Here is a 279,067-nt window from a genome sequence, read left to right as displayed (position 1 = left end):
GCTGGCCAGCGTTCCACCAAATGGACCGCTCGTATTGGCCAACGCCGCCAGCGGATGTGTCTGCAGGTGATTCTGATGCTGATGCACATGGTACTGGTACTGCGGATGCATCTGCTGCTGGACCGATGCCTGAATGTGCGAGTGTCCCAGCGGCGGTCCTTGTGATCCGCCACCGTAGTGTTGCGTCCCCGCGAACTGTTGTTGCAGGTTGTAGGCCAATGCGGCCGCCGAAGCACCCGTTCCGGCTCCGGTTCCCTGATTCTGGTAGTACTGCGAAATGGCGGGATTGGAGGCATGCAGCGACTGGTGGGCCATCAGCTGGCGCTGCTGGAAGGGGGCCAAGGGATTGCCGTAGCCCAAATCACTCTGGTACGGATTCCCATAGCCCCCGTACTTGCAGCCATAGCCCGCCGTGGTCGTTGTCGGATAGCTGGACACCAGATTCGTAACGGAATAAGCAGGTCGGAGTCTTGCGGCCGCTGCAGCGGCACTTTGGGCCGCCGTCAGTTGTGTGGGCAGCACTTGCTGCACTTGCGCCTGCGGCTGGAAGTACATGTTGGGCTGCGAAGAGAAGCTCGTGGACATCTGCATTAGGTTATCGTTGAGGTACGGCGGTGAGGTATCACCCGGATGCAAGGTGGGGTAACTGGACACGACTCGACCTAAACCCATGCCAACAGTTCCGCCCAGCGGCGTGGTCACAAGCTGACCCAATTGTCTGGCCTGATTCGTTAGATTCAGGATCTGTGAACTGCGCGATATCGACTTGTGGGCCTCGTTAAGCAGGTTTACTATATTTGAGGAGCTGGTCTGTTGCAATGGTGGTGCCGGATAGCCGTAGACATCATTGTACATAGTGGCCGATGGCAGGCCGGCAATGCTATAACGTCTTCTTCGAATTGGTGATGTTTGGCACGGTCCATAGATCGGGGGATCATACAGTCCGTATCCACCGGCTGCCGTTGAGGTCGATGGGCCGTACAGATCGTAGCCAGCTGGGCCGTAACCATTGCCTGAGCCGTAGGACAGGGGGCCCGGACCCAAAGTTCCAGGGCCGTAGTATTGCCCAATAATGTCCGGCAATGGGGGACTGCTTCCGGTGGCGCCCGTGTAGTTATTGTACATCTGAAACGGGCGATTTCAAATGGTTGGTTGCTGTAACTGCTGTGACTGACTGACTGACTGGTAGTAGTTGGGTTTTTAGTTGGTTGGTTCGGTTTATTTCTGGTATATCTGTTATATATATATATATCTGTGGTGTCTATAGAGAGCTCTCTCGTTTCGTTTTCTTTTTTTTATTTTTTGGGTCTGTTGTTGGGTCTGGTGGTGTTATCTGTTATCTGTTTCGATTTTCCGGCATCGATGCGGTTTCGCTCACACAGCAGCTCTTAGCAGCTTTTGCTTTTTGTTTCATGATCATGATCGTGGCTTAACAAACATTAGCTATCTGTATATATACAATATATATATATACATATTTGTATATAGAGCTTATATTTAACATAACGAATGCGATTTTTAACCGAAACACTTACGGACTATTCTGGCCCCATATATATATGTACGAGTATATATTTAAAAACGTGATTAATTTTCTTAGTTCTTGTTATCATTATTTTTGTTGTTTTTCTACAAGTTCTTCTTCAGTTTGTTTTCGTTTTTTGTTCGATTTGTTTTTACACTTTTTGCGCTTAATTTACAATAGGGTTTTGTAATAGAATGAAATTTGTTGATTATGAGTTATGATTTTTCGGTACTGTTTTCGTTTTCGTATTGCTTTTCCATTGGTTAACTTTCGTTTTGGCTTTATATAGTTAGTTATATAGTTAGTTCTGAGGCACTTTCAACGGCTCTTGTTGGCACCCAAAAAAAGTTCAACAAGGGCGGGGGGCTTGGGCTTAGGTGTATGTGTGAGTGTTATGCGTGTGTGTGCGAGAAAAAGGGGGGGTGTGGTTTTTGGGGGGCGGAGAGGAGGCGCAACATGAAATGTGTGTCACTTGGTTGACAGCCACGAGGATGTCGCTGGTTTTTGTATCTATTTATGTGTGGATGGCTGTATCTTTGTAACTGAGAGTCTGAGTTGGTATGTGTGTGTGTGTGTGTGTGGGTGTCCCTGTATGAATATATCTGTAAAAGTATCTGTGTGTCGATGCTTCTCTTTTGTGGCTGTATTTGACTTGATTTTTGTGTGATCAACGTGGCATACAAATGCAACTCGGATTCTGATTTCGTATTTCTCAGGTATATAAGTTTTATATATTCATTTTTGTTTTGGGTATTTTGGTATTTTTTTGTTTTTTTTTTGTACAATTTGCTTTTGGTATTTTGTTTGTACGCAGAAAAGAAACATAAATATTCGTATAACAATATATAGTTCAGATGCATTATAGAAATAACGTGCAAAAGTATATTTGTTAAATAATTTGGTTCGGTGTGTTGGAGAAAACAAACAAAATATATATTCATATAGTTGTTTAGACAGACAGTGAAAGAGATAGAGAGAGTGTGTGTGAAAGAGACAGTCAGAGATTGAGATTGAGTTAGAGAGAGAGTTAGAGATAGAGACGTTTACAAAGAGACTTATAGAGAGAGAGAGAGAGATATGGAAAGAACGCAAGTTGTGTGTGTCAGACAGAGCAGAGTATTTTTTTCTTAATCCTTTCTTTCTTTACAAAAAAGTGTATTTCTTTCAGTGTCGCTGTGTTAGTGAGTAAGGGTCGGAACTGAGTGTGTGTGTGTGGGCTTGTTTTTGTGTGAGTGTGCGAGTGGAACCCATCATGAAGAGAGTGTTGTAGTTGTAGTTGCATTGCGTGTTGTGTGAGAGTTCGAGTTCGAGTTCGATTTTGATTTTGAGTTCAATTTCGATTTCGAGTGGATCCGGTCAACGTTCGTTAGATTAGTTGGTAAGTTCGATATTTACAAAAACCAAAAAGTAATATATCATACACAAACACGAGCACACATCCATATGTGCACACAGACACATGTGCACGTGTGTGTTAGTCAGGTGCAACGACACGGCAACAATTGTTGCCTATTTTTCGGCCTTGAGATGGGCTTGGAATCTGGGGTTTTTCGGTGGGTTGGTGGTGGTGGGTCGGAAGATATGGGGGGGTTTCTTTTACATTAGGTCTCGGTCTGTCATAAGCGGAATAACGCAATCAATATCAAAAACAACATACTGCAGAGTAACATATTTATATATATATATAGTTGTAGTTGCTGATATTCGTATATATATATTTATATAAAGAGCGACAGAGACAGACAGATAAAGAGAGAGAGAGGAAGAGAGAGAGTGAGTGAGTGGGAATAACAGAGACAGAAACAGAGAGGTAGGAGTATATATTCATATGTTTGTTAGCCATATTGTGGATATATATACACGTCGTAATTGTTTTATCATTTTATCGTCAAAGAGTTGTCAGTAAATGAAAGATTCGCTTTCTTCTTCTTCTTCTTCTTCTTTCCTTTCTTCCGTCTACTCGAAGTATTAATCCCTTTTGGTCTTTTTTTTTAGTTATTTATAATTATTTTGATATTATTTGTTTTTTTTTTGGTATCGTGCGAAAATATTACAAAAGCATATTGTAAATAGTTGCATACTTTTTTTTTTTCGATTCTTGGTAAACAAATTTGTTTTCATATTTGTCATTGCATTTCTTCAATTGTTTTTTTTTGGTTTATACTTTTTTTTTTTGATTGGTGATTGCTTTTAGAACAACAACAAAATATATGTTTTTTTGATGTAATTAAAAAAGATCAATTCTGGAAACAAATATATATTTTGAATTCATTAATTGAGTCGCTTTATTTTGTTTTTTTTTTTTTAAATATTATTCAAGACTGCTTGCCTACGTTTTTTTTTTGTGTGGATTTAATTTTGGTTCAAAAAGCCAATTATTGGAGCCATTACAATCGATAAGTTTCGTGAAAAAATCATCAGCATCTTTTGGCAATAAAATGACAAAAGAATTATTCATGTATGCTAAACAGATCACAGTTCACTAATGGTTTGTTAATTCGTATCTGATCATTTCAGTTGGGATTTCTGATTTCTGATTTATGATTTTTGATATATGTTTTCATTTAAATCTTGATTTCTAAGGTTTTTTGCTCTTTGGTGTGTTGGTTAAATGTTATATATTACTTTTTGATTATGTAAGAACAGTAAGAAAAAGGAGTTCAAAAATCAGCGTTCCGTTCAAAATGCTAAGTTTAAAGTTTAACAAACATTGTGTGTGTGTGTGTAAGTGTGTGAGATGTGTGTGTTGGTATGTGTGGGGTCATTAAATAAAATGAAAGTACAAAGCGAGTGTAGAAAACTATACTATATATATATATACTATAATTAAACAATTATACAAACAACATTAAGACACAAAACACACACATTTACATATAGTTTAAGGCTCAGGAGTAAAACAAAGATTAGTATAAATTTGGAAAACGATGCCAGGAGAGAAAGAGAGAGAAAGCTATAAGGAGAGCGTCAGAGAAAGAGAAAAAGAGCGCAGGTGAGCAGAACACTTAAAATAATGCCAAGAACTTTTGCTCACCCACGCACATACACACACACACACACAAACACATGGAAATGGCGGACCGAAATAACAACATTTTGGTTACAAGGTTACGTATACGTCACGTGTGTTTGTGTGGGACTACAATAGAAAGAGAGGGGGCTATAAAGACGGAAAGAGAGAGAGATAGAGAGAGAGAGAGAGAGAGAGAGAGGGAAGGAGAGGGCGAGGGCGAGAACAAAGCCAAAGTAAGAGGCGAAATCAAAAGCCGAGTGGGTGGTTGTATTTTTGTGTGTGGTAGTGTGTGTTAGTGGGTAGAAGTGTGTTAAGTGCCAAATACATGTAGCAGTGTGTATTTTCTGGCATTTCAACCATTTTGTTGCTATTTTCGTTTGTTGCGTGCCCAGCAAAAATCATAAAATTAAAAAACAAACACATAAAACCGGAGTATTGCAAACTGAAAAGAAAGCTGTAGTCAAACAATTTCAACTTTTATGACTCCTTAAAGGGAAGACAGAGAGAGAGAGAGAGATGGGGGCAGAGAGAAGAAAGAAAACAGAGAGAGAGAGAGAGAGAGGGACTGTACCCCCACGACATTGACATGTGAACACATCACATCACCCAGAACAAACAAAGGGAATGCAAAACATTAAAGTGGTCGAGGGGGAAGTCCCGCTTTTCAATGGGGATCCCCTTTTCCCTCTCGTTAATCATGACAAATCATCACGTTCACGTTTCGTTTCGTTTGTGCCTTTGTGTGTGTTGTGTTTTTAGCAAGGCCAGACAGAGTCCTTTTCCCTATTATGTCCCGTCTGCCATCTACTAACCATCACCCCTAACTTTAACCCATTGTCAGTTGCTGTCCCATCTTTTTGCCTTCACGCACGTGCCTGATGGAAATGTATTTCAAGTGACATTTATGAAGTGCATCCCTGTCGGTTCTCGACTTTTTAGTATTTCGGTAGGTAGGCTTTTCTGTTAATGAGCATGGATGCCAAAGGGTTAAGGCAAAATGGGGTGTTAAGGCTATACAGATACATATATACTCGTATGCGCCTTGCACTTTTCTGCAAGTTTGCCCTGTTGCCGAATTTCACTAATTACGCAGAAAAGCAGGCAATGCGCTTTCCCCTTTTTAAGCCAGCATTTGTTCATTAGTGTGTACGTGTTAGCCTAAAAGTCTGTTACTCTGTATTTGTGTGCAAGAGTGCTGATATGTGCCACTGTATGTGTGAAATTTAATTTGCAACTCGAGGCCACAAAAGGACAGGCTAAACAGAAGAAGTTTAACCAGTTTTATTTGTTTTGCGTGCTAGTTGCAATACAGAGAGAAAAAATTTGGAAAATTAAGATTTCATTGGTTGATTTTCTTAAAGAATAATCTGAATATGTACTCATTAATGTTCCATATCAGCAAGCAATAGAAAGATCTATAATAGGAAGTCTTACTAATCGATTAAGCCAATAAAACATAGAGATTATCCCTTCTCAAATTATTTGTTTTCTATCTACTTTTCTCTAAGTGTAATTTTTTTAGAATGCCTTTCCCTCTCTCTTCAAGTTTTCTTTAGTTTTTCTATCGTTTATCCTTCAATCTCTCTCCATCCCCGCTCCATCCCCTTTCTGGGAGTTGCTCATGTTACGCCTTGACAGGACATTTAAATGGCTTTTGGTGTCTGGGTGCCTTGCAACGCCTATTGCAGCGGCCTCCATTGATAGGTTAGCCAACGTTTTGATTTACACTACCCGACATTGTACCATAACTACCCCCCCTATGGAATTTGCACCCACAGACATTTCGGTTAGATGATGCATTTCGTCGGTTTGGTTAGTTTGTTATGCGAGTTGCCTTTTGGCTGATTGACTTTTGAATGAAGTTGAAGGTATTGTTTCTGTTCTTGTGTGCTTGATGATGAGTAATGACATTTCGAGCTTGAATTGAGTTGAGTTGAGTTGAGCTGAGCTGATTTGATGATTGGATGATTTCGCTCTTTGGTTTTCTATTCGTGGAATTCAGTTGCCGCAGTTGTCTGACTGACTGACTGGATGGGGTGACGATGAATGTTTCCGGTGGGCGGTACAATACCTTGTAGTAGACATAGGCATTGTCCATAGGTTTCTGGGTCTCTCGCCTGGGTCTTTAAGTGCTAATGTTGCTGCAAATTGCAAATGTTGCAAATGTTGCAATGTTGCAGTATTGCAGTTCGTTGTACTTGGGCTTAGTGCTGCCTGGCTGCTATTTATGTAATTTGAGCTGGCCGCTGCTTGTTGTGCGCAGGTGTGTGTTATTGTAATACAATAATAGACTGCTTCCCCGTTACTTTTTACTTTTCCACTTTAGCCTTTCCTTTTTTTTGTGTTTTTTTTTTTTTTGCGTTGTTTCTCGGGGAAAAACTTGTATTTTCTTGGCGCTGCTTCCTGATTCTTAGCGCTGTCTGCTTAATGCAAATGCGAATGTGAGTGTAACCTTCTGGCCAAACACCATATACACTCACACATTCTCACTGGGGAGAATGGGGGGCATACACATAGACCAGCGCAAATACACACACAGGCACAGGCACACGCACAGGGCCACACAGACAGGACGACGAGCTATAAAAAGAAATTGTTGTTTTTCTCGTTGTCCTTTGTTGTTGCTAGTTAATGTTTGCTGCGAAAGATTTTCTTTCGTTTTTTTTTCGGCTGCTGCGGCTGCTTAAGCAAAAATTATTGATTTTATGCTGCTCTGCTTTTCAGCTTTTCTGCTGCTGGTTTTTCCTGCTGGTTTTCCTTCAGCTGCTGCTTCTGCTGCTGCTACTGCTGAACGATGATGATGAGGATGCAGGGTTTGAAAAATTGCACTGGCACTCTCGATTTAAGCTATTATTTTCACACAGAGACACAGACATTTACAGGTAAAGGCACAATAATGAAATGCTCGACATTCCCTTTTATCTACATCCTTTTGCGGTCAAGGAATGGAATTTTCATTTATATATATTCTCTTTTTATTCGGAGCACACGCGTTCGCGCCACGAATTGGATTTTCTTTAGCGAATCTATATGAATGATATTTGGGGGTTCGTGTGGATTTTCCGTATCCTAGCACAATCCTAATTCACTTGGCTCTGGCTTGCTGCCCACTATACGATTTTTTTTGCCATTTGCCTGTGCCAAAAACTTTCTTTTTTTTCTATGTGCGATTCGCGACGCGTTCTGCTCGCTTCACTTCTTCGTTTTCTTTATTCTTGTTTAGTCCGTATCTCGGCTCGACGGCTGGAGCGTTGCGTGTACAACTGTTCGCGCCTGCGGAGCTTTTGCGACCACGAGGCCACTCATCCACTCAACAGCATGGCATATCGCTCATCCGCACCGTGGCTCGGCTCTCGGTAGCTTAGCTTTCACTCGTTGTTCGTTATTTTTGGGCTTTAAGTCACTCAATTTTCGGCACATTGTAGGCTTAGCTTTCGGCACTGAGTAACTTGGCTTTGCAGATGAATCAATGGTCCATTCATTAGGCTATAAAAGGATTTGGATCTTTGAAATTGATTTATTTTTCAGATCATTTCCATCACTTTATTACTTCATAATCGTCTTATCTCAGTTATTTAAGTCCTTTGAGTTTATTTTCGATCATTTTCAAACTAATTTATGTTAAATTAAATTGCTCGTCTGGATGCTTTGTTGCGGCATTGTATTCAAAATTGCTATCTTAAAATTGTATATAAAATACTTTCTAATATTCGTTGAAAAGCTTGCTCGCGGCCTTTGTTAAAAATCTTTTAATTCTTAAACTTCTTTAATCTTTGATCATTGCATTTTTAGCTTTCGTCACTAGGCTAACTTTCTTGTCATCATTCGTAACTAAGCGAGGATATAAATCATGCGGTACTAAGCATTGGGTATTTTGTACTCATTCAGTCGGCTTTCGGCACTGAGCTAAACCACTCATCATCTAAGCTTTTGGGATTCGGCTCTCGTCCCGATTGAGTTAAATTTTTCGTTTCCGCTCACAAGTCCAGTCATGTGGTCTGTGCCACATGAAAAGCTCTTCAAGTCAAGCGAGAGCTTTTACGTTCATTTACGCTCAAAAGCTGGCGGCAATATTGATTGCTTGCCAAAAGGGCAGCAGAGTGGTATGAAGTGGACGGAAGTGGAGAGGGAGTGGGCGAACTCGCTTTACAGCTACTCGCTGCAAAGTTTAACCCTGCATTGGCTGCGGCTGGTCGAAACGGCCTTTGCTGCAACTGAAGGCCTGCGCATGACATGGACTGCACTTCTCGAGCAGCTGACTTGCGGGCGGTCCAACCTCTGCTCCCTCATACCGTACCGCCCCCTTTGGTTTCCTGTTTTCCGGATTAACCCCTCATCAAACGCCCCCCAAACAAATGGCATTCCGGGCGAACTGGCCCCGCAAAAGTAGGCAACACTTTGCATATTAAGGCAGCTTCCATTCAATTATTATGCTAAGTGGGCAACTCATTAGGCAGTCATTTGTTTTCGAATATGCCATTTGAAATTGAATTCCTGTTCGCTTGTCTGGGGCAATCGATAAATCGAAATGCATGGAACTCCACCAAGTACTTGTCTCTCTTTAAATGCATTTCTATCTCCTTAACACACTTAACTTTGCTGAGGTCTTTGATGTGTTGTTTCTTTTTTTCCTTCTCAACGCTGGTAAAATGAATTTTGCGGTAGGCCGCGTAATTATTTTATGCCCCCGCAAAACAAAGAGCTCTGGTAACCAGCAGCATAATATATCAAGCGTTGAGCAAGGCCCACTGGCAACCATAACGAGTTGCCAGGACCCAGCAACCAGCAACCAGCACCCACTGTACCCGGTTCCCTAGCCACCACGATTTCCGTGCTCCATGCCCATTATTATTTATGCGTATGCATAGGACACAGGGCTGGCTCTTTGGCCGGGAACTTTATGAGTGTATGAGGGTGTCGTGTGAGTTTTATTTAGTGACCTGCGAGTGAAATGCCTGCCGCAATCGGTTGTCGGTGTTCGGAGGGAGTGCGAAATTTAATATAGACCTGGGCAGTATTTTATGGTATTTGCAGTCATGAATTAAAGCCTTATATTTTTAGCTTTTAAATTTACGATATAGTGCAATTTTCGCTGCTTTCCGGTGGATGATTAATCTATCGCCTCAATTTTAGTCAGATTTATGTTTTATTTACGTCGTTTTTGCCGCACAAATATGTGTTCTTTTTGTGATTTAATGGCTTGGAAATTCGGATTTAGTTTGGATATGTTTCTATTTCGTAAAAACATTCTTAAGCTAGTTAATTTCTCTTCATATACTACTAACTTATTTAATATAAAACCCCTTCTTTCCTTTTTATTTCGCCAAAACCTCTTAGGACTTTTTTTTGGTCCCCACTTCTTTGGCTATGCCCCAACGCACTTAAGTCCGCTCCTGGTTTGGTATGTGCCAATCCCCGTAATACATCTAGATCCTCCGTTTACCCCTTTGGTGCCTGGCTTAGGTTGCTAATTAAAATTCAGCCATTGGCATCGTTTTGCATAGTTTCTAATTTGCCAGGACGTTACGTAGAGGGAGACCGACAGAGAAAGAGAGAAAGGGAGGTAAGAGAACGGAACAGGAGATAAAACCCAGTGAGGGCGAGCCAAACAACATGAATATTTGAATATGGATTTGTGTGGTCTGGCATACTGAGCAGCATACTAAGCTTTGGTCATCGGCTGTCGGAGGTTAAGACGGGTTGGATTGCCCCTAAGAAGGTCTTTAGCTCTGAGTCGTTTTTTTCTCGTATTTTTTTTTTTGTTTTACGAGTAGCAAACACATACACTCACCCTTACCCCTTGCTCCTCCTGAGCGAATTTCTTGATTTCACGCTCCAAATCAAGCTGTCTCGTTGTTGTTGTTTTCGTTGTTGTTGTTGTTGGGTTCACCAGAAGTGAGAAGGTTGAGTATCGCATAAGTTTGTTAGATTTGTGTACATATTATATGTAAGCGTGCAAAAGTGCTTGGTTTGGGGGCAAAAATGTAAGCCGAAAGTTTGAGCATCAAGCAGACAAAGTGGCGTCGGTTAAATGGCCATAAGAAGTAGACAATAAAACCAAGAGGATTCTCGTAAAAAAAAAAGTATATACATATTCGCATATTCCAACCGAGATATGTACATACATGCGTGCCCAGGGCCCTCTGGCTTATATAAGAGTGCCAAAAGTCAGGACAGCAGCAGCAAGAGTGGAAAAAGTCGATTCAATGCGGCTCAACTTGGTCCAACTTGGGCTAAACAAGATGAATTATTGAAAGTTTTTTCCGAACCAAAAGAGGGTTAAAGGGGCTAAAAGGGGGCTAAGGGGATAGGCTGGCAAACTGCAGTTTGCAATAAATAGAATCTGCACCCAAAAATAGGAAATGTAAAACGCAGTGACCTCGAAAGAACTGCGCCAGCCGATTGCTCTCTTTTCCGGCCCTGTTAACGCGGCGTATACGCAACAACTTTTAATTGCTCGCCCGGCAAAAAAATACAAAAAAAAACAGGCAAAATTTGTTTTCTTTTGTATGGGCATGTGGGGGCGGGTTGGTTTTTTGTTTTTGGTTTTTGTATTCTTTAGTCCGGTTTTGTGGGCTGATTTTTAATTACTGCTGTCCGTGGGCCGTGTAACTATGCCGCATTTCCTCCGACCATTTGTTTGCTTTATCAGTGACAAATTAATTTCGAGCCTCGCCAATTGCCGGTCAAGGCAGTTGTTGTTCTCCGTTCCATTCAATTGGTATAATATAATATACGAAAAGCCCACCAAACAAAAAAATGTACAAAGCATTACGCAGGAATGAAATGCGATTCCCGAAAAATGCCATTGGGCGATGAGCCAAAAAAAGAGTCTGAAAAAGAAAACGCCATTTGAATTCTTATTGTGCAGAGAATTCCATAGAAATGGTGGCCCGAAAAAAAAGGATGTTGAGCTTATGCAAATGGGTTTAACGCCACGGGGACTCAATGCAGTGCAAAGATAAAAAATGAAGTTCAAAATTCAGTCAAGGATAGTGGCCACTCTTGGCTAATATTTGTCATATTTTATGGCCATTCATTGGATATACAAAGCTCATAGAAAATATGCATATTTCAATTCTGAGACTAGACTTCTTTGACTTTTAGCTAGCAGTTAAGTTGTCAATTACCATTACCATAGATAAATTTCATCTTTTGAGGTCGTCAAGAGAGTAACTAAGTTTAGTGTTAGACAAAAGGAAACTTAAATGCCAATCGGATAATAAGAATATTTTACCATTTGTACTGGGTATTCCCTTTGGCCTTTTCGCTGGCCAGCGTCTGTTGTCCTTAAATAGATTTTGTTTCTGTATCAAGGTTATTTATGCTGCCCACTGGGAATCTGCCCAACTGTCTGACCATGCTCTGAAAATGCTTTTTCCCTATTTCCCCCCCTCGTTTCTTGTTTTTCCTTTTTGTTCGCTTCATATATATTTTCTATGTGCTTGGCTGCCTTTTGTTCTGTTTGCGCTTAATATTACGCATACGCCGTGTGTGGCTATGTCGGAGTTTAGCTCGGGGCAAACATGTAATTAGAGTGGGAGAAGGGGAAGGGGAAGGGGCGGAGGGGACTAAGAGTTTGGATCAGTAATAAGCAGTTGGTTGTTTGCCATGTCCTTGGGGAGGTCGGTGGGTAAAAAGTTAAGCTGAAATTGGTGCAGCAACTCCAGACTTATTTCAGATTGATTTCCCGTGGGAGGTAAGGGAGGCATTAGGTCGCCGCCCACTCGATAAATAATGGAATGCAACAATGAAGCGGGGAAATGCACTTTTCCAGGAACTGGCAATGCATTACTGTTGCATACATAAATGGGCCACGCGAAGATGCATCCATTGTGGCGCCGAAAAGTGTGCAACAAAAATCGAGATTTTATTGGGTGGCGAACAATGAAATGACTAAGCTGCTGTCTGAGTGTGCGTGAATGTGTAGGTGTTAGGTGTAAGTGTAGATGTGTTTGGGGCTACATATGTGTATGTTCGTTTGCATGTATGGGTAGTGCACTGCACTTAATGTTAATTTGAACGACGTTCATTGATGTTGACTGCCTCCACTGTCCTCATTCTCTTCGGCACAAAGTTGCAAATTAATTAAGCGACAACGGCAACAAGAACAAAACAGTAAAAAATATGCAAAACATGTAGCAAACTGAATGAAACGTGTCAGGCTTTATGTATGAGTACGTGTGTGGTATCATCTGTGTGTGTCAATGTGGGAAATGAAAAATCAACAGTGGAAACAGTGGAAAACAGTGTGAAAACACTACGAACAACTCAAGCTTCTGTTGGCATAAAAGCGAACATTTTCTAGGCTCTACTTATGTTTTTTTTTTTTGACTAGATTGTAACAGTTATAAAGCAGTATGTATATATAATATATATATATATATATATGTGTGTGTATGTGTATAGGTATATCGAGTATATAAGGCTTAGTGTCTGCGTGTGTGTATGTGTGTCTTGGGTTAAAATAAAAGTTCTTAAAGTTCTGATGTTGCATCAAATGTTTTTCTAAACTCAAGATGCATAAAAAATGTGTTTTTTTTTCGTGTTCAGAGAGAAAGGGCAGGCGGGGGAGAAAGGGAAAGTTATCCCTTTCTCCCCAGCTGCCCGCGTACGAAATCATTCTCTAGAGCATTGTTTGCCGAACGAAAGAAAATTAGAGAGATAGATTGACAGAGATATACAGAGGTAGTCAGAGAGATGGCGGAGCTAAAGAGCGAGACTGGGACTCTCGACCTCGTCCTCGTAAAGAGTGGTTAAGGGACTCCAAAGTATCATATGGGCACTTACCTGTTTCTGCGCCATCGCCTGCATTTGTTGGAACATCTGGCGCTCCTCCTCTTTGCCTAAAGATAAAGTGGGGAAAAGATTTAGTTATCTGATTAGGTTATCCCTGAACCTTTTCAAAACTCACCCATTCCCTTGGCCTGCAGCATTTCCAACAGCTTCTTGATGCTCTCGTCGCGGGCAATTAGTGTTTGCTTTTGGGTTTCTACTCGGCACTCCAGATCCTTGATCGTCTCGCGCAATATGCTAATCTCGCGCTGTAAATGATCGTTCTCCGCATAGATCGCCTCCATCTGCTGCTGCATCTCCAAGTTGGGCTGCCTCATACGCAGGCGGAGCTCCTCCTCCAGCTGACGCACCAACATGGCTTGTTTCTGTGGCATATAATAATTAAATTTATTATATTTTCCAAACTTAATGTTTCTAACTTAATAAACTTCAAGTATTATCCTCTCTAATATCTCTCACTCACCTGATTCTCCGTGCTGAGCAGCTTCAACTGATCGTTAATCAGGCTGTACTTGGCACTCTCCTCCTTACGCAGTGCCCTCTCCTTCTTCAGCTCCGGCGACCAGAAAGTCTTGATGCTGTGCATCGAACTGCCAAGCTTTTGATTGGTCAGCTCCAGTTCCCGCTTCAGGTTACCCAACTCCCTTTGCAAATCGGTGTTCTGGTGCTGCAGGTCGCCCAAATAAGCTCGATCCGAGGTGGGGCCCATGCCCGTATTATATCCACCCATGGCACTAGGGCTCTGGCGCGCTGATCTGCCATAGAGCTCGTCCTCTAGGTATAGTCCCCGTTCGAGGGATCTGTCCCGGGACCGATCGCGGGGCTCCCGAATGGGTATGAACTCGCGGTCGTGTGGGTCCACGAGTCCGCCGCGATCCAGCGATTGGTAGCGGGTTCCTAAGTGGGCAGTTCAGAAAAGATTTTAGTTTGGGATTTTGATAAAGGATAAGACAAGGTAAATTAAGTTCTAGAATAAAGTTTATATATGTCAAAGTCAATATGATTATAGTGTTCTTTTAAACACCATTTTTCGGCTTAAATAATAACAGATTGACTTTGATAATATAACCCTTTAATATTCCCTAATTAACGGTCATTACTTGGATAGTCCATGGCATGGGCCATCGGTGGTCTGCTGGCGCTCCGGCTGCGATGGTGACCCGCTCCGGCCGGACTTGTTGGCTCATCCATGTCGCGGTAGTATGGACTGCCCATTGCTGAAATTCACACACACACAGAATTCATGAGGATGACCAAATGAGGATGACGGAACGGACGGGTGGTGGTTTTATCTCTGGTGGTGGTTCAGGTGGTTGTTTCGTGTTTTCGTTTCGGCTCCTCTTCCGGCCACCAGAACAAAAAGAACGCAACCAAAAAACAAAAATTCAACAAAAAAAATTGAAGTATACAGAGTGTTTTTTTCTCTAGATGTGGCAACTAGTGCAGTGGAGTTTCTGCCTCATTTTCTTCGGTTTTTTTTTCTTATATTTTTCGGTTAGGTTAGGTTGGGTTAGGTTAGTGGCAAGGAACGCAGGTAACATAACGCAAAAAAAAAAAAGAATGCAAACAGGGAAAATAAAGGGGAAAAAGTCAACAAACGAAGAAGACTGGGAAAAAGTGTTTGTCGTGTTCTGGCTTTGCTTTTTACACCCACAACCCACAGTGAACCCACTCGTAAACCAAGCAAACTACATTGTGTGTCCTGGCTTCTGGCTCATATTTCAGGCCACCTTCGAGGGCTATAAACTAAGTTTCTCCCGGCACGAAATCATTTTGCACGTCGAGAGCACGAAACTAAATTTGCGGTTCCTTCAACGTCCTTCGTTCGTCAGTGGCTCAGTGTTCAGTGTTCAGCTCATAAATGGTTTATTTAAGCCCCCGTGAATGGCGGCCAAATGCTAATTAGCTGGCGTAATCAAGTGCTGACCCCGTTCAAGTGCAAAACAGTTTAGCTAACCATAATTGTAATCCAGTTTGAGGCTTTGATATCAAACGCACGGCTCCGGGCAAAGTTTTCACTGATAGTTTCAAGGTGCACTCTTCCGCAGTGGTTTTTCTTTGCATCAAATGGCTGCTCAGCTGTGGGCCATTTCCTAGTCCTGTTTTTTTTTTGCTTTTTGTATACCAGTTCCCGTTTCCCTGTTCTAATGCAATTTCCCGGCAGCTGCAAGTGCGTTGAGGAAAATTTCCATCCAATTCCCGCATGGAATTCAATTTGAATGTGTTTTTCAAAGTGTTCGAAGTGTTCGAGTGTGTCGACGAGTGGCGTTTGTGTGTGTGTGTGTGGGTGTGTGGGTTAATTGAAATGAAAATCGGTAGAGATTCGCAGGATGAGTGAAGCGAAACGAAATACGAAATAAATGAAAATCGAATCAAGTGAAATGAAATGAAATCAAATTTATGTACCATGCGCATGCGTGTGATGTTAGACAGAAATAATAGACTTTAGTTAGAAATTGCATTAGTTGAGTCGACTACAAATAGTACGAAATGAAAATAGTTATATATGGCGTTAACAAGTAGAGAGCTAGCGAGCGATATACAAATCTTTAGAACATAAGCGTTAATTTTGCATAATGATAAATTTTGTTGATTGAGGCGAAGTTTGAATTTGGAATGATATCTGCTGAGCGGCAGAGAGGGTTAGTAATTTCTAGATTCGGTTAAAGAAATTTAGCCAATTGATCGTAATGAGGGAAAATAATCAATGTTCGCATGGCTCTCCGCACAAACAAGATACTGGCCAAGTGCTGGACTACGTTTGTGCACAGATTGCATGGACTAGGTCCAGAGATTTAGTACGGTTTTTTATTTTTTATATTTTTTTTTTAGTTCAGGATTGGTTTTGGTCATTCACCTAAAGGACTTCCGCGTGGTGCGCCGTAGTCCCGGGATGGGGATCGATCGACCGTCGGCAATTCCTGGAGACGCCGCACGCGACCCGGACTGCGTACACCAGAGCTAGTTACTGGATTATAATCGTCACGTGACATAATCCGCGGCTCATCCGCGGCATGCAATCACACACGGAGTGCTAGTGGTAACTGGAAGTTGAACTGCTCTACCGGGCACCTTAAATGCAACGTTGAACTTTGATTTCGGTTCTCTGGTTGGTATTGGCCTCTCGGTTGATATGCTCGGTTTTGATTGATTAATTGATTGATCTAATCGCGACTCTCTCTTTCTCTCTCTCTCTCTCTCTCTCTTGTGCGGCATCTGCAAGTGGAAGAATTGAGAAGAGAACGAAAAACATACACACAAATAGTACAATGGCACACACAATCGAGATTGTCTCTCATGATAAGCAATATATTACGCATTACGCATTACGCATACGCCCCGTTGAACACTGAAAGCCAAGGCTTCCGCAAAAACCCAAGCGTGCCGCTCTTCAGCGGTTTCCTTCTTTGCATTTAAATTGGCTCTAGCTCAACTTGCATATCCTTAACCTTTTTACCTAAATCTCAGCCAGTAGCTGTCTCACTACCGGGCCATAAGCGCATAAACAAATACCATAAACAGACTCAAAAAGGACTCAAAGGATGAGGGGAAGGAGGGGTTGGGACTAGCTGCTGTGGAGCGAATACATCTCGCCGAGCATTGCATTATGGCCGCTCTATGCAAATGCGTGCTCTGTGTTCTATAGAGACGGCAACAAATCGCATGCAAATTGCCACTTGAGCGGTTTCTTCTCGGCTGAAAGGAAGTCTCCCACAGAGGCTGCTAGCCGGAGTTTATGCGGTCCATCTTACATTGATCTTAGCCTGTCTTTAATCAGTTTGACACGGTAGCTTATTGTTTAAGAATCTAATCTTTTAGATGATTGAAAACAGGAAAGATGCTAGGCTACGTTTTAATATTTGCCTTTCAAATGTAATAAATAAATTATTATAAAGATGCCCCACACTTTTTTAAATCACTGTTTCTGCCAAACTGCTCTCGTTTTTTAAGGCTTTAGGGATTTGAAGTATTTTTGTGAATATCATGAATAGCAAATTGCAATTAAGCCGCCCGCATAAACAATGCGGCATGGCGATAAGTCGCAGTGGAATGTTGATGCCTCGGCTGCTGTGAATGGGCCAAGAGTGCGGATATCACCGGCAGCAGTACGGACAGTGCGACAGCTGCAGCGGCTCAAAATGAAAGCTAAACGAATCAGCAAGCCGGAAGCCCATTCACACACCCATGAGGAGGAAGACTCCGACTGAGCCGGAGCCGGAGCCTGTGCCTGTGCCTCAGCTAGTATGTGTGTGTTTGCCACAGAATGGCGACATAAAAAGATGGAGGAAGCGCCAGCAGATGAGGTCAGGATATGGCAGACAGGCCATAAAATATCAGGCCCAGATTCGATTACATCGCCATGCCATTAGGGAGCCCCAGGCACTGCACTTTGCTGGGCAAACATATCTAGATATATGTATATGTATATGCAACGTGTATATGGACAGAGAGTGAGACAGATTGCACTTTGAGCTGCATACTTAAGGGACCTGGAGCTAAAGCTGGAACACTGTACGATTGTTGTCCGGACTTCGGACGGCCAGAGGCCATCTTATCAGGCTATCTGCTCCGGGGGCCTCCACCCCAAAACAAACATGTTGAATAGCCACAGAAAATAAAAAAAGGAAAAAAAAAAAAAGAAAGAAAGAAACGAAGAGGCGTCCCCGGAGAAAGCCGGAGAGAGAACTCACCACACTATGGATAGTGCGCAAATGCGTGACATCTTCATTCTCCTTCCGCTTTCTCTCTTCCGCTCACAACAATAGCGTCATCGTAAAATATTTTGCCGTATTTTGTTGTTACCACTGCCCCAATGTATGGATTGGCGGCGTTTTCTTTGCCAGCACACACACTTACACACACACACACATACAGACACACTGTAACACAGTGACACCCCCTGGGGCACATGTAAAATAAGGTTAAAATTTGAAATCAATAAAAGTTATTCGACTGATCTAAAATTAGAGCAGGCAACTCAAATAACAACCGAAAGAAATAAATAATAAAGCCAAACACCGCAGCATTGACACGCAAAGGGGGCGGCTGTTTCAATCCCTAAAAAAACCGAAAAGAAACGAAAAAGAAAAACTGACAAATCATGCGAGCATTCGTATGCGTTGAGCCTGCCCCACAAAGACCCATCCACACAGATCTAATTATAAGTTTCCAAATTGCTTGCCAATCTCTGAATGATTGATTGATCGAACGGGGCGTATGGGTAATGCATGGATAAAAGAGACTAAAATATACTCGCTAAACTAAGTTACTCGACTACATTCTAGGACTCCAACTAAGTCTAGGCATTTGGGGAACATAATATGTATATTTTTATGGTCTCTCCATTGGTAGAATAAAAGAAATCACAACAGATACGAGAACAGGAGATATATATTATATATAGGAGTTACAAAGAGAGAACAAAGGCAGGCATGAAAACAGATTACTCATAACTGATTACGGTTAAATTATGGTGGCTCCTGTTACACAAGGCATACGCACAAATCAGAAATCAATATCGCTTACGGTTCACATCACAAATTGAAGTTTTTGCTGTGTGTCTCTGGTTGCGTGTGTTTGTCTGTATATATGTATCTTTGTGTAAGTGTGAGTTGTATGTGGGTGTCGTTACGTATACGTAATATGGTTAAATAGCTCACCCGTTTTGCTTAGGCGATGAATTTTGAATGATTTTCCTTAACGAACTGCGGGCGAATGAAAAAACTGGCTAATCTATCTACGCCTTCCTATCCTTCTGATCAAGTCCCTGCACTTGCTGCCTCTGCTGTTGCTCCTCCTTCTCCTCCGGCTCCTCGACTTCCGCTTCCGGTTTTCAGAGCCCGCACACACTGACGCACTCGCGCTGCAACTACATGTGTGTGTGGGCGATTTGTTGCACGTCTTTATGGCCGTTGCCAATGCAATGGTGCTTGTGACTGCTGTGATTGTGTTTGTTGTTGTTGTTATTGTTATTGTTGTTGTTGCTGTTGCTGTTGTTGTCAGGCGGCTCAATGGGCATTTCCGGTTCCGGTCGGCTAGCTGCTTGCACTAATTTAGTTGATGACACTGGCTTAGTTAGTTTGTTGACTTTCGTGGCGTGCGCTCGCTGGCTAATTGCATTTTGTGTTTATGATTTAAACGGCTTTTGTTTTATGTACATGGCTGTGTGGGAGGATAATTAAACCGCGTGAGTTTCTAGCTAAACTAATTAAAGTCTTCATTCACATTGTGTTTCTTTTTGTGTTTCATTTTTTTTCTTCTTTCAAGTGGTTTGGTGGCTTCGTGCCCAACGAGGATATTTTTTACACTCGCTCCCGCTGACACACATTCGAGGCAATCACACACACACTCACACACACCCAGCGATACGGAGAGATAGGGAGTTGAAGAGTGCTCCGCAAAATGGAGTGGAGAGTGTTCTACGCACGAGTTACGCTCACGAACAACGTAAGGTTCGACGTAACGAAAGGGGGCTTGGGGAGAGGGAGTAGGGGTTCATTGGTGGAGCTATGAGTGGGTGGTTTGGGTGGCTCAACATTATGCTGGCACCCCACCTTCTGCCACTTCATTCGCTCGGCTCTAGGCTCTGTTATACAGCTTATAGCTTTTCAAACTTAATGTCTCTTTGTAGGCGTATGCGTATGTGTGTGTGTGTGTGTGCCTCTGTGGGTGTGCGAGTGCGAGTGTGTGTGTATAACTCGCATGGCTTATATGTAGGTTGAAGCAATTTATAATAATTTTTCTGCTTTTTGCCCCAATCGATAGGCAACGTTTAGTGGGGCAGATTACTCCTTTTGATTGACAGTGTGGGTTTGTACATGTTTTATACATATATACACAAAAATACATATATAGAATGAATCTTAAATGGTTTCTTGAGTTTGTCACACGATTTTCGGCGCTGTAGGCGGCGTTTTGACCTGCTCGTTTTGGTTTTAACTGGTTTTTTTTTTGCACTTCTTGCAGGAAATCACTTTTCTGTATCCAGGGAGCAGCCTCTAGCGCTATTGCTGCCACTCACGCACACTCACTTACTCACTCGCACACACATACACATACACACACATGGATAAATGGGGAATTTATGCATTTAATCGAAGCACTTTTTGCCAGTCAATGGAATTTTCTCGCGTTGTTTTTTCACTTTTCTTCGCTACTGCGAATGCAATTAAGTTGGATTTTTCTTGGCCTTATACATTTCTCAGCCAGATACATATATTGCGAGCGTATATATATATATGTGTGTGTGTGTGTGTGTGTGGGCATGCGAGAGTGTATGGGTATTCATGTTAGTGTATGCGTGTATGTGTGTTCCTAACCCAAAAATGTATTGTGCGGCAGCTGAGGTGGCCCGTTTTCGGCAACGCCGTTGTCCAACTAACTACCCTCAAAGAACTGAGCGCCGCTCGTGCGAGCCAGTCGCTAATATAGTCGCCGTTTCGCTGGCAAGTGGTGAGTTTTCAAACTTTTCCGTACTCACATCCCCGTACCCTCGCCTAGCTCTAGGAATAGTGAGAGCAAGCGGGAGAGCGCGTGATTGCAATCAATGAATTTTTCCTTCTTGGCGCTCGCGCAGTTCACAAGTGCTGGCATTTCGAGTCCGCCAGCGAGCTGCCAGCTTAATGGCAGAATTCCGGAATTCCAATACCAAAATATGAAGCCAGCGCATTGCGTTACGCCGAAAGCCGAATGTGGGTCTTACGTTTCGCTACGAAATTCACGCTGGCAATGCTGAGCGCCAACTATTTGAACTATCATTAGATGTAGGCTATATTCTAAGTACAATTCATTTAATACATTTTTACTTGTGGATGTTAACTTGTTATATTTATTCTGGAATGTGTCTGTATGGTGGCGCGGTGCGTGTCTGTGAGTGTAATACATTTCTCATAATACTTAATTAAGGCATTTCCTATGACATAGCCCTAATACTAGCAGCGTTCTGGTAATGCTACATCTATTTACAGGTGAACTCCTCGTAGCTTTCGTCGCACTCATCGCATTTGACCTCACAGCACCAGCGAAACTGGCAGCGACACTGTTTGGTCCGTCGGATATGCTGCGTGTTGTAGCCACGCCCACAGCAGAGCAGGTCACAGCTTTGGGGACCATGGCCGGTCCGCTGGCAGGTTCTGCCGGCGGTGCCCTGGCTGCCTGTCTGCAAATTTCGTTCGCAGTAGTTGGGCGACGCCTCCAGGTAGATCAGCTCCATGCGCTTCGGCCAATCGAGGACAGGTTTCTGAGCACGAGCGGTGCCGGCATGCTTCTTTCTGGAAGGGAATAATAATAAAAATGTATTAAATATAAAACTTTTTTAAGCTTCAGTTACCAAATCTCCTTTCTCACCTGCTTAATACTAATCTCAGTCCACGTTTGCCTTTGATGGCTTGAACAGTTTTGGCTTTTTGATACTTCAGCATAAGCCTATCGCCGATCAGGCGAAAAGGCGGCAGGCTCTTCCAGCAAGTCTTCATCACGCAAGAGCCACTTACGCCATGGCACTTGCAGTCAGTTCTCAGCATCTTCTTGACCAGCTAAAATGTTTACAACTTAATTAGATTACAAAAATAAAATATTGAAAAAAATAATCACACTCACCGTTCTCCCTGCCCGATTATTGTGCACATTCATTAGCGTTCGGGCATCTCGCTCCAGTTCGCGGGCATCCATGAATCTTCGAGCATATCGCATACCAAAATCCACGTCCGCCGAACAGCCTCCCCACTTCCAGGGCTCGTCGGGAGTTCCTCCGGCATTGGGCGTGGCCTTGTGCCGCACATCACAGCCGCAGGTGGAGATGTTGCCACGGGCACAGGCAGCGGTCACAGCATAGGCCGCTCCGGCACTGGCTATCGCATAGGTGTAGGCAGCCTCCCGGGAAGCTAGTTAGGAATATTGGTGATGATTATTAAAAGGAAATGATGTGACTTCTTATTAGTAGAGAAACTGTCTTAGTTGGAATTATTTTATATCAAAGTTGTTGCTTTGATTTGGCATCAAACAAAAATATAATTTCCCAAATTAAACTAGCATTTTTCCAAATCTTTATTATTACTCTTTACCCCATAAAGTTAAAAATCGTAAATCAGCAATGAAATTAAAACTATTTTATATGACTCCCTGGGAGGGCGTTTATTTTCGTGATTGGTACTCACCTGTGGGTATGACATGGGCGAAGACGTTGCGCTGCCACACCTCCGAGCAATTCCAACGGTGTCCCCGGAACTGATGCTGGCACTCCTGGGCGCCCAGTTGATGGCCCTCACCCAGGGCAATCAATGCATCGGGCATCTCGCGGCACATATTTCGCTGGCCGGGAGTCAGGCCTGGAATCCGGCCACATAGCATGGCGGATGTAAAGCTGGACACTAATCTGACAAGAAGGCAAAAACAAACAGAACCATAAATAACACCCTGTAGAGTCACAATAAATAAATAAATAAATAAATAACAAACGTATGCCGATCGATCGATCGCGATGGTGATCCGCAAGCCAGATCGATCGTTCGATTGGCAATGGCTGAAAAGCTGAAAAGTCGTGCACAGCAAATGCCGGCGGGTCTTTTTGGCTGGTTGAATATGCATTTCCATTTCGTTTGCCATTGGAGGCTTCAGTTTCAGCTCCAAGCTGTGTGCTCCAAGCTGCAAGCCTCAGCTCCAGATCTCAGCCAATCGAGTCGAGTCTGGCCAAGATTAATGCGCTGCAGTTGTCTGCCGCACAGGGACAAATTTATTTATATTTTATTAATCGAACTAGATGGGTTGTCTTTATAAAAAAAAATTGGTGGATTTTAGAAAGCACAAAATAAATATTTTTCTTAAGACAATCACTTTTTCCTTCCATCAAGAAAAACCTCATAAATTTGATGTAAAATCATATTTCCTAAGAAAATATATGTATTTAACCCAAAAATCTTGTTGATAATATATTTAACGATAATTTTACACTCCTCATTATAACCAGAAATCTATATTTTTTCCTCTGTGCATCTGTGGCAGGTGGCTATGGGCTTGGGCGTTGTACTGTCAGTTTTAGTCAAATCTCAGCCGCCAGCTGTATTATTAGCCATAATTGCACGGAGATGCAGATGGAGAAGCTTGGCCATCCGTCGTGACTCGCTGGAGTGTCTAATCAAGTCGCGTTTACTTCAGCTTCAGCTCCACTTGAGTTGTCGGGTTAAATGGCGAAATTAATGCTAACAGTCAAAAATGGCAAATGGGATTAATGAGTTTTGACAATGAGTTGCAAATTGCCAATTTTAGATATTTTTAACTCTCCTTCTCTCTCTCTCTCTCTGCCTCTATATTTGACTATTTTACTGCCTCCCACTTGCCACCCACTCTTGAGACGTGTCGGCTGTCTAACCTGTCGACTTGCAACTGCCAAACCAATCAGCATCAAACAGCTGTGGCAATAATCATGGTATCTATCGATCGCCTGCTCGCCTTTTGTCCATGGACCAGGTTAAAGCCAGGAAAAAGCCAAAGAAACACATCCCGGGGCCAAACAACTGGCGGACGGGTGGGCAACCCCGATATTAAAATACAAATGCAACGTAAACTCCAATTGCCAGCCACATGGTTACACAGGAAAAATATAAATAATTTGTAATTAGATATTTTGGTTTAACATTTTCAGGTGCTAAGCAATATGGTAAGGTACACATGTTAAACTTAAAGTGGGCTTAAAATGTTGTTTTAAAGTTTATAATTATTTTGCACTTAACAGGATGCTTGAAATTCGGCAAGAAAAACTTTTAAGTTTAACAAAATTGCTTACAAACTTAAAAAATTTTCAAAATATAAGATCATAATTATGATCTCAAAATCCAAAACCTTTCTTTGACATTCTAAATAAACGTATTTGATTTTTTTTTCAAGAATTCCTGAATTCAAACCCCCTTTTTCTCTGTGCCTTCAAATGTAAATGCCTTCCCAGCCTGCCACTCGTGTGTCTCCAACTTCGAGTCGAGCTCCAGTCCCAGCTCCAGCTTACGAGGCACTCTTAAACGCAGCAATTAAATCAATTTACAGAAATTACACATTTTACCAACCGCAGAGGAGCACGAAGACATGAGCTTAAACCCTCGGCAAAACGTCGATTGTCGATTGCTGATTTCTGATATGGGATCGCTTTCGTTGTTGCTGGCTTGTTGAACACGCTGTTAACATGGCTCAAAACTGGAGTCGACGACGATCGACGGCGAAATTGTTGGTAAAACTAATAATTAGGCCCGCTTAACAGGGCCGAAATGGAAGGGACCGCAAACCTTCAACTTTGTGACCGAAGTTGGTCCACAAAAAAAAAAAAAACAAAATAACCGCGATCGATCTGTCAGCGCATCCGCTGTGCGTCAGTCAGTCAACCAATCAGTCATTCAGTCACCCAGTCAGTCAGTCAATAGCTTTTACGTGCGTTCGCCCAGCGTGACCGTCAAGCCCCCCGCACCTTAATAAATATGGTATATGCTATACTATACTCCACTACTCCACAAAACCAGCCGGCAATCAAGGCGGCCATCTCCAGCTCCTCGGAACCCTTTTGTTTTTAGCTGCTTTATTTAATTTGTCGCTTGGCCCGCCCGTCTGCTGTTTGCCTGTTGCATGTCAACGCCGACAATTTCATCATCATCATCGCCATTAACAGAACACATTTTAGTTTTCAGAGCTATGCACTAAGAAAAAATCATTTAAATTGGTTATGAATTAATATTAAAAGTGCCTTGTAACCTGTCACAAACTAAAACTTTTAAAAACCTCCCATTTCTTGTTTAAACTTTAAAAAAGTTTGGGAAACTATTAAGAAGATTGATCGGAAAATTATAGTTAATTATTATGATTATGTTAATCAGCTTTCCAAACTCTCAAAATGAGCGATGATTTGGTTAAACAAATATTCAGATTTATTAAGCTAAACTAAGAGGTATTTAGTATAAGTGAGCAATTAGTGTAAAGATTAACAACATGTCAGCTTATCACGTGTCAGTCATTTTTTAAACACTACACTACAAAACACTAACTCGTATTCTCATTATTTATTTATGAAAACAGACCGTTTTAGTAAGATACATATTAATTAAAGGCTTGACACGCTATGTCAAAGAGCTTTAGTTAGAGTTTTAAGTTTTTAAGGTTCTTTTCTGTTTTCTCTCTGTAAACCCATCCCCAATCCACTCCATGATCTTCAGGCTCTTGAACAGTCCGAGTCACGTGTGCTTGATTTGCGCTTTGTTTAGAGTTCCCCTCTTTTGTTTTTGTCGGTGTCCTTAGACTGCTTTACTTCTTTATATTTATCTCTGGTTCTATATCGGGGTTTCGCACTCATTTCGTGACCCTTTATGCTGCGTGAGAGCAAGGACCTGTCATGAACTTGATACCACTTCCGCCTCCGCCAACCAAACATCTCTCCACCGACCTCTTCTTTCCCATTGAAACTAAAATAGAGCTGGCATTTACAAAATACGAAAACTAGTTCCATTGACAGTCTTATGGCTTCTGCTTTGCCGACAAATTGGTGATTCCTCAGCCACTAATTTGCACAAAAATATTTGCCACGACAACGTGGACTCATTAAAAATGGATTAAGCCTGGTGCATAATTCAACGGCAGCTGGAGCGCAGCCACTTATGACTTGGCCACGAGCAGCATAAATGGCCAATAACAAGCCCCAAACCAGCAGCAGCAGCAGCAGCTAAAAAAAAAATAAAAACCCAGAAACGCTAACTTAATGCGCACTTTGGAGCCTCATAAAAATATGACTTTAATATTTTCACGCGCAGGCGTAGAAGCCAGCCAGCTCTCTGGACCACTGGACCAACTGGCGATCCACCGAATCTCCCCGAACCTCCTCGTACATATATATATATATATATATATGTATATATATCGCCAAGTTTCAGTCTAGGGCCCTGTCATAATTGTGCGAATCTAGTCGACCAAATAGTTTCGACCCACCGCTGCGCAGGCGGTTTGCTGTTTTGGACCTTATACTCTCCATAGAGACCGCGGGTCTTGACCAGTAGCGCCTCCAATAGCAGGCAGATATATATGGCCGGCGCTCCGTCTGGTAATTACATGCCTTGCTGACATGTTCATGGCCCTCCTTGGACTCTTTGACTTCTTCTCCACTCCTCCACCACTGAAAAAGCCATATAGTCAAGCGCCAATTGGAGGCGGAAGCAACAAAGGCGCTTTAATCCGGCCAAAACAATGCGTTGGTCCAGGGCAATAATGTTCATTGGAGTTCTCCGATCCCTTGGTGCCTCGTTCCCCTTCGTTTTCGGGGCATTTGAAAGTTTTGTGTGCGCTGATAAAACAGCTTGGCTGCTACAGCTGCATGTAAAGTGGGCGGGGCTGGGAGGGAGTGGTCTCGGCGGTGGGAGCGGACAAACCGAAAACCCATAAAGGCTGTTCAACATGCCATCAATAAAACACAAATATTCCAAAAGAGGGGCAGGGTGAAGTTGGTAGGAAGAAGAAGGAGGCAGTAGAGCGGAGCTGGCCATGGTCATGGCCAAGAAAAATGTCGCTGCCACGCTCAGACAAACGGCCAGCAACAATTGCTGGCCATCCTGGCCACAAAAACGACGACGTAATTGACCAGAGAAAGACATATGTACGAGCACTGTGAGAAAAGGGCAGCCAATGGGCCATAAGGAAAAGCTTAATTAGTAGCTTTATAACCGTGTTTTCAGATATAAGTTTACATCTCATATTAGGTAATAGTTGTACTTTCGGAAGACTTAGTTATTATTTTATACAAATATATTCCGATATATCTTGATTTAACACTCTTTCTCTCAGTGCACATATGCCGTGTCCATGTAACAGGTAAAAGCCAAAACGGATCGTTCGTCATGGACAATTGGCAGAGACCAAGTGGTCGAATGGCCACTCAGGCAGTTAGCCAGTCGGCCAAAACTGCTCTCGCCCTTGCCATCCCAACCCATCCCATCCCATCACGCCCTGGCAAACAGATCAACGCAGATAGTTTTGTTTGGGCTTTGAGGTTTGCAGTCGATCACTCATCCATAGCCGCAGAAAAATGGTAAGAGCAAAATGCGGCAACAATACCAGCGACCAGAGTGACCAGCGATCAGGCGCAGATTCCTCGACCACCGCACCGACGGCTCCCGCACAGAGATTTTATTTTGCAGGTTGTGGCCTGGGAAACGTGGAAACCTGGCAGCTTGGCAGCCTGCAACCTGGCAACTGGCACCCGAGAAAAAAAAAACCTGGCAACAGGCAAGAGTTTATGCCATTTTGGGCTTGTAAATGCAGCCACAACTGGCGCAGAGTGATCTTGATCGCAATTTGAGCATTTGTCTGCACGTTCATGCGTTCCAATTGTCCATGTAAGAGCACGAGTACGAGTACGAGTACGCGGAGATGTATCTGGAGGATGCAGCTGGTTTCCTGCTTTAAAATTGCAGTAACCTCAATTACACGAGCTAAGCATTTCTGGGTTAAGACCCTTTGAAGGTTTTTCCTCTTCTTTTTTTTGGTTTTGGTTTTGGTTAAGTTCAGGTTCAGTTTGGCCAAGCTCTGCCCACAAGAACAGCCCACTGACAAGATGTGAAGAAGAAACAAGAATGGAAGCTAAATGGGATAATCAGAAGACCTTATACTCTTGAGCTTATAAATTTGATTAATAAATATCATTTGAGAGCTATTGAGTTCCTATAAAAAAACAAGATTTGGCATTTGGTTATCAAAAAATCATAAAAGAAATATCTTTAAAAAAGCTTTTTAAGAAGTCAAAAGTTTTAGGCTTTGAAATGGCCAAAAAAGAAAGCATAACATACACTGACCTACATATTTTTAAAAGTCTTTCTAACCAACTTCAAAAGAAAACTATTATAACCTCTGCTAGAGTATAAAATGCAGAAAAACAGCGCGTATCTTTGAGATACACTCCAAGTTATTGCAACTGCAACTGCATCAAGGCAATTAGATAGCAGTTGAAAATACACACACAAACACAGATACAAACAGAGGCAACGTTGATGAGTTTATGGCAAAAATTGATTTCCAGTTGTCGTTGCCCCGCCTACCGCCCCAATCCGATTTTAGACTCAGCTTTTAGCTGCTCCTCGCTACAAATGAGAGACTGCTGTCTTTCTGTCAGTTTTTGTGCTTTACTTGCTGCCTGCCATTTAATTGCCAATTTTAATGAGATTTTTTCCAACGTTTTTTCTTTTTTTGTGGCAACTCCCTACTCCCCTTTCCTGTAACTTTCGATCGGAGCAGCTAACTATATAGAACGAGGCGTTCACTGTTTGGGCGTTCGATAAGGATTTTTACATACATCGCGCTGTGGCTTCGCAGATAAAATTAGCGATCGTGTCCGGCGATGTGAGCGATATAACGAAAGGTAACGAAAGAGTTGTCAACTCGTGCAGATCTGTCAGCGATAAAAGGAAAAACCGCAGGAAAAACCAATTTCAATAGCAAAGAAAATAAAAAAAAACACCAAACCAACCCACCGCCCGGGGATCATGGCTACATAACTGTTTGGCCGTTAAAGTTAATGGGCATACCGTTTATGGGGCTACTATACCTTATTTCCATAATCCAGAGTATGTAGATTAAGAGCTTGTTATGTATTTTCCACATGACGATGCAAATCCGAGGCACACAACACGAATTCGAGCCCAGCAGCTGGCACTATCATCATATTCTATTCGCACTAAAAAGTCTCAATACTCAATGCATTTGAGGCTTAATTTCCTTTCCTTTTTGCTGAGCTTAGCAGTCTCCGATTTCCTCACAGTACCATATATATATAATACCGAAGGGCTTTTTTTATTTCTAATTTTTTTTTTTTTTACACATAAAACGCCGCCATAGGAGCCGAGAATCTGAAGAGCCAAACTATTGGACGTAAACCGAACGCCTCTGTTGTTATTAATGAACCGAAAACGCAGACGGCAGCATTCAATACTTCTGCCAATATGACCAAAAAATCATCGACGATACGATCGTATGCCGAAATACAATATACGAAATACACGCAAACTTTTGTCCATTTGTTCGTATGCTAATTAACACCTTCTTCAACTCCAGCCAGCGGCGTTTCAATTAAGTCATCGCGAGATCGGATCACCAAACAGTTTTCGAGCAACGCGTGCGTTTCATTCATGCAAATCTCCGACTTGGCCCGGCCATAACTCAAACCCGAAACTGCCATCAGCGGCAGCATCATCCATCAGTGGATATCAAGGGGGCGGGGCTGTCCAGCGGTCCAATGGTCCAACGGTCCGGCGGTCCAGCGGTCCCTTGCCGACTACACGATTTTTTAATTTATGATAAAGCGCCTCCGACTGTCACAACGGAATTGCGGCAATAACCATAAACGTCTCAGCAGGTGAAAACTACCAAAAAAGAAAAGCAAAAGAAGTGCCGAATGCCGCGGTGAAGATCCCTCTCTTGGGATCCCAAATCTTAAGATCGTGTAGATCGCTTAGACGTCCCGGGTGCGGAGATTAACATAAATGCAGCTCATTAGTGACGCAATTAAAGAGCCGAGCCGCCAAACGGATTGGTCCAGGAACACCGAGACGGATCGTTTTTCGAATTTGTCGATTGGTAGTACTAAGTGATCGCTCGACCGACGGGCGCGAGTGTCGTATAAGAACTGAGCGGAACCCAAAAAACTATCCACACCACATACTAACTCACTCACTTGGCCAACAGGTTGCAGTTCGATGAGGTTTAGATGGTGTTAAGAGGTTTTTTTGGGAAAATATCTACTAGGTTATGGCAGGGAAACTTGTTCAATCTTTAATCTTGTCCTTAAGGTTTTATAAATACTTTTGCAAAAAAAAATGTTTAAGAACTAATACTAATAACTTCCAAACTTTTGTTTAATTGAGCTAAGGAGTTTAAGAAGACTTCATAATAATTATAGTATTAATAAACTAATTTCGTCAATAAGAAGTACATTGGAACTTAACATTTTTATATTTTATAAAAAATATTAAAATAAAATATTAAAAGCAAATCCTTAAGAAACTTTTACAGTCAGATTCTAAAACTTCTTCGGTCACTGCTCAAGCGAGTTCGAACAGGACAATCGAACTGCAACTCAAGTCGCAACTTTTGTATGAACTCGACTAAGTTTGCTGTCAACAAGTTAGACAAACATGTTGGAGAGCCCTGTTCGATGAAGCTGGAATGCAACCGGCCGAGATTTAAGTGATGGCCAATAAGCGATCCTGCACGTGACTCGGCTTTTGGCTGAATGATAATGACGGAGACCTCAATTTGATGTTTATGCCTTATTTGGGGGAGCAACTTTCATCGGCAATCAAATCAATTATGTGGGTAAAAGTCGTGTCTTCCCGGACGCATAATGTTCGGAGTGCCTAAATGCTGGGGCTCCTCTTCGGATACTGATCGAATCTTCATGGTCCATGGGATATGGATGGCTTTTGGTGATTTGTCAGCGTGTCGAACAAAACACAAATCATGTTCATCAAAGTGTGGCTACAAATGTGTGTTTTGTGGCATTTTTAGTTGTTGTTGGTGTTTTTTTTTTGTTTTTGTGGCAAATTTATAACTTGTTGTGTTGACTTCAGCTTCAACTGCGATTGCTGCAGTTTGCAGTTTTACAAATTGTTTTTGAACATTTGTTCAAAGTGATTTATTGTCGGTTATTTACAGTCCGCCTCTTGACCAGTTGGGAAAATTGTTCATTTTTTATTTTCTACGCGCCACGGCTTCTTCAGTGCCAGCATCAGTGTATTCGGTAGCTGGTTGAGGCTTGAAAGGAAGGAGGCATTGGCGAAAACCTAAGGCCAGCATCTAATGCATTTCTTGGATACGTGTGTCGCCTTAATTGATATGTCATTTATGCTAATTCCTGGCCCGAGAGCACAGGAATGCGCTATCTTGACGGGCAACAAGATGTGTTTAGTGCAGTTGGAGTCGAGTCGAGTAACATTCGATGGCAGCCTATTAAATGCAATTAAGTTAATTTAAACAGTTTTGTGGAAAGCGCTGACAGGTCTAACAATAAACAGGTGCCCGCGGCACAGGCTGGAAAACAATTGAACAACCAATTGTTGTTTACTTGGATTTTTTTTTGTTAGCCAGACCAAAGTCTGAGTCACTTGGATGATGCGCTGTTAGTCCCAATAATGGTTGACGTCAATTATCGACAATTGCAATCGTCTCCGGCTTTTGCGGTAAGTACTCGTACTTCAATCAGAGTTTTTCAGTTTAGCCTGACCCAGATTTGCACTCGGAGTCGCTAGTTGAAGTACCTACAGCATACTACTTTATTGTGTGCCAAGACTTTTAAATTCCAGATAATTGTTTTATGGCCCCTGCAATGTCTCTTTATGGCAGCCAATCGATTGTTGATTAGCCCCAGCAGCGTGAAAATGTCGCTGGCAACATTGTAGTACCACTCTCGAGGATTGTGGGTGTCTCAGCGGGCGGGGAAGCTGCCACCAGGCATTGTTTTTAATATCATTTCAATTTACACTTCGGTAACTAAAACCTCTAAAGATTAAAAAAACATTAAAATATTAATTTTATGCACTGCAGGCGTTATTATGGCTTTGGGTATTGCTTAACATTTTACGAAAATTTCAACAACAAATCATTTTAGTTCGCTGTAAGTAAGTTTTTTGCCTAAGTCCTTTGTTTTGATGCTTATTATTTGTTTAGTGGTTTGAGTTTTGGTTTGTATTTAAGTTATGATATTAAAACTTAAGAGTTAACATAGCCATAAATATGTCTTAAGCCAATCCTTGCCTCTCAGCTAAGACATCTTTTAAACCAGCTTTTTCTCAAAACGAAAGTCAAGTTTTTCGTTTAAGTCTTTCACTTTATTTCCATTCTTCATTGATGTTTTTACAATTGGGTAATGAAATTGATATTAGAACATAAAAAGTCAATACAATAGAAAGTTTGTGGCCAAGCCTTTTGTTTACTGTAAATGTATCACATTTAAGTAGACTAACCTAATTACTCGCTATAAAATTGGGAGCTAAAATACACATTCTAAATTTTATTGGGTACCTTTGGCCTTTTGAATGAATTGAAGCCGGCTTACGCCACTTCAGTGGCAGCGTCATTCCAATGACCATAAAATAATATATAAAACACACAAAAACAAAGCACAGCCATGAAACAATCGAGAATGGCCCGAAAATTCCAACTAAACAACAACTTTACCAAAAAAAAATATATAAAAACAACCGAAATACAATAAAAATGCGGAGAGAGGAGGAGAATTGCTTTCGGTGTTTATTGTTGTGGCTGGAAAGCGCTAACGGAGGGGCAACGCTTGGTTTCACATTACTTCCAGCTTCCGCTGACAGACCGAATGTCAAGCAGCCAAACAGCCAAACAACCAGTGAAGCGATCAGGGCCTCGAGGAGCGAGAAAATCGCATTCGGAAAATGATTTTTTGGACTAAACTGCGATTGCCCATAAACAAGTGCAAATTGAGCTGGAAAAGCGGAAAACGCGCAGCCAACTCAGCGTCCGATTTCAGGCAGCGGCAAAAGGTCGAGAGCAGGCCTATTTATTAACAAGACACTGCGAACGCCTTGGCATTTTGCATTGTGCTCGTAATTACGAAACAACGCACCTAGCAGATACAGATGTATCTACGCCCCATTAGCTCATCCTCATCCTCATGAACCATCCTAAACCCCCGCCACGCAGCAAGTGTTAATTGAGCTGAACTAGAAAAAAAAGAAGGTGAAAAAAGGAAAACTGGGAAAAAAGGAAATGCTCGCTGACCCAAGCAGCTGGAGGTTTCCTTTTTGTTTCTCGTCGCTCGTTACCTGAAGATACTTTCTTTGGCCAGAGATAGGGTTAGCACTAAGGACAATTCATTGATAATGACTGGCGCCAGCTGGTTGGCGGCTCACTTAGACAAATTGATTACTAATTGGTTTGTCAGGTCGGCGAGAAGAGAGGAAGATAAGCCAGGATGGGAAGAGCCCAAGGACCAGTTAAAGTGTTGAATTAAACTTTATTGGATGTAATTACAATTTTACAGAAACTGGAAAGTCGTTTTACAATATATATATATATATATATAACATATAACTCTATGTTTTGTTTGTGGTTGGTTTGGGGGTGTATCAGTGTCTGTGTCTGTACATATATAATACGTTGATTTGTTAAACATTCTTTAGTTTGCGGATATATGTGTATAGTTCATGCTAAGTATCCCATACAAGTAAGGTATAATATTTAAAAAGATTACACTCTAGGTATATTTCGCTTAAAAGTTTAGTTAACAGTTTCATATCCGTTCCTATTTGCTGGTCTACTAAGCTGAAAAGTCGGAAACAAACATTTCAATTAGCTGAATTTTGGGTTTACTTGGTAGAAAGTTGGATGGTTTGGTTAGTTAGCTAGTTGAAGTTGAAGAAGAATGCTTGCTTCATCGTACATGCGCCGCACTTAGAAGTTCTATTAGGACGAAGTATAGGTATAAATTATCTAACAGATATGTGAGTACCAAATATCCAATTACATTAGCTATAATAGTATTTTTTTCGTATTGTTTAAAGTTTCGTCGTTAGATATCAACAATTTTGGTGTTGCATTAGAATTTTAGTTCAGTTGAAGTTTGGAAAAAAAAAGAAGTTCAAACAAAACTAGGTTTTTGGGAGTAATGCCCTACGATCGCAGACACCGCCACTTCGATATAGATTATATAGTCTGTTATAGGTATTTATAATTGTTTATTAGATTTAAGTTTAGTTTTAGTGCCAATTGGCTTAAGGTACTTAAGTTTTCTTTGCCATTTGGCCTCCCTCTATCTAAAAAGACGTCCTTCCATTAAAACACACTCAGGTTGCTACTTTGAGGTTTATAAATTGTGTGTATGTGTATGTGTGTTTGTGAGCCAGAGCGTGTCTTGTGTGTAGTAGTTTTGTGTAGTGTAGTATATTATGTGCAAATATTGCAATTAATTGGATTTAGTATTCAGCTGGTACATGTCTAACACCCTGCCTAAACAGTTAACAAAATTGATTGCAATTCTTAAGTCAGTTGAGTAGTGAAATCGTATTTAGTCTTCATTTCGAATCAGTTGATCAGATTTATACATAGTTAAGTTAGAGCAAAATGCAATCAAAGTTTCGTAGATTAATAATAGTGCGAATTAAGTATAATAGTTCGTAGTTAAATAGTTAACAATGTGATAGATCCTAAATCCCATCCATTTATCCTCAACAGATGCGCCTCTCTGGTTGTGATTATTTATGTCGTCGATTAAAACGTCAACTTACAGCCCATTTTGCACATCGCAATACGCAGATTTCACACTCTCTCGCACTTGAAGTTGCTTTATTTTGCACTTGGGTTTTTGTGAGTTTGGTTTTTTGTGGCTTTCTTTCTTTCTTTTGTTTTGTTTTTTTGGGACTGCTAGAGGTAAGTGTCTCTGATCCTATGTGCTGACACATAGGCATCGAGCTGGTGTATGTACATTCATCGTCCAACTGTCATCCAAACTCTGTTTATTAATTTGAATTCGAACTTGAACGATCATTTTAATTTTAAAATTGTTTCTTGGGTTGTTATCGTATCAGTATCGGCTCTTTCTATATTATATATATTGTATATTTGTAAGTATATATGTTCTTTTTTTTTGTTGGTATGTTATGAAAGCTAACAATGTGGACGGACAAAAATAATTTACAAAAATTCATTTATTGTTACATTTAGTTTAAAAACTTTTCTCTCTTGCATGATTTGGTTTCTTTTGGCTGTGTTTCTTCAAGCAGTTAAGATTGACTGGCGCGATCAATCAGTTTGGGGGAAAGCAGCAGCATAAAGTTGAAAATTCCAGAATATTTCATCTGTGTTCTTTTTTTGGCTGACCGCCCTTGGATTTGGATGCATATAATTTTTGGTCATAGTGCCCACATGCAATACATTCTTTTGATTTTTTTCTATCATTAGCTAGGCTTAGTCTATATAGTCAGATAAGGTAAGACTTAGTACACGTTATCGTAATAAGTACTTGCGTATTAGAAATTAGAATAGGGTTTAGTTTTCTTTGAAACATGATAGATTGGTAGCTGCTGCGCACTCCATACGAATCTGATTTTAGAAATCAACAACAACTTTTGGACTTTCAGTGGAGTCTTTTGCTTAAATCTAAAGAGCAATTAGCAACTAGTTAGGATCGAGGATTAATATTTAAGATTTTGGTTTTTTGTTTTCTTTATCTTTTTTTTGTATTTTGCTTTAGAGACAAGCTTAGTCGCATCGCAGAGCCTGGTAGTACGTTAAAATAGACTAGAATTTAGTTAGTTAGGCAATATCTATATACAAATGTAACTATATAGATGCATACACATGCGTAATATTGGTTTAAATTTTATGTATATATAATATGTATATATTGCAGGCTACGTTTTCTTTTTTTTTTTTTTTTTTTTACTACAATTGGAGTTAAAAAGTTTTTCAAAGGCTTCAGTAATAAGTTCTTTTGAGTTGACAAATGGAAAAATTGTGTTTTCATCTTCTCCCTGGAGTCCGATCTTCAGTTAAGTTTAGGTTTTTTGGTAATACCTAAAAAGACCACTAACCTAAGCTACATTTCACTTTGAAAACAATGTGTGATTTCTATCCATAGTTTCTTAAAATTCGTTAGACAAATGAATCAAAGTGCAGGTAGTTGCTACTAATTCAGAGTGTGTCAAAGATATAGAGAGAGAGGGGGGTTTGAAACAAAGTTTCACTACAGAGGTGCTGGGTATTGTTTTTCCAAATTGGAACAAATACGAAAGTAGAAAGTTTCACTCGGTTGTTAAAGCTATTCATAAATTCTTATGGAACCGTGCAGCCTGTTCCTATGTTAAAAATTCACTCAGTTGACCCTCACTGATTGGATTGTATTTCGTGTAGATTGTTGTTGTTGCTCGCATTGGTGTTCCCACTGCTCGGCACAGAAATGCTATAAAAAAAAGAAGTGATTTATTAGTTTCGGATTAGTATAGGAATCCAAAAATGTGTTGGCTTACTTATTTTCGTGGCACACCAACATTTCCTGCTGCCCTTGAAACTGCAAGTTTTGAAGGTATTCCGCCCTGCGTTGGTGCACCAGCTTCTCTTTTTCGGCTCGCTCTTTCTGTAGTCTGTTTTTGTTTAAAGAAATCATTGAATTAATTAAATATTGAGATATATAATAAGATAAAGGTATTTGTAAGAAGTCATTAAATTATATAAATCTAAAAAAACCAAACCAAAACTATACACACGGTCTTACCAAAGTCGTCATATTGCCATCCCAAATGCTTGCGTGCAATTACATTACCCATTTCATTAGCTTAGTGTTAAGTTAAGCCTAATTAATCAGATCAATTAGTGGTACTTACTTGATGCGTGATTGTCTCATAAACTGTTGGATTTTCCTGGCAGCTTGATTTTGGGTGGACTGTGAGTATGTTCGCCTGTTAAATTAGATTAAAATTTATAAGTAAACAGATAATAAATATGCCAAATTCTCTCTATTACTTCAAAGGACCCGAAGGGCTAGTTTCCTTGGGCGTGCTGGGCTGTGAACCCATCTCGTGCAGCTGCTGCTGATCCTGTTTGTAGTGATCGTAAAAGCTGGACAGGCACTGCGAGTTGCTGCTCACACTGCCATGATCACTGGAGCTGCCTAAACCCAAACCGCTCTTCTTGAATCGTTTGTTCCGTCGATAGGAGCGATAGCCATGCTGAATAACCAAAGCGGCATTTGTCATTTGCCTGTAATAAGCGTACTGCTTGTACCGCCTGTAATAGTTCTGGATCACAGTGGCGGCACTCCTTTCCTTATTCTGCTCTTCGAGCTTCTGTCGGCCCTTGTACGAGCGATATGCCTTCTGAATGCACTTGGCTGCCTCGTAAAGTTCTCGTTGCTCTGTATCCGTAAGGGTAAGCTTGGAGAAATCCGCCTCAAACGGATACTGTGAGATGCTGGAGGCGTGTAGAAACTCCGTCAACTGTTTGGTGGATGGCGGGGGACTGGGTGAACTGACAGAGGGATCAGTTCCCAATATCGAGTAACTGGCTGGTGACTGCAGTGGCCCAGAACTGGCTGGACTCAAGCTGGAGCAGGGCGTGCTGACATCATGATAGCGATAGCTATGATCATGGAAGTCAAAGCTAAAGTCGCTATCAAAGTGAGTGTTGGGTAGTGAATCCAGCAGGGGATCCATAAAGCTATCCGTTAGCGCTGAAGATTCTGAGGTGAGGGGTTCCGTCAAAGGGCTACCCAGTACCATCATTTCATCGGCTTCGTTCTAGGGGGATTAATACAAAGTTATTAACTTTTATGAAGTATTTATAACCTAATAACAACTCACCTTGATCCTTTCTGGCATGGCTGCTATTATGTGCTCCGCTAATGTCAGTACTTTGGCATCAGAATCCCCTGAAAACACGCCAAAACTCATTACCAAACTGGTTCAAGACATAAACTTTCATACAAATACATGGCAAACGAGACTACATAATTGAGTTGGACACTTTGATGTACAGATTTACAGTTTTATATATATAATTATATGTCTTTGTAATTTTAAGCGCAATCATGTAAAAAGATCTAATTGGGCTTAAATTGACAAAGCTACGTTTTATGACTCTCCTAATTGATCACGATAAACAAAGTCGTTGGACACGGTTAATTATTATTTGTATTATACACCGACAAGCATTGACTTTAGTGTGTTTAGAACAGTGTTTAGCTAGCTATTTACATACACCTCGGATTTATATATATGCATAATATATACAACGATCAATTCGTGGTTAATTAGGCGGCGAGTGTTTGTTAGTTTAAAATTAGTAATCGGTTAAATGTAGACATCGATAAAAGCGCACATTTAGGGCGCACAAAACCAGCAACCAATATTAATAACGAACATTTACATTGATTAAACGAGCTTCCCGCCCCAAATACACATGAGTACATATAACAACAATAACAGCAATAGCAACAACAACACATCAACAACATTGATAGCCAGCCCCCATTAGTTATGGTTAGTATGTTTTTAGCTACAGTACATTATAAACGGGTGAGTTTGTTACGGGTTTGACAGATTGTTTGAGTTTTTTTGGATTGATAGTGGAGCAGGGCGGTATCCGTCTGCCATCACTGACCTACAACGGCATCGGGCAGGGCCATGTCATTGCCAATGGTCACGTCGGTCGCGCTCGTTGAGTTGTCGTCGCAATCTTTCTCGTGCACGGGACTTGATTCGCCCGTCGATACCTCGCCTATTTTGAATTTACCGAGAAAATTTGAGCATTTGTTTGATTCCATATATATAGACTATAGCTAGGAGTTGAGTTCATGCAGTAACTGATTCCCCGACTTACAGAGAGCAAAGTCCATTTTACGCAGCGGCGACAGCAGACAGTTGGTCCCAGTCAAGGAGTCCAGCGGCGAGTCTACGCCCAGAGCATAATTGTCATGGCTCTCAAAGTTGCTGGAAGTTTAAGAATAAGTTGAGTGGAAGTTATAAAGATTAGTTTTGCAGTCTTACCTATGAAGCCTGGCCAGAGGTTTTCCTGATTTGGTCCGTATATCCATGTTAATACCACTGTCTATGGAGGATCGCTTGGAATAACGACTGCTGTTATTGGGCGGACTCTGATTGCTGTAGGTTACGACAAAAGAAAAATCAATGAAAGATGGTATCCTTACATAGATATAGAAGTCCTACCTATGCACAGCAACTGGTCTCAGGAAAACTCCATCATGCTTGCGCTGGAGCTCCAAATCGAAACTACTGAAACTCTGGTGTTCATCCGTCTCAGCGTCCACGCCCATGTTCATCGAAAGATTGGCCAAACCTCCGCGTAATTGTGGCTTCCGGCAGCGCTCCTTTTCCAGCCGATACATCTGTGCCAGCAAATGTTTGTGGCCACGCATGTTGGCCAAATCCAAGGGAGTCTGTTGGGCCTGGGTCTTAATCTTCAGGGCGTTGTGGTTCCACTTGTAAAGTAACAGGGAGCACTCCACATGACCACGCACACAGGCCCAGGCGAGCGGCGTAAAACCATAGACATCCTGGCTAAGGGCGTCCAGTTCGGTTTCGAGTATGATATGTGGATTCTCTGACCGCCAATTAAGCATTGCCCCCACTAGCTTGGCATAGCCCAAAGCAGCTGCCAAATGAAGCAGGGTCATGCCACGCAATCCAACTGTCCAAGAGGCAGCTGTGCTAGGCATGCTCCAGGCGTGCTTAATCAGCTTGTGGCAATACGCCACCAGTTTCTCCTCAAAGTTGGGCTCCAGATAGAGAGCGGTGTGATCGGTCTGGAATACCAAAATATCTTAATATAGAAAATGAAGTCAGAAACCAACAATCATACGCACCGTGAGCTCCTGCTCTGTCTTCACCTGCAACTTCTCATCGATGGTGGACAGGCGATTGAGCAGCGTGAACTTGTACAGGCAATCATTGGAGCTGCTGGCATCGAAAGGAGCATCCGCCAGCAGTGAGAGCTTATACTCGAACATCACTGAGTTGGAGACTAGAAATCCGCCGCAGGCCACCTGCAGAGTAACAAAGCCCGCCTCATGAGCGGGACAATAGCAGCGGAGTACGCCCTCCTGCACAAGTTGCGTGGGCACGGGTTGGGCATCAAAGAGCACAGTGTAGGCACCACCATTCGCACTGGTCCAGGGTCCGGCCACCAGAACCTTAACGCCTCCCTCCGTGTAAGACCACTCGGGACTAAAGTCGCATATATTAAGGACCTTGCGAGGCTGCGTTGGCGTTGCTTCTCCCAAAAAGGAGCCCTGCTCCAAAGCGGTGTTATTCAGGGCCTGTTTGTCATCTAAATCCAATTCTGGAAACTCCACGAGCATATCGAAGGCATCCAGATTGGCAAACACATCATCCGTTTCGTCCTCTTCAACCTCCGTTTCAGGGGTCAGTTCCCAGCGAGGGTTTCTTCTCCGCCTCCTGTTGATTGTTCTCCAGTTTGCAGTTGCCTGTTGCTGTCGTTGTATTGACGGTTCCTGTTGCTCCTGTTACCGTAGTATTGTACGGCATATTGGCAATCAAAGTACGCTGAATATCCTCGTGAGACAGATCCAATGTCTCGTTAAAGAAGCTCAACGTCTCCGCCTGGGGCTCCTCCTCGCTGCTGCTACTGCTGTTGCTGCTGTTTTGATTGTTACCGCCAAAGCTGCTGCTCTCGTCACTAATTTGGCTGCTGTTATCACTGGAAGCACTGAAAGTTGCACAACCATTTTGGTTCAAGGGTTGAGCCAGCGTCTGCGACTGCGGCTGACTCCTATTGTGGGCTTCTGTGGCCTGATTGTTGACTGTGTTGCTGTCCTGCTGTCGAATAAGTTTGAATTTAATCAACATAAATACAATGATTGCAGGTGATTTTGCGGTTGCTACTCACCTCAGAGAGCGCATTGGCGCTCATTAAATTATCACAAGTTGCTGCCGTCGATGTCGTTGTAATTTGTTGCTGCTGATTGCCATCGATAATCGATTGTAAGGAACTCGAAGTGGACGAAGTGCCCGATGTGGGTGTGGATATGGATGTGGGTGTGGATGAGGAAGGGAGATTGTTGCCAGCGGAAGACGTTGCAGGTGTGGGATGCTGGCTGCTGCTGCTGCTGCGATGCTCGGGTGACATGCACATGGCCTCCACGGGGGGTTGGGGCAAGGAAAGGGGTTGAACTTGCACCAGAGGAGGCGGCTGACCACTAGTTGGGGTTGTTACTGTTGTCTGTTGCAATTTATAATAATGTTGCTGCTGCTGCTGGCTGCTGTTGTTGCTGTTGCTGGAAGCATTAAGTTGCTGCTGTTGATTGTACATAAAGTTATTGTTGCCGGGGTCGTTATTATTTACGACATTTAATTCGTTGTTTGTTTGAGCTGCTAATTGCTTGCTGGCATTGCTGCTACTGCTATTGCTGCTGCTGTTGCTGGTGGAGTTTGTGATTTTGTTTGCGGTCATGTGGTTTTGATTTTCAATTAGTTCAGTGTCCATAACATTTGAGGCGACTGCCGCTGCTGCTGCTGCTACTGCTGCTGAAGTCGTCGCAGGATCTCTGGCTGTGGCTGTGATCGTTGTATTGGCTATTTGCAGTCTATGCTGCTGATTGAGATGCACCGAATTCTGGCTTTGACTCGCAACGAAACGTTGCAGGCTCAAATGCTGTTGCTGTTGTTGCTGGTGGTATTGCTGCTGCTGCTGTTGGTGTTGCTGCTGCTGCTGCTGCTGCTGTTGCATCCTGGCGGCCAGCATTTGACTGGCTCCCCGATACTGCTGCTGTTGGTAGTTCCCATCCTGCTGCTGCTGCGGCGGAATGATCTGAAACTTAATGGCCGACTCCTGTGGCAATTGCTGCGTTACATTATGAAACTGCCCATGATTGTCCAGGTGCTGTCTTGGCCGCTCTGCCCATCGAGAGTAGAGCTTGCTGGCTACCACCACATTGGGCGAATTGCCATTGAAGTTCTCCCCCAGCCTTTTCTCCTGCACTGAGGATTTCAGCATGGCAGCCGATCGCCGCATCACGGGATGCGTGCATGTTTTTCCGTCCGCACATCCTCCATCCCCGCAGCCGCAGTCCAGCTGCTTGACCAGCGCAGCTTGACGGGATAATCTCTGCTTCTCCATAAGCTGACAAACTATGGACTCCACTGTCTCCGCCGTCTAAGCAAGGAAAAACCAATTTAATGACTCACCTCTCTGACGTAGAATTAATAATTACTCACCGATATTTCTATGTCGTTGCCGGAATCAGAGTCGTCGTCTGAATTAACTGTGGAGACTAAAAAACAAAGGATAAGTTAACCAATTTTAAGAAATATTTTATCAAGAGGAATTATTTGCTAAAAATCTCAGTCAAAATCTAAACCTACGCATGGGCTTGAGCTGGCTGACCAGCTCCTCCTTGGTCCATTCCTTTTTATCGCCCCAAAGTGTGATACTTGGCGCAATCACGGCCATTTTATTATCATCCGGATACGGGACATTCAGGTAGTGCACCAAAACAATGTCAGGATTCTATACAGAAAAGAAGATAAAGGACCTCCCAGGATTAAAATATGTCTATGAAGAAGCAGAATACCAAAACTTACCTGCAATAGCCAGTAACATCTGCGATGAAATGTGGGCAATATGGCCGAGTGTACATAACAACCATAGATGCACTGTGGAAAAGAGGAAGGGACAGAAATCGAAGGGAAATTCAATTTATCGGCCAAACACAAACAAGAGCATAAAAAAGGTCTAAAAACTTTGGGAATTCCAACACTCAGGCTCCACACGCAGCTAGTTTTGCCCCGTGGAGAAGAAATCCATTTAATTGGAAAACATAAAAACGAAGAGCAAGTGGAGCTCAAATTAAATTACCAACCGCCCACGCTAGGGGGCGCCACTTGGTCTCTTGGTAAGTGCCAAAAATCAGGCAACTCAAACTCAAACTCAAACCGAAAGCCAACGAATCGAAACGGAAGAGCTGAGGAAAAGGGTTTCCCTGACTTATAAAACATTTCGTTGCGCATTTTTCTTATTCTTCAGACTTTTTTTTCCCTCTTTTTTTTCTATCTAAGTATGTATTCTTTTTTTTTTTTGGGAGAAATTTCTTCTACCCGCTGATAAATTTGTTGGCTCTCGTTGGCCGCGATATGCCGCTGACTTCTTCTGCTTCGCCTTGGCATTTCCTTTGTACTATCTGCCTCGTTTGGGCCCAGTTATCATGTAAGAAGACGGCACCCCGCCGGCAATGCCAACTGCATAAATCTTTGCCGGCCACGTTTACTTGCGAATGTATTAAAATAAAAATTAAAATAAAAACAAACGACAAAGGGCGAAACCGGGGGAAAAACTGTGGAAAAAATTGGCGTGAAATTGCCAAATGTTTTTATGTTTCTGTAATGGCCTGTAGTTGGGGTATAGATATTCCGACAGACAGACCTTATAAATAAGCTTAACCCTTGGCAAGGCTTATTTCATTAGCAGGCAACGGCGACGTTGCACACATCCTTAAGCAAACACTTGCCATGGCCGAAATGCTTCAAGGAATAAGGGAAGGATACAGTAAGGCTCTGTCAACTTCCGGCGGGAAATCATAACTCACCCAAAGGAACCCCCATACGGTCAAGAAGGGAAAAACAGATGAAAAAAATGGGTAAATTCCAAGGAAGTCCGGGAAATTTAAGCCTTTTTTAACCTTTTGACAAATGATGGCAATGGCTGGAAAACGATTCCGGCTAATTGCCTAATTGTGCAGCTAGCAATGGCTCTTGAACAGGATAAAAAAGAAGATCTAAACTCACCTCAGTGCCTTGTACTTTAAGTTTCATGTGATCCTCACGGGTTGTCTTGCCATCCTTGCGTTTCTTCCAGCAGTATCCATCGCGTCTGTAACGGACCTTCTTCCTTGAGTACAGCAACAGTGATCCGCTCTTGGGTCTAAAAGGGAAGATTATAAAAGGTATTCATATTAGATCTTAAGGAAATATAAAATATGTATAGCCATTACGCGGTATTACGCGTTAACAGATTAAGATGAAAGCCTATACCCTAATTTTTATGACTCACCTGGTTCGAACCTCTTTGGACTGCCACTCGCCATGCTTATCAAAGCTGATAAGAATAGCAGCGATTTCCTGGAATACATAAACACTGCCTTTAGTATATATTTCTATATTTGCATATCAAATACATCTTTGTGAAAATATTTAGAGATAAGGCATGCGAGCGGCCTTCACAACGGCCTTCTCATCGCTGCGACACTGGAAAAGTTATTTCCCAACCTCCATCATGGCCCCTCACAGCTCACCTGCTAACTTGGCTAACTGACCTTAACTAACGTGCTAACAATTTCCGGACTTAATGGGCAAACGGATCCGCTGCCCAGTCACGGAACTCGCGGCATTTCCTTTGCTAAAAGCTGGAGGAGAGAAGGGATTTCTGCGCCATAAAACAAAGGAAAACATTTTAGAAATTTCATTTGACCGCAAAGCGGACACTGCCACCGAAAAAAGAGAAAAACAGTGAGGTAGAGATGGTGGTCGTGTGTTAACCACAATTTACAGGTGTCGCCGGCAGTTGACACTTAACCAAGTTGGTGGCCAGAAACCAGCAAAAGGCCAAAAGCCAGCACAGACGCATCCCGAGTGAGTGCAATTTGTGTGCATACTTGAAATGCCCTGTCACCAAGGAATATAAAATCTTAAAAAAAGCGAAGGAGCTTTAGATTTTGGAAAGTCAAAAACGTTTCGAATGCAAATCACACAACAGTCAGCGAAAGTTCAGAGGGAATTCGCCCATTTTGAACATTTCATTGCATGTTTTGCCGATAAAGTTATCAATTTGTTTGCTTCCTTGACGTTGCATGAATAATGCAAAGTGGCCATCCATCCATCCATCCATTTCCTTAGCATCCTCAGCTGTGCAACCAACAGCCAAAAACATTCTCCATGTAAGGCAGATATCGCAGCATTTGCGAGTGTCATAAAAATTGTATATCGGATGGGAGGTTGAGCAAATCACAGGCGCGTGTTTGTCAAGTGGCAAACGTTTGCATTTTGCCCAAAATTGCCCCTGACTTGGCTTTTTCACTAGTCAAGAGCATATGGAAGGACATATGGAAAGATAGATATATACATATATATAGATGGATGGCTGTTGCCTTATTTATGCATGGCTCGAGCGACCTACTCCAAACTCCATCCACGCTTTATGATGAATTCCAGGCACATACTCCAAAAGGCGAGGCATTAAGAATTTATGCCCACCTCAGCGTATAACCCGCTCTTTTTGGCTATGGGCGTTGCTCTAGTCAAATGTTGTTACAACACTTTCACCAGAGCATCGAACAAACGATGCATCAATCATACAGGAAATATATATTTCCAAGGAATGAGGAAAGTTTAGCTTAAGAACATCCTAGAATCCTTTCCTTAACTTTATAGTTTCATACGAATTCGAGTTGAGTTTCGTTATAAAATCATAAAAATCTTATTCAGATTTCCCAACTCTTTTGAAGCTCAACACTTGCCATCCTTAGAACAACCAGCAGGGACTAATTTAATGCACGCCACTTAATCATTTCCAGTCAAGTGGTCCTTTTGGTGACCAACGCAGAAGGGCCAGTTTGGGGTCACCCAGAAAACGAATGGTTCGCCAAAAAAATAAACATAAAATTGCGACTCATTATCAATTTAACTTTTTGATTTTTAAGCTGCGCCTTTTTCCAACCACACACACACACTCAGTCTGTGGACCTTTCCCGTTGTTGCTATTATTTTGCAGTTGCTTTATGAGCCGGGTCGAGTGGCCTCTGGCCCCTGGCTACTGCTTAAATGCCAAATTAAAACCATGTGGTTAAAGCGACAGTTCCAGGTTCGTATGCTTGGTCATCCTGACACTTTTCCACGTCCCCCCACAGCCCCAACTGCCTCGTTTTTCCTGTAAGCAGACTAAAATAAGCGTGCGTAATTTTATTTATGCCCCGTACACGGCTACATTTTGTAATTTTTGCATGCTGTTGCAGAGGGTAAGAGGTCCTGTAGGTAGTTCTGTTCATGGGTCCTGCTGGTGGACTCGCAGTTCTTTGCTTTTCACTGCGTAAACTTTATTTTAATCAACTAGGAGATGCTCTTACAGGGTGGGCAGGAATTAAATGTATGAAATACTGGGAAGTTAAATAAAACCTAAGAGCTTTATATAGTTTAAAGGAGTACGAATGCCAGCCAGAGAGCCAGATCATAATATTCCTTCTTTTTAATCTATAAAATATATGCCATTAGGGGAACTTTCTTTACTTTGAGTGTTTTGATTACTCCCTCCAAAGCTCCATTTAATTTAGTCAACTTTTTAACGATGTAGTGTAAAAACCCGCCTATCGTATTTCCCCCATACCAACTAATAAAAACCCCACCGGCTTGAACTTTACAACTGTCCAAATGAATATTTGCGGTTGCGCTTAATTCACAAGTAAAACACAACAAGCCAAGCTCATTGCAAAGAATTTTGCTTGTTTTTTTTTCTGTTGTTTTCTCATTTTCCGCGAGCGAAAACTTTTATTGCAAACCAAACTGAATCCCCGGGTAAAAAAAAGCAGAAAACCCTGAAGCAAACTTTTCGGCAACGCGTGGTCAGGTTTTTAAACGCCGGTCCCCAAATACAGATCGTGGAGTTCTAGTTTTACTGGTGTTTGCATTATAGTTTGTGGCTGCAATAAAAACGTCGCGATATCCTTCCTAATGGACTGACCACCATCTCATTAATCTGCATATAGAAATTCACAAGTGTGTGGCGTCTCAAGGCAAGGAAGAAGCCGTCGTCGAAGGCTGTCAAAGTGTCCTGGCGAAGGACTGGCAGGCTCATCCGCCTGTCAACTGTCCAAGGCTCCAGCACTGAAGTCGTCGACTTCCTTTCAGCTTTCACTTGACTTCCCCGTTTCGACAATTTTATGTGCAATCAAATGCAAATAGAAACACAACCACAAATACTAACACAAAAAAAAAAAAAGACAACGAACAAACAAAACAGAGATACAAACTTAGAACTAAAACTGACCTCATTTGTATTCCAACGATGACGCTGTGATGGAAAACTGTCGGCTCTTGGCAGGCTCTCCAAATTGTCGGGCAACTTGATGGGTTCGCCATCTGAAAAAACGATGAAAAAGTTAGAAAACAAAAAATAGATGTTAAGTGCAGCGAAAGCGCAAGTCGGGAAATCAATTTCGCATATCTTTCGCAGCAGTTTTTCACGAAAAAACCCTTCCCACATTTTCCACCTGACACCCAACAGGTGCAACTGTCGGACATTCATAAATGCGACAAAAATGTAAATCAGTTTAGAGCGATGATTTATAGTTGGAGAAAATATATATATAAAAAAAAGGGGGAAGAAATCCTATAATGTCAACATTAATAAACGAGTTTTTGCATTTCTCCATTTATCAAATCCGATCTTGCAACATTAGCTGGGCAGAATGCGTGGCAAAGTTTTCGTCGTTTTGAGTCATTGAATAATTACCCACACTTAATGGAGCTTGCAACGTAAATCGAACCAACTTTCGGTTTATTAAAATGCCACGCAACTAGCGAGGGTAAATAAACTTTGCGGCCAAACTGTAATTTAGCAAAAATGTGTAATAAAAGCGGACACATCTACGCGACATCCCACTTGCCTCTGACACTGCCCCGCCGCCGCCCCATCTACCATTCCAACCTCCTAGTAACTTGTCGTATATCAAAGAGCCAATAGGTTGCACTCGAAGAGCCATAAAAAGTATTTGTACACAATTTATATAAAGTGCTCGGAGCGGAGCGACTGACTTCGCTTGCCAGAGCTCCCCATTTAGCCATTTCGCTAGCAAAGGCCGCCGCGTAACCAAAATGTGTTGCCAAATTGCAAATGCCAGACGTTGGTTGGGTGGCAGCGGTATTGGGTGCGTGGGGTTGTTGTTGCTGTCCCTTGGCCCCTTTTTTTTGGAGAGGTGAGCACACACACGAGACCAGGGATGTGCCAGTGATTTCATGATCATAACTTATAGCCAAGTCAATAAATATAAATTTCAAACTTTAGTCTAGTTTGTCAGCAAGGTAGTTACTTAAAAGCAGCTAAAAAACAAAGTCTTTCTAGTGGAATTGATTTTAGATTGTTCTCTTTGACATAGAGATTGATAAATTGCATTTCTGTGCATAAAATGCATTTAATTTTTAAATGTTATTTAAAATCTTTTTAAGGACAGTGCTATCTAAGTTAATCTAAGATCTTCCATACTAATACTCAAAATCAAAAAGGGTAAAAACGCCGAGAAAAATCCCTTAAAATTACGCACGCATCCCTGGCGAGGCAAGGATTTTCCATTGCCCTCCCTCATCACACTTTAAGTTCCAATGATGACGTTGATGTAGTTACTTTTTCAGGGCGTTGTTGTAGTGGCAGTTGAAGTTGTTTATGCGATTTTTATATGGCTCACGTTTTGGCAGAGGACATACTCTCGAAAAAGTGGGCGGCTCAGTGGGGTGAATTGGGCGACAAATTGTTTGCTTTGATCGCACTCTCCAGTTTTATGGCCAAACTAATTTGTCATCGCTGCCTTGAGCTGAACAACTTAACTCAGTCCCAAAAAACGCGATTCCATTGAAAAATGTTCAAGCGATAATTGTCAAAAATGTCGAAACAATCACAGCACCTTGCCCCCCTTTTTTTTCCAGACAGCCTTTCCACCTATTTATAATGCAGTTGCTGCCATTGTTGTCAAAAGCGAGAGGGGGGTTCGGAAGGAGGAGAAAGAATAACTCTGTTTGATTAATACAAATAAAAAGTTTTTTTAACTGCTCTTTGCATATTTCATGGCGAGGAGCTTCAAAAACTGACGTTGCCCGCCATCATAATAGACTGGCTGGCTAAAAAAGGGAAAAAACGATGGACTGGGCCAAAACGAAGGCCCAGCAGCCGAGGCTGCCAAAAAAGAAGGTAAACCGCAGGTGAGAGGACCGCGAGATGAAGGGTGGACCGCGGTCCCATGTCGCCAATGTCGATGGCAACGTCAACGTGGCAGAAGTTTTTCTCCCTTTTCCTTTTACTTTTTTCGGGGGTTTTCAGCATTATTACAACTTTAACAGGGGGGACGTGCATTACTACCCTACCATCTCTATAATTTTATCCGTCGCTTAATTGTGACAAATGCTCTTTGGTACACAAGATTTTCTCATAATTTGGCTGAAGAATTTAAACTCTGGGGAAGGTGGTTTTTGGGGAATGAGTTGGGGATGGTTGGTTGGTTGGTTGGATGGCCTCGGCCATGTCCCACGAATTGACACGGCAAATAGCACAAAAGAGTTGATATAAATAATAAATTTGCGTTTTATGAACCGCAGGTAGCTCGAGTAGACTGAGTGAGTGAATAGCGCGAAAGCTGCCAATTTGTGCTGCCTGCCAAATTGTGGCTAATAAATATCTCACCAAAAAATGCCAAAATGTTGGGCATATCTCTGGATATGGGCAGGAAGGAGGTTGTGCAGGTTACAGTTTTTCAGTACCTATAAAACATACAAAAGAAAAATTGTTTTCGTTTTGTTGCACTTTCGTGGTGGCCGCCAACGTCGCCGAAAAGTCAGCGAGTGTGAAATTACTTTTGTTCAGTCACACACTCTTGCCACAATTAAAAGCCATTAAAGTGTCTCGGAAATAGCTACAAAACAACTGAGAAATTGTTCTGCCCATATATACATCCGAAGTCTCATGTCTACGCAATTCTTTATCGCTCTTCTATATATATATACGATTATATAGAAATGGGGAAATAAATATCGCTGTGGAGGGATTTTGAAGATAACGCATGATGACGTCTCTGGCGAAAACAAAGACCAATAATAAATAGAGATAACCATAGATAGAGTGTGTGGGGAAAAGAAGGCCAGAGCAGACGTCATGGTTAAAACAAATAGCCAAAGAATAGGGCAAAGTAAAAGTTTTTCATGATAATAAAAGCAAATATTTGTTTATGTGTAAATTAGGCAGTAAAAGGGGGGACATTTGAATTGCAACTGAGTTAGCTAACAGATTATTATTACCCATAGAAAGGCTATAAATATCATTAACTTGAAAAGCCTTCCTATCTCTTAGCCAAAAATGTCCACATTTCTTGTTGTATAAACTGAAATATTCTCAGGAATTTCGTTTCAAAGTTTTGAGTAGCTAGAGGAGACACAACGTCACTGTTTAGCAGATATAAAATGCAAAAGCTTCGCCACTAAGCGAACTCCACATAAATGACAGATGTGCGGATGATTTATGGCGTAAGCAAACCCAAAACAAACATACACGTTGCGGTTGATAAAAATCACATTTTGGCCAGAACAGCAAGCAAGGCGGTAGTTGCTTTGCATTTTCCTTAGCTGGTTTTGTGGCATTACAAGGAAACATTTCTCATCCAGTTTTGCATATTTTGCCCCTTTTGGCGAGCGGCAAGAACAGCAATTAAAAGACACATAACAGCAAATATGCATGTCAGGCGCGACGGGGCCAAACAATAATTAGCCCCAAAAGCAGCAGCAGAAAAATGCAATTTCACCTCAAATGAGGAAAATTTGCAAAAGGCCATAGGATGGCAATGGTAATACACAAACTGAGAACTAAGAACTGAGCACAAACAGCGATTAACATAAAAATGCAACAAATGGGGGCAAAACTAGCAAGTCTGAAAGTCATAAAAGTCCTATTAATGAATGAAATCTAAACAGAAAATGTGAAAAACAAAGCCAAAGCCAAACAAAAGTTTGCAAAAATGTTATAAATTATTTAGAAGTTATGGCCAGGTCAGAGGGGTTATTATAATGGGTGGAATAGGAATTATAGGGGACTTAACTTACATTGTCATCGTCTTTTGTGTCTACGGGCAATGCAATTACGTGGGGATTTCATTACGTTTGCCTTACGTCTAAGGTTTTAGTGCTCTTTGTAAGGATATTATATGATTTTAAAGGATGAATGAATCTCTGGGACCTAGTACTAGGATTTCGTAAAGTTAAATATCTTTCGTTATGACCAGTTAAAGGTAAAGGTAAGCAGTTGAATACGAAAATCAGCAATATCCTTTAAACTTACACGTCACCAAGAGAATTCCCAACTTCGTATTTACCCCTTTTGTCTTAAGCCACTTTGTTATTTTCAAGGAGCGTATTTCCCCCTTTATTGGCTTAAGCACCTTGGCATAAACCGCGAAAGGAATGAATTTAATGCACTTTGGCTAAGGTAAACTAAAAGGTTGCCCCTTTGTATGTCTGATTTGCTGACAGGAGGGCAAAGGATATACCAAAAAGAGGGAAGAGGGACACTCGGTTAAGCTGCCTGCAAATTATATTAATATTGGGGCTCTTCATATCATATATTTTTTTCCAGATTCATTCCACATTTTTTCTTCGCCTCGCCCGGCTTGCATGCAACGTTTGTATAAGTTTTCCCCCAATTTCCTGGCTTTTTTCTCGGTTTGTACTCTTTCTCTGAGTATATTAAAAATACTTTTTTTCTATACAAAAAGAGAGGAGAGGGAGAGTTGCAAGGGAGTCCAACGAAAGCTGTAATTTATTTTAATGCCTGGTATTTATCATGATACACATACGTTTCTCAGGCTAAAAAAAAAAAAAAAAAAAACAGCACACCGAAAAAACTGTGCTATTTCTATGTGGATATTTTGGGGTATTTTATTTTTACATAAATTGTAAATTAAACATTTAAAGTGCCATGAAATTGGGCACCGGCACTAACTGGATCCTAAAAACACATGGCCTCCGGTAATGCCGGGCAATGGTTCATTAAAAATACATAAAATCGAAACACTGTCCATCCCCCACTGCCAGGATCAGCTGAAAACTAATATTTATCTAACAAAATTAATATGGTTTGTAAGCCAAATAGAGACAGCCAATGAATTTGTGGGCGGAGGGGAGGTGTATGGCAAAAACTGTTTGTCTAACCAAAAACAAACGACCGAATGTAGCACAATTTTCGGCAACGCATCCTGCCGACCGGAGGCCAAAACCTTTGGTGCGATAAGCCAAATAAATAACGCAGGACGAATGAGAGGAGTTCGAGGTGCAGGCAGGCAGGCAGGAACGCAGGCAGCATCATGCAACAACGTTGCATGCATTGTTCAATAAATCTATTTGGCCTCTAATCGAAAGCACATAGAGTTGAGAACGAGAGAGAGAGAGGGAGGCATTCCACCTGGAAAAGGCAACAAATTGCCATTGGATAGGCACAAGACCGGAAGCAGCAACAACATATTAATCCAAATTAGCATCAAAGTGATTTAATTGCTTGGAATTTCGGCGTTGGCAAACACTTTTCGACTTTTGCGTTCCGAGCGAAGGACACTTGTAAACAAGCCCCAAAAAGGTTTGGGCCCTGCACCTGGCTGCATTTTGTCAACATTTGGCCATCGATCAGGCTAAAAACAGGACTCGCATGCACATACACATACACGAGTATATGTCTGCTGCAATTTAAAGTCGTTTTTGGAGTTTAGTTCAAACTCCTGGAGCAAAATGGGCAATAGAAGCGCTCATCCAAAGCCCTTGGCACGATTTATGTGGCTTTTAGTAATATGAGCAAATATATTACGTGACGGATCAGAAGAGGACCTGAACGAAGGACAACTAATTGAATTGCTGCCGCTGAAAAGGAACAAACTCGAAATTAATAGGCGCACATCAAATAGAAACAAAAAAAAAAAGAACAGAAAGAACCAAAAAAAAAAAATGACCAAAGGCCAAAACGCCCACCAGCTGGCAGCGAAATTAAAGGGCAAACCTATAAAGGCAGGACATTAGGACTTGGCCAAAAAGGATAACAAGTGTAGCCAACTGTGTGCGAGCATTCGAAGCTTGAGTAATATTTATTGAGTACGTGATCTTCTGACCAAATCCGAATGTGAGCGAGAGTTTTGAATTTTTTATTGCGCCCTGGGATGGCCGGCACACACACACATACACACACCCCATCAAAAGTGTCCTCCCCACATGCATATGTGTCTGTGTGTGTCTTGGCAGCTGCCAACTTCTGGATTTCTTTGGTCGCCTTTTTTGGCATGCAAAAGGCGGACAGCAAAGTGGCTTATTAAAAATTTTGTCAACTTGCGAGTTTCCTCCACCAACTCTTCCAGTTCTTTCTTTTTTTTTTACGACTTTTTCACACTTCCCTGGCTCTATGCATATATATTAGATACAAGATGCCTGAACTTTGGTTTACTGAAATCATTAAAGACCAGTTATGACTTATTTTCGGTGGAATCTTAAACGAGTTGGTGTCCGTAACTTTTCTTTAGCCAGTAAAAAGTTCATAACTAAACTTTAAATGATGTTTTCTACCGAATGTTATTAAAGATGTTTAGTTCTCAAAGAAGACAACGAACTCTTGGGTGTCACAAACACAATCCAATTGACTGGAAACAACAATAGTCCCTTCACCCACGCAACAACAACACATAACTCCGCACTTGTTGGTTTTTCACGACCCCAAAAAAGTATGCTACAAAAAATGAGGCGCATAATGAAGCTACTCATATGAACGGAGTGTCTCTCTGTATATGTGGGTACCTATGTGTGTGAGTGTGTGCGTTGGTGTGTGAAATGTTTACTTGCAACCGAGTGCAGCCACACCCACACTTGTGCCCTCAAAGGGGCCATTGTTGTTGCCATCTCATAAAAAACACTTAAAACGCCGTTAAGTTAAAATAATAAAGTTAAGCGGCCGCCGGGCAGCAACAAAATCTAATGTGACAATGGCCACATAGCAGCAACAACAATAACAACAACAAAAAAACAACGAAAGTTGCAACAATTGCTGACATATTTCACAATGTGCAACAAAAGACAAGGAAAAGGGACAGGTGAGGTGACAAAAAACTAAGCCAGTACAAAAGCTGAGGGCACACATCCGAATGAATGGAAAAAAGACGCCGAATGTTGGGCATATTTTGCATTGTTGCCTATACACACACACACACACACACACGCGTACACAATAAACGCAAGAGAGAAGGGATTGGAAAGGTGAAAGCCTTTCCTTTGGGCCTCCTTTCGGTGGCCTTTTGTTTCAATTGTCTGTAGTTTAGGTTTTAGGCGTGCGAGCCTCGTTATAGGTAACTGTAACTGGTTACAGCGTATATGTGGACACATCCTTGTATGTTTGTGTGTTCGGTGTCCTTTGCAAACAATAAACGACTGTCAACATATGCGCGAGCCACCCGTGCACGCGTCTCTGGAATGGCGTGCGAATTATTGCCCAGGAAGATATGGCATAAAATTTAATGAAATGTTCAGAAAATGCTAAAATCCATGTTCTGGGTTCCCCCGAGTGTATGTTTTACCGAAAGGGGTGTAACTTAAGTGAAAATCGAAATCACGGGGAAACTTCAGTTTAAACTGAGATTTAACAGTCTAGCAAGAAAGTGTCGTTTAAGGTGTGTTTTTGGAATATAATAAATATTCTATGGAATAGAAATAAAATGGAAAATGTATGTAAAGAAACCTGAGGTGTGTTTTTAGAATAAGATAATTTGATTCTTCAACTACACATAGAAAACACACTGAAACAACATTTAAATTAAGAATTTAAGGATCATTTTGACGTATAAATATGACTAAGAAAAACACACACATTGAGATATATATATTAAATAAGCACAACATCGATAGTAAAATCACTTGATTAAAGACAGAACATGCGACACCAATAACACATCAGATCAAAGGCTATTGCAAGTTGGTAAAGATGATTATTAGTCATATTTAGAGATTTTTGGATTGGATATCTTTTGTAATACTTAAATATTTTGAAAGAAAATAAATAAAATTAGATAATATCAGAAAACGTTAACTTTTTATAAGGATTCACGTTAACGATCTCTATTTTCACATCACTTTACCAACTTGAATAGCCACCAAATTTATAGATTTATTTCCAACCTTATTCTTCGATCCCTCACTATTGCAATTGACCTGTCACATCCCCTTCAAGGGGCCTTGAGACGGCATACTTACTAACACTGAGCGGCATTAAGGCGCTCTGCAGATGACTGAAGATCTGCCGATGGTGGTGGTGGTGACCCAAACTGGCACCGCTGAAGTACAGGTGGTTCTGGTGCAGTGACAACTGCTGGTGGTGGTGATGGTGATGATGATGGTGGTGCTGTTGCTGCTGCTGAAGATGCTGCTGCTGATGTAGGTGGTGATGTTGCTGCTGTGCCACAGAGTGTTGCTGATGGGTCATCAGTTGTTGCTGTTGCTGCTGCTGCTGCTGATGCTGGTGTTGCTGCTGTTGATGTTGGCTTTGCTGGATGAGATGTTGCTGCTGTTGCTGGTGATGTTGCTGTTGCTGCTGCTGCTGTCCGAAGCCTGCATGTTGCTGTGGTGCTGCGGCTGTTGCTGCAGCCGTCGGTAGGGCAACAACAGCTGCTGCTGCCGCCGCTGCAGCTGTTGCTGTTGCAGCTGCCGCCGCCGCCGTTGCAGTTGCCGTTGCTGTTGCCGTGGCTAGAATGTGATGATGGGTGGTTGTTGAGGATCGATGCTGGCTCTGGACCGTATTGAGGCTGTGAATGGAGGCGTGCACCGCCGACTGATAGATAATACCGTTGTTTGACATGGCCGTCATCGATTGATGGTGGGCGTAGGCAGCCATCGTTGGTGGTACTCCACCCATTGTGGGCTGCACTGCCGCCGTAGCAGCCACCGGAGCCAAGGGCAGCGATCTATAGCCTGCCATTGCTCGTATTCTTTGTTAACTGTTCACTGATCACTATTAACACTATAATGCCCCGGATATTGTTTTTAGTCCGCCTTGAGCGTCTGATCGCTTGGGGATACACAAGTTGACTAAATGGACCGACCGGAGCGGATTATTTCCTACAATTTTGTTCGTTAAATTTGTAAGTTGTATTATTATTTTTTTTCTCAGCCATAAATTAGACGAGGGCAGTAGATTTTAGGCTTAGTTCGGGTTGATAATGTCACTCCGTGATGCTGATAACGTATGCCGCCTATCTTGACATCTCCTCCTGTTCATCTCGAGTCGTGTGTCAACACAAATCTCAAAGCGAACGCCACTGAAATTTCACAAATTTCCTGGACATCACCCTAACTAACTATGTAAATGGTTAAATATTTATATTTCTAACTTAATTTAACTTTAACTGTTACATTTCTTGGCACATCCCCCCTCTGCTTACAGACTGAACCTTGAACCAGAGTTCAACTACAAACAAGTTGCTCAAGTCTGGCCAAAATATGTTCGTTTATATATATATTTATCCGACTTATCAAGTGACAGCTGCCAACTAGAAAACTAGACTTAGATAAGCTCAAGTCTCGTGTCCCTAAACAATGTCCAAGAATTTCATGAATCACAATTGCCGGGTGTACCAGAATATCAAAATAATTTCATATCTTATTTTTCCTTAAAATATATGTCATACAAATAGATCTGTTTACTTTAAAAAACACCAATTAACAACATCAAAAACCACTACTCAAATGAAAACATATATAACACATCAAAAACACACACATATAGGAGATATATTTATATATATATATAGTCCAGAGATCTTAAGTACACCAATTTAAATTGACCACACAACATCGACAGAAACAACAACAACAACAAATATGAAGATGAACGAAAAGCAAACAACAAATTGAAGTCGAAGGGGCTTGAGAAAAAGTGTAAACAAATTACATAAACAAATTGTGGCAAATTGGAAGATTCCGCGAGCGAGCGAAGTTCTCCCGATTAAATCATGTTTGTGTAAACCTTATTGCCAGATCAACCAGCCAGTCTGTGGACATTTAATGTCGATGCCACGGGCAAATATTTGATCAGCCATCTTCACGTAAGCATGGCGATATACTCGTAAATACGTAGATACGAAACGTAACGTAGTTAGTTTTTTTCGCAGGGCCAAGAGAAAGCCACGTCCGACACGCTTGGCCAAGGTCTGAAAACTGAAAACTGAAAGCGGAAAGCTGAAAAAGCTGGCAAATGCCAGCAGCGGATGGCAAGGACATTCGGCTTGCCGACAGGAACCGAGTCCGCCCTTTGTTCGGCCCGAAATATGGCATTTGGGCCCGGATTCGTCGGTTGCCAGCAGCTTTAAGCCTAAGCAAGAGCGAGCGAGAGGGTCAGCGAGATGATGGATATAGCGGTAGGGGGTGGTACAGGAACTTAGGTCTTCAAAATACCAAATAAGTGGGAGGCAAAGTTAGAAGTCTTCAAGACAAAAACAATCTTTAAAAGGAGCATCTTGTTTTTTAAGCAATTTATTAAGAATGAAACAACAGCTAAGCAGATTTTATATAGAAAATATTCCTATTTTTTTATCCTGTAAATAAACCATAAACAATCGACATTAGCCTAATTTCCCTGGAATGCCAAAAGAACTGTGTGGGTTGGTCCACAAAAGCACCTACACACTTCTATTGCACAACAATATTTTAGGGGTTGTTTCCCGACCGTTAGAGACCTGCGCAATAGATTAACACAACCCCCTGCCGCCGACCATTTGGCCACCTAAAACCTAGAGGCTCGTCGTCGGCTCCATTTGGTCCTACCCCAAAAAACCCAAACGAAAACCAAAACAATAACAAAATCCAGGAAGCACTACAAAAAAAAGGAGTAGAAACCATTGAGGGGAAGGTGAGGAATTTGCACGTGCCTGGAAAACCTTTGCACACCTTCCGGTGGGCAGTCAACTTGGCACTGGAATTTTTAATCAAACCTAAAGCGCAACTATGCAACATGGACACGGACGCATCTGCGGCACATGCCATTTAATATATTTTATAATAAATATATATATTAATATTAGGTAAATATTTAGGTTATTGGTGAAAGAAGAGAATTTTGATATTATTTTACCTAAACTTGCAGTTAATTAAAATTTAACTTTGAAATTGGGTCAACTACTAGATGTAAATCCTAGTTGTATTTAATTAAAACTTTACATTTAAACATTATTATTTATTGCCTCAAAAGTTGCTGAATCATAGCCCAGACAGAGACATTAAAAAATAATTATTGTTCACCAGAGAATGTTTGACTGATTTTTATCATTTCAATTAGCTTCAAACATTTTTTATACAATATTATGTCAATTGAAACCAATTTTCGTCTGGCTTGACTAGCTTTTATTTTAGATTTCAATGATTACTTTTGAACAAATTCAGGGTAATGGAAAATTGTTAGGGTTTCAGCTCATAGTTCACATTTCAATTCTAATTCCTAGAACGTTCATATTTTGATTCTTGTTTATTATCCTTGTAAATGCTAGAAACGTGTTGAGTAAAATTACTTTTTAAAGAAGAAAAATCTTAAAAAAAAAAAAATAATAATAATGTATATTGTTTGCTGCCATTTAATGGTTCACTCGGCGAACAATTAAACATTTTGATTATAGGGTTCATTTAAGTGAATCCGGTGACTATCTGACATGGCAAAAATGATATAATCGCTCTTCGAATTCAATGTCAGTTCAGTTCACCTTTCGACACCTAAGAGCCATGTTAGCAGCTCTGATCTTTGGTCTAGTGCTCCTGTCATCTTTGCAGGTGGAGACCAAGTTCAAAAGTCTTCACTGTACTAATTATAACAAGACTTTGGGCGAGATTGTATTGTGCAGAATCAAGGCCATCAACCGTTATAGGAACTCGATAAGTATTCAATTCAGGCAGCTGACAACCGTTCCCCAAGTCCAAGTTAGTGGCACCTTTGACCGCTTTTATATTTGATTTCAATATCTTGGAGTTTTGATTATAATTTCAGATGCGTATGGAGCTCTTTAAACGCGCCAATGGCTGGCGTCCCTTTCTCTACAATATCTCATTTAACCTTTGCGAATTTCTATCTAAGAAAAGAAAAAATATTATTGTGAGCCTTGGTTATGAATATCTTAAGCCTTATATTCCCATAACCAACTACACTTGTCCATTTAAGGTAGATAGACTTTAATTTTGCGAAATATATTTTTTTACAATATCATTTTTTTTCAGAAAAATCACCTAATACGATGTACCGACCTGGAGTTTGATATTGAAAAGTTCAGAATTCGTTTTCCCATAGAAACAGGCGAATATGCACTTCAGTTGAGTTTCATTGTTCAGCGGAAAGTTACTTTGACACTAAATGGATCTATAGAATACCGCAACTATCGAGAGCACTGAGTTTCAAAAACGTACTAAGCTAAAAACTAGCAAAACACTAGCCGTATATGATGTTTCCTTGGGCAAATGGTATTTAAATGGTTATTAATAAAATGTTTGATAGTTTATCTGCAAGCTACAAACTGTTTTTTAACTACAAATTAAAAGTGGGCCACTTATAAACCCATTTCATGGATGTAACTAGTTTGTCATTGATTTCTGATTATATATTATGGATGGTCTGCTTTTTATTTGTGACTTTAATTAAATGTTACAAAATTATTGTTTAACTTTCCTATCAACTGTTAGTTAATTTTATACAAACTAACAAAAATGATAATCAATGAAGCTTTTTATTTTCATTTTACAAATATGCTCAGGTAAGTGACTCAGTTAATGAGTTTTAAATTAGTACAGAATACTACCAGCTTTGTTTAAAGTAGATCAGTTTATCAATAACTTTTGAATAAACATGTTGGTTGTACTAATATTTGTAATATTGTCTATTAACTCTCTGGAAGTAACGGCCAAGATCAAGAGCCTTCACTGTACAATGTTCGACAAAGAGTTTGGCGAAATAGTTCTGTGCAAAGTTAAGGCCATTAATCACTATAGAAGCTCTATCAGTGTTCACTACAGACAAAATCAAACTGCTAGTAACATAAATGTAAGTAATATATATCTATATATATCTAAAATGTAAGCTTAAAATATTACATAAAAAAATATTAATAGGTTCGCTTTGAAATTTTCAAACGAGCCAATGGTTGGCGACCCTTTCTCTATAACGTGACCATTAGCATGTGCGACTTTCTTCGTTATCAAAACAACCGGATATTCAGTGCTGCTTTTAGCTATTTAAAACCCTATCTCGCTGAGAACTACACCTGCCCCCTGCAAGTAATTAAATTACAGATATGTAACTCAAATAATAGCCTAACAATTTTTAACTTTTAGGCCAATAAGTTGTATAAATGTGAGAATTTTGAATTGGAATGGAATCAAGTGAGAGTTCGCTTTCCAGTCGAAACTGGCGAATACGCTGTGCAGTTGAGCTTTTACCACCGTCGAGACCTTAAAGCCACATTCAACATCTCATCGGAGTATTCCAATTACAAGGAACACTAAATATATAACTATTTAAATGGATTAAAAATGGATCATTATTTGAACTACAAAGAAAAGTTTATAACTCAAAATATTTCTTAATAAAAGTGACCATAAGTGGCTTTTCTTGCTGTCTAAATTACCAAAAATGTGAATTAAGTCGTTATCGGTCGTTATTATTATTGCTTCTAGATCCATGACCGTAATTATATTTACTTGCAAAATTCAATCAAACCTAAAATTTGGAATATAATAAAGATACAGGTAGCTTTTGACGTTACTACACTGCAATTAAACTGCAGCATCAATGAGCATTGAAAAAGAAGAAAAAAGTATTTTAAAAATTAATGTGTGATTAGAGTTCTAAAATGAAATGCGGCACAAATGGCCAAAAGCAAATCAGGGCATGGCAAACATAGTCTAAAAGTGGGTAAAAGACCAAAGAAAACAAAAGGCTGGGGACTTTGACACAATAATCAAACGAGATGTCCTTTGTGTGTGTGTGTGTGTTGCCAAAAAGGAAAAACAAGTGAAAAGCAAGGGCGAATAGTGGGCGTGGCACCATCAAATTAGGCCCAGTGTTATCTAATTAGCCACCTACAGGACGACACCTGCTGTTCGACCTGTCTCTCTCTCTGGCCCTGTGTGAAGTGGTGCCAGGCGCCGGCCATCATATTTCGCAATTTAACTCACACGAAAAGATTGTTGTCGGCCCTATTCTTCTTTCTTTTTTAGCCAATTTTTTTCACTCACTTCTGGCACTCACTAACCTCTTTTTTTTCTCATTTTTTGGAAGCGCTCAAGTTTCATAACAACGGAAATGCAAAAGTTTTGTGCAAAACAAAGCTCCAACTTTTTTATTTCTCTTGGCAATTATGTGCTCAAGGAAAGAGACAGAGAAACGGACTCAAATAATGATAATGAAGCACACAAGGCTCGGCCAAAAGGATTTTTCAAGAAAAATGCACAAAAAGTGCAAAGCGAATTGTAACGCTTTTTCCTGATTTCTTTTCTTTCTTCTTTTTTTTTTTTTGACGGGACTTGCATGCAAAAGTATCTCACGGATCCACACATGTGTGGGGGGTAATTTGTTTAATTTGCTTGCCTTTCAGGCGAAAAAAAAGGGAAATGTGATAGAAGACCTCACCGAAAGGCAAATTTCGTGGCTTTATTTCAGATTTTTTTTCTTCTCTTTTTTTTTTGTTTGAAGGTTGGCCGCCTTTTAGCTAATGGCCATGGCGAATATGATAGGATAACGGGAAAAACAACACAACTTATTGTTGGGTGCCGAAAACTAAAGCCAAACTAAATTAAAATATTTTAAATTCAGAGCTGGCAAAAGTTTTATCAATAAAATGCAAGCGGGCAAAGTCGTCCCTTTTTTTTTTTGGCTGCTTTGCTTTTGCAATTGTTTAACTGCAAATCAGATAGAGATCTTCTAAAAGTCTGCATTCAACATATATACTCAGACATATGTAGACATTGTCGGTCGGCAATTGAAACATCAGCAATACTTGAGCTTGGCAATATGTCGGCGACAGCTCAACAACTCAACACCCCCACAAAACGAGATGTTGCCTTTTTGGCCATAACTCGAATCGGGCTTAAAAATCACTTAAGACACTTCTACCATCGTTTTGGCCTGTCAGCAGAATCGCCAGCCAAGACGACACTCATGTATCGAGTGCAATAATCATCACAGCTCCCCCAAGAAATTCTCGATTGCGATTTTTTTCTGTGGACCTAAGCACATTGGTCCTTTCCCAGGGCGTTTTCGAGTTGTCAACTTGGCTAATCGGCACTCGGATCTCTGAGGAATTTCTCGAAATGCGTGGCCAGAGTCATGAAATAGCTGAGAAGTATTAAATTGTTGCTAATCAGAAGGGAAGGAGAGCAAAACTTAACAGTTTAGTACAGGAATAAATCCAAGTCCTTATAAAGTTAAAGTACTGTTTGAAAAAATTCATTCTAGCCATTGAATATAGTAAACCATAATCTTAAATAAATGTATTAAGTTTTCCAGTAAGAAAAAGATTACCAAAGAAATCCAAAATAATTCCCCAAATTAGGTTGCAACTTTCAATTGGCTCAAATTGGAAATCATTGAAAGTCTTGAGCACTTTACGCCCAAACAATTTCTTTGGGAAATCATTGACTGGGCCGCTACTTACTGGCCGAAACTGGTGGAAACTTTCTGATAACTTGTAACTTGTTACTCAGCACACACAGCGCTAATGAAGACGGCACACAAATACACATACACACACACACCCCTCCATCGTTGTTGGCTGTTTGTTTTGCCCTGGCCAAAAGCAAAACACCGGACACCAGGGAGCAGCAGACTGATTCGGGTGTGAAAATCAATGGTATTCACAGCTGAGTGCAGCTGGAACACCCGAGGGGGCGGTCGAAGACGTTTCTCGATTTAATTGAATAATTGTTAGGCTAGCCACGTTCGCCAAAAATTCCTGGTAAATCAGCGAAAATTTCGAAACTAAACAGAAATAGAAGCCGGCCACAAAAATAGGCAACAAAGAGGGGATACAAAAGCCGGAAAAGAGGCGAATCTTCAGCCGAGAGACTGCGTCAGGCTTTTGTTTTTCGGTCCCGATGCAAATGCACCTGCAACAGCAACACCTGCCGAAAACCCCGGTAGCAATTTATGCGCCGCATTTGAAATTCGGTGATACAAAATCCTCGAGACTTACCGTTCCCAAGAGGCACATTCGTTTGCGTTGTTGTCGATTGTTGCTGCTGCTGTTGCTGTTGCTGCTGCTCGGTTGTCACCGCGTTGGACAATTTATTTGATGTTGTCGTTGTTGCTGCGGCTGCTATTGTTGTTGTTGTGGTTGTCGTTGCCTCTAACTTGCTGCCTCCATTAATGGCCACTGTGGTGGCGCTTTTTCCTAGCCTAAGTATAGTAGTGGCCGTGGATGGTGTTGCACCCGCTGATGTTGCTCCACCGCTGTTAGCTGTTGTTGCTGCCGCCACCTTGAGCTTGTGCAGCGCTCCTGCCACACCCTTGGCCGCCTTTGTAGTGCGTGTCACACTTAGAATACTTGAGGTGGCCAGACTATTGCCATTCGGTGGCGAAGTGGCCATGGAAGTGTTGGTTGCAGAGGACGAAGCTGTGGAGTTGCGTATCACCAGTATGGATTGCGACTTCTCCAAACGCTTCAGCGTTTGTAGGACAAATGGGGATTTGCTGTCACAGTTGCTCTCAGTACTGAGACTGCGAGAGGCCTGTGAAAGTAATAAATTAGTTAAATAAGATCAATGAATAATAATAATATTCTCTTACGTGTTTAAGCATAAAGGGCCGCTCCACCATCTTGGCTTGTGTGACATTCGCCTGCTTGGAACGCTCCTGAGCCTTTAAAACGCTCTCCAACTGACTGGCATTGATGGGGGTTTGTAGAAGGATCGTGTTACTACTGGCCTCCTTGTTGTTACCACTTGCCACAATAGAAATGGTGGAGTTACCACTGCTGCTGCTGCTGTTGGTGGTTCCACCCGAGCTCTGCACAATGGTCTTCCTAGCCACCGTTGTTGCTGTGGGCAGTTGATTGAGCGTGATGGCCGTGGCGGAGTGGCTCTTCTCCTGCTGCTGCTGCTGCTGTTCGCTGAGCAGGCTGAGTATGTCCTGTTTGTTCTGGATAATGATCTGGCCATTCTCGTTGCGAGTGCCACGCAGCAGGATAATGTTGCTGCCGTTCGTGGGCTGATGTTGCTGCTGCTGCTGCTGGAGTTGCTGCTTCTGCTGTTGCATGGCCCCGATCTTGAGCTTGGCCGCTCGCAGAGTCGTCGTTGTACTGGTTGCTGCTGTTGCCTTTGCCGGTTTAGCTTCATTGCTGAATAACTTGCCGCTGCTTTGCGATCGAATCAGGACATTTTTGGAATTGATTTGGCCTAAAGGGGGAAATATAAAAAATATTAAATAAATTAATAAAGCTTTGGATTGTTAGAAATTATATTGGTCTTTAGTAGGTTTCTAGATGCTTAAATAGAAAAGCTAGCAAAAGTTAAATATTTAAAAAATCTTAAAAAACTATCGATTTCATAAATCTGATCTAAAATCATGACAGTTTGATTTTGATTTAAGTGCTTTCGAAAGGTTTTGTTCTCGATTTCGAGACCATATTCTTGAATTGAGCAATTTAGGGTGGCCCCAAAAAGCGGACAGCCCCATTGTATGCAGATTCAATGGAAACTTCATGAGCGGCACAAGATTTATGACTCCATCTCGATCGAGTGCCGAAAGCTTTTGCATTAGAAGCGCATGTGGCAGAGCAGGAGGCGTGGTATGGCCATTGTTGCACTTTCCCAGGGTCCACAAAAAAAAGCATTACGTATACGCGGCGTATGCCTAGAGCGGTCAGTGGCTCGGACACTCTATTTTGTTGGCCGACAATTGAGCAAGGATGGGAGAGGTACGAGGGACACGGGGGTAGCCAAACGCTAAATCAAGCGAAAGACGACATGTTTATGGCAGGGACGAAGGACTACTTAGCCGAGGAGACCCAGCACAAAACGCAATAAAAGTGCAACAAACAAACAGCGAGTTACCAGCCAAGAAAGGAGGAGAAAGTTATGGGGGTTGGTTTAAAGTGGAGAGGGTGGCAGATTTAGGCGAGTAGGGAAATGGGGGTCTCTGCCCTGGCATGCGTTGCCAAATATAGACTCTCAAGGCTGAAGGCGACACGGAACGTAAAGTGCGCGCCGGAAACATTTCAAAATGTAGCCTAAACACTTGTCCGGCTCCCCTGTTTTTTTCCTCCTCCTTCTCCTGAATTTTCCCCCTTTTTCAGCTTTCTGTTTTCCACACCCCCAAAAACCATGTGTGTGTTTGTTTTTCACAAAAACGTGCGGGTCATAATTAGCCGTTGACGCCGCCTTTAGTTGGCTCTGTGTGTGTGTTTGTTAGGGAAAAGCGGAGAAGCGGGCAGGAGAGAGCGCCACATGCGACCATCTGACCCCAAGTGGACAAGTGTCTGTGCCCCCTTCGCCTGGCTTGGAGTGTCTGTGCGAAAAGGTCGCCTGCCGCCAGGCAAAATAAACCGCCTAAATCGGACCAGGATAGGAATAGAATAGGTGGGGCCACTGGCTGGTTGGCTGGCTGGCCATCCATTCGGGCGCACATACTTCATTGTAATGTATGGCAGAGAAGCAGCCACAACAGCCCACGGATCTCAGGATACAGGGGTTTTCGGGGATCAGGGAGCCGCGTAACACATAAAACACTCTTGGCTGAAGCTTCGCATATTTTTACGTTCGTCGCGGCTTTTGATGTGCAACGGGTCAGCAACAGTGGGATTGATCGATTTTGAAGGAAATGATTTTTAAAAAAATATAGCATTTTAAGGAGTTTATTGAAAGTTTTGAAATTAAAAGTCTAATTTTAAATCAAACTAAACTGTATTAACACCCCGAATCCTATTTCCTTTTCAAATAATTGGTTTTTACAAAGATATAAATATCTTTTGTCACTTTTAAACTTCCAGAAAACGTTAACTTTTTAGAAAATATTATTTTTAGCAATAAACTAGAAAAATATATTAATTAAATTCATATTTTTTTTAATGGAATATTTCTAAAATTAGTCCCATCTTGCCCCACTGTTGTGCTCCACGTGCTGTGCACTATTTGTTGACTAGAAGAGGGCTAAGAGGGATACAAAAGTTTCTGGGTAGCTGGACAATTTGCAAGTCTATTGAATTTTTATTAGAAGCATAAATCAAAAGAGCGTTAGATATGCCAGCTGAGGAAGGAGTTCGATAAATATGTCAATAGATTCTGTACATAGATTGTCGGCAAGGGTTTAAGAAAGAGGACGAATCAAAGATGAGCAGAGGAGCTAACTTTCAAGAATTTTTGATGGAATGGCCATATCAACTAGAGTAAAAACTTTGATAACTTTTATCAATTTATGGTATGTTATTTTGATCAGGCTCACCTGATTGTAATTCAATGTCTAGACATTAGTTAAGTCTATTTTCATTCTGATTTCGTTAGTTTATCAAATCACTGAAGATTCTACCTATCGGTTTTAAATTTATAATTATGAAATGACCCGGAAAACATTATCATATCATATACTGTTATATATAAGCAATATTATAGTCATTTTATCTTATCTTAACTCATGAATTTATGATTAATTATGTTCACTTTTGTTCAACATAAAAACAAATTGAAATTCAACCCTCAAAAAAGGTTTTTCAGAGAGTTGCCATATATTAATCATAAGAACTAGGAACAGCTGACTGTGTCTATAGGAATTTTCGAACCAACATTCCTATCATTCTAAAACGGTGAAATGATGAAAACTTATTGAGATTTCAGTCGTACCAGAACAATCGTAATAATGGACAACAGCCACCAGTGGGTTAATGGCCCAAAGAAACCCCCAACAACGTGAAAACAAAACGCAATGCAAAGCGAAACACAACAAAACAAAAACTAATTGGAAAACCAATATTGAAGAGAGCACGGTTATCAGATCGAAAATCGAGGAGATAATGATGCCTATAGCTCAGATATAATACATAAATAGAGAAATGGGAAAGGGGGTTGAGGTTTGGAGGGACTTGGGGGTTAACTTACTTTGGAGTTTCAGAGTGGAAGTAGAATTCGAAGAAGAAGAAGACGAAGCGCTGGAGGAAATATCGGGCACATTTTCCATGTGCGCAGCTTTAAGCAACCAATTTTAGAATGCACTATTTTTTAGCGGTTGGCCCATTTATTTGATTTTATTGAGAATGCATTTCCATTTTTGCACACCAGCTCACACACACATAGGAACCCACACGTCCATGCACATATACACAGGGGCACTCGCACACACGGACGCAAATCGCAGAACTCTGGGATATCGAAAAAAGGTAAACAAAACTTTTTCACTGGCTCCGTGTGCGAAATCCGTAGAGTCTTCCAGCGGATTTCGATCTGTCCCAGCTGGTCGATGCATTAAATGCAATAAAAAATCAATAATATCACCGTTTCACACACGAAATTATTAAAAAAAAACCATAGCGAAAATATTTTGAGTTACTCCAAAACTGTGTGCATGTCAAACTGCGGAACAGATGACGGCGGAGTTGCCAGACTTCAGCAAAGACAAGCTTTCTCGGAAATTTTAAGAACTATCAGGCGGTGAAAAGTTTAAATGAAACATATTATTGATCAAGTAGTTCTATTAATTTGAAGTATTTTATATTAAGGGGATAGTTTCAAAAATTCACTTAGTCTTTTTATTTTGAAATATCTGGCAACGGTTTTAGTGTTTTACAACACTGCACTGGCAATCGATAAATAAACAAATGGTTCGGAAATGCCAACTCGTTACACGGTTTTTTTTTATCGATTTGGCGCGAAATTAAAAAGTGCATTTTAAAAGATGCCATAGTCTATAAATATTTAACTATTTTAAAAATGTATATGACTTCGTAAATTAAATAGTACTGGGAAGGGGAAGTTTGATAAACGTAGTGGTATTTTTACTTTAATTTGGTGCTTGCCAAGATTTAAACGAAGTTTATCACCTACTTTTTGTACTTTAATTGCATTTGACGTACCTTTTCATAGTACAGCAAGTGGGACTTAGCATTTAAAATCCCATCAAGGTTTTTTTTGAATGCGATTACGGAATTAAATGATACTTACGGTTTAACGAGCTCGGTAATTTGTTTATATAGGACATAAAAAGGGGTCTTAAAATCATTAAATACATACAAGATTGGCCTTTTTTAATTCATTTCTGTTACAGATCGCGACATCCTTGAATAAAGTTAATTGAGACTTTTTTTTTATTGATTTTGTTAAAGTTATAAAATAAAAATATTCTATTCATTTTAAACAAGCTAAGGCATACTTAATGACTGCAGTAACATACCAAAATACGTTTAAATCGCATGCAAAGAGCGAGTAAAATCGTAATTACTTTTTATTGTGGTTGTTAATTTGTGCATGTAAGGTATAAAAATGTATTTTAAGCTGTGTTGTTTTAAAAATGTAGCCATAATGCTAGCCCTTGATTGACCCTTTTCATTTTTTGGATAGACAACGACTTTCGCCAAAACTTTCCTTGGATTTTTCCAGGCGCCGACCCCGCGGTTTTCCGCCCCTTCAACCCCCTTCACCCCCTTGTCCAGCGGAAGTCTCGGGCTCTATCAAAATCAACGGGCGGCGACTGAAGCGAACACAGAATAATTGCTATAGCTGTGTGCCAGTGCCAGTCAGTGCCAGTTTGAAATCGACGACAACATCAGCAACAAGCATTGCAACAACAGCAGCAACACGTTGATAACTCGGCTGTATTGCCTGCCGCTGGCTTGTTATTTTATTGTCGCTTTTGTTGCACATTGAAAATAATACAGAAAATAATTGAATTACTCAAAATGTGTGCATGCCCGTGTGCGTGAGATTTGCTTCTTTCGTTTGTGTTTTGTGTTTTTTATTGGGGGCGTTCAGGGCCCCACTGATAAGCACTGATCAACTGTTAAACGAGATAAGCGCTGCTCATTTGCATGTGCAGGGGAAAACCCCTAATGTGGACAAGCATTTGGAATGTACGAGAAAAAACTATCCTCGTTTCTAAGAAAAAATACATTTTACAATAGTTAATTATACATTTTGTAGGGTCATTAAACCATCATTAGTTCCACTAAAGCTTTAAGTTTAAAACAGTATCATATTCTATTGGTGTGAACACTCATTTTTATATTCTGGTAGTTCCACTGTAGTAATAAAATAAAGAGTTAATATATGCCAATCGTTTTATTGAGTTTTCACACTTTACTATTTAAAATGGTCGTAGCTATGAAGATTAAATAAGGATTAATTCAAAAATTGTAGCAATTGTCAACTAATTCATTTTCCAGCTTCCGAATATATAACATTGTATGCCTTAAAATAACCTCATTTTATGTTTAAAAGTTAATAAGATCATATAGAAGTTTAAAATTAAAGTAATAGAGTTTAAATGGATGCTGGTTCTTCAGCTATAGGCCTCACATCTATAAGCTATTTTGATTTTCCCCGATCTTCTACAAGTGTTTCTCTTTTCAACGACATGTGATAAGGAGCGTGAGGTGGAAACGTGACTCTCGGCTGGGCGGGCATCGGCACGTAAATTATGCTGATGACACCGGCCTCCGCACCCAGGCTCAAAAGCTAAAAAGCTTAAAACCCAGTATGAAAACCAAAACGATTGCGCTTGAAAAATACCAGCACGTTCCTACGAGCTGCAAAGCAACAAGAATAACTGGCTTCAGCTGCCATTTGATCGCTGCACACAAATATTTACAATACCATTTAATGACATTTTGCCTTATAAAACAATGAGTAAAAAACGTATTTTCTGGTTTCATGCATTTTATTTGGTTAATTGGGCCTTTGAACTCTATTGCGACGATGATGAAAACAACGCCAAGATAAAGTCATGTGCGACGAAACTTGAAGTCCCTGCCCCTCGTTGTACCCAGTCCACCCCCTCACCAAAAAACATCCGCTGTCAACGCCCCTTGGCGGCGATAACAATTTTAAAGAGACTCCAATCAAATTGCAATTGTGAATTTTTAAAGGCCATTATTACTTGCAAATAAGGGGGCGTTTCAACGCCCCCTTAATAAGCGCACATTGAACATTGTTGGTACTTGGTAATATAGCTCGGCATTTTCTAAGTTCTTTGGATAGGATCGGATAAGATATAGACAAAAGAGTGTAATGTTAAAATACTATTTAAAGTAACATTTTTAGGAATCCATATATCCAGGGGTCACCCTGTTGCTCCACCAGAAAAAATCTCTCAATGAAAAGCCATTGTGAGTTTTTCTTTTTGACCGGCGGAAAGGAAACTGGTAATAAAGTTGCAGCGGGAGAGAAAATGCCAATAATAGCTGCAATATTTGCTGTCAGCAGCGCAGCGAGCGGCCTCTAACTGTAAATGGCCAATATTGAGCGGAGAGGAAAAGCCGAAACAGGAGCTTAAAAGTCAGGGGAACAGATAAGAGAGAGATCGCGGTGACAGAGAGCGGGTGTAGGAAAAATGGAAGTATGTGTAGATGCAACGATACGACAAGGAGAGCACAGTGGGAAAAAGTGGACACAGTGGATGTGTCAAGCCAGTACTAGTCAAATAAACTAAAAAATTATGATAAACCTAAAAACTTAGTTTTCTTTTAGATTAAGAAATCTTCTTAAAAAGCTACAGTTTTGAATGATAATAAAAGTTGTAATATTCAAGAAGTAAATCTTAAACTGGTTACAATTAATGGGCTTTGGACTTAGACAGGGCATTAAAAAGTTGTTATCATAAATGAAATAATCTGTTCTAGCTGATTGGAAACACTTAATACAAAAATCTGAAAAAATGTTTTCTGGTTTGGTTTTCAACCTCATTGCCAGCATAAAGTATCAGGTACATAAAAACCGAATTACCATTTGATCCTAAGTACCAGAAACTATTTGTGGTATTTAAGCTTTCACGCCAATTTAATTTGCTAAATGGCTTTTCCTTTCCACGGTGCCTGCAACCAAACTGAAACACCAATTGCATTTGCCACACAAACACATGTCCCCTCACGCACACTCCTTAATGTAAAGCCGGTTTTTTGAAGGGGTTGGGTGAGGGGACGTCCGAAGGGGAAGGGTCGATTGCAGTTAAAATGTGGCAAAATGTAAAAAGAAAATGTGTACTGGAAAAATGCAAGGCATGCAACAAAACAATAGTAATACCACAGCAGCAGCAACAACAACTAAACAACGAGTAACGACAACAATAATCAAAATCCTGGTACATTATTATACGCTCAACTTGGGGAACCAGTTTTATTGCAATTTGTATTTGAAGCGGCCAAACAACCCCAGAAATTACGTATCACGAAAATAAAATATATTTTTCTCGTAGCTGCTTCTTCTTCTTCGTCTACGTCTTCTGCGGCAAATAACAAAAATAACAGCAATGCTGTGTCTTTGTTTTTACGTCAGTTTGAGATTACAAAAACACACACATACTGCTATAAGCCAGTTTTCATGTACATATAAGTGTTGTCCCACCTGTTGTTGTAATTTTAATTATCCAAGAGCATTTTGGTGGAATCTCGAGACAGTGCCGTATGTTCTGGCAATTGTGGAAAAATCACTTTTCTGGCAAAATGTAAAACAATTGAAAAGCAACAGGTAAACGAGCAGAAATACCCACTCACACACATATAGGCATTACTAAGCGGGCATATGTTTGTATTGGAGTGAGGCTTCAACCGCAAAAGAGAAAACTACAGCCGATCACGATCTCCTACGCTGGAACTTGTCGGTCTGTCCAGTGGTTGTTAGTGATTTCAAGTGCACTTGCCCTTGGTTGATAGTATTTTATTTCTTTTTGTAAATTATTTACTTTAGCTTAAGTATGTATAATTTATAAGAGAAATATTAGCTAAAATAAAAAAATATTTCAGAAAAACAAAAAATATTTTATATTTTATAAAAAATAGAGGGTCCCGTGTGCTTAACAGTTAATTAAAAATAAGTTAAATGAGTAAAATCAAAACTTACTAAATTGGCTACTACAACAATCTTAACATACATTTTTAAATAATCCAAAAAATAATCTTCTATTTAAAATGATTTGACCAAAATTATTTCAATAGATGAATCATTCAATGTAGGGTGCGCTCCTACATACACCTGGCCGACCACCTGTCCCATAACTAGTTTTACATATGTAGTCTGTCTCTCGCCGAAGTGCATCCAAACCAGAGAGACAGAGAAAGAGAGTGAGAGCGTATTCGAATACCGACTTCGCAGCTTGAAGAGTCGTGTTTTGGTCGATATAGCAATCGCAGTCAAGTCAGTCAGTTTGTTGTTGGGCGCGTGATCGGTAAATCGAAGTAGCGGACCGTGAAGGTGCAGAGGATATTCCACATAGCACACTGTCGTTGTTGTTGTCGTTGCTGGTCGTTGTTGCTGTTGCTGCTGCTGTGTTATCGTGTAAATTTGCGCAGTTCAGCCTAAAAAGAGAGATAGAGGAAGAGCCTAAAAGAGAGCTCACGCGCAAAAATCAAAACTAAACCGTTGTTTCTTTGACTCTCCCTGTCAGCATCCCGCCATTGTTGTAGTAATTTTTGAATCGCGTGTAACTAGAAAAAATAAGGAGTACCAACAATCAATTGCACTAATTTCTTCAATCAACGGACAAAGCAAGCATAACGAGTGAAAACAGGCGAAAATAGTTTTGGCAGCCTGCAAAAGTAAGTGAGCGATTAACTAAAACCAAAGTCGCGCTTTAAAACGTTATTTTCTGCAAAGTCATTAACGAAAGGCAGGTCAAGAGAGGGACAGAAAGAAAATTGGGAGAGAAAAATGAGAGCGCTGAGTGGGCGGAAAACAAGAGAGACCAAGAGATCAAGACAAAGTCTTTGTTTAATTTTAATGGCACTTGAAAAAATTAAAATTACAAATCACCATTGCTCTCTTCCTCTAATCTTTACAATTGTTTAACTCTCACGTTAGCTCTCTCTCCATCTCTGTTGATCTCCCTCTCTCTCAAGTGAATTAAAACGAATCGAGTTGAAAAAGATGGAGCTCAGCTTTTTTGTTGTGCTATTCGCTGCTGTCTCCCGTCGCGTACGTTTGTGTTTTGGCGCCGTGGCGCTCCAGAAATAGCGGTGAATTGTTGTGCCTGTGACTGTGTCTACTCCTCCATCTCATCATCCTCCTCCTTACACTTGTAACGGTATGCGTGCTTGCAGAAAAGAAAAAAGGAGATGAAGAAAGCTGAAAGCAAAAAGCAAAAGTGCTTAAAAAGCAATTACAATAACCACTGAAATTAACGTTTTCTGTGCCAGTGTGCCTAATGAAATCCCATGTTGTGTTTATTGTTTCGCCATGTAACAGAAGTACAGAGAAAGAAAAATATAGGCATCATTTAAAATCAGTTTTCACTAGAACTTCTATATGCAATGAATGTATTTCATTTTATTAAGGTAGTGTAAGTGTAACTTACAAAGAAATGTCCAACGGAAAAGTCAGATGTCTTCTTATGGCTTTTAGGGACAAATTTTTAAAGAACTTACAAATTTATGATCATATATCAATCTACCATTCTTCCACAAATCAAACCTTTTTAAAACACCCATTTAATGGAATATCGGACCTGTTTTTTGTCTGTGTACACTTAGAGAAACAGTCACGCACAATGGCAAACAAACACGCAAGGTCCGCGTGTCCCAGCTTCAGCTTCTGCTAATTATGAAAGTTGAAAAAAAAAACACCGACGCTTTACTTTGATTGTTTGTTTTTGTTAGCCTTGTGCAATGCCTTGTGTTGGCCAAACACCTGTTGAATACCGCTTGTCTGAAAAAGAAAAAAGACTGCAAAACGGCAAAGAAAGTGTCTGGCCAGCATGAAAAGAAAATGCCCACAAACACATGGCAACATAAAGCCATAAAAATAAAATTTCAAAAAAAAACACATAGTCAGCAAAGAGAGTGGAAATGGAGGAGCGAAAATGGTTCACAATAATTTCACAGTCAGTGCGCAGGCCCAATTGAATTTAAATTTCGCTCCTTCCCCTTTTCCGTCCCCCTTTTCGGTCACCTTCTCTTACCGCATTTGCATATCTGATGTGTACTTTACGACTTTTTCTAATCTCAGTCCCTGGCAATCTCAGTAATTAGTGCTGGCAGCCTGGCTTGTTCCAAGCCAAATCTTGACATGTTAAAAAAATATAAAATCTAATTTTTATGATGTAGAAGGAGTTGAGGGAGTAAATTTCAAGGCAGCCTAAAGATCTTGTCAATTTAAATATTTGACGTTTGTTCATAGATGAGTTGATGTTCAAAGAATGAGGTACACATCTGACTCACATATAATATAATTCATATTTAAACTTCAAATCTTATGTTATGTGATGGATTTATGTTTGAAAAGAAATACAGAGATACACACATTTCATATATGGGTCTGCACATGAATGAAATTCAAACTTGATAAGTGTATATAGAAAACTCATATGAAACGCCCTCTAAAACGCTGATTGCGAAATTCTTAGAAAAACCCTCTTTTATCTGCACAAATTCTGTAAAGTGACAGCCATTGAGAAATAGTGTCAAGTTGCTCTCGTCCGCTAATATCAATTTAGACGATATGTATATGGACAGATCTGGCACGCAGTCTGCATTCCAAATGATAGGGGAAGGATTGTGGGGGCGGAATCCGTAAGTGTGATGAGATGTGGAGAATTACTTCCGCGACTTGGCTTTATTTTGTTAAATAAGTATGTACATAAGTGTGTGTGCGTAGTATACCGCCTTGTACGGAGTACATAAACATATTCATATAGCTGTGGTTTAGTTGTCGACATTATCTTTTGTTCGTCGTTTGAAAAATGTGTGTAGTTGTTGGGGTAATTGCGCACAATTGCCGGGAAACAGGGTGCCTCAAGTCTCTCGTTTTTTTTTATTTTTGGTTTTCTTTTTTTAGCTACGAAAGCCAAGCGATGTGCTATTTTCGAATTTTGTATTTTATAACCCAGGCTGTCGTCATCAGCGTCGTTTGCCGTTTTTGGCCAATTTAGCTTTCGCTTTTGTGCGATTGCTTAACGAAACCCCCATTCCCAAAACCCCCTTAACACACTTCCCTCCATTTTGGCCAACTCCAAAATAAATCAAACTTATAAAATACACACATGCAAGCGCAAAACAAAGACAAGAAAGAGAGCCAAATGAATGAAAAATTAAAAAAAAACAAGCCAAGCTTCATTAATTTTTTGCAAGATTTTTCTTAATTATGAGACGGCACGAAATGTGAGAACTGCACGAAAGAACGAAAGATCACAAAAGATCCGTTCGTCACATCATCTCTGTCCACAAGGTGTGACTTTGATCCGATGTGAGCTCAGCTTAGCTTAGCGACTTTGTTCTAATTTGGGTTTAGGTTTTTTTCATATTTTTCCTTTTTGTTTTTTTTTGTGTGGTTTTTATTTCTGAGAAACTGTTGCCTTATTGTCTTTGCACAACGACGACTGTTTGAGTGCATTTTACATCCATACAGTGCGTTTCGTAACTATTGTGGGGATTTGAAAAGCTCCATAGCCTGACTTTTTTTTAAACCAGTCTTTTTACCAGCTTAAGAATGATTCACATTCATTCATTAATAATAATATATGCCAAGCTCTGCGGTTAAGTGACCTCATTTATGATAAGGAATTAAAAAGTTGACAAAGGAAGAGCCTCTATAAATTTCATTTCGAAAAGTCTTTTCTTGGGGTGCAAACCGAACTGTGAAATAGAATGTTGGATTTCATAAAGTATGGAATACAAAATTACTTTGGGCTAATGCCTTCTTATAAAAAGTGCGGGTTTATAGCTCTTTACAAGATTAAAACTATAAATAAAAACAATTAATCAAAAATCAAACCACAGGGGCTCATAAACCGTTTCAATTTGCTTTGTTGCTTGATTTAAGAGATGCCAAAAAAATAATTCCAAGGTTCATAAATAATTAATAATTTCCTGGAAACTAGTTTTGTTTTTGTACACAGAAAATACTTTTTGAGTAGAATTTATTTCATTAATGCTAAATATGTGATTGATGTTTTTGAACAATCATTTTCCTTTGTGTAATTCCAAACCTCGACTGTATGTGTATTGTCATAGAAATGTCTAGGTCCGAGTGCACCAATCTCGACAGCTGACGGAGGCAACAGGTTTAAGTCTGCGGTGACGCAGATGGGATTGGCTTTCATGGATCCGAATCTCCCCTCTTCTCCATTCAAGCATTGTAGATTCTTTGCTGTCCCTCTCTCTGAACACGATTTGCAATTAGCCAAAAGAATACATTCAGATTCAGTTGGGTTGTATAACGATAATTAGCAGTACAGCGACAGCTGGAATTTGTATGCACATTATATATTTTATACTCGAGGGATTTGAGAGGAGGAAAAACCCAATGATGTTGATGCCAACACGACGGACAAAGTTCAATTTGCAACTCATTTGTCAATTCCGATTATATACTTACAGCTCCCTTAAACGCTTAAAAACGGCGCCGACCACAACAATGCCTTATCAGCCAGCCAACAGCGGCGGGACATCTGGCGGCAGCAAGGCAGCGACCAAAATGGCCCAGCTGAAGTTCTGGAACAAGCAGAATAGCAGCAAGCAGCAGCAGCAGGACAAGGAGAAGGACGCCGCCGATGGTGGCAACAGCATCAGTGGCAGCGGTACTGGCAACAACAGCAACGGTGATGCCAAAAGCGAGGCCAAGAGCGGCAAGCGCAACTGGCTGCACACGCCGGAGCAGCTCATCAGCGGACACGCGGTCTATCTAGTCAAGGTGAGCAAGGGACAACCCACCTGTGACGACCCCGATAGGCGGTACATTGAGAGAAAATATTACAAACTATTTCTTATTCGCCCAGAGTCCGAAATTAATCATTTCATTTACTTAATTTGTCGTTGAATATTATCCCCCAAAAAGTAGACTTTAAATTCTAAATTACACATCGTTGCGTATACGCATTGTCAAATGCAAACACTAATATCTTTCATACGCCCAGTTATCCTTGTTAGCAAAACAAAATGTTCTTTTTAACTTAAAATTAAAATGTTTCTCCTTAAAATGTTTAAAAACTGACAACTTATTGCAAACTATTAATAATTTTTAAAATAAAAAAAATTCTATCATGCTAACAGTCCTATTGGACCTTTTAGAAATAATAGCTATAGTAAAAATGGTAACTTATAACGCAAACAAAACTGACATAACTCTACAGAGGAATGCAATTGCATTGCCAGCTTTCAAAGCTGATCGTAAAATTTCTGAGAGTAAACTTTGTTTATTACTAAATTATTATATTATGACAAGCTTTTAGGTTAATAGGCAAATTCTTTTTAAATTACCAAATTAATTAAAAAATAGTTAAAACACCAGGTCTATAAATGTTTTTCCTGTAACCTTCCCATTAAAACATACACATTTTTTTCTCACTGTATCCCATTGTTTTCTCACTTTCAGTTCTTTGGTAACCTGAGCGTGGACCAGCCCAAGGGCATCGAGGTGGTCAAGGAGGCCATTCGGAAGCTGCAGTTCGCCCAGCAAATGAAGAAGGCGGAGACTGGCACCCAGGAGAAGTTCAAGAAGCTGGAGATCACCATAAGCATTAAGGGGGTGGCCATCCAGGAGCCGCGTACCCACAAGATCCTCCACCAGTTTCCGCTGTATAACATCTCATATTGTGCGGACGAGAAGGGTGTAAAGAAGTTCTTCAGTTTCATTGCCAAGTCGACAAAGACGAGGGACGGCAGTGACCCGGCGACAAATGGCCATGCGAACGGAAATGGCGATGGAAGTGGCAAAGCGGAGGAAAGCCACGAGTGCTTTGTCTTCATTTCAAACAAATTGGCCTCGGATATCACGCTGACTATTGGTCAGGCCTTCGATTTGGCCTACAGGTGGGTTAATTTGCGATTTTTATTTCAACTTTTAAGTTTAATTAACGCCATGACTCTCTTTTTATTGGCAGGAAGTACATGGATAGCACTGAAAAAACAAATTTAAGCAAGGCGCAGCAGCAGATTAATCATCTGCAACAAACCGTAAATGTTTATAAGGAGCGACTGCTCGAAGTTTCTGCCAAATTGCCAAAGGCCGAGTTGGACGCCCTGCTCTTTAATCTGGGCATTAAGGATATCCTGGAGGCACCTATCACAGAGCAACAGAATGGAATCGAGGTGGCCACCGAAGCCCTAAGCAACGGCAAGCTGGGTAGGATTATATTCTATTTCTTTTTGTTAATCAACTAATTCCTTAAATTTGTTTTTAGATGATGACAAGTTGCTGATTGACACCAACTCCACCACGGCATCGACCCATTCGGCGTCGCCCAGCTCTTTCTTGCCTATTGTCCCGCCGCGGAACAATCTAACCAGCCAGATTAGCATCGGTGGTAAGAGCAACAGCCAGAAGATGGATGAGCTGTTGCTGAACTCCGATTCTGATAGTGATTTCGATCCGCGAGCGGATGAGATTCAGGACAACGGGAGCAATGGCCGGAATGCGATCAGCAACGATTTGTTTGGATTTGAGCCGTCCAAGAGTTTTGGCCAGCAGCTGTTTGTTAACAACAACGATCATAAGCTACAGAATAACAACACCAACAACAGTAGCCTATTGATCACAAGCAACAATAACAGCATCAATAGCAGTGGCTTCTCCAGCGAGCTGAACATTACACCGCCATTGTGTATGTTTTATATATTTATATATATAGATTATTGTTTACTGATGTGTGATTTATATTTACAGTGGCGCCTCCGCCAAAGATTGCTGCGCCAAGGCGCCTACCCTCGGTGCCCACGGGCAACGGCCTAAATGGCAATACGGATCTATTTGGTTCAGATCCCTTTGAAATGAACAATGGACCGACCATTTTCAAGGTTAGTTTTGATTATTTTAAACTTTTATGAATAATACTAACTTATAATTAAATCTTTTTAGCAAAATCAGCTTAACCTTGACGACTTCTCGCTGGAGAGTTTGGATCCCCTGCGCAAGTAGAGCGGTGCTACCAAGGCCATTTTCACACTTCAACTTGATTGAAACTTTGGGACATTTTAAACGCGTGTCTCATCGATTATCCTTCTACGTTTCTCCGTTTCGCATGCATTCCAATCCAATTGCAATTTGATTTATTTAATGTGTATTATTGTTTATATATTGTATTGTATTTATTATCATTGATTTTTTGTCGATTTTATATTGCATATTATGATTTCTACTATTATTATTATAATTATAAATACGATTATTATCTGAGATCGAGATCAAAAGAACACAACAACAATCAACCGCAATGCACTTTGTTTAAATGTATCAATTTGTTGCTGTTAGTTAAATAGATTAATTGATTGTCGAGTAAAGCGAATGAAAAACTGTTAACAAGTGATAATGTGAAAAAATGCTAAACAATGCTAACTGAATGTGAGAATTTTGTATAAAATAATTATAAAGAAATAACCGGAAGCAAATGAATCGATTATTGTATGTATAGAGCCGAAGTACGAGGAGAATCAAAGCAAAATGAACAATATTTAATGTTATTGATGCAATATAGAGAAATATTATTATTACTATTATTATTGTGTATGTAAAGAATAAAATGTAGTGCCTAAAAGAAAAAAATCCCACGCTTGATCTTTAACAATTTGCATTATTTATTATGCATCCGTTTTTTTGTTTCGTTTTTTTTTCAAATAACAACACGATAACTACACGTTACTGCCATGAATACAAATTTGAGTTGCTTCTGTTGCTGCTGCAGTTTGGGAATGTTTGCCTAGGGCTAGTGATATATATCGAGATTTTCGTATCCAACAGTTGTTTCCTGAATCGTCCTGTTTCCTAAACCTGAGTAGCGGTCGCCAAAGCTCGTCCTTCAAGCGTCCTGGATAAAGTCACAGCGCTTTGGTATGCTGGCCGACAGCTGGCGTGCATTCATATCGGAGCTCTAGAAGATCAGAGAGTTTCGTGAGCTTTGTGGTTATTACCCTGTGTGACGAGAAATTAAAACCAAAGAACTGCAAACGCATCTGGCCCGGTTACTGTCTTATAAATTCTTTAAAAAACCATACAAATAACGCCAACGATTGGAAAAGTTCTGAAAGAAATCATCATTGGAGAGTTTATAAGTAAAGAAAGGGTTAACCAAAAGCAACAGAAATTACCATAAACTCTTAGTTTGGGAATAAACTGTTAAATGAGAAAATTAAAAAAATAGAGGAAATGTAGATGAAATTCGGTAGTTTTGTGGTTTTCAACAAATCAAATCAAACACAAACATAAATAGAAAAATCAATCATTTTTAGTGTATATTTTTTAGTTTATTTGTTTAAAACTTTCATAACTTAAGCAATATATTTAAATAGTGCGCTCAAAAAGATAAATGTATTTTGACATTGCATGCAGTTCGGGCTATAGCCTAAATAAAATCCACAAATTAAAGCTAATTTCGTAAAATGTTTCAAAACATATATTCACTTTAGAGTATAAATGTTTTTCGTGTATATATATAGGTATGTTTATATAAATATGTATCGAATTAAATTGCTACAAACGTAATCTTAAAGCCAAGGGCGCTGCGCCACTCGCTCCCCACAAAAATAAACTGAATAGAACTTCAGCCCGCTCCAAAGTGGGCAATGTGTGTGGAATGTCAAATGTTAAATGACAATATTTCAAAAGAATTACAATTTTCAAAAATCAATCGAGTTGGGGAGTTTTGGTGGGGCACATACAAACACAAGATGTATTTAACATTAACATTAAAACAATAAATAAACACTTTTCACTTGACTGGGTTGCGGATGCGGGATTTGGTTTGCTTGCTGGGATTGGGTTTGATTGAGTTGAATTCAATTAGTGCAGGGTGGCGCAAACTCTTTACACAGCCAGGCGGGTTCGTTTCATTTTTCATCTCATATATAATTTTGTGTATTTTTTGCTTTTTGGCATTTTCACACGTCTACTGGCTGACAGCGCTCGTCTTCTTCTTTTTAGCGTATTTTACCTGATTGGACCAGTCACCAGTGGGCACGGTGGCGCGATAGAACTTTGAGCTTGTCTTGTTAAAGATCGGCAGCAATTCGTTGGCCTCGTCAGACAGAGCCTGTAAAGCAATTATTATAGGTTAACGGGATCAAGTTGGAAACAAAAATAAACTATAACCCACCTTCAGATAGATAATCGCATCGGTGCCGAATCCTTCGCAGGAGAGCAGAACTATGTCACCATGGAAATAGCGAGCATAAAGCCTTGAGATCGGCAGACCATATCCATAGCCTGCTAAAGGCACTGTGTGCAGATCCGATTTCGAGGGCTGCGGTGCTGTGCTGTACATGTACTTGAAAAGCTGATCGGTCTGGGAGCGGGGAATGCCGCCACCCTGGTCAGAAATCTTCACGCAGATGTCCTCTTTACCCTTGCAAATGGCAACTTTTAACGGTGGCAATGTGTCATTGTTGTCATGGCCGTGATGCTCCACAACCGCTCGCATGGAGTTCTTAAAAAGCTCGAAAAGCATGTAGTATAGGTGCGAGGGCACGTACACTGTACGGATAGGCGGGTTATCACCAGGCTCGCTGCTGTGCTGCTGGATCTCCAGCGCCGGACTGGTCAGGTAGTACTGATCACATAGGAAGCGGGCATTCTCATAGGCATCGCGAACCACATCCGACAAATCACAGGCGGGATCCAGGCAACCAATGTGGCGACCACCCGCATGGGGATTTCCTCCAAAGAGCAGGGCTTTAAATAATTATATAATATAATCAGTACATATTATTTTTTGCTATATCGAAGGAATATTAACATACTGTGCTGATTGATCAACATTCGAATGCTGATCCTTGACATGTAGAGCCTGTCGAGAAAGTACTGAATAGAGCTCTCGGTGGGTGCATCCACCTGGCCACCCTCGTTCTCCTTCATTTCGATCACACCCTGAGCCATCGTTTGCACTACATCGTTGTGCCGATTCCTAATGAGATCTAAATCGGCCACAAATCTAAAACGTTTAAAATATATTAGTAAAAGTTGATAAATTTGAAATCTTACTTCTCACTTTTGCAGATTGTCGTGCGTGGGCTCGGCTTTCTCGTACACCAGCACATCCTCGAAACTCTTGACATACCAGGAGCTCACTTCGCTTACGGACCTAGTGTGCAACAGGTTATCGGGCAGAAGAGCAATCTCCTTCATGATATTTGCCAGTCGAACTGGGAGCTCCTTGCGCAGAAAAATATAGGATTTCTTTTCGCAGGCATTTTGACCTGTGAAATTTAAATAGAGATATTAATAGGACTCTAACCAGGTAACATTTTACGCATTTTCTTAATCGTTAGAATATTCTTAGTGTAATAAAATATCAACACGCAGCCAGTTTACTAATTTCTTAACCAGTTTGCTGGTTTAATAAGAAATAAGATTAAATTTAGTCGAAATCTTCCTATGTTGAACTAGTTTTATAAGCAACAGAGAGAAGAAAAACAAAGTTCTCCATAAAAGATAATGCCTATAGAACTTCGACTTCATTATCAGGCCTTAAAATAAACAATAAATTTCTTAAAACAGACCTAATGGGGTTGTTGAGCTATATTTTATTTATTTATTTGTATTAGTTATTTCTAAATGTTTGTCTGCTTTTCTAGATTATGTAAAAAATTTCCCTAGAAGGCTTATCAATGCAGCTCTCAGGCACTCAGCGATCATGAGCTCACGAGTGAAAACCTCATGGGGACGAACAATTTAGGTAGAATAAACAACCTCGTCGTACACAAAAGAAAACAATTCTGAAGCCCACATAAATTCAATTGGATTAATTATCAAGAGAGCCGAAAAAGTACTTGAGCTAAATACATATCTACATTTAGTGTGTATAGTATATGTCTGTATATGTTTTTTATTTTTTATTTTCTTCATAAACAAGCTAAGTTCAAAGCTCTTCGGGCAAATGTGAAATAAATCAACCGCAGAAAACTTTGCCCTCGTCAAGCTTTTGAAATTTGCCTTTGTGTTTGTCATTTTGTTGGTTATTTTGTATTTGCCTTTGATTCTCTTAGTGTGCGTGTTTGGCGTTTTTTTTTTTCTGTTTGTTTGCCGACAGTCAACAGTTTCGTAACAAAGAGAAAATCAAGAAATTGACATTCGAAGTGATAACGCTGGATCCCGCCTTATCAATGGGGCCTTGACCAGGCCGGCATAGACACGCCCCTTTTCTTTTCCCCAGCCAATTTTATTTTTCGCCAAAAATTAATGACGATAATAATCATTAGACGAACGAAAAATTCACCATGGTTAATTAAAATTCCAGACACAAAACGGAAAAAACAAAACTAGATACTATATATACGTGGCTATATTGGGTATATTAGACTGGAACCGCTTTATGAGTCAATTGTAACGAATTGGCCAAACAAAACAGAATCAATAAAACGAGTTATAAAGACTGGGAAAAAACACGGAAAGAGAGTCGATAACCTGATGCGAGCTTGTTTATAAGAACCTGCCAGAAAACGTTCGAAAATGCGATCAGATTTCTGAGTTCTAAGATATAGATATGGTGAAGAGTGTGGAGATAGAGCGCCCCTTCTGCCCCTCCCACAGAGAGAGGCCCCACTAGATGACCTCAAAACAAAGCTTTTAATGCTTTGTTTTTGTTTACTTGTTTGCCATTTTAGACCCTCTCTTCTCCCCTATCTCTCTCTCACTCTCTGCCTCTCTCTCTATATATATATGAGCTTGTTTTGATAGTAGTTGACGGAAAAAAAATAAATATAAAGAAACCTCCAGACTCGATCGGACTGTCAGCTTTATACATACAACGTCTGGCACTCCACAAAATGTAGACTTTGATGCATTGGCTCTTCGTCTGATAAGTCTCACCCTCGCTTTCATCGGTGATAAATTCGCAAAGGCGTTAAGTGTCTTAATCATAAGTGCTATATGCATTTAGATAATTGCCAAGTTATAAAAAAAGGAAGTTAAGCTGAGGGGGGTCTTGAGATTGGAAAAGTGTTACGCACATATGAAAAAGAAGAAGTCTTTAACTGAAAATGAGAAAACTGTTACATTTTTAAAGTTCAAATAACACTTAATCATAGCTTTAAATATTTTTACTAAAATAAGTTATTCGATGAGTAAATCATATGCGTAACCGCCTTATAAATAATTGTCAGAATTTAAAGCCTGTGTTTATATTTTACAATCAGAGAATGAATGCTTTAAGTTTGAATATACAAAATGGTTGCATAGAAATGTTATGTAACTACTAGTAGTTGTCTTGTAATTGGTGGAAAACTGTTGCGTGTACTACTTGTGAAATTGAAAACTTAACACAGCACGAATTCAATACTAGAGTGTAGAATGGAAAATGAGCTGCGGTTTCCATTCAATCCACATTATCAGCTTGAGCTATTCAATTGGCGATGTAGGGTAATTCAGTCGTCAATGGCGCATTAAATAATTTACAACGCATGGCACGCAATCAGCTGAGGGCGCTAAGAAATTGCATTTCTGCAAATGACTTTATATTATCCCCTGCACTGCTCCATGCAATTACATAAGAAAAGGGGGTAAATTATATGGTACAACGTCACAGCTGCAACCTCCTTTAAACCCAAAGACCATCCCCCTTTTTTTTCCCGTAAGACAGCTGGTCAAGAGCACGGCAATCAGCCTCATCTATTGCATCAGCCCCTACTTATTGGCATCTGATTTATGCTGAGAATTTCTCTGAAAGTCTTTCGAGTATGTATATTTGACTCACATTCGCCCTGTGACAAAAATACGGCGCGTGTGAATACGTCTTTATCATCATTGCCGGGGGCTCACTCTTTTTTCTTGGCCATTCGCGTTTCTGTTTTTTTATTTATTTCGGCTAAACTGTTGACGTCTGCTGTTTCTGCGTTACTTTCCTAAAGAGGTTCCAAAGTACAGATCCAATTTTGTGGGTGAAATGAGGTGACAGCATCCTGGACTTTGCCCGAAATGGTCACGGTGATCTGATCCATAAGTATACTTCCATTAAACAATATATACTTTCGAATTGTCAGACATTGCGTTTTCGATTTTTCCGCAAATAATTATTTTCTCTTCGTCGCAAAGGAAATTTGGCACATGATCAACCTGATCATCAATTCCAAATTGGACTCCCCTTATATATATATGATATTTTCCATTGATATAAAAACATGGCCTTCGAATATACTATACTATGAATTCCGCATAAACAATATAGGCAAAGTAGACGCCCTCGAAAATTACTATAGACTAGACTTTATAAATGAGGCCCGTCACAGAGTCGCGATTTTTAGAACTTTATTCCGATTTCTTACACATTTCTTAGTAGGCCGACGAAGCGCTAATCGATGGTTAACCTGAATCATCATATTCGAGTATAGTTGGGTGATAGATAATGTATATTAACAGTGTTCGAAAGCAATAACAAGGCACACTCCATAGATATAAACATAATTACTCCAAGTTTATGGACCCCCACAAACGCTAGAAAAACACAATTAAGCGCCGGGTACAGTTGAGGGCAAAACGAAAACGAAAACGAACCTTATCTACAGACCGACATCAAAGTTCAAGTATAGGCAGAGGCATATATTAGTTATTTATTTGGTCAGTTCGATGAGGGGTGGCGAATTGGGTGGCTATAAAAGCTTGTAAACTAATTCCACAGTTGTTTTCTACGTAGGTTCATAAATAAACCTCGATAGACTGCTTAAAAAAAGGTAAAACACCAATGTACCACCGGCCTTAAAAGGGATAGAAAGAAAACAGGCAACAAAGCCTGTTGTTTGGTTCTAAATTTAGATGATAATAGCTCAGCCTCCGGAGGCCAACCTTTTCCACTGTTCCTCCTGCTATTTTCCAGCCCAGCTACTTGGCCTGGCTTTTATTTCTGTTCACGTCAGTTGCCAGTTTTTCAACGAGAATGCCCTAGAAGTTTGCACTCAAGTCTGTGTTTTACACAGGGAAAAAAGGAATACTATAAAGATGATGTATGGAAATTTAAAGAGGGTTAAAATTACTTGTAATATATAGGACTTAGTTCTTAGGCATAATATCTTATATATTTATCTATTTCCATATCTTTTTAATAGGTTTTGAATTGGCTAACCCTTAAATAATGTATTAAACCTTCTATTAGGTACAATGTTTCTCTGCACACTCGTTTCGAGTGTTGCGTGCTTGGTTATTGGGGCAGGTTGATTCCCTGGATTTCTGGTTATGGAAAGGGGAGTGTGGATGTTCCTGACATTGAAACGTCATTGAAGGCCACGTGCCGGCTTTCGGCGCTCAATGAAGTGTGGGCGGAAAAGGCGGCATTCTCGCGCCCATCCTCATGTTTCATTGTCAAAACTTGTTTATGAATTCAAATGCAGTCATTTCATAAACAGGTTGACTTGTTCTAACTTCCGTTTCTGCAACAGGCGGTTGGCTGGGAAGCGGAATAAATAAAAAAGCATCGGGGGGTGGAGGAAAAGCCAAAGCTAAGCTGAATTGAACTGAGCATTCAATTGTTTATACTGCCAGTTTGTGTCTGCCTCTCTGTCTCGCTCACAGTTTTCAATTTGCTGGGCACAAAAAATAAATGTAAATGCAAATGCTTAATTGACAATTCAATGAAACGAAATTGGCTATTAGATAACGGGAAATTTTGCGCAGTTTGGCTGTTTAGAGAGATCAAGTTTCTTTTCAATTTAAAGGAAATTTTAGACGAATTGAAAAATATAATTTTCCTACACTACGAATTTTTCAACCGTATCATTTTTCTAGGTCATCACAAGTTATGCAATATGGGCTTATTATAAGTTGTAGTAGCTAATATGAAAAATTATATAAAAATTAATAATTCCTCTATTTAAAAAAAACTTTGAAGATCAATCAGGAATGGAAGAAAAAGGTTTTACCTTACGCTTTACATTTAAATATGTATAATCTTAAAAAAAGGTAAGGTAAAATATTCCACAGCACTTATTAGATTAAATTATAATCTCTTAGCTCTTTAAGTTTTTGATTTCTATGATTACTCAACAGCTTTTTGATAAGATCGTTGAAATATTAAGCAACTTGGGTTCAAGAACCCATCCCCAAGAAAGTAATTAATTAGTGCATTACTCACCAAAGTCCATAAACTGCTTTATCGAGAGGGGCGACGGATTGAAGCCGGAGTAAAAGTCGAGCATTTTAGCCAAACTCGACATCGAAGAAGAGGCGGCAGCGAATCGTACTGGAAACAGGCGCATTTTGTTTGCTTTTCTTGTGTTTTTCTGGTTCGCGGGGGGATTACGTTGCTGATTACGTTTTGCCGGTTGCTGTGTTGGCTTTATCTTTTAACAACTTTGTTTGCCACTTAATATTTAGTTAAAATTATTTCGCGGCGAAGAAGAAGAAGAGTCTGCCGGTGTCCTTTCGCTCACCTTCGTTTTTAGTGCGCTCTCTATCTATCTCTCTCTCTTCGCAGGACGTTGACCGCGCTCTCACTTTCCTTTGAAAAAGATGGAGAGGAGGTTGAGAAGGAGGTGAAAACAGCGGTAGAAACAGCTGGCAACGTCTTGAAAAACTTGAAAACTCTGGCAGTGTGCTCAGTAAATCAATGGAGCGTTCTTAGTTTTAACCAATACAAAAGTGGTAGCAAAAATATATACATAAATTATATGATATTTTTGTATTTTTTTTTCGTGTTAGCTCTGCTCCTTGTTGTTGTTTTTGTGATGAAAGGCGGGGGCGACAGGGCGCTGATTCTTCCTCTTCTCTTGGTGCGCCATAAACGTAGCTGATTTGTACGGTATTTTGCTGTGCTTTGTGCTCTTTTTGTCTCGCGATTTCAGCTGCAGTTCTTCATGCGATAAATTTATTCACGCAGTTAATTGTTATTGCGCGACTTCGACGCGAACGGTTGTGAATTCGGATTGAGAATGCGACTCCAGAAGGCGCTCTGGATTCTCCAATGTTCGAGAGAACGCCGATTTTACCTGATTTTATACCGCTCGCAGCTTTTTGCCATTCTCACGGAAGAGAAAAGCTTTAAGCGTAGGCGTAAGATAAAGTGTTGGAAAGCATTCAAATTGTTTAAAGATCCGGCAGCGCTACGCATGTCTTTCTAATGTGTGGCAGCATCGGTACTAACGAATATTTAAAATAAATTTAGTATATTATATATATGAAATCTATAATGAAATTTACTTTTGGTTATAAAAGTAGATTATTGGAAATTTTTAATTAGAATAATTAATGTTGATCGACTAGCATTAATTAATACCAAACATCGAGGAAATAATCATATCCCATTAATTATAAAAAAAAATTCGCTCCTCAAGACCAATTGACTAAAACAATAAGCCAGTTATAAATGGCGTTCATTTCTAACAAACTAAATGTATTTTAATAATTACAATTTTATAAACTACGCCCGAATGCGATTGTTTTTAAATAAAAATATACAACAGATTACATAGAAATCCCAAATTTGACACACGGCTTTGTTGTCTTCCTTTTTGACCTAACAGAATGGTACATAATAATGTAATGCAAGTGACTTAATATAAATGATAGAATTTTGTAGGATGCAGGAAATGTGTTCAGCAAATAGTGCCTCCGTTCTAATCAGCCGGCTGGCTCGCGCACACACGGAATGAAATGCAGCAAAGTATATGGTTGGTATTTGCTTTGGAATACATGTTTAAAACCAGACGTCGACCCAACGTCTCCGCCTCCCTTTCCGTCCTGGCAAAATCCGCAAAAATCCTTCACTCCGGAGCCGCAGGCGTTGATTCCTTGCTATCAACAACAACATCTATTCCAGAGAGTCCCTGATAGGTAGTATCTCAGTTCTTCACAGAAAACAGTTGGGCAATTTTGGAAGCGTGACACTTGAAGAACTCATAGCCCACTTTGGCCGCGCTCTTCAGCGTTCCCGTGTTATTGTGATTGCCGGACGAGGTAGCTGCTACGGTAGTGGTTGTGGTGGACACAGGGAGTTCCCCAGCTGAGGTGGTTGCCGACACTGTTGGCTGGTGGGTTCCTCCACCTACCAGACTGTGCGGGAACATGCGTCGCAGCACATGGTTAAATCCATTTGATGCCTTATTGCCATTGGACTTAAAACGTTCGATTCCGAAGGCACGGATGGCCCGCGAGAATCCAAACACCTGGGAGCTGATGTAGGCTCTTCGCACTGCCAGGGTGCTACCGTCCGTCTGCTCGCTGTAGATAACGATTTCATCGACTTTCTGTAAAAGAAAATAAAAAAATATGAATATTACTATATACTATAATAACAAATAATAGAGGCTATACAAGCAGATGCAAGCTTTAATTGATATAATTCCCATCTTGAGGTAGTAAGGTATGATAATAACTAACCTAAACTCGTTTTACCTGATATTTATTTATAACTAAACAACAAAATTGCATTTTTCTTTCTTATGAGGACTAGTCAACTAAATCAACTTTTATTCTTGCCCAGAATCAATAGAATTATTCTTTTAGCTCAAACATAACCTGACTGCCATGTTTATATCAACTTTGCTCACACAATATAAGGCCGCAATAAAAACAATTGTCCAATGCGAAATAATCTTATCAAAAATTTCTTATCTACACATTTAGGGGGTTGGTAAATTGTCTATTAAGTTTCAGCCTTGAAACCATGGCAAATCTTAGCAGGTAGGTGACCTAGCTTCTTGGAACTTGAGATTACTTTTTGGGTCATGTTTGTACAAAGCGAAATTCTCAAATGATTCAGGAATGATTACTATAAAATCATTAGGTAATAATCGAAGTAATTTAAGATCTTATTTTAAATGGCCTACTCTACAATAATATAAACAATTACAATATATCCTAACAGTTAAACAATCACTTGCCATTATCTTGGTCATCCCCAGATTCCTGGTGAATGTGGTGAAGGTTTTCTTGACCGGGTCCAGCACGGAGTCCTCAACAATCTTGACCGGCACATTGTTGTAGAAGCGAGCTCCCCACTTGGGCACAGGATTGGTTTTGGATAGGAGGCGGCGGGAGAAGAGTTTCCCATCGCGCACCTCCCTCTGAATAGTGTCCTCAGTGAGGACGTGAGAGCTGGAGGGATTAGGGTAGCGGTTCCAGTAGGCGACCACCACATTCTTCCAGCTGTAATCGAAGACTGTCTCAGTGCGACAAGTTGATGCTGCAACGACCATTTTGAAGGTTGACCAATGAACTCGCAAACTAGTCTAAAAGTGAAAGCCGTAGTGTCCCTGAGCTGAAAAGTGAACCAATAATCAATTGCAATCGCATGTTCCCGGCTAAAAATAAACTATTAAATCAATAGACATACCTTCGCAAAGAGGGGATGCGAATTTTTAGGAATCTTACGGGCGTCTAGTGCTCCAATGTGCAGTGGGGATGGCACCAATTGGCTAATACACGTAGATTCAGCTAGAAGCGTGTTTATTGCCCCGATTTAAGGCGCCTACTGAGAATTTTTGTTGTGTAACTGCGTCACAAACTCCGGCACAGGGTGCCTCGAGTTCGCTTCCTCCGATTTCTGGCTATACGCTGGTGATGTCCGTCTATTCCTTCGTAACCGCGTCCTTCAGTGCCCCCTTCTTCTGGCTGTACACAGTTTCATTGCACGGGTCCTACGGGTTTTAAGCCAATTCGGGTCCAATTTTACGCCTGTTCAAAGGCCATCCGGAAACATCTGCTCGTAGTGTAGCCAGATTGTACAAATAAAAATAATACCAAAGAATGCAAATTCGTAATAAATTGCAAATTTGGTATTTTTTGTAATGGCTAAGAATTCAAAAAGTGGCGGGAAATATTCGGATGCTTGGAAATGTTAAATTAATATTTATTTCATTTTGTATTAAACTATCTTTTTGAGAAATTATTGAGTAATTTTACATTAGGAAATTTCGTTTGATTAAAAAAGTAATACATTACATAAGTAACATTTAAAAACTAAGCAATTTGTTTGCTCCAAATTTATAATTATTAAGAAATGCTCTTTTCCGAACTTATTTAACTCAAATTGACTTAAAATATATGTTTTAAACACACAAATCGTTTCCATAGTAATTATGGATTTGTATATATACCCGACCACAGTGTTATTCCCGCGTTGTGCTTAGAAACCAAAAAAAACAAAGGAAAAGTCGGAAGTAACTTAATAGTTTTTACAGACAAGAATTCTCAAATCATGGATGTAGTGGAATTTCTCAATCGAACCGATCGTCGCAATCTCAAATCCCAAATAGGATTCCAGGTGGCTCGAAAGATGCGCGAATGGTATGAGGATGTAGATAATCGACGATGGAATCTTAGTCTCTTACTGCAAAAAGAGGCCTTGGATGCGGATGAGAAGATTGCAGAGATGCTCCAAGAGCAAGCAGATGAGGCGGATCGAAGGCGACACGAGTGGATCGAAATGGAGCGACTGAAACGAGAGGAGGCGGAAAAGGAACTGGTCAAAGTCAAGAACCAGCAGAGGGAAATGTATGAATTCTAAAATTAATTTCATTAATAATTATATTATTTTAAGTGAAAACTCCGAGGCCCATCGTCATATGCTGACCAAGGAGATCCTCTTGGAAACCAAACAAGCTCAACTCCATCAAATCGAGGAGAAAAAGGCTCTTAAACGTCGACAAGCCTGTGTAGAAGTCCTTTGGCAGCGAGTGTGGCAGCGTTTGGATGAAAGTAAAGCGCAACAGGAGAAATATGAGTTGCAGCTAAGGAACTTGATAGAGAATAGGTGCCAGGCTCAAAATCTGGAGAACGATCGGGAGCAGAAGGCCCAGTTTGCCAAGGAGGTGTTCGCAGAGAAACGGCAATGTTCCCAGGCGTAAGTAGTTGAAAAATATTAAAAAATACAAAAGCTTTTAACAAATAAAGTGATTCTATTTTACTCTTATACCTTGCTTAGCTTGGAAATCGCTGCTGAAATGGATGTCGTGAAGAAACAACAGGACCTCAAGAAAGTAAAAGACAAACGCCGCCAGCAGCTCACTGACTTGCAGGATCAGATCAAACAGAATTTGGTGATCACCGCCAAACAAGCGCAGGCCAACATTCGTGAAGATTTGGGGTACAATATACTTGAAGATCGGCAGATTTATGAAGAACTCATGGCGAAGCGATGTGCCAGGGTAAAATGAAATCACCATTACTAACTTTGCTTTTAATCCGACCTCCTTTGTTTTGCTCCAGACTCACAATCGTGATTGGCACCAGCAGTATATGACACATACGGCAGCGGAGCGTGCTGCCCGTAAGGATGAAGATCTCCAAAGAGATCGGAAATACCTGGGCACTGGGTGTGTGCTCAGCCAGCAGCAGAAGCAACCATATGGTAAGGAAGTGCGTTAAAACAAGTGGACTCATCATCACCATCGATCGATGGCTGCACTCATGTCACGGCTCATATTTGGATACCCATATTGCAATTATATTTATGACTGATATAAATCAGACGATGGCCAGCGATAAGGAAAACCGTATCACGCACGGCGGGCATAAAGCCCGTGATAATGCCCACCATCAACGTCACCCATGGAAGCTGACCAGCTTGGCCAGCCGCCAGCCGCCAGCGGGCAAATATGCAAATGCAAAATGCCAGTACAGTCAAGCTTTGGTAACTCGAACAACCTTTTTTCAAAGTTACAAGTTACAAAATTTATAGAACTTATACTAACCATAAACCAAACTCCTTATTGATATTTCTTATAGCTAACATTTCTAGATTTATACCATTAAATTAAATTATTAATAATTTAAATACTTTAAGTTTTAAAAAAGATCTTAAAAACTACTTTTAATTTTCCATGTCGAAAATGGCCCTAATATTTTTTTTTTTTTTTTTTTTTTAAATTTTTTATTTATTGATATCGCCGGAATCGTTCAATGCCAGTTGAACTCTACCGGACGGGTAGAATGGAGTGGGATATGGCCCTAATAGATTTTGTATAAAGTATAAAAAGAGAAACCCAAATTGTTGCATACTTTCAGGCAGAAAATTAAGGATTTCAAGTCCTGTAAAGATATTAAAACAGACAATTTGAGTTTTATAAAATAACTTTACAAAAATATTGATATGAGGTTTAAGTTTAAGAAGTCGGACTGTACCATCGATAAAGCGTGTAAGTGTGCCTCAAGCAGCAGCTTTGACAATATTTCTGACACTTGGACAGGACATAAGACTTGGGGACCGCCACCACCCCCTTTCCCACCCCCTGGTTTCATGGAGTATTTATAATTGACCGCTTCCGCCGTTGGCAGCGCTTGTCTCCTCAACTGGTTGCCGCTAATTAGAGTTGATCGGTGACCATGTCGCCGGCAGCAGCTGCGATTGTTGCACGTTCCACGTTGCAACTGCTGCTGATGCACTCTCAAAATGTAAACACACTAACCGCTGTGTTTATTCAATTAAAAAGAGTGCGGGGAGGAGATTTTGGCGAGGAGCGCAGAGGCTAGCAAATTGCCACAGCAATTTCCATGGCAATGTATTTAGCCAAATGGCCAACAACGGATCATTTGGCTGATGGAGCACTTGTAGTTGAATATTTGCCCACAGTTGATAAGCAATTTCAGCGGGATTAGTGGCCCATCGAGGTAATCTGTGCTCATCCACTCTTGGCATACATGGAATGTTTGTTTATAATAACCATGGGATCATGTTTACAGTCCAAACAAACATCTGAAGTATTTTGTAAAATGCACTGGGGAAAATGGCCTAGAACAGTAAATAAGAGGTTTTGGTTTGCTGGATTAGGACAAGCTCTATTTGTAGATCCCTTTTAGTAGTTCTGTCGGAAAAGGCTAAGAAAATCAAATAAGAAAAAATTTACTAGTCTTGGTTTTGGTTTATTAGCTCATCATTAGATATTTATCGCTTAAAATTTGAAAAATTTCGGGAATGACTTTAAATAATATATTAACTGAGTAATACTAATGAGAAATATTTTATCTGAAATATTTAAATGACTTCTTAACAAAGAAACATTATTCAGATGTAAAATATTCGTTCGTTAACATTCATTACTAGTTTGGAATTTTGCTTTCTGATAAAGTTCATTTTAATTTCTAAGTGTACTTTTAATTAAAATGATTAATTTGGCTTACTGGTTGCAAAAATGAAAAGGATTGAATAAAACCAGATTCAATTAATCAACAAATTTGTGTCTCAAGACATAAGATGATATCATCATCTTCAAAGATATTTTTATAAAATATTTATTCTTTCATTAAGGCACATTAACTTTAAGAACGTGTTCTTGAAGTTTCATTTTTTCCCACTGTTTCCAATGCATAGGTAAGTAGCCACCACCCTCCCTTCGGGTAGCCTGTCCAGTTGCATAACACGATCCCATGCATCACGCAGTTGCGACTTCAGATTCAGCCAAGCCTGAGAACCAAGTGAACCGTAGGAAACCTGGAAAGGCTAGGCGGCGCATTTTCAAAGCGAGGTGTCAAAGTCGGCTCAGACTTTGCTTTAGACCGGCAAAATGTCCTCCTGCTGGGATTCCTCACGGCATGTCATTAGCTACGAAAGGGGTGGCTGCTTATGTAATTTATGTGACACTTACAATCGTGACAACGTTTGCCAAATGCACCAAAAGGGAAAATGCATTCAAATGGAAATATCTCAAGAACAATGCTGCAACATTAGTTAACAGGCAACAACATCGACATACATAGAAGTACAAAATAATAGGGAGGTGTTGCCCAAGTAACGAGTATTCTCTAATATCCGCATAAATCTGATTCCCTTTGGACACGCCCCTCTTGGCTAAACTTAACTTCAGTTTTATCTCGAGATCTTCAAGATTTATCGATTCTAGCTTGGGGCCTCGAAGCTCGACTTGTACTCATTAATAAGCGTTTAGAGCCAACGCTAATTGCCAACGCCTACAGGAGCTGGTCTAGAAAAAGAAAAGGGAAAAAGCAAGACAGCAAGTTGGCCAAATAATTGTCAATGTGGGCGTGCGTGCAGGACATGTTGGGACGATCCATGGCCCATGGCCCTCCTATTGTGAGGTTGCACACGTTGCAAGTACACATACCCATAACCATTGGAAAATCGGGACAAAAGGCTGCGGTCAAGCACTGATTGAAATGCCCACGCCTGCCCACGTCCTGTGATTCTATATACTGTAGAGACCTCCTGCCAACCACCTCCTACCCCGCCTCCTTTTATCCCTATCGTGCTGTACGTGCCGAACAAATTTAACGCCTAGATTCCAGGTATGAATTGTTGGCTCTGCCCGCCGGCGACGCGGCAAAATAATGTTGCACCCAATGCAGAGAGCAGTTCAAACAAGTGGGATAAATGTAATAAGGGATCGAGACTTTTAGTACCCTTTTGTTAAGGATAACAGAAAGAAATAATAAAAAAAACTTTTTGAGGTCTGGATATCTAGTAACTGCTGAATACTTATTTAATCAGATTTGAGGGTTAATAAAGTGATCAAGTTATGCCTGGTTCATTATCAGAAAAAAGAGGTTGAGAAACACACAGAAAACACATGTTAAGCCATAATTTAGTCAACATCTTAAAAGTTTAGACAGGAAATCTTTGGCATTTGGCATTTTAAACTTACTAAATAGGAAACAAGTTTCTGGACAAACCTAGCCACAAAATCTCCAAAAAACATTTGACTTTATTAAAATTTTATGAGTGTCATAATATCTGAATAATATCACAATAATGTCATAATATACCAAATCCCCAATTGGTCACAGTTTTCATAAGTATTTGATTGACAACTACGACAATTTCCCTTATCAGGCATTTTATATAAATGTACGCATTTTATTTATAAATAAACGCAATAATTTCATAAAACAAACATGAGTTACTAAGAGTTTATCAGTCATGTTTCCCAAAAATATGTCATTGTCATAAGTTAAGTTATTTGGTAATAAATTGTATTGTCATAAAGCTATACAATTATGAGTAAATTTGTCATAAATTCTAGTTAGCAGGGTATCAAGCTATCACTTCCTCTCTTTTCCCTAATAAAAAAGGGGCGGTTTATCTTTTTTGTTCCATGGTATTGTTGCAATTTTCATGCCTCGAAATGAATTTCGCGCCTGAAATTTGCTTGGCAATTTTCATTACCTTCCCGACTGTCGAAAATTGCCAACCCGCTGGCAATTGTCATAGGCGAAAAACTATGGCCAAACCCCTCCCTTTACCCTCGCTGACCGGTTTAATATTTGTGCATCTGCTTTCTTCAGTATACTGTATCTATTCCCATAGAGATTTCGACATAAACTTGAAGCGATTGACAGACACGCGTAGAACCCGAATCTTTCCCCACATCAGAATCACAAAAAAAAAAAAAAAACAACAACAAAGTGAAATTGACAGCAGATGCGGGCAATTGAAAATTGGGGAAATTTGGGGGGAAAGAAATGGGGAGAAATGCAATTATGTGATAAAAGCGAAATAAAAAATTGTGTTAATTGTTAAAAAGGCTTGCATCGAAATTCGGTACGATCCACTCCACCGAATGTTTGTCTTTCGATCTTTTTACGGCCGCATCAATCTTTTTTGTTTTATACGTCCGAGTGGCCGCCTGAGTGCTGATAGCCGGAATGGCGTTCACTGTACAGTAATAACAACTCCACTGCGAAGTGAGTGAGTGGCACTTGGCTGTCTCTACGCCTGATTGAGTGATGCATCATCCGATGGCTCCTGGTCTCTTTTTTCTCCTATTCCTGTTCATCTTGCTGAGTGGCCAAGGCAATAAATTCGTTTAATATGCAAATCAAATGCAAATTGATCTGGTGTTTCGGGTGGTTATCGAGGGGGAGAGAGAGGGGGTAAGGTGCCACAGACTAATTAAAAATCACAAATTGGTCTGCTGACTTTGCGCCAATTGCTAATTAGCCATAGATCAGAGATCTCTCAGCATGGCCAGTGTCCATAAGACAGGTTTCGATATCTGGCCAAGTCTCCTCGAAAAACTAATGGCTAGCAAGTGTGGTATATCTATAAAAAAAAAATCAAAAAAAAAAAACAACCAAAGCCAGCTGGCAATAGTTTGGGGTTATTAATCTCCGCTGTCAAGGACATTTCCTTGTGTAATTTGATTTAAATTGCTTGTTTTGCTCACATAATTTCGTCATTTTTTACACTGATCAAATCAATTGATTTGCATTGCTGCGAACGGCCAAAAGCAAGCCATTAATCGCTATAGCCGCCGATTTCAACATTTACAAGAAAACTTGATTTGGGGAGTGTCCTCTTATGAATAATACGATATGTAGTTAGGTGTAAAGATTAAGACTTGGAATGTCAGCGATAAGAGTTGCATTGCAGACAAATTTCTCAATAGAGATCTTGGGAAATAAGTTGAACAGAATATAATTTAAGGGTAAAACACATAAAACTGAAATTTATTAAGTAAAATGCTTCACACATAGATAAATAGATACTCCTTAGCAGACATGGTCAAAGTTAAAACTAAGATAAAACTGAAATTTCGGCAGATAAGACATCTTAAAGCGAAAGTAGCTCAATGCGGTGGGGTTGAGGGGTTTGTAACCCCCATAAAGTCAAGGATCCAGCCTACCACATAGTAGATGTCTGCAAGAAAAAACATATTACTTTAGATATCCATAATCTTTATAGGATATATAAGAACCTACCACTATAATGGCATAGGTAAGACCAATACCAGATCCTGCCAAGACATCAGACCAATGGTGTTTGTAGTCGGAAACTCTGGAGAGAGCCGTGTACCAGGCGAACATGAGCAGCAGAAACTGTAGCAAATGACGCAGCATCCTCAAGCGATTCCAATGCATTCTACGTTGTAAATAGATCTGAAAAATATATCTCTTAGACGTGGTTTTAAACTTAATATGACTCAAACTTACCACCAAGTAGAGCATGGAAAAGCAAGCAAAACTTGCATGTCCACTGGGAAAGGACAGACGCATATCCTTTATTTGCTTTGAAGTTATATCAACCGCCGCACAGGTGAATTTTTCGATATAACGTCCAGCATTTATGGGATCACTGCAATTGGTGCCATCTATCATGATGGGTTGGCAGAGCTGTAACAATATTTATTACAACTATTCTATAAATTAAATAAGGTAACTCCTTAACTTACAGTGTAAAAGTGAGGCCTCAGTCGGCCAATAGAATACTTGGCTATATTTGTGGATAGCTGTTCTACGCCCAAGCCGAAGATAAAGATTCCTATTCTGTGATAGCATTCCAACAACCAAGTCGGCAACTCCAAGTGGCAAATGTGATAGCCACTACCGAAGCTATATTTCTGAAAAGGACTGTGCAAACGCTTGTCCTGGGCCCTAAAAAATTCGACTACAAGCATCTGAAACAGGTTTACCAATAAGTTATAGGATATATACTTATAAGATAATGCCTAACTTACCACAGAAAAAGGCAAAACGCCACACATCAAGTAGAGAACCCAACTGGGCATCGTGGACTCTTTATACGGATGTTTCAAAGAAGAATCATTGCAGAAGAATCCGCGGTTATAGGCTTCACCCCAAAGGGAAAATCCCAGCATAGGTAGACCAACTGAAAATGTATCGGAAAATTAGATTCCCATTGAAAAGGCTTATCATTTATGCCCCCTATTTTTATCTTCTGCAATTCGAACAGGGCTTTTTGGGTGGCCCAGAACTGCTACGCCATGGTGTCCAATTCATTTATAGGCAAGGTCTGCTGATCCAGCCTTAATTGGACTAGTATAAACACAACGATAACAACAATGACCATCACGATGATGATGATGAAGATGGTGGTGTTGGGGAAATGAGTTCAGTACAATCAAATGAAAAGTTCTCCCCCTCACAAAAAAGAACTTGCCACACAAATTGAATAAAATAAATCAGTACGAACTCGATGATGCGCGAATAAATATATATTTTTGTATAGTATCTCTTTTGGGGTTCGCTTGGCTGAAAAGTACTCGTAGTTGTTCGTTAATGAAACACTCGAAACGCACAACAAAAAGGCCACAAAGGAACCTAATACATAAACATGGGTGAAAACATTTTAAAGCAATTTGGAAATGTTTTTGTTTGAAAACAAGGCGGGAAAGAGGCGCTTGCCCACCTACGGTTGATCTATATACCACTGTATGATAATATATTTTTAGGGGGCCTTAGGTATATAGATAGCGGAACCCCCTGTGCTGCACACTTTCATATCTGGCTGATGGATTCAGAACTGAAACGAACTCATGACTGGCAAGTGCCAGAGATCAATTGCTGGCACATGATAACAGATCATAAAACGTGTGAAAGGCCGGCGGGGAAAGAGTGATAGTACTCTTTCCAAAGCTTAAAATCAGTCTGGAGTATCAATAAGCTTTAAGAAAAGCAGCTGATACAGCATCGTGATTTATTTCTGATTTTGATTAGAAGAGCTATTCTTAACGGTTGAGTGCCAGTGAAATGGGAACATTTTCAAATGGATTTTTTTTGGGATTAATCATTTTCAATTCTTGGCCATTTAATATAAGCGAGCTGTGGATGTTTTGTTTACAAACTTTTAAATAACAAAACTGTTCAAAGTTTATTGGGTTTTGACTAAATAATAAAAGAGTTTCTGTTTTAAATTGGAAGACGTCTGTATTAAAATAAAGGTAAGCAAAAAAACAAAAAAACAAAACAAACAAAAGGTAAAGTTTAAATTGGCAATGTAAATAAGCTCATAAATAAACAAACAAAACTCGAAAAGCGTGTTTAGCAAATATTTACAAATGTGTTAATATTAAAGGTAAGTGAAATTTATTCCGCTAAATATGTATAGCATTATGGAAATTTGGAGAATTCAAAACAAAAGTCACTTTGTCACTACAGTGATGCATGATATTCAATACACTATTTTTAGTTTTCAAAAGTAATATTAATAAGTATTTAGGCACTGAATCGTCACTCAGTTTATCTCAGTGTAACTTCCGTTTTATGCCCCAAAATGATTCACTGGCAATACGCCCTAGTTCCTGGGTATTATCTATTTAACTTTAAGTCTCTTACTCACCGCAGCTGAGCAAACAGAGGTCCATGAGAATCCTTCCGAAGATCTGCCGAGGACCACGTAATGGTGGCTTGTTGCCATTGGGGACCATGTACATTGCCGCATGGCCACCGGAGTTTCCAACGAAAGTTGGCAGCTGTAGGTCCAGTTTTACATTATTATTGTTGTTATGGTTGGCGGTTTGGTTTGAAGATGCAGCAGCGGCGGCCAAAATACTAGAAGCCGTCGGTGAAGAAGGCTCTTCGCTGCTGCTGCTCTGACTCTCAAATCTCTGAAGCGGCGTGGTATCAGACACACTGGCCGGACGCAGGGAACTCATCGTGGATGAAAAACGGGGATTTTCGATGGCTGCTTCTAATCTGATTAAGCTTAGTGGCGTTCCGAACGCAGTTTCAATTTATGGCGCTATTGCACCTGGATACCATTCTGGTGGTCATCTTATCGGCGAGCGGAGATGGGCGCACACAAATTGCTTGAATAATCCTCGGGAGTGGTTTTCTTTTAGAATGTGCTAATGGGCAAGGCACTGTGTGATAAGGCCTGCAGCGGTATGTAAATAAAGCCAACAAATCGATACTGTTTGTAGGTAAAAAGAAAAACACACGGCGTCGGCGTTTTGTAGGCGGTACGAAATGTTTTTGGGTAAGGTAAATGCGGTATTGCGCAAGTGATAAGCGATGAGCGATTGCGATCGACTAAGTCCAAGTCAAAATGTTGCTCAAATAATACTGCTGGCGACGCACAAAGGTAAATAATATGTGGTAAAAATCTCTGCACATTATTTGGAATGCATTTCAACGGAGCACTGCACTTAAATTTTTGTTTATTTTTGATTTTCTCACATCGAAGGTATATTTTCGTTCTTGCTCTAGTTCTTTTCGCACTTTTGGTTCTGCTTTTCTATTTGTTTCGCATGCGCAGCGCCTCTACGAAGAATGATGGAGACCCAAGAACCCAACCCGAACCCGAAACAACCAGCCGCACCGTTCAACGCCGCCCGATGAAGTGAGCGGTAAGTTTTAAGAGCAGAGCAGCGTTGTCCAAATATCTATAAACGAATGCCAAACAGCTGTGTTTCTCTCTCACTTTCCACTTAACTCTCTCTCATAAGCACTCTCTTCTGCGATCGCTAGTGCAAATGAAATAATGGAATAGAACTAGGAAAAAGATCACTGACTCCTTATGAATTCTAGTATATATGATACACATTTTAATATTATACTGGTAATTGGCTAAAAAATAAATTACAATTATGAGTCATGACAAATTTTTAAATTTATTATAGTACAGAAAACTTCTTGTATATGCCAAAAAGTAGGCAAAGCTTTTTAAAAGCTAATAACAGACTAAACAATTCTATTATTTTCTTTAAATTGAAGGAAAAATTATCACATATCATCTCAATTTTCTTAAGCATTATTAGCATTAAGCATTATTACCCAATCTGTAAAGCCAAAAACTTTTCATATATTACCGTTGTGCAGTCCTTTCTATGGTTCGATTCCATGTTCCCTCATTCCTTCATAGATAACAGAGCATTTGTTTTTGCTCTCTCCAAATAAAATTTCCTCTCTTCTCTGCCGACTGGACTGACATACAAGCAACGGCAATCTTATCTCCTCAGTCGACTTTTTTCTGCCAGCCCGTTCGGTTCGAATTTACCGTATCTCTCGTCCATAGAAACCAAAACAAAGTGCGAGTACGCGAATCCGTCGTACATATAGTATAACCCCTTAACCCATTCATATCGAATTGGATTAAAACATCTTAGAAAAACAAAAGTGTAACGATGACGGAGCAAACGAAGCTTGCCTAAAAAAGACTTTCGCAATGCTGCTATTTCGGTAAAAGGTAAATTAACTAAACAAAGATCTGTGTTTATTTGTACTAAAGCAGTGAGCTAATGGCTGTGGTTATATCTTAGCGATTTTATCGATTTGCTTGGCCGGCAAACAAAAAGTGTCTGTGAAGCCTCAGAAATTGATGGTCACATAAACAAATTGCGAAAAGTCGAGTGGCGAGTGTATTTGTGGAAAATTCATAAATTATGCAGGTGGAAAGGGAAATTGCGTGGGTGAATTTTGTTTGGCTTAAAATCGATTTTCCATCCAACAAATGGATTGTGTTCTTCCATGGTCAAGGTTGTTGTTGTTATTGTTGCAGAAATAAATTACTATATAGTTATCTGTTGAATCAAACCGTGGAGTTCGCGGAACAACATCACACCGATAGCTTATCAATTATTGAAACGCAAAAGGCTGCACATTTTGATGGGGCCATTCAACGGGAAAAGCAGCATTTGGCTTTTCATGGTTATTAAGCTTTATTGGTTGATCCCACTGTAGTGGCCCACGTTCAATATTGCCATTATCGGCGAGAGTTTTCCGCCATTTATATCCCATCCCGGAATTCTGGCATCTGGCCAAGTTACTTTGGTTCTTACAAGATGTTTCCGAGACGGTTATAAATACGTACGTATTAAATACTTTGCATTGCTTCTGCCACATTTAAGTCCATCAATCAAAAGCCAACTATTATTCAAAGAATTTTCGATGTTTTCCACAGTTTTTGGGGCGATTTGTAAACATTTTAATGCGAAATGTCTGAAGTTCTGTGTGTAAAACTTATTGTAAACTAAACTAGATTGAATATTTCGTAGGATTTTTTCAAATGCTGAATGCATTTTCATATATTTTTGGGAAAACTTTAAAAGTTTGTTTTTTAGTTAGGTATTTTTAAGTAATATATACTAGCAGCCTGTACTTTTGCTTCATAAGCTCCCTGCATTGCTTATTTGCCAACATATCTTACCAACTCGTATTGGATTTCGTTGTCAGGCGCGTGTAAAATGTTGGCCAAGTTCTGCTGATCTCAGCTGTAAATGAAAATGCTTTCAATAATAATCGTTAGCAAAGCAAATAAACAAGTATTTTACATTACACCGGTGGGTTTGTTGAACTTGAGACTCATGGGCAGCGTTACAGGTGTCGATTTACCTTCCTTCTCGCCGACAAGTTGTCTGCAAGGTGAGTGGCTCCCCTTGAAATCGAACCCCCCATTTGTATAACAAAAATTGGTTTTCCTTTTTTACAAAATAATAAGAAAAGAACTGGTACACTACTTTCCATATTCAAATCGAAATTCGATTTTGCGTGCACTTGTTGGCTTTTTAATGATCTTCGCCTGGCGCCTGTTGTTTATGTAAATTGTGAAACATTTCATTTACCGATATGCAAATAATTTTTTTTGAATTCAAAATTATTTTTCCATCTCGTGTGACCTTAATTCGCGTTGAGATATTCCGAAAATGACATTCGATTGGGGAGGGCTGCTCTGCTTGTGGTCGTTGCCCGACAAAAGTTAATCGTTGGAATCTGAAATTAAAATGATGAGGAGGAGGACTTGTTCGGAGGAGGGGGCCTTCAGCTGCTCTGAAATATCATGATTTTATAATTACTTGTAATACAGGGTTAAAGTGACACGTCCTGAGCCATGATAAACTTGTGAAATTAATGGGTTTGTGGTGTTCAGTTAAAAGATGACTTTAAGATTAACAAAATAATCTAAATATACAGTTTTCCTTAACGTATTCATTCTGCTGTTTACTGTTTATAATTAATTATTTGGAAGTGTATTAAAATATACAAAACTAAATTTAGTTGCTTCACCTGAAAGTAATATATCTTACTAAAGACTTCTTGCCAAATGCTACATAAATAAGATTGATCAGGCTAGAAAGTAAATTTAATTTATATTTATTTAAACAACCGCCTAAGGTATGTTGAAATTTTTTATAATAACTAAATTATTTCCCAATCAGAGTTGGTCATAAATCGTTAGTCACTCTTACGGCACCTTGTTTCTTTATCGCCTTTCACAGCCGAATGCTTGCGATAAGATAATGCTAAGATTTGCAGATATAGAAGCAAGATTAATCGTTCATTAATGGGGCAACATGTTCCACGCCCCTGCTACTTGCAGGCTATTCTTAGCTTGATTAATACGATTTTTATTTCCGGGAGCTGAGTTGACAATTAAAAAATAATCTCAGTGCAAGCAATCTCAAGTGCGTGGAAGCACGCTCTCCGATCCATGTTCGATAATATCGCGGTTTTATTTTCTTTTCTCTTTTTTTTATTTTTTAATTAAGATGCTGCATGCTGTTTTGTCATTCGTTAAAGGAGGGGCTTGAGGGTAGAAAAGAGGTAAAATACATTCATCAGGAGTATCTGAATCTTAGAGTCTAGACTCTAGAACAGAACCTCACAGAAGGCATAAAACGAACAAAAAGAGGAGTTGAGGATCGCTTGCTATCTATAAATAGTCGTTGCCTGATCGAATGCATTGGGCCCGGTTGCCTTGGCCTGGCCATAATCGGAACTGACAACTGCAATGCCCCCCTGATATTCTGATCTTTAAGTTCTTTGCTCTTTAAGCTTCAACGCGGGAAGGAAAATTGTTAAAGTTAAGTACGGACTGACGTTTGCCACTTCTTGAATTGTGGTTTTGTCAAATTAAGGCCTTGTTGGATTGGACCCCAAGCAGTTTGCAGGAAGAGCCGTACTTGGTCATTATAACGCCCAGTTGATGGTCAAGTTGATTGCACAAAATTATAGAAATTCAACAGGCTCTAGATGGGAAAACGGGAATGAGAGGAATTTATGCAGGGATAGATCTACAGTGGTACTTCTCTAGCTAGAATTTATATTGAATATTTTTTAAATAGGTTAATGGCTCGTATTATGAATGTTTTATCTTTTAAGCTTGTGTGTATTTAGTAAAAAATCTCAAACATTTTTAAGATCACTTAAAGCAGATATTGTTTATTATAGTTCAGGGTAGTGTCAGCACTTAAGCAAAATGTTATGATCAAAACATCAGATGTTTAACTGTAGCGTCGATGTCCATTTAAATGCCATTCAAGGGTAAAAATGGAAAGTTTATTGTCATTTGTTACGACGTCACTTAACCCGTTTGAGAGTCGTCATCTATTCAGAGTCACTTGAGTGCTAATAAATCATGAGATTCTCCAATCAGACATTTTACAATATTTAGCCAGCTTTATGATTCATGGAAAAGTAGCAGGGGGAGGAGTAAATCAAAACTACATCAAACTACGTCACAAGCTCTTTCTTTCTTACTAAAAATGAATAAATTTCTTTGTAAAGTTTGCAGTAAAATAATTAAATTTATTCTAAAATAAAGTCGTCACGTAGACTTAAAAGTGAAATTAATTATTAATTTAATTATTTATGTCGAAACAGTCCAAGACAATCTCTTAGGTTGACATTACAACAATACAATATTTTAAAATTTTTCTCTCTGTGCAGGGAATCCTCAACTTATTACTCACCCCGAGCATTATTCAACAATTTATTTTATTAATTTATCTCCTTTCAGAGAGTTAAGAGAAGAAAATATGACGTAAAACCGGAATTTGCATTTCCACCTAAGTAGTACAGTTGCTCTTAAGCTCAAGTTCACTGTCAGGCACCCAAAAGAGTAAGAGAAAGAGAGAGACGTCGGGCGAAAGCTTGAATCTCAAGCTTGGAGCTTTTGCAACGGCACCTAAAATAACGCGAGACGTGAATATAATAATATGAGTAACGAAACATCAGCCAGCGAGACAACACCGCTTCGGCGGCCGGAACATCAAAGCCAAGATAATAACGTGGCCCAAAATAACGGTCGGCAGACAACTTTAAACGTGGTCAACAGCACCCACAGTAGTAATAACAACAATAATAACTACGGTGATTCGGTGGAGGTGCGTTTGCAAGAGAGAGATAGTGATAACACACAAAACCAGCAACAACAACAAACTGACACCATGGATACCAACAAAAGAATTCTCTGCCGCGTGGGCTTGGATATTCTGATATTACTCTGTGGTAAGTTGAAAATTCCAATTGTAAACCCCCTTGGAAAACTACACCTGTTTACCTCGAAAACTCAATGCGAAATTTCAATCGCATCAAGTTATTTTATTTACCTTACACGCGGTGTTTATTTATTGTCGCAATGTTTATTATTTCTTTTGTATGCTTCCGTCTCACTCGCTCAGTGGATTTATGTAATTGAAAAAGCTCTGTCGCTCTCTTTCTTTTGCTCTCTTAGACTCTCTTAGAGGAATGGGGTTTTTGTTTTGGAATAAGATTTGCTTAAACCTTAACATAATCAGTTATATAGTAAGAAAAACCCTACTTATCGGCTTACTCAAGCCTTTATTTATATAGGTATTTTCCGGTTTTGTAATATATTCACTTTATTAGCTATTTGTCATCAAAAATATGCACAGTTGGAAATAATATTTAGTTTTAAATAATATTAAAAAAATATTAATATTGATAATATATATACCATCAGTTATTACAACTGTTTTAGGAATAAATCTTTAAAATTGCGGTTGTTAAGATTATAATTTCCAAAAATATTTGTTCTAATGACTTTCATTATAAATAGAGTTATTTTTGTTAAACTTTTATGATATTCAAAATTGTTGATTAGATTAGGTGAAATATTTCTCTCTGTAACGTTTTTCAGTTTCCTGCTGGCCTTACCTTTATTTTTATTTGCTGTGCAAACAAAAGCGGAGACAGTTAAATTGTGTCAGGTAAAGGTGGACAACCTGCATTGGCTGACTGTTGCATTCGATTGGGGGAGTTGCACAATTCACACAATCAGCGGTTTGTTTTCCTCCCATTGAATTTTATCAGCTTTTTTGCTGAGCAAACTACTATTAAATTGCAGAATCATTATCTGGAAAACAGTCTGTAGAATATATCTTTGAAAAGCATAAATAGATAATAATTCTGTTTTTCTAATATTTTTCGACCTTCAACACACATTACCCATTGTTATTTATTTTGGGAACATAGCTTGATAGTAGAGCTTTTTCCCCATTTTCGGTAGACACTCTTAATTTGAGAACGTTTATCTGGATTTTTCACCCTCGAATACTTTAAAAAAATTCACCGTCAATAGCTTGCATTGTGGCGGAACCGGTTTACCTGAGAATGTTCATTATTTAGCTTTGCTGATTAGCTTACCTTGATGACTCACCAATCAGCACCTTATTGTGACAGTGGCATTTTGTGAATTTTTGCAATTGGCACTACTGGAAAAACAATCTTGAGCCTCCATATTTGAACAACTGATATAAACACGTTGCTACCATAAGTAGCTGACCGTTCAGTTTTGCCAATCAGCCATAAACCTTCCACCCAGTTTATGGTGCAGATTGGTGCCATTTTCTGCTGGTTCGAAACCAACGGGACATTTACCTTTCCTTAGCATAAACGCATGACACATGATTTGGGCCAGGTAACAGACTTTCTTACTACAGTTGACTCACTTAAGGCGCCTCTTAAGATCCAGGTAGTAAACCTTAAATCCGAAATGAATCATCCGCAAAAGCTCTTTTATTAAATGTGGTAAAAAACATAAAAATCAGTTGAGAGAATATAAATAGATTAGTCCATAAAAACTAATCCACTTATTAAAAGATAAGGGGACGACAGTAATAAACTTTTGATGGAAGTAGACTAATCTAAAACTCGTGCCGTGCACACATGGTAAGTTCCCATAATCGAGAAAAAAGTTTCCATCGATTTGTCAACAGCATGTTTCTCCTTAAAATTTTTTTGAATGTATTAAAAACCTTAAAAAAAATATCGATCTGTTTCCCAAATAAATTCCAATTAGTTAAATCTGTTACAAAATGTCTTGGTGTTGTATCTAACAAAAGAATCGAAGACGGCATTCTGAGGGCCATTTAAAATTCTTGTTTTTAGTGGGCCGAGATTAGTTTTCCATTGATGTTGCATCTATCGGATGCATCTGATGGATCCAACTTTCCGCCGTGTGCGCTCGTCTGTCGACAACTAATTTTTGGGTGTAAATTACTTTTGACGCTAGGCAAACGCTGATAAAGTGATTTTTGGGGCCAAAGGGGGTGACGATGAGAGTGTCGGTGGCACTTAACCAAACAAATTCCTCGACCTACGAGGAAACCGCAACTTCAAAACCGAAACCTCCGGTTTGACGTTAATTGAATGCGAACGAGCTGCGGCACAGACTTTTTCTACGCTTGTCTGCTTCTTTTACCTTTCTCCTTGAGGTGGAGTCATTAAACCCATAAAATATATACAAGAAAATGAATATCAGAGGTCGTCCCCCAGATTTTTCACCCCGGCCTGCACTTCCCTGCACTCCAATAATTTATCGAGCGTGATTGCGTGTGCGTGTTGGCTTTTTGGGGGCGGGGATGGGGAGGGAAATTCTCCCATTCCATTTGCCCAAAAACTAAGTAGAAAGAACAATATTTATGCAATGCATTTTGGGCATGAGGCAATTGTTGGCTCATTGTTGTTGTTTACCTTCCACCCAACAACAAACATAGTTCAAAAAACAGATACAGATTGTGGCCACAATAGATGGAAAACGAAGATACATGGCCTGCCAAGATGGATGTTGATTTTTCATGTGTTTTTTGCGCTACAATTCCTGGGACAAAAGTAATGAACATTTAATTGCCAGCAACAGCTCATGACTCATGAGCTGTCAGGGGTCAAGGAAAGGTTCAATGTGGAATCAAAATCTTTACCTGCGCGACACCTTTTCAAATTTCTTCTGAGATTTCGTGATGCGGGTGATCTGGGAAGATTCCTGGTAATAATTTCTCGATTTCTTGGCAGCCATGAAATTGCCAAAACCCACATCAATAATTTTCATTTTTCTTAACGGTCTGAGTCTGATCTTCTTGTCTTTGTCCTTGGTCGATCAAATCAATTGAAGAGGTTCAAAGTTTGCCTTCTTTCCCAGTCATCCTTAATCTGTTCGAATGGCGGAGTTGTCTTTTAGTTCGTCTCTTGGCACTAATTGTCTTTAATTTGACTTCCGTCATGTCTAATTAATGCGGCAAGTGCAAGTCAGACGCTTTTAATTAGATGCTGCCCCGTATTTGAGGTCAGATTTCCTTCTTCTTCTTTGTGCCACACTGCAAATAGATACTTGGATAAGTAGAGATAACGTGCTAAAAGCAAACATTTGGTAACTTAAAAGGCCAACGAGCCGCACTGGCAGCATCTGAAAGATACAAAGATGCATCTTCAGCGTATGCCGGTGGCTTTTGGAGTCCGTAGAAATGGTTAACAGAAAGCGGCGGCAAAGTGGTGATCTTTTGAAGAAATCTGATTGCTGAGCGGGCTGAAGTGGGCGCGTTTACCTCTTTGTTTAACAAACAATTTGTTTATGTTGCCCTCTTCGCTGTTGGTTCAATTTAACTACACTTTTTTCGGAGCGAGCTGTCGGCGTCTTTATTATTAAAATGAACTTGACACCAAATGGACAGTGTTTTTGTTATGTTGCTATGAAAGTGCGGCATAGGTGCGTTACAATTCAGTTGAATGCAGTCCCCATTCGAAAAAATTAAATTAAACATTTCCGCCGAAGGTACAGCTCCCGTATAATAATTTTTAAACGGCTTATGTCACCCTCATAAAAAACCATACAAACCATACGCACAAAAATATAAATAATTTTGTTTTTCATCTGTCATTTACCACAGTTTTTCCCTTTTCAGTTCTATTCCCATTTTCCCATTTCACTTTATCAACGTGAAGTTCGAACTATATAGTTAATCTCTTACTTATGTAGATCAGGGTAAACCTATAGCCCCTAGACACTTTCAATTTCTATGCCGCAAAGTCATAAAAACATTTTAGAGCTACCGGGTGGTTTTCTAGGGGATTAAGGGTCTAGGGATTGGAGAAAAAGAGAGGACAATGGGCCACTTGCTGTTTGTAATATGACGCTAATCTCTGCCAGAATTCCATCTCTATAACTTTCCCAGCATCATCAGAAGCAGTCGGCGGCGATCGTTAAACATCGCCAGACAATGCCACTGATCTAGATTTTGTGACCTGATGCAGCAGCTGCAGGCTGAAGAAAGGAATCCATGGGGAGAGAGGTCTTACGATCCCAAGATGCGTCCATTGTGTCACCCACCTTTGTGGGACCTTAAAGATCAGCCTGGCAAAAAACTGCAATTAAACGACAGACAAGTCGCCACGGAGTGCTGGCCTTTATGCACTCCACTTCTATGTATATACATATATATATATATATCATAGCATATTTCTATCCTAATGAGCACTTCAGAACTCAGAACTTTCCCAATTCTCAACGCCTCGCTGACTCGGTCTAGTTCATTGACATCGAGAGTTCTTTTCCGCCTGCAGGTAGTATGGCCCATTGCAGAAAGGCAATTAGGCAAACTGGAGCGTTGCTAGCCAGGGCTAATGCAGTTTTAATTATCCACTAGATAAATGTTCTGTGCTGTAAAGCAAATAAAGAAGCCAGGGAAAGAATGTTGGGACAGGCAATCAATCAGCATGTACGCGTCACAATTCGTATAGGTTATTATTAATGGCAGCGAATTTGTAATTAGACAGGGCAAGAAGTCGCTGACAGATTTCCCTAGCCGGGTATTATTTTTATGAGCCCCAATTGAAATCCCGCACACGTTCGCTTGTCACTGGAAATCTTATCGCTAGCTTAGACATATCATAAGTCAATAGGGTTTCTCTGTCATTCCCATAGAAGATAATGCCACAGCACTTAGGGCCCTCGATGACCTACTAAGATGGGGGGCGGGTTGGTTGGGAATATATATTTATATTTATATTGATAAATGAGTGGTTTCTTTAATTTCTTTTTCTAATTTTTTTTTTCAGTTGGCTTTCCCATACTGCTGTTTTTCCTGCTAGGCGATCCCTATAAGCGGGGCTTCTTCTGCGATGACGAGTCGCTGAAGCATCCGTTCCATGACTCTACGGTCCGGAATTGGATGCTATACTTTATTGGAGCGGTGATACCAGTTGGCGTGGTAAGTGAATGGGGTGGGTGTACTTGATGGACAGCCAGAAATTGTGTCAAGCAGCTGTCAGATACTTGAGCAAAGATTGCGCAATCGCCTCAAGTTCAGTTGTGTCGGCACTATGGAGCTATGTTGTTGCAACATACCACATGCATGTTCCACTGTCCACATGTCGGCAATTAAAACTAGAGCAACATGTGTCTGTCCCTAATGGGCCTAGAAAAAAAGATATATTCGGCCCATTTCTGTTACTATAAATATTAGCATGTTCTGTCCTTAATGACTTCCAAAGAAAAGGGTTTAACGAGCTGCTAAATCACTAAACTCACTCCCATTTTCCCTGTTTTCTCACATCCCTACAGATACTCATCGTCGAGGTGATAATTTCACAGAACAAGGCCAAACAGGATAATGGCAATTCCAACAGTCGGAGGTATGTGTTTATGAACTACGATCTGCCGGACTGGCTGATCGAGTGTTACAAGAAGGTTGGCATCTATGCCTTTGGCGCTGTTGTCAGTCAGTTGACCACGGATATAGCAAAATATTCCATCGGCCGGCTGCGTCCCCATTTCATAGCGGTAAGTAGATATCTGCGTGTCCGTGGTTGGCAATTTCACAGCGGTATCCCCGTTCTGACATTGCCAATTAATTTTAATCTGCAACATGTGCAGCAAGACAGGCGACACTGACAGCGACAACGAAGACAAATCCAAAGTCGAAGTAGGAGACGGACTTGTTCTGGGGACAATGTCAAAACTCACACGATGTGGGGAAAGGTTATTAATAGTATTGGGCTAAAAGGCAGGGACTGATGGCAGTTTGTTGCAATGCATATAGAATACACTATCTAAGAAGGAATAGTACTTGAAATAATGGGATAAAATACAGAAGTTGTCACCTAATATTATATTTTAAAGATCTTTAAAGGGTATAAACAAAGTACTTAGATCCTGATCTAAACTTATGATGAAATTTAGAAACCATTTGAAACTCTTTTCAATTTGTTTATTTACAGCTTGTCAGGGTATTTGTGATTCCAATGAACCCCGAATTCCCCAGACCAGTTGGTTTGTTTATTTATGATATTTTGACTGGATGTCAGACAATTTCATAAATATTCGCGGCGGCAAGTGGCTTGTTAGCTTGTTATCGTGCGCTTCATTTGGGGAGATGGTATAGGGATCTGTATAGGGATTGGTATAGGGATCACTTTAGAAAGGGGAGCAGCAGCACAGAGCCGCCCTATTGTTTAGTGAAGTGCGGCAACCGGGTAGAAAATGCAATGCAACTGCAGCTGTTGGAATCATTTCCAGCAGCAACTCCTCTAATTTGAGGCACATGTAGCGTAGATCCCCAGTAGAGGCTCCACAATAATAAGACCTAAGAAGCTTAAGTCCAAGTCATCGCTTTTGCTCATACTACCTATACCTTCTTTTTTTCCTGCTGCTGCTCACAGGTGTGCCAGCCTGAGATGCCCGACGGCACCACCTGCGACGATCCCAGCAATATGGGCAAGTACATCCAGGATTTTAAATGCAAGGGAGTTGGTTCGTCGGCGCGCATGCTCAAAGAGATGCGACTTTCGTTCCCCAGCGGACACTCCAGCTTCACGTTCTTCGCCATGGTCTATCTGGCGGTAAGTCCATTGTTATAGTCACACGATCCGAGGCTTCATTGTTTCGCCTTCTATTTCCATTTGCAGCTGTACCTGCAGGCACGCATGACCTGGCGGGGCTCCAAGCTGCTGCGTCACCTTCTCCAGTTCCTCTTCATCATGGTGGCCTGGTACACAGCTCTAAGCCGTGTCTCGGACTACAAACATCACTGGTCAGATGTGCTGGCAGGATCGCTCATTGGCTCTATATGTGCCTTGGTTGTGGTAAGTAATATCTTCTTTAAATATCTCTTTACACTAGAGTTTCTACCATTTCTATTAATCCAAGCTCATTATTTGGAGTTAAACAATACTTTCTTAGAAAGCTAGCCACTTATTATCCCAATTTATGGTTAATGCATGCATCCCTCATCTCCACCCAACCTTGGTTTTAGGTCATTCTAGCTTTATTAGCCAGACATTCATATGCAACACTTCCATGATCTTTTTAGAGCTACGGTTTGCCCAAGAGTTGGTTCAATTTTCAAACAGTTTGGCCCGCCAAAAGCAAGGCTAACTAAGAGAGGGAAAGAAAGGAGCACAGAGACAGAATATCGGCTTATGACATTGTAAAGAAGATTAGCAATTAAAGCATCACAAATTCTGCATACCCCGACTATTCATTATTAACCTGGTGGTAGTGGCCATTAGCCTTAATTGAACTGCGGGATCCGTTCTCCAAATTGGCAGAACTCAACACCTAGCCATGGTGCCAGTGCCTGTGCCTGTGCCCGTTGCGTGTGGTGCCAATCAATGCCGCACATTGCTATCCGCAGCACGAAACCTTGTTTCCAGGTCGGGTTGACTTTTTCCACCCAGCTGGCCATGCAGCTGTCCAGTTGTAATTTCACGCTTCACTTGGGATAAGGGGGTATTTCTAAAGGGGAGACTCATCATATTGTAAACCGATTCAATTAAAGAGATATGAAGGGGGTAAGGAAACGCCGACGCATACTTTTAGGAGCATCTGTTTAATGTTGCAAGTGTGGCATTGTCATAGATAGTTATGCTACAAGGTTAGGAAACATACTTGAACTTTGTATATTTCCTTATAAGAACGCAGTTTTATGTAGTCATAGATAAGAAAAAAAGGAAAAAAAAGCTACTGCTATGTCGAGCTACATGCAATCATCTCTAAAAATATCGCAATCTTAGCCCAATCATTCCAAACTCATGGGTAAACCCCTTAGGAACAACCTTTATCGAATTTCCGGGCTAAATTGATAAGAAATATTTCTAAATTTTGTGTTATAAACTTCTAAATAAAACTATCAAAGTTTTAAAACAGCTAATATCTATAAGCGATAAAAAATTGAATTACATTTCACTTGTTAGAAATAAAATACGAAATATTCAGTTAAGAAAATATGAAACATGAAATTTATATTTATTAACTTTTCTTTTTCTACTTGCAGGCCAATTATGTCTCGGACTTATTTCAAAAGCCCAACACGAAGCCCTATTTGGCGCGTACAGTGCAAGACATGAATGCAGCACAGCCCCAGGGCATAACGATCACTTCAAACTAACACGCAGAAGGAGTGCTCTACAATAATTACAAATTCCACGAGTTGTAGCCGAGAAGCCGGATTCTTCAGCTCTACGGACTTTTGGATTTCTTTATCGGGCAGTAAAGCCAAGCTTTGCTGGGCCTCCTAATTAATTTAATTTATTCCTGTACTTGCATTTTATGAGCTCTGTGTGAGTGTGCCTGAGTGTGTGCGTGAGTTAGTTGCAAGTGCACCTAAGTGTCTTCTTTAAGTTTTTAGTTAGAGCAATTAATTATTGTACTATAGAGCAAAATTTTAAACAATGCAACAGTTTCCACAAAACAAGTGACCTTCAAAACAGAGCCGCACAAAATATGAAATGAAAGCAATAAGTATTATTTAAACTTAGACTTAAGCCTTGGATAAAAAAGATATTTAAACTATTTTTAAGATGACCATTAAATGTGTTTTAATTAAATTACGCTAAACATTTTCAATGCAAATAAAATAGAAAACAAAATGATAAACTTGGTATTAATTGTTTTTTAGATGATGTTTCATCATCTTAAACATCATCTAATAATAATAGTTAAGATTTTGAAACCAATAAACAACAAACATTTTAACTAAACAAGTACTTAGAAAACATGGAGATGCTTTTAATATATTAAATTAAATAAATCTGAGTTAAGTAACATAAAAATAACGGTTTTTTGAATGCAAGATTTTAAATCTTAGTAAAAAAGAATACCCCACATTTTTGGTATACTGCTAATATGGTCGGTATATATTGAACAAGGCTATTTGGTATTTTTAGTGCTTAAGCAACGGTCACGTTGAAATATTTGTACACAATAAAAACCGGCTCGTTTTTTCGCTGAAAAAGGTATAATACTTAAATTAAAATAGACAAAGGAATCAAATTGAGTAGTTTAAGGACGAAGAAAAAGTTCCATCTTTTAGAGAATGACATTTAACAGCAGAACTCTCAGATGTTATGGTTTCCGCCCTGCACACATGACGTGTCACTCGCCCACTTGATTCTAATCAATTAATACATGTATTTATCCATAGATTGTTTCCAAAATGATCACCGACGTGCAATTGGCTATCTTCTCCAATGTCTTGGGAGTATTTCTATTCCTGCTGGTAGTGGCCTATCATTATATTAATGCCAACACCGGAAAGTAAGTAATCTATAGGAAAGAAGAAGAGTTTAAACCATCAAATCAACAAAATTTAATTTCCATTTTATTTACAGGCCCAGCGGCAAGGCAAAATGATCTTCGATGTTTCCGCTAACAGACTAATATAGTTGTACCAGGATAATGATAATGCTGCTTCATTCGCAAAATAAATAGTTTTAAAAATCTAATCCAGGATATCGTTGATGGCATCTTTCATCGATTGGACATCATCGAGAGTTTCGCCAGATTTTTGATCTTTGCGAGTATAGAAAGTCCTATGCGTTTGATGGCCAAAACTAAAGGCCTTGATATAGGGCAAAGTTTTGGCTTCTACCGGCAGCTCGTCCACCTCCATGGAGTTGGATTTACTTTTGGGTTGATGCTTTTCCTTGGCTTTATTCTTGCCGTGATCGAAGCGATAGTTGGCCGGAAACTTGTGTACGGTAATACAGTGGTCCTTGCGTTGTCTGGGAGTGTGGAACTTGGTGGTGCACTCATCCAGAAAGCAGGAAAACATCGGCTTATCACCTCGATCCACGCTGGCGGCAAAATAACAATCATGCTGCTCGGTGATGTGCAAATCCAACAAATGGGCCGTGGGTAAAATCCTTCGACATTCCGCGCAGGTATAGGATTGCTCCTTATCACGGGGCTTTACCGCCTCATCCTGCTGCTCGCCCACGATTTCATCAATTTCCACGAGAACTCCTTGTTTTTTGAAAGGAGGCAGTCTTGGTGAGGGCGGTACCGTGGGCTTAATGAATCCCGCTGGCGTATCGTTTAATATACTAATAATTTGTTCCTTAGAGAGAAGCTCAGATGCCGCAACTTCCGATTCCATTTTGTTTTTGTGTCAACAAATTGTTTTGTTTTGGTTCTTACGTGTCTTTTAAGCTGTTCCCACTTGCTCGAGTCTCGGTAAAGTAATGTGAAAATTGCCCTCGTATAATGTTATAATAGAATAAGAATTTCATTATTCTGTGAACGACTTATTTTTATAATTCTTATTAAAGCAGGGAAACAATAAACCAAATTGTTTGAAAAAAATCAAATACTCAAATGTGGCGAGAACATTTCATTTTTAGTTTAAATATTGCCACATCGCCAGATTTAGAATATCTCTCAAAACAGGTGGTAACGCAGCGAAGCACATGTGAAGCTGAACTGGTTCCGCGGAAGAATCGGTTCTTTTTGGAATACGAAGCTGACACCGCGTGGTGTTTTTGCTGTCGATTCCCCATTTATTTTCCTTTCTTCGCGTGGAAAATAAACAAATCCTGCCAAGATGAGTCTGTACAACTTCAAAAAGATTATGGTGGTTCCGCCAGCAAAGGTAAGCATCTACAGGGGCATTCACTCAGCGGAGCACCCCTTGGAGCCACCAACATAACCTCACCGAAGGTGTTTACCAAATACGCAATATGTAAATAATGGTGTTGTTCTTCTCCCTCCTCCACAGGACTTTATCGACATTATGCTGTCGAAGACACAGCGTAAGACCCCGACAGTGGTCCACAAGGGCTACAAGATATCCAGAATTCGGGCGTTTTACACTCGCAAAGTGAAGTACACGCAGCAGAACTTCCACGATCGTTTGTCTCAGATTATTCAGGATTTCCCTAAGTTGGATGATGTCCATCCGTTCTATGCCGATTTGATGAATGTGCTGTACGACAAGGATCATTACAAACTGGCGTTGGGTCAGCTGAATACAGCCAGGCATTTGGTGGACAAGTGAGTGCCAAATAAAACCTTAAAAACAATGTTCCCTTATTAATATTTATTCCCTCTCCTTATCCTAGTGTGGCCAAGGACTACGTTCGACTACTCAAATACGGAGATTCCCTGTACCGCTGCAAACAGCTGAAGAAAGCTGCCCTGGGTCGCATGGCCACCATTATGAAGCGACAGGCCTCCAACCTCACCTATCTAGAGCAAGTGCGTCAGCATCTCTCACGTCTGCCGACCATTGATCCCTACTCCCGTACCATCATCATCTGCGGCTTCCCCAATGTGGGCAAATCGTCGTTCATCAACAAGATCACCCGTGCAGATGTGGAAGTACAGCCTTATGCCTTCACCACCAAATCCCTGTATGTGGGTCACACAGACTACAAATACCTGCGTTGGCAGGTGATTGACACTCCCGGAATTCTCGACCATCCTCTGGAAGAACGTAACGTGATCGAAATGCAGGCCATCACTGCCTTGGCTCATCTGCGGGCCTGTGTCTTGTACTTCATGGACATCTCCGAGCAGTGCGGACACTCCTTGGAGGAACAGGTCAAGCTGTTCGAGAGCATCAAGCCTTTGTTCACCAACAAGCCTCTGATTCTGGCCATCAACAAAATCGATATCTTAACACCTGAGGATTTGCCAGCCGAGCGAAGAGAGATTATTACAAAGTTGCAAGAGGACAAGAACATCCCTGTGATGCTCATGTCTACCGTACAGGAAACCGGTGTCATGGAGGTGAAAACTGAGGCCTGCGAGCGTCTGCTGTCTTACCGTGTGGACCAGAAGATGCGTACAAAGAAGGTGGACAACATCTTGAACCGTCTGCATGTGGCTATGCCAGCGCCTCGAGATGATAAGCTTCGTTCACCCTGCATCCCAGAAAAGGCTTCGGCCCGCCTTCAACAGAATGCCGAGAAGGCAGAGCGCAAACGGAAGCTGGAGAAGGAAATCGAAGAGGAGATGGGCGACGATTACACACTGGACCTCAAGAAGAACTACAGCGAAATTCCCGAGGAGGAGCGTTACGATGTTATTCCAGAGTTCTGGCAGGGACACAACATTGCCGACTACATCGATGCCGACATCTTCGACAAGCTGGAGGAGCTGGAGCGCGAGGAGGGTCTGCGAGAGGAGAGTGGAATCTATACAGTTCCCGATATGTCCATGGACGAGACGCTCAAGGAGATCCGCGAGATGGCCAAGCAAATCCGAGGCAAGCGCTTCGAGCTGCGCGACGAAAAGCGACTGTCATCGCGAAAGAACAAGCCGGTCATCCCACGAAACAAGCAGCCCAAGGTGCGCGACCGTTCCGTACAAAAGCTGGTATCCACGATGGAGGGTCTGGGTGTGGATATGTCTGGCAGCGAAAATGCCAACTTCACCAAATCCGTGGTGGATCTGCGTCGAGGCCAGGTGGCCGTTGGATCCAAGAAGAAGGTCCCTCTGCAGCCGCTATTGGACAAGGAGTCCTCTGCAGTGGTCAGAAAGACTGGTCTGCCACTGAAGCGTGCACCGTCGCGCGACTCCCTCGGTATCAAGAACTTGGCTATCCGCAAGAAGGCCCAGATTATGGCCAAGCGGGATATTGCGAAGAAGGTCACAAGCAGGGGTCTCAAGGGAGAGGCGGATCGCTTCATCGGTACCAAGATGCCGAAGCATTTGTATTCCGGCAAGCGCGGAAATGGCAAGACGGATCGTCGTTAAGTGCCGCAGCCTTGGCTGGTTAAGTGATTCTACCTGGTGGGTTTGCCCCGCTCCTCTGTATAAACTAAGCGATGTATCTTTATATGCCCAACTAACATATTTAAATACAAGATTGTATTTTTACAAAACAAAACAATTTGTAGTTTACTATTTTACATTTTGCTTTATTTAATCTAGCAACTAATAAAACCAAATGAAAATGTTCTTACTTTTGGAAAAGTTTATATAAAGGATGTTCCGCATTTGGTGGTGTTAAGCAAAAAACAAAGTTTACCCCTATTGATATTTGTTCCTTCCTTGCTTCACCTTGGCAACGAAGAAGTTTGTTTGGTTTTCACCAATTTTCTTGGCCAGTGGGTAAAAGTTTTTCGATGCAGCAGCATGTCCAAAGCAACCACAATTAAGGAGGCACTGAAGCGCTGGGAGGAACGGGAGCAGCAAAATTCCCTAACTGCCAAGAACATTGATCTGCAATTCCAGTGGCCGCCCATCGAGAAAATGGACAGCACATTGGGCACTTTGGTGCAGTGCGAGTGAGTTTGGAAAAGTTTTTAATTCTTTTCGAAGGACTTACCAATTTACTCTGTCTCTTCAGGAGAATCAGTATGTCCACTAATATGATAGAGAAGATATTTGGTTTGTCGGGGATGAAGTGCCTGAAGGTACTGTCTCTATCAAGAAACTATATTAAACAGATTTCCGGTTTGGTAATGAATGCTTAGGAAGGTATCCTTTGGATTTTATATGTTATATGACTTTCTAGGAGGCTGTAGCTGAAACCTTGGAGGAGCTGTGGCTCAGCTATAATCTCATAGAGAAAATTAAAGGCTTGACAGGACTCAAATGCCTGAAGGTGCTTTACATCAGCAATAATTTGATCAAGGACTGGTCGGAGTTTAATCGTTTGGCGGAAATCGAGTCACTTGAAGACCTAGTTGTGGTGGGTAATCCTCTGTCTGAAGGATTAGATGAACCTTCTTGGCGGGCGGAATGCATTAAAAGGTTGCCCACCATCCGCAAGCTAGATGGAGAACCAGTAGTGCTCAATGAGGAGCCTACGCTTTAATGGTATTAAGTTAAAAAAAAGTTTGCTTATAGGTATGTCGTGGAAATTTCTATAGAACGAAACTCTGTATAGAATGACCCTTAAATAAATAACAAAAAATAAACCCATTCATGCTTTATAACTTTTTTTAAAGCTAATTTTGGCTTAGTTAATTTAATAATTTAGGTATATGTTTAATAACTTTAATTTATCTCAGTGTCTGTTGATGGATGTGTTAATATTTAACAGCAAAGTTGGCCGAGAGCTGCGTCAAATGGCAGGTCCTGTGTTTTGGCCACTGCAGTGTAACTGACCTATTGGCCAACTTTTGTACGAAGCGCTGTTAACGCTCTGTTAGCCGGGCTCTCAAGGCTCTTGGCGCACATGCTGCCGCATTGCTGTTGATATTTTCCATTTGATGTTGGTGTTAAAATTAAATGTTAAATTCCCCGCCCACTCACTTTCGATTTCAGTCGCAGTTCGAGGCCCAAAGCGTTCGCAGCTGTTGCGGCGAGATTGCTGGAAATTGGCGTATATATATTAATAACGTGCTAGTCGGGCATCGAATTAAATGTGGCTTAGGATCGTCTGAAGTTTTTGTCCCCCAACCCCAAAGAAAGTAATATGCCAAATTAAATGGCGCGTGCTCTTGAAATGAAACACAAAACAAAGAGCATGTAAATGTAGATGTATTCCCAGGATACTTTAGGCCCGCTATTAGCCAACTTATGTGTATAAATGTATATGTGTTTTTACGCACACTGCAGGAGCAAACACAACAACAACAGTTTTTTTGGAGGCTGCGCGGGTCGGCCATTTTTGGTAGGCTTCGCATATTTTTTTCTGCCTAAATTTTTCGGCAACATGTGTTCCTCTTTGTGTGTATTTAATGTAAAATTTCCTTATAGTTCGGGCTTTAAAATAAACGCATAAAACTAGGAGGCCAGGAGGGCCAGAAGAAGAGTGCTCACCTATAATAACACACCGAAACGCTTAGCATAAAGTAAGAGTTTTTCGCTTGGGCAGCGGAAGCAGAACCATAAAATGTGCTCTCCACAAACAAAACATACGAAACACGGCGAGAAAAGAGTAATTCTTTCATATGTTGCACTTTAATATATAATTTGTAAAAACTTGGCAACTATTGCTAGTGTACTAATATGTCTATTAGATATTTGTTAGTCCCTTTCTGCTGTAAATAAGATAAAAACAATACATTTTCCACTGAAAAATTACTCATACGCCATGTAGGCTTAAACGTAAAGTATAATGAACTGTAATAATGACCTTGTAAATTTAGTTACAAGTTTGCCAAGAATTTTAATCGTTTCCAGTTAATACTTTTTCAATGTGTACGCAGGAAAACTACAGACTACTTAGCAGGATGGCTCGTAAACAGAGTGCGCCTAACCGCCCACTAACACCCATACCCCACCCACACACATGCGTAGAGAGGCAGGAACACAGTTGTGATAGAAAACAGATGCTTGAAATATGCAACAGCGTATAAACAAGAGACTAAGGCTAGCCAGATTGACCAAGTGCGATGCAGGTGTCTCTGTTATTAGCACTGACCTATAGTGTTAGCTTAACAGTCGCTGTTAATCGCGGCAGCAGAGAGCCGAGCCGATGCCAAGGGTAATTCAGTGCTGGGCGAGATTTCCATCTGTGGACACGTCGTTGTCGGTCGGTCAGCGGTGGCTTTTCCCGTGCGATACCACAAGAATACAAAAAAAGAGAAATAACCAACGTGAAAAAAAGACAAACGTGTTGGTGTGAGTGCTCGTGTGTGTGTGTTTGTGTTGGTTAGCTCATAAAAGATTCAACAGCCTGCCGAGCTAAAAAATAAATAAAAAGATAACAACGTGTGTTAAACAAAAAAAAAAAAAGAGAAAAAAGAAAAATTATACATAAATAGCCAAGGAGAAACAGGAAAAAGTAATGCTAGAAAGTGTTAAATAAAACAAAAAGAAAATAAGGTGAGAGGCCAGAGCATCAATAAAAAGAATACGTAGCAGTCTAAAATTAAATAAAAACAATCAAATTTCGGATGAATCGAAAATTAACAACATAAAATTCGACAAGAGCTGTAAAAAAAGGAGCTTTTCGTCCCATCTCTTTCTCACCCGCTTTCTTTCCTTGGAGTAGTCCCCGAATGTAACGGTAATAAGCAAGCGTGTTTCGGGCTTCAGCATCTCTGTGTCAGTGTCTGTGTGTGTGCGTGTGGAGTTCTGCGGCTCCTTCTGTCTCCATCGCTCTTTCTCCACTTTCTACCGCCTCATCTTTTTCGTTTGTTTGCTGCGAGACATTTATTTGCTCTTTAACGTTTCAGCAGGACCAGGCCTGTTTCGTTCCGGCATTCTTTCTTCCATTCTCGTTCTCGCCCTCCGCTCTTTTCGTTCCCTTCATTCCAGTCTTCTCTGCTCCTCTTCCGTCCCCACTTCATCCTCCACCCTCCTCTGCCCTGCGTCCCGCTCGCACTTTTGGGCACTGGCATGCCGCAAAACAGTTAGTCCAACACTCGAGTCGCCCCATCCGTGTGTCTGCATGCCTGTGTTGGTGGTTGTGTATGTAGAGCGAATGAGAAAAAAAAAATACAGCACATCTTCATATGTCGGAAACTCCTAATGGAATTATAACAAATTTGAGTTTTAAAAGATTAAAAAAAAATGGAAATTGGTATACCTATTTTATTTTGTACAGCATTTTTATAAAATGGTTGCAATTATCTACCATTAGTATACGCTTGCTCATAAAATACCTTTCAATTGGATCTTAAAAAGCTATAATTTTTTATGTAGAAATTCTAAGAAAAACTTAAGTATCTTGAACTTCAAAGGTTCAAATTAGGGTTGTTGTACTGTTATACAAATTCGCCCACACAGACTGAGAGTGTACATGTACATTCAACAATTTGCTGGCTCCCTATGCCTGGTGATTTTATTTTATTTTTTTCGTCCTTTACGCCCACCACTTGCCGTGATGCGATGCTGGGAGCCAACGTCAACAAGTTGAAGCTGTTGCCGCTGCCCAGCTAGCCTCGTTAGTACGAGTTGTAAGAGCGGCGTGTGCTTGTGTGTGTTTGTGTGCGTGAGGGGCGCCCAGAAGTATGCCGCAGATAAGGATAAATCATAAGCTGGCCAAGCCCACTAAGTTCATTTTGATGTTGCAAAGTGACGAGAATCGATGCCAATGTCATTTGCTAATTGAAAAATTTCTTGCCTCGCTGGGACAACATTAACCCTTCTACACAATTAGCCATTTATCTTGGCCCATGAGATATGTATCTTAATTAAAATGAATGCACAATTAATTGTCAGACAACAGGCCAAAACTATAAACAAAGCCATGTGTGTGCGTACGATGAGGCATATATAAACAGAGTTTTGTAAGCAGCACAAACAGCAGAAATTGTTAGTCTTTGAAGTGAAATTTGATTAAGGTGTTTATACAAGAGAGGGAATACAAAATTCAGAGGTAGAGAGCACGAGAAGAGAATGGGGCCAAGAGCTTATACTTATATTTTCCCATCGATTCCCATTCGACCGAGTTGCCATGATTTTGGCCTCAATTTTGTCCCCTGGCTACCCAAAAGAAATATATATATATATTTTTGAGGATGGAAGGAAAAATTGAGATTAAAAGGAATTAGAGGGATAAAAATAAATAAAGAAATCTGGGAAATGGTAAATTTATTTTTTCCTTTGTGGGCGGTATTTCACGCATTTTTAATTTTGCTTATTGAGCCAAGCTAAGCGACTTAAGGAGGGCGGCACTTTATCAAAGCTGACCAACCCTTCCAAACTTTGTCACAATATATCGCTATCTGAAGCTGACACATCATTAAAACTTTTAGCAGCAGATGCTAAAGTGCAGATTACCCAATATGAACATTAAGTATCTGTATGTATGTATGTAGGGGAGCAATTTAACAAATCTTTTGGGCTATAGCCTTTTTTCGGAACTTCACTGGTTTTCCTTTTTTGACATCAGCTTTGGAACATCAATCTTTGGGATATATCTAGAAAGTGATTGGAAGCCAACATGTCGTATGGGCAATATGACAAAAAACTTGAAACTCTTGGCGATGATGCCTAAGCTTTTGGCTCGTTCATTATAAGCTGTTTTCTGTTCTTTTTGTTGGCCACATTTTTTTTTGTTGTTTTTCATGTTGAATCTTTTTTCCCTTCAGCTGAATGTGTGGTGTGTACGGGTGTGTGCGTGATGGGTGTGTGATGTGTATGCATGTGACATGTCTGACGTCTCATTTTCTGCCATATAAACCCGATGCTGGATTTTTTGCCTTAATTTGGCATTAGGGCGTTTCAATGGAAACTCATTTGAAACTTTCTTTCGCAAATCTGTGCATAGGCTTCCTGTGCACCCAAAAAATAATATCCACAAAAAAAGAACGTAATATTTATATGCGCATATTTGTGCGATTGTGTGTGTGTTTCTGCGCCTGACCGAGCACTGCCTCAATATTATTTCTTTTTTTTTCGGCCCGGCTCTGCCGTATGAGAATACAGCAGATGTTTGCCCAGGCTGGTGGAATGTATATACGGTTGTATATATGTATTTGGTAGCATACTGTTGTGTTGGCGGGATAAATAATACATATAAATCAGTATATGGCTTACTCGTATTGGCCAAAACTTCTCTTACACAGGAACAATGCCGAACGGAATCCCTCTAATCATCAATATACTAAATATTTATATATATATATATATATATATGTATTTTCGCGATGCCATATATCAAGTGTATTCAAGCCTTTGGGCGATATTAAATATACTAAACCAGCCTTGCACATCTCCCAGCTGACCGATTTTTGAACAATAAATCGGCATTGACATTTTGATCCACATTTTACATACGCACTTGTCGTGCCTAATTGATGAGCTCGGTGGATACCTTATGCAGGATATTCTGGCCATAAATCATGAGCAAATCATTGCATATTCAATGCAAATTGCGGCAGGCTAATAAATCGCATGACCTCTATTGATCTTTCCTCTCGGCTACAAATGTATATGCAAAAATTATAAAAAAAAAATTAAAATTCTAGTCAGAGAAATGAACAGCAAATTGTGCCGTATTGAATTAGCCAGTAATTCTGTGGCTAGAATGCGGTTTTGCGGGTTGGCCTTGGCCAACTGGCTGCCTCTTGTCTTCGGCAACTATTTTCCGTAATTCCATTTGCTCCGAGCAGGTTGGCAGACAAAATGCAATTAGCATTAACAAGGATGGCAGCCAACAGCTACGAAACCCTTGAAGCCAACCCTTGCAGCTGAATAGCAAAAAAAAAAATAAGGCAAAAAACCATTTTAGCCACATTTTAAGCAAACGTTTACTCAAACAGAGGACCGCAACGAGTAGCATTGGAATGCTGAGAACTAACACGATTTAAATTTCGCTTTAAAGAGCGCTCGATATTTGAACAGCCCGGTTAGGGGGAAATTCCAATTAAACTAAATCAACATCAGCATTTACAGTTGATAAAGTCAAACACAAACGGAACAAAACGAGGGAGATTCTAGTGAATATGAAATGCAATATCTTTACCAGCACCTATTCAATGTAATTGAAAGTTCAAAGGATAGTTTGTGTAAGTGGTCTAGATAAACAAGTTATTCGATTAAATTAAATAACTTAAAATGAGTAATTGTTATACCTTAATTATTAAATAAAGCCAAAATCTATTAAGTTGACTTCAACTTCTATAAAAGTTTAAATTTTCCACAGCCAGTCACTAAAGATAATTAATGGTTGAAATTAGTACGAAAGTTTTTGGTACAATGAGAAAAGTACAACAAGATTCCTCGAGAACTAAACTTTAATAAATTGTTAAAGTTTCGCCTAGCTTAATAAATATTTTTGCTCCTAGCTTAACAGGGATATTCCAAGGATAAGGCCAGGCTCTATTTGAGGCTGTGCTGAAATTAAAATGAACTATTTTGACTTGACCCACTTTCAGCTGGTCCGTCTTAGGCACTTAGTGTGCCAGTCTGAAACCTCAGCAAAAGCGACCAAGTCGTCTGACAGAATTTCGAAATTAAGGATTCACAAAGCTGAGCCAAAGAATTTTTCTAGTCGAAATGGGGGAAAAGATTCTTAAAGATATTTAACAGGTCACCGAATTTAAGACAGCTGGGGAATGCAACTGTTGCACAAGCGGACCTGTGAAGTAATTGTTGAGCACCTGTAAGTGCCTGCAGCTTATGCATATTTGTATGTGCAACTGGCTCTCCAAGTGCCCCACAAATGTTGCTCATACGCCGCCTGGTACGGCCAACAATTTCCCCATGCCAGCTAGGGCGAAGAGACAACAAACCACAAATTGACATAGCTGCGTTAAAGCGAGTGTGGGGATGGTTTAGGGGGTAGGGAATACACTGTGAGAAATGTGGAAATTTAGATTTATTTGAAGAGTGAGTGGCCAAAATAACTTTATAGAAACTTTAAGTTTTACCATTAACAGTTAGCAGAACTAAAATATGGAACTATATGTATTAAGTATTATATTCTTTTTGATACTTACCCAGAGTAGCTGAGAAAATCTCTTCCATACAAAAATGACTTCTACAGATGTTTGGCTTCCTGTTAAAAAAATTCGATGCATACTTTCAGGCAACTATACAATTTTTATTTAAATCTCTTGAGATTTCTGTGGGTAAAAGTAAAAAATTTCTTGAATATTTCACCTTTTTTACGTTAAAATATTCGGAATTAAAAAAAGAAAACATTTTTGTGTTTTGACGTGTGAAAAAAGTGTGTGGCAAGAACATGACATTGACTAACGTGCAACGTGGCAGCAGGAACTCACACATACGCACACGAAAACGCACACACACACATATACATTCACGCCCAAGCATGCAGACACATGCAAGCCAACAATTTGTGGCGGTGAAATTTAACACGAACAATTTAATTTCAATAAAAACGCACACAGCCAGCGCAACAACAATAACAATGCGAACGCAAAGACAAAAGGATTGCTCATACGACATGTGTTCAGTCTGTCTGAATGTGTGAATGCCTGTGTGTGTGTGTGTGTGTGTTTGATGTTTGGTGTACTTGTGTGGGTGGGAAACATGCATAAATGCAATTTAATTTAATTGCTCGAACTTTTTCCACCTGGGGATTCTGATGTTGATTTGCCACCATGCGCTAATCTGTGGCACGTAATTCAGGATTAAAGTGCCAAATAAACTATTCCATTTCCCCCCCACTTTTGTTACTCTAACACACATTTTTTCCCATCAATGCAATTGACTGAAAAGTCGTACGATGAGGGGGGCGTGGCAGCATGAGAGGGCATGGCAGAGGAATTCCTTTGGTGAAAACGTGTGCTGCAAGGTTACGGCTGTCTGTGTGTGTGTGTGTTTGCCTTTTGTGCACGTGTCTGCGTGTGTGTTTGTGCTTATGTGAGTGCTATGCATACGCCCGAGTTGCTTAAATGTCAGTTTATATCTCAAGGATAAGCTGTTTCGCCCCATGGCTCGGTTTGTTGGGTAACTGATGCCGACTTCTCCTTTACCTCCACCTCTTTTCATTTTTTTTTTTTGCCTGCAACACAAGACGCAACGAACATAAACATAAATATAAACATATATACGAACATACATATATATAAGCAAACATGGTACACAGATACAGCTGCATATGCTGCTTAGGTAGCATTCACACACGTTATCCTTACGCCAAAGCTTTCGTATTTTTGTGGCTCATGGGGTGTTGGCCTTAATAAATGCCACTTTAAGCTAGCAGCAAGTGCGAGGCTAAAGCGAAATGCTAAAATTGGATTTCAAATGTTGGGTGAGTGGCCAAGACCCCGCCCCCCTTGGCTATATACCAATCGATATGAGATTTCTGACTCGATTGTCAGCGACTTCCTTCAGTCTATCGAAATGCAGACTCGGAAATTGTTAAGTCAAACGAAAGGCACAGAGAGAAAATGTTAATAATATAAAAGAAAATAAAGTGTTTTCTTAAGTTCCTTTCAACACTTGATGAAATCTTTTTATTATTTGACCTTTAAATGGGTGTTGTTAGGCTGAGTGACTTTTATTTTAAATGACAACTTGGCAATCAAATGTTTCAACCATTAACCTTTAAAATTGTTGTCTGGGAACTTTTCTTTGACTGTTCAGCTGTGCATTTATGCAAATTTAATTACTAACCTCTGGTTATGACTGCTGATAGTATTTAGTATTCAATAAATATTCCAATAAACAATTCAGATTAAGTTCTTGCATATAAAAGAAACTTTATTGGTAGCATATTATGTCATTTCTATTAATAATTATAATGACTTTTGATTGCCTTTCAATAGAGTAGTGAATTAGCTCATCAAGAATAACAAACAGAAAAACCCGATTTATGTCAATTGAAAATCAAATTAACCTCTTCATTATTCCACAACGCTGTCAACAAATCATTACCTGCCACTTTCCGAATGCCAAAAATTGCAACTCATAATGGCCAATGCAGTTTTCTTTCTTTTGAAGGTTGGTTTTCCCCCCATCATTTACTAAATTACCGCTTGTTTTTGGTAGGAGGGAAAAAGAGAAAAATGTTGTTTACTATCAGTGAATATTTTTGTGCATAGCCAGCAGGATATCGGCGGCTGCTGTGGGGGAAGTCACAGGGTTTCATTAGCCATCATCCATCCATCCATTCATTCAACCATTTACCCATTTATCCCGGCCGGGGTCGTAATGAGCATCCGTTAGCAGGAAGACGAGATAAACTTGTTGCAGCGATAAAAAGCTATAAATTTCGTGTTGAGTGTGTGTGTGGGTGTGTATGTGTATGCGAGCGTTTTAATTAATAGCTCAACGGAGGAAAAGCACCCACACACACAGTACCACAATCTCGCCCCTCTACCCCCGTCTTCCAAGGACCGCTAAATGCCAGCAATTAAATAGTACTAAAAATGCGTGAGAAAGTTTTCCATGGCAGATGTTGCCAGTGCCTAATTCTTCTGTTTTTCCTTGTTGGCGGGGCCAAGTCGAAAATGTTGTTTCATAGCCGGGACCATTAAATTTACAAGTGTTTGGGTATTACCCCGCAAGTAAAACATGGGGAAAATGCCTTGCTAGGGAAAAACAACAACAACAACAACAAACACGAAACCAAACAGAAAATGGACAAACTTTTCTGGGACACAAGGGCAAAAAACACAACAAAAAAAAAAGAAAGGGGCAAACTTTCAGTGGACTCCACTTGAAGTACGGGCCAAGGTCCGACCATACCAACCGGCCACAACAACCAATCCTGGCCAGGCCAATTGTGTAATGCATATTTGATTTGTATTTACGCTCTTTGCGTTCGCAAATCGATTGTCATTTGAGTGCTACCCCGCCGCTTTTACCACTGCTAACCCCCTCTCCCTACCTTCTACCCCTGCTTCCTGTTTGGTTTGGGAGCGTGAACAAATGTGGCGCCATTACCAACACCAACAGCACAATAACAGCTGAAGCAGCGCCAGCAACAACAACAGCAGCAGCCAACAACCAATTTTAAAACAACAATATAAATACTGCAGCGCAACTTTTTCCCCGAGCCGAAAGTATCTTGCTCTCGTAGAGTCAATAAAAATGATTGCGCCATATATATTTTGGGCTTATATAGAGAGTGGCAGGGTTAACTTGAATGTTGTGAGCTTGGGACTAGGATTATATTTAAGTTCTTGAGATATTTGCAGATCATTTACAGTGTGATAAATCATTTTGTGGCAAATGGTTTTTCCTAGTCCTGAGAAATTGTTGGATTTTATTGCTATTAATTGTAATGTGCACTTTGAACTGTCAGATGCAACTTCGAAGGGAATATTTGGTTAGAACCGAAAAGGTCGTAAGGCGGACTATAACTTTCAATATACATTTAAGGCCGAATTGCTGTATATAAATAGAAATAGACATCTGAATTCCACTTTATTTCAGTTTGTTTATAAATATTTGAAATAAATAAACAAAAAATACATTTTAATCTGCAAAGGTCAACAGTTAAAAACAACTCTTTCCTGTTGAAAGTTCAACGTTTTTCATCCGAAACTCATTTATGTAGTCCATAGACCCGAACAAACCAATAGGGCAGTAGCAATCGAAGGTACTCATGACTTTCAGTGAAAATTAATGGAATGCGAGTTTCATTATTTTCCGTTTTTCCTCCACCGACCTTTCTGTTTCAATGGACAAGGGCAACGTCGATGGCAACGGCTACGGCTGGGCTTCCAATTATGTGGGCTTTCATGCGTATACGCAATATTTGCCCATTTCCCTTTTAATCTTGTTGTATTTGCTGCGTACATCTTGTACGACAGCGGGTAAATTAAACAGAAAAATTAACCGGAAAAGTAAAAGGTATATATATTTAATTGCTTTCGCCCCGTCCGTTTGCTTGTTGTTGTTGGCTAGACAATGGAATTTGCCGCAGGGGGTAGTGGAGGGATGGAGCAGTACGGACTCCGGAGCCGTGGGCCATTCATAAAAATGCCAAACGCACAATGCCGTAACCAATCGAACTGAAACCGGACGGAGTCGAGCAAAAGCGGAACGAAACACAAAGGAAAAAGCGATCGAAGAAGATGTTGTGATTGGGGCAAGGGGCGGGGGACGGCAAACAAATATCGAATGAAAACAGCCAACGACGACGTGTAAATATTTAGTTCGAATCTTGTGTTTATATCAACCACGGATACCGAAAAACAAAAATCTCCATTTGATAGTTTGATTTGTGCGATATCCATGGGGTTAAACAGGCCAAATTCGAATCAGAGGCCAGTTGATGTGGATGATGTATTTTTGAAAGGTCTATAAATACGAGCAATACGGCCCTGTCTTTGATAAATAAACAAGACGCGGCGACGCATACCATTCGCCAGAATTCCCTGATGGGAAAACCATTACTCATACGTCATGTGAGCCCAACCCCAATTGGAGTTGAAGCCTGGGTTCAAGGTCGGGTCAGGAAACTCGATATCCTTCTACCAGTTTGGGGAATATGTGAACTTGAGCTGATGCAGCACATCAGCAGTCGTAGTAGAAGCAGCAGCATCAGCAGCAGGAGGAGATGAGAAACTAGCCCGTGTCCACAGTTGTCACAGTTTCCTTGTAACAGTAACCACTGCTGCAACACACACACACACTCACACATCAAAGTGTCGCAAAGGCATGCATACGAGCCTGTGTGTCATAAAACTGTCAACCTGCATTTCAGACGTTCCACAAAAGGCAAAATTACACCATGGGATCAAGGCTCGGAATAATTGCACAGCATTCCTCCAATTATATATTTTTCTGCATTTAAATTACTTCATTTGAGGGGGAAAAACTGTGTTAGGGTGGCAAAGGTCTCTATTGCGTTTACTTATGGAAAACTTTGGAAAATAACTTTTAGGGTTGGTTAATATTTTAGTCTAAAAATACAGAAAATTAAGTATATCCTATTTTAAAGAATTTTTACTTGATGGTATCTGAAGACTAAGGAAAAGTTCAGGTATTCCTTCCCAAAGTAACTACATTGCCTCCTCAAAAACGAATGCAATCTTTAATGATACTAAAAGCAAGAAGAAATAAACAAAAAAATTTAAATTCCATTGTTGGATTTTGGCTTTTCTGGCAAGTTTAAACAACCTAACAGACACACGTCACCCATCGTACTGGGCTTCGGTTTACACAGGCGTTCTGATGTTCAGATGTTCTGAATTTCAGCTGTTGCCATTGCCAGGGCCGTGGACATGCACGTGGACATGGATGCAGATCTGTATATCTGTGTCTGTATCTGTGGATGTGCCTCGGAATATACACGTTGGCTGCTGATGTTGGACCCTTGGACCTGCCGACAGACAGGCATTTCTTCACAGACAGTTTTCACTAATTATCTGACACGCTGATGGCTGCTGCTGCTGCTGGGCCATGGCAGTTGCACTTGATGCAAGGGGACGGCGGTGTATCCTTTTTTGCTGCAGCTCGTTGCGGCCAAGGACTCATTTGAATGTGTGTTGTTCTTGTCCTTACACACATACATTCACACTCACACCGACACACACCAACTTTACGTACACATCTCAGAACTCTAATTTCAAAGGTCGTCGTGTGCCAGTGAAAAGTGAGATGGAAGGAGAAAGGAGGACGCTGTTTTCAGCTTTATTTTCGTGTCCTTTTTTTAAATTTTTTTTTTGTTTTTTGTTGGTTTGTCCGACGTCTCTCGTTTCGGTGTCATGTGTTTTAAGCCATGTGCATGTTTTATTTGCCAAACAGCTTTTTTCGCTTTCGTTTTGTGTGTTTTTGTTATGTTTGGGCTGCTGCATCGGTTGTTGGCAAACCGAAAAATGTGCGAAGGACGACGGCGAAAAGGGGCGTCAATAATTGAACGCCCTCCAGCCGAGAGTTTCGGGGATATCAGCAGCAATATCCAGTATCCAGTATCCCACCATCAGGCAGCTGAAAGTTGATTAAATTTAAGTATTCGCCAGCTTCAGGTCCGGCTTTTGGTTCTGGTTGCCAACTGCCACACTCTTCATCCGGCTGCAACTTCAGCCATTTGCATTTACTATTCCATTCTTGATTTGAGCACGGGTAATTGTGGTGCGAAATTATTAACAATTACGTATTTATGTGGCAGCTGGTGGGCGTGGTATTTCGGGGCATCCGTTGGCCAGGGTGTTGGCCAGGCATGGAATATGCGAAATGCCCTTGATTATCACGTATACGACACGGACACGTCCGAAAATGTAGATTTATTTTTGTCATTTGATTGCTGTGGGAAATTGTACACAGGAAAATTGGATCACTGCCAGAGAAACAACTAATACTGAATGTTAATTTAGTTAGTATTTTAGGAAAACTTTTGTCACTTTCCTTTAATTAATAAGAGTATTCCTTTAACAATATATCACAGGTATACTAAATTTGGAATTTTGTTTTCTATTTTCATTAGCCTTTTTAAGTATTCAATAAATAAACTCCGAAAAAACCAACTAAAACTAACTTTTAAGCTTTCCTTTTCCAGCTATGCCATAACAACGATACAACTGCAGTTTATTCTATAGTCTGCCACAAAATTAAGATGCGCATTTCCAACTTTCCCCAGGCAGTCGAGTTTTCGAGTACCGTCATTAAATAAACCCATTCAACGCAAACTGAAACCACTCACAGCCAGGCAATGTATGTCGCCAATTAAGCATTTGTTCGGCTTGTCATTGACACCAAACTCGCCCAAAACAGCCCTGAAAGTTAGTCCAGCCCGGCAAGCGGGCACAAACTACGGAATACAATCACATAAATCTAGTGGGGGAGAAAAAAAACCTGTCAACTACTTGGCTAAAAAGTTCAGATATGCCATTATAAACACACACCCACGGGGAGATCGTCAGGCAGGAGCAAACATTCCTTGAATAAGCAGAGCCAGCAACAAGCAGGATATTTTAACAGTGGCCTAAACATTTGCGTATGCTTAAATCCTGGCAGTTGCGCAGAGAGAAAGGACTCTCTCTCACTCACCCTGTCTCTGTCTCTTTAGGCCTGATTTTTCTCTGCTTCTGCACAACTGTTGAATTTTCCTCTGCTTGGTTGGCCAGAACAACAGATGTTGCCGCTGTTAACTGTTATTTACTTTTGCGGCAGTGGCAGCAACAGTTATAATTTTTGCCTGGCTTCGTTTTATGTCCTCGGATGATTTATTTTTGTACCGCCTGAGACGGAGGAGGCTGTAGTAGAGTACTACCAATGGCCCTGGCCATAAGGCATGTGGTCTTTGTTTGGATTTATGCGTGTGTGTTTGCGATGCCATCCCCCCCCTTTTTTTTTAACCCACACCCCCTACTGTATACCTCTCTCTCGCTTTGTCCCCTCTCTCTCTCTTTCATTTGCCTAGATTGTTTGCACGCCTGGCTGGTTGGATATTGTGTTTGGGCCAGAGATAAGACGCTTAGGCTGTGCACTCACAAAAATTGTTATTGTTGTCGGTGTTTTCTTTTTTGGTTAGGTCTTTGAGGATTGGATTCATTGAAATTGTTCTGTGGTCAGTGAATGGCTTTAAGCCAATTTTCAGGCAAATCCCAAAAGGGATCAAGGTGAATGGCTGTGTGTGACTTGCTTAAGTTTCCTGTAGCTAGTTGAGGTAATTCGATTTCAGTTCATCTTTGCTTTGCTGGCTGTTTATTCATGTTTTGTTGAGGTCACAGGTTAACTTTCGTTTGTGAGGAGAAGGAAAAAGAAGGGGAAAATATGGAACAAATTTGGATGGAAATGAAATGAAAGGTAGAAAAAGGAAAACAGTTCATTAGGTATAATTTAAACTCTGTTGTAGAACGTCATATTTATAGCTATTTTTATATCAGCAGAGAGTGACTTTGCTGAAGGAGGAGAAGGAAAAAGAAGGGGAAAATATGGAACAAATTTGGATGGAAATGAAATGAAAGGTAGAAAAAGGAAAACAGTTCATTAGGTATAATTTAAACTCTGTTGTAGAACGTCATATTTATAGCTATTTTTATATCAGCAGAGAGTGACTTTGCTGAAGAAACTTTAACCTAGCTAACTCCTATAAAAGTTAATATATTGAACTCCAATTTTTTGTCAGTGTACCAACGTGTGTGCGTCTGGGCGTAGTATTTGATCCTGTTAACTGAAATTTATGCAAACTGGCGGCTTCAACTTTTTCTATTACCCAACCATATCGTTTAATTAGCGATTGCCTCACGGTTACCAGAGTCACGACATGGTATAGTATAGTATTCAGGATTTCAGAGTTCTGCTCCGCCTTTTCCATGTACCATGTACCATAAGCATTGTTGTGCATTATTTTCTTTCTACTTTGCATTTAATCATTTTTTAGATGATGGGCCCACAGCCTGCTGCTGCTGCTTCTGCTGTTGATGGCGCCTATTGTGGCGACCCTATTGTGTGCCATTTGCATCACAGCTGGCGTCGACATTCATGGGGCATGCGACTGAGATTGCAATAGCGACTATGCACTGCGGAAATGAAAACAATATCCATTTCCATTGGAGGTTTTTATTCGGTGTATATGCATACATATACATAGGGAATGAAGGACCGCAAAAAAGCGCATTGGAGGCCATAAGGGAGTCCTGTCGCTGCCATTCTCCCATGGGCCTAGGGCCCACAGCTTCCATAACCATATATATGAGTTCATATACATATACACTCACATATCACACGGCGAATGAGAGCTTGGCTTTAACAGTTACTCGCACTCCCACTTACCTGTCATAGCCCAATGGTCTCGATTCACTTGTCCTGTTTCAGTGATGATCAGTTGGCTTTGGTTTAGTTTGGTTTGGCGGGAATGAAAGCAATTTACCGAATAGATTCGAAAGAAAGATCAAAGTGAAAATGAAGCTACGAATTGAAATAATCCAAGGAATGACCTAGATTTTGATGAAATATTTTTCTAAATATTCTCCCATATTTTCGCATTCCGCATACCTAAGCAGAAAAAGGCCCCAGGAATGTGGGTCATCACTGACCACTCGACATTGAGTGCTGCTAGCATGCCATGAATGCCGTCCCTTGCGTGTATTGGGGTCCTGTTCGCACGAGTATGTATGTTTGTGAGGGCGGGTGTGCGTGCAACAAGTTGAAATCTGCTACACTCATGCATAATAGAGGCAGACGCGAATCCGAGCCAGAAAAGTGAGCAAAACTATTGGCAAGCTGTCCTCGGATGGGTGGATGCTTCTCCATCCTCTATTACATACTACCCATCCCCGGTTTTAGTAACTGCTTCATCTTTTGTGAGTCCTTGAATGGGTTGGGAGATTCGGGCAGGAGCAGGATATTGGGCGATGATTGTCTATTGAATCGAGTGGGAGTGTCGGTCTAATGTTTTGTTGCACTTGTTGTTGCAGGTGCAGCCGTCGCCTTTAAGCGCCACTTGATGCCTTCGTGACACACAAAAGAGAATCTGTTGAAAAGGCAATTGAGGAGAAGAAGAACGAGAACGAGGTAACCAGTGGGGCGGCGGCGATGACACTGACGCATCCAAAGATGTCGCCACCCAGATGACGGGCAGGCATCAGCAGGAGGAGCCGAAGAAAGCACCACTACCAACATCACAACCCCGAGGACAAAACAAACCGATCAACGTGTCAACGCGTCGAGTAGAATGCAAATAGGCGCTAAAAACATCAGCAACAGCAGCAGCAACAACCGCCTCAAACCGCCAGTGCCAGAGCCTGAGCCTGTGCCTGTGCCTGAGCCACCCATTGAGCCAGCCACCATCCATCTAGGCCAACATGGCGGATGCGGACGATAGCAAGAGTGGCAGTGGTGGCAGTGGGAGTGCTAGTGGTCATGGAAGTGGCGCCGAATCCCTGCAGCTGCTGACCAAACTGGACAAGGCCGTCTCCACCAATGATGTGCTGCTGGATCTCCAACGGGCGCTCACCTACGAGGCTGTCTTTAGCACTCTGGTGGAGCACAAGATGCAGGCTCTCAAGCGGGACTACGAGGAGCACAAGAAGGCCAAAAGGCGCAAAAGGAAATCAATCGGCCGCATTTTTCTGCCCAAGAAACTCTTTGGCAGCAGCAGTCGTCGATCCAGCAGGGAGGATACCCCGCCACCGGAGGAACAAAAAGTTCGGCAATCACCACCAGCCACTAGTAGCGGTAAGACCAAGGCCAAAACAAAAACCAAAGCCCGGACAGATGATATTGAGGAGGCATCTGGCTCAGTGGCCAGCTTGCAGCGATATCATCCAAAGCGCCCGGAGAACTTGGAAGACAGCTTGGCCAGCACGCTGAGCAACTCTTCCGGAGCCCAGCGTCAACAGAGGCACAGCCATAGTTTACTGGTTCGAGCCCAAACCCATACGCCTGCACACCAGGTGGAAATGGATGCGGAGCGGAGATCCATTAGCTCGGAGGGGGAGGTCAGATCCAAGGCCCAGCTCCCCGCTAAACATTCCACAACGATTAACGGCGAGTCGGAACTACTGCCCCCGATTTCCGGACACGACAATACCTCGACGACTGCCACAGCAACTGCCACAGTCACCGCCACGGGAGGAGGCGCCTCAGTCAGTGGAGGAGTCCTTCACAGCTCCACGCTGGCGGACGACAGTTTAACCGCCTCATTACGCGGCAGCCTTGAAAGCCTCTCGTACAGCAGTTCCCGCTGCACTGTTAGCTTTGGCGGAGCGGAGGTGATTACCCCTTCCGGCACAGAGGCGGAGTCTAGGGAACGGGCACGACTGGCCAAGAGACTGAGGATCCTGGAGGCCAAGTCTATTAGTGCTCAATGCAGCCCCATCTTCCCCAGGCACGTGGTCCGCTCATTTCCGATGCAGTCGCCTCAACAAGCGGTGAGTAAACGAAGGAAAATTGGTTTTATTTTTAAGGATAAACAAAATAAGTTTAATTTTTCTTTAAAAATGGAACTGCATATTCTTAAGAGGACTCTATTCCTTTAACCCACAGCGCCTGCACATCAACGTTCCCTCCAGTTTGGCCAAGCCGCAGCCGCAGTTGCAGCAACAACAGCAGCACCAGCAATTGCAACCTCACGTGGCCTTGGAGATTGAGACGCTGCCGGCTCCATTACCGCAGCGAAGGCGTCTGCTGCCCAAGCAGATATCCTATACGGAAAGTGGAGCAGCTGGGGACTTTGGGGTAGGAGGAGCGGAGGCCTACACCCGGTACTTCTCTCGCCAGAACACCTCTGAGGATAGTGCCAACGTAACGGTGAGCACGGTGTTGGCCCAGAGTGACTCTCAATCGTTGCATGCCACGCCTAGTTATGCAAATACGCCCCCGGCAACGGGCAGTAGGATACAGGAACGCCGCAAGTCTCGCAGCACTGGACTGTTGGCAGTGCGTCCTCAATTTGGTTTGGATCCCAGTGCTGTGGTGATTTCCATGGAGGATGGTAGGGAGGAGATGGCCAGAACAAGGACGTTGGTGCCCGAAAAACTACACCGGATGACCTCAACGTCGACAGGTTCCAGTGTGGCCGCCACCGGCTGCTGCAGTGCAACGAAGCCGAAGGAGAAACCAAGCGAAGCCTTCAGGCCATCCGCGATGCCCTCCTCCGCTGCAATGACAACGGCCCAGAGCACGGGCAGTGACGATGAGTACCGCCGGCGGAAGCGGAAGTACAGTAAGTGACTCTGAGCTCCTACGAAGGATCCCTCAATCATTCAGATTTTCTTTTCCTCATCTCCCACAGAGCGCCATCATCGCTGCTCGGATCCCGCTTTGGTCTATCCCACGCCCAGCGGTCTCCAGCATTATGTGCATGTGCTGGGCATCAATCCGGACACACAGCAGCCCATGTAAGTGATGATGGAGGCAGGGAAGAAGTCATAAAATTACATTTGGTTTTAAATAATTATCTAAAACAATTAAAATAATGTCATTTGTTCATTTTAATTTATGACTTTAACAGATTAAGCGGGTTATATAGATAATAAAAGCTTTTTTTAAATGATAATTTTTGTTTAAGCCCTAAATTATGCAAATCGAAAAGCATATTGATGGACTTTCGGAATTAAAATAGATTAATATATATTTCAGTTTAAGAGGTTTACATTTATATTTAGCATTTTTAGAGTATTAGCTTGATATTTAAGTCTTTATAAACAGCAAAAGTTCCAAAGCTTTCTACTAGAAAAGGAAAGCCATTCGAATAGCAAAGGTCCTGGTTACTAACGTAATTTATTATCCTCAGACAATGCCCTTACGGTGAGGACTCACCCTGTGACCTGCAGCTGGACATGGACATGGACTTGGACCTCGACATGGACGATGCCGATAAAATCGATGACCTTGAGCAGATGGTCCCCAGTGGTCATCAGCGGCATCGCCGAAAGCATCGGTAAGTTGGCTAGCACTCTCTCCCTTGGATATACCCCAAATCCTTTCAGCCATCAAGACACACATTGGCCTTGATGGCCTCGCCAAAATCGGCTTGAGTTGAGAAATGATCGGAAAGCACATAAATAATAGCGCATTTCGTGTGCCCAGCTGATGGATGAATGGTGGCTCAGTTGGACAGCTCGGACAGGCTGGACAGGTGCAGCAACAAAGGGCCGGCCGTATCCTTGGGCTGCACTAATAAATGTCCTGCCGATTGGCGGTGCGATGGCAATTGTGATTGCCAAATATGCCCTAATGCGTTGCCCCACCTTTTTCAGCCACCACCACCATCCACATTTCCCTTGGGAGGTTCGCGTGACGTTGAGCAGACAAAAATTGATTGACAAGCTTTGTGCGACCATTTTCTGTGGAGGGAGAAGGCAACGGGATTTAGGTGGTTCAGTGGGTGAGCGTGGATGAGTAGGTGGGTAGGTGGTTGGCTGGCACAATGGCATTGACTGTCAGCAGAGCCCGATGTCTGATGTTGTTTCTGTCGCTGGTGCTATTGCTGCTCTCCTTTTTCCGCCCATAGCCAGGAGCAACTTCCGTTGCAAAAATCGAGCCATGTTGTTTTGCAACGAGCAACGGGTTGGTGCGGGCTGCGGTGTAGGGGAAATTGCGGCAGCTTTGTAATGCGGAAGTTTTGCAAAACCCAAACGGAAATAGAGCAAATATGTTTAAGCTCCTGTTGCAGGTAGAGCTCACATATGTGGCCAAAAGGGGGGAAGAGATGGAGAGACATTCAGGCACACAAGCTAAACAGATTAATGTGCAAAATTTCTGCCAGAAATAATCATCAAATAGCATTAGAAGCAACCAATGCCAAGTAACTGAAACTTTATTTCCTCTTACAAGCATTTAATCAATTTATGGTTTTCCCAGCCAGCAAGTAATTTCCTTGAACGAACCTCTAAAATCAATTTAAGTTTATGAAGGCTTTTAAGACTTAGATATTTTGGTTTCTTATCGGGTTTGGGTTTCTGAAACTACAAACAGCAAATCCTAATCAACTTAGCCTTAGACTTTATTATATTATTATTAAAATATTTTGACTGAAACTTATTGCTTTGATCCTTAACCCACAGACATCGCCACAAAAAGCGACATCGGCACAAAAAACCAAAAATTTTGGTGCAGGACTTGGACACAGAGGTTGTTAAGGTGAGTAAAATATCAAAAAGGGAAGCCTTAACTCAATATATAAATTATATATCCAATTTCCAGGTGATCGATCCTCATGATCTGTCCCAGCGCGCCCGCTGGACAATAATTGCCACCGCCTGTTTGTTGCTGCTCATGTGCCTCATGCTGATTGGGGTTACTTTGCGAATGGCTCCGATTATAGATGATATGGGTAAGTCGCAAAAAAGAAAAACCCCATTAAGTTTGTTGCCCGAAAACCAAAATGCTTTATCCCAAATATGTAATAGTATCTTGTGCCCCCTGCTTGCATTGCAGTCCAGTTCTCCTTTTAGATAGTAAGCGAATGTAACTCTAATGGAACAAGTTATCAGGACTAAGCTAAGATATATACCATGCGCCTCGTTATTATCCTGCAGTAAAAGACATTGTAAATATGCATACTACGTAGGCACAAATTGATATTATACCTTTTATGTACATTGATATTATATCCAATAGATAAAGATGACGATCACATATCTAATGCCTTGTGTATTGTGTTTTGTTTCGTTATATTTCAAATTTAGAATACCTAACGAAATGTAAGTACAAGCACAAAAAACAATAAAGATATGTTAGAACCTAAAACTTCGGAAGATCGAAGATGGTATAAATCTGCAAAAATCTTGGTAATAAGATATATAAACCTTAAAATATTTAAAAACTGATCTTTGCAGAATTATCGCAAAAAAAGTTTCGTTTTGGATGTTTTTAAATGTTAGTTGTTTTTGAATTGAAAACCCCTTTTCAGGGACTTCCAGGCGTTGCTGTTAGAAAAGCTTTACTGTTACATTGGTGGGCTGTAGAAAGGCTTTGAGAAAAGCTCTCTCTTAGCTTGTAAGCTTGTGTTATATTTACATGATATAGCTTTAAGTTACGGGACATTTAACCGCTTTTGAGCTTGAGTTTTTTTGGCCGAAACTTGAGCTAGCTTTTTGAGTGCGTTTTTTGTTTTCGGTGAAGCTTTTTTTGGGTGTTGCTCAATGCTCAATCTCAATGCCTTTGCAAGAAGCAACCACCACCCACCGACCAAGTTTACCACCCCCTGCTACGTTTATGTGTGCCATTGTGTTGCATAACAACGCAGTAACGGACGCGGAACTAGGACAGTGTATCACATGTTGCATCTCACACAAACACAAGCACAAACAACCGTTCACCCATAGCAGACGGGCGTTAGTATTAGTTTCTGTGTTTTTGGCATAGATTTGTGAGCTGCTTGATTTGTGTTGTCGTCGATGCTTGGATGTGGATGGTTCGGAATGCCTCATTCTCCCCTTACCCCTCCTTCTTCTCCTCCTCCTCCTCATTCGTAATTATCAATCATCAATCATGCATGCCTTGGCTCACCTTCATTAGAGTGGAGAGCAATATAATTAGATGTTGATTAGAAGACGTTACCCCTTTCCTACTACTCCTCCCGTCGATAATTCAGGATTCCCCGCTGCGTTGGCAGTGCAAACTTTTGGCTGAAAGGAACTGAAATGTCAACAGGCAGCAGCTGTGACTCCTGCTTTCTAGTTCTAGTTATATAGTACCTACGTTGGGGTTCCGTATTCCCTACGCCCAACCCTTCTCCAAGGCGACGCACTTAATCGGCAGCCCGCAATGGTGGCAGCACAATGGGGCTCACCGCAGCGTGACAAGGGCTGGTTAAAACTAATTTGTGTGTTAGCACGACGGGGCACAGTGGATCTAAGTATACGAAATTGCTTAGAAAGCGTATGCCTTCTTATATAAAAATCTTTATGATGGATAATAGCCTTATAAACTATTAAAAAGCTACCCCCTAAATGTAAAAAAATCAAGTAAATTCTTAATGGGCATCAGCATATTCAGACATCATAAAACAGGAATTTAAAGCTGAGTGTTGGCTTTCTAGTTTTCAAATTCTGTGGAATCCTTTAGCCAGGAAAACATAAAGAGCCATAATCAGATTAAGAAACAGTTTCCAAAGTAGAGGGTGATAATGGCTTTCAGGTAACTGAAACTGCGACATAAAAACGAAGGATAGGAATGGCACTTCTGGCCTTCAAGAGAGAAAATGAAGATAGGAATAAAAAAAAACTTCTGCGAAATGGAAAAGTGAATCAGCGACCTTGACAAACAAAACGCCTAGGCAGGTGGTATGCAGCAAGACAGATAAACATTTACATAGAAACTCTCAATTTGGCAATATCCCTTTGGAAGATAATAGCCTGAGATTTGGGTATCAAAGGTGTGAACCACAGTCCGTGGGAAGAAGGCGCTAACTGCTGCATGCACGAGCGCACTCTCTGGCCAAAATGGCGGCCAGGCACTGCTTCCTGCTCCTGTTCCTGCAACATCCCATTCCAAAGTAACCACCGCCACCCAACCAGGTCGCCCATTTTCCACCGCTTTTCGTGCTGGTTCCTGCGTTCATTGTGAGCGCCGAGTGGAAAATGTGGAATGCTGCTATGCATTTCTTAAACCAAATCAGCGGCCATGACAAAGCAGCTCCGCCGCCCGTGAGCTTGCCCTGCTGTTTGTCTTTGCTTTGTGCTGGCACTCAAAATAGGCGAAAGGAAAACACCACCCCACCAGCAGCTGATGACGTTGAAGCCGCTCTTGACTTCGACCCGGCGAAAAAGTTTTTCCACTATGCACGCAATTTCCTCGGGAGGAACCATAGTTTGTTGCTCTGTTGTTGGTCTATTTTTCTCTTCTTGTTGTTTTTGCTGCCGTGCTTCTTTAAGCTTTGATGCACAGAGACAAAAGGATAATTACTCCATTTACGTATTGCCTTTTGAATATTTCAGTCTGTTTTTTTGTTCATGCATATTTGATTATCAGTGTTTTTTTTTCTAGATTTATAAATATTTATGTTTTTAGCACGGGGGAGTTTCTTAAGAAAATGGTCGAGTTTTTGTATTAAATCTTCTGCGCTAAAAGGTATGCTACAAAACCGAGTTAATAAGGAGTTCATAGGAGTTAAAATTTTTTTATCTAAAATATAACGTAAAGCCAAAGTAGTTTTAATTATTAAGTACATATTTTTCTCTGCGTTTTCTTTTTGTTATCATTGTTGTTGTACTTCTGCGGTTTGCTAGATGCTGTTGCTGTTGCTGTACCGCCCGAAGGAAACGGGCGCGTTGTCATTTTTGGTACTGCGCGTGGATGCCCGTGCTGTTGTTTCATTACTTTGCTGCATAAAACAAATGCGCATAGTTGCCGTCAGTTATTATCCACTTGCAGCGGCACTTTGTGGCAGCCACCATGTCACCATTGCACGGGGAATACGACGGATTGTTGGGGAATATAGCGGGAATAATGGCAACAATGCGCCCCCTTGGCCAGAACGCGTTTTCTTTCAGCTTTTGACTTTGGCGCTCGTTTTTTGTTTTTGTTTTTGGTAGATTGGAAGCTGGTAGCTGGGCTCTGGGAGCTTAATCAACACGACGACGTTACTGCGAGCCACAAAAGGCATTCCAATTGCCCAGGCTCATGTACCAAGGCTCAGTTCCAGGATCCAGCCAAAAGAGGACCTAGCCATGGACAGGCCACGCCCCCTGTAGCCCCATGTAGCCCCACTGCACACCCTTAAACGCCTCAGCTTGGCCGCAAGTATTTCTGGGACCAAATTATTTTCATAGCTTTAGCTTAAAAGCTGAAAATGCCGCTGCCCCTCTGGCGCTGGCAAAGAATTAAAAATATTTACAGTATTTCCAAGTGAGCGGCACAAAACAAAAAAAAAAATAAATAACAACAACAAAATAAAAAACAGTATGTTAAAAACAAAAGGAACGCAGGAAACTTGGACGAGCATGAGACAAAGGACATGTCATCTCTGTGTGTAGGGGATCGTATATGTGTGTGTGTGTGCGTGTGGGTGTATGTTTACCACAAGGGGGAGAAAAATGCAAAGCATTCCAAACAAATATGATAAACCATAATTCCGCTAGCGACAGAGATATGTATATAGCTAGCTTGAAAGACGAGAGAACTTTTGTCATTTTCATTTTCCCCAATTTGAGCAAAAACCACAAGCAAATATCGACAGCTCCACAAAGGATTACGCCATGACCAGGGATTAAGACTGCCCGAACTTTTCATGATTAATGATGCTTTGAAAAGTTTGCCTTTTCCTTTACTTCTGCTTTTGCTTTTGCCTTTGCCCTTGCCACAATTTCCCATTCGGTGTGCGTTTGTTTCAGTCAACTGTCGGCAAATCGACAGTCGGCAGTCATCACATCATTTCAAAGCGATTTCCTTAATGATTGCCCCATGGTTGTGGTTGTAGTTTTCACCATCTCCAACGCCACCATTCATTTCCCTAAAACCCATTTTGCCCTTCGCCGCATAACTGATTTAATCAGAAGACTCAAGCTGCATTCAAATGTATTTTAACAGCATTTAGAGCAATGCGCTTTTTAATAGACTAAAAACCCCTGAAAACCCTCTTGGCCTCTCTGCTGCCAAAACTTAATTGCTTGGCCAGGCTAAAAGTGAAAAGCAAAATAGCGATATAGCGACCGCCAGGCTGATTTTGGCAGGCTGCCCTGTCGGCAGTCCAAAAATTAAATTGGCCATGTTTAAACAGCAAATTTGGACAAAATTAGGCAGGCTTTTAATAGTTTATCCAAGGGCCGCACAAAGGCAGTGGCCTACCAGAGAATTATTTTGGAAATTCAGCTTGCCAGTGAAATGAAGCAAAGCCACAGCCGCAGTTATTTGTGGTGTGGGCGTTTGACCACCTAATACCCTGTAATAGCCACCAACCAGAAACCATTACATCCAACTCAATTCTTGGGAAACCCTGAATATGCGCATGAAAAACCCATTCCATCAGTCTAAATCCGTAATGAGATGAGTGCACCACGGACAACTTACGCAAATATTTGGCAATTATCTAGTTTCGGTTTCGGTACAAAACCCCGAGTACAGAAAACTCAACTCCAGACCCTCTCGCTCGAAACATCCACACCGGCATTATTATAATGACTGAACATTGCAGCAAATTAGTCAAAACAAAAAAGTTGGTGGTGCAAATGAGAGTGCGGAAAAAAAAACAGACAAGTATTCTTTAGGGAGATGAGCGAACATTAGTATACACTACTTATACACAAAGTATGATAAATTACTGGGACTCTAAACTTGCCTTAAAAGGATTTTAAAAGAAAGCCACAAAGTATACTACAAAAAATGTGATTTCATGTTTGAATTCTTTAAAGGCCTGAAAAGAAGCTCATTTCTTGTTAGGAAATATGATTAAAAATCATTAAAAAGTATTTTTAAATAAAGTTAAGTAAATTCATTTCATACAAATAATTGAGATTTAAATAGAATTTTTCAAAGTTAGCTAGCCAAGTTTCTGTTTGCCTTAAAGGACTCCATCTTAGGATATCAGCCATAAATGTTGGCTGCCACATCCTGCTGCTCCCAGCCAGGACTGCTTCATGATAAGAGGGCTCTGGGTGGTGATGGTACAGAGATGTTTGTAGAAGGAGGGCTGAGAGGGGGGCGTGGTCACGAAAAGTTGAGTGGGCATCGGGCGTGTCAAAAGACAAACACCAAAACGGCTCGCTGCGGGTCTCTTTGTGTGTGTCCTGTCTCTGTTTGTCCAAATGCGAGTGTCTTTTAAATACTCATTACAAAATTAATTCGGGGAAAAGTTTTGATAAAAATCCTATTATAAACATAAATAAATAGGCTGGCCGTGGAAGAAGAGTACGGCCAGAGAGCGGGGTCAAAGGACAAAAGCAGTGACTGAGCAAACATTTGTGAGTAAGCAAACTGGAAAAGAGGGCGTAACATAAAGAGGAGTGGAGGGAGGAGGCGTGGCAGCGTTTTTAGAAGTGAAAGGTAGTGAGTGGCAAAGTCAAAGTCAAACAATGAGGCAGCCATCTGTAAAGGACGAGAGCCTGAGACTTCATTAGTGCTCATCCACAATGTATGCTGGTGTCGTCTTGGTCTCGGAATTTTCGGTCTCTCGGCCTCAGTCTTGGTCCTTTATATGACCACCCATATCCTTTTCATCCTACACAGTACCGAAATGGTTATATGGCATTATGGTTTCACCACTCGCTAGCGGTTTATTCAGCCGCTCAGTCCGCGACTATAGGCATATTCAATATTCATATTTCGCTGCGGCAGAGACATTTATTACCCTTAAAACCCTCACACAAGTACAGAGAGAAAATCTACTTTGTAGTTTTGTAAGGAATTTTATTAAAAGAGGGTTTTATTACTAAAAATATAATGAATATAAAAGTTCTTAGTTTTGGTTTAATAGACATTTGGTTATAAAACGACAGTTTCAGCTATTTCCTTTACTATCAAATCAAATCTGTATGTTTTCGTATCTCAACTATCAACGGATCAACACTGTTTATTCTTCCTGTCCACACACATTGATATGGCTACACCTGACAGGTGAAAAAGAGAGGGCGGTGCCCATCGGTTCTTGCGAAACTAGAAAGTCTTGTATCTGTTTGGCCAACGTTTGGCAAAATTTAATCTCAAACTGAAACCGAAGACATTTTGCCAGTCAACGCTCGAAAATGCTGAGCGAAATTGCTTTGCCCGACCATGCCCCCAGGGTGATTTGCATAGCACGGTTGTTGGTTTGGAGGGGCACGTGGATTGTTGGGTGGTTTATGGGTGGTATATGGATGCCCTAGCAGTTACCGCTACACAAAAACGGGTACTGTCAGTCAAAAAATTGGTGGCATATATGTGGGCGATGGCGGTGTGCTGGCTGGATTGTTTGTGGCATACGCTCAAATTAAAAGACCGAATAAAAATAGAAAATCGAGTTTGAATAATAGATAGTAGTTTACCTTGCCTAGACAAACTTTATGAAAATATAATAATGCTAAGTTAATTGATTTCGAGAGCTCTTTGGAGTGTGAGTCTATGAACCTAACAGAGGAAAATTAAATATGAATAAAATGGAAAACGTTGGGACAAAAGGTTTCTAAGACAACCTAAAGAAGTTAACTTGGGCAAGTTGGGGTATCTTTTTTAAGGGAACGACTTTGTTTGAGTTCTTTTGAGTTAAACTTTATTTAAAAGCATGTGATTCTGCTTATTAAATTTGTTTTCCAATCACATACCAAAATAATAGCTCCTCTTCCTAGTTATTTTGCTATTTATTTCAAATTTATCAAATATAATGGCAATCTGATGTGACACACGCAATTAAGACATTATAAATCAAATTTCGCGCTGCGCAAAATAATATAAAAATTTAATTGCAAAACTACAAAACGATTGAACAAATTGTTCCCAAGCTTGAGCGCTAATTGGCATGAGATTGTAATCTTTGGGGGCCAGCCAATTGGGTTATAGAGTGCTATATAAGGGCAAAGGTGGTGGCTATCAATCAGTTTCAAATTCAACATGAAGCAGTTCGCATTGTTCAGCATTTTCCTACTAATTCTGGTTGTGGGCTTGGTAAGAGTTGAAGGGTTTTCAATCAGCCGCTTGGCCTAACTCAGTGGTTTTGCAGGTTCAAATGCCCCAGCAGGTAACTGCCCAGGGTCAAAATGGACAGCAGCAGGGAAATCCGCCAAGACCGCCAAATGGCAATGGAAATAGCAACCAGCAGGGTGGACAAGGACAAAGTGGCCAAAGCGGGCAAAATAACTAGGAACTAGTAGAAGGTTTCTGGGTTGGACGATAGAACTCTACCGACTCCTCCTGGCAACTTTCCCGGTTACTTAAATAAACACTTTCTTCAGCAAACCAAAAACTTCGTTTCTTGAACTTCTTAAGCTCTTCAAAGGCTGGGAAAATATTTATAATAGAAAAAGGTCTCCCCCTTTAAAAATATTGAAAACATGTTCTTAAACTTCTCTCATCAATCAACAATATTAGAGCGCATATAGGGTCGCGGTTTAGTTTATGTGACTAGCTGGAAAAACCTAAAACTGTGGTTTGTTTAACACAAGTTCTTAGAGCTTTATTGTTTTAAAATTGTTATAACATTTTTTATATTCTTCTTGTACACGGCTTTGTGTATTTCCACTCTGTCTGGGCCAAGCCGAGTTGGCAAACTTTATTAATAAAGTGCACAAATTATGAGCATGAAACTCATGCCACGCGAACATGGCCGTAGGTCCATTCCGGCTGATGATGAACGAAAGGGGTTAAACAAAGGGGCTGAAGAAGGCGGAGGGTTTGAAAAACAGGACTCTGGAAACCTACAAAGCGGCAACTTCTTCAGCGACTTGTGTTCTACATTTTGTGAAAATGCAAATGCTTATTACTCGTACCAAAGGAGCTGTGCCGCCAGGCAATGCATAATTGCATTATGGCAGAGCCGGAGTCTGGATGCAGCTAACCTTCTGTTCAAAGTCTCTGGCATAGCTCTCATCCTCTTCTCTCCACCCCGGAAAACACCTTCTAAGCCGCTCTACTTGAGCAGCGGCGATGCAGTCATGTGTGAATGCCCCTTTGGAGAATAACCGAAAAAGTTATGCTATCGCTATCAGTCAAAAAGTGTACATCGTTAGGAAAATGTTAGTTGGTTGGGAGTTTTTGGAAAATTCAACACAGAAAATGTCACAGATAGTGCTTTATTTTAAATTAAAATAAATTGTGATGTTATTAATATTAATAACTTGATTAATGATTGTCAAACGAGTCGCAGCAGAATTGGGAAGTTCCTTCAAATAACTTTAAGTTTATTTTAAAATTTAACATTTTGTGGGTGATTTTAATTGGCTGTCTAGGAGCTTTTAGATTCAAAATATATTTATTTCCAAAGAGGAAAACACTGCTGGTATCTGAAACACCGCCGGAAAGTCTTGGGAATTCCAGTCTCAGAGCTGGGAATCAAATTCGTATGTTCTTCATGGCGTAAGCTAATAGACATTCTTGATTTGGAGTCTTGGCCTCATGCAGTTTATTCTAAAATAAACAAAATGTTTGCTTTTTTTTTTGGTATTTGTGCATAAAGAAACAAACCCGTCCTCAATTACCAAATGCTGATCAAAACTCAACTCACAGGCAAGCTGAATGGCAAAGAGGAGCGAAGCGCATTCCCTTTGTTCGATGGCAAAGTAATACATATCTCGTCATATATAATTTCCGCTGCGAAGGATATCCAATGTTCGGGAACGAGGACGCACCACATCATCATCGTCATCATCAGCATCATCATCGGTATGGAAGCTTCCTTGGGAATCCATGGTGGAGCCAGAGACCGAGGACCAACTCATAGGGCGTAGGCGAGCAAAACAAATGCAGCTTTCACTCGAAGCTCCGTCTCAATGCCAGCAAAAGCAACACGTGACGACACAGGACGAATGAGTTGCACTCATATTTTGAGATTTTCTAGGGCCAACAGGAGCCAAGGATGTGGATGTGTCCAACATGTTGCTTCCCGAGCACAGGACACGAAAACGAACCAAAACACGAACATCACGAGCCACTACAGGCACGAGTCCTGCGTGCCGAGACGAAGGACGAGCTTGCCGAAGCTGATTGCTGGCCGAGCGATTTTTAGCCACGAGCTGATAAAGCCGCAGCTTCTCTGCTGGTCTACAGGATAGCCACTCGGTCAGTTGAACATTTTCCATGCTGTGATCAAGTTGTCTTTTCCTCTGAGCGCCGAGCGCTGTGCACGCCTTGGACTTGGAACGTTTCGAAATCGGGCTAGAGAAATATTCAAGAAAATATTCAAAAAAAAAAAAAATAAATAATTTCAAATATTCAAAAATCAAAATATATATTAATGTAGAAACCGCAACTAATAGTTACCAGTTTAGTGTGTATTTTCAAGCAGCAAAAAAAAGTGTGTAAATGCTGGGAAAGCCAAGTGCAAACGGTTAGCGGAATTGTCGTGGCGAAATAGGCGTGGCAGCTTGGTGGGTGCGGCTGTCCTTAGCATGCACTTGTTGTTCCCTTGCTCATGTTGCAACATGAGCAGCAACATTCATTGCAAGCTGCTAGCTGCAACTTTCCCACGATAATTGCTTTTCAATTGCTTGCCTCCGGCTGACTGCCCAATATTTTGAGTGCTTCAAAATATCAAGTTTCGAACTAAAGTGCTCATGGTTATGTTCTCATATTCCAGCAAACAAACCAAATATATACAAGACATAACAAACAAACAAAAAAAATGTTGAAACGACGGACTGACTTACATGCATTTTATTAGTAAATAACAACAAAATAAATACAAAATATCCAAATATCAATACAATTGAAAACACCAACGGAAAACCGAAGAAAAACAGCCGCAAACATTTTTGTAAAACAAATGATTCAAAATAAAAAAGGTTTCGCCAGCAGAAAAAAGGAAAGCAAACAAGCGCGTGGAAATCGAATGCTGAAAAATCGCCTCATAAAATGCATAAATAAATAAACTATGGTCAAAAGAATTTAATTACAAAGAGAGAAAGGGACGGCAAATCAAATGAGGCAAAATAATTAAAACAGTAGGCAAACAGCAAACAGGAAGCAAGGCAACGGCAACGGCAACGGCAATATCCAACCGCAGAAACAAAATTGAAAATATATACTCCCTAAATCGAGGAGACGGCTAGGAAAGAGAGAGGGCGTTACGAAAAGAAAGAGACATGAAGTCAACGAAGGCCAATCCCAAGCCCGGAGTGGATCCCAAAATTGTAATGTACACAAGAAAAAAAAAAGCTATAAGAACGATTTGCAAAAAATATAATTGAATTCACATTACACACTTTCAAAATCCACTGCCAATAAGACACACACCCATATACACACACACACACACACAATGAAATCACAAACTCATGCGACATTGCAACAAGAAAATAGCAGACTCATTCGCATTCCTTGAGAAAGAAAAAACATCAACAAAATCTTTATAGAAGAAAAGTCATTTTTCAAATATACATTTCTGCGTTTTTCTTGTCGCGCGTTGTCGCTTCTAAACAATTTCACATTGTCTGACTTCTGCACAAACAAAGGCATTTGTAATTTCCATATCATCAGCCCCCCACTCTGCAATCCCACCCCCCCTTAAACTCTCTCTGTCTAAGTGTAGTATAATCACAATACCAATTTTATCCTTGCATCTTTCTTAAGTCCGCCAGGATTCACCGAATTGAGTCGAGTCAAGACCCCCCCTATATCAAAATTTCCTTTTAATAATATACATTTAGGGTGGGGACTACCCCACCCTTCATTTGATACATTTTAAGCTTATTGATTTACTCTTATTTGATTGTAAATTGGAAAATGTTTTTGGCATCGGTAATATTTAATTGGGCCCATGATTTAGACGCGTCCGGAGCCCTTGGCTCATGTCTAATGAATTATAATTTAATTATGCATAAAGTAATTGCAATTTGGGTGGGCTCTGTGGCAGCATCAATTATTGCATATAATTGCTCTAGCCAAATAATGATAATTATGCGGTGATTATTTAATGCCATATCACGAGGAAGACGAAAAATAATTTCGGTGATTTTTAATTAACATTTTCCTGGCTCTCTCTCTGCGGAAATTCCAATTTGAAAATGCTTTTAAGTGCAGACATTTTCTTTTAAAGTGTGCAAATATGTTGATTGAGTTCATGTGCAATTTTTACTCAGCCGTAAAATGTGAGATTTTTCTTTTCAATCAGTTCCTTATATGCTCGAAGTCATTAAAATTTATTGAAAGATTTTCATTGAATTTCTTGATTACTCTTTGAAAATATGTGGGACTTATGGGAAGGTTTTTAGCAAATTAAAAGTCTGCAATTATTCTCTTACTAAATTTAACTAAAAGATAGTTTTAACCCACTAAACTTCTTTAAATTCTCAAATTCAAAATTGTAACCAGCCAAAAATGTTATGAGCCATTTTCGCTTCAACTCGCTTGCACACTCTCATTGCAGTTAGTAATACACATTTATGTTTTATTTTAATTTTCCTGTATCCAAAACTTACTGCTGTTGGGGGGAGAAAAAAAATCCATTGAAATTCCGGCAAATAAAGTCAAATCCTCTGCCCGCACATAAGTACGCCATATAATTTGCATAAGTGCTTGTCATGCATGTGGCATCCACGCAAGGGACTTGCTGCAAGCCGAACGTTCAAATGGGTCACACAAAGACCCATAAAAATGGGTTAGGTCTGGGGTGGCGTAAATCAAAGTTACCAAACTCAGTTGAAGAGACAAAAATAGCGATAAAGATATCTGATATCTGGGGGTAAAAACATAACATAACAGTTCGAGAGTTTCGGTTTCGGTTTCGGTCTCAGTCTCAGTCTCGAGGGGGCAAAACAAGTCGATTTGGACAATGTCCAAATCGCTGGCAATTATGTGGCGAAAACAGTCAATAAAACATTGTAATCACCGACGTTGTTTGACCTCTCTCTCTGTCAATTTTCATATACAATTCGCTCCACTTTGGCCAGCAATTAAAATTGGATTTAACCAAATAAACAACAAATTAAGTGGGCGTATTTTAATTAGCCAAATCCCCGTTTAGGACAAGAGTTGGGTTGGCATCGTTTTTTTTTTTGGTTCAAACTCGTTGTTAGTTCTAGTCACGTTTCATTGTTTACATGCTGTTTGTGAGTCTGTGTGTGTGTTTGAGCCCGTATTAATTAATGCATAGAAATGTGTATTTAAGCATATTTTAAAAATTAATTAATGTAATTTCTATTAAAACTGGCTATCTCTCCCCTCTACCCTCTCCTGGTCCTTTTCCTGCTATAAACCTTTCAACAAGCCGCACAATTTTAATTAGAAAAGTTTCACCACGGCCCTGCACAGCCGCCTTGTATGCTTAACCGAAAAATATGTTATATATACAGATGGAAATATAGCTTTGGCAAACACAGGCCCGATTAAAGCGGGACAAATTTTTTGTTTCCCATTTTCTGTTTTAGTGTGGAAGAAGAAGGTGGTTTGTCCAACAAAAAAGGTGGAATTACCGTGAAAACGGGTTGAAATTTGTGCATTTAATTTGAATTAGCATTTGCAGTTGGAAATTTGAATTTCCATTGAATAGATGTTTGTCCATTCATCCGCTTTAAGAACTTAAATTAGCGAATTTCGTTTATGGAATGGCATTTTAGGCCCTAATATTGCCTACATTTAGGGGCACCACGCCATGAGGCTTTCATTTTAATTTGGTTTTGAATTTGGAATATCAATTTCATTTGAATAAATGACTGTCAAGTGTTATGAAGGTTTAAGGGTTTTTCTGCTCTGGAATGTAAAAAATATACCCAGAAGTACTGCTCGCGGTAAAAAAACCTGAATTAGTATATATTTAATTTGAATTTGTAATTTTGAATATCAATTTGCTTTGAATAAATGTTGGCCCAAAGCTCGACAGCTTTAAGGACTTTTTTGTTCGATTATTAACCATTCGCCCTGTGGTACTGACCACACAATACACGACAACAACGGCGAAAAAAGAAGCAGTGCAGGGAAAGTGCTGCCGGCACTTTTATCTCTCTCCCATTGCCTCTCCCTCCCAGCCACGCCCTCTTTTCCCGCTACTGCTGCTGCTGCTGCTGATGGAATTATTGTGTGCTCAACGAACCGCAAACAAAATCTGTGCTCCGCTCCTGGTCGTTTTTGTTCCCATTTTTAATACACATAAAATGTTGATGTTTTTTTTTTTCGCCACTATTTTCAACTTGTGCTTGCTGGCCCTCTTATCTTGGCCACAATTTGCTGTAAAGTTATAACTCCTCCCCTCGCTCAGCGTTGGCTATACCAGGTTAATGCTCGATTTTGCTGCTTATGCCGCAGGTGCGTAATGCGGCCACAAGCGATTCCCGTTTATTAATCGACGCTCATTTGTTTTTTGCGTCAAAGTCAAGCCAAAGATGCTGACCAACGCAGACCAATAAATCAAATGTCAGAGACAAAAATTAATTATGCCCGCAATGGCGTTGTCCTAATTTGTTACATAATCCAAGGTGAACATTCCCACGCCCGCACAATTTGTCATAGCTTCTTGGTAACAACGTGATAAAGAGGGTGAGAGATATATACAGTCCATTGCATGTGCAAAATACCGAGTTACAAAATTTAATAAAACAAATTCCGTCCTGGCGACTTCGGCTGCCTCCTCAACTGAATTCAAATCTCAGCAGAGTACCAAAGCCCGAAAATTCCGTAACAGGCAACATTCCACAACATCCGTACAGGGATGAAGGATGAAGTATGATGAAGGGCAACAGCAAGCAAGGGGCTTTAAGGCCGCATTCCACCTGATCCTGAACCCCGAAACTAGCTCAAGAACCGGCTGAGTCGGATGAAGGGCCCGAGGCCCTGGGCCCATTGGCTGGCAAACAGAATGGTGCACATAGTTCGAGTAGCTATTTTTCAGTAACTTGTTCTCCACCTGAACGATGCTGCTTTGCCGTTGCATACTTTCAGTTAACAAATTCCAACTCCCGGCTACCTGCGTTATACATATATATATATATATATCTTCATGTAGTTGGATATATATCCCTGTCTGCCCGACTGCCATCATGGCCACACGCATGAGCTGCTTCTGCTAGCTAGTACCTTTGTGGAATTCGCTCATGAATTTCATATGCTCCGCCTGCAGTGGCATCGGCCTGTGGCATGTATGTGCTTACTGCATCCGGAGGTAAAGATGTCTCCGGGGCTGCAGAGCTCGTCAAAAACATGTAAAAATCAAATGCCAACTAATTAGGGTTTAGGTTAGAAGATATAAAATGTTGCTAACTTTGAGTTATCACTTCAAAAGTAGCAAACCGTTTGACATTTTACTAGGTAAGCTTTTTTGCAGGTTTTTTTCTCAGCTTTTTATATCATTTGTTGAAAGTGTAAATGATTGTCCATAATAGGTATTTAAAGATTTAGTTTTCTGTGTCCCAAAATTAAGTTGGAGAACGATCAAAAGTCCTCAGTAATGCCAAGAATGAGCCTGCCGTTCTGGAGACCTGTCAGATATAATATTTATAATATAAATAAAACATTATTCATCAATATTATTAACTCACCCAAAGTAACAATGGCAGATCCACATTAAACATGAAACCAAAAATCTTTGCTGGCCTTTGGGCCCGCATGATCATCATTTGCCACATTCTCCTTTTCCTCGGTGACATTTCTGGCCAATTGCAATTACCATAAACGGCCTGAGCAATACCCAAGCTTTGCTGCTTCAGATATTCACCGCCATAGCAATAGGAACTTAGTTGAATGATAATGGCCACTAGAAAGGCGGCTCTGAAAGGCACTTGGGCACTCCAGCCACTTTGGCTAAATCGAAAGGCCAACATGCACAATTGCAGGTAACTTAGCATGTATTTGACGAAGACGATTTCGGCGAAAATTGAACTAAGCTCCTTGGCCAAATCAAGAGCCAAGCGATGTTGGTAAATGCATTCAATTAGATGAGAATCATCTTCCTGATTATGATCGCTCTTTTCGAGTAACAACTCTAGTAACTGAAACTGAACCACCACATTGTGTATTAGCCAGGAGAATAGAGTGTCCGTTGCAATGGCCAACCAGGCGGCTGCTCCCACGCCCAACACGCCCCAGAAGTAGATGGGCCAATAATATTGAGGATTCCGCTCATCTAGCCAGAAATTGAACTCCATCGGTGTTGTTGGTGTAAACATGCCCGTCCTTATATATCCTAACAGGCCAAGCAACATGGGAGCTATCGCCGAGGCCCAAATCACTCCATAGGCAGCATTTCTGAAAGATCTCGAGACATACCTATCTAGTTGGTTTTCCTTCTGGATCTTTTCTAGCTGACTGAGCGTGGTACTGGCCTTCTGGTTAAGGTTATGTAGTTGATGGATTAATGAACCAATGCGTCTTCTTTTTGCTACTATAGCCAGGAACTTGAAGGTACTCAGCGATCCTTGCATAAACACTGCAAAGTTATCCGTGACTCGTGTTATATCAGAGAGATCCTGAAGAGCATACACAGCCATTGGCCAATTGTGGGTAACCAAGGACAGGATGAGTATCCCAGCCCAAATGGGATGAATCAGTCGTAGTTGAGGAGTACTCGGATCAAATCCAACTATTTCCAGTGCTCTTCTCTGAACAGCAAAGTAGCTGGCCTCCATGTTGGGTTTTCAACCGGCCTCGGTTTTTCCTCCAACTTATATAGAAAGCCATTGGGGGGGCAACAAAAAAAAAATGTGTGGGGGTGCCACGCTAAGTGGATGCCGTTGCCGCCCCTCAAATTGTGCCTGAAATATTTATTTCTTCCGTTAACAGACTACGTGATACGGTTACCACTAACACTGGTCCCGTTTTGATTGGAAATTCTCCCATTTCCATTTAAGGGGCGTAAATATCGTATTAACAAATAAATAAACAAAACAAAAAAATGTTTGGGCTTGGAGAAAAAGGGGTTGGAATATGACATGGATGTTACCTATTCGTTTACCAGACATTTTACCTATCTAGTTATTTATTTTCAATTTAACTTTTAAATGGCTGACTGGACATTTGTGTGTTTTTAAAATGACCGCAAGGGTTATGAGCTGTGATGGAAATATCTATTATATATAGCCTTGACATCTGAACCCATAAACACAAGTGAATTTACCATCATACCAGGCCCAACAACAATTTTTAAAATTGCTATTAAATTTGTGTATTTAGTCCCGAAAATGTTGGTGCCCCCAAAAAATTCCCCGTAAATACACCAAAATGAAATTAATTTTTCGGCTCGGCCAGCCTTTTCCACCAATTTGTTTGCCCTTTGGGGAGGAAAATGTCGAGACCCATTTCGTCCGCACTTTATTCGCGGATAATTCAATTACGTTGGAAATCAACAAGTAAATCTCTTTCCAATTTTATCGCTGTGACTAGGCCAAATTGAGTGAAATGGCCATTTGCTAGGGTATATATCTCTTTTTTTTTGTGATTTACTCGTGGGAAGGTCCTTTATTTTCGGGTCCAGCTTAATGTCACCTCAAATGCTCTCAATTAATCTTAAGTGGGGTAACGGGGGAAATAGCATTAAGACCTTTTCCCGGGAATTTTAATAACCATCATTTGCATTTGCCCAAACCAAAGCAAGAAAACTCGTATCTGACAGCTCAACAACACTGACTTGTACAAAGTTGCGGCCCCAAAAGTTATGCAACATTATTTAGAACAAGCTAGCCTCTGGCAGATTTGCCAAGAGAGAGTGTGAGAGAGAAAGAGAAAGATAGAGAGTGATGGCTGGGAAAACATGTTCTATAATTTATGAAGTTTGCACTTGCAGCTTTTTATTTAAATTTCATTAAGCTGAAGTCGTCATTGCAGTCGCACGTTTTCGTACATATGCTTGGCCGTTTGCATATGAAATTGATATTTTATGCAAAATATTTACCAAAAAGCCACAAAAGCAATAATGCCAGTGGCTGTGTGAGGCAGAAAGAGAGAGAGAGAGAGCAAAGAAAAAAGAAGGGAGAATGAGTAAAAAGAAGAAGCGCACACCTGCTGCTCGATAATTTTGACAGCGGTCCGGCTTTTGGTCTCCTCAGCAATTTGCCTACTACCCTTCTCTTCATTCTCGCATTTTTTCATCTCTTTTGCTCACGGTATGCCCATCTTTTTCACTCCGCTGAGGTTTGTAAGTCTTTCTGCGGCTTTGTTTATTTCATTGCCTTCGTGTGTCGGAGTCTGAGTGTGCAAGGTGTGCCTGTGTGTGTGTGACTCCTTTGTGTGTCACCCATTTTGGAGGTTTTTTATGGGCTTGTGGCGAACCGTAAAAAAACGTCTTCCAAATGGAGTGGCATACCAGGCTTAACCAGCTTGCCAAGCTCTTCTCCTGCCCCGCCTCCTCCTGCCTCTTTTGTTCAGTTTAAGGAACTAGCAAAATGTTTCACATCATGTTGCTCATTTGTTGCCCCATCAGCGGGAGTTCAGAGGTATAGATGGGGTATATGGGAGTTAGGAGATTACCAAAGATACTACGGGGAATAGCTTTTATTTAATGGCTTCGTTTTCTTGTTTATTTTGATAAAAACATGCTTAGATGGTAGAATTCCTTAGCTTTTCATTACCTATTTCATTTCTAATATGTTTTTAACCTAATTAACTGAAATCAAATAAGAACTTACCTTCCAGAAAGCAGTAAATCTAGTTTTAAACTCTTTTTTATGGATTATTTCCAAGGGTATCCTTGACTCGATTGCCCTAAATCGCTATCCCTTCAACTGGGATGCGTTCTAAAGTACAAGCAATTTTTCAGGCACATTACTCGGGCTCCTCTTGTCCGGCTAAAAATAGAGACAGCAACCTAAGGTAGAAAGAGACTGTTGGATGCAGTTAGTGAGCGAGATGGATAGATGGGACATCGAGTGTGTGTTCCACATGAGCAGCGTAGGAATTGAATAAAGTTAGCATGTCGCCGCAGGGAATGAGCTGCCTCCATCCTGCGTGAAAGTATGCTGGGTAGTAGTAGGAAGAATAAGAAGAAAGAAAAAAAAAAACATCATTCAATAAAAAATTAATAGGAAAACATTCAATGAACGTGGCACAAAGGCGCCAAAGGGCCACCAGCAGATATCCCAATCGCTTCGTGCTCGACTGCAACGCTGATGAACAAGCCATCCTGTGTGTGTTCGGAAATCACAGGTAATGTGGTTTTACGAGCACCGTGAGACAGATGAATCCCTTTCCCCCCCCCTTTCGCTTCCCCTTCTTATTTCCAACTGATAAATGCAGCCCCCTAACTTGGTCGTGAGCCTGACAGCATACCGGGCATACAAAGCATGCTAATAAAAACATATACTACGTCATCTCCATGTTCATGGGGATTCGGTTGCTAGTGTGGGTTATGTAAGCGGATGTGCAACACTTTTTTGTATAGCCCGGCAGCCAGCCAACCGTTGATTATACTAAACTTGTTTACTTATTCTGCTCGTGTTAGTGTATGTGTGTGTGTGTTTTTCACTGCATGTATAAGTGTGTATGTGAGCTCGGAAAAGTGCAAATTTCAGCATAACCAAGCATACTCAACGACCAACTCGCTGTGCCTGTGTAAATTTCGGCTTAGCCACGCGGGCGCTAAGCAGCAGCAAGAGCAAAGCAAGCAGCGGTCCAAAGAGAGGGGTAAGAAGGGTTTAGACAGGGGGCTTAGGCGGGATGAGAAGGGGTTAGGGGAAGTTAGGAAGGGGATAAAGAGTGGGAGAAAAGCGGAAAAACCGAGGCACTGCTATTACCAAGTGCAAAGTGTGGCTCAATGTGATGAATGACGCCAAAAAATTTGATGGCGCCCGATTAACATAATGATTTGCATACGTTTAGCTTGTCCTTGCAGCATGAGGCTGCTACAAAGTGTCGAACAAAAAAAAAAGAAGCTTTCCTAACGAAGGAAGAGTATCATCTTGATTGATGCCAGAACGGAAAAACGGCTGAGAGGGGAGTGCCAATGTTGCACACACAGCAGATGCAACACATCTTAACGTCTTAGCCAAAAAAAATGCAAAAAAATAAACGTGCTAAGAGTTTTAAAAGTTGTAACTTCTTAAAGATTTGCATATTCATTGTTGTTATTTTCTTGAGCATCAGATAAAATGCATTTCTTTCATTGGAATTGGTAAAATTCTTTCAAATATTTACAAAAGTTTGGCTATTTGAATGCAAGGAAATAAATTTTAAAATGTTGTTGTGAAGGGAAAATAGGATCGTTAGGATGTTTCTAAATATTAAAGAGGCTTACATTTTCATTTTTACTTGATAATAATTTAGTAGTTGGCTTTGAATTTGTAATGTATACAAGTACCCCTAACACATGAAAATTTTCCCAAAAATGTTATAGAACTTTCATGGCAATATTCGATGGTTTTTAAAGTGATTTCGCATGTAACATTTTTTGTACATCAACAGGCATTACCACACATGCTATCACGGTGCATACATGAACAGGTATGCACTCTTTTGGCAGAGCTGAAATTAATTTGCAGCGTAGAAAGTATAAACAGGGGCAAATACAAAGCTATTACCTTTGGATAGGGGAAAATTGAGCGGATTTTCCAGCAAACAGTATAAATAAATAAACGAAAGAACGAACGAAAATCGAACATGCTGCGCGAGTTATTCAACTGCAAGAGCAGCAACATTAAAAGTTCTGAAAGAGGCAACTCCTAGAATAAAGTTGCAATTGAATAATCGAAAACTTCCCAGACGATTGCAGACTCACTAGAATTGATAGCTATTTGCTTAAAGCCTTAGCCTGCAACGGGACAACTCTCAAGCTGCATGGAAAGCATATTAATTATAGACAAATATGTGGTAATTGACTATGGCAAGACACACAGAGAGAGCAAGAAACTGAGATATATATATATATATATATATAAGCACACAATAGAGTCTGAATCTAAGCTTGAACTGAACGTTATCCGGCGTACAATGAGCTAATTTTAAGCTAATATTTATGCAGCAATTAAAACGCTTCAGTTGAGCTCGAGGTTCGAGGTACGTGGCGACGCCATCTCGACAGTGCCTCTAATGGAGCCACCCGTTGAAACTCCACCACAACATTTGCTGAGCAAACAGAGTCGGCGAACAAAGTCTCACTGCAGAAACATGAATGATAAATGGACGCATAATGCTGAAAAGCACTCCCGCTAAAACTATCCCAGATCATGAATAATGTTTGATCTATTTACATGCATAGCAGAAATGGAGGATGAATAGTTGAGTCCCATCTTGAAACAGCAGAGAAAACAGTTTTAGAAAATCCTCTCTATGAGTATATTTATTCTATATCTTGGACACCTTTTAAACGCTCTTTAACTATTGCATTTTATGACCACAAGTCTGATTGCCTTGAAGAAAAATATTGAATAACTACCAAGTTTTATACCCACATTCGATGGCACTCTGATATATATTGAAAAGTTGAGCTCTAAGCCCCATGAAACTCATCTCTGGCCAGGGATCAGCTACATCAGCTTAGTCACAACTTGAGGCCAATAAGGCTCCTCATCCGGGCATGTGAAGTGTCAGATGTCTCTGACTTTTGCCTTTGACTTGGCCAGCACTTTTATAACAGGCAACAAGCATAGACTCTTACGCCCACATTCATATAGCCACTCATCTGCCTAATTGAATTCCTTAACACTTTCCCCCCTGTTGTTCGTTAAAGGAAATCTCGGGGAATGTTTCCTTTTCCGTTTTGAGTGCCAGTGGCATGCCATCTCGACATCGACAAGGGCCGTGGCACCCTGCTGTTGGCCACTTTGCACGCCTGTCAGCCAAGTTAGCACTGGCACCCGTTGCCCACTCCCTTCCTCAATCCTCAGTTCTCGGCTCTGTCAAACTATGCGCCTAAGTATGTCGATGGCCATGTCGTTGCCCGCATGCCTGAATGCCAATTCTACATGTCGTTTTTAATAACTGTGTCAATCGTGTGTTACACCCCCCCCCCCAATCCATCTCTGCCCACCCAGATTTCCTCCATCTCCTTTTCCTCCTCCTCATCTAGACTTTTCTAGCCATTGGAAAAGCTAGAAGCTTAGGACCGCTCAAAGAGGTCACTCATCGGTGGCCATTATGACATCAAAGCGAGTGTTCGAGGGCGGAGAGATCGCAATTAGTGGTCCTAGATTGGCCATATATCGACCAGTACTCAACTTGTGCATATGCACTGGACGTTTACATTTACATTTCCGATTAATTAATTGCAATGTCCGCAATTGTCAATACCCACACTAATTGGTCTAATCGACTTGCGGCCATGGTGTCCATGCTGTCCCCTTCAACCCCTCCGGCCTGCTCATTAATAATAAATGTTTTGTGTGTAATAATTGGCCATATGCTGTACATTGGCAGGAGCAAATTAGAGACCAGATCTACGGGAAAGTGTGTGAGATTACACTGGGGGGAAAGGATCTTAATATTTGATAAATGAAATCATATTTTTCATGATTCCTTTTAGTCAAGATTTAGTTCTCCCATCGATTTATGCCTTTGGTCTTAAAACTTTTTTACAAGTGCAGGCTAGCAGTTGGTCTGGCAAAGAAGACACTATCAGCTTAATTAAAGCCAGATTAGATACCTTGGCAGTTAAGCTTCGTTTACCTGAGTGCATTTTCCGACCGAATCTCTAATTGATTTTAATACACTCTCTCCTGGCAGCATCTAATTGGCCAGTCTCCCCGTACTCTTATCTCCAAATTGATTTGCCAGCTGCCAGTGGCTGGTTTCTCTTGTGCTCATGTTGGCTTAATCGCTTGTCAAACGGCTGACAGTTGACCACCCACACGCCACTTTTCCACCGCTTTCCATTGCTTCCCGTAGCTTTCCACTGGCCCCGGCTTGGCGGTTGGCATGCCAAACTGTTTTTCTCATTACCATGCCTCGATTGGCGCTTGACAAGCGCGTTATTTGATGTTTTATTCAAGGCCTTTGATCTTTTATGCGCTTTATCTATGAGAAAACGCAGAAAAAATAAGCAATGCTTGTTGTGGCTTGGGGGAAATGAAAAATTGCGTTGACAATGGGACCCAAAAAAAAGAAATATACAACGACCTTGATGCGAGCGATTATGATGGGCACAGGCAACAAAGAAGCGCGGGTTGGCCAACAATGGCTGCATTAATCCTTAATAATGGCGGCTAATCTAGCCGGGCGAAAGTTGATTAAACAAAACTGATTATGCGAGCCAACAAAACAACGAACAACATAAGAAAAAAAACGTGGAAAAAAATCAACAACAGCTGGCACGGACTGATGTCAGCTGCAGGCTCACGTGGCGTATGCGCAATGTCATCAGCATCATCATGCGGCGTTTGATGTAAGCCCTGTTTCTGCAGCTGAACGAAGAGAGGGGCTAGGGCAGCGAAGGAGGTTACAGGGAACGTGGGGCGGTAAAGTGATGGGTGGTGGAAAATCCCTTGCTAGAGAGCAACACTCAGCGTTTTTCTTTTCGAATAGTTTGGCCGGGCTAAGTGGAGGCTTAATTAACATAAGCGAGCGAACGAGCGCATTCCACTGAAATGGGATTCCCCTTTTCCACCCTCTCTCTCTCTTTCTCGCTCGTGAGAGTATGGGCTTGAAAGCTTTTACCACACACACACACACACTATGACACAGATCAGTAGCTAGCCTAGCCGAAAAGGAGAAAGGAAACTGTCAAAAAGCGCTTGAGCTGGACGGAAAAAAAAGAAATGCCGCGCATTTTCAAGTGCAAAATTGTCAAGTGCTGCAAATGCAAAAGTTGTACGCCAGTTTTTCGGCATTTTTTATTTTTATTTTTTAGTGTTTTTCGACAGACATCAATATGCAGCAAGGAATGCGAACAAAGCAATGTGATTAAAAAGGCAACAGAAACAAAGAACGAAACAAAACAGAAAATAGTTATTTATGTGCATTCATTTTTCGCATATATATATATATATACATGTAGAAAACGGGCACAATGTCCTTTTGGAGGAGGGAGGGGCAGCAATGATGTCCTTTGTAAGTGGGGCAGTCCATTTCCTTGACCGAAACGCAACCGAAGGCTAAAGCTATCCGCATTCCTTAATATTTACAACCGCCATTGTCCAAGTTCTTTAGAGTATGAGTGTGTATGTTTGTATGAACTAAAAATAAATGCACTTGAGTGTGTGTATGAGACTGTGACGTCAGCTGATTCTTATCGAGGAGCAAAAGAAAATCAATCTTCCTTCAGCCTCGATTGAGAATCGAACTTGTCTCGAGTGCAAATTTGCACAAATTTGCAACTAAAATGAGTTTCAGGCAAAGGGAACAAAATGAGTTACAATTTCCGATTACATGCAGGAGTAAGTTTCTCAAACTCAAGAGGGATCACTACTGAAAAGGTCACCAAGAATAAAGGATAACCATAGCGACTTGAAAGAACTTATTACAGAAACAGCTTTCCTTCGACTGGCAAATCATTTCATTATGCATTTTGAACACCTTCTTCACTGAATAATATCTTCTTCATCATAACTTATCCTTAAGATTGTATCAAAATTGCATTATAAATTTCACAAGAACAGGCCAAACTTTTGCAGTAAGCTGGGATTGAAGGCATGGCCTAAAAAAAGAGGGCCAACTGGGTAGCAAGCTGGCAAACAATCAACTCCCGTCAAGCCTTTGTTTCTTTTGTTGCATTTGTTGACAGACGAAAGCGCGATATGCGCTCAGGAAATTGAGTGTGCAACATCCTGGGGCCAGTAACCCGCCCACTCGTCATCCGCCTTTTCGGCCTTAGCCTGAGCCTCAGTCCCTGCCCTTCCCTTCCTTTGCATCCTTCCTTCAACTTTCATTCCGCTGAGACCCCACCACAGGGTACACGGAATTGCTTGGCCAGGTGGATTATCTCGACCTTGGCGGTTCATGTGGCAGGCAGAAAGTTGAAACTGCACAGAAAGAATAGTTTATACAGTTTTGGGAAAATAGAAAATAACATTTTTAAAAAGAAATCTTAAAAAAGGTAACACATAAGAATTATTACTCTTAAGAGAATTTGAAAAATGCAGCAGTTAATTTGTAAAATTTTTAAATTTAAAAACGTATTTCCCTATGATTTTTGTCTTAGTGTCAGAAGGAAATCTGTTGAAATGGAAAGCATAGAAACATATTGTTTTTCCTGTGCAGGAGGCTAGCAGCCGCATCATCTTCAATCAGCTGCCCACTTGGGTAGCCACTTTCGCCATACTTGAACCTTTTGTTTATGCAAATCAAAAACTGTTGCCCATGGCCCACATTTCTATGGAATCCTTTTCCTTTGCCACTGTCCCCTGGATCCTCCTTCTCCTCATCATATAGCCACTTTTTCATTTTCGTTCATTGTCAGTTTCGCCTTGGCTCGCTTCCGCCTTCGCAAGTTATTTGCATCAGGCATTCTTTTCAGCTTCAGCTTCTCCGCCATTTGGGCCAAAAAGCGGTGCATTCTTCAAGGCAAGGGCCCAATTTGTTGCAGTCTCTTCTTCTGATGATGCAGCTGCTCGACTCGTAATGGCCACTAACTTGTTCCACAGAGTGCATGAGTGTGTGTGTGTGCGTGGGGGAAGGAGAGCAATTAAGCCTTTGTCTCCGCAAACTGAGCAATGGCTCTTCTTACCCGCCATTCGAAACCCCCCGTTTTTAATGTCTTGCGCGAACTTGACCAGGGCAGGACTCAGCTGGAAAGTCGCAGGACTTGACACGCCAGGACAATGCATCAGTCAAGTTGTTTTTAATTAACCAAGCCAACTGGAAAGGGGCAACTTTTCTACTTATTCACAAGCACTGTCTATTTTCGCATGCAATATTTGAGCGCAGAGTCAAGAAGACAAGCAATTTAAGTCAAACAATGGGAATTCGAGTCAGAAAGTCAGCTTCAAGTGCCAAAGCAGTCAGGAAAGTTCCCTTAACATCTCCACATCTCTTCAGCCCCTACCCGACCTGTTCTCAACTTTCGGAACTGTTTAACTCAATAAGAGCTGTACAAATACGAGTACACGAGTGTTGTACATGGCATCTTCAAACGGAAACTTTTTTCTTTTAGCCATTGTAATCGGAGCCATGGCTGAAGAAAACTTTTCGGCAGTCAACGGACTGAAAGAGGCTAATAAAAAAAAATGATTTTAATATGCATAAATCGCTACTTCAAAGGCGGACACATGACGCCCAACACATCCTGCTCCTGCTGTCCGTCAAATCGGGATACTTGGCTGCCGTCCGCCGGAAAGACGAACTGCTACTGACATAAAACTGACGGAATCTCCTTGGGAAGAGTCAAACCTTTCGCGAACCTTTGTCCCGTCCTTTTTTTCACTCTTTTTTGAATGTAGAGGAGGGTCTGTCAGTATCGGATTGACCAGGCCATATCCATTTGCGGTCGGTCATCATTGACATTCGCATCGGCCCCAACATTTCCGCCAAGCTCAACAACAAAGTTCTAGCCCTCATTTCAGCTGGCGATGACAGGCCGTCTAATCGGCTCCTGAAATAGAATTCCCCAGCACAAATCTGTCATCGGTTCGCACTGACAGCCACCGTTTGCACTTCACCCTTCAATCCATATCCATCTCGATCTCCATCTCCCAATGCTGGCAAAAATAGAAAATGCATTTTACCACCATTTTCCCAATCTGCTACACCCACGGGGCATCCGCATCTCTACATCATGCTGTGACACCAGTTGGTTGCGAAATTCTCTTCCCGCTGTGCAAAATTCGTACAATCGAGTGGGTCAAACCCAAGTGTGGGTCCCAAATTGCGTATACGCCGCGTGCCACCATTGCCTCCAGCTGCAACATCAGGCAATTGTCTATTTGCTCAAATTAGCTGGCGAATTTCGTCTTCCTCGAAAACTTGAACGCGCAAACGAGATGTGGATGGCCAAAAACGTTGGGTGAACTTGTGTGATTGCACCTTAAATCTGCGATATATCCTTGATTGACTTCTATAACTTTACTGATTTTGCTAACCTAACTAAAAAAGGCAGTTATTATGCAGAATTTATATCATTAGCTTAAAAAACATCCATCTTAAACAATAGCTGAATTGAAAAATGTTTTATTTTATATTCAAAGCCCACATTTAATCCGCAATAAATAAACAAATATTCGTTTTTGTTTCTTTTCCACATATTTTAAGTAGCAAAGTCAACTTTTTAACCCATAAGTATTAATCCACTGCTAAACTCTGTGAAAATATCTATGATAATCCACTAAAAATATATGACTTTTTGATAAATCCTTTGTTTGTTTTCTTCTTCTGAATGAGAGATATATCCTTGTATAGATTAACAAAAGCATTGTGAAGTCTGCTGAATGTTATTTTAACTTTGAAAAAAGTTGAAAAGCCAAAAGGTGAACTTTATTTTCATATAAAACTTAATTCGCAGCCATTTTTAAGTTTAATTTTCCCTCGAGAGTTGAAACGTATGATTCCGTAAACTTAATCCAGCCAAGAGCTCCTTTCTCTCTCTCCCTCTCTCCCCTCCAATATTTTCGTTTACTTTCATTTACTTTGCCATGGAAAATCTTAAGATTTCCGACACGAACACTTAAAAAACGATTCCAGGCCTCCGCCAACGGCCTTCCTTGTTGCGCTCCATCGACGCGTCCTAAACGTGCCACAAGTTATGTTACATGGCCTAATGTCATTTGCATATTTCGTCCGCCATTTTGCACTCAGACACAAAGGCACACACACACACACGTGTACACATGAGAAGCTGCCCCGCCTCGTTTATCCTTTTCTCAAATTTTTTTTTTTTTTTTTCTGCCAGGATTTCATTTCATTGTTGAGCACAAGCAAATATTGAAATTAGAATACAAATTAAAAAGCTTTTAATGTAAACAGGCAAAAGGTTTCGGCTTCGGTCCCCGGTCAAAGTTATCGTCTGGTTTTGGTTTTAGGTTTCTGGGAAACTCTTGTTGTTTATGGCTGAAAATGCCACGCCCTGTTTGAAAGGGCTGCAGGCCGCTGCTGCTGTTGACTTTGGCCTTGGCGCACATTGTTTGGCCCCGAAAAAGAATTTATTTCCCTCTATATTTTTGTCGGTTCTGATTTGCGATTTGCCAATAGCCATTAGAAAAACGCAGAGACCAACCGCAGCGATTTGCGCTTTCGCAGCCGTAAATTGATTTTAGCATAATCTAGTGTTAGGTTTAAGTGCCTTTATAGCTAAATTGGTAAAATAATAGTTATAATATATACACTTTAAAATAATCATTACCTACCCAAAATTCTTTCCCGTGTAAATCTTGTTTTGACTTACCAAAAAAAAGCAATTGGAAAGCTGCCACAAAAACAGCCAGTTGATGGACTAAACCAGTTGATCCGTGACCAATGGCCAAAATGTTATGCTTTAATTCAGAATTTTTAGATTTCTTCTTATTTTTTTTATTGAGCCGATGTCCGTCCCCGCAACCACTGCCTCTATATCCTACCATATATCCATCTATATCCTCACCGACTTTGCCAGTTCCTATCGCTGTTCCTTTTCCTGTACGGCCGAAAGCAAACAGCAAACCAAACTGGGCCCCGACAACGACTGAATAAACAGGGGAAAACCAAACAAACAAAAAAACAATTTTACGTTTCACTTTGCACAGGGCGTTGGGAGGGATGGAGAGAGGGTGAAGATATTGCGGGGGATCTGTAGTAGCAACAAAAAACAAAAAAAGTATTGACCTGCTTTTGTTCACATGATGCTAAATGTGCCGCATAAGTATGGGTGTGTGTGGGTGGTTATGCGTGTGTGTGTGGAAGTACGAGTACTCCCAGCATCCTGGGATGTCCAATATTTTGACAATCCTTAGTGCGACATATGGAATGGCCCTACATTGATGGCCCCGAGTGCTGCGGGTTGTTCGCTGCGGTTATTGCAAAAAAGCTAAAGCACCAGACGCACAAAAAGTGCGGGGCGAAAATGGATGGGGTGGAAAATTTAGGTTGGGGAAATCCAACAGCAGCAGCAGCAGCTGGTCGGCGATAACAGTTTAGTTCTTGCTGTGTATCTATAGGCCTGCAGCAGTTTCTTTGTCCGACTATCATCATTTCCGAACACTCGAACCCTTTTGTATAATTACCGCAACATAAATAATCCATCAACATGGCCATGTGCGCCGGATAATGGATTGTGTTTCCAATTTTTTTTTGCATTTTCTTTTTTTTCTTCTTTCGCTGTCCGTTTTCACTTTCTTTATCATTGCACGCAGTTGCATAATTGAATATTAATTATTCACAAATTGTTAAATTGCCAATCCCCGCTTAATGAGCCCAGCAAATGTTTACATTTTACGCCCTAAGGGGGGCGGCCATAAATCAAGAGCCTGGAAATTCTCTTACATTATGTACATTATACATATATCATACGTATATAGCCCTGGGTAGGCGGCACACTTTAAGCCAAGGCTGAATGACTATGGAAATCACTGGTTGAAAAGAAACTGTTGCAAGTTGATTGATTAATCCAATAATGCGCTGATAGACCGATCGACTGCATTCACTCTACGTTGCCATTGCCTTTTGCCTGAGAACAAACACCAGCCAACAAGGGCAAACAAAATGAGATGAATATCCATTTCGCAGATTGCCTTTGAAAAAAGGGTGAGGGATAAAAACGTAAGGGGACGGGCTTAGCTCACCTTTGATGATTAGAGTAATGCACTATGGGAATAAAAATATTGCTTTCCAATGCTGTTGCAAGTGTGGCAAAGTGGTAAAATGGCGTATCCGTAAAATGCATCGAATATTAACGGAAAAAGTCAATTTCGAGTTCCAGTTTTCGGTATTCCATTGCCAGGCGACAGCAAATGAAAAAGAAAATGAAATGAAAAGTCAGCGTGAAGCTGTCAATATGTCCCAAGAAGCAGAAGTAGAAACAAAAAAACAAAAATTGGGACACCAAGTCACCTTTGCCAAGCCGATTTTTAAACACTCTTAGAGGGATTTTTGCAAGTTTCAGCATTGCCCTTATAAGTATGCTATAACAAAATGGGAAAATATTAAGTGACTTCTTTGATATTTTAGTTTAATTTCCTAGCAGATATTTGAAGAATCTTACATGTACACACTAGTGAAGGTTTTTCAAATGGTTTTGTTCCAACTTCTGGGGTTTATGAGACTAGTTAAAAGACTTTCAGTTACTCAGACTTGCCTTATCTTGACAAACATCTCACACAAACCTTAATACCCTCTAAAAGGGAACAAAGGGACGAACACGAGACACGTCTTTAATTCATCCTTCCTCCACTGCAGAACTTCGATGGTAGAACGTCGATTTCAATAACCATAACGGCAAACGAGACTGCGGAAGAGACAAACAGCGAAATGTGCCAGCGGAATTGATGCAAATGAAAAATGTCAACTATTTGCGAAATATGAACAGCGACTGTTCGACAGGGAAGGATATTTGAGGGGGAAGGTAGAAGGCCAACATATATAGGACAGACACACACACACATACGTTCGCAGGACATGTGTGCGTTTGCACGATCCCATGTTTATTTATTCATTGCAAGTAATAAGCCAGCATTCCCCTCTCTCCAGAGCTTCATACATCTGTCCTAGACATCCGAGGGTAATGTAATATTTTTACAAATTTATATTCATTCCATTTGGCAATGTGAATTTTTAAAACAAACTTTGAACACATTTCCAAGCGAATTGGACTCACATCATACAGAGGGTGAAAATACTCATACATGAGAATTGTTTGAGGGGTAAGAGGTCGGAAAGGGGGGAGCGTGGCCGGTTTCAGGTGGCTTCCAGCACTTGTAATTACGCAAAGAGCATAAGCAATTTGCAGTCTGACCAAGCACTGGAAACCTGAAAACCGGCAGCAGGCGGATAAGCCCTTAAGCTGCTTGGTTTTTGGCCAGTAGCCACCATTAACGGAGTTGGTTACATCTGCACGAATTGTAAATTAAAAGGCAGCCAAGGCTTTGAGAAATTTCGAAATGTTATTGCAAGTGAAATAACATTTAGAAAATATTATCCTGGAAGCTAAATTTAATTATAAAATTAATTTGTGGAAATAGAAAATATTAAATAAAAATAAATTAAATACAAGACTAACAACTATTAAATGTTGTTTTAGTAGATCTTCTGGTACATAAACCAAGTCGTCTTAACTTAGTTTTAAGCAATACTTCTTAACTCAAAAACAACTTAACTCAAGCAGCTTAACAATCAATCAAGTTCCAGATGCCTAATTCCCTAAGACATTCAAGTTTAGATTATTTATCACTTTAAAAATAATTGTAATTTCATCACTGTAAGCGATTGCAGTGCTGACCACATTTTAAATCTCGAATAAGAAGAGCAAATCAAACAGCTTAACAATCAATCAAGCAAGATAACTGTAATTTTTCCTGACAGCCCGGATTAAATGTTAATATTTGTTGCACGTGAAGGATGCGTTATGGCAGAATGAATCTGAATTGGAAGGTATTGTTTAATGTTTGGCTATGACCAGTAGAACAAAGACAGCCTGGACCCCCACCTGACCGCTGTTGCATAAATTTCCAGCGTGTTCGCCTGGTTAAGCATACGCACTGTGTGCCCAAGCGTGATAGGGTCGGGAGAGACAGGCTTTTGTATTCATAAATTAGCATGAAAAACATGGAAAATATAAGAGGAACAGCAGGGTATTGGAAAACAGAGCCTCGAATACATAAACTGTATTTGGTTATGGTTGTTTTGCATTCGCACTGACGTCAAACCAATTCAAACCGAAAGCAAAAGAATCATAATAATAATAATAATGCAATCGACCAGATCATTTGGCATTGTCAATAGCTTTTGCCATTCACTTTATGGCATAAATTTGCATTTTGGCCAAACGCTCGGCAAATTGTCTCTGTGTTAATTACATGCAATTATTGTTTATAACCAGGAAAATGAAAATGAAGTAATTAATTTGCTTGGCCAACAGGTGACCGAGTTTTGTGGCAGGTGTCGAATGGCCAGCCTTTGATTGGGACACCACAAGCATATCTATCCATAGTCCATTTCACCCATTTCCCATTTTTTTCTTCTTTACTCCTGCAAAATAATCATGACTGCGGGGCGAGAAGAGAAAACAAACCTTGGCACCGACCTCGCATTCCGCTCCCAGCCGCAAATTGAATGTAAACAGCTCCTGTGCGTGTGCCTCTGACCTCCTCGGACAGAGGAATTCATGAATTTTCAAATTTTGCAACCTGCAACAGACGTAAACGAGTTACGGCCCCAGCTGCATGGCAACTTGTTTCCCTCAGCAAAGCCCGGACAATGTGGCCGGACCCATTAATATGATGCAACATGCCACTGGACAAGCAGACTCCACTCACACTCGGACACAGATTGACAACTGTGCTAATTCCACACTCAAATGTAATTTGAGCTCAAATTACATTTTCAACTTGACGCCGAGATTGGATGGATGTGGATTTAGGTTGTGGGATGTGTGAGGAGATAGTACAGTCTGTGGTGATGTTAGAGGATTAGATTTATATTACCAATTCTAATTTATTTCCCACTTAACTGTTGCCAATTTTAATGGAAATGAGTGACTGACTGGCTGACTGACTGATGGCGGTGGATCTCTGCTGCTTATGACATGCATTGCAAAACTCGTTAGCCCAAAACACTTTAGCCACTCCACTCGAGCAGCCGTTGACCCAAAGTGCAGCTGGGATACTCTGGCGAACTTTTTCAAATGGCCAACATTTTTGGATTGCGGACATCCTTTTGCCTTTGTCCGACTATTAATGGAACGTTTTTGGCTCTATCGAAGTGCTCTAAAAGGGGCCAAGTTGATGAGTGCACATCTCGATTTGGCATCTTCCATTGCTCATTTGAGTATCCCATTGACCATCTTTTAAGCCGATCAAATTTCAGCTTCGCATGACTTCATTTTCACATACCTTATTGTTCAAAAACACTTGCTTTTCTGACAGTTCTTAACTGTTACATAAACGTCTTGTTTATTCATAATTTTAAATGGTTAGCAAGTCATAAAATCCTTTTCCAATTAAAGGTGTCCAAATTGGAAAAACAAACGAACACAGCTGAGCCTTTTCCGTATGAAATTCAATTAAATTCAATTCATAACATTAAGCATTTCCTTTTGCCCAATCGAGTGGCAAATAAAATACTATAAATGGATTTCTTTCTCGATGACTGAATGGCAAATTGTATCTATAATATTTCTGTTGGCCCTGGCAAAATATTGACTTTCCATCTCTCCCCAATAATTTCTTGTCAAGCTCAAGCTCACGCATACACACACACACACACACACATTTGGTTTTCCCCCTACGCTAATCTTTCAATGGGAAAAATAAAGCAGACGATATCCTTGAATCGTAATCAGCTTACAGGGACAATGTTAAAATGCTCAAATGGAGAAATGGACAAATAGTTAGAAGCTTTATCAGAAATGCACAAAAAATAATACGTATACGCCGTGTGTTACTGTATCCCATTCATAGTCGACTGTTCACTGTTGTTGTTGGATTGATTCTATGGGGTATAGTCGACGCATACAAAACGTATGCGAGCGGTGAAGTTATTTCCTATTCATAATTTCAACACGACTCGGAGTCTGCCATCTACATTTATATTCCTAAGAGCACTGAGAAAAATTTAGAAGCCTATGTTCCCAAATCTCACTTTCAAAATGAAAGGTAAGACAAGGAAAAATATATATAGAACTTCGTTAGATTTCATAATTTATTAAAAACACTTTTGTTGCTGCATAGAGGAGCTTACATCTTTCTTTTCTCTGTAGAAAGTGCATTGGAGTCTATAGAATGGACACTATCAGTCTATTTTTTGTTACTTTTGCTGGAGATTCGTGAGATTTATGCGATTTAGTTCGGCGCCATTTCTATGCAACTGTCGTTGACAAACTGCAAGTTCGCGAAAGGGGGGCAGGGGCAGGGGCAGGTTTCCAGGTGAGATGATATGAGAGGAGAGGAAAGAAGTGATGAGGAGTTAAGAGGGTCCTCGGTAGGGGGGGGGCGCCGGCAACAAATGAACATGCCCGTATGATGGAGCACCTGAATGGCAGCGACGACACTTGAAATTGTTTTGCGTGCTGTTCCGGCCAGAGGCATTCGTCAAAAGCGTAGAGGAACATCTTCTGGAGACATTCATCACGTCATTCGTGTCAAGCATCAGTGTCAGCGTTTAGAATGCGCTTACTTTAAGTGCGTGTTGGTGGATATACTTCAAATATATGTACATATGTATATATATACACACACACTCTTACACTCCATAACCCAGCTGGGAAATGATGTTGAGAGCTGTTGCGAAAATTCCCAGCCCAAATGCCAAAATAAGATTAATTAGCCGGGGAGCTGTTTAGACGCGAGCAGCTGGCGCAGGCAAGAAAAGCAAAGGGAAAGCTGAGGGAAAAGCGGCAAAACGAGAGGCAGCAACAAAGGCCAGAGCAAACACCTGAGATTTCCGCTTCCGCTGGGGAAACGTTCTCTGTTCTCTGTTCTCTGCTTCTGCCTCGTGTTTGCCTTTGTTTCAGCTTCTGCGTCTGCTTTTGTTTCTATTCCTGCCTTTGCCGCTGTCGTTTCCTGTTGCCATGCCAATATCCGTCATCCCATTCCCTCTGTCCTTATTCCGCTGGCCTAATTTATTTATGTTTGTCAAATTACACAACATAAACGAATCAATATGGTCCAAAGAACCCAGGTCACGTACCCAGGTTTTTTTCTCCCTCAACCTTAGCCATTGCGGCTTGCAGCAGCCTTCAAAAAATTTTCCAATTTCGACTGCAGCAGCTGCATTTCTCAGCTGCATCTGAGTTATTGCGAAAAATTGTGCAGCATTGGTGGTGGGCATGCGTGCTGATTATGCTACAGAAATGAAATTACACAGGGAGAAAGTTTATAATTGATTAATTTTATAAATTTACTGGAGTTAAGTCAAGGCTTAACAAAAAGGGGTTACAGAATTTTGATTTTTTATACATAAAAAATGGTTTATTTGACTTTTTACAATCCTACAAAGTTTATATAAGATGATGCATTTTATTAACAAGAAATAAACCAAGTTTATCGAAAGAACTTTTGACTTTCTAACGACACGCCCCATTCATATTTGATTTGAACATTTCTGGCCGTGCATCGTTCGTTTCTATAAACATTCCTTTTGCCACAGCCGCTGGCGGCATAAATCAATTAATTTCCCCTGTCACGTTACATTGTAAGCACAAACAACGGAAAAGTTTTGCTGGGCGACAAGAGTATGGCTGCGCCATAAGAGTTTCCACAAATCGAACTTGGATACGCGGCAAGCATACGTCCTCGTGTATTTTTGTATATTTTTGGCCATGACAGCCATTTGTTTGCGTTTTCTTATTTATGCCCTGTCATTTAATGAAGTCCTATGACCTGCTCGACTTTCAATATTCCGCACTCGAAGCCGTCGTGTGGATTATCTACTTTGGCAAATCCCGTTTGACTGAATTTATAATACATCCGAGAGAGAGCTTCTCAGGGTTCATTTTCCTTTCTTTTTTTTGTTCATTTTTTATTTTTGAGTGAAAGTCTCTGACAAAGCTGCTAAAAAGTTTCTTAAATCCTTTCCAGGCAAACAGTATTAATTTAGACATTTTCGTTTTTCTCTCACCTCAAGGTTGATATTAAGTCTCGTTTGGGGGAAAAGTTACGGGTGTAAGTGTGTGTGTGTATTTTCCAGAGAAACAATTACACAACGAAATAGACAAAACATATTAAACAACAATTTACGAAGCAGAGAAGAGTCCGTGCGAATTTATGAATCAGCCGAAAGAAAAGCAAAACACATGCGAGTGCCGTAAACAAGCATTTCCGTAAGTCCAACACACAGAAGGGGCCAAAAGAAGCTGGCTGGAAGCTGCCTTCGGGCCAGGCCAAAAAGATTTTGTTTGTCTTCCTTTCAGTTTTTCCCCTTTAGGAACTCCGGAGCTTCTGTTTTTGTTTGGCCAGCATACGGGGCTGCTATCTGCTTAAATGAAACTTTATGCCCGGACCTTCATTACGGATCGGTTTGTGCGGTGCCCAAAAGCGATAAGTGAAATAAAATGATGCTTTCCCCCCTCTCATTCTCTACTCTCTCTCTCTCTGATGATGGTGAATCTCAGCTAGCCAAATCTCAGTGTGGTCACTGCAAACTCATTTCAACCCGGCCACATGCTTCAATCCAAGTGGATAAAGTTTTTTGGTCCACAGTTTTTAGCTCATTCCGGGCCACTTATATATGAACTCGAACATATATATATATATATATTTTCTGGTCAACAATTCATCAGACCTGGCTTAGATGGCCGTGAATGTCGCTGTGCAAGTCGCAATCTCGGACCTCAGCAACTTTGTGGAATGTTTTTGCGGCGACAGAATGTGTATAAATTTTGTCAAAAGTGTAGCAAGGCATTCAAGAATTTGTTGAATTGTGTTTTGCGAAAGTTTTCTGTGCAGTTATTTAATTGAATTTGCCACCGAAGGCGCTGGGGCAGCTACAAGTGCACTGGGAGAAATCTAAGAGTTCTAAGAACTTTTCTCTTTCTTTCTATTTTTCTCTAGTTAAGCCTTGACAGCAACTATCAAGTTCTTAAGAATATTTACTATAACATTTTTCTCTCCGTGCACCACCCGTCACAAAAGTTGAGTTCTTAAACTGTGTATGTGTATGTGTGAGTTCGTAATTTCTCGTTTAGATTTGCCCTCTCGGTTCGGTGAGGGATAAGCGGAAATAATGTGGCTGAAATACAGGACTCTTGGCTGCACTCTCGCCAGTGTTTCGAAAGTTTTTACGATTGTTTATTAAGGAACTAAGCTCACTTAATAAGATTATGGGCAGGGCGTGGTCATGCTCCTGCTCTTAGTAGCACTAAAAATGCTTGCCTTTCCGCAAACAATTCAAATTAAACTGAAAGTCCAAAACGCTCGCCCAACTGACGGACATTCCGTTCGACTTTGGCTTTTGCATTTGCCGCTGACAGCAGCCACCAAGAAATGTCGGCAGCTACAGAAAAAAATAAAAAACACAAAAAAAAACAACGAACCCAAGAAAAGGGAGTGTTCTGCATTGTGAAAGTGGAATTTGCTTTAAAATAATATTGCATAACTGCAGGCGCTGCTTTCACTCAAAAGAGCGGAAGAAGCTCTCTGCTGACTTGCAAAAAGAATGGGCGAGATGAGTGTGTATGCGTTTCGCAATGTTTGGCCAGTAGTTGGTAGTTGGCCGAAACATTAAAGCACTTTATGGTTATGGATTGTAAATATCAACCCTTCAGTTCGAAGAAAGTGATGGTAGTACGAAATCGAAGCAGAAAGAGAGAAAGTTATCAGTAGGAAAAAACGAACACATTCCCATTTCATCTGAGCTTGAATTTCAGTAAGTCTAAGTACTACGAAAAGGAAAACATCAAGCAGACAGGTAATTTTAGTAGGAAATAAATCAATATCGCACTAAAAGCAGCTTTCTGTGGGCTTTCCAAGCCCCCAGCCACTGCATTTAGTTGGTTCTATTTAATCATCTTATGGCTATTTCTGGTTCTCGGAATGTTAGTGCAGCCTAACTGCAATGCAATGCACTTACCAAGCCCGACGAGAGCTCTCTAAAATATATGTTAATCCCGGGCAATCTCTTAAAAACACTTCTCAATGTGATGAGTATCTAAAGAGAGATTACGATTAGAGAATATCCTCATCATCTGGTCCTGCGCAAATGATCATTATCCGTGTAAATTTAACCCAAAAAGGATAGCCTGAATGAAATCAGCAAAAGCTTCATGTGAGGGAATTTTAATTGTGCCGAAGGATGGAGGTGGCGAAGGTTTCAGCTCCTTCATCTCGCTCTCGAGGACGCCAAGCTGCCTTTGCCGACGAAGAATGCATTCCCTTGCATAATTTTCGTCATTTAATCGGATTACGGCGACGTCACACAGCAGGAAACACATACAGCAATACCAACACACACACACACACACACAGCAAATGGGACGTTAAGTTGTCCTTGTGTAAATACATTTATGGCCAAAAAAAGATTTAAGGCAAACACGGTGCACAGATTTAATAATATTAAGTGACATCTGTTGTCTTGGCTGGCGGCAATCGCGTTCGTGACTCCTCCACGGTTGTTTACGACAACCGTAGCCACCAGAAACCGGAGAAATTAATTGGTCGCACTTGCTCTGCCACGCCCACTTTTGCGGCAGTTACTACCAACCAGATATATATACATACATATCCAACCAGATTCTGACCAAGTGCGTGGGCGTGCGTTTAATGCCACTTTGATTTTCACACTAGCGCGGGCACAAGCCGCCAGCCATAATGCCCATATTCCTGCTCCTGCCCCTGCTCCTCCTTTTCCCGATTTTCCTCCCAATAAACTCCCCCTTTATTGCTGGCATAAAACCACTTGGAGGAGATATAGACACCAGCCAAAGGGAGGAGGCGTGGCACGCCAAGGGCGGACTTAATTACGCACGTATGGCTGTTTAAATTGGGTTTGCCATCGGGTCGGGAATGTTAGTTTTATGTTAATTAAGTATTGTTTATGTCAATTAGGGCGAACGGAATCGAATGGCCTGGGTGGGTTAGGGGTTTACAAATTGTATTAACTTGAGCGAAAGAAACGGGAAATTAATAGGGCTCGGATTCTGCGAGGTGGCAACAGACATCTTAATCTGGAAAAGGTTGAGGTAAATAAAATATACAATTTAGATAAGCTTAATCTTGGCCAAGGAAAAGGAAGTAATCAGTTAGGGTTGCCCACACTATTAGAAATGGTTGATAAAGGATTATATAGCATGTTGGCTAGTAAATCTAAATTAGAAATTATTAACCTGAGGAGATTGAGGACATAACTTTTCTAGATCTGTATTTTTAGAAGTTGAAACTTTATACTAAATAAAGGAGCGCAGAAAAGCTGGCATACCGTTCCTAATCAATCATTACTAGTAGAATAAAAACTCATTATTATTACTAAACATTTAACATTACCCATTAAATTCCTTTCATTCCACAGCAATGGCTGTTAAGCAGGAATTCGGAGTAAATAATCTTTCATCCATCACCTTTCACCCGGCATGCCAGGAACTGTGGGAACCTGTTTAGGATTACGTTGCCATATCACAGTTGAACCTCTGACCCGAACACGATTTTGAAATTAAATCCATGCCCAGCCAGGAATCCATCTCACAAAAATGTGACACAAAAGACCTCGAAAGAGAAATGTGGCAAGTGTCGCCGTACAAAGGGAGAGACTAAGACACTCGATAGGCTGACTGACTGTCTACCAACCCAGTCCAGTTCCTGGTTCCCTACATCCTTCTCTCCAACTTGTGATATAATGCCAGAAACAGACGTTGCCATTGACAATGGCATATGGTTACAGTAACAGCAGCACCAGCAGCAGCAGCAGACATCGGGGCAATACACGTATATATCATCCAGCTTTTCATTCCACTTAAGCTGCGTTAAACATATTTAAAGTACGTGATGTTAAGTGTCTCCCGAGCATTTGGGACCTCTCTCTACCTTTTTTGCATAAGCAAATTTTAATATGTTTAACTCGTTTTGGTTGCTACAGTAGGAGGAGAAGCTTGTATCTTTTGTATGGGTTGGCCAAGAACAAGCTGATGGCGTTAATTTTTAACGGGCTGCTAGTCCAGGCATCATTTGTGCAAGTCTAGGCCGGGCATCGTACATAAATGTCAACCGACGCGCTCATCCATCAATGAGCTCTGAAAAATTAACACTGTGAGTGACAGTGGCAAAGGACTTTCGCTTCACGAAGCCTTTTTTGTGAGTTGGGAATGGGAATGGGAATGGGACATGGACACGGACAGGGACTGGAAGTGGAAGTGGAAGTGGCTGGCTGTGGCCTGTCGTTTTAAATTATGCAAAACGTTACAATTCCTCGGCTCGTGGCCTGCCAAAGGTATAGCTGAATGATGAATTGAGTGTTCACTGAAAGAGTTTCCCGGCGGGGGTATTGAACCGGGGGAATATTTGCGGCTACGAGGGCGGTTTCATAGATTAAATTTGATTATGCTACATTACCCGACAACGAGTCCGCTACGTGATCGACTTACGGGACAGCAATCGCAAAAGGCCATAAAGCCATTCAGTGGCAAGGCCAAAAACTAAAGGGATTATCGTTTTAAAAATGCATGAAAAAAGTTTCGTTGGAGCTCTCTCTCTCTCCAACTCTCCCTCTCCCGGGGGGCGATTAAGAGCATGTCCCAAACAGCAGGACCTAACTGAATTAATTATCTGTTTTGAAATGCATTAAAAACTATGTCAAACTGAAATCGTGCGGTAAGCCAGAAGTTTACCAAGTGTTTGCCTGTAAAAAACTATACTACACTTTACTCTGGTGGTTAATTAAAAAATGAATAATAAGATGGGTAGAATAATGAAATATAGCTTAAATTTATTAATTTACTTTTATAATTTTGGAGATCAGTATTACACATTTACTGAGACACCTTTTATGCATCGGTAACTAGAAATTATATACCTTAGTATCAGATTTAGTTATATAAAATTATACAGAAGATTGGGTTAAACGAATTTTAATATTTCAGTATCAATTCCTTAAAGTACTCTTAAGCACTAAACTGATTAAACTTTTTATTTTATAAAACTTGTTTCTCAACTTTTACTTTTTGAAAAACATCTTAAATTGAAACGAAAGTTTTTAAAAAACCATAAAGAACTCTTAAGCTCAGTCGACCGTTCTTAATGACTCATTAATTAGAGCTTGACTCGGCTCAATTAGTAAAATCCATGGCGTATTCTTGTTCATTTTCTTCCATTTTAGCTTTTATTCGATTTACTTTCGGTCTCCTTCGTCTCCTTCAACTTGTTCTCTTAAACATTCTGAGGCTGTTTTCCATCACTTACTCTGCACATGGCACCAGACAGCACACAACAATACCACCCACTACCAAACCACCAAACCACCAAACCACCAACCACCCCCCAGCTTGCTAATACGTTTTTTACGAATTTCTCTCTTCTCTACTTCTAGTTGTGCTTTTGTATTTGCCAATTTTAATGAGTGTAGCAAGCAAACCAAGCAAACAAAAAAACAAAAACCAAAAACTTTAGCAACACACAACAACAGAGCATTTTGTACAACAACAAGCAGATAGAAAAGTCCCACCATTATCATCAACAAAACCAAACAACAACAATAACAAAGACTCATTTGAATTGCAATAAATAAAACAACAACAACAACAACAAGCACGTACACAATGTGACAATAAAACAGCAGCTAGAAAAAGCTAAAAAGGAATTTCATTGCACGCACTAGACGAAAAGTAGCCATAAAAAAAAACAGCAGAAACAGCTAAAAAACAGCCAAAAACCACCAAAAAAAACAGTGATAAAATCAAAGAAATCCTAAAATAACGCACAAGCAGAGAGAAATCCGCAAAGCAGCCGCAGAAATTATAGAAAAAATAAACAACAAAATCAAACAAATTCAAATTGCAACTTTCCCTGTCTTGTCGAATGTCCTTGCACCTTTAAGCTCTAGCTGTGTGTGTATATCTCTGTGTGTGTATATCCCGCTCACATGTGTGTCTGTGTGTGTACCCCCAGCCACTTATCCCCACACTCGTACCACGATCGGTGTCCGTGTTTGTCGTATAGCACCACCACCACCACCACAACCACCACCTAGAGCAATTCAGCACCACCAAGAAAATAAAATCTAAGAAATAAATAAAAGCACATTCACCAAAAAATAAAAGCAATCGCGCCACACCTGCCACACTGTGCTGGGTGGAGCCACCTTAAGAGCCAGCTGAACCACCGATCTCTCTGGGGCTGACAGGTCAGAGTGAAAAGTAGAAAGCAAAAAAAAAAAACCAAACAAAACCAAATAAGAACCCTAGACAACCCATAGCCTCCTGGTAGCTCCCGATAGCTCCCCCGATTGATCCACTCCACATAACCACATACCAGCACCACAATTGCACATTACTACCATAGATATCCCCGGCAGTACTACTACCGCATGGAGCGCGGCACCAGCGGTGGTCAGCAGCAGCAGCAGTCATCGCACCACCACCAGCAACAATCATCGCACCACCACCAACAGCAACAGTCGCACCACCAACAGCAACAGCAACACCAGCAACAGCGACACCACCAGCATGTGGTCGCCGTTCATAGTTTCGATCCGTATTTGACCGTCGGCGGGGCGGATGAGGAGCATACGTCGGGCACCTCGTCCTTTGATAATCCCGCCACGAAAAAGAAACCACCCAAGCTGAAGCCCATCCACCGATCCCTGTCCATGGCCATCGATAATTATGCACCGTCTTCCGGTGATCTCGACATGGATTTGGATATGGAAATGGGCATGGAGATGGGCATGGACATGGACATGGATATGGCCGATATGGATATGGAGGGAGAGGGCATTGTCATCAGTGAGAAGCCGCTGATCCACCGCTCGGCCTCGCCCCTGCCCCATCCCCGATCCGGCGCCCTACCCCCGCAGACCCTAGCAATCCCAGCACAACAGCAACAGCAACATATTTTATCCCATCCTAGCCAGCGTGGCGGTGGCAGTGGTGCCGTATCGCCAGCCCTATCTGCCCGCCAGCAACACCATCACCTCCTCCAACAACAACAACACCACCAGCAACAACAACAACAACACCAACAACAACAACAACAACAGCAACACCAGTTGCACATGCACACTTTTCAGCAACTGGCCGCACAGGCAGCTGCTGGCCGGCATCAAACAACCCACCAGCAGCATTCACTATCGCACCGCCAACATCCGCAACATACGCATCCACATCAGCTTCAACATCCGCATCCGCATCAGCATGCGCACTCGAAGAGCTCACCAACCTCACACGCGGTTAGCCCGGTGCTGGGCCAACAGCACCGCCAGCAGCCGGACATTTACCTGGTCAGCAGCAGCAGCAGCCTGGGCGATGGTGTCGGTGTGGGCAGCTTGGGGGTGGGCATGGGCGTGGGCATGGGACGATCGTTGGGCGGGAGTACATCGCCCATTCAATTTATCGATATGGACGATATGCCCAATCCAACGGTTATCCCCCAACAACGCCCAATGCACACGCATCCGCTTAAGAAGAACCTGTTCCGGCGATCCGACACCATTGACGTCCATCCGTCTACCAATTTTCAGATGAAGAAAACGCATTCCTTCCACGCACAACAGGATCCCGCCGCCCTGGACCAAATACAGCTGGCCGTAGCTGCGGGCTCGGCGGCCTCAAGTCGTCGCACCAGTTCGGTGAGGGGCAACTTCCTAATGCCCGGTCCACCAGCGGGTGGCAAAGAGATATCCCGGTCTCCGTCGCCCAGTCGAAGAGGTTGTCGGTCTCATCGATCCTTCAATGATCCTGGCAGAAGACCCAGTGTTAAGCCGGATTCGGTGGTGGAATCACAAATACGACATCCATCGCTGAACGATGACTTGATGGAACCGATGAATGGACGGAATCTGTTTGCGGCACCTACAAATTTGTCGCTGGAGAACGAACTGTTCGTGGACACGCGTTCGCGTAGCAATAGCCACACCAAGATGGAGGAGCTTGGTCTGGCGGAGATCACTGCCGCTGCCGTGGCCGTGCAGCGATTGCGCAAGAGCTCCGGAGCTGGGTCCTTTGAGGATGCAGCCGCCGGCCATAGTGCCACCCACCCGCCTTCCGCAGCGAATAGCGTTAAACAGAAGCGGGAATCACATCACCCACATACCCGCCAAGTGAGTACCCATAGTTTGGAGTTAGATGGACGTCCATCGACATCAGCGGCAGCGGCGGCCGCTGCAGCGGGCGGACATGGATTGCAGCTTCACAGTGCGGCGGCGGCGGCCAGTGCAGCGTACCACTTCAAGCGGGGCGCCCAGCATGGACGTTCGCTCTACCTGTCGCCCAGTAATCTGGAGGAGCTAGCCGTCCACCGGCCAGGTGTTCTAGCGGCAGCAGCAGCTTTTCAAGGCACCAACGCCAGTGCCAGTGTCAAGCAGGCCAAAGCCCTTCATAGCGCCAGCGTTCGGCTGCGCAGCTATCGGGAGACCTTGAGCGCTTCCAAGAAGTCCAAAAGCTTTATCGGAGACGCCAGTGCTGGCAGCGGTCCGCAGGCGGGCGACGACTTCGAGCTAAGCTCACCCCACCGACGCAACAGTCGCCCGCTATCCACAGTTGTGCCTGGATCCAGCATCGAGGAGATTAAGAGGAGTCCACGACCCATTTCCGCATCGGCGGCGGCGGCTGCATTCATCGAGGAGAAGCGGCCTAGCTTCGAGAGGAAATCCTCACTGACATACGACCATGAGTTGAGCGATGCTGCTTTTGCTGCCCAGGTGCTGAGACCCTTTCATCACAAGTTGGCTGCCGGGAGGAAAGGATCCGTGACAGGAGGCTCACACAAACTGAAGAAGAAGTCGCTGAGCGATGACACCGACGAGGAGGAGGCGGCGGATCGCAAGCGCAAGCGGATCGTCTGCATTGTCCTATCCACGGTCCTGTTGTGCCTGGTCTGCGCTAGTGTTTTCGTGCTGACCATCACGCTGACCTCTAGCTCCGGCCAGGGCGGAAAGAAGGCGCATTCGTTCAGCAGGGACACCCCCGTCCACTGGACGGGCATGCGGCCCTCATGAACTCCAACGCAGAGGCTGTGCTTCGGCCAATACCAAACCAATCTGCCAGCTGGTTATCCCCTGACTTTGGACTCGATTTCGTTAACGTTTGCGTTTTCGCTTCCGCTTCGATTCCGTGCTGTCGTTCCGCTCAACATTTTGTTTCCTCTGAGTCTCCGGGTCTCTGGTTGCCCCAAATTGTCCAACTGACGTTCAACGAATGAGGGACAAGAGAACAAAGAGGATATGCAGCGGCAACTATCGATGAGTCTGTAAGTAGGCAAGGCTATGAGTATGAGTTTCCAAAATAGAAATGGATGTTAGACGGTTTAAAAGAGAAACAAACAGCAGAAAGCTTTGATTTTTGGTAACTGATATGTTAGTGTAATCTATATGTTAGGTAAAGCACATGTAACATCATCCAAACTGCAACTGATAATCACATTCAATGTAAAAGAAAACTACCAAATCATAAAACATTTTCTATTCACTAAAAATCAATCAATCATCAACAATCGAAATCTCTCTGCTGTCTCCCTCTGTTGTTGCAACTCTGAAATCCAAATTATTTTCCATAAATACTTAATATTTAAATATAAAATAATGGCATTCCCTTATTGGAATTCTTTAAACTGCATTCCATATCTGCCCCAGTCGATGCAAATCAATGAACGAGGTCAAATCTCGGGTACATTATCGGGCTTAAAGCACTAGCAGTCACTGTGGCCATATTGCCATATGTCCTTACAGACCATAAAACTGTGCAAATACAAATATGTATGTCAGCTTCAGCACCAGCTCCATCTCCATCTCCCTTCTGTCCACCGAAATGCCACCCCTCTCCTTAAACACCACCCTCAAACAAAGAACACAAACAAACAAACACACAACGCAGTAGCAGCTATGGGAAGGAATTTTCAAATATTGAGCTGGCAAAAGCTCAGCAAAATCTCGAGCATTACATAACTGACTAACGGACTAACTGACTAACCTGCCAGGCAAACACGCACACGGCCATAAAAAATGATGCTGTACTTACTTACCGTGACTTTAATGACTTTGACTGCATCAGGAGCCGCAGCATCTTCTTGCCGCAAAAGCCAAACTAATCAGCACGTGTGTGCGTATATGAGGAGTATGTCTGTGTGTGTGTGGGTGTGGGATTGCATGTGCGTGTGGATATAGATGTGGTTGTTTGTGTGAGTGTTATTTAGCCGAGGACAAACAATGCTTAACCGACTCTCAGTGGGTGGTAGTGGGTGACTAACTGACCGACAGGCAGACAGACAGATAGACAGACTGGCAGGCTGAGCAGCCAAGGCCTGCGGAGACCTTTCCCTTGGTTACCATGCTCTTTTTTTATACACTCGCTTAATAGTTTTGTTTGTTAACGTGTATGTGTGTGGGTGTGCAGCATCATTACGGCACGGTACGCTTGGTTTCCTTTTTATTATGTGTGCGTGTGCCCACAGACAGGAGGCGCACTCACACTCATAGCCTTAATTTCACGTTGACGACATGGAAACTAGGTTACTTTTTCAACTGCGCCTCAGTGAGCGCCAGAAAGGGAAAGTGCAACAACAAGAGCGATAACAACAGTAGCAAAACTGGCAACAAAAATAAACTAACAACAATTGTTTATTATAAGGCAGCAGCAGCAACAGCAGCAACAGCAACAGCAACAGCAGCAGCAACAGTAGCAGCATCTCCTGCTAGTGACATTGCCCGCCCAGTTTCCTTCGATGTCCTTGCCAAAGTCGAGAGTCCCGTGTGACCGCTAAAGTCCCCAAATTGCCAAGCCCACTAGCAAGTTGCAAAACATCCACATAAAAAATGCGACAAATTGACAGTTCGCACAGAAAAGTTTGAGGTCAGAAAAGAATCCAGCCAGAAACTTATTTCACTCTTATCGAAAAGTTCAACTGCAAACTCTAAAAGAAACCACTTGATCAAACTGCAGAAGGTGAAAACTTATTGCTGATAGGATGTAGAAAATGTATCTCATGGATTCACTCCTCCGTGTGCGATTAACTTGCATCCTAAGCTCTAATCGATATGTTTAACTTGAAACTTCATGAGAAACCTCTTGATCAACCTACACAAGGTGTATAAGTATAGGTAAGCAAACAAATGAGAGGCCATACGTAGGCCGAGATTTTGTTTATGCAACACTTCTCAGTGAAAATGTATGTATTAAACTCATGTACGATTAACTTGCAACTTAAGTTTAACTTCAGCTTCAAGGCAAATCATCAGGAAGTTGCAACTTATTGTTGATAAGGATAAGCAAACAATCAGATGGGAGGCTGTACATTTGTTTAAACAGCGCTTTTCATTTATGCAACACTTCTCAATGCAATCTCGTTTCGCTTAGTTATTATTTACACTTGACATAGCTTCTATTGTGATATTCATAATTGAAAGCAATAATGGACGAGTTGTTTCAACAAGCTTTCCATTACCGAGGCAAATCTGTTGCATGTTGCATCTCCATCATGCTCTAGTTAAATCACAAAAGAGAAAGAGAAAAAAAAACCTAATGCCAGTGGCAAACCAGACAGCGGAGGCAACAAAAGTGCATCAATAAATTCAATTTGAAGGTACAATGGATGCAAAACAATCCCTAGGGCCATAGCCAGAGTTCCATTCCCTGGCTGCTAATTAGGCGTCGGTCGCCATCCGTCAGGCAAACTGGCGTGACGGCCAGGACACAGAAGCTCCGAAGGAGCACAGAGGGGAGGGGCCTTTTGCTTTCAACGCCACATTTATAATTAAACAACATGAAAGACAAAGCGCCCAGCAGACAGAACAGGCAACTGAATGAAAAGTGTGGGCAAGCCAGGAAGGTTGGAGGTACAAAAGCGTAGAGCGGGCGTGAGGCTGAAAGTTACTCGGCAGCATTTATGAGCGCCCATAATGGCTGTTAACAATTTAACTTGTTTACCGGTGGGAAAGTTATATGTTAATTGGTCTCGTATAGCCTCGCACACACCGAGGCACACGCGAACTGCTCTCAGGAACTGGGCACGCACATGGCTCACCCACGTCCTTGAGGACAGGTGAATGATCAACTAGGCTATGTCCTGTAACAAAAAGAATTCGGTAAAAGAGGTAGTAAAATTATGAGTTTTACGGTCTTAGAAAATGTTTTTATATTTAAAACTCTCTTTATATAATGTTTTAAAAACAACTTTTAGTGAAACAGCCAGAACCAGAACATGTATTAGTTTAAGGATTCACTACAGATATTAGTTCTCCCCAGGGCCTCATGGCTTCTCGGCAAACAGAATATTATTAATCTAGTAATAAATATTGCCAGTAAAGCAACCAAAGCCACCCTTCAACCTACAGGCTAACTTCCAGTGCCCGAAAGCAGGGCAAATTGAGGAGGCATTGTGCTGAGTACCTCCTACTTACCAGAGCCAGCAACAAAGCCGGCAACAAACAGCACTTGGCCAAGTGAATAATGGCAGGCATCGTCACCTGTTCCAAGCCTGCCTTCTGCCCCCTTCCATGCCACACCACCCTCACTTTGGCATTAACACGTTGCGATTACGCCTCATAGACCATGCAAAGGCACGAGCACGGGCTGGGGTATAGGAGCCAGGATGCCTGGACATATCCTGGCCATGCGGCTGGAAACCACTATGTGGCCTTTGGCCCATATATGCATATGAATTTGATGACGACAGCAGCAACAGTAGCAACAGTAGTGGCAGCAGCACCAACGATGTGTGATGTTGCATCGTGGTTGCACTTCCACTCGTTAAAGTCGCTTGCTGCGGGTGGAAATGGGATTACTAATTTTTGCAATTAAATGAGAGCGTAAAAGGGGAAAATTACTTAAATTTTTGCACTAGCCTTGCAGCAGAGTGTGTGCGCTTGTGTTTTTGTTTGCGTTGGCCGTCGGTCTGTTTGGTGGCCATTTGGGGCAAGAATTTTTTAATTAAATTTCAGCCGAGCGCAAATAGTGCAATGGCAAAATGTTATATACGACTATATGTGTATATATTGGACCCGATAGGAACACTTTCTGAATTAGCAGCTTTTCCGGCAAATCAATCAAATTACACACACACACACTAGCACGCACACATACTCGTACAAAACAGAAATTTAACATATAAAACAAAGGACTTAAACATATGGGGAATATGCAACAGTTTCGCATTCGCAATATACAAACAAACTGAAACACCAACTGTGACTTGTCTCTGTGTCCGCGTGTATGTTTGTGATTGATTGGCAAACAAATTTTGACACTTTACACAACACCCACGGGCAGGTAACCAATGTTTGTCCATCCAATTCTCTGCCTCTACCACCTCTCTATCTACCGATTCCCATTCCCATTCCCGTTTCCATCTCCATCTCCATCTCCAGTTTGTTGAGCGTTAATTAAAACTGCTGTAAAATGCACAAAAGCGTTGAGCAAACAGCAACCGCGACGACAATCGCAGGGGGGGTCATGTCAAGGGGGTTTTTCGAGAGGAGAATTGGGTTGGGTGTGGGTATGTGAGTAAAAAAAAAAAACGGGTAACGTGTGCGTGAAATGGGGGATATGTACATGATATGTATACACATATGCGAACGTGATAACCCAAAGCGGAAACGGAAATAAAAACAGCGGAAGATGAACAATGTTGGACTGTGTTTAAAGTAAATAGTCTGGATTGATGAAAGTTGCATTCGAGAATTCATCAACAGGCATTTACTTCAACTGCAGTTTGAACGAAATGCAACAGGAAAATAACGAGTGCGCAGTGAAAATTTTGTACTTATATTCTAAATTATTTCTATACCTAAAAACTTGTTCCATTAGAGTTATAAATTAATTATAAGAAGGGCACTGAAATTTGCTTATTTACCAAAAAACTTAGATGTCATTTTATTAAGCATATTTGAATTTAAATCTTTAACAAACTTGTCCTTCACTTTATCAAGATATTTTAGTAAATGAGCAAATATTTTTATTTAAGTATGTAAATATTAAAGCTGTTTGGCAATCAAACCGCATTTTGGCACAAATGATTTTCATTTTAACCATTACAATCCGAGATCATTTACACCGATTTCTATCGTTGACAGTGCGACAGGAGAACGAGCGAAACTTCCGAGAGAATCTGGAGCGAACCTGGATGATGAAGAACCGCACCGAGCTGAATCTGCAGCGTCAGCAGATGGAGATGCAGCTGCACGTCGTTCCATGAGCGGAAGGAAGGAAGTGACACCGCTGCACCAGATGCGACCAGAACCGGATGAGATGTCAGCGCTAGCTGGAAATGTCAGCGGTTGGCAGCAAGAACAACAAGTTTGTGGCAGGAAGCCGGAGGACCCTTCTGCCTTCTTCCCTACTCCCCCCACTCCTGCAATTCCCCATTTTGCCCCGCCCTAATCAAAGTTATGCGCACAAAAGCTACAAAGAATAACAAAGAATACAAGAAATCGAAACAAAAGAAAAAAATTGTTAACTAAAATTAAAAATAATAAACGAGGATGGAGCACTCCGAAGTGCTCGGCTAAAGCTAAAAAAAAAACTTAATGCTAATTGTAGTTAAGTCTGCCCAGGCGGAAATCACTTGTTTTATATCTAACTGAGAGGTAGACTCCACTTAGAGCAAACCAAAAAAAGAAAACAAAGGAAAATACAATGGTCGAAGAAAATCAAAAGTGATGCAGTTTAGTCAATAGTTAAAACGTTGTTTATAGAGTTACTTCGATGGCATTTTAAATGTTAGATCAGTGACGTTCTGGTATACAAATTCGCCTAAAAACCATTCTCCCCAGGGGTATAAAATCACTTAAGAATGTGTCTAAAAAGATGCCATAAGTAGTTTTTATTCCAAAAAACCAAATGTACAAAATTAGTTTGTACTATTTTTCACAGCATATTTCAGGCACACTTTTATGTGGTTTTCCATTAAAGGAGAAATCTTCATATTTGCAATTTTTAAGTTACAAACTCAGTTAAAAAATTTCCGAAGAGATATACATTCAAAAACGTTTACTTTCCGGCAAAGTTGTTTACCAGAACGGACTCGATTGTCCTGTAATTATTGTGCTTAGGATATGATCTAGTTGAGGCTGCAGGACGACGCCAAGTGGAAGGAGCAATTAAGCGAAAGGTTTCGATTGTTCAGTTGATTAGCCAAATGGTTTCAATTTTTCTTTAGCAGAGCTTTTCCCTCCTTTAGTTATCCCACCCGAAAAGTCTTCTCCTCCTGAATGGCGTCGACTTGGGCAGCTGGCGAGAGAAAAAAAAAAAGTTGGTCAATAGTTACGTCTGAAACTAAGTTGTTAACTGAAAAGTACTCCTAAGTAAATGTTAATTGCAATAAACAACAGAAAGTTTTTGTATCTCTTAGACGACGTTGAACGAAGAGGAGAGTTTGGAGGAAAAGCGAAAGCATAAGTATCGAGTATTCCAAGATACGTTTTGAGTAAAAATACGATTTTCATAGGTTAACTAACAATAATTGTAAAGGAGCAGCAAAAAGAAACATTCAATAGAATTACTCATACTTGGAAAATCAACTTGTGCCAATGGAAACCTACAAAATCCTAATAAGAAACCTGCTAAAAACAAAATGTGGCATAGCGTAAATTAACAAACAATTGAATAATAATAATAATAATAATGATGATACAGAAAATAAGAAGGAAAAGTTAGATAATTAGCGGATCGATGTGAAACTGTTACTTAAGTGCAAAACGAGCTTGTTGTCGAATTAATTTTTAAATGGATTTAAACTAAGTGAAACTAAGCTAAATGTTAAATGTTTTTTTAGGTGTTCAATGTTACAATTAATTTGTGGTCGAGCAGCTAGAATTGATTGCCCAGCCTTTACCAAATGAATCATTTTACGAACCTGTGCTAACTCAGTTGCGAAGTTTAACGACAAAATTTAGCTTGAAGCAAACTTCTATCGGTTTCAGCCAACAGAGCGTTGAAAGCTTGAATACAAACTTGTGAACGAACTTCCCCCAGTCGCCCCACTCTCTCTATTACTCTCTTTGCCCAATTAACAATTAGCCGGAAACGTATTTTACAACGCAAATAATTCCTAATATTCACCCTATTAAACAAAGGCCATTTAGTAGGTTTTTCGATTGTGATCCACAGATAGGAAAATTATTTTGTATCCCACAAGATTACACAGACATTGGCACCTGCATAAACATGGTAGAAATGCAGAGAACAAAACAACAAGATTTGCGTTCCGGAAAAACACACACAGTTGAAGAAATATCTTTCAGAAAGATCTTTTTGTTTTAAATATTTAGATGCCATTTGTTAAGCCAATTTTGTAACCAAACCTTTTTATTCATTTCGTTTCATTTTTGTATTTAAAATTTTTACTAAAAATGACCCACGAACCAGCCAGAAGTTCTTAATGAACTTTCCTACCATAAACTTTATTTTCTCAGTATAAAATTTTCTCCAATTTTGTGGCATTTGGCTAACGGGGGAAGCATTCGTTCAACGATGGGCAGGACGAAAACAAATGGAAAGCTTTAAATTAGCTCAATAAATTGTAAACTTAAACATTTAATCGACTTAGAAGCGGATCGTTGTTAAATGCAATGCAAGTATGTCAAAGACAAAGACTCACACACCTCATTCAGATTTGTAAGATATGCATTTCGGTCTACGAATAAATCTCATATTTGACCAGATACAGAGGCTAAATAACATAGATACATTCAAATTAACACAAGGCAACCGCAAAGGATACTTATAATATAAACAATCAAACAAAACATTGTACTTAGTAATTGCATTTAACAAGTGTGTGTGTGAGGGATGATATTACTAGGTTCGCATATAATTGATTTAACTGCATGCTTAAACTAAAACGAAGCTAAACGGGATATTAACTGAGAGGTAATGGAGGTTAAGAGGGAAACCTAATTAAAACAATACAACTAATGTCTGTAATTATGGCTAGCTAAGTGTAAAAATGTAAGCTGAATTATTATACAACCAACTACAATCGAAGCAAGTAAATTGATGTAATTGAAATACTCGTAACGTTTTAGGGCAATGAATACCAATGAATAATGAATAAATGACACAGGTTAAAAATAAAAATAAATAAAAAAAATAAAACACAAAACCAAAAACACGCAGCAAAAATAAATTAATGATTAACGAAATTATTTCTCGAGAAAAAATCAAACTTTTTAGCCTTTGAACGAGAGACTTTTGGTGCCCAATCCAGTTTGAGCAATTATTTACAAATGAAAAACAAAGAAAAAAACAAAAAACAAATATATAACGAAAGACACAAACACACACACACAACACAGTATCACAACACACACAGATACACACATGCAGATGTATTGTAAATAGAAGAACAAACCAAATGAGTAAATACCAAGTAGGTACATAAATAAATAAATAATGAGAAGGCTTATCCCAAGTAAATCAACATTAAATAAATTAACAAACGGAAATCAAACAAAAACAGGTAATACTTCAACTTGTGCGCAAGGAATCAACTTTTACTGTTAATTGTTGCTGGCAATGCGAAAAACGCAAAGCCAACCAAAAAAGCGAAAAACCAAAAGCGAAAAAATTACAAAAATAAACCATGAAAAATGCAAATCAAATATATTTAAAAATACATTTGAACGCCTTCAGCGTTTTATTCATCAACCAAGAAATGTTGAAAATCGAAAGAAAAACTCAAACAAAAGCCATACAAGCGATAAATCAATTTGTGTCACCTGTGTAGTAAGTATATCTCAGTATTTGTAACTGAAAATGAAAATGAAAAAGCGTTGAAGTGCAGGCATCAACCACAACAAACAACAAACAAAAATCAAATGAAAATAAACTGAATTTACAAGTGAACATTTACTTAGAGTTTTATTTACGAGTTACGAGTGGGTATATGACATTTTGTCTAGAAATTCCATTTCCTTTGATAAAGGTCGACGAGCATTTTCTTCTGGGGAGAAATATTTTCTTCACTTACATGGAAGTAAGTATCTTTTAGAGCAAAGAAAGTTTAACTTATGTTTACGAGTTTATGTTCAGCCAAATAAGGAAGATGGATACCTCCAACTGTCACTTTGTTGATTATTTTATTTCAATAAGTTGAAGATACATTTTTACCAATAATGAATTTTCACTAAAACGGATTTTCTGACAGAAAATAATTACTTCAAATTGCAACTTATAAATGTGTAGAGTGCTTTATATCAGTAATTGAAAATGTAACTAAATTGGTAAGTTGAATTTAAGTCTTTATACAGTTGTTTTCTTAAAATAAGTAATTTAAATCGCATATAGAAAGGTCTAAAATAATGAATTTCGAATCATAACTAGCCAAGCCCGAATGGCTCCAAAAAGAAAAGCTCTAGAGCGCCATCTCTTAAAGCTTTCGGAACCCATGTTTACTTCTAAGTGTGCCCCGCTGGCAAAAAATACCGCAGCTCCAACCGATGACTGGTTGGCCCCCAAAAAATACCAAAATCCCCAATTCGATAACTGTCCACCCGAAAAGCTCATCTGCTCCAGCTTTTACCCATCGATCGCCACGAGCTTATCGGACTCGCGATCACATCTGAAAAGTAGAGGAAACAAAAGTGAAGATAAATTAATTAGCAATTAGCCAGTGCAAATAGACTGGTGTCAGCCGACTAGCCAAAAGCAGCTGAGCAGATAGTTCCGCCTTATTGCCTCGACCCGCGTGGAACCAAAATAAACAAGCGAGTGAAAGGTGAAGGCAGTGGTGGAGGAGGAAGCGGTGGAGCTAGTGAAAGGGGGTGGAGACGGGGGGGAGCGGACAACGAGGCAGAAACAAAAGCACGAAACGGCGGACAGAACCAGTCGAAACAAAACAACAAACCGGAGCGGACGCACTCGAAAAAAAGCGAATAAAATTTATTTTTGTGCTTAGTGCCGCGACAGTGTATGTGTAAATGTGTATATGTATGTGTTGTGTATATTTAAACAATATTTAAAAATCATACGCCAGACGAAAAAGCAAAAAACGAAGATCTCCGTCTCCGCCAACAACGAAGCGGAGCAGCAGACAGATAAATAAAAACACAGAATCCGAGACAAAAACAACGCGACTGTGACGCGGCAAGGTGCTGGAGGTCACTCGGCCCATTTCGCATAGCACTACAGTAGCAACATACAACATCAACACCACCACCACCCCCCTTTTCCAACCAGTTTCAGTTCCAGTTCCATCCGCCCGCAAACAACACGCGCGATCTGAAAAATCAAAAAAAAGAAGAAAAAATCCTAAATACAATAGCAAACTCACGCGCTTCGTCGTTTTTATTGCCCGCCCTCTCGACTGATAAACGTCAGTTGATAAATATATATCGCATCACTGGCACTAAAACAAACACACCAGCAAACAAACACCAATTATTCCAATAAAGCCAGCGCCAAGTGCGAATGCGCCCTCGATTTGTATGCCATCAGCAGCACTCGGTTGCCCATACCCATTACCATCCCCATTCCCACTACCATTCCCACTTCCATCCCAATTCCAATCCCAATCCCCCCAATCATTCCCATCACATTTACGGCGCCACTGACGTCAGTTATCGGCGTTATCGCACCGCTAACATGGTGGTGGCCGAGGGAGTTATGGACTCCGCCGGATCGGGGATCGGTATGGGGCACTTCAACGAGACCCCATTATCCGAACTGGGCTTTGAGACCCGCACTCAACTATCCCGTATGCTGAATCGCAAGAAGGTTCTGCGATCCGAGGAGGGCTACCAGCGGGACTGGCGTGGCATCTCGGAATTGGCCAAACAAAAGGGATTCGTCGATGAGAATGCCAATAACCCCATGGATCTGGTACTGATCAGTTGGAGTCAACGGAGTCCACAGACCGCCAAGGTGGGGCATCTCGAGAACTTCCTTGGCATTATCGATCGATGGGATGTCTGCGATGATATCCAGGAGAATTTGGGTATGTATTATACTAAATATATAGAATACAGTGCAGATAGAAGTAATCTGTATCTATAATTGAAAATTCCACCCTTGAGATTCGAGTACCATCAATCAAGTCAAAATAATAGACTAAAGATTATTTTATGAGTGACATCCAGAGATAACCCTCAGATACTATATATGAAACTTTTCTGTTTTAGTTTATTTCAATTTCTTTCAAAAATTTGATTAACAGAAATTGTTAGGCTTATCAAATTTCTAATTAGAACAGTTCCTTATTCCTTAAGTTACCAAAGTGGCCCATTCAATATTATTTAAGTTATAAATAATAATTATCAATAACTTTTTGTTGAATGGTTTTTGGATTTATGATCGGAAAAACCGTTTTGTGATCATAAAAATGATTGTGGGGATGTTTGTAATGATATCGAAGCTATGCGAAGTACGCGTGTGTACTTTAACTTATCTGTGACGAATATATCTAAATCAAACAATTCTTATCATTGAATACATAAAAAAATTGACTTATTATAAGTACCAGATATGATGTTCTAAATATAAAAGTCACCCACTTTTGAATGATTAACTTTTATTTATTTATTATATATTAGCAACAAAAAGTTGGACTTCTAATTATTTTTAATGCCCACCTAGTAACAATTTTGAGTAGCCATAAACAACAGAACGTAAACAATTCAAGTTAAATGAAAATGTCAATCATTTAGAACGTAGTTTGTTTTATTTATTGGCACAAAGGGGATTCACCTTGCATCAAATTCGGTCATTAATAAAAGAGCCCCGAACCAGACAATTTGGTTTAGGAATATATATATTTATATAGGATTATTTGTTTTGGCGCATGATTTCCTTGAACCCAAAATGTATTTTAAAACAAATTAAAAAACTGAGAAGGTCAAAGCTTGAATTATGATAATAATTTATTTAAAAACTTTAGGGCGCACTTTTTATAACATTGCTGTGGTTTCCGGTTTGTGTTTATTGAGAATTTGCATTCAAACGACTTTTAATTAGAATTTTTATTGTCCAATAATAATTATAATTAAATATAAAAAATATTCCTGTAATATACGTATGTTTGTATTTACTTACTGGTTAAATCTAGAAAAGTCTAGAATAGACATTGTTTTTGTTGATTTCGAAATGTCATAGTACTGATTTGGAAAACATAAACATACCTTGTTGTTTTTTTATAAGAATGATATATTCTATAAATATTTTGTTTTGAGAAATCTCCAATTTCTTAAGAGTTATAGGAAAAATTCTTTTTTTATATTAAAAAACATTAATTTTAAAATTCAACTTTTCGATATGCAGCCAAAGACACCCGTCGTTTTAACTTGAAGCAGGAGCAGAGACAAACCTCTCTGGTGGAGGCGTGTCCGCCGCCTCCCAGTGACTGTCTCGAGACCAACAACAACTACAGCAGCAGCAACAACATCACAGTGGGCCAAAGTGTCCAAATCCTGAGCGACGAAGATCAGAGATGTGTGCAAATGGGTCAGCCGCTGCCCAGATACAATGCCTGCGTTTTGTATGCCGAGGCAGACATAGATCATGCCACCGAGATCATGAATAATCTAGAGTCTGAGCGATACAATCTCAGGGTAAGTGAGATCTTTTAGGTGTTGTGTATTCTAAGAAATAACCGGAAAATCTTCAATAACTTTAGCTCTTCCTGCGCCATCGCGACATGCTAATGGGCGTTCCCTTCGAGCATGTCCAACTCTCACACTTCATGGCCACCCGCTGTAATCACCTGATCGTCGTGCTCACCGAGGAGTTTCTTCGGAGTCCGGAGAACACGTACCTCGTGAACTTCACCCAGAAGATTCAAATAGGTGAGTAGCTGCTACGCAGTTTGTAACTCAGGGTCAGACCGATTAATGAGTTCTGTTTTCATTTTTTTTTTTTTGTAGAGAATCACACTCGCAAGATCATACCGATTCTGTACAAGACGGACATGCACATACCGCAGACCCTGGGCATTTATACACACATCAAGTACGCCGGGGACTCCAAGTTGTTCAACTTCTGGGATAAATTGGCCCGTTCGCTGCACGACCTTGATGCCTTTTCTATCTACTCCACGCGGCAAGTGCAAACGTAAGTGTTGCTACCTTTATTTATGGCTAAATTCGTGATAAATCTTCAAGCTGAAAAGTAATCTTCAGATAAAAGATAGAAAGAGTTAGCAAACTTGTAATTTGAAATATATACATTGGACTACTGCGGGTTTTAGGGGCTATGAAATCGGTTTATAGTATTCACATAAAAATCTCAAATGTATACCAAATGCTTGTAAACAAAATATATAAGCAAATATAACATAGCATATGTGCGATCAACCTTAGAACAATCTAGCAAGAATTTTTATTTGTTCTGTGAATTAGAAGAAAATACTTTTGTTCCGAGAGAATAGCTCAGGAAGTAATACACTGCGTATGAGTAATTTATTTTTCAAAGAAAACATAAACTTCATTACACAACTTGATTAAATGACCAAGAAATACAATGGATGAGAAAATCATGATTACTTGCAGCTTCTAACTTAAAGAATTTTATGTATGAGATTTGAATCACGCAAAAAAACCCGCTTCGTCATGCTGAAATTTATGAAGTAAATTTAATACTCTCTGATTTTCAGACCCTCGCCGGTGGAGGAAACGGCTCCGCAGCGTGTGACCACACCCAGCATTCGGATACAGATCAACGATAAGGATGTCACCGACCTACCCAACTACAAAGTACCGGAAGCGGAGACCACAATTGTATCGGTGTCCGGCGATACCGGTTCTCCGCTGCCGGAACACAAACCGAAGAAAAAGGATCGTTTCCTGCGCAGAATTACGCACAGTTTTGGAAAGACGCCGCGTAACGATAGTGCCAATTCAAAGACCCTGCGACACGCCCACTCCGTCAGTACCATAAATGTCACGGAACGGGAAAGGACGCTAAGTGCCAGCAGCTCTAATATCTCCACTACGTCAGAGAGCAAGAAGAGCTTTATCAAATGGCAGCCAAATATCCTAAAGAAGGCATTGTTCTCCCGGTCCAGCAGCAAGCTGCAGACACCGGGTTGAGAGAGATCTTAATGTTAGGATAGCCATTCATTTGATTCCTTGATTCCTTGTCGCGTGTGCCGAGCCTAGTTACGGCCATAGAGTCACCAATGTCGTCACCCTCCATGCCTAGTGATAATCCTTAGCCTTATCCTTATCAAAGTCAACTAACTTAATATACTTAGACGCACTTGTTAACTTATATAAGACAACAACGAATAAAGACAATACCACATATCCGCACAAATGTATCACAAAGCACACAGACAGACGACCAAAAACGATATATATATATATATATAGATGACTGTAGATTTGATAAACAGACAAATTGGCAATTGCGTTGAGTGAGGTTAAGTGCGCGACACACAGCTAATCGAAGCGCTCAATTAACTGTTAGTCACGCGTTCGATAAGTGACTTACTTAATTAAATTATCTCCGCAGCCGCTCTCGCAACTCAGATGACTAATGACCATATATAAACTATACGTTATTGCACTGTGCTAACAGTGCTTTATCACTTTGTAAATTGCTCAAGCAGTTCTAACCGATTGCTAAAGCAATAATAAATAAATTGTTTGTTTTGGGTACCGCCTTGGGCAGGTATACCCATGTGATTAGCTTTAACCGTTACCAATTGTTACTGATTGCTGTGAATGCGTGCCCATATATGTATGTATGTATGTGTGCATGATGTGCACTTAAACGCTCTGACTAAAAAGCAAAGCAAAGATTATCAATACAATAAGATACGTAATCGCATAAAACGAAATGCCACAAGGCATCGACTTTTTTTTTTGTAGAATGTATTGAAAATCTTGGCATTAGTATATATATATATCTACGGACAGTGCGTTTCAAAACCATATAGAGGTCGACAACCATTAAAACAAGCTGCGAAATCTCTCAATGTCGGCCATCGATCGCTAGAATTTCGACCTTCGTGTGCCACGTGTGTCATGGTGTTATGGTTATGAAACGCACCGTTTACCATATCGGAAATGAGCCAGCTCCAGTTGAGCGTGGCAATAAACTGTTCAATGTTTGGCTCAATAATTTATTGTTGAATGTAGACAACCTTTAGTTCGTTCGTTCATGTTTAATAAACATTGCAGTTGATGTGTGAATCCCCGCCCGTATATTTACATACAGTTGTTCGCATACATATTGAGTGGGAAATGTTTATCGGCCAGTTCCGGTTAATCTACAAGACAGTTCGAATCGGTTTAAATTTTTGTATTTTTTTTGTTTTATTTATTTTCGGTTTTTTATTGTTTAAATCGTTTAATGTTTTAATAATAGCTCCTCGCTCACATTCCTCACCTCGTCTCATCTTCTGCGTTTAATTTCGCTCTCTGTGTGTTACAATTTACACTGTGAACAAATTTGTTTTTTTTTTTAGCCTTACAGCTCCTTGCGACTTGAGCTTGTTTTGTTTTAAACTTTGTTTTTCGTTTTTCTTTTTGTTTTTGTTACCTTTTAATTGAATTTATGTTTTTTTTTTGTTTTGTTTTTTGTTTGGTTGTTTCTCTGCTCAATGTTTTTGGTTTTATGTGAGTGTGTGTATTTATATATATCGATTTATATATGTTATTAATTTTAATCTGTCGTTTGTTATCCGCTTAGCTTTGTTTTCCTTTGTTAGAGTTATTTTAATGATTTCATTATCGTTTAACAAAATTAATAAAAACAGTTTGTAATTTGTTTGCTCTTTGTTGTATGTATATGTTAATTGATCAATTTATTCGTAATTCGCAATATTAAAACAATGTGACGCATGATGTGTTGCATCTTCTGCCTCGACTCGCTCTCTATGAGTATTATTTGCAAATTTTTTTTCGTAGCTTAATTAATGCCTTTAATTTTTGGGGATGTCTTACATTCGTTTCGACTTGTTATTCATCTTATAAATCTAACTGATTGCATTTACACAGAGTGTGTGACGACGAGTCTGAGTGGAGGGGGCAGGGGCAGGGTCATGGGCATGGGCTGGGCAGTGCCTCTAATTCTGGATTTTGGAACACTGGGAAACTGGATTGGTCTTGGACTCAATTTGGGGTCTGGGGATCGAACAGAACCTAACTAACTCAACAACGGAACTAAGGTTCGTGTAAGTAAGTGTCTGTTTGTTCATTTAAAGCGTTATCCTCTATAGTTAAGTGTTAACAATGATTATGATTATGGAAGTCAGCTGAAGAAGTCTGTATCGGTTTGGAAGTTGAGTTATCATCGTATTGCGAGTTCCCGTCTTATAACTATGTTATGCTTGTTGAGTACGCATTGGTATTTCCATTTTACCTTTCTCAATCTCTCTGTAACTCGACTCCCCTCCCTCGTACTCCGTCCTTTAATCATACATACATACACATGGAGATATATTCATCGTCGTGTTTTTTGTTTTTGGGTCGCTTGCCGTTCTCGACTTACTAATAAATTAAAACAACGCTAATGAATTTGTTTTTCGCCTCGCTAATTGTGAATTCTCGTTTAACGTTCTTCTTTATCGCTTTGCTCCATCTCGCTTTTCTAACTTTTTGTTTATTATCGTTATCAATCAATTATCAATTTTTCAATTTTCATTTATACATACTAGGTTTTCATTAAATTTTCTCGCTTCAATGTTTTAGATTTGTGCCTTGGACAAACACGTATGTTAAAAATCGCTTTCTTTTTTTTCCCCGCCTCTCTTTTTTCCGTATTACATTTAAATTTAGTTTTGTTTTAGAGCGGATTATAGTATTGGTTGATCTCTGCTTTTTAAAAGTTTTATTTAACCATGTTGCTTGCTACTCGAGGTGTTTGGAAATCTGATTGAGCAATGGAAATTCTGGAATCTAATGTCCATGGATCTAATCCAGGACATAGTTACTAGCATCGTAGACCAGCTACGGTTGCTATGGAACCCCTAAAGTATTGCACTTCGGGAAGTACATATTTCTTAAATTAGAATACATTTTTTGAATTAATTTCTGAATAAATCAGGTCTATCTAAAATTAGGAATAAATTTCTACTTTAAAATGAGTTTAAAGTTGTCCGATGTTCAATGATTACTTGGTAACTTTGTTTTGGTTAAAAATCAATATTAAATGTGGCAGATTGAAAGCATAAAATCAAGACCTTAGATGTGTACAATCTTAAAGAAGGCTTAAAAGTATAAAAGTATATAATGCACCATATGCTGCTAAATTTTGAAACTCATTTCTTCTTACATCGACTTTGGAAGATCAATTGTTTAAACTTTTGGTGTCCTTGCCAAGAATCCTTCAACCTACTGCTCTCTCGATTAAGCCTCGATTTCTTGATACCCGTATGGAACAGTCAAAGTTCTGGAAGTTGGAAAGCCTAACCCAACGGATGCAGATGCTAATACAGATGCGAATGCTAATGGCGATGTTGGCAGTGTTTTTTCGCTTTAACGCATTTTGTTCAATTATAATTTCGATTGCGATCGTGTGATGTCTTCTGATTCTGATAGATACTCCCAATGGATCTACGGCTGATTTTTTGGAGGCCATGCGGGGGCGGTCTATAATCTACTACACATATTTTAGTCTGTTCGTCAGGCATTTTGCGAGCATCGAGCATCTTGCTTATTGTTTCTATTCTCTGTGTTTAATTTTAACATTGTGCGCGATTTTGTTGAACGTTTGACAACACTACAAATAACGGCAGTTTTACATGCTGATGCGGATGATGATTTTGTGGGAATTTCGTTATTCGGGTAAGAAATCCAACAACATTAACAAATAATAGGCCTCAAACAGAGAGTTACGCTGTCCAGGAACTATACAAATTCTGGTGGGGGTCAAAAAGCAAACTGAGGAACTCACTACATAGGACACGAGAGACCGACTGAACTACAGTTAGACCCCGTCATCTTTCTTTTTCTGGCAACAACAATTTATAGTCTCTGTTATCTATATCTCTTTCACAACTTATAGTCTTTGGGTTTAGATTAGATTTCCTGACTCGAGTGGCAGTCTGTGTGTGGGGCTATCCAACTAAATAAGGCTATTTTGGCACACAATCACAACGGAACACGAAACATCTATTGTACAACAACGATAACAACACAGGGATGGGTGGTTCTTGGTTTATGCAACTGATCTGTGAGCTGAATTTTGGGGAGTTTTAATTCAAGTTATATATTTTCGTTAAGCTGGTTGTAAACGATGCAGAGGCTACAAACTTAGCATACTTGAACTGAAGTTCGATGGTATTGGCCGCTTCAGCGTTTACAACCAGATCTACTTCTTTGTTTAACGTCGGTCCCCGTCTATGAGAATTATGGCTAAATGCTACAAAAACTGCGTTTACATGGTTTTCGCGCTTGTTGCTGTTGTTGTGGGCGTGGGTGTGAGTGTTTTTGGGTGTGTGGCTGCTTTGCTTTTGCCCTTTTTTTATAATATTCACGTTTATGCTTACTTCACTATTGTACAATGTGCGACTTGCATTATTATATTCTCGTAATTATTTTATATAAGTATATATGTATATATGTATGCATGTTGGTGTGTGTGTATGTGTGTGTGTGAGTGTTTTCGAGTGTTGAGCTGCTGGGCTACTCCTATTTTTGGTTTTTCCATTTTTTTCGTTTTTTGTTTCTGTAAAATGCGCTAGTTTATTGATACCTTCTTTGGCGCCCATCGTGGGACATTCGTGAACCTGTGGGTTTTCCCGTCTGCATTCTAAATTCTGTCCTCCTCATCCTCTTCTTCCTCCTCCTCGACCTCCTCGCCGTTCTCCTCCAGCTCCTCCTTGTAGCCAGGATGCTCGGAGATGGCATAGTAGTTGCCATTGTAAATGACGCCCAGTTCGCGCAGCGCATCGCCGCGTATTGTCGCCTTTATCGTCCAGTTGTAGCAATCGTCCGACTCGGACTCGCGATCCAATCGCTCCACGTCGAGGATCTTGGAGTTGAGGCGTTCCAGTATGATACCGATGTCCTTGATGCTTAGGTGGCGCTTCTGGTCCACCGAAAGCTGATCAATCAGCAGCAGAAACTTCTCCGTCGTCGTCTTGTCGTCCTCCATCACCGTGTTCTCCGTTTCACTTTCGGAGCTATCCCGCTCGGGGGCGATGTCCAGGAATCGGACATGGCCCTTGGCGCCTGACGAGCGGCGCTGCATGCTGCCGCCTCCGCCGCTGCCACTGCCGCCCAGCATAGGATCCATAACCGATGGTGCCGACTGCGGCTGGGGACTGCTGCTCCCGTCCTGGATGGGCGACGTGGCCACGCTCTTGTGTACGGCGATCTTGCGTCCCTCCTCGTGCAGCGCACAGCAGTGGAAGTCGCACTCCGTGGTGCTGGGACTGCCCGCCCGACTGGGCGTGTGGGCGTGGTGGGCGCATTCCGGCGTATGCACGTGGACAGCTCCAACGCCCACGCCCACGGTGCTGTCGAAAGAGCTACCCTGCTTAGAGAGCCGCCTACTGCCGCCGGGTATCACAACTCCTGGCGGCAGGACAACGCCACCGGGATGATATATGCTCGCCGGTCCGTCGTCACTGATCACCGTTATTTGAGGGCTGGCATAACGCGGCTGGGAGGATTGCGACGACACCGACTTGTTATCCAACGAACTCTGCGCGGAGAGACCCTTTTTTGAGGGTGAATACTTGTCAGACGACAGCAAGCCATTGCTACTGCCCAGGCCGGAGCACATGCTCCCCACTCCGCCACCGGCGCCACCGCCTCCTCCGCCGCCGCTTCCTCCACCCTGCCGCTGATCCCAGTGCAGAACGACCGTAACACGCCCTTTGTTATCCATGATCTTCCACGACGGTGTCTCATCGTGCAACTCCAACGCATGAATCGTCTCACAGACGATTTTCGGTATAGCTGATATGGCTGTAAAAAAGAATTTTAGGATTAGTTCTGACTCACTATGACAGAATTCTAAATTTGCGATAACCTTGAAGTTCAGTACTGATAAACCACTAACTGGACACTCTAGATAAGATTTTTACAGGCTTCTTTATAAAGATTTTTTTATTTATGGTATAGTTTTAAATTGGTTTAGGAAAAGGCTGTTTTAAATCTCAGAATGGGGCTTTGTTTGTTTATTTGTTCACCTGTAAAGTGATTTGTTTGCAATTAACTTTTAGCAGCGGAAACTTTCTAAAGGGAATCGCATTAAAAGAATAGCGAAATTTATTGTTCTTTAAATCTAATTTCGGAACAAGCGAAAATGTGTTTTAAAACAAGCGTACAAATTTAAAATCATTGTTTAAATTTCCGTTGTGTTAAACTTAAACAAAATCATTAAAATTCGTAACAATTGGCCTTCAAATAAATTAATTCGTATTTAACTTTTATGTTTCGTAGCAATAAAAACTTTTAATTTATCTAATTCAAATTCAAATTGGGACTTTAACTACATGTATTATTAGCTACTTGATAAACATTTCCCATGTGAAGGAATGGACTCATAAGTTATTTGCAATTCGTAGCTAGATGAGAGATATTTTCCATGGCCAGTACTGATCTTAAGGAAGAAAGCATATAGTTAGACCCACCAGCCTTTATGACATCGACGCCAGTTGGATACCAGCGCTCACCCTGCCTCAACAGCAACAGCACCGTATTGTTGGCCAGGGTGCGAAAGTATTCGCCATCCTCGATTTGGGTTCCATCACACTCCAGAACAACACGCACCGGTTCTGAAGCAGGAACCCCCAGCTTATCCTTGCCGCGGACCAAGAGCTCCTCGAAGGTCCCAACTACGACGCCCTTGCGCACATTCCGCCAGCTGTCCCAGATTTTCAGTGGTCTCTTGCCGCGAGACTCCTGCGAAGAGAAATTTGGATTAGATGGGTTTTACGAATTACACTATTCTAAAGGGAAAGTGAATGGTAAGATGTGCTATGTGGGATGCAGGGGATGCAGGATGGGCGTGACACCTGTGAAACGCTGCGCACGAAAAACTGACAAGTGGGTGTGGCAGCAGGCCCGGGCTGTGTCATAATTTCCTCAGCCCGCTAATTGGGCTTCTCTGCTTAAAAAAGGGCGCAAATGTCAAGGCCACAACGGTTGTAGCTCAAATTAAATATCGAAAATAATACGGAAAATATGTTTCAAAAACCCAAACCCGATATTTGACATAATACCACAGAACAATCCAAATCCTTGCAAAAAAAAAAACAATATATATTTTAAAAGGGCCAAAGAAAAGTGAAAACGAATCCTTTTGGCTAACAGCGCTCACAGCTGTTGGCTAACAGTTGCAGGCAACAACAACGGCCATCCGAGCAGGACGAAAGCTGCAATGTTTAATGTATTGCAAGGACATGAGTGTGGCGCTCCAGTGACCCAGTAACGAGTGCAGCACACGAGCCAAATACAAATATCTCTCTTCGGCCAACCATTCCCCCTTCTTCTCTCCACATTCTCTAGCTCCCCCGCAAAATCCCCGCCCACTCACCCAAAATAAAATGTTTGAAAAATTACAAAAAATTCATGTTGACATTTTGCTTATTCCTCCACACCGAAAACAAGCAGAAAACTTTTCATAAAAATATTTCATTTCCTTCGCTCTGTGTTTTGTGTGCTCCCCTTCGCTTCGTTCTGAATTTTTTCTTTTGGGATAGGTCAGTTGCTGCGCCCCATTGCCATATGGCATTCTGGGGGCCAGCGGGGCAGGGATTGGTTGGCTATTATAAATTCTAAAATTAATAAATGTATAAACAGCTAGCAAAAGGTGCAAAAAGCACGGAAACACGGCGGGATGCTCGACTGCAGGTAAACTTCTAAAAATAACATTGATATTAGAGCTTAGGGCAATTGTGGAAAATTGATTAGTTACCTTTACGACTTTTTTTACAGTTGTGTTAAATCTCTTTTTTTAAAGAGTAGTTTGTTTAAAACATAATTATTTAATTGTAAGCATAAGAAATTAAAATTTAATGGGAATAAATAGATTTTTAATAGATTTTTACAGAGTATTACAAATGATAATAGATTGCTGAATAGAAATCTTTATAAAGTACTTTCATACGGTATATAAAAGTAAAGTTACAGTAAATATATGAAGTAATATCTTGAACTTTGAATAGAATTGACCAAAGATGAGATAAGATACAATTTTGAAAGGTTAGCTAAGCCTCTAAACCTTTTGTTAATAGACGTTTGTAACAATAACAAATGCATACTATTTTGTCACCTAACATATAAATGACTGATGATTGAGAGGGAGAATGGTGGTATTTTGTACTTAAGAAAACGGAACTATTACCATTGACAGACCGCCGTTTGTGGCAGACGAGGGTCCCGTTGTGATGGCCCCACCGCCCACTCCGCCCCCACCTACACCCGCTGACGCGGCAGAGGCAGCAACGCCCTGCGTGGCCTGGGCCGCCGCCGCAGCTGCGGCTGCCACTTGTCTGATGCTCAGACAGTTGCAGAGCGGCTTCGTCACGCCCAGCGTGCACAGGGCGTTGGACCACATGGTGGTGCTGGTGGTGCTGTTGGTGGTGCTGCTGCTGCCAGCCACTTTTAGGCCGAATCTCTGCGCTATTGGCTTGCAATTATGGGCCGCGTTGCTCCCAAGGTCGTCTTACACTTGGAGCTTCAAGCTCCAGTAATCCATGTCTGTTTTAAAAATCCGTTATATAAACCTGTACGCTTTATAAAATCCGTTTTCTTTTCCGGATATTTTTACCAAAAGTTCTACAAAAATTAAAGCTTATTGCTTATTGTTTGAGTGTTAAATGCCTTGCGTTCAGGGGGAAAATTCGTTATTACAAAAATTGTTAAGGGGGTCACGAAAAAAAACGCACTTTACACAAAATGTTGTTTCGGGTAAAAATGGAGTTTTTTTCTTTCACTTAATTTGCTTGTTTCTTAAGTTTGTTGTAAAAACTTGCTGAGCAGATGTGCCTCGAATTTCGCTTTTCACTGCTCGTATTTCGCATTCGTCGTTCGTATTTTGGGGCAGGTCAGGGCGGGTTGACCTTCGCACTTTCACTTTACGGATACTACGCGCCTGCAGCGCCCCTTTTGCCCGTGAAACCGCCGAGTTTTCGTTTTCATTTGACGCTACCGCCTTGATTCTTAATTATTAATTAAATATTTTTAAGAAAGTTATTAGTATTCTATTTTTTGTGTAGAAAAACGATGGATTTGTTTAGTCCACACCCAGTTGAAACGTGGTGTTTCCACGGACCAAAGCGAAAAGTGGCAGCAGCCTTTTCTTTTGCTGCCTGTGTGTGCCTGGCAGCCTGGCAGAGCAAACTGTGAGTTTTTCCCGATGAGATGCTGCATCGGATTTCACTACGGTTGCTTCTGCTGCTTCTTCGACTTTTGGGGCTGGGTGCGTTTTTGCAGCGCTTTAACAGCGTTTTAAAATGAGCACGAGGCATAAACGCGAGAGAAGTGCAGTGAGAACGAGGTGAAATGCAGCACAAAGCTTTGTGAGAGCGAGTAAGACAGGTAGAGTTGGGGTAAAACACCGTTACTACTACTATCTATGTAGTTCATTTAAAACAAACTCTTAAATATAAATATCTCGAACTATATTCTATTTATTTTATTCATCAAACTTTACCTCATTTAGTGAAATCTCATTTTCTTTTTTGTTCTCTGTTTAAACAGTTAACATTATTTGGACGTGCTTTGGCCTACATTTGCATCTATGTGATATAATCAGGACGCTAAGGCGCGCGCACCTTCTCCCTCGGAACGCTCCACAAGTATTCCCCAGGATCCCAAGAGTTTTGATATTGTAAATATTTACACCCAATCAAACTAGATCAATTAACAGTTACTATTTGATTGTTTGGCCAAGGAAAATAGAGCTTTTTAGGGCCATAGCCCGCTTAACATTTAAACTGTAACATTAAACATTTAGGTCTTGTTAATAAAAAGAATAAGAGAGAGATGCAATTTTATATGCAGCTCTCACTCTCCCACTCTCTACATACTTCTCCCTCTCGCAAAAGCATTGCCAGCTGTAAATGTTAAAGGATAACAGAGCTCTAAAATAGCTGTTACTGCTGCTGGCCGAGATTTTTAATTGCAGTAAGAAGCAGAGAAGATAATCTCGTTTTGTTTATGCTAAATAATGCCAGATCAACTGCCAACTAAAAGCAATCTGGGTTGCATTTTTATCAGCTTTTAGAGGAATTCCTAAGCTTGGGGAATTTGCAACTTATTTTGTTTTTTGTTTTTGTTTTTTGGAGACAAGCTCTCAAAGCAACAATTTTGGAAAAGCCAGAGAGAAAAATTCCTTTCAGAAGGAAAAGTTGGGCGAAAGATGAGGAAGAAGAACAACAACAGTTGCAGCTGCACGTGGAATGGGGGAGAAGTGTGGGGTAAGAGGGCGTTGGGGGAGTGGCACATCTGTGAGGCGTAAGTATTACCTCAGTTATTTGGGTCAAAGCTATTCACTCACCCGCAAAGCAAAACGAAACGAAGGAACTGCATAAAACATGCACAAACACACACACACACATGCAGAGCAGGAGCTTGGGGGACACGCACACAAAGAGACTAATGCGGGCCACAGGCTTAATAGGTTCCTCTAGCGGATGTGGACGCGAATGCGGAGTATCCGCAGCGATACGCCTTGCTAGATACACTCGCAAAAGGTTGTCATATAAAAAATTCAAATAGATACAGCAGAGCCCCTGTAGTTTAATCCATGCATGTCTCAGCCCAATAATTAATGTACAGTGTAACCTTTACAAAGTAAATACTCATGTTGTGTTTCGATACAAAAATATAGAGCAGCATGTAAAATGTAATATTCAGAATTCTTTAACCACAAAATTAAAATATTTTTGGGAAGTAACATATTACATATGTATGTATTAGTAGTACACATTAGAGGAGAATCTTATCTTATCTCTTAAATCTTGACTTTGGTTTAAGGAGTATAAGAGTATATTTTATAGTTTAAAAACCATTATTTTCTTATTACGCACAACATATGCTTTCTATTATTAAAAGAGCCAACAATTCTCCGAGTAAAGTTTTTCAACACAACTATTCACACACATTTCGATTTTATTTTAGTGTAGCTCTTAATGTACACTGTTTGTATTAACCGTTGTAATGTTGGGTAAGGTTCATAATGGAGGTTTTCATAAAATGATTGCGAGGGATGAAGTGAGAACAGCTGATATGTTGCAGATGAACTTTCAATTCGATTTGTGATCGGGGAAAATTGAAACGGTTAAGCCGTAGTTGCCGGCTTTGCTTTGCTTTTAGCACGTTTGCACTTACCTCTCTGGCCATTACGACATGTTATCACCAGCGGCGCCCGCTTAGAGGGTCTGCCATTTGCTCAGCGGCAACAACAACAAAAATAATAGAAGCGCCTCAGAATGAGAGAGGGAGTGGGAGAAGCAGCAACAACAAAAGCTCACGCTATTCGCGATTTGAGAGCGTACGTTCGTATGTATATGCGTACGTGTGTGTGTGTAGGCGGCAAACGGGATAAGCAGAGAGACAGAGAGAAAGAGTGTGGGAGTTGTGGGTGTGTGAGTGCTTCAAAAATTCTCTACTACACGTTTATTTTCAATCTTCTCTTCCCGCACATTTCTCCAACGCGCCGATGCTGCTTCGTTCTGCTTCTTCTTCTTGCTTTCTATCCTGTACTTTCGTTTCCTTTCCGACTCCCTCTCCCTGCGTAGGTATGTGTGGGTACGTATGTATAGGTGTGTATTGGAATTTACGAAGGTATTAGTTTAAGCCACCATGGATTTGTTTAAACAATTAGCATACATCACTATTTGGCAATTTATAACAGTAATTTGTCTCTACCTACGCCCACTTTTATAGGTGCGGCTGTTGGTCAGGATTCGCTATTTGGCAGTGGTAGTGGTGTGCGTGTGCGGTGTATGCCTGTGTACGTGCGAGAGAGCGCTTTGGAGTACCGTTATCGCTGGCGGAGCCACATTTTCCTATTAGACATACACTTTTTTGTTGCGATTTTCACCAGTTTTATGCGACACACGCGTTTCGTTGTTTTTTCTTTCTTTTGCGAAATGTATCTTTCTTTCTTTCTTTTCTTTCAAAGCTTCCTTTTTACCGTTTTTTAATCGCTTATCGCTTGGTACACACGCCTTTTACTTCACATACGCTCCACTTTTTGGCAGTTGTTCAATTGTTTAAATATACTCCGTTTACGAAGTGAGTTTTCGTGATTTGGCGATTCATTAGTTCTTAACGGATCGAAAACAATAACATTTAATTCATGTTAAGCCGAGAACAAATGCAAATCAATTTTTATTTTCGGAAGCACTCGAAGTACTATCGATATCGATAGCGATAGCTTTCACATGTGGTATTTTAGTAACATACTTTTGGGTGGTGCAGATAAGAAAATACCAAACTGAGCTGTCAACTCGATTTGCAAAACGTTTTAAAATCATTTTATTTATTTTAATATTTTTTTACCGTAACATCTTACAAATTCAAACATAATTCCGAAATAATTTTAAAAAAGGTAGGTTAAAAGTAGGTTAAGTTAAATTTAGGACAGGGGTAAGGTTACGTTATCGAAAACAATAATGGTTTTACAGCTGTTTTACTATCTGGTAACACTAATATTTTACAAAGCAACTAAAAAAACATCGAAGAAGCGGAATAAAATATTATTCTTTAAACTAGAGACGTGAGCAATTGAACAAATTCGAATTTCGCTTAAAATGGATGATATACGCAGCAGCATGGACAACATGATGGATCGTTTTAACGACAGCATAACACACTCGGCGCCCAAGAAGCTGCTATTTAACCGGCTTTCCGCCTCCTTCAGTGAGGATTTAGTGGCTTGTAAGTGTTTTTTTTAGTAAAGAACTGGTATGAACTTAGACTTAACAATGAATATCTGGTAACATAGCTCCCAAAAAGCGGCGCCTGGAGCAGGAATCACCGGAACGTAGTCTGAACTCGAGTGCCGCTTCCTTGAACAATTCCTCCAACGATCCATTGGGTTCCTGGCAGAGCAGCAAACTCCGAACGGATCTAATCGAAAGTAAGGCTACAGTTCTCAAGCTTCGCAACGAACTCGAAAAAAAGGACCGAGAGCACCGTCAGGCCATAATGCTTGCAGAGAGCAAGAGCTCAGCCCTAAAAGAGCAGTGCGATATCACCTGCCAGAAGCACTTGGAACTGCAGAAAGAGTTTGAGATTTTGCGAAAGCGTGAGCTATCATTTAAGGATGAAGCCAGTAGGGCAACCGCCGAATTGTCTCGACTTAAATTAAGGTATGACGAGGCCATGACAAAGTTGCAAAAGGAGAAGTATCTACAGGTGGAGGATGCCCGCAATGTCCAGCTGTGCATCAGCAACGAGCTAAGCGAATATCGCCGCATAGCCCAACGGGCCGATCTCGAGCTGCAGTCCACGGTAAATGAACTGGATCTTTTACGTGTGCGCCACGAAGAGTTGAAAGCACGGGTGTCTAAATACGAAAAGCTACGCGGTGAATATGAGATGCAGACGCAAAGTCTAAAGGTGGCCACTGATCGTATTCATGAGCTAGAGTTCGAGATTCAATCGTACAGCGATTGGAAGGAGGTGACCAAAACCTCGCAAGAGCGTCTAGCAAGTGTTCCGGATCTCCGGGCTGAGGTCGAACGCCTGCGCAGCCACAACAAGCATCTTAACACTCTGATAGGTGATAAATTACTGCTAGAGGAGAAGGTTCATGACTATAAAACGCGACTCGATCGGGAGGAAGGGGCCCGTGCAGAGGCAGCGTCATTACAGGTGAAATTATCTCATGTCGAGCAAGAACTTAAGGAGTGGGTCAAAGTGGCCCAGGATCACTGCTTGGCCAACACATTGGTTAGTCCGATGGCTCTACGCTCGCGCATTGAGCAACTTCTTAAGGAGGACATTATCAATGTGGCGGAGAAGTCGTCTGCCGCCTCGGACACCAAACATTTACAGGTACGCTTTATCTACGTTTTTTAAATCTTTATTTAATTGCTATTTCTAGAGCTCAATTCGTGATCTGGAGCAAAAGTGCACCTCTTACTTGAAGAACATCGAAGATCTTAATATCGTGTTAAAGCGCCACAAAAACTTCAAGGAGAGACTGCAGCGTAAGCTGATCACCGTGTCCAAAGAGCGCGACTTCTATAAGCAGATGGTAGAGAACTTCGATAAGGATTTGACCATGAGCAATGCCAGTGTCGCAGATATGACGCAAGATATGCAGGTTCGTTACCGTGTGGAGGTGCTCGAACGCACAGTCACCGGTTACAAGGACATGTGTGCCACGTTGGAGCGTGAAATTCAGGCTATGCGCCAGCAGGAGCCACTTCCCGAGCCCACCGAAGGCTACGAAAGTGTCAAAAAGGATCTGGATACACTGCGCCTAGAAAACGAAAAGTTGCGTAGGCGCAAAGAGGAACTCGAGCTGGAGATGATGCACCGCTGCCTACGCGGAGACTTCAACATGAAGGACTACAAGGTGGTGCATCTCAATGAAAATCCCGCTGCTGAAGCTTATGAGTTAAGTAAGAATATGATGGAGAAGCTGCAGGCGGAGATTGAGAGACTTAAGCGTCGAAACAAGAAGTTGGAAGACGATCAGGAGCAACGACTTAATGAGACTACTAGCACGGGCGGCATGACCCTGAACTTCAAGGAGTTTAACCAACTGCGTGCAGAATTGGAGTCAGCGAACGGTAAGATGCGCAAGATGAAGGATTGCTTTAAGGCGGCCCGAGAGGAATTTCGAGATGTGTGCTATATGCTTTTGGGATATAGGATCGACCGCATAGGCGCCAACAGCAATTATCGGTTAGTTTCGAATTGATTACTAGTTTTAGTTTTATTTTCACCAATGTTCGTTTTGCTTGCAGCATTTCCAGCATGTTTGCAGAGGGACCGGATGACTATTTGGATATCAGTCTCAACGAATCGAATTGCTTAGCTCTGCTGGAGTCTCCCTATTCACATACTTTCAATCCGCCCATTGATCAGCAGCTGGCCGCAACTAATTTTCCTGCATTCTTTTCCGCCCTTACCCTGGAACTTTTCCAACGGTCAACTGTCACCATGAATTAGAAAACCATTAATTTAGACGTAGGTTAAGTTAGCCAAGCGAGGAACAGCAAAATGAATTCTTGTCAGCATCAGATATACGATTGATTTTCTTTATAAACCTATAAGCCGCCCGACAGACTGTATTAAAATGCGAAATTATTTATATTTTCAACCACTAATTGAAAGCCAATTACAGAAGGATTAATTAATAGATATTTATAAATTATAGTAATGCACAATATAAATTGGAATAATACCTTATCCACTACGTGGAGGTCAGGATGTGGGCCACCTGCTCAGGCGTCCTGTGGAGAAGTTGCCCCGGCTGCTCAAAGCCGTTGGCCGGATCATGAACTCTCTCGTAGATCTGCTTATAGATGGCCACGATCACATTAAAAGATCGCTTCTGAACGGTAGCCCGATGACTGCTGGACATAATGAGCTGTACTTGCGGCAGAAGCAGCACATCAGGCAACTCCAGAAAGGCATCCATCTTGGACATAAAGATCTTCAGCAGGTTCGTTTCGATTTTGGACTGATTGCTCTGCAAGATAGCGTAGATGGGACCCAGATTAAGGTTGGCCACCAAAGATGAAGCCTGCTCGGAAGTTAATGTGTCCAATTGGGCATCTGATTGTGCCTGCAGACGCTCCACACGTTCGTCCATATATTCGTAAACAGCCAGTGAGCTCTGCATGTGATGCAGACAGTTCAGGAGGTATACACCCATGTCCACGGTGGGCAAATGGGCGGCACTTTCCTGAACGGATTGCAGCAATGGATCAATCACACAGCTCACGATCTTGGTGATGTCCGCCTGCCGACCATCGACCATGGTGGCTACCGAAAGAATCTCCTTGAGTATATTTAGCAAGCGGGCAACGCTTGGTGGCGGTATAAGATCTCTTTGTGGGGGTTCTAAAGCTAGTCCCGATCCTCCAGATGGCCGTTGCAAAACGCTTCTTACCTGGGCAGCTAATGCCCCTAGATATATTTGCTCACTGCTCTTCTGTAGCTCAACCAGGCACTCCTCCAGGCTGCCGCCCTGCACAACCTGGCGCATTATCTGCTGATAGAAGCGCAGCAGATTGGAAATGGTAAACAGCACGATAGTGTCTTTCTCCGCCTGCAGTATCGTCTCCACGCGCACTTTTAAGGGATGGCAGACGCCATCGGCTATATAACCCAAAGCGTTCTGGAGCTGGTCGGAAATATCTGTCACAGAATAGAGACTTTTAATGTAAGATACTAAATCAAGAAATTTTTTTCTAGCAAACCTTGCTTATCGCACTTTTTAAAAAGCAACGACAGGTTTTCCTTTTCGCTGGGAATGCTCTGATGTAGCCAGGCAAACATATCCCCAATATAACGCTTAGGATCGTGGGCATGAAGCTCTATAGGCTTAGGGTTACCACCAGGACCACCTTCTGTTAATGCCTCGATGAACTGGCGCACCAAAACCGCCCTTCTCGCAATGGCATACTCATCAATAACGTATCTAATTAATTAATATGAATAAGTGTTAAAAATATCTTATATAATGTACTCACTTAAATAGAACAGGACGATCCTGTAGCCTGCTCATGGCTTCCACAATAAGTGGACCGATCTCGTTGTTCTCCAAACTGCGGCAGTGATTTTGAGTCCAGCGGTAGAGCCTCTCCAGAGCGCCCTCTTGATGCAACGTCATCTCCTCCATGATGTCAAGGGCAGCAGTTTGGTAACCGCACTGCATCAATAACCTGCAGTCGGCGTGGATGCTTTGTACCCTGTCCAGAACTCGGAAAAAGTCTGGTACAATGGGTGCATCCTTGGCAGCGCCATAGAGCAACTGGTGCTCAGCTCCGCTTAACTGGAAACGGGCCAAAAAAGCCTGGGCAATCTGTTGATGGACTTCTAATCGATCCCTTTCTCGCTGCATGGTGTTAGTCTGCTCGATCAGATCCTTCGTAAGTGCCTTTGATGTCTCCAGATCAGATTTCATGGTCTCCACTGACGTGGCCATTGTGTCCAGATCGTCGCACACAGCGTCCAGGGAGAGCTTTACTTCGCGAAATGCCTTCAGGAAGTTTTCATTGATGCCCACGGAGCGGTGTTCGATCTGACTCCGCAGGTTCCTGCGGTTCTGAAGGGTGTTTTCCGTGAAAAAAGTGGACAGACCACTCAGAGCGTCCAAGGTGTCCTATAATGGTAACTGAGTTATTGGATATTGTTCGCACTTGGGAGAATTTTGAGGACAAACCTTATCCGACTCCAGACGGGCCTCCAGGATCTTGTTGACCCTTTTCTGAATCCTGTCTAGCTCCTCCGGTTTTTCCATCTTGAATAGCCAAAGTGTGACCAGCTAACGAATGAGTAAACATATGATCAAAAAATACTAAACAATTTTATCAAATATTTTATATTGGTTTCATTATTTGTGTTTAAATATAATAACATAATATTTATTTATATGTAATTAATGTGTAAAAAAATACAAAAAACTGATAAATGTGTAAATTTATTCAATAGCTTGTAATAAAAAAAATTTTAAAACATGAATCGGTCACCTTGTCAAAAAAATACCAGAAATAGTTTACTGGAGCCCTGTCTCTTAGCTAAAACAAAAGTAAAAGAGTTTTCTACAATTCTAAACAAATATTTACAAAAAAAGCAGCTAGAAGCCACCTTAACATAAAAAAGACCGAAAATGGCCGCTCTGGCTAGCTTGACTGCCCAGTACACGGATTCCGAGAATGAAGGCGATGCCAGTCCAGATTCCCAAAATTCGACGGCGTCCCAGGTTACCACAAAACTAAAAGAAACCAACCATGTATTAAAAAACAATAATAACTACCTTTCAGGTCATTATTCCGCCCAAGCGTCCCTCACCAACACCTACCAAGCAGGATGAAGAAACCAAGCGATCCAAAGAGAAGAAAAAGAAGAGGGCCAAGAAAGTGCGAAGATTAGTGAGCTACCAGGATGACACACTGATTTCCGACGAGGATGAGGATCGGGCAGCGCCCTCCAGCGAAGAGGAGTCCAGTAGCAGTGATGAAAGTGATAGTTCCAATTCGCAAGGCGCAGAAAGTCCCAACATCAAAGATAAGAGCAATGCAGGAAACGGTTCCAAGGAGGTAGACACTCCCATGGAGGTGGACGAGGAACCTGGAGGATTTCCAACGGAAGAACGGACGGCTGAAAGCTACGAAAAAGATCCCAAGTATGCCAAGTACAAATTCCAACTGCCTCCCGAACCCAAGGGTAAACCCTCTGCAGAATTGGTGGCCAAGATCACCAAGATGTACACGAAGATGCGCCAGACAAATATGGACATGAATCGCGTGATACAGGACCGCAAAGAGTTCCGTAATCCCAGCATCTACGACAAACTAATCAGCTTTTGCGACATCAACGAGTTTGGCACAAACTATCCACCTGAGATATATGATCCCCTGCAATGGGGCGAAGAATCCTACTACGAGTCTTTGGCGGCAGTGCAGAAAACGGAAATGTTGAAGAGGCAGAAGGATCGCAAGGATATGGACAAGGTGGAGCAGGCCACAGCTTTGGCCAGGAAGGTTGAGGAGGAGGCCAAAAAGCGGTAGGACTCGATTAAGAATAGGAAAATCTTTGAATTTCTTGTGAAATTTATTTTTTCTTACAGCAAATCCAAGTGGGATCAGCCAGCTGCTTCAACCGTAGTAAAACCCACTCTTCCTGCTCTGACCACCACTGTTACTGGTACCAAGGGCACAGTCATCTCCGCCTTTGGATCACTTCCCAAAAAGCCTGCCGCTTAGATTATAATAACTAAATAAACATTTATTTCTTATTAATTATGTGGTTTTGTAAATTTTAATCCTTAGTCACCCAGTTGGTTCATTATTTCATTGCGATAGTTAGCGATGTCGAGCTCCGTTTAGTCGGCTCACCCTCCGTATTTAATATATTTTCATGGCAAAATCAGTATTAAAAGTATATTTTTTAAGCCATAAGATATATATTTGTAGATCTTCTTCGGTCACACTGGCTCGAACTCGAACATCCGTGTGTGTTGAGTTGTATTTTTGCGTTTTATATCACAAAAAAAAAACAAATAAATTCAGTGTTTGTTTATTGCATGCAGTCGGTTAACCAAGCGTTATGATTTAAAAACACAGAGTGCGTGAAAGCTAATTTAATTCCTAATTTTGAATTGAGTCAATGCAATGCAGGGCAGCGCAACAACAACCACACACCGAGAGAAAAGAAAAGAGAGAAGACAACGCAGCAGCAGTAAAAGAATTTTTTCGATCTGAACGGAGCGAATGTGTGTGCGAGTGAGATAACCTGAGATTTGTATAAAAAGATAAAAAATGATGAAGATGCCGAGATAATTGTAAAACCATGTGTGTGTTTGTGTGTGCGAGTGCTGAAAAATTTGTTTAAACAATCTTGGCCGTGCCATTAATTCAAGGTGCATATAAATGCGGATGTGGCTATTTAATCGGCAACCGGTATTTCGTCTGGCCCTCTCTTCACATCCTTTTTTATTACTTCTTCTTTTAGCTGCGCGAGTTGCTTTTTTTTGCCGCCACTTGCGCTGCAATTCCCCTGCCTCTCGCACGGGCTAGAAAGCTTATTTATAAACCGAACTGCAAGAGCGGAACAGAAAATAAAGCAAAAAAAGAGGCAATTTCAATGGGTGAAGCGCCATTGTCTCTGGAATATGCATAATATTTGGCAACAAGAAAAAAGAGGGGAAAGAGAAGCGCAAGTAAAAGAAGAAGAGGAGCAAAACCCCATCTCTTTGTTCCGCTCACAACAATTGTAAATGAGAAGCTCTGTCCCTCTCTTTCTCAATCTCTCTTTCACTCACCTTTCGGTGCTGCCACTTGTTGGTGTGTTTGTTGATTGTGTGACTGTGTATGTTGCCCTGCCCAAAAACAACTGAGTTCTATTCATTTTGTTGGTTTTTTTCGGCCGCAGGAAATCAAATGAGAGCGCGTTCGATAAAAAGAGATAAAGAAAATACTGTTCGGCGTCAGGTGTTAAAGTGCTAAACAATTCCAAAAAACGCAAAGGAAGGTAAACAAAAAAGCGACGCGTGTGCATGTGTGCGGCGCCAATAAAAAACCAAAAACAAAAACTGACACCCAAAAAGACAAACAACAACATTAATATTAACCAACATCTACAACAACAAGAAGCTAGGGCATCGAGTGATTCAACGCGGCGCACCAAATAAACCATGTCGGATTCGTATTATCAGGTAAGTGTGTGTGTGTGTATGTCGGTGTGTTAGTCTGCCGGTCAAATCGGTTGCTTAATATTTTCCCTATCAGTTACCTTCCCCTTCCCCCACCCTCTTATTTTCTGCCACCATCTTGCTCTCTCTCTCTCTCTCTCTCTATGGGATTATATACATTCCAACAGGAAATACAGTAAAACTTATTTACAACAACCTTTTATAATTAATCAAAAAAGTTAAATGACATTTTAAATAATTTTGTTTCTGTAAAGAAGAATCATCTTTTATCAGCTTTGCATTCAAAACCTCTCAAATATTTTTCATCCATTTCTTTGGATAACAATATAATTTATTTCAACTTTCAATTCGTTTTTCTCCAATTATTAATATTTAGACAAATATATTTGAATCACGATTTGAAAATGACTAAGTATTCAATTTTTTCTAATGATTAATATAACTCTTTGACCAATTGAATTTGAACTGTGGCTCGTCGAAAACATTAAATGTAACACTCATCTCTGCTCTATAAATGCCCTTCTTGCTGACACACCTGTTGCGCACCGGTAGTTTCCGCTCCAGCTGACGGAAACCACTTGTGGGTCATCCCTGGAGCTCTTCAGTAGGCAGGTAGCCTCCCCTTCTGTCAGGAATAATAACCGTGCCAATGAAAACGGCAACAAATGGCTGCAAATGACATCACTTTCGTTAGTTGGCGTGCACAAATCGCGTTCCACATTCAAATTCACATTCAGCTCGCCAAGTGGCAATTGCCTTAAGTGCGTGACCCGCAGCCTAAAAATAGACACCCAGCGGTCAATATTTTTATGGACCTTTCAAATACCTATTGGGCAATTCGAAGGCAGTCAAAATTATGTAAATTCTTGACACTTGGATGTAAATGGAAATTATTACAGAACTCTGAGGCAATTTTCAAAACTACTGGTTAAATTTGTAGTGTCGTTATTCTTTTGAGATATAGAAGACATACTTATCCAAACAGGATAAAATATAAAGAATTATAATAACCCCTTTAATTTATTAATTTATAAAATATATTGTTATACTCTCCCCTTGTAATTTTTTATTATCAAGCTAGATAGTGTTTTTCGCCGTGTAATGCAATTACCAACAAGTTTGCAATTAGTTGGTTGCCCAGCAATCAGTTGATTACAGGGTATTTAACTGTGCAGTTTATAAATAGAACAGTCTCTGTAAAGTTGTTTTGGTCGATTCTACGCCGCCTTATCTCTGTACCCGCTTATCAGCTTTTTAAAGTTCTATATGCAGCTTCTGCGCTTCTGTACTTTATTTTATCGCTAATACAGCATCCATCACGTAAAATGAATGAGTCAGAGAAATCATTCAGCCAGTGACCCATTAAGTTAATTTCATAAACCCATTCACCAAACCTCCAAGGTATATTCAATGGTAACTCATTTGCAGTCTGGGATTTTGAAAGTGCAAACCCCCTCGAAAATGTATAAGCCCAATGGAAGTCGCACTCGGTGTTTAGCCAGAAAACCAGATTCCTGAAGGAGGAGCAACGGCAGCTCCTACTTACATACTTTTGCCATTTACGGTGGTGCACCTGAGTTAAAGACGAGACACAATCTGCCCGCAGGTTCGCTTCTTTCAGACTGAAAGCCGAAAACCGGTTTCGGTTTCGATTTGAGCCATCTTGGCGTTGTTCTAAAACTGCTCGGCAGAACAGGGTCAGCCAGTTGGCATGGAAAATGGCAAAAGAAGATTAAAGCACCTAGAAAAGCCTAGACTTTTTTCAAGCTACTTTGTAAACTATTATCTTTATCTTTGAATTTAATTGGATATATTTTAAATAAACCACAAACATCTCTATTAACCAAAATAGGGTTTTACATTTAACATTCTTAGTAATATCTTCACGTTTTTAAGGATCTTTCTTTGGGCTTTTCTTAAGTGTTTTGAGTTTGGTTCAAGCATTGTTGATTTGTTTAACAAATTTGCAATGGGCAAAAGGCCTCGACAAACACACTTGCCATGCATGCGGAATGTTAGGCAAACAGTTTGTATGGTATGGCGGTTGGGCCATCAAGTGTCACGTGTCCCTGCCTCTCAGCCTCAACTTCACCCCGCTCCTTTTGGCGGCCATCTCCTGGATTATTGTGTGGCCACATCTTGGCCACTGACAGGCTGTCAGAACAAACAAAGGGCCACACAGGGTCCAAGGGAAGGAGGGATGAAGAGTTCCGAACGTTGTTGTCTCTGGCTTGTTGTTTACCTTTGGCTCCGACTGCATCCCACAAAGTGCCTGCGACTGGGAGATAATTCCGCCAAGTATACCAATTAAAGGTTCATTTTTTCCACTCAGAAATGAGTTAACAAAATGTATTTTTATACATCAGTGTTTCTTTGTAGAACTCAGATTGAAGGTTAATTGTTACTCTAAAAGGAAGGTTAACCACAATATTGTCATAAATCTTATATTTTATACCTTGCCAATACAAGTACCTCGACATTTCTGTTAATAAATATTGGTCAAATATTCATTTTTCGTGAATAATAATGATATAAAACTCAACTCATTCCGATTAAATAGGAGACTATTTCATTTTTCAAAATAGAAATGACTCGAAGATAAAGATAGAGCAGTGAATTTCCTTAATTAAATTGACACTCGGTCGCCGTCTTGTTTACAGTTTCAATTTTCCTCAGTTCTTCGCTTAGTTTCCGCACATTTGTTTTGCACGAGTTTTCCTCAACCCTGGAGATGGGATGCATTTCATTAAATTCAATTTGTATCTATTAAGTTGCCGTTGGCTAGCCTGATGGAAGCTGATAAGCTATCATACTGCGACTTTAGTCGTGATTTGTATATGTAAATTTCTAGCTGCGCAAAAAAGTTTTATTTCATTTAGACGATGATGCGACTTAGTCTTTTCCACTTTCTACACCCTCACCCCTTGCAAAAACAAAACATTTCATTTTCTCTGAGAAAGCTTTACAGATTATTTTGTTTATTTCCCATTGGTCGGTAGCAAGTTGTTGTGCTTGATGTTTCGTTATCAATTCGACCCTCGGAGCTGCTTTGCTTGCTTACATAAATTGAGCAATTAAATGTTGCAAAATATATTCATCCAGCCAAGCTAGTCAAGCGTTCAAACGGATATTTTATTTCCATTAGTTTTTCTTCGATTTTCCCGAGAGGCAAAAGAAAGTGTACCGCGGGGTCGACGGGCATTGAAAATCATTTAATTAACTTGCTTTGCTGCCTGTCGTTGGTCTTTTGTTTTTGCTGTTGATGTTGCTGTTGTTGTTAGCCGGCGTTATATCACTTCCATTTGTGCTGCCCCTCTCTGCATTTGACTAAGTTAATTCATAGCTCGTTATTGTCTGTATAACCCACACACCCTACCCCCTACTTCCCATTTCCTCTCGCCGTGGGCACATTTAATTGCTGCAATTGATGAGTTCAATTGCGCAAATTATTGCGCTGACTTTGTGCCAGTGCTACGGCTGCTGGTGCTTCGTTCCTTTTTCCCGGATCGATATGAATTTGTGGGTGCTCTCGAGGTGGCAGCCACCTGAATGAATTGAGGCCTTGTTTTGTTATGCGGCTGGAGCAACAGGTGAAAGGGTAAAGTGTCAATCTTCTATCTTGGTACAATGGGAAATGGCATTTGATTTACTATTAAATAGGATTAAAGTCAGTGGTTAAGTTATACTTTTCTTATAAGTTTTAGTTTTGGATGTCTTAACAAGGTTAATGGTAAAAAAGACTTCTTAAATGACCTGTGATTCCGGAACTGAAGCTTTGGTTTGTCCCATTTCGGGTGCCTCACTTTTGGCGCAATTCTTTCGCCTGGATTTGGCTTGGCGAACGGGTTTTCGCCTTGAACTCTAAAAAAAAGTGGAAAACTCGAATTCGGCACATGCAGGTGTCCCCAATTACATTGAATTCTCGAAATTGGGACAACGTTAGTTAGCCAGGTTGCTGCCGCTCGTTTGGCTTGCAAATGAAGTGCTGTGCCCCAAATGCGGGGAATGAAAAGGAGGAAGCAGCTAAAGAACTAGGAACCACAACAAATGCAGAAACTAGTTGCAAAAGTAGAACTTGTCTGGTTTGACATCAGGAATGTGGTGCACCTTATGCCAGCCAGCGAGCATCTTGAACTTGCCACAGTTGCTGGCTCCACTTGAAGTTGCATTTGCAGTTGCAATTTCTGTGGCAATCCAGCAAACGTTGCACGTGCAGACGTCAAACAGCTGGCTTTTGTTGTTTGTTTCTTTTTTTTAGTTTTTTATAGTTGTCTTTGCGGCCGCCCGTTCATTTCCATCCAATTTTCTTCGACTGCAACGACTGCTGCTGCGGTAACATTGATTTCTGTATAATTTTCGTAATTTTCGCTTTCACTCGACCAAAAACGAACAAATGGCAAACAAAAACAAAAGTTAAGGCCGCCACTGCGACTGCGGCTATTGCCATAAAGCATTTTTCAATCAAATTAACAGCATGTTAATAGCATAACAGAGACATGCCATTTGTGCATAAGCGAGTGAGAAAGAAACGGAGATAGGGTTTATAGGTGCACTGCCAAATATTTGGCTGTATTTTAACTTTAGTGCCAGTGATTTTCAATTGCAAAAGCCAAGGGGTATTAGTAAATCTTTTTTACAAAAGGAAACGTCAGCAGAACATGCGTTAAGAAACTTTATGCAGATCCTTTTACAATCACTCCTACTCTCAATTAAAGAAATCGTTAAGTAACACTATAAATTACCATTTAAAATAATCAATTAATTGTTATTGGAAAAACAGGCACTAAAACTAAAAGCTGAATAAATTTAAAAGGCTTTAACAGAGTTAAATTATACTTTCGAAATTTTGTTTTAAGGAACGCAAACCGTCTCCTAAAAACCCTGAAAAGAATGAAATGTAACGGTACTTTGCTTAAGAGGGTCCTTTATTATTGTATTTTATAATGAAAGTTTAATTGATATAGTTGCCACCATTTAAAAGAGAACCCTAATTTCTCAGTGTAGAGAGAAAGAGAGAGGAGAAAAGCGTGCCAAGCTTTACTGCAATTGTTTGGCAAACACCTGCAATGCTCTCACCTCACCCCCTTTTCTTCTTCACCTCATCCCATCTTGCTTACTCTCCACGTTTGAGTGCCGCTCTCTGCCAATTTTCCCACTCTAAGCTGGCTTCCTCAAACAGACACCGTTGTTGCTGTTTGCTATACCATTTTTTTTTTCGATCGCTGCAAGTGTTGTTGACCGCTGAGTTTGACGCCGAAGCAAAAGCCTCAGGCGCTGCTCTCAAAATGCCGTTGCTCGTTGATTGAATGCAGCAGCAACAACAAGCCACGAACAACAAACAACAATGCTGCAAAAGCTTCCAATTTTAGAGATGAGTAAATCATTTTTAGACAAACGGGAAATGGGGCTTAGATAATGATGATAATAGAAAAACAAGAGCTTTAAATTCGTTTCATATTAGTAATATGTGTATTATTTTTATTTCAGAACATTGAAAACGTTGGAAATTTAGTTTGAAATTCGCGTTATCCTTTAATTTTCCTTAATTAGTATGGAAAAATGGATTTTAGTTAAGAACTGCAATCTCTGCCGTAGTTCTAATCCCAGCAATAGGTACAATAATAAGCTAACTCATTCGTTAGCCGTTGACTAGTGTTTGTGTGGAATCCATGTTAATCACATTACGTGTACCCGGCTAATGCCTCGCTGATTCTGTGGGAATTGCTCTGATTTTTTATTTTCATCGCTGGTGCAGTTGCACCTTTGAGCTCTTAATGCAATTAGGTAGAGCTTTTGTTGCTCCTCCTTACCTGTGTTTTTCCTTCGTGATGCTCTTCGACACATCAGTTTTCCCACTGAAATGTAACTGTAAATCACATTCTTTATCTTTTTGTTTAACTGTAGCAAAAAACTCTGATATATTAATTGGGTTGCCGTGAGGTTTGGGATTTCGGTGATAAAAGTTGTTTTCAACTGGGGCTGGTTTGTTCTTTTAACTGGCTGTTGTGAAGATGCAAATGAGAGTCGACACCCTTCGAAAGATGTCTTAAAGCCATCCAGTTGGAACTTTTCAGGGGAAAGGGCGCCTTCCTCTTTGACGTTGGCCGACACTGTGGGCCCTTTTCCCTCTGTTTTTCCCTCTTTTCCTTATCTGCACACCCCGCCTTCTTCTGGCCATAAACGATACTTCTTGGCTGCCATTGTTGCCGCTGCCCTGTCATTGTGGCAAGTTACAGCGAAACTTCTTTGTCTGGAATGACTAAGAAGGTGGTTAAACTAAGTTTAATTTGGTGAAATAGGGTTGGATTGTAAATTACTTTAAATATAGTCCGATTTCTATTTTTTATTTGATTTTAAAGTCTAATTCACATTTTTTCATGTTAGCCAATGGTTTTGTCCTCGTAAAATACATTTTCATTTGAAATATTATTCCTCTATTTGAAGTTTTACTGTACCTTCGCTGTTATTGTTGTACTTGTTACTGCATGTTGCTGTTGCAGACGACAACGATGACTTCCCACAGCCGCATCGATGCGACAACAAAACTGAGACACAGAGCAAAACTTAAAGCCAAAGTTAAAGCCAAGAGACAGCCAGAGTTTTCCCTTTCGTTACGTGACAGCGCCCAAGCAATCACACGGCCCGAAAGGCACCCATCCTACAGATACAGATACAGATACTGGAAGACATCTACGTCTGCAGATATGTACATCTGCAAACAGGCATGGCTAAAACCTCAGACAATCTGCATATCCATTCAGATCTTAGCTTGGCTTTCGTTTGCCATGTGGTAAGAGTATTTCGCTTTGGCATTGTTCTTAGCTCCGTTTCCCTTAATAATGACAGAGACTCATTTTCCGCCTGAATGCGGCAAACTTTCCCGAAATATCAAAATCCATTTCCATTTCATTTAAGATCTTAGGAAATAGATTGCGAGTTTAATGCAGCTTTTTACTTCTGCTTCCTATAGTTTTACTGAATTTTCATAAAGATCAATCTTACTAATCGTGTACTATTAATATTATTATATAAAATATACATTAAGGAATCTAAGAATCTTCAAAGAAAACGATTATATAGGACGGAAAAATCTTTGATTGCCCAGGAGGGTATATAGAGTTCATTATCTTCACTTACAGTTTGGACACTTTTCCTTTTATTTTTTTGGCTTTAAAGAAAAGGAGCTAAGAGCGGGGCGTGTAATTATGATGAAACTGGCTGACTCGACTTGTTGTTGGCTGGGCAAGTTTTTGGGCGCTGTTTTTCGAACAGAGTGCGTGGCAGTGTTTATAGTGTTTTGATTCAACGTTCGGCGTTCGGTGTTTTGGGGCTTGGGTTTGTCAACCTCTGGGATCTTGGATCGACGTGGGCTGGGCGACTGGCATGACGCATTCGACGCTTTTCGGTTTAATTGCCACTTTTCGTTTTCGCTTTTCCGACCGAGCGCGGAGTGCTTATCAGTCGCTGCACTTGGCATTGGCCATATTTTCTTTTTTGGCTTGCGGTTTTTCGTTTTGGCTGCACATCCGACATCCGGTTTCGGGTTTTGCCAAGCAATTTCCGTTTTCCCGAATACGCGAATAGTATCGGGAAATAAACACCCTCACACCTATCCACACGTATCGATTCGAAAACCCTTTCATAAAGACATTCTATAGGTCAGTCGGGTGAGTCAGGGCCGCTTTTAAGGTTGGCGGAATGGGTTAAAAGGGGTTCCGTCTACGGTGTGGATATCTAATTAGTCACTCATTTGTGGGGCTTCTTAACCTTATTTATTCACAAGGGGTTGTCGGCCCTTAATGTTCCATTCAGATGGAGGAACTTTACATTCATTTCTTGAAAACAAGGGTTAAAATAACCAGTTAAACATTTAAATTGATATATTTCTTTTATCATCAAACTTCCCTAAGCATTATATTAACCTATCTACCAGCAAAACTAGATCCCGTTTTGGACAGTTTGTTCCAGAAAAATCGCAGCCTTGGGTGAAAGAATTTCTCTGAAGCAGAGAAAGCCTTGGGCAAAGAATTTTTCTAATTGAAGCGGCGCCATGCTGAGCCATGGAATTTTTCCCATTTCCTCTCTCTCTCGCTCGACCATTTATCCATTTTCCAGCTATTTTCGATGCTTATGCAAATGACGACACTTGGCTTATCTCTTGGCTCATTCTCCGGAATAAACAATAAACAAAAGTCGTGGCCAACTAAAAATGTGTGACAGTTTCATAATAGTCGAAAAATCGTAGATTTAGAGAGGTTATTCTTTCGCTTAGATGGGAGCAGATGAGGGGGGATCTCTCTCAAATGTTAATCAAACATAGCTGTACAATTCCCAGAACTGGCACAATGGGAGAGTTAAGAACGGAATTACAGGGGGGCTTGGGGGGATAGAGCCAAGAGGAAAATTGAAAAGAATCTGAGCGGAGCCAATTAACAAACTTGAGTTGCAGTTATTCAGCCGCGCACTCTCTCTGGGGCTCATCATTCTCTGTTTCTCTCCTTGTTGCTCTCTCTGTTATACTCTTGTTGGAGCATCACTTCATTGGTCTGCACTGAGAAAAAATATTAAAACAATAAACAAGTAATATTTTTCTTTTTCGTAATCAACTTTATACTTATTTATGATCTTTCCTGCTTAAGACTTGCATCTCAGATCGTCCGATCTGGCTATGTATATCACCCTTCAACGTACGTGAATGCAACGCTCTCCCAGTTTGTAAGCCTCTCTCGAGCGCTCTCACAAACATCTGAATCTCTTGAGTTTGAGCTGCGGGCTTTGGGTTTGTGTGCTTTTCTTCAGTTCGCTCGCGGACTTTGAATAAGCCGGTTGTGTCGCTGGTCCGCTTCGTTTTTTTCAGCTCTTTCGCCAGTAGTTCGTTCGCGTTTGTTATTGTTTGTGTGTGAAAGTAGCGGCGTGCAGCAGAAGCGAATTGCATAAATTGGGAAGCCAAAGCCAAAGCCTTTATACCTGGTGATTTTCGAATTTCTTCCAACGGACGCGAGTGCATGAAAGAAAAAAATATATATTTTCCAACGGATGACGCACAAATAAATGCGTTTTGGCCATGTCAATGTCCTTAATTTCGAGAGGCACGCCCACGCCACGCGAGTGCAGAAACATTTGCAGATACCGGAATCCAGCAGATAAAGTTAAAAAAGAAACATAACCGCAATGGGATTAGCCGATTTCGAACTGAGTGTAAGTTGCTAAACGAATCTTAGCGATTTGGACCATTTATTTTACGGCTTCTTTGTCGGCTTCAGCGGATTTCTAGTTAATAATTAAGACAAAAGGCAAAAGATAAAAGCCAAGATATACAGATACAGATACATTAACAGATTCGGATACACAAAACGGCGGTTGGCGCTTGGTGCTTGGTGCTTGGGTGAAATTCCATTTCTCTTTTACTTTTTTTTTTTTTTATTATTTTTATTTCGTTTGGCTGCCAATCGCTTCTGCTTCGTAAAAAGTGAAAATCCAAGTGACAATCAATTAAAATTCGAGACCAGTAGAAAATCGATTTTCGGTTTCAAGCGGGCCAACATTTTGTTCTAATTTTGCCACAATTTTGTTGGGGCCAACCTCTGGTCTCCTCTTTCACCCTCTCTTCATTGTTGCTTCTCTTTTGGCTGGTTTTATTTTTATTTACGGTACTTACGCTGCCGAGGCTTAACCCAAATTCACTTGTTGCATGTGCTGAATAAGCAAAAAAAAAAAAAAAAAAAAAAAAAAACTGGAAAAAAAAATCGTTAAGAAAAAGAAGCGTTGAAGAAAAATGAAAATTTTCGTTGTTTTTAGTATTATTGTCACATTTGTCGATGCCTTTCTATGGCTTTGCCTTAATGCCATGCGACTGGGTCAAAAACCCCTCCCCTCTGCTAACCATTTTCCATATTGGGTCGAACTCGAATTACAAATTAAAAAAAAAAAATACAAATACGAAATAAGAAGCGTTGACAGCTTCAGTTGTCAACTAAACTAAACAAATTCATCAGCACTGCAACCCAGGCTTACATACATTCGTATGCCATAATGAGCTGTGCTTGCCTTTAAACGTTTTTGGAAAATTTATTATTGACACTCGGGAAAAATCTCATTTCCAATTCAATTCCCCTGTCATTGGGGTTTCGGTAATGCAAAATCTCACACCAAAATCGATTTCGATCTGTTTAGGCGTTTGTCCAAAATATACAAAAACTGAAACAATAATAACGAAGCCAGTTTGTACCTGTTAAGACTGTTAAGCAGTCTTCTGCTCATAAATGGTCAAGCAATTTGCTGTTTTTGGCAACCTATTTTTAGGAAGCGGGCAACATGAATAGTTGATTGGTTTTGGAAAGTGAAACGGATTTTAAAGTGTTAGGATAAATATATTCTGGTTTAGCTTAAAGTGGGATATTATTTCTTGTAAACAATTTGTTTATTAAACTAAAACTAAACCATTATTTGTAGTTTATGCTTAAATGAAGAAAATAAGAAATGATATTGTAGCTTTATTTATACATCCGAGTTAGCGAAAGATACCTCCTGATTATTAAAAACCAAATTGTAGAGCATTGGGCATTCCTCATTCCATAATCCCCTGGTATTTACCTTTCCGATGTCGAGTGCGAAAATTAAATCGCTCACTTGAACCACAAAAATAAAAGCAAATACCATATTATCCCCCCGTGTCGTCTACCGACAACACATGTGTTTTTTGTGGACGTGCGTGGGCCGATCAAGTGAAAAAGCATCGGATCGGCCAAGGGTATATTATGGGTTGTGATATATGTATATATATATGTTTATGTTGATGTGTGCCCGTGGAGTTTATATAGCTTGCGACCTTGTTTTCAGTTTGATTTCATGTGCGTGCGGCAAACGCTTCGATGTTTCCTGCCCCGCCGAATACCCCAAAGGCTGGAGCTTAAATAGCAGGTTCACTTCGGTGGTACATATGTTATGATTTGTCTCAATTTTTTGTATTTTTTATTTTGTCGGGGGCAAACGACCGATTAGAAATCGTAAGTTTCATTGTTGCCCATTGGTCATCGCCCCCCTTCACCTCCCCCAAACAACCATTTCAACTTCAAAGCGGGCGCCAATTATCAATTTATGAATTGCCGCGGGCCGAATCAAAGTGGTCCATCATCATTATCATTAGTTAACTGAGTTTACTCCAACTTGATATACTAATAAATGATTTTTTCTCTTTTCTTCTCGTTGCAGGTAAATGGAAAATTATGTTTGTTTAAACGAAATTTGTAGAACATTTCCAAGAGAGAAATTAAAGCACATAATGTATCCTATGGATACATGTGTCAGTATCTGTCTGCACTCGCCTCCCTTTTTGCATTCGCATGCCAATTTCAAATACGTCTAACGAATTCTGTTATTTTTTCCGAAATTATGTGCGCAAATCGAAAAGCTTTCTAATCGCTTTTACGCCGCCTTAGCGTAGCGTTTTCCTTCCTTGCCATTGCAGTTTGCGTCTTGGCATCGCCTTGACATCGTCGCTTTTTATATTCGATATATCCATATATCAAGTATATATGTATATATATATATATAAATATACGTATGTGTGTGTATATATAATGAATCCATAGACGTGGAGGCGGGTGCCTGGTGCTTTTTATTGTGACAAATATTTGGCCAGCTTTCCCATCAGCGACAGATTTTTGCGTTGTGCGATTTTTCTTTTGGAAAATGAGTATACAATTTTTCACATATTTCTACAGTGAGATAACTAAAAGAAAGAAATTCAAATTCAATACACTGCAAATGTATAACTTTTGCTATATATATTACAAAATCAATGCAGTTTGTGTAAAATAAACAAAACAAAATAATTGAAAACTGTATTATGGCATTGACCATGAATATGGTGTTCCTCAAGGATTTACGTTCGCGTCTCAAAGGATATCTGCACGTATGTATGAGAGGGTTAATCACTATCCATTTATGGTGTTTTCTTTTATTTAAATATTTTTACCATAATATAGTCAAGAAAATCTATAATGAAACATCAGTTTTTAAGTTATTTTCTTTGATTTTCTGAAACTAACTTCCATCTATTAGCCAAATATTTCCTGCAGTTAATGAAAATTCCAGCTAAATGTACAGGAAATATTCCCTTCAACAAGCTATTGTTATTAATAATTACCCCAATTAAATCCCTAATGTGTTTGTACATTCCGTTAAGCCTTGCTTAATTAGCTCATTAAGACAAAAAGAAGCTGATAAGCAAGTCGAAGAGACTGGATATTCTCACTTGTTCTGCCCCTTTCTCTCTGCATTTTCACTCTGATTTTTCTACCCACACATACATGTGGCATGCGTCAAAAAGAAATTCATAAATTTTATACAATTTATTGAAGTTTTCTGCCATCGCCTTTCGGCCTCCGCCAATTTCCCTTTGTTTTTGGTGCATTTTTGTGCAACTTTCTCAGACAGCTGTAAGCGCTTATATATCGCCTTTGTCTCAATGCAACCGCACCGAATCCCGACGTATAATGAACATGTCGCTATATAGCATATTATGCTGATTATTCAAGTATGTTGTGTCAGTATTTTTTTTTTCCATTTTTTTTTCACTGCTCCGCTATGCTAGGCTTGCATTTTCCTTTGCCTTTCTGTAATCACGTTATGCAATCTCATTTGGCTTTATTATGGTTATCAACGTCAAGATGTTTTCAAGAATGCGCCGCTAAAATTTCACATGCGAGTATAATTTCCCAGAGAAGGAAAACATTAGCTGCCACACTCAAGAAAATTACAAATGTTTTTCATTAAATTGTTGGTGCAAATATATAAACTAAAATAAGGTCGCTGAGATTATATGCATTCAAAGATTTATCACTAAACTTAGAAAAAAATCTACTTCATTTTCAAAGATTTATGAACTTTCCCCAAGTTTAGGTATTTTTACCTGTCCGTTAAGATCATTTTTTCATCACAAATCATTTTTACATATATGCGGCTGAGCGTGGATATAAATATAATATTTATCGCCCTGTCATTACTTAGGAACTAACCATATATTTTCTTCGGCGCCTTTGTGGATTTGCTTGATGATTCGTCTGTCTAAAGAAAAGATTGTGAAGGTGGGTGGGTAGGTGATAGGGTGGAAAAAACAAAAGAGAAGAGTGTGGGATGACTTTCAGCACTTACAACTCGCTCGTTTGAGTTCGCTTGTTTGATGCAGTTGTCGGCGCTCTATCGATTTTGATTTTAAGCTAATTGGCAATTAGCTGGATTGACTTAAAATCGCATTATCCCATCTGAGATATATACTAGTACTTGTTCTCCATCTTCTTCGACGAAAGGAGCTAGATGCTTTGGCATTAAGTAAGGTTGCGTTCGCAGCGAATTGAGTTGCGTGGTTTGAGCTTATCGACGTCGAACGAACCTGTTGCTGAGCTAAACGGTTGCCGTTCGTCACGATTCGTTTTTCGATTTTTCCCCGCTAACAAAATCAAACATACACACATATACACACACACCTTTGCAAGTCCAGCCGCTCGTTATAGTTGGATGTTCTCAGTAACTGTTCGGCTATAGACGGGCGTAGTTAATTCCGATTTCCCACCGGAGTTCGATATCGGTGACTCAGTGGTGTCACCTAATTATTGGTTATTAATCTAAACAAGTGTGGCAAATATTAACATAATTATCTCTCAAGTGACAGTCAATCAAACAATGAAAATTAACATCCCCTATGAACTACGGAAAAATAAATAAAAAACAGCTAACTAGTGTGGGTGTGAAAAGTGGAAAAGTGAATCAAAATTTATGGCCACTTCCTAGTGTGTAAACAAGTGGTTGTGGAATTCAAAGTTTCTTGCCAAAGTTATCAGTCGACCCGGTTTATTGATAAGAAAACGTTACGCACTCTTTTTTTTGTTATATTTCTGCCAACTCAGGGCCGCATTTGTTGGTTAAGAGGGTGTCTTAGGAAATAACTAAAAAGTTTCAGGGCTGATATAGCTTGGAAAATTAAGGAAATTGATAAAAGTAAAGAAACGAAAAGTTTAAGTGATTATTTAAAATATAAAACAGAGAAGTTTATGCAAATCAATCGTAACACATTGATTAAAGTTCTTAATGTTTATAAGCAAAACGTGACATTTCTTTATAAAAATTTCACACGAATACCAAAACTAGTTTTCAGGGTCTCCTGAGGCTTTAGAAATGAACAAAAATCAATAGACAGTATTGATAAAAGTTTGTAAAATGTAAATTCCATTCACGACATTCCTTTATGAAAATTTCCCACTATATAGCTGGCCATCCCATTGCTGGTACGGTTTTAAAAATATTTACAATGAGCTTTTCATAAACAATTGTTTATTGAAAAGTGTTTACTCTGTACCTCTCTGCACTTGCCACTTTGTTTGGGCCCACATATATGCATATGTTTTGCAGACCGTAGATTTCAACAGGAATTGAAAATAAACATACTCGATCGATAGAACGACCAGGTAACTTTCGTTGTCTATGGCTCATTGTGTAAATATGTACCAACGATTCGGCCCTTAAATACCAAATTTGTGGAAATAAAAGAGTGAAAGAGCGATTAAATTTGTTATTTTCAAGACCATAAAACTTGCTTCATATGTTTCGGACAGATAAGAATGAACTTGAACTTTATGAAAGAGTTTATAAGAGAATTGAAATTCCGTTTTAGATTTGTGTTTGAGTTTGTATTTTGCACTTAGACTAATATTTCCCAATCCGCTTATATAATTTCTTAATATTTTTGTAGCAGTTCTTCGATTATCTTTAGTTGGGAAACGAAAGTCGGATAAGAACGAACGTGGGTCTCATAAGTTTATTAAGAAACAATACACTGGCCTTCAAATTCTTGGCAATATAGAAACTATTTATTTAATTAAATTCTTTGTGTTTTTTGTTGCCAACAGACTTTCCATTCAGGCAAACTTTCGCCTATCAAACAAATCAGCCAGCAAAATTCTGATGTATAGATTCGTTGAGAAAGTGTAGCACAGAGACGATGACATTCAATTGAAATTGATCGATTAGAATTGCAATTTGCATAGCAATTATCGCCGGCTTGTTCGCTTGTTTCAAGTGACACCTTTGTCGAGTTTTCTCTGGTTAAGAAACGAATGCTACGAGCCGCAAAGCAATAAGTAGTTATCAGACAGAAGCAATCGAGAACCGTTTAATGAGAAAGCCAAAGAAACTTGTTGAACTACAAGAAAAAGAAGCACAAAAAGGCAGAAGAGCTCGAGGAGGGTTGGGAAAAACATTTTTTAGATAAACAGTTGACAGTTGGAGTCGTGTGAATAAAAGTGTGTTGTTGTTGTTTTTTTTTTTTTTGTGGGTCAGACTGTTCCAGCTAATTACCGTGAACTTGTCAGCGTGTACGAAACGGCTGTAAAATGACCAAAGTGAGGTAATAAACCCGACGAGTTAACAAGAAATCCGAGTGAATAATGTCCAGGCTGGTGAAGAGAATCCGCAGCATGATCAATCCAAACAGCCACCGGGAACCCGAAGACTCCACCTCGATATCAGCTTCAGAGGGAGGAGGAGGTGATCGCAGGAAGTGTAATTCCCTGCCACGCCGGTACAGTAAACACTCGGCGGCACGAAGATCGAACAGTGGTCTGTGGAATAGACTGGTCACCAACGTCTTTGGTCCCGAAGATGAAGATGATTTTGATAATAATGGTGCCATATTTTACACCGATTCGGTTAATGGGTCAAACTATGAATTATCTGGAGAAGTGAGTTGGCAAAACGCGAAATCACTATCATTTCTCACTTTAAAAAAGAGATTTTTAGATCATTTTACTTTCAACTTTAATGATGTTTACTTCATAATTATTTCCCAAGCGATATGCCAAAAACTTTTGATAAATTCATTTCAGAAAAAACTAAACTATTTATAAAGAAAATATCTTAATGCCTAATGTTTATTCTCCTTTCACAGGGCGAATACATAAAGCATCCCGTTCTGTACGAGCTCAGTCACAAATATGGTTTCACAGAAAATCTGCCCGAGAGCTGTATGTCCATACGGCTGGAGGAGATCAAGGAGGCCATACGGCGAGAGATCCGCAAGGAGCTGAAGATCAAGGAGGGCGCCGAGAAGCTCCGCGAGGTGGCCAAAGATCGGCGTTCCCTTAGCGATGTGGCCGTTCTTGTCAAGAAGAGCAAAAGCAAACTGGCCGAGCTCAAGTCCGAGTTGCAGGAGCTCGAGAGTCAAATCCTTTTGACATCGGCCAACACTGCCGTAAATAGCAATGGACAAGGTGAGTACCCATCTATTATTTCTCATGGAAATTGAGTAACTCTTTCCAAGTTTCGAAAATCTATTAAAAAGCCAAACTTTCAAAAAGCCAATCATAAACTGTTGCAATTATACGGGAGCAAAAGTTGAGCATATTTTCATGCAACAAGTTTCGTGGGCAAGTGTAACGAGACAAGTGTATTCCCAAAAAAAAAACATGCCGAAGGGCGCGTCCAGGGGGCGGGGCCACTAACGAAGCTATAACCAAAACAAAATACAAGGAAAAGTTTGTTAAGTGCGCTGAAGTTGAAATACCTTTTGGGCTAAAAGATAAAGTTAAGGTCATGTGGCGAAGTTGTTAGTTCATTTAATTTCTTGCTTGTTTTAAATTGTAATTTAATGCTTGAAAGACAAATTAAACTTTAGGTAACTAGAAATCGATTAAATCAATTGATAGTGTCGGGTTAAATGATAATGTTTGTTTACACACTAAAGTGTGTATATTCTTAACAAAAATAGCATTTCAAATAAAGTTGTATAATTGACCGTGCAATTTCGACCCCCACACAATGTTACCAAAATAAATAAAAGACTTCCTAAAAAATGAAAGTGCCTCCCCAACCAAAAAAGAGTAACTTCAAACAAACACGAATGCCGAAATTGTTCAGGGCTTTGAGAATGTTTAAGCCCGTCTTTAACGAGTCTTTGTCACGCACTTGCTTTTACCACACTTTTCTTGGGCCATCACTTAATGCTTCGTGGTGACAAAATAAAAAAATAAGACTATTGTGTTGGGTGTGAAAGATCTGATTATCGCTTTATATATGCCCTCGTATCTTTGACAAAACAGTTTGTGATAAACTTGGCGACAAACGAAATTTTTTCTTCATTTTCTTCGTTGTTTATGGGAGCCAACTTATTGACACAACTGGCGTAAAATGTGCTACGTTCGGTTTGTTTACATTTTCGAATGGAGACAGCTCTCTGGCATTCTATTTATCTGCTTCCGTGTTTGGCCAATCCCCCGAACAGAAGCATTTGACCCAGAAGAGTCGAAGAACAGAAAGAACCATCCGCTGGTGCATTGTGTGGCGCCAAAGTCGACTTTCCATATGTCAAGCGATTGACATGTTTGGCAGCTGTCAAAGAATGCAGCACAAATGCCGATTCTCTTTTGAATATATAGGATAGGATGGTGCATATAGATCAAAACATGTGTGTTTTTAGTTAGTGCCAAACAAATGGCCTATAGAAAAGCAAACAAACCAAGGAAACGAGAAAAAACAACAAGTTTTCGAGCTATTTATTTGGCACTTTATCGATCCACGAACTGGTGTTGGATTAAATAGTTTTCATTTTTTAAATGGAATTAACTTTTGTGTAGTAATTAAAAATTAGATATGTAAGCAAAAGCTTATTGTAAAATAAGATTAGTTTCTAAATCATCATTTATATTACTCATTCTTATCAGGGAACTTACAATTTTACTGCAATTAGTCAGCCAGAAGCTGTTTCGTTGACGTGAATTTATTACCAAAACTGTCATAAATAACTTATTTTTACAAATCGTTAATGTATATTTGTGGTTATTAGTAATTAGAAACTTTCCCAAAACTTAAAATATATAAACAAATATTTATGACTAAAATTTCTTACAGAATCGATCACTGCCTGCATTGATCCCAATGGCGGTTTTATCGTCAGCGGAGCTGTTGGCGGCTTGGGCGGCGGAAGCACGGCTCTTGAGGGCGGCGGACCGGCCACTGCCAATGACAAAGTGCTTGCCTCGCTGGAAAAGCAGCTGCAGATCGAGATGAAGGTGAAGACCGGAGCGGAAAACATGATCCAGTCGTTGGGCATCGGATGCGACAAGAAGCTGCTAGCGGAAGCTCACCAGATGTTGGCCGATTCGAAGGCCAAGATTGAGTTTTTGCGCCTGCGCATCATCAAGGTGAAACAGAATCGCGAGCAGGCTGATCGCCTGAAGGCCTCGCGGCAAATGATCGACGAGCACGGTCAGACGATTGGCGGTAACAACAGCAGTCAACCGCAAAGCCTGGAGACGACGCTTGAGGAGCGGATCGAGGAGCTGCGTCACCGACTGCGAATCGAGGCAGCTGTGGTCGATGGAGCCAAGAATGTTATCCGCACTTTGCAAACGGCGAATCGGGCACCGGACAAGAAGGCGCTGCAAGAGGTGAGTTTCGCATAGCTTTACATATTTTGGGGATGTTATTTTAAGGAACCTGTGCACATTTTGTCATTTAGTCATGTGCGGGAGTGTGTCTCTACACTTCTAGAGCTCATTAAAAATCTGTATTTAAACAAACTATAAACTTAAAGAATCCGAAATTGCGTTAATCCCAGAGCTAATTAGAGCTGGCTGGTGGCCAGATACACCTAGAACCCTGCAAGTATTTCCCCGTTTAGCTAAAATCAGGTGTGTCTGCTGCCATATGGCCACACGACGTATGATTCATATTTGATATACCCGTGCGTATACGTGATTTTTGCCCAACTTGTGGCAACGTCATATGGGAACGTGAAGCGAAAAGGAGGAAAAGCTAATTATGCGGCTGCTTGAAATATATTATAACGCTCTCTGTTCGTCCGATTTCGTTTTAATTTCAAGTTTTTTTTCTCATCTTTTCCCCCGCTAACTGTCGTCTCATTAATTAAATGGACGTGGAACGTCGCATTACTTGAGCCCGAGAAAAATGATTTGGCAAGTGTGCTCAGGGCCTGCCCTAATAATTTTGGCATTAGCTTTTTAGTTTATTTTTTGAAATTTCTGTTTTTTTTTTTTACTTAATAGCATTGCTGACAGAAAAAATGGTCCGAAAATAAACGCCAAACGAGAGTATTTTCACAAAATTTCACAATGCATTTACCAGTGTATATATGCAAGGGGAGATTTTCATTTTTTTTTTGTATTTCCCAATGTCTGCGTTTCCTGTCGCGTGGCAAGCTAGCTCTTTTTCCTCTTTGTGATTTATCTTTTTTCCACTGATGCTCATGCGGTTTTGTCTTTGGATCCAACATAAACGTATACGTAAAACAGACACTTAACTTCCGCACCAGCTACTACAACAATATGTTGTCCGGGCTTTGGCCTAAATATTCTATTTGCAGACCCCATTCTCATATTTATTTGTTCTGCGCTGCGGTTGCATCTGTCAGATGCAGAAATAAGAAAGTTCTCAGTAGCAGTGCGTTTCACAGTAAAACGAAAAGATAAAATTTAACGAGCTTGGTGAAAGATGGCGAGATCTCACTCAGCGGAACACATTTTAAGCATTATTCCAACTTAAGGTCTATGCAGTTTGTTTCTTTAAAAATAACTACATATATATATCAAGATAATGATATATATTATATATATTCAATTAGAATACTTTCACTTTTAGTTTCAAAACTTATATGCAGTGTATCTTCTTCTCTGCATTGAAATATCGCGAAAAGTTATCTTACGATCGGCTAAACAATAAACACAAAACTTTCTGCCGCTTTTGCCCTTTTGGCCAGTTGGAAGCGTTTTGCTAAACATTTTTAGAACTATGCTGCCCTGCCTGCCCGCTGGCACACAAACATTGGATATATAAACACGTCTATATGTCTGTACCTCTGCTTGATCGGGCGAAAACGAGAAGCGTATAAAAACCATCATAAGAAACGGAGCGCAAAGTTCTCTGGCCAGCATATGGGGAATTTTGTTGTTAGCCGCCGTTTTTGTTGTTGTATTTGTATGTATGTCCGCTTCTCTAGCGAATTTTCCCAAGCAGCTTTTCCTTTGGCGTTCAGTGCGAGTTGGATTGCCGTTGGCTACGTGCGACGCCGCCGTCGCCTGGTGTTTCCCGATATTTTATAATTTTTTTTTAATTGCCGCATCTTGCGTCGCGTTCGTGTTTCTTTGTTTTCTTGTTCGCTCGAAACTCTTTGAATGTGTAATGAAATAATAATAATAATATAAATAAAATACCCAAAGTAAATCCGTGAAAAGCACGCACACACACCATATAAGTCGCGAAACAAATGTCAGAGCTTGGCATTAACTCTTCGACATTACGCATACGCAGCGGGTGCTGCAGGTTTTCTTCGCTTATCCACCTGAAATTGCGTAATTTTCCGTTTGGATTGTCCGTTCTTCTCTCTAGATTTCCCAGATCTGGCTTTTGGGGTCATCTTGCAATTTTAGCGTAACGAAAAAGAAGAAAACATTATGTTAAAAATAAAATCACATAAATTTAGAAACACAAATTTTACAAAAGCTAAGAAAAACTGAAAGTGTTTTCGTTCCGCCCCATCCATCTCCTAACCCCCCCACGTATATAGTGTGTGTGCGTTGGCTGAATGAAGCTAAAAATACGTGAAAACAAAAAAGCAAATTAATATAGTTGAAACTGCCTGTGAAGAATGTTTCGGTTCACCTAAAGAGAATATTTAATTAGAATCTAAAGAAAGCTATAATGTAAAATTTCAGTGCTTTGCAAAAACTTAATTGGTTCTAAATGATGTTAACCAGAAATCCAGTATAACACAAACATTGAAAGAATGTCTTTGCTTTTGTTTAAAGTATAAAATTCAAAGGAAAAGTTCCAAATAATTATAAACAAACTGCGGGGCTGTTACCTCAATTTGTTGATATAAAATTACCTTTAAATCGTTTGGATTCCAAAGGCATTTTCAACCGTAATCGTTGACTTATGATAAATATTTGAATTCTGCTCGACAATAGGAACTATCAAAACGGTTTCTCGATATTTTTAGCAAGAATATAAAGTTCGTGTGTGACGTATATACAGATATATATATTTATACTATATATGTAGTATATAGTGCGTGAGTGTATATTTATGTGAATATATCGATGGCACCTTGAGCCACACCATAACCACAGCCAAAATGTGTTCATGCTGCGACAGTACAATAAGTGCGTAGGGAGTCATGAGTACGCCCACGCCCACTCCGCCGGGTGCGGTTCTGGGCCAGCAGGTTCCACTGCCCCACGAACTGACCGCCGAGTGGACGGTACGAGCACATCTTACTTTTGCCCGAGCTGGTGAGCCCGTGCAAAAGGAGTTGAGTGCTCCGGAGGCAGTGCATCCAATGCGCGTCGTCTACAAGTGGTGTACGCCATGCGATGAACCTGAAATGGATGTGGACAAGGTAAGTTATGTCCAAGGATCTTCGGAAGCTTCTAAATATGTAATCAATCATATACAGACAGCAGCTACAGGGGGAACCAGTTTCCGTTCCACCAACTCCTCGGCCACCACCAATGCAGACTCTGCCTTTGGCAGTCCACATGCTTCGAGGGCCCTAAACAAACCATCTCTGGAAACTGATGCTGCTCCTCCTCCTGGTGCCACTGCCCAAGTGTGTGGCACTCGCTGCCGGAGCACCTGTAACATCATGGTGTCCGCTGTGGCAGATTTCTTACCCCAAGAAGGGGGCAGCGGTACAGTGAATGAACCCTTTGTATACCACAGCAAAGTGAGGGCCCAGCAGCTTCGGGATGCATTCTCCCAAACAAGTGATACGGAGGAGCAGCCAGCAAAGAGGCGTCCAGCTTATGAGCAACGAAGAGCCACCACCGAAGCACTGATGAATTTTGCCAGCAAGCGGCAGGCGGAGGAGGCTAACACCTATGTGGTGGGTTTTGATTTATATGAAATATATTACCTCCTTTTAACCAACTAAAACCTTTAGCCAACCTACTCGCCCACGCCCACGACACCATCGTCTACATTCAAATCGGCCTCGATGTCAAGGATACCACCGCTAGCTGGCAACATAAACCAAGGAGCATCACCCAGAATACCCAACTTGGGGGAGAAGAAACCCCGCACTGTACACATTGATGTGTACTGCACGGGTTCGGAGGGAGATGAGGAGGAGGAGGCGGATGATGAGCGGCAAGCCGATGAAGAGGTTTCTAGCTCCTCCGATTCCGAGCTGGCCGGTAGCAAGCGCTATGAACTGGACTCAAATTCAACCCCACAAACCGTTCTGGATAACGAGCAGATGCTGCTGCGCCATCAAAGAATCTCTGGGGGAGCCATGCCCAGGCGTTTGGCTCAAAGTCAGGCGAAAAATAAACCAGAAAACCAACAAGACAATCTGAATCTGGGTCATGCCATTACAAAGTGCAGCACAGCCGAGGAAGTGTGCGAGTCCAAGCAGTTACTCTTCCGCAAACATATTGGCGATCAGCGGGCGGCCAAGCTGGCTAATCTACGCCAGAAATATATGCGTCAGCCAAGCGATGAAACCGTCAGTAGCACTTACCCCAACTCCTCCAGATCTACGATGCCAAGGGATGCAACCTGCAGCAGCATATCCAGTGTCATGGGTGGAACGGATTGCGTGGATTCATCATGGAAGGAAACAGACGACCTAGATACACCGATGGCATCTTTTGGTTTAACCAAATCCGACAGCTTTGACTATGAGAACTCGTTGGATCGTCTGCGCATAAGCCAGATGGAGCGTCTTTGGTCCCGTCAGCATCCTTTTGATCAGAGTCCCATGCAAACGAACTTGGGAGCGCCATCAGCACATCACCTGCAAACGATCACGGAGGTACAATCGCAACGCAACTCCTTCCAGCGCAGCGATACCATCCCCTCGGAATCGGATGGCTTCTCGGATGCCAATGGATTCAATACCTATTCGGGGAGGCAGTCGCAGTTGCAGCAGATCTCGCATTTCCCGCGTAATCGTCCTGGTTTTCTGCAGTTCTTTGGACCTACTGGTGCACCCGGCGGTGTGGGTCAACCAACTCCACCGGCCACTGCGCCTGTTCAACCTGCTGCGGCGGCCACTACCGATCCCTTCCGCCTTCTACATCCGAGCTACCGATGGAAAAGTGAGGCACGCGATAACCTGAGTGTGCAGGTAGCCTCTGGCTCCCCCTCCTCGGAGCGTAGTTCGCCACAACTATTGTCGGCAGCAACCACAGTGGTACGTTGTGGCAGCGAGGCGCCACCGAGCACCACTTCGGCCAGTACTTTTGGGACCACAGTAACGCCTTCGCCACTGCCGGTGCGACGTTTTGAAATTTCACGCGACAGTCCAAGTCTTGCAAGTGAAGCTTCCACTTCCGTTTCCGGTTACACCCACGAGCATTTGGAAAAGGCTCGCCGTTTTGGTAATGTGGTGGCCATGAGAAAGCCAGGTCATCATGTAGGCCCCACCAAGAATCCCAATTGCCAATGTGAAAGCTGTCAACGTTGGTTGGCTGAGAGGTTTCAACTCCGCGGCAGAGCCTTCTCCCTGGGCGAGAAGCCCTTAATCAGGCGGCAGTAATATATAAATCATTGATTAATTTTTCTTTATCTAAGGCTTGCATTTAACACTTTGCTTTTCAGATTGATACGCTCCCAATTAACCCAAACCCTAAATCCGAACCCAAAGCCAACTTTCTTTCGACTAGCTGTAAGCCATGTAAGCGAATGTTCCTCACACAAAACACAGATTGTGCGCTGAATCAGTTTAATGTTGTAATAAAGTGAAATTAGTTTTAATTAGAAAGTGATCTTTTATTTTGGTGGTCATTTAATAAATATTACTTATAATTATATTATATTTTTAGATTTTTTTTTGATAAATGAATCATCTAGATTTTTTTTAGAAGATATATAAAAAGAAAGAAAATATATCTAAGACTCATAACTTAATTAGAAAGATATTTATTACTTTTTAAAAACGTATAATAAACTATTTATGGCAAAGTGTGCAGTGGGTAAATTAATTTAACATCTTAAAATTTCTATAAAACACTAATTCCTTTCATTTTAAACCAGGCCCATGGACGTTTGTCGGAATCGTCGCGTAAATTAGATCTCTTGCGGTACTCCTTGGAGCTCCGTCGCCAGGAGCTGCCTGTCGATTCGCCCGCCGCACAGTTATTAAAAACGGAACTGCAGATTGTCCAGCAATCGACATCCCCAGCTCCTGTCACCTACACGTCACTGCAAACCGGACAGGGAGGACTGCTGGGTGGAAAACCCTACCAGTCGGTGTCCTCGCTGGGACGCTGTGCCAGTGTCACCGGAAAACTAGAGGTACGCCTGCTTGGCTGCCAGGATTTGCTAGAAGATGTGCCCGGAAGATCACGAAGGGACAAGGATAACAACTCCAGTCCGGGTGATTTGAGAAGCTTTGTCAAAGGCGTAACCTCGCGTAGCAGTTCGAAGAGCTATTCGGTGAAGGATGAGACCTCGATCGAGATCATGGCAGCCATCAAGCTGGATAATATCACCGTTGGCCAGACATCATGGAAGCCATGTTCGCAGCAGGCCTGGGATCAGCGCTTCTCCATCGATCTAGACCGCTCGCGTGAGCTGGAGATTGGAGTCTATTGGCGCGACTGGAGATCTCTGTGTGCGGTGAAGGTGTTGCGCTTAGAAGAATTTATCGACGATGTGCGACACGGCATGGCACTGCAGCTGGAGCCACAAGGTCTGCTCTTTGCGGAGGTCAAGTTCTTGAACCCTATGATTTCGCAGAAGCCGAAGCTGCGGCGCCAGCGTATGATCTTCAACAGGCAGCAGGCGAAGAACATCTCGCGTGCCAAGCAACTGAACATCAATGTGGCCACCTGGGGACGTCTGCTCAAGCGAAATGCTCCAAATCATGTGCACATGGGATCTGTGGGATCTGGATCTTCTGTAACAGGTAGCTCAACCATGGTGGTCAGTGGGTCACGAGATTCCGAGTCGCCAATTTCGAGGACTCCCTCTTCCGATGCGCTTGTGGAACCAGAACCATATACACCTGGAGAGCAGGCACAGAACCTGGAATTCGACCCGGATGCCGGAATGCACGAACACGTTGAGACACCTGGTGAATATCCGGATCCGGCGGCCAGTGGTCTGAGCGGAATGCGTCCTCTGTCTGTGCATATGCAGGGAATCAGTGTCTTGCCCCCGGATTCGCCTCCTGTTACCGCTGGAGCAACTGGAAGGCCCAATACGCTCAGCTTACAAATGTCGGGAGCCACTAAGGGACCAGTGATTCAAGGCGCTCGCACTGCCGCACCCACAACGGCACCACCACCGCCACCCGTGCTAAAGTCCGCATCCACCACTCCAATATTGGATCAGGAGGTAAGTTTAGTTTTTATTTCAAAAAGCGATCCGTGTACAGATCAATAGTCAGTACCTACTACTTGACCGACCCTGTATAAAGATCTGCGTATGTACTTAGCTGTGTACCCGTAGCTGGTTTGATCGTTGTGCCTGCCACTTGCTCCTCCGCCCACACTCTCATGTATCTATTCACCCACATACGCACACACACACACACACACCTGTACAGTCATCACATTTGGGCATTTGGTGTTGGTTTTGTATTATATATCTCTCTAATCTGTACATTTGGAACGGCAGCAGAACTCCATACAGAACCATCATCGCTCGCGAAAACTGAGGCAGAATGAGTATTCAAAGCGAGCTAGCTTTATTTTCTTGATTTTTGAACCTTTCTATAAATTAATTTATAACGAAGTCTTCAATTTAAATTTTATTTACTTTATTTGAAAATTTTAATTAGACAACAAACTGCAAATTTTCTTCTTTTTTACACAAAAATCTAAATTTAACGTAAGAACTGTAAAAAAGTTAATAAGAAGAACGTTAATAAGAAAGAACTAAAGTAGCAAGGTCATGGAATAAACTTGCTTAAAAATTCTCGGAAATTAGTTTACGCTTCAGCTTTTATCTACCGCCTCTGCCGTTGATTTTCACCCCATTCAAATCCATCAACGTCATTTTCTTTCGCTTATTTCTATCTCTTCACTTTCTCCGAGAAAAGTCCTTTTTCTCATTCAGCCTTGTTTACCCTTTCATCCACTTTATTCATCTGTCAATATCTTTCGCATTGCGCTTTTTGTTTGGCCCGCCGTCATCATTCGCCCTATCTCTCTCTGACTCTGTGTGTCTGTGTGCCCGTCTCGGTTTCCGTTTCCGTTTCGTCATGATTTCGTTAATCGCCGACAGCTGCAAGATGCTCTGCATGAATTCGATTTCCTATCGGACATGGACTCGCGTCCCTCAACGCTACGTCGCCTTCTAAAGGAGCAGAACATGTCACTGAGTCCAAGTGCGCTGGAGAACCTGCTGTTGCTACAGCAACAGACCGAGCAGCAGGCGCTGCAGAAGCGTCAGCGCGAGGAGCAGCTGCGTCTGCAGCAGTTCCAAGAGGCGCAGCGTCAAGCGATCCTGGAACTTTGCGAGAAACAGAGAGAGTCCGAGGAGCAGCAGCCAATCAACTTTGCCCGCCCAACACCGTCGTTGCCACCGCTTGCCAGCAATCAAATCATGCCTAGCTCAAACGCCTGCCCCAGCCAAAGCCAAAGCCCAAACCACAACCAATTTCAGTTGCAGCAGCAGCAGCCGCAGCCCCACCCACATCCCGCCCAGAAACCGACGGGCCCCGAACCACCATCCGCTGTGGAACAGCAACTGCACCGACCGGTCTTGATCCTGCCACCTGTGGTGCTCTTGGGTGGCCGGGAGGAGGACCGATCGGTGCCACCATCGCCACTAGTCGAGTATCCCGAGGACGATGACGAGTATCTGTACCGGGGCAGCAACGATAACCTGGGCAGTCGGCTGCACTCCAGCCACAGCTCCAGTGCCGGCGATCGTTTCTGTGTGGAGGTTAGGAGGTTTTTCATTTCCTGGTTTGGTTTTCGGTTTAATTTCTGTTCTCGCAGTCTGATTTATTTTTTCTCTTTTTAATTATTTTTTCACTAACCCACAATTTTCTTACATTTTTAATTTTGTTTTGTTTCTGCCACGAGTTGGGTTATTTGTTTCTTCTTTAAATGTCTGTGTGTGTGTTTCTGGTTTGGCTTTATCAAAAAAAGAAAACCCTTTCGAAGGCCCGAAAGTTGTGTATAAACATTTAATTCATAAACACACACATAAGCACTGTAATCCAAGCGCATTCACAAGCACCCCAAAAACTAACTAATTGTAGTAGAACTAACTAAAAGTTGAGCTTTGAATGTGACTAACAGTTTAAATAATTGACTTAATATAAATCTAATTTAGCAACTTTTGCAATTGTAACCTCTTATAGCTTAGTTAATGTAGATAATGTAGCTTGCAACTCAATTTGAAATAGTTAATGTTTTAAAATACAAAATAAATTGAGAGCTTTAAGTGTTAAATGGCATAAATGTGACTTGCACAGTTTAGTTTGCTGTAGAAATAGTCTCTTAATCAATTTTTAAAAAGTATATTTTAATGATAAACAACTTGAGAGCTTTGACTATGGTCTTAAATTTATTACACCCGATTTACTTTACATAATATATAATTTCGATCAGAGGCGACAAACAAATATAATCTTAGCGAAATGAAAGCTAAAAGTGACAATTTTGAACTCTTTAAATAGATTCTGGCGAATGACAACGGAAAGATCAGAGGGAAGAAAAGAGGATATATCTTGGGGGAATGACGGGTTCTTTGAGAGGCATCCGAAAGTGCGCCACTTCACGTGCCAATGGTCGGGAAATGTTTTAATTTTTGTCACACACACCCACATACCACCCAATCCTCGTTTTTCCGCCCCCTCACGTTGCAACGTCAGCGTTCCACATTTCCATTTTCATCTAAGATGTTTGTTTCTGTGTTCGCTTACCTTTGTATCTATGTGTCCAAGCTATGTACTCATCGTTATGTGTGCGCCGTTGTCACATTTTCCTTTTGGTTGGTCATTTTTAGACCCAAAACAACGACGCAAATGCTTGGCCTCTGGTCATGACTTTGGCACTTGTTCGCCTTCAGTTGGCCGGCGCGGTTTTAGCCATCTATCTCGCCCAAGTATCGTATCGGTATCGATCGAAATGTAGACGCGTCATGATTGTGCCAACTTTCCATGCGCTCGGTCAAGTCTTGAGGCAGATGTTTGCGGTCCAACTCCTACACCAACAACAACAGCAACAGCTGCACACACATAACCAACTTCATTACCTTGATTTGTCCCCCTCGCGTACCATCAACCAACTGTTAGTGTGTCCCTGCGCATCCAATCCTGTACCACCTGCTGTATGTGTGTTTCTTGGGTTCAATCAAATCCATCCCGATCAATCAACCAAACTATGAAGAACCATCCTCTTGCAGGCCCGTATTAGTCTTGTACATATTACCCTCGAACCGATCAATGCCAGCCGGACGACCAGTTGCCTGATCGAGGAGGTGGCCGAGCCGGATTCACAGCCGGAGATTAAGCCGGTGGCAGATGCGCAGTCTAGAAAGTTATCCGAAGCTTGTGTCGAAAGTATTCTCCTCGAGACAGTTGAAAAGTTAGAAACAGAAGACCAAGTCCAGCAGGTAATGCAGGAAATTGAAAGTGAAAGGATTCACGAAGCTCTCAAGTTGTAGCCACTAATATACGTTTCCCTATATCTCTAACTATCTACCAGAACTAAAGTTTACTTTCTTGTACGTCTTAGGTTATACCTCAGTTGGGCAAGCTCTACGTGGGCGGCAGTCAGCAGCAGTATGTGCAGCAGTCTTCGCCCATCATCCAGGAGCCACCAACTCCGACTATCTATGGAAACAGTGCGGCCGCTGGTGCTCCGCAATTCCCGCAGCCCGCTCAAAGGCAGGACAAGCAGCCACCACAGCAGCAGCCCATCTATGCCAACCAGTATGAGCTGAATGTGGCCAAGGCGGCAGCAGCAGCTTCAGTTTACTCACCCAGCTCCTCCACCAACAGCAACTCCAATCAGCAACAGCAACAGCAGCGCAGGAATGTGGCCCGTGGCCTGCAGTATCGTGAATCCGGAGGACTCGACACCGGCAGAGCTGGAAAGCAGCCTCCCAATGCTGGCATGCTGTCGATGGACAACTTCCGTTTGCTAAGCGTTTTGGGACGCGGCCACTTTGGCAAGGTGATCCTGTCGCAATTGAAAAGCAACAACCAGTACTATGCCATCAAGGCGCTGAAAAAGGGCGACATCATCGCCCGCGATGAAGTAGAGTCGCTGCTCAGCGAAAAGCGCATCTTCGAGGTGGCCAACGCCATGCGCCATCCCTTCTTAGTCAATTTGTATTCGTGCTTCCAGACTGAGGTGAGTTTTGTTATAACATTCTATTTCGAGTTTACTTATTCCTAACTTGTGTTTTCTCCTTAGCAACATGTTTGTTTTGTGATGGAGTACGCCGCCGGCGGAGACTTGATGATGCACATCCATACGGACGTTTTCCTTGAGCCAAGAGCCGTCTTCTATGCCGCGTGTGTGGTTTTGGGCCTGCAGTACTTGCATGAAAATAAGATTATCTATCGGGACCTGAAGCTGGACAACTTATTGTTGGATACGGATGGGTATGTGAAGATTGCTGACTTTGGTCTGTGCAAGGAGGGAATGGGCTTCGGCGATCGCACAGGAACTTTTTGTGGCACACCTGAGTTTTTGGCACCTGAAGTGCTAACGGAAACTTCATATACACGAGCTGTGGATTGGTGGGGTTTGGGAGTGCTTATCTTTGAGATGTTGGTTGGTGAGGTAAGTTATATAAAACAAGCCTCAATAGTTCAATGAATAACTGATTCATTTTTATAGTCTCCATTCCCTGGTGACGATGAGGAAGAGGTGTTCGATTCAATTGTCAACGATGAGGTGCGCTATCCACGCTTCCTCTCACTTGAGGCCATAGCCGTGATGCGTAGGGTAAGTTATAATATAACTCTTACAATTAATAGCGAAACTAAATATTAAATCAACTTTCAGCTTCTGCGCAAGAATCCAGAGAGACGTCTGGGATCCTCAGAACGTGATGCGGAGGATGTTAAGAAGCAGGCATTCTTCCGTTCGATTGTGTGGGATGATCTGCTCCTGCGAAAGGTCAAACCACCCTTCGTGCCAACTATTGTAAGTTTAAAAACCAAGTTTAAACTTTAATGATATGAACTTACCTTGGTAATTACAACCTTTCAGAACCATTTGGAGGATGTATCAAACTTTGACGAGGAGTTCACGTCGGAGAAAGCGCAGCTAACGCCACCGAAGGAGCCGCGCCACCTGTCCGAGGACGAGCAGGTGCTCTTCCAGGACTTTTCATACACGGCCGAATGGTGTTAGGAACTTGTTGTTAGTTCAAGGGTTCACCAATGGGCCTAGCCCGATCGTTATAGCCTTTGTCTTTTGCTTTTACTTGTGTACGAAGTTGGTTTCGAGTAATTTTACTTGGTTTAGTCGATGTGAGTTCAATATTTATACAATACGAAGACAACATGATCATGCAGATACAGGACATATATATTTATAAACAGTATCTATATAGAAAATATATCTATTAATGAGAGAACTTTTGAGTGTTGCTCACTGGCCGAGAGACCAACATAAACCAAATTACCTACTAGTTGTCCACTTTGTGGCAAAGCAAGCGCATTTGTCAATCATCCATCCAGCCAGCCAGTTCAGATAACACAGCCCCCACTAGAAATCATCCCACGTAATCATAGCATTGTTGTACAGCAAATAGAGTCGTTTCCTTTTCCTAATACGAGAACGCATTGAATAGTCTGACAAACCCTAGGAAAGCCTTAAACGCAAAGTTGTAGTTTTGGACAGTTTTTTTGTAAGACCCGATCTAAATAGATTTTATAGATGAGCAGTATGTTTACACCCCAAGAGCGAGCAATCATTGCAACATATTTTCATATAATCGACATACAAGAACAAAGGATATATTTTATACATAACATATATTGCATGCACATCCCAGGAATCGTCTTGCTAAACGAGCTCATCTTCTATACGACATATTTATCTAGTAAAGTGAGAGAAAAGTAAAATATATTTACAGTTTTAACATGTAAGCTCTGTAAATTGCCTTGCGCTTTTTATCAACTCCCCAGCCCATTGCCCGAGTTGTGTTATAATTTTAACATATTTTTTACGTCATATACACACACGCGAACATTTGTTATTTATTATTATTATACCTATTATACAAGAAACTGTATTGCTTTGAGCATTTTTATTCGACGTTAGATTGATGATTGTAAATGATTTGTTTGTATGCGCGGTATGCTTTAATCGAGATGTGAGGATCAAAAACAAAATACTGTTCAACGGGATGAGATTTGGAGTTCCCGTTGACCGATGGCATGCATTCAGATTGTTATACTCTTAAGATCTATGGTATACATATATTTAATGTAATTTTTTAGTTTGATTTAAGCTTGTAATAATCGATTATTGAAACGTAGTCTTAGCTATCATTATGTGAAGAAGAATTACTGATAATTACAATTATGATAACGATTGTACACCCCTCATGCCAATCGAAACGAGTATAAAGAATGCAGATCTTCTATTGTCATTTTTATTGCGATTATTATGCCCACAGCTTGCGGCTATAACCGTCGATTTCATTTGAAATTTGTCAATTCGGATTGGTCCATGTCCAGTCACTTTGTTTAGCTTCAAGTTGTGACTGTAACTTATATTTATGATATGATTTTGAATAAATGTATCTATCGCTATTATTTAAATGGGGTTTTTGTTAATTGGTTTTTCGTACAGTCCATCGCTGATTTGGTAATACAAAGTATTGCCTGTGTTGTCCACAATGGCCAGAAATATATTGCTGTTTTGGAATGAATCGGTTTATAAATAAAAGTCGTTTTTTCGGTGTAATTAAGACCTACATTTCTTTTAGCTTTTCTTGTAAGGGCTTAAAAATTCGGAAGTCGATTTCCTTTGTGTGAAGAACGGGTACATAGGCTTTATCTTTATTGATTAAATAAAACACTTTCAGATTGGTATCATAGTTTGGCACATAGTCAGCACTTTGGTCTTCTAGAAAATATATCTCAATAATTTACTTATTTAGGGACATTCAGTTTATTTACCATTTCTCAAATCGTTATAAATTCGAAAACCCAAAGCGGCAGTTAAACCATCGGGGCTTGAAGTTTGGAAGTCATTGAACTCCAACTGTAAGGTAAACACATGCAGTACAGTTTGAGAGTAACCGCTGACAGGCGTTCGCTTACCATGGCTTTATAACTTTTTTTTTGATCCGAGTGTATTAGTATATAGTTTAATTTATAATTTATGCTTTTAATATACTAAATAATTTTTTATTGATTCTTAAATAAAATTATGTTTCAGCTGAACTTTACTTGTTCATAAAACGCAACAGCTGATGAGTAGGGCTGTCACCTACATGAAAACTAATTTAAGTCTCCTGTTAGTGCTGCAAAGCGCAAAAATGTTTAAAATGTTGGCGCGAGTTTAATATTTTTATGATTATATATATAAAGTGGATTAAAAATATATAATATATAAGCAAATAATAACAAAAAATATTTTGAGCACACATTTATTTTAGAATGGAAAAAGTTCTAATCCATTTGAATGCTAAAAACTCCCAAAATTGCAAATTGACTATCTCCTAAATGTCCCATCAAAACATAATCTTTGTATGCAGACATTGTCTTTGTCTAGACAAACTGGCAACGCAACTTGGGTCCTTGACAGGCACAGGACGCCCGATTCCCAAGATCCGCAACTCGAAACTCGGTAAACGAAGGACAAGAAAGAGGCAACAAATTATGCTAAGTAGATGCAGTTGGCCGGAGAAGGAAGGGCATGCTGGAGGGATATGCATGCTGAGCAGTTTTCAAGCCATTTTCCGTACTCTTGCCGGAGTTTTCCCAGCTTTTAGCCGTCTGGTCCAAGTGATAAGGGTTTGGCAGGCGCATCCAAGGGATTTCCACATGTGCATATCAATGGGCGTCTGCGATAAGCAACTTATGCTTACTGAAATATGGAGAACAGTCATTCGCAGACCCATGCAAACTACAGTAGAGCTTTCTTGATAAACGAAAGTATATTGAACAAAATTTCAGAAAAAGTATTGAAATTATTTAAAGTATGACATAGTCCCTGTAATACCTGTATTAGATAACTTACTTATTATGCACTTTAAGGCATAATAAGTAAGTTATCTAATACATAATAAAAACTCTATTAAAGGTCTTAAAAAGAAAACAATGTTTTCCAACTTACCGAGTTTAGCCTTCAGGTTGGAGCTTGAGCCAGGATGCCAACGATATTCAATTAGGCTTCTCGATGGGGGGCTGTGTGTACAACTACCTGGAAATCAATGCGAGGAAGCAAAGTTTCTGTTGCTCCAACCGAACCGAAGTCAGCGCAAACTGGCTATGGCAACATAAACCAGATGTTGTCGGTCGATGGCCATTATGGAGCTTGTCAATGCCAGTTGGCCAGAATGAGTAGAGGGGCAGAAGGGGCAGGGGCAAGTCATCCATGGCAATTACACTGCGACGACAAGGACACCGAAGGCAGTTGCTTCAATAACACACACTCACCCCGCTGTGCGTGAGGTTACTTAATGCTGTTTACTGGCCAAAGTTCGTCCTGCCATTGGCCACTGGCCGGAACTGGCTTGAGCCCGGGAGTTGGCCACAATATTATTTGCACTGGCTGGGTTTTATTCTCGCCATAACCATTGCTCCACGGCAAATGGCCCATTGGAGCATTTATGGCCAAGTTCCATGCGTTCAGGGCTCTGTTCGTTGCCATTTTCAATTTCAATTGCTTGATTCTAGGTGGACTTTAATTAAAAGTGGTTTTATAAACTTTTAAACACAACTTTCGACTAGTATTGTAGAAAGTCTGAAATAGCAATGTAAATGAACCTTAGCCTTAACTATTTTTAGGGAAAAAATATTTTTTTTGTACATTTAACTTACTTAAACATATATATAAAAACCATTCAGTTGATTTCGCAACAGTTATATTTATTTTTTGCAAGTGAAAATATATCCCGTTTGGTTTGATTTCCTTTCCTTCGCGGGAAAAGCGTTTTTTTTTTGCCCCGAAAAGTCGGGAAATCCACCGCCGGGGGATTGATGCAGTTCATGGGGCAGTTGATCGGTCATTGTTGTGGCTCGTTGCTGCCACTTAACGTATTTGCCACACATTCAGCTCACCATCCCACCGCATCCCGCGGATGCAAAGGACGGCTTCAATGGAAGCCATCGGGGGAGTTTTAATTGACCAAACAGCCATTGCACCTGGGGGATCAATTGAGATTTATTGCTGGGTCGTGTCAGTTGTGTTTTGCTATTTTACCCTGCCAACTGAACTCTGCCCTGTGCACATTTTATTCGGCTGCCAATTAGACAGTTATTTAATTTGCAGCGGGAATTTCCATCTGGCACTTCTGATTTGCCCACTGACCTCGGCTCGTTAAGCATTTTGGGCAAACAAACCGACAGCTGGGGATAAACTTTTGGCCAGCAGAAAATGCCGGTTAATGTCATTTGCAATTCAATGCGAATATGCCCTAATTACAAGAAGCTTTCAAGAACTTTTTTCTTTTGCCACCACTTTACCACAAAATTTTCCACTTTTAGAATGATGAGCGTGAAAGCAAATATTTGTATCGAGATTGGGAGATCCCCCGAAAAGAATTTGTTACTGCGATTTACTCAGATTATAATTGTTTTTGGCCAGCTCTTTAATGACATTTTGAGCGTCTTAATGACTTAATGGCCTTTCTGGTCGTCAAAACACTTTTGCCGCATCATTGGCAATGCAATTAACTCGAGCATTTGCCTTGGTCGTCTGCTTTTTGTGTGCCAAGTGTCCTGGGGTAATTAGTTGGCAACTTTCTCGCTTCCTTTTCCGTTTGTGTCTGCTGGTAGGAGTTCTCTGTAATGCTTTTTGCCTCTGACTTTGCGCGAAAATTCATTAAAACTCGATAATTGCATGACAAGACAAGATCCCAGGACTTGGCCATCGAGTGCGTATCCTTGTTTATCCCTTAGGAAAGCTATCTGGCAAATGGCGTGAAGAAGCAATTGATTTACTTGCAATTTATAATTGTTTGCTCTGCAATGCAGTGGGAAAAATATGTCCTAAATGGAATTACATTTTACATTTGATAAATATATTATATTATATAAAGAAAACACTGTCCTTTTGAATTAAATTCAATCAGCACTTCTGATTGCTCTAAGGCATCTCTAATCATTTTGTTGCATCTTTCGCATATTAATCTTGATTCACAGCCAGTCAGTAATTGTCTTGATTAAATAATTAAATCTGTGTGAAGGCAAAAACAAAAGCAACAAATATTTTAATTTGCCAAAAACCTGCGACCTTGTCAGCTGCACTAACTCGTATGTATTTTCATTTGCGCCCAGGCAAAGCATCAGTTATTAGCCTTCGGCTTGTCAGTAACGTAACGAATCGAAATACCAGAGATGTAATTTCAGCCTGCGGTTGCACAGGCAGCAAATTGAATTTTGCTGTAAAGGCCGTTGTTGCCGAAGGCAGGATAAACATGCTAAACGTATAAATTTTCAGCCTGATTGCATTCCAAACTTTTTGGTTTGAGGGCCAGGAGGGGTTTGGGGTCCAGTGGTCTGAAATTATACACAAAAGATAATGCTGCTGCACAATTGGATTTCCAGCTGAGCAGGGAGAATGCAGCACACAAACATTCATTTTCCACTCGACTGGAGTTGAGCGCGTTTCGCATTTCGCATTTCAGCAAAATTTCAATGCGACAGACAACAGATATCCAGACGGTATTGTTACGCTTTTGGCCAGGTCTTGCCTCGGCTTGTACATCCAAGGAGTGACATTTATCTTGCCAAGGGGAACGAGGAGCAATGACCAGGATGAGGACGTGGACGAGGTAACATTGTTGGAGCATTCATTTGCGTAATTAGTGGCCAAGTCGTATCCGCAACCTGGTTGCCTGTTGGCATTTAGCTCCAGCCGCAACACAAGTGCTTTGAAATCACCGCAACTGCTGCTTGATTATTGGCCAAAAGGAAAAGGCCAGCAGACAGCGGACGTCAGCACAATTGATAGCATACTTCTCTGGGCAAAAGCAGGTGCAGAAGGCTGAATGATGGTCATCCTGGTGGGGCCATTGCAGTCCATTTATCCGTCCTCTTTGTCCGCAGTTAAACTTGTCTAACTCGATCCTGCAGTTACTGTACAAAATAAGGTATTTTATAATAATATTAATATTACTAATATAAAGTCTTCTCCAATTTTCTAATTTGGTTATTGAAGTCACCAGCTCATTTATAGTATTTTCGTCAACTTATAATACTTAAATATCTAAAGAAACACATTTGTTACAAAGTGTAAACCTATAACCAGATTTTAGGCAATTGAAAAACACAACTAAGTTTTCCTATCAGTTTCCTAACCGATTTCCTCTGATTGATACCCAGCCGAAGTAAAAAAAACTTATCTCAGCGGCATTACGGAAGTATAATTAAATTAGTTTTAAACTGGAAAGTAACTTAATCAAAGTGGCAAGCAAGCGGAAAACTTCATTTGTAGCTGGATGGCCACGTGGAAGGATGGGGTGTGTGTGCGGAAAAAGGAAAGCTACGTGAGAGTTACAAGGGCACGCACACCAGCACACACCGAAAAAGCGAAAGCGGCAAGAGAGGAAAATCGGAAAAGAGGAAAAACAGCAACAGCAACTAAGCAAAACATGGGCCAAAACCAAAACAAAAACACACGATTTGCCGGCAAAATGCACGTGACACATCCTTTGGCGGAGTAATCGTCGAGTGTGATCCTTCGTCAAGAGCCGAATGCAACTCAACGAAGAGGAGCCGAAGCTGCGCAGAATCCAACGAGCAGTATAAAAGCCGGAGGCACACAGGACTCGGGCCATTCGATTGTCGTCACTCGAAAGGAGAGGTTCTCAGCTTTGAAAACAGGATAAAAACGTTAAAGGACTGAAAATAAAAGTGAAACTTTAAAGCCAAAAACACACACACACACACAAGCACGAACACGTTGCATATAGTTGTTTGGTGTGTGAGTGTACGTGAGCAGTGCTTGTGTGAGTTGGCCAAGTGGATTTCTATTTTTGCTTCATTAAAAGCCAACTCGTGAAGTGCAGTGGTGTTATATTCAGTACTGTAAAAACAGAAAGCCAAAATTCTGGCAATTGCAATCTGATCCTTGGACATGTGGAGCAGGCAGCGTATGCGCCATAAGCCGCTTTGGGCCCTAATATCCTTGACCGTTTTGCTGCTGGTCTTGGACAAAAGCAATGCCAACACGGAGCCCGTAGAGACCAGCACCACATCCGAGCCAGGTGAGTAGTTTTAATTGTCCTGTAAGGTACACGTGTGTATGTGTGTGTGTGCATTTCCTTCCGTTTGACCTTCAATCGGACTGGATGAACCAAAATATCGTAAATAAATTATGACAGGCTCAAACTCTTGGTTACTTCGATGCCCAGGCACTTTATTAAATGGCTTGCCATGCCTTCTTCATGCTTCTAAGGTAGCGATTATCACACACGCACAAGCCGAGAAACAAATAAAAAATAAATCCCAAAGAAAAGCAAAAGCAAGGCAAAAAAAAAACAACAGGAGTAGAAATGAAACTTGAAACAGGGAAATTGCAGGGCGAAAAAGCAAATAACTGGCAGCAAATGAAATATTTCACGGCATCTGCGGCACAAAGGCAATCAAAACGAACCGAGAACCCATGGGCAACCTTAATCCCAATCAGAGTTAACAAACAAGCAAGGGCAGCGCGAAAAGCGTATGCACTGAGAGAAAATCCCTGATCAAAAAATTATATACAAGTTAGTTTTTTTATATGAGAAGGACATATCCTTAACTTTCCATTCTAAGTAATAATTTATGAAAATTGCCTTTATGGTTTTGAAGATGCTTTATTCAGCTTTACTTGTCTTTTCCCAATTGTATTTTTCAATTTTCTTTCAGTGTAAAAAACAGAACAAATGAAAGGTAGCTCGAGCAAAAGGCAATTGCACGAAAGCTCGTAATGAACTATGGCAGGCCGTCTGAGGCTGGTAATAGAAATTAATAGCGTCATGTGTGAGTTTTGCGAAAGGAAAGAATTTAGGGGGGAAAAAGGCTGGACAGGATGTGGGGCAAAAGGATATAGGGGAAGTGTAAAGTGCCCGACAACGACACGCAGATGCGCATAAAGTAATTAATTCACTCTGCCGCCATGGCCATCCCTCCGGTGGCCTTCTCATTTCCCTTTACCAAATCGACAGGACCAGCTGTTGAGCTTTTTGGGGTTTTAGCCTTCACAGAACTAAAAGTGCGGCGCAATTTTTTTGTTTGCTTTTTCTGCCTGATATTGCGACTTCTTTTTTTGATTTTTTTGTTTTTTTTTTTTTTGGTCTATAGCTTCCACGTTTGTTGCGCAGTTTTCGGCAGTCAGGTGAGGGGTGCCAAATACGAGTATATATAGGGGTAACCTTGGACCAAAGCCTGACTGTTTCAGTTTCGAGACATCCAAACACATATAAAAGCGAATGGAATTTAATTTACATGACTCACAAATGGAATCCATTTAATGTTGACTTATGGCGACGAAACCCGGGCACAGAGAGCTTCTCTGATGAAATATGCAATAACCGAAGTAGCAGCTAAAACTGACAGACCAACCGAGCTCCCGTTTCACCCATTTTCCATGTCCTGTCCCATAAATCCTGAGCCCCCAGGATGGATGATGATGTTGCAAGAGGGCACACACAGCCAGCCACACAATAAAAAATATGGCAATTCAATAGTTCGTTTGAGAGAATCCCCTATAGATTCACAGAAACCAATTTAAGTTGGGAAAACTACGATACCAGGTGATATATTTCGTAAGAGAGGTACACCACATTGATATTGATAATAAAAGAAAGTTTGAAAAGGTATTGTTAAGCAATTAAGAGCCATCTAAAGAAAGTTAGAATTGATTTAGAAAGGCTTAAAAACTTCTCCGAGTGCACACAACTCGTGCATTTTGCAAGCCCATGGTCACATGTCTCTTTGCCACATTTTATGTGCTTAGAACAAAGCTGAATCTGCATTATGCATGCAAATGGTATAACCGAGTAACGAACTGTCAAAATCGCAGTTAAAGCAAAAAGGAGTGGGAAAGCAGAAAGAATCCTGAACAGAAGCCGAGTAAAAGAAACCAAATGACAAAAAGTCGCCAGCGCATTATGCATTTGCATTCCTAGACGTGAGTATGTGTGAGCCCAGAGACACAGATTACTTGACTTTTCCTGGGCTCACTCAAAACTAAAGCAAAGGAAAATGACAGAGATCTCCCGCTGTGTGTGGAAAATGGTAGTTGGTAGAAGGTATAGGAATAAAAGGAAACTGGAACTGCCTTTGCCCGACAGTGCATGAATGATTTATAGGGCGGCAGCTGTCGAGATGCCAACGATTATCGGCCATAAGCCAGTCACAGAGACTTTTTTACACTAAAGCATAGAAAGGAGTCTTTGGATAAAAGCGCTGTACATTGCATTTTATGATTAACAGAGTTCCTTGAAAGAGTTGCCTTTAAAGCTAAATCACTTTCTTCTGACGAGCTTCACGTGAATTTTGTTCTGGGTTCGCAGAGTTATTCCAGTTTGAAAGACAATGCTCTTCGGATCAGTAACTGGTAGGACCTGAAACTGTTTCAGGACTGCTACCAGTAGGGTTTTCATCTCCTGCATGGCATACTTTTGACCTAAATGAAGAATAAGATAACAAACAATTATATATTATAAGTTTAAATCACTTACCAATGCAATTTCTTTGGCCAGCACTGAAAGGAATATAGGCGTAGGTGTGTCGGTTTTGGGAATTCTCTGGAAAGAATCTCTCCGGACGGAACTCATCAGGTGAATCCCAGTATTCGGGATTGCGATGAATGTCAAAAACATGTACAACAATTTGAGAACCCTTTGGCAGGATCAGACCATTCGTCAGCTCCGTTTCTCTATTAGTTTCTCTGCCCATGCCGGGAACAGAAGGAAATAGACGCATAGTCTCCTTAACAAAGTTTTCCAGGTACTTTAGTTTATTTAACTGACTGATGTTCAAGTTGTCCAAGTCATCTGAAGACAGAAAAGGTTTAAAAACGTTTGTATTACTTTCCTAACTTACCATCTATGTGCTCCTGGATCTCCTGAAAGCATATTTCCTGCTTATCAGGATACAAGGACATATTCATCAGTCCAAAAGTAAGGCCAATTGAGGTGGTGTCATAACCCTCAAACATAAGAGTGTCCACTTCCTCACAAATCCCAATGTGATCAATGAGACCATCCTTTTCAGCGTGAATTAAGGTGTCTAGCATGGCAAACCGCTTTTTGGTCGTGAAGCTGTAGGAAAAGAAGAATATATAACTTTCTCAAAATCATTCAAGTGATGTTTTTACAGATCATCATCCGTTGTTTGGGGGCCCTGTTTGTCGGCTAGCTCATCCTCCAGCAAAACTCTCCTCTTAGCAATAATCTCACTTGAAAATCCATGGACCACATCGAGGGCAGAAGCATAGTCCTTGGCTGCAAACATGTTGAACAGGGTTTCTCCCCACAAGAGTGGGTTAGTTACGCGACGAATGAAACATTTTTCAATCTCGCTAAAGTTTTCCCGGTAGCGATCGCCCTTCTCGGCCAACTCATCCAGCTTAACACCCATGGCCGTTTCTGCAGATGTTTGATAATAAAATTGAAAGGAAGTTAAAATTTTCGAAATTTTACAAACCCACCACAAATACTGTTCAAAGTGAATCTGGGTATAACATCATTCAACGAGATTGTTGTCTCATCTTGACCCTTGAATTGCTGTAGGAACTTCAGACTCTCCGTTCTGTACAAATAAATTCTTAATATGCATTAAACAAGTTTTCTTAACTCACTTGAAGACCTCCTGAAACTGATTCAAAATATTGAAATGAAAGGTGGGAGTCAGCATCTTCCGACGTGCATGCCATTTCTTGCCTAAAATCCATAAGTTAATAGAAAATAAAAAGCAAACAAAACTCAAAACTCACCTGTGGATGTCAACAAACCAGTTCTCAGAAATGGCTGCAGAAAATTGTAAACAATTGCCTTGTTTATAAGATTCGGATCATTAAGTACATGTTCCGCATTAACCGCGTCGATAACATTGTAAATGGCTGTTCCCATCACATACTCAAAGTAGCTCTTACCCATTTTCTTAGCACAATCACGAGAGTGATCAAAAACACCAGCTGTTAGAAATTAGAATAAAGAGAGACAGAGCCATAGAGCATAGATAAGCTTAGAGAATATAAAGCTTCTTAATAACTTACAGTGATCTACGCCGTACAAGTCAAAGCTGTTGCCAAATATGGTGCTACCCTTGACCAAGGGAGCTACCATTTCCAAAGGCATTCCATCCTTCGTTCGAACTCTTTTGGCAAAGAACGCAAGAATGCAGTAGTCTTTATTAAGCTTATATATCCATGGTATCAGTAAACCCAATGCTCCGATGAGCAACAAGATTATCATTTTTGAACAACCGCACCCACGGATCTATCTCACCAAACTGATCACTGGAAGCACCATCATCCGGTTTTATATACAAAATTAGCGGTATAAAAGCAGAAACAGATTAGATTGTTATTTGCATATATATATGTATTGTTGTATGTGTGAATATTTGTTTGAGTTCACAAACAAATTATAGGGTCTCGGCTTTGTTGTTTAATTAGAAGCACTGGAAAAGTTTTTGTTCTACAATTAAAAAGCGTTTATTTTCGAATTTAATGATTTTTATTGTTTAATTTTTTGTCATTATATACAAAACATGGTAGTATATATCTATTAGATATATAAACTTCTTAAATAGCTAACTTTATTTCCTTCGCACAAGCTTTACTCTGATCTTGTTTTGAGTTCGCAGAGTTATTCCCGTGTGGAAAATGATCTTTTTGGGATCGATAGCTGGCAAAATCTTGAATTGCTTGAGAAGAGCCACCATTAGGGTTTTCATCTCCTGCATGGCATACTTTTGACCTACGAAAAGATTGTTTATTAATGTTATATGACTAAAGTTTAAGATAATTTCACTTACCAATGCAATTTCTTTGACCAGCACTGAATGGAACATAGGCGTAGGTGTGACGGTTTTGTACATTTTCGGGTAGGAATCTCTCCGGACGGAACTCTTCAGGGGAATCCCAGTACTTGGTGTTACGGTGGATGTCAAAAACATGAATGGTTATCTGAGAACCCTTTGGCAAGATGAGACCATTGGCCAGTTCCGTTTCCTGAACTGCTTCACGACCCATAATGGGAACTGAGGGAAACAGTCGCATGGTTTCCTTCATAAAGTACTCCAGGTACTTGAGCTTGTTCAATTGACTTACATCCAAGTTGGATAGGTCATCTAAAAGTATTTAAATGGTTTAAAGATGATTTTGTTCTTAACTTAACTTACCATCAATGTGCTCTTGGATTTCCTTAAAGCACAGTTCTTGTTTGTCAGCATTCAAAGACATATTCATCAAACCAAAGATTAGACCAATTGAGGTGGTATCATAACCCTCGAACATGAGAGTGTCCACTTCCTCACAAATACCAATGTGGTCGATAAGGCCATCTTTCTCGGCATGAATTAAAGTATCCAGCATGGCAAAACGCTTCTTGGTGTTGAATCTATAGTAATGAGAGGTGTAAATACTTCTTAAAGCTAACTCAGGTAATGCTCTTACATTTCATCATCGGCGGACTGGTTGGCGCTTCTGTTGTCTAACTCATCCTTCAGCAAAACTCTCCTCTTAGCTATAATCTCACTGGAAAAACTGTGCACCACATCGAGGGCAGCGGCGTAATCTTTGGCTGCAAACAAGTTAAAGACAGTATCGCCCCACAGAAGTGGGTTACTTAAACGGCGAATGAAACATTCTTCAATCTGACTGAAGTTTTCCCGGTAGCGATCGCCCTTCTCGGCCATCTCATCCAGCTTTACGCCCATGGCGGTCTCTGTAGATATAGGATATTAATAATCATAATAATTTCTGAGTAATTTAAACTCACCACAAATACTGTTCAGAGTAAATCTTGGAATGACATCGTGTAATGTTATGGTTATGTCATCTTGACCCTCGAATTGTTGGAGAAACTTAAAACTTTCCGTTCTGAGAACCATAATTTTAATAGTAATTTTGAAATATAATATTATATCAAGTAAACTTACTTGAAGATCTCCTGGAATTGATTTAAAATATTAAAGTGGAACGTAGGAGTAAGCGTCTTCCTACGGGCATGCCATTTTTTCCCTGCAATTTAAGATATTTAGGAAAACCAAGTTAGGAAACCAATTTAGAACTCACCAGTCGATGTCAATAACCCAGTCCTAAGAAATGGATGCAGGAACTTGTAGACAAGTCCCTTGGTTATCAGATTGGGATGATTCAGTACATTTTCCGCGCTATCGGCATCAATTACATTGTAAATGGCCGTTCCCATTGCATATTCAATGTAGCTGGTACCCATTTGTTTTGCACGTTCACGGGAGTGATCAAAAACACCAGCTAAATATTTTTTAAAAGTAATTAAAATTAGGTAGGTACGAGTATATAATCTACTTTAAAAATAATCCATATATGGATTTTTATAATCTTGCACTTAATAGAGAAATTAACCACTCGGTTATCACTTAGATAATCTTTCAAAATTCGCCCTGATAATAACTTATTAAATATTATTGGTTTTCCATTTTCTTGAAAATAATTGTTTAAAATTGTTATCGAGTTTCTCAGAATATAATCTTTTTTATAAGACCTACTAAGATACTGCTAAGTAATAATAATTAAGCTATAAACTTTTTGTTTTTTTCATATTATGCTGAGGAATGATGACTCGTTAAATAAGAAATTTCTTTTACAGACTGATTGCGATAAGAAAAATACCTAACTTATACCTTCTTGGTTGGACATAACTTTCGTTTTTGTTTATTGATATGTTCTAGCTATCTAACATTTCGCTGCTCAAACATTTCTTTAAAACAGATTGAAAATCGTTCTTCGTGTGATATTTGTTTTTTTTGATTAATCATTCTTACTAAGCAAAAATCAACGAAAATCATTCGTGATGATTACAGTTCAATTTTTATGAATGAGGCTTGTAATGATTACTGCCCCTGATATATGAAATTAGAGTCAAAGTTCAGCATTTACTCACCGTGATCTCTGCCGTACAAGTCGAAGGTATTGGCGAATATGGTTCTACCCTTGGGCGTGGGTGCGATGCTTTCCACAAGCTTGCCATCTTTCGCAGTAACTCTTCTGGAGAAGAAGGCTAGAATGTGGTAATCCTTGTTGATTTTAAAAAGCCAGTGCACCAGAGCACTGATCCCAATCACTAGCCATAAGATTATCATCGTTGCACAACCTTTCCCACGGAATTCTCCCAACAAACTGATCACACCGAACATTCTCAAACATGGGGGTAGCTTTTACTCTCAGCCGGTTTCATAGGCAACAATAACACATATATAAACAACCAAAAATGATTAGATTGCAACTATATATATATATATATTATAGTGATATATTTACGCTCCGCTAGACCCGATTTGTGGTCGTGTGCACCTATCATTAATATGATGTTTGGATTGATAACTCAAGTAGCAGCTTAGAACAACGTTTTGCTTGTCCATACATAAACCGGTTAATAATAGTACATATTTAATTTTTTCATTGACATATTTTCTGCTACATTTATTATAAAGATTGGACTTGTTTTAAATCGAAATACAAAATCTAGCTTATAAAATTTCTTGGCCATTACAAAGTCAGGGTCAATTAGTCATTGATGATTAGCAAAGTACTTAAAACTAATTGGCACTTAGTGAGTATGCATATATGTTAATGGAATAACCTAAAATCAATGAACACTAGACGCAGTTCCGCCTTACAAGCTTGACTTTTATATTATTTTTGAAGCGCAAGGTTATACCCATTTGAAAGACAATGGATTGCGGATCGATATCTGGCAGAATCTTGAAATGCTTGAGAATGACCACTATCAGGGTTTTCATCTGCTGCATGGCATACTTCTGACCTGTGTGGTCAAACGATTGAATGAAAATAGGAAATTTGCTAGACATTTTTACTTACCTATGCAGTTTCTTTGTCCAGCACTGAATGGAATGAAGGCGTATGGATGCCGTTTCTGGCAGTTCTCTGGCAGGAATCTTTCTGGTCGGAACTCTTCGGGAGAGTCCCAATACTTTGGATTGCGATGTATGTCAAAGACATGTATATTAACCTGAGAACGCTTTGGCAGGATTAAACCATTATCCAACTCGGTTTCCTGTATAGTCTGACGACCCATAATGGGAATAGGAGGATACAGTCGCAAAGTTTCCTTAAGGAAGTTGTTTAGGTGACTAAGTTTATTCAGTTGGCTTATGTTCAGGTTGCTCAAGTCGTCTGAAGAGGTTTAGATATTAGGCTATATATATTTTTAGATTTTATCACTTATGGATGTTACCTGCAATATGCTCTTGAATCTCCTGATAACAGCGTTCCTGATGTTCAGCATAAAGGGACATATTCCTCAGACCAAAGACCAGACCAACGCAGGTAACATCGTAACCTTCGGCCATCAGAGTGTCCACCTCCTCGCAAATGCCAATATGGTCGATGAGTCCATCTTTCTCAGCACAAATCAAAGTGTCCAGCATGGCAAAAGGCTTATTCCGAGCTCCGCATCTGTTTTACAAAAGAAACAAGTTAATCAATGAGCTTAAGTTATTTCGACATAGACTCACATATCATCGTCAGCCGTCTGAGTGGCTCGCCTATAATCAAGCTCTTCTTCCAAGAGAACTCTGCGTTTGGCGATAATCTCACTGGAAAACGCGTGAACTACCTTAATAGCTAAGGCGTTTTCCCGGGCAGCAAACAGATTGTAAACGAAATCATCCCAATAGAGAGGATTACTTAAACGCCTAGTAAAACCTTCGTCGATTCGGTGGAAGCTCTCTCTGTAACGATCGCCCTCCTCAGCCATTTCATCTAGCCTAACACCCATGGCAGTTTCTATTTGGGAAATCTCTAATTGTTAGCTAATCATCTTAAATAATAAATATTATAAGTACCACAAATGCTGTTCAGAGTAAATCTGGATATCCGGTCTTTCAGAGAGACTGCACACTCATTTTGACCATCGAACTGATGAATGAATTTTAAGCTCTCCGCTCTAAAAAGAGTAAAATATATAATGGAGAGTGGTATACAGGTTTTTATATATAGATTAGGAAAAAACTAACATAAAGATCTCTTGGAACTGATTCAATATATCCACATGGAAGGTCCTAGTAAGCATACCTCGTCTTTTATGCCATTTCTTTTCTGAAATACAAAATAGTAGACAAAACTGAATGGCATAATTTCAAATCTCACCTGTTGCCGTTAGAACGCCAGTCCTCAAAAATGGATGAAGAAAATTATATATAGCACTCTTGGTTATCAGATTTGGATGGTTCAGTATATTGGCTGCATTATGGGCATCAACAACGTTGTAACTTGAAAAGCCCATGGCATATTGAAGATAACTATTGCCAGTTTTCTTCGCCAACTGTCTTAAGTAATTAAACACTTCGCCTAATGAATCCATTAAAACAGGGAAAGAGGCGGTATATGAAGATAAGAAACCTGAAGTCACGGTTTACCAATTACTCACCAGCGTCTTTTCCATAAAGATCTAAGCAGTTCCCAAAAATTGTTAAACCATCGATAATGGTTACTCTGCTCTTCAGGGGCTTGCCATCCTTGGTCCTAACTCTCCTGGCAAAACCGGCCAAGATGCAGTAATCTTTGTTTACCTTATAGATCCAATGGAGAAGCACGCTTAAGGCGACGGAGAGCCATAAAAGACAAATCATCGCTGGCGAACTGGATCGGCGGGCTTCACTCTCAGAACTGTTTGGATTTTCGGTTTTTTAGCTCTCGCGCGAGCTTTTTATTATCAACAACACAAAACAACACCCGACCAGAACAGATTAGATTCGGATCTATAAACATATATTTATTTATGTTTGTATGTTCGTTCGCTCAGCTGATTGCCTTATCAGGTCACGGTAACCCAATGAGTTTTTAATGTGAGCGACTAGTTTTAATCGATAGGTTAGTTTAGTTACTAAGTTATCGCTTAAGTTAATGTTTATTTAATGACTTAACTTCAATTTTATTATAACTCTAGTTAAGCTTTAATGCTTGAGATTCCAATGGCTATCGGTTTATATGGTTTTTGGGAACCAATCAATCATTTCTCCGAAGTGTATTTTTATCTTCTTATTTTAATGAGTTGCAATTAAGCATGAGTAAACTACTTAAACCGAATTAACACAGTGCTTCTATTTATAGTAGTTTCCTTATATTTATAACCATTATTCACACTTCCGTCTTACTAGCTTGACTTGTATTTGGTTTTTGAAGCTTAAAGTTGCTGCCGATTGGAAGACAATGGACTTGGCCTCAGTAAGTGGCAAGATCTTGAAATGCTTGAGAACGACAGCTATTAGGGTTTTCATCTGCTGCATGGCATACTTCTGACCTATTTGGGTGATAAATAACATGAAAATGCGAAATTTCCAAGACATTTTCCCTTACCTATGCAGTTTCTTTGCCCAGCACTGAATGGAATGAAGGCGTATGGATGCCGTTTCTGGCAGTTCTCAGGCAGAAATCTTTCTGGACGAAATTCTTTAGGAGAGTCCCAGTACTTTTCATTTCGGTGAATGTCTATGACATGTATATTAACCTGAGTACCCTTAGGCAATATCAAACCATTGGCTAGCTCAGTTTCCTGTATTGTCTGACGACCAATCATGGGAAGGGAGGGATAAAGGCGCATGGTCTCCTTTAAAAAGTAGTCCAAGTGCCGCAGTTTATTTAATTGACAGATATTCAGGTTGCTGAGGTCGTCTGAAATGGAAGAGTAATTAGAAAAGATTAAAGAATATTCTGATGATCCTTACCACTTATGTGGGCCTCAATCTCTTGATAGCAGTGTTCCTGTTCTTCAGCATAAAGTGACATATTCAAAAGGCCAAAGACGAGACCAACATAAGTTGTATGATAACCTTCAGCCATCAGAGTGTCCACCTCCTCACAAATGCCAATATTGTCGATGAGTCCATCTTTCTCCGCGCATATCAAAGTGTCCAGCATGGCAAAAGGTTTGTTCCTGGCAACGCATCTGTTTTAGACAAGAAAGGAGTTAATCTGTAGCGGTAGATAACTTTAGATCAAACTCACATATCATCATCTGCCGTTTGTGTAGCACGCCTATAGTCCAGCTCTTCTTCTAAAAGAACTCTTCGTTTGGCGATTATTTCGGTGGAAAAATCGTGAATCGCTTTCTGAATTGGGGCATTTTCGTGGGCTATAAATAGGTTGTATACGCAATCGTACCAATAAAAGGGATTGCTTAATCGCCTAATAAATCCTTCATTCATTTTTTGGAAGTTTTCCCTGTAGCAATCGCCCTTCTCAGCCATTTCGTCTAGCTTAACCCCCATGGCAGTTTCTATTAAAAAATAGAGATATTACTCAAAAAATCAGTTATTATTATATTTTTTGAATTACCACATATACTGTTCAAGGTGAATCTGGCTATGTCGTCTCTCAGAGACACAATGCACTCATTTTGGTCTTTGAATTGGTGAATGAACTTTAAACTCTCCGCACTTGTAATGGTAAAAGAGTTAAAATTAATAATCAACAATCGCATTATCAGCACTTACATAAATATCTGTTGGAACTGGTTTAATATATCGATGTGGAAAGTCCTAGCAAGCATATTCCGCCGAGTGTGCCATTTGTTTTCTGTAATATATGAAGTTAAACCATGCTTTCCTATAAAGGTAAAAGTCCAACCTGTCGATGTCAACACTCCAGTCCTTATTAATGGTTGTAGAAACTTGTAAGTAAAACTCTTGGTAATCAGTTTCGGATCGCTAAGTACATTCCCTGCATTATGGGCATCGGTAACGTGAAAATTGGGTAATCCAAAGCTATAAGCAACATAGCTATTACTGAAACTCTTAGCTAACTTCCGAGAGTAGCTAAAAACTTCAACTAAAAATCAAAACAGAGAATGACATGATAAGCTACTTGATGAGAAAGTTCACTATTTTCTCACCTGGGTTTTTTCCATACATATCAAAGCAGTTAGCGAATAAAGTGGCGCCCTTGGGTATGGGTACTACACTCTCCACGGGACTTCCATCCTTAGTTCGAACTCTCCGGGCGAAGAAAGCCAGGATGCAGTAATCTTTGTTTACCTTATAGAGCCAGTGAACGAGCACGCTGATGGCAAACGAAACGAATAAAAGCCAAATCATCGTGGTCGACCTGGATCGTTGGGCCTCACTCTGAGCACTGTTTTGATTTTCGGTTTTTATCTCTCGTGCCCAAGAGCTTTTAATGTACTATCGACCGGTTTCGCTTTAGGCCATAAACAATGCCCAGCGCAATTCATACATGCTCACTCGCTCAGCTGGTTGGAAGTTCACATCGACTTCACTACGCGCGCTTTTATCGATATATCAAATTAATTGTAATCGCTTAAATTGAAAGGGTATCACAAAGGTATTCTTCTGTCTTTCGTTTGGCTATTTGTCCGTCTATTTAGTTAGATAAGATCAACTAAGTAATTGTAGTAATAAAAGTGCATTTGGGTTATTGGCGGGTAAATTATTTCTGGTAATCAGTATATGTCGCTTGTTACTAAGAGGTAGACCCTTTCAAAACTTGAAGTTAGTTTAGTGTTAGTTTCAAAAAGTGTTCTTTTGATAATCTCTCTCTCTCTCTTTCATTTAGCTAACAAATAAATGTATCTTTTACTCAATTTCAATTAACTAAGTGCCAATGCCCGATGGTCATGGCATATTCTTCCTTTGCTATTCCGTTGCATTTGCATCAACAGCTAATTGGCGATTGCATTTCATCAATTACAAAGAATTCAGTGATTCCATTTCCCTGTCCTACATAGTATATATCAAACGACCTACTTTCTGACAAAGTACATGACACTTTACGGAAGAAAACGGAAAAAGCGAAAAGCGGGAGAGCTGTAGAGCTGGGGAAAACTTTAATACTGCCTTTGGCGATTACGGAAAGCTGACTAGAGATGGAAATGGTGGAAAATGTTGCCACGACTTTTGCCCTCCACTGCTGCAACTGAGGCCCCTGAAATCCTGGTTCTGATTCTGATTCCAAGAGTCTGACTCTGTTTCTGCTCGAGTTGCTCCTTGCCTTCAACCTCTCATGTAAAATTGAAACTTGAACTGTGCGTTTGAGCCACGACCTTCCTGCTTGCTTGCCACGCAATTCCCACCCCCTGATTACTTGCCTGCATGCCAAATGCATATTGGAAATTTGCAATTTCGATGGCACTCAAAGTCTGGCGACGTCAAGTGGAAAGTTCTTACCAGCCAGCCAGGCCAAGTTATTAAATTAGATCACATATGAAATATTTATGGCAAGAGTTCCTGCCAGTCTGGAAATTGCATTACCTCTACTCAAGCCAAAATCTTGAGGGAATAAGTTTTGGTAACCCATCACTGAGCCAAAGAATCGATAACCAAAGTTTGCTATTAGTTTTCATGATTTAATTCAGATATATAGTTGGATATATATTTTGAAATTTTATTAATTGTATTTGTTGGCTAACAACTTTATTTTTCTGGTAATTAAATAGTTTACTAATTAAGCTAAACATGCGATAGTACTATTAATAACGGCGGTGGCCGTCGACTCTATATTATATATATACGGAAAAATGATTTTATATAATCTTTTTCATAACAATATTTAAATCGGAGATAGTTAATTAGTTTAATAAACTGAAATTATTAACTGAATCTCCTTAAATGATAACTGATTTTTTTCCAAGTGTTCTTATTTCCCATTTTCCATTATCCATCCACAGATGCCTCACCGGGCTGTCGGGCACCGGATGTGCGCTTCACGATTGTCAAGCCGGAAGCAACGACGGAGCAGCCGCTGGCCAAATTCGAGACCACGCAGGTCTACCTGCCCGAGGACTTCACCACAGCGGACGTGGAGTTCGTGGACTCGGTGCCGCGTCATCCAAACGAGAATCATGCGGCCGTAATTAATCCGTATTCCCTCGACCTGGGCGATGACCATTTGCATGTTGGCGATGCGGCTGCCAGTTTGGTTGGTGACGATGATCTCGGTGATGAGGATGATGATCATCATGGTGATCCGGAGGATAAGCGTTTGAATGCTAATCGAAAACAGGGAAAACGTCGACGTGCTGGTTCCGGACGTCGCCGGCGAATTGAAAATGAAAATGGACAGACGGGCAGGGGACGTGGCAGTCGATATAAGCGCCATGCCATCCTCCATGATACAGAAGCCTCACCGGAGACAGATCGATGGGCTGGGAGTAAACTGGCCGCCGAGGGAGATGTTTATTATGTTCATATAGCTGACATCCTAAAGAGTCGTGAACCTAATCGAGAATTGAAATCGAAACTACACAAGCTTAAGATGAAGGCCAGACTTAACAAATGCCTGGCTGAGGGAGACAAGGAAAAGTGCACCAAGCTCCTTAAGAAGAAGCCCAAGAAGAAGGTACCGAAGGAGGAGGAATCCCTAAAGAATGAGAAAAAGCTCCTTAAACAGGAACAGAACAAGAAGAAGGTCCTTGAAGAAGGGCCAAAGGAAGAGCAGGAACTAAACCATCCAGAATCCATTGGTCATCACCGCCGACGCGGGGACAGTCACGCTGCAGAGCTCGACCAGCGTGACCGGAGCCCGCGTTGGCGTCAACGGCGCAGCACCGAATCCAAGGGCGATCTCGGCCAGCTGCCACCGGAGTCCGGAATCGGGCCGGATCCGGAACCCCAGCCAGAAGAGGAGGATCTCCAACAATATGGAAATCAGTCGAGCAGTGCACGAGTGGCCCTGTTGTGGCAACGTGTTAAGCGCAAGTCCGGCAAGACCACGGGTGCACTGAGCCGTCCGAAGGGTGGTGGCGACTCCAGCTCCAAGACCACCAGTCGCAAGGACAAGGGTAAGTGTGCGCCCGCACGGCGGCCAGACACTGGCAATGCCACAGTGCCCAATGCCTTTGATGAATTTGCCGTCGCTGTCGCTGTCTCGTTGTCTGTCTGTCCGTCCGTGTCGCGCTGCCCGATCGCACACAAATCCCACTGTGAAAGGGCGGTATGTCCGTCTCTGAAAGTGCCCTTGCAAAGGTTATCCATAGGTCGCGAAGTGACAGTAATTCTAAGAAGTCCGTTTTGGCTCCGAGGCGTTTTGATTTAATCTTAAAAATATTCAACTTATAAAAGTTGAACAAATTTTCTCACAAATTTGATTAAAATAATGTTAGAAATATTCTGAGATTATCCTGTTGGTAAAGTTGAGTAATATCACTCCTAGTCTAAAATCAAGTATACGCCTAGTGACTTCCCTCGATGGTCCCTTAAAATAAGTATACGACCAGTGAGCCAGTAAAAAGTGAACCCCCATGCCAACTTAAACTCCCCAAAAAGACCGGCTGGCTGGCTAGTTATTTCAGCGCTTCATCATGCTTTCAAGCTTTATAATGTAACAACATTTTGACAATGTCTAACGGCGAATATTGAAACCGCTTTTGCAAGGGCATTTCAACCAACAGAAGCACACATGAGTACACACACGAACACCCAAAATACACCCGAAACACCCAATACACCCGAACATTAACGGAAGTTGAGAGCAGAGGACACACACCGAACATACTCGTAAAAGCTAATCGCAGTCACAGCCAAAGCCACAGCCATCGTATCGCATACCATCGCATCCCAGCCAGCTCATAGCTCATCCCCCAGCAAATTCACACCTGCACCCGGTGCCACCTGTACAACCTGTCCCACCACCACCTTGTAATAGCCTTTTCACCCTCTCTGACGGCTTTTCATTACCCCATTTTCGCCATCGGTGCTGCGTGGTCATGGTTTATTTGCTAGTCCATATCTTTGTCGTGGTTAGAGTTCAGAGTTGAGAGTTGTCCGTTGCCGGTTGGCCCTTTGTTCTGGCCGGAATGATTTTCCGTTTTGGCTCCTTTTGTTTGCCTTGGGTTGCGAGACCGGTGCTTCTACACAGCCTTTTGTCCGTATCCGTCTCCATCTCCGTCTCCGACTCCTTTACTGCTTCTTTTTTTTAGTTCCCTCCATACTTTTTTTTTCCCTATTTTCTATTAGCCAGCATAATATTATCTTTGGTGTTATCTCTGCCTTTTCACATCTCCCTTATTTTTTGTGCTGCCTTTTGAGGGGGTTTTTCTGGGAAATGAAGTTGTATCCTGTTAAGTGGCCACTTCGCCAGCCTTCTGGTTTTCTTTTAATGCATATCTAAGCACTTGGAGCAGCCCATTGAAGTTTTCAGCTGGCAGCACTTTTCGCACGTCTCGTGGTTTCTCGATGGCTACTCCATGGCTTCAACGTGGCTTAATGTGTGTGCCCAAGAGGCGAACTCAAGGATTTTCTTTGGCACTTTCGAGAGTTGAGTCTTTTGGGGTCAACCTGTGCATGGGCATTAAGAAGATCGCTCATCGTCCAGCGGCACTTCATTAACATCTTCATCTACATCTTCATCTTCATTTTCATTTCATTCGCATGCCGTTCGACGGCTCATTAGATGCTTGCTCTATTTGCTCTATCCCCCCTCTGAACGTCTATCTACCCAATCCCCTGTTTCTTGGCATGGTACATTGCCCATCTCACGACGCCCACACCTTCTGCTCTTCTCGTCCCGCTTCGAAAATCTAGGTATCTACGACGAGGAGGCTGGCTACACGCCCGTCCATCCGGATGATCAGGAATTCGACGAGGATGAGGAAGAGGACGAAGAGGTCGACATCCTGCAGCAGTTCACTGAGGTGTCCGAGATTCGGTTTCCGGGCGAGATCGGACCCATGGGTGATCGGCGGCTATGCAAGATCCGATGTGTCAAGGGCAAGTGGGTGGGTCCGTTGTGCGCCACCAACGAGGAGGGTAAGTGAGCTATCACCACCTGCCACCTCTACTTACCACCACCTCACACGCCCACAACAACAGTGCACCATTAAATATTATAGTATTGCAGTATACAAACACAGACACATACACACACACACATATACAAAGATACTTAGTTGCAGTTGCAGATACATAGCTCCAATTACAGTTACACTTAAGCCACACAAACAGTTGCGAATTCATTTATTTACGTGCGCAAATAAAGACAACACAATCAGTACACAAGCGAATGCAGCTCACAATCAGATTGTTGTTTCATTTTAACCCAATTAATATTCTCGCCAACTAAAAGTACACAGCGACAAGTGTATGATGTATCTTAATTCCATTCATTTTAAAGTTTTAATTAAAAGAGTCGGTTTATCAATTGGATTGCCTTTCATTGAAGTAATAAATAATATACTATCTTGTGTTTGCAATTGAAAAGAAAGAATTAATAATCAGTTTATATACTTTTCTACCCATTTTTATGATTTAAGTGGAATTCTTTTTGGTGTATCACTTATTATTTTACAACCGCTGGTGGGTTTTTTGGATTATAACAACAGATAATAAGATTGTAATTTTATAAATATTATTCGAAATCACAATTGTACTTAAACATGCACTTTTTTCGGCCTAATAATTTCACATTACACATTTATTTTTAAACCTATTGTTTTAATATGTATTACCTAATCAGAACGATAATAATCTCAAGTTGTTTTCCGTTAAGAAAAACTTTACGAATACAAAATGCAAGATAAAAGATGATCTAGATTATAAATTCAAATCTTAATAACCACACTCCATCATATTTGGTTTTAAGAGACGTAAAAGTAACCTTTGGTATGATATTTCTTCTTCTTGCACCGATTCTATATATATATCGCATCCCACAGACAGTAATGGGAATGTCAAGTTTCAGCCGCTATACAAAAGTTGCCATGTGAACCGGATACCGTCGCACTTGCTGCTCAGCTACCGCAACATTTCAGTGGTAAGTGGTTAGAGGTCGACGTACCCGTCGTCGGGTCAGCTGGCTGCCGCACCACCACCACCACCACCACCAGATCCACCACAGCACAACAACACTAACATATACATGCAAAGCACACGCACACCGGTACACCCAGAACTACTCGTACATGCATATAAGTCTTATAGATTTCCGGAGATTTCCTGCGACCATGTCAATGTCACGATTGCTTTTGCGAGGGGATCTCAGCTTCGATCTACTCTAGCTCTCTCTCTCTCTCTCTGCCTGCCTGCGCCTCTGCCTGTCTCTGTCTACTCGCACCTGTCTCTATCGCTCTATCCTCATCTCAGCCTGATAAAATATAAAAATCTCCAATCACCAAAAATCAATCTCGCAAATATCTCAAATTAAAAAAAAAATCCAGCGATCAAGCCATCTGCATGCCGAAGCTCGAGCAAAATCGGGCCAAAAAAAAAAAAAAAAAAAAAAAAAAAAAAAACGAAAACGAAAACGATTCTCTACAGTATGTGTGTTTTTTTGGTACTCTCTGATTCTCTCTCTTGCAGACACCGATCCCACCAAATCGCGGCTGGCGTAAAACGCGCTTATCCAAATCGACACTTCTCTCAAATACAGAAATTGTGAGTCGTCGTTGTAGCTGTTGTGTAGAATTGCACCCACAAGATATCCACAACCAAAAAGCACCAAAAACCAAAAACACAAACATAGTAAAACACACAGAATACCATCCCAACCAAACACCCAACAACAGGGAGTGAATGCCAGATAAAAGATACAAATTACAACTTGAAAGATACAAATCACAAGATACAAGATACACTCTGATACTCGCACACGGAGATTGCCGAACGCGATGAACTGCACCCAAGAGCAACCAGCGCCAATTTCCCAAAACGCGGGAGCATCTGATTTTTTGATAACTTTCTCCACTTTCTCTCTCTCTCTTTTTCTTCTCTATTTGCTTTATTTTTCTCTCCCAATAAAAAAAAATAAACAAAAAACTATCTGCACCCTTTCGCTTTTACCTCACTGCTTGCTTGCGATTTGCCCCTTGCCTCAGAATGTGGGATGGGATCTGCCGCATGGACATTCTCTGCAGGCTCGCTGCCAGGAACTGGGCATCTACAAGCTCCTCGGGGAGTCGAGGGTCCTCTGCTCCAATGGCTTGTGGGCACCGCGCATGCCCAGCTGTGTGCCCACCACCGTCTTGACCAACTACTCGGAAGATAGTGCTCCCTCGATCCGTATCAAGATCTTTAATGGCTCCCACTCTTTCGAACCCTCGGGAGTTATGGCCGTTCCACCCCACAGCACCGTGCTCATGGACTGCATGTATCCGAGGGTTAGGGGTACACCGGAATGGAGCTGGACCAGCTGGTATATGCAGTATTCTACAGGTGAGTGGGTCATCTCTTGATCTTTTATAGCACAGCTATTAGATACAAGTCTGTGATTCCCAGGATGGTCCCCGGCTCAGGAGGAGAAGGCCGTTCGCTATCGGCTGAGCATCAAGAACATCGAGAACAATGACTCTGGAACCTTTACTTGCACGTCGCCTCGCGGTCTAACCAACAGTATTGCCGTCGTGGTGGCCACTTCGACGTGTCCGCAGCTGACAGAGCCGCTGGCGCCGCTCAAGCTGCGCCTCGAGGGCAACAAGCTGGGCCAGCGGGCGCACTACGAGTGCCCCGAGGGCTTCCGGCTGGACGGCGCCTGGAACGCCACCTGTTTGGCCTCCGGCAATTGGTCATCGCCGACGCCAACCTGCCATGCCATCCAGTGTCCGCGCCTGGAGCTGGACGACCCCCATCTCAGCCTGATCGAGCTGAACACCTCGGCATGGGGGCGGGCGGTGTTCAAATGCCAGTGGGGCTTCAAGCTGACCGGACCGGCGCAGCTGGACTGTGAGCCGTCGGGCGTCTGGAGTGGCCCCGTTCCGCGTTGCAAAGGTGAGCTATTGGGGATTGTCATGAGAATTACGGTGACCTTTAAGTTAACTACCCTTTGAGTTTTTGGATATCCACAGATTTAGATTTTTTCCAAATTAATAATCTTTTACTAACTTTTGAACTCCCCTCTATTACTGGTGCACCCCATCCATCGATCGATACCCCTTCACAGTCATTCAGTGCGTGATGCCAGTGGCGCCGCTAAATGGACGCATCGGGGGCACCAGTCTGAGCCAGAGGCGCCTCACCGTGGGCGCTCTGGTAACGTTCAGCTGCAACGATGGGCACAGCCTGGTGGGCGAGTCGAGCATCATCTGCACGGAGAACGGACAGTGGTCGCACTCGCCGCCATTTTGTAAGTAGACTCGCTACTCACTCACACACTCACTGACATAGACACGTATATGTATATGCGTGCGCTGCGAGAGATTGCCGGCGCACCGCTCCACCGCTCCACCGATCCTCCTCCTCCTCGTGGGCCCGCTCACAGACCAACCCAATTAATGACTCTTGTGTTGTATTTCCGCTGAACAAACGACCGATTTCGATACCGATCACGAATCATCATTAACATACCTGATACCTGAAACCTGATTACAACCTGATACACGCATGACATGCCCACTGACCATCCACGATCTCAGGCAAATCGCAGTGCCCCTATCCCGGCGATCCGCCGAACGGCCTGATAGCTCCGCTCAAGTTTAACTACGATGCCGGAGATTACCTGAGTGTCCAGTGCCGTCCCGGATTTGTCCAGAGTTACGAGGGTCCGCCCGAACGGCCGAAATGTGAACCGGATGGCCGGTGGTCCGGTCCGATGCCCAAGTGCAAAAGCTACGAAGAGGTGTAACCTCCAGAATCACGAAAATGAGAGCCCCCTCCAAAAAAGAAACCCGAAGCCAAGGATTCGCCGCCAAGTCAGCATTACGGATCCTCCATCTGAGCGGATGCTGTAATTCCGAATACAGATCGAAACCGAGTGATATTTAGATTAACTTAGTGAGAGGTATCAAAATTAATAGATATTTTATCAGATAGGTTCAATTCAAATCAATATCTTTTAGTGGCCCACGAATTTTCCAAAAGAACTCTCTACTTTCGAACGCTTTTCAAACCTATGTACTCTAAATAGATCAAGTTGATCAGGCACACTCTACAGATATACGTTCTTCAGATTGAATAAACTTTGCGCTTGCATTTTCATTACGAAGAATCCTTGTACTTACACTAACTATTTAATGAGATATATATAATCAACAGCTGCGTACAGGTATTTATGTATTACGTATTCTGGTTGCAACTCAAAGTTACATAAATGTAAATGTTTAAACGAAAAACAAACACAAAACTTACCCACAGTGCGAGTATATATAATATATATATATGTATACAGATTAACAATTCTATTCCACCATAAAAACAAAATGTATTACACTGATAGAAAAAGGGAGGGATTGCAGCCGAAGTTGTTGGATGAGTGTTGATTAGTTAGGAGCTAAGAAATGCCAAGCAAAGTAAAGCCTCCGCCATAGGGAGCCCTTGAAAGTCATATCCTTAAATGATTCCATGAGCATAGGTATTGCATAGTGTATTGTAAGCAGCTGCAATCTTTGTGTAAAGAAAAGAACGTTTTAAAATAAAATACGAATATTGTGTAAAATGCAATCCTCAGTCTTTAACTGTCTTGCCTCTTGGCTCTTGGCTCTGGGACTTCACTGAAGAAGTAATATATCCGTAAGCTCAGCGCGAAAGTGTGCCAAGGAAATCCATATGCACGTGTTTCTCTTTCGCCTAAGCCAGCTGCTAATGCGAGCACAGGAGCAACATACCCGGCAGCAACATATACTCGCACAGCAGCAACATCTACAGCGGCAACATCCACAGTAGCTATATCTACAGCAGTTACAAAAGCAAACAGTTACTTCATAAATGTGTGCTGCACTGGAAATAATTGGATGGCAAAGAAAGTAAAGTATTACAGAAAGATTTACCTTCAAGCTTAGCCATGTAAGCTGAAAACTGGTCAAAAATAAGCAATTTTTTCATTAACTTTAACGATTTATTAAGGATTAAACATATTTTTCTTATTATTTTTTACATTTTGTTCAAACTTAAAAGAGGGATTCATATTTAAAATTCAACAAGCAAACAAAATTTTCCCGCTGTGCATTTTACCTTTTCCATTCAGCTGGATGGCAAGGTGCAAAGCGGAAGTGAAATTCATTTAAAAGTTGAGAGGGGCGTGGAAATTTAGTTGGTAATCTTCCCCCAAGGTTTCCCGTTCATATGCGCGTGTATGGCATCGAGTTTGGAACCCAGAGCCCGCAATGTGCACCTGGAAAATTAATTTGTTTTGTTGCTTTGCACCTCGAAACGATTGAGGCTTCATTTCCCGCCGCCAGCTCATTTTCCACACATGGCCGCAGAAACGCCATTGTCGTTTATTCTCAACCACGCCTCCGCTCATTTAATGGCAATTTGGATGTGAATGTGGACGTGAATGTGAATGTAGATGAGGATGTGGGTGAGCGTGTGTGTGCTATGTGGTTTGGTGCTTCTCTCAGGGGAAAGGTGTCCAAATTGAGACGCCCCGTTGTCACAGCAGCAGCAACTTGTATACTGCTATGTGCGTAATTAAAATTAACTGCTCCTGTTACTCTGTACTTTTGGCGCAAATTGGTTTTGCTTGTTTGCCACTCTCAAAAATTAATACAACAGACTCCCTCTGCTCTTGGGCACGACATAAAACTCGCATTTAACTTAAACTGAATTTTGAGTTGGGTTAAATTTAAAGGTAAAAGCATCATGTTATAGACCAATTGTGTTTTGGGTTAATTAAGGAACATGCAATTAGCCATACGCGGATGTGGGGTTGAGCAACCATGGGATGCATATCCATTTCCGATTTGTCCTGAAAGTTGAACCATTTTCATTAGCACCTCTCTCGGAGTTGCGTTGCAGCGAAGCAAAAGCCATCGCATCCGGACATCCGAGTGAGCTCAAACATATCACAACTGCAATATTTTCCATCCGTGCTCTCGGGCCAAAGCGATGAACTATGCATGTCACGTAGCTCAAAAGCGGTGTCCCCGCACTTTGAACCCAAAACGCAATCCTCACCCACACGCCCTATTTCTACACATGAGAAAAAATATTAAAATTGTTTAAAAAAAATAAAAGATTTAAATATTCTTTCTATGAATATATCATTAAGTATTATATAAATGTGTGCTTATGAAAAAGCGAGTTATCAACTTCTTTTTTAAGGCATTTACCTTTAATAACTTTTCTTTCTCTGTAGGTCAGTCATAAAAAACGAGCTTGCCCCGGACTTTTGGCCTGCCCCCCAGTCGTGTCCTGGTCTGGATGTTAAATGCATACCAAAGCCCCGAGGCTAACTACACTTGAACTCCCTCGGTTCGCTCCCTTTTTCCCCCTGTGCCAGATCCAGTGTTTTCAGCTCCTCGTTGGTTTAGAGACAAAGTGCAGCAGTGCTGGCCATAAAGTCATCTCGGCCATTTATTTCGGCAATTCGCTGGTTTTAAAGTTGGTCGCATAGTTGACAAATTTCCAGCACCCAAGAATGCCATTGGGAAAATGACAAGATTTTTGCGTGGAGCTTCAAAGCATAGTTACTCATCAGAATATTTAGATTAGTTGGGGACTTCACCGTTTCAGCCTAGTCCCATGTGGTTCTTTGAGTGCGAAGTGAAGGCTATCATCAATCATTTGAAGAATTGATAGGCAATAAATTGGTTAAAAACAAGGTGTGAAAGCTATAAAAAAAAGGTATCTTTTTAGCATATTAACTGGGGTAGTTTTTGAGAATATATACAAAACTTAACACAAAAAAAGGTAACAATTCCATTCTGTTTCCATTCAGTTCTTCACATAAAATATAACCAATTTGGTTATCTACATACTTACTTTAGTTGCTCGACTAAGATAATTTATAGATATACCTATGTAGGTCATTAGCATTTTATCTCCCCTTTTACATTTTTTCCGACTCCCCTTCCCTTTCAACTTCCAATTAATTCTTAAACATTAAAAGGGATTTCCTTTAGAACGAGTGAAACTACACATGCCCTAGTTCTAGCATTTTATCAGTCATATTTTTTAAAGAGACTTTTCTCTGGAATCTCTCTAGCCAATACCGCAAAAATGTAGTTCGCTCATTAAGCCACCTTTCTGCAAAAACTAATCCGAGTCGCGTAATTAGCTGCTAGTTGTGGTCTTGGTCATGACTGTGGCGCTAATTGAAACTTTACACCTGACGCCGACAGTTTCGCCGAGCTGCATCTCTCGAAAATATTAAAG

At 40.9% G+C, this 279,067-nt stretch overlaps 31 protein-coding genes across 66 annotated transcripts in view; 16 read left to right on the top strand and 15 right to left on the bottom strand.

Annotated features, from left to right (window-relative positions):
- LOC108104475 (trichohyalin) overlaps positions 1-20,745 on the bottom strand; it is a 34,858-nt gene extending 14,113 nt beyond the window's left edge. For 5 of the 16 annotated variants that reach the window (XM_017210555.2, XM_017210561.2, XM_017210558.2 and 2 more), the window contains exons 1-8: positions 20,654-20,745; positions 18,995-19,496; positions 16,192-16,550; positions 14,435-14,551; positions 13,798-14,231; positions 13,453-13,699; positions 13,329-13,384; positions 1-1,125 (exon numbers count right to left, since the gene is read on the bottom strand). The exon at positions 1-1,125 is cut by the window's left edge and continues 231 nt beyond it. In XM_017210555.2, the coding sequence (XP_017066044.1) occupies positions 1-1,125; positions 13,329-13,384; positions 13,453-13,699; positions 13,798-14,231; positions 14,435-14,551; positions 16,192-16,327 (2,115 nt within the window). In that variant the 5' untranslated portion in view covers positions 16,328-16,550; positions 18,995-19,496; positions 20,654-20,745. Of the gene's footprint in view, positions 1,126-6,609; positions 6,852-13,328; positions 13,385-13,452; positions 13,700-13,797; positions 14,232-14,434; positions 14,552-16,191; positions 16,551-18,994; positions 19,497-20,653 lie in introns of those variants that run through there. The other 11 variants (XM_017210565.2, XM_017210563.2, XM_017210571.2 and 8 more) reach the window with 5 other exon arrangements.
- Positions 20,746-21,136: 391 nt separating this feature from the next.
- On the bottom strand, positions 21,137-30,187 carry LOC108104599 (protein Wnt-2). Of its 2 annotated transcripts, none has more exons than XM_017210767.2 (5): positions 28,894-30,187; positions 22,490-22,707; positions 21,933-22,216; positions 21,681-21,868; positions 21,137-21,604 (listed from the first exon to the last, which is right to left on the bottom strand). In XM_017210767.2, the coding sequence occupies exons 1-5, from the start codon at positions 28,947-28,949 to the stop codon at positions 21,292-21,294; spliced, it is 1,059 nt and encodes a 352-aa protein (XP_017066256.1). In that variant the 5' UTR covers positions 28,950-30,187; the 3' UTR covers positions 21,137-21,291. The 2 variants fall into 2 exon arrangements, with proteins under 2 accessions (XP_017066256.1, XP_017066257.1); XM_017210768.2 differs by having other exon boundaries at positions 22,490-22,702; positions 28,894-28,956.
- A 3,120-nt stretch (positions 30,188-33,307) lies between these two features.
- Positions 33,308-67,165, bottom strand: LOC108104515. Its single transcript, XM_017210637.2, is given in 21 exon segments — positions 33,308-36,270; positions 36,338-36,451; positions 36,692-36,766; positions 36,831-37,603; positions 37,667-37,734; positions 38,466-38,582; positions 38,685-38,794; positions 38,852-38,965; positions 39,032-39,627; positions 39,688-40,245; positions 40,247-40,660; positions 40,731-41,996; positions 42,059-42,114; positions 42,206-42,350; positions 42,425-42,496; positions 43,625-43,760; positions 43,890-43,957; positions 46,875-46,966; positions 62,824-63,358; positions 63,417-64,024; positions 66,719-67,165. Coding segments are annotated over 21 exon segments (6,072 nt in total). The 5' UTR covers positions 66,798-67,165; the 3' UTR covers positions 33,308-36,194.
- LOC108104517 lies at positions 58,210-60,424 on the top strand. The gene is made up of 3 exons (XM_017210646.1): positions 58,210-58,564; positions 58,632-58,802; positions 58,859-60,424. The coding sequence occupies exons 1-3, from the start codon at positions 58,334-58,336 to the stop codon at positions 59,027-59,029; spliced, it is 573 nt and encodes a 190-aa protein (XP_017066135.1). The 5' UTR covers positions 58,210-58,333; the 3' UTR covers positions 59,030-60,424.
- A 4,786-nt stretch (positions 67,166-71,951) lies between the features above and the next one.
- LOC108104501 (PTB domain-containing adapter protein ced-6) lies at positions 71,952-79,294 on the top strand. 2 transcript variants are annotated; one of them, XM_017210618.2, is made up of 7 exons: positions 71,952-72,360; positions 76,135-76,447; positions 77,129-77,565; positions 77,637-77,878; positions 77,937-78,356; positions 78,419-78,549; positions 78,611-79,294. In XM_017210618.2, exons 2-7 carry the CDS (start codon positions 76,172-76,174, stop codon positions 78,668-78,670), a joined length of 1,566 nt encoding a protein of 521 aa, XP_017066107.1. In that variant the 5' UTR covers positions 71,952-72,360; positions 76,135-76,171; the 3' UTR covers positions 78,671-79,294. The 2 variants fall into 2 exon arrangements, with proteins under 2 accessions (XP_017066107.1, XP_017066106.1); XM_017210617.2 differs by lacking the exon at positions 71,952-72,360 and adding an exon at positions 72,710-72,845.
- A 673-nt stretch (positions 79,295-79,967) lies between these two features.
- On the bottom strand, positions 79,968-87,663 carry LOC108104503 (pyruvate dehydrogenase (acetyl-transferring) kinase, mitochondrial). The gene is made up of 5 exons (XM_041819929.1): positions 86,802-87,663; positions 81,732-81,939; positions 81,484-81,674; positions 80,841-81,415; positions 79,968-80,777 (listed from the first exon to the last, which is right to left on the bottom strand). The coding sequence occupies exons 1-5, from the start codon at positions 86,923-86,925 to the stop codon at positions 80,634-80,636; spliced, it is 1,242 nt and encodes a 413-aa protein (XP_041675863.1). The 5' UTR covers positions 86,926-87,663; the 3' UTR covers positions 79,968-80,633.
- Positions 87,664-88,032: 369 nt separating this feature from the next.
- Positions 88,033-90,384, bottom strand: LOC108104502 (protein preli-like). The gene is made up of 3 exons (XM_017210619.2): positions 90,000-90,384; positions 89,548-89,924; positions 88,033-88,911 (listed from the first exon to the last, which is right to left on the bottom strand). The coding sequence occupies exons 2-3, from the start codon at positions 89,860-89,862 to the stop codon at positions 88,507-88,509; spliced, it is 720 nt and encodes a 239-aa protein (XP_017066108.1). The 5' UTR covers positions 89,863-89,924; positions 90,000-90,384; the 3' UTR covers positions 88,033-88,506.
- A 378-nt stretch (positions 90,385-90,762) lies between these two features.
- LOC108104468 (involucrin) lies at positions 90,763-92,218 on the top strand. The gene is made up of 4 exons (XM_017210532.2): positions 90,763-91,159; positions 91,206-91,508; positions 91,590-91,812; positions 91,874-92,218. Exons 1-4 carry the CDS (start codon positions 90,864-90,866, stop codon positions 92,030-92,032), a joined length of 981 nt encoding a protein of 326 aa, XP_017066021.1. The 5' UTR covers positions 90,763-90,863; the 3' UTR covers positions 92,033-92,218.
- Positions 92,219-97,037: 4,819 nt separating this feature from the next.
- On the bottom strand, positions 97,038-100,703 carry LOC108104598 (putative phosphatidate phosphatase). The gene is made up of 6 exons (XM_017210766.1): positions 99,696-100,703; positions 98,074-98,225; positions 97,789-98,013; positions 97,550-97,729; positions 97,319-97,495; positions 97,038-97,256 (listed from the first exon to the last, which is right to left on the bottom strand). Exons 1-6 carry the CDS (start codon positions 100,009-100,011, stop codon positions 97,239-97,241), a joined length of 1,068 nt encoding a protein of 355 aa, XP_017066255.1. The 5' UTR covers positions 100,012-100,703; the 3' UTR covers positions 97,038-97,238.
- Positions 100,704-101,318: 615 nt separating this feature from the next.
- On the top strand, positions 101,319-114,364 carry LOC108104587 (putative phosphatidate phosphatase). 2 transcript variants are annotated; one of them, XM_017210749.2, is made up of 7 exons: positions 101,319-101,543; positions 105,093-105,583; positions 110,429-110,580; positions 110,934-111,152; positions 112,031-112,210; positions 112,277-112,453; positions 113,644-114,364. In XM_017210749.2, the coding sequence occupies exons 2-7, from the start codon at positions 105,292-105,294 to the stop codon at positions 113,755-113,757; spliced, it is 1,134 nt and encodes a 377-aa protein (XP_017066238.1). In that variant the 5' UTR covers positions 101,319-101,543; positions 105,093-105,291; the 3' UTR covers positions 113,758-114,364. The 2 variants fall into 2 exon arrangements, with proteins under 2 accessions (XP_017066238.1, XP_017066239.1); XM_017210750.1 differs by lacking the exon at positions 113,644-114,364 and adding an exon at positions 112,681-112,836.
- Positions 114,365-114,513: 149 nt separating this feature from the next.
- On the top strand, positions 114,514-115,093 carry LOC108104457 (dolichyl-diphosphooligosaccharide--protein glycosyltransferase subunit 4). The gene is made up of 3 exons (XM_017210520.1): positions 114,514-114,604; positions 114,793-114,905; positions 114,980-115,093. The coding sequence occupies exons 2-3, from the start codon at positions 114,805-114,807 to the stop codon at positions 114,999-115,001; spliced, it is 123 nt and encodes a 40-aa protein (XP_017066009.1). The 5' UTR covers positions 114,514-114,604; positions 114,793-114,804; the 3' UTR covers positions 115,002-115,093.
- On the bottom strand, positions 114,957-115,929 carry LOC108104455 (protein lethal(2)k10201). The gene has a single exon (XM_017210519.2). It carries the CDS (start codon positions 115,744-115,746, stop codon positions 115,090-115,092), a length of 657 nt encoding a protein of 218 aa, XP_017066008.1. The 5' UTR covers positions 115,747-115,929; the 3' UTR covers positions 114,957-115,089.
- A 152-nt stretch (positions 115,930-116,081) lies between these two features.
- On the top strand, positions 116,082-118,479 carry LOC108104590 (nucleolar GTP-binding protein 1). Its single transcript, XM_017210753.1, has 3 exons — positions 116,082-116,238; positions 116,365-116,639; positions 116,708-118,479. The coding sequence occupies exons 1-3, from the start codon at positions 116,191-116,193 to the stop codon at positions 118,344-118,346; spliced, it is 1,962 nt and encodes a 653-aa protein (XP_017066242.1). The 5' UTR covers positions 116,082-116,190; the 3' UTR covers positions 118,347-118,479.
- Positions 118,480-118,533: 54 nt separating this feature from the next.
- Positions 118,534-119,503, top strand: LOC108104591 (dynein light chain 1, axonemal). The gene is made up of 3 exons (XM_017210754.2): positions 118,534-118,879; positions 118,942-119,053; positions 119,110-119,503. The coding sequence occupies exons 1-3, from the start codon at positions 118,728-118,730 to the stop codon at positions 119,410-119,412; spliced, it is 567 nt and encodes a 188-aa protein (XP_017066243.1). The 5' UTR covers positions 118,534-118,727; the 3' UTR covers positions 119,413-119,503.
- Positions 119,504-119,621: 118 nt separating this feature from the next.
- Positions 119,622-192,312, top strand: LOC108104479 (pneumococcal serine-rich repeat protein). Of its 2 annotated transcripts, none has more exons than XM_017210576.2 (8): positions 119,622-121,370; positions 135,278-136,732; positions 136,848-137,526; positions 137,596-137,701; positions 138,097-138,243; positions 139,370-139,445; positions 139,509-139,638; positions 188,541-192,312. In XM_017210576.2, the coding sequence occupies exons 2-8, from the start codon at positions 135,665-135,667 to the stop codon at positions 188,660-188,662; spliced, it is 2,328 nt and encodes a 775-aa protein (XP_017066065.1). In that variant the 5' UTR covers positions 119,622-121,370; positions 135,278-135,664; the 3' UTR covers positions 188,663-192,312. The 2 variants fall into 2 exon arrangements, with proteins under 2 accessions (XP_017066065.1, XP_017066067.1); XM_017210578.2 differs by having other exon boundaries at positions 119,622-121,554.
- On the top strand, positions 146,829-147,180 carry LOC108104481. Its single transcript, XM_017210581.1, has 2 exons — positions 146,829-146,882; positions 146,938-147,180. The coding sequence occupies exons 1-2, from the start codon at positions 146,829-146,831 to the stop codon at positions 147,076-147,078; spliced, it is 195 nt and encodes a 64-aa protein (XP_017066070.1). The 3' UTR covers positions 147,079-147,180.
- On the top strand, positions 147,230-188,647 carry LOC108104477 (box A-binding factor). Of its 3 annotated transcripts, none has more exons than XM_017210575.2 (4): positions 147,230-149,199; positions 149,509-150,061; positions 179,850-183,724; positions 188,541-188,647. In XM_017210575.2, exon 3 carries the CDS (start codon positions 180,846-180,848, stop codon positions 183,471-183,473), a length of 2,628 nt encoding a protein of 875 aa, XP_017066064.1. In that variant the 5' UTR covers positions 147,230-149,199; positions 149,509-150,061; positions 179,850-180,845; the 3' UTR covers positions 183,474-183,724; positions 188,541-188,647. The 3 variants fall into 3 exon arrangements, with proteins under 3 accessions (XP_017066064.1, XP_017066062.1, XP_017066063.1); XM_017210573.2 differs by having other exon boundaries at positions 147,230-149,226; XM_017210574.2 differs by having other exon boundaries at positions 147,230-149,259.
- On the bottom strand, positions 154,062-156,372 carry LOC108104480 (odorant receptor 45a). The gene is made up of 2 exons (XM_017210580.2): positions 154,400-156,372; positions 154,062-154,339 (listed from the first exon to the last, which is right to left on the bottom strand). The coding sequence occupies exons 1-2, from the start codon at positions 155,483-155,485 to the stop codon at positions 154,277-154,279; spliced, it is 1,149 nt and encodes a 382-aa protein (XP_017066069.1). The 5' UTR covers positions 155,486-156,372; the 3' UTR covers positions 154,062-154,276.
- Positions 192,313-192,983: 671 nt separating the features above from the next.
- On the top strand, positions 192,984-197,702 carry LOC108104493. Its single transcript, XM_017210607.2, has 5 exons — positions 192,984-194,401; positions 195,721-196,010; positions 196,076-196,244; positions 196,323-196,509; positions 197,051-197,702. Exons 1-5 carry the CDS (start codon positions 193,876-193,878, stop codon positions 197,484-197,486), a joined length of 1,608 nt encoding a protein of 535 aa, XP_017066096.1. The 5' UTR covers positions 192,984-193,875; the 3' UTR covers positions 197,487-197,702.
- Positions 197,703-201,849: 4,147 nt separating this feature from the next.
- On the bottom strand, positions 201,850-209,752 carry LOC108104494. Its single transcript, XM_017210608.2, has 3 exons — positions 208,692-209,752; positions 203,987-204,257; positions 201,850-203,318 (listed from the first exon to the last, which is right to left on the bottom strand). Exons 1-3 carry the CDS (start codon positions 208,701-208,703, stop codon positions 202,156-202,158), a joined length of 1,446 nt encoding a protein of 481 aa, XP_017066097.1. The 5' UTR covers positions 208,704-209,752; the 3' UTR covers positions 201,850-202,155.
- A 260-nt stretch (positions 209,753-210,012) lies between these two features.
- On the top strand, positions 210,013-212,636 carry LOC108104491 (mitotic spindle assembly checkpoint protein MAD1). The gene is made up of 4 exons (XM_017210604.2): positions 210,013-210,245; positions 210,313-211,367; positions 211,417-212,225; positions 212,288-212,636. The coding sequence occupies exons 1-4, from the start codon at positions 210,119-210,121 to the stop codon at positions 212,490-212,492; spliced, it is 2,196 nt and encodes a 731-aa protein (XP_017066093.2). The 5' UTR covers positions 210,013-210,118; the 3' UTR covers positions 212,493-212,636.
- LOC108104492 (conserved oligomeric Golgi complex subunit 6) lies at positions 212,615-214,806 on the bottom strand. The gene is made up of 4 exons (XM_017210606.2): positions 214,714-214,806; positions 214,022-214,653; positions 213,749-213,969; positions 212,615-213,686 (listed from the first exon to the last, which is right to left on the bottom strand). Exons 1-4 carry the CDS (start codon positions 214,789-214,791, stop codon positions 212,737-212,739), a joined length of 1,881 nt encoding a protein of 626 aa, XP_017066095.1. The 5' UTR covers positions 214,792-214,806; the 3' UTR covers positions 212,615-212,736.
- Positions 214,807-215,037: 231 nt separating this feature from the next.
- On the top strand, positions 215,038-216,292 carry LOC108104486 (SAP30-binding protein). Its single transcript, XM_017210597.1, has 3 exons — positions 215,038-215,253; positions 215,315-216,057; positions 216,121-216,292. The coding sequence occupies exons 1-3, from the start codon at positions 215,161-215,163 to the stop codon at positions 216,254-216,256; spliced, it is 972 nt and encodes a 323-aa protein (XP_017066086.1). The 5' UTR covers positions 215,038-215,160; the 3' UTR covers positions 216,257-216,292.
- Positions 216,293-216,463: 171 nt separating this feature from the next.
- LOC108104482 (serine/threonine-protein kinase N) lies at positions 216,464-249,457 on the top strand. 13 transcript variants are annotated; one of them, XM_017210587.2, is made up of 12 exons: positions 216,464-216,617; positions 217,425-217,707; positions 233,648-233,969; positions 235,606-236,144; positions 241,753-243,057; positions 243,949-244,611; positions 246,082-246,291; positions 246,414-247,034; positions 247,098-247,469; positions 247,527-247,634; positions 247,695-247,835; positions 247,902-249,457. In XM_017210587.2, the coding sequence occupies exons 2-12, from the start codon at positions 217,687-217,689 to the stop codon at positions 248,043-248,045; spliced, it is 4,446 nt and encodes a 1,481-aa protein (XP_017066076.1). In that variant the 5' UTR covers positions 216,464-216,617; positions 217,425-217,686; the 3' UTR covers positions 248,046-249,457. The 13 variants fall into 13 exon arrangements, with proteins under 13 accessions (XP_017066076.1, XP_017066074.1, XP_017066077.1 ...); XM_017210585.2 differs by lacking the exons at positions 216,464-216,617; positions 217,425-217,707 and adding exons at positions 226,273-226,902; positions 229,428-229,618; XM_017210583.2 differs by lacking the exons at positions 216,464-216,617; positions 217,425-217,707 and adding an exon at positions 232,874-233,441 and having other exon boundaries at positions 246,414-246,610; positions 246,680-247,034.
- Positions 237,738-241,476, top strand: LOC108104484. The gene is made up of 4 exons (XM_017210596.2): positions 237,738-237,891; positions 238,683-239,113; positions 239,171-239,599; positions 239,657-241,476. Exons 2-4 carry the CDS (start codon positions 238,892-238,894, stop codon positions 241,253-241,255), a joined length of 2,250 nt encoding a protein of 749 aa, XP_017066085.1. The 5' UTR covers positions 237,738-237,891; positions 238,683-238,891; the 3' UTR covers positions 241,256-241,476.
- Positions 249,281-250,000, bottom strand: LOC108104487. The gene is made up of 4 exons (XM_017210598.2): positions 249,968-250,000; positions 249,824-249,908; positions 249,620-249,770; positions 249,281-249,558 (listed from the first exon to the last, which is right to left on the bottom strand). The coding sequence occupies exons 1-4, from the start codon at positions 249,968-249,970 to the stop codon at positions 249,459-249,461; spliced, it is 339 nt and encodes a 112-aa protein (XP_017066087.1). The 5' UTR covers positions 249,971-250,000; the 3' UTR covers positions 249,281-249,458.
- Positions 250,001-254,643: 4,643 nt separating this feature from the next.
- Positions 254,644-276,412, top strand: LOC108104504 (locomotion-related protein Hikaru genki). 3 transcript variants are annotated; one of them, XR_001772302.2, is made up of 10 exons: positions 254,644-255,081; positions 268,714-269,826; positions 271,568-271,792; positions 272,698-272,795; positions 273,341-273,415; positions 273,856-274,192; positions 274,256-274,744; positions 274,917-275,099; positions 275,389-275,753; positions 275,812-276,412. XR_001772302.2 is itself a non-coding variant. In XM_017210621.2 (9 exons), exons 1-9 carry the CDS (start codon positions 254,952-254,954, stop codon positions 275,595-275,597), a joined length of 2,859 nt encoding a protein of 952 aa, XP_017066110.1. In that variant the 5' UTR covers positions 254,644-254,951; the 3' UTR covers positions 275,598-276,412. The 3 variants fall into 3 exon arrangements, 2 of the variants coding, with proteins under 2 accessions (XP_017066110.1, XP_017066111.1); XM_017210621.2 differs by having other exon boundaries at positions 275,389-276,412; XM_017210622.2 differs by lacking the exon at positions 273,341-273,415 and having other exon boundaries at positions 275,389-276,412.
- On the bottom strand, positions 257,250-259,296 carry LOC108104509 (probable cytochrome P450 4p3). The gene is made up of 8 exons (XM_017210626.2): positions 259,077-259,296; positions 258,795-258,995; positions 258,660-258,741; positions 258,510-258,610; positions 258,177-258,447; positions 257,903-258,120; positions 257,539-257,853; positions 257,250-257,483 (listed from the first exon to the last, which is right to left on the bottom strand). Exons 1-8 carry the CDS (start codon positions 259,273-259,275, stop codon positions 257,323-257,325), a joined length of 1,548 nt encoding a protein of 515 aa, XP_017066115.1. The 5' UTR covers positions 259,276-259,296; the 3' UTR covers positions 257,250-257,322.
- Positions 259,523-262,165, bottom strand: LOC108104508 (cytochrome P450 4p1). The gene is made up of 8 exons (XM_017210625.2): positions 261,952-262,165; positions 261,102-261,302; positions 260,966-261,047; positions 260,806-260,906; positions 260,481-260,751; positions 260,207-260,424; positions 259,841-260,155; positions 259,523-259,782 (listed from the first exon to the last, which is right to left on the bottom strand). Exons 1-8 carry the CDS (start codon positions 262,148-262,150, stop codon positions 259,622-259,624), a joined length of 1,548 nt encoding a protein of 515 aa, XP_017066114.1. The 5' UTR covers positions 262,151-262,165; the 3' UTR covers positions 259,523-259,621.
- On the bottom strand, positions 262,468-264,968 carry LOC108104505 (probable cytochrome P450 4p2). Its single transcript, XM_017210623.1, has 8 exons — positions 264,460-264,968; positions 264,180-264,380; positions 264,047-264,128; positions 263,876-263,976; positions 263,546-263,816; positions 263,266-263,486; positions 262,890-263,204; positions 262,468-262,833 (listed from the first exon to the last, which is right to left on the bottom strand). Exons 1-8 carry the CDS (start codon positions 264,659-264,661, stop codon positions 262,667-262,669), a joined length of 1,560 nt encoding a protein of 519 aa, XP_017066112.1. The 5' UTR covers positions 264,662-264,968; the 3' UTR covers positions 262,468-262,666.
- Positions 265,058-267,268, bottom strand: LOC108104506 (probable cytochrome P450 4p2). Its single transcript, XM_017210624.2, has 8 exons — positions 266,923-267,268; positions 266,658-266,858; positions 266,525-266,606; positions 266,367-266,467; positions 266,037-266,307; positions 265,757-265,977; positions 265,389-265,703; positions 265,058-265,332 (listed from the first exon to the last, which is right to left on the bottom strand). Exons 1-8 carry the CDS (start codon positions 267,122-267,124, stop codon positions 265,166-265,168), a joined length of 1,560 nt encoding a protein of 519 aa, XP_017066113.1. The 5' UTR covers positions 267,125-267,268; the 3' UTR covers positions 265,058-265,165.
- Positions 276,413-279,067: the final 2,655 nt, after the last annotated feature.

The sequence above is a fragment of the Drosophila eugracilis genome, unplaced genomic scaffold, assembly GCF_018153835.1.
Source record: "Drosophila eugracilis isolate 14026-0451.02 unplaced genomic scaffold, ASM1815383v1 contig_1765, whole genome shotgun sequence".
In the NCBI taxonomy this organism is placed as follows: Eukaryota; Metazoa; Arthropoda; class Insecta; order Diptera; family Drosophilidae; genus Drosophila; species Drosophila eugracilis.
Note: the sequence above shows the minus strand (reverse complement) of the source record. Positions and strands in the feature narration are given on the sequence as shown.

Bases quoted from the DNA above. Each gene is read 5' to 3' on its own strand.
- LOC108104591 (XM_017210754.2), top strand. From the start codon at position 118,728: ATGTCCAAAGCAACCACAATTAAGGAGGCACTGAAGCGCTGGGAGGAA. The intron at 118,880-118,941 runs GTGAGTTTGGAA...CTGTCTCTTCAG, and splicing joins GGCACTTTGGTGCAGTGCGA to GAGAATCAGTATGTCCACTA. The intron at 119,054-119,109 runs GTAATGAATGCT...ATGACTTTCTAG, and splicing joins TTAAACAGATTTCCGGTTTG to GAGGCTGTAGCTGAAACCTT.
- LOC108104484 (XM_017210596.2), top strand. From the start codon at position 238,892: ATGAGTACGCCCACGCCCACTCCGCCGGGTGCGGTTCTGGGCCAGCAG. The intron at 239,114-239,170 runs GTAAGTTATGTC...AATCATATACAG, and splicing joins CTGAAATGGATGTGGACAAG to ACAGCAGCTACAGGGGGAAC. The intron at 239,600-239,656 runs GTGGGTTTTGAT...TAAAACCTTTAG, and splicing joins AGGAGGCTAACACCTATGTG to CCAACCTACTCGCCCACGCC.
- LOC108104517 (XM_017210646.1), top strand. From the start codon at position 58,334: ATGTCAGTTCAGTTCACCTTTCGACACCTAAGAGCCATGTTAGCAGCT. The intron at 58,565-58,631 runs GTTAGTGGCACC...TTATAATTTCAG, and splicing joins CAACCGTTCCCCAAGTCCAA to ATGCGTATGGAGCTCTTTAA. The intron at 58,803-58,858 runs GTAGATAGACTT...ATTTTTTTTCAG, and splicing joins ACTACACTTGTCCATTTAAG to AAAAATCACCTAATACGATG.
- LOC108104480 (XM_017210580.2), bottom strand. From the start codon at position 155,485: ATGGAGGCCAGCTACTTTGCTGTTCAGAGAAGAGCACTGGAAATAGTT. The intron at 154,340-154,399 runs GTGAGTTAATAA...TATATCTGACAG, and splicing joins ATCTGCCATTGTTACTTTGG to GTCTCCAGAACGGCAGGCTC.
- LOC108104486 (XM_017210597.1), top strand. From the start codon at position 215,161: ATGGCCGCTCTGGCTAGCTTGACTGCCCAGTACACGGATTCCGAGAAT. The intron at 215,254-215,314 runs GTTACCACAAAA...ACTACCTTTCAG, and splicing joins AAAATTCGACGGCGTCCCAG to GTCATTATTCCGCCCAAGCG. The intron at 216,058-216,120 runs GTAGGACTCGAT...TTTTTCTTACAG, and splicing joins GAGGAGGAGGCCAAAAAGCG to CAAATCCAAGTGGGATCAGC.
- LOC108104468 (XM_017210532.2), top strand. From the start codon at position 90,864: ATGGATGTAGTGGAATTTCTCAATCGAACCGATCGTCGCAATCTCAAA. The intron at 91,160-91,205 runs GTATGAATTCTA...TATTATTTTAAG, and splicing joins AAGAACCAGCAGAGGGAAAT to TGAAAACTCCGAGGCCCATC. The intron at 91,813-91,873 runs GTAAAATGAAAT...GTTTTGCTCCAG, and splicing joins TGGCGAAGCGATGTGCCAGG to ACTCACAATCGTGATTGGCA.
- LOC108104590 (XM_017210753.1), top strand. From the start codon at position 116,191: ATGAGTCTGTACAACTTCAAAAAGATTATGGTGGTTCCGCCAGCAAAG. The intron at 116,239-116,364 runs GTAAGCATCTAC...CCTCCTCCACAG, and splicing joins TGGTGGTTCCGCCAGCAAAG to GACTTTATCGACATTATGCT. The intron at 116,640-116,707 runs GTGAGTGCCAAA...TCCTTATCCTAG, and splicing joins GCCAGGCATTTGGTGGACAA to TGTGGCCAAGGACTACGTTC.
- LOC108104492 (XM_017210606.2), bottom strand. From the start codon at position 214,791: ATGGAAAAACCGGAGGAGCTAGACAGGATTCAGAAAAGGGTCAACAAG. The intron at 214,654-214,713 runs GTTTGTCCTCAA...TTACCATTATAG, and splicing joins CCCGTCTGGAGTCGGATAAG to GACACCTTGGACGCTCTGAG. The intron at 213,970-214,021 runs GTGAGTACATTA...TTAATTAATTAG, and splicing joins GATCGTCCTGTTCTATTTAA to ATACGTTATTGATGAGTATG.
- LOC108104504 (XM_017210621.2), top strand. From the start codon at position 254,952: ATGTGGAGCAGGCAGCGTATGCGCCATAAGCCGCTTTGGGCCCTAATA. The intron at 272,796-273,340 runs GTAAGTGGTTAG...TCTCTCTTGCAG, and splicing joins GCTACCGCAACATTTCAGTG to ACACCGATCCCACCAAATCG. The intron at 275,100-275,388 runs GTAAGTAGACTC...CCACGATCTCAG, and splicing joins GTCGCACTCGCCGCCATTTT to GCAAATCGCAGTGCCCCTAT.
- LOC108104501 (XM_017210618.2), top strand. From the start codon at position 76,172: ATGCCTTATCAGCCAGCCAACAGCGGCGGGACATCTGGCGGCAGCAAG. The intron at 77,566-77,636 runs GTGGGTTAATTT...TTTTATTGGCAG, and splicing joins GCCTTCGATTTGGCCTACAG to GAAGTACATGGATAGCACTG. The intron at 77,879-77,936 runs GTAGGATTATAT...ATTTGTTTTTAG, and splicing joins CCTAAGCAACGGCAAGCTGG to ATGATGACAAGTTGCTGATT.
- LOC108104494 (XM_017210608.2), bottom strand. The intron at 203,319-203,986 runs GTGGGTCTAACT...TCTTTTTTACAG, and splicing joins CGTCGATGTCATAAAGGCTG to CCATATCAGCTATACCGAAA.
- LOC108104491 (XM_017210604.2), top strand. From the start codon at position 210,119: ATGGATGATATACGCAGCAGCATGGACAACATGATGGATCGTTTTAAC. The intron at 210,246-210,312 runs GTAAGTGTTTTT...CTGGTAACATAG, and splicing joins CAGTGAGGATTTAGTGGCTT to CTCCCAAAAAGCGGCGCCTG. The intron at 212,226-212,287 runs GTTAGTTTCGAA...TTTTGCTTGCAG, and splicing joins GGCGCCAACAGCAATTATCG to CATTTCCAGCATGTTTGCAG.
- LOC108104493 (XM_017210607.2), top strand. From the start codon at position 193,876: ATGCGCCCTCGATTTGTATGCCATCAGCAGCACTCGGTTGCCCATACC. The intron at 196,011-196,075 runs GTAAGTGAGATC...CAATAACTTTAG, and splicing joins CTGAGCGATACAATCTCAGG to CTCTTCCTGCGCCATCGCGA. The intron at 196,510-197,050 runs GTAAGTGTTGCT...TCTGATTTTCAG, and splicing joins TCCACGCGGCAAGTGCAAAC to ACCCTCGCCGGTGGAGGAAA.
- LOC108104457 (XM_017210520.1), top strand. From the start codon at position 114,805: ATGATCACCGACGTGCAATTGGCTATCTTCTCCAATGTCTTGGGAGTA. The intron at 114,906-114,979 runs GTAAGTAATCTA...TTTTATTTACAG, and splicing joins ATTAATGCCAACACCGGAAA to GCCCAGCGGCAAGGCAAAAT.
- LOC108104487 (XM_017210598.2), bottom strand. The intron at 249,771-249,823 runs GTAAATAAACTG...TATATTTTCTAG, and splicing joins TTATAACGATTTGAGAAATG to AAGACCAAAGTGCTGACTAT. The intron at 249,559-249,619 runs GTAGGTCTTAAT...ATTCCAAAACAG, and splicing joins CAAGAAAAGCTAAAAGAAAT to CAATATATTTCTGGCCATTG.
- LOC108104506 (XM_017210624.2), bottom strand. From the start codon at position 267,124: ATGATTTGGCTTTTATTCGTTTCGTTTGCCATCAGCGTGCTCGTTCAC. The intron at 266,859-266,922 runs GTGAGAAAATAG...TTTGATTTTTAG, and splicing joins TATGTATGGAAAAAACCCAG to TTGAAGTTTTTAGCTACTCT. The intron at 266,308-266,366 runs GTAATTCAAAAA...ATTTTTTAATAG, and splicing joins CACCTTGAACAGTATATGTG to AAACTGCCATGGGGGTTAAG.
- LOC108104508 (XM_017210625.2), bottom strand. From the start codon at position 262,150: ATGATAATCTTATGGCTAGTGATTGGGATCAGTGCTCTGGTGCACTGG. The intron at 261,048-261,101 runs GTGAGTTCTAAA...CTTAAATTGCAG, and splicing joins TGGGTTATTGACATCGACTG to GGAAAAAATGGCATGCCCGT. The intron at 260,156-260,206 runs GTAAGTTAAGTT...AAATACTTTTAG, and splicing joins AATCCAAGAGCACATTGATG to ATGACCTATCCAACTTGGAT.
- LOC108104587 (XM_017210749.2), top strand. From the start codon at position 105,292: ATGAGTAACGAAACATCAGCCAGCGAGACAACACCGCTTCGGCGGCCG. The intron at 110,581-110,933 runs GTAAGTGAATGG...ACATCCCTACAG, and splicing joins CGGTGATACCAGTTGGCGTG to ATACTCATCGTCGAGGTGAT. The intron at 112,454-113,643 runs GTAAGTAATATC...TTCTACTTGCAG, and splicing joins CTATATGTGCCTTGGTTGTG to GCCAATTATGTCTCGGACTT.
- LOC108104509 (XM_017210626.2), bottom strand. From the start codon at position 259,275: ATGATAATCTTGTTGCTCATCGGAGCATTGGGTTTACTGATACCATGG. The intron at 258,611-258,659 runs GTGAGTTAAGAA...TTATTTGTACAG, and splicing joins CAGTTTCAGGAGGTCTTCAA to AACGGAGAGTCTGAAGTTCC. The intron at 258,121-258,176 runs GTAAAAACATCA...CTTTTCCTACAG, and splicing joins CAAACAACGGATGATGATCT to CTTCACGACCAAAAAGCGGT.
- LOC108104599 (XM_017210767.2), bottom strand. From the start codon at position 28,949: ATGTGGAAAATACATAACAAGCTCTTAATCTACATACTCTGGATTATG. The intron at 22,217-22,489 runs GTGAGTACCAAT...ATTCCTAACTAG, and splicing joins CGCCCATGTCATACCCACAG to CTTCCCGGGAGGCTGCCTAC. The intron at 21,869-21,932 runs GTGAGTGTGATT...TAAACATTTTAG, and splicing joins ATAATCGGGCAGGGAGAACG to CTGGTCAAGAAGATGCTGAG.
- LOC108104481 (XM_017210581.1), top strand. From the start codon at position 146,829: ATGAAGCAGTTCGCATTGTTCAGCATTTTCCTACTAATTCTGGTTGTG. The intron at 146,883-146,937 runs GTAAGAGTTGAA...GTGGTTTTGCAG, and splicing joins TAATTCTGGTTGTGGGCTTG to GTTCAAATGCCCCAGCAGGT.
- LOC108104455 (XM_017210519.2), bottom strand. From the start codon at position 115,746: ATGGAATCGGAAGTTGCGGCATCTGAGCTTCTCTCTAAGGAACAAATT.
- LOC108104505 (XM_017210623.1), bottom strand. From the start codon at position 264,661: ATGATTTGTCTTTTATGGCTCTCCGTCGCCTTAAGCGTGCTTCTCCAT. The intron at 264,381-264,459 runs GTGAGTAATTGG...TGGATTCATTAG, and splicing joins TCTTTATGGAAAAGACGCTG to GCGAAGTGTTTAATTACTTA. The intron at 262,834-262,889 runs GTAAGTAAAAAT...TTGACCACACAG, and splicing joins TGGACAAAGAAACTGCATAG to GTCAGAAGTATGCCATGCAG.
- LOC108104598 (XM_017210766.1), bottom strand. From the start codon at position 100,011: ATGAGTTCCCTGCGTCCGGCCAGTGTGTCTGATACCACGCCGCTTCAG. The intron at 98,014-98,073 runs GTAAGTTAGGCA...AACCTGTTTCAG, and splicing joins GCGTTTTGCCTTTTTCTGTG to ATGCTTGTAGTCGAATTTTT. The intron at 97,730-97,788 runs GTAAGTTAAGGA...ATATTGTTACAG, and splicing joins TGAGGCCTCACTTTTACACT to CTCTGCCAACCCATCATGAT.
- LOC108104482 (XM_017210582.2), top strand. From the start codon at position 233,148: ATGTCCAGGCTGGTGAAGAGAATCCGCAGCATGATCAATCCAAACAGC. The intron at 236,145-241,752 runs GTGAGTTTCGCA...ATTTTAAACCAG, and splicing joins ACAAGAAGGCGCTGCAAGAG to GCCCATGGACGTTTGTCGGA. The intron at 243,058-243,948 runs GTAAGTTTAGTT...AATCGCCGACAG, and splicing joins CTCCAATATTGGATCAGGAG to CTGCAAGATGCTCTGCATGA.
- LOC108104503 (XM_041819929.1), bottom strand. From the start codon at position 86,925: ATGCGCCTGTTTCCAGTACGATTCGCTGCCGCCTCTTCTTCGATGTCG. The intron at 81,675-81,731 runs GTGAGAAGTAAG...TAAACGTTTTAG, and splicing joins ACGCACGACAATCTGCAAAA to ATTTGTGGCCGATTTAGATC. The intron at 81,416-81,483 runs GTATGTTAATAT...AATTATTTAAAG, and splicing joins AATGTTGATCAATCAGCACA to CCCTGCTCTTTGGAGGAAAT.
- LOC108104477 (XM_017210575.2), top strand. From the start codon at position 180,846: ATGGAGCGCGGCACCAGCGGTGGTCAGCAGCAGCAGCAGTCATCGCAC.
- LOC108104479 (XM_017210576.2), top strand. From the start codon at position 135,665: ATGGCGGATGCGGACGATAGCAAGAGTGGCAGTGGTGGCAGTGGGAGT. The intron at 137,702-138,096 runs GTAAGTGATGAT...TATTATCCTCAG, and splicing joins CCGGACACACAGCAGCCCAT to ACAATGCCCTTACGGTGAGG. The intron at 139,639-188,540 runs GTAAGTCGCAAA...TATCGTTGACAG, and splicing joins TCCGATTATAGATGATATGG to TGCGACAGGAGAACGAGCGA.
- LOC108104502 (XM_017210619.2), bottom strand. From the start codon at position 89,862: ATGGTCGTTGCAGCATCAACTTGTCGCACTGAGACAGTCTTCGATTAC. The intron at 88,912-89,547 runs GCAAGTGATTGT...TTTCTTTTACAG, and splicing joins TGGGGATGACCAAGATAATG to AAAGTCGATGAAATCGTTAT.